Source organism: Phyllostomus hastatus, unplaced genomic scaffold (genome assembly GCF_019186645.2).
Source record: "Phyllostomus hastatus isolate PE091 unplaced genomic scaffold, TTU_PhHast_1.1 phas_contig_210, whole genome shotgun sequence".
Classification (NCBI taxonomy): Eukaryota; Metazoa; Chordata; class Mammalia; order Chiroptera; family Phyllostomidae; genus Phyllostomus; species Phyllostomus hastatus.
The window spans coordinates 32,199,879-32,477,814 of NW_025333737.1; the positions used below are offsets into that span (position 1 = coordinate 32,199,879).

General features: G+C 51.9%; 12 protein-coding genes and 1 pseudogene across 21 annotated transcripts; 7 read left to right on the forward strand and 6 right to left on the reverse strand.

The window, feature by feature from the left end:
• The first annotated feature begins 1,765 nt into the window (after nt 1-1,765).
• On the forward strand, nt 1,766-18,274 carry FZD2 (frizzled class receptor 2). Its single transcript, XM_045835642.1, has 3 exons — nt 1,766-3,754; nt 3,894-3,933; nt 18,034-18,274. The coding sequence occupies exons 1-3, from the start codon at nt 2,061-2,063 to the stop codon at nt 18,118-18,120; spliced, it is 1,821 nt and encodes a 606-aa protein (XP_045691598.1). The 5' UTR covers nt 1,766-2,060; the 3' UTR covers nt 18,121-18,274.
• A 44,383-nt stretch (nt 18,275-62,657) lies between these two features.
• On the forward strand, nt 62,658-77,522 carry MEIOC (meiosis specific with coiled-coil domain). The gene is made up of 8 exons (XM_045837567.1): nt 62,658-62,723; nt 63,134-63,271; nt 67,045-67,202; nt 69,589-69,693; nt 70,945-72,808; nt 73,379-73,513; nt 76,492-76,672; nt 77,293-77,522. The coding sequence occupies exons 1-8, from the start codon at nt 62,658-62,660 to the stop codon at nt 77,520-77,522; spliced, it is 2,877 nt and encodes a 958-aa protein (XP_045693523.1).
• A 2,769-nt stretch (nt 77,523-80,291) lies between these two features.
• On the reverse strand, nt 80,292-88,267 carry CCDC43 (coiled-coil domain containing 43). Its single transcript, XM_045837477.1, has 5 exons — nt 87,969-88,267; nt 86,334-86,421; nt 84,509-84,644; nt 83,138-83,196; nt 80,292-81,867 (listed from the first exon to the last, which is right to left on the reverse strand). Exons 1-5 carry the CDS (start codon nt 88,170-88,172, stop codon nt 81,680-81,682), a joined length of 675 nt encoding a protein of 224 aa, XP_045693433.1. The 5' UTR covers nt 88,173-88,267; the 3' UTR covers nt 80,292-81,679.
• Nucleotides 88,268-90,117: 1,850 nt separating this feature from the next.
• Nucleotides 90,118-110,960, forward strand: DBF4B (DBF4 zinc finger B). Its single transcript, XM_045836748.1, has 13 exons — nt 90,118-90,151; nt 90,669-90,731; nt 93,301-93,461; nt 97,041-97,226; nt 97,828-97,878; nt 99,472-99,535; nt 100,696-100,769; nt 102,375-102,408; nt 103,874-103,919; nt 106,165-106,281; nt 108,871-108,979; nt 109,100-109,224; nt 110,177-110,960. Exons 2-13 carry the CDS (start codon nt 90,698-90,700, stop codon nt 110,958-110,960), a joined length of 1,785 nt encoding a protein of 594 aa, XP_045692704.1. The 5' UTR covers nt 90,118-90,151; nt 90,669-90,697.
• Nucleotides 110,961-117,095: 6,135 nt separating this feature from the next.
• ADAM11 (ADAM metallopeptidase domain 11) lies at nt 117,096-134,401 on the forward strand. Of its 2 annotated transcripts, XM_045837270.1 has the most exons (27): nt 117,096-117,168; nt 117,625-117,800; nt 125,347-125,423; nt 125,607-125,673; nt 126,679-126,764; nt 126,852-126,927; nt 127,335-127,401; nt 127,470-127,537; nt 127,897-127,971; nt 128,046-128,117; nt 128,298-128,464; nt 129,002-129,086; nt 129,215-129,305; nt 129,448-129,499; nt 130,005-130,104; nt 130,187-130,258; nt 130,374-130,466; nt 130,786-130,866; nt 131,405-131,455; nt 131,562-131,625; nt 131,828-131,927; nt 132,156-132,275; nt 132,367-132,535; nt 132,625-132,739; nt 132,826-132,916; nt 133,730-133,747; nt 134,244-134,401. In XM_045837270.1, the coding sequence occupies exons 1-27, from the start codon at nt 117,096-117,098 to the stop codon at nt 134,257-134,259; spliced, it is 2,322 nt and encodes a 773-aa protein (XP_045693226.1). In that variant the 3' UTR covers nt 134,260-134,401. The 2 variants fall into 2 exon arrangements, with proteins under 2 accessions (XP_045693226.1, XP_045693225.1); XM_045837269.1 differs by having other exon boundaries at nt 133,730-134,373.
• Nucleotides 134,402-151,539: 17,138 nt separating this feature from the next.
• GJC1 (gap junction protein gamma 1) lies at nt 151,540-181,218 on the reverse strand. Of its 4 annotated transcripts, none has more exons than XM_045835631.1 (3): nt 181,052-181,218; nt 155,522-155,597; nt 151,540-153,848 (listed from the first exon to the last, which is right to left on the reverse strand). In XM_045835631.1, the coding sequence occupies exon 3, from the start codon at nt 153,826-153,828 to the stop codon at nt 152,638-152,640; it is 1,191 nt and encodes a 396-aa protein (XP_045691587.1). In that variant the 5' UTR covers nt 153,829-153,848; nt 155,522-155,597; nt 181,052-181,218; the 3' UTR covers nt 151,540-152,637. The 4 variants fall into 4 exon arrangements, with proteins under 4 accessions (XP_045691587.1, XP_045691586.1, XP_045691589.1 ...); XM_045835630.1 differs by lacking the exon at nt 181,052-181,218 and adding an exon at nt 180,486-180,678; XM_045835633.1 differs by lacking the exon at nt 181,052-181,218 and adding an exon at nt 180,026-180,127.
• An 8,289-nt stretch (nt 181,219-189,507) lies between these two features.
• On the forward strand, nt 189,508-192,095 carry HIGD1B (HIG1 hypoxia inducible domain family member 1B). 2 transcript variants are annotated; one of them, XM_045837296.1, is made up of 4 exons: nt 189,508-189,596; nt 190,413-190,568; nt 191,176-191,310; nt 191,954-192,095. In XM_045837296.1, exons 2-4 carry the CDS (start codon nt 190,469-190,471, stop codon nt 192,016-192,018), a joined length of 300 nt encoding a protein of 99 aa, XP_045693252.1. In that variant the 5' UTR covers nt 189,508-189,596; nt 190,413-190,468; the 3' UTR covers nt 192,019-192,095. The 2 variants fall into 2 exon arrangements, with proteins under 2 accessions (XP_045693252.1, XP_045693251.1); XM_045837295.1 differs by lacking the exon at nt 189,508-189,596 and adding an exon at nt 190,201-190,322.
• Nucleotides 192,096-192,558: 463 nt separating this feature from the next.
• EFTUD2 (elongation factor Tu GTP binding domain containing 2) lies at nt 192,559-227,530 on the reverse strand. The gene is made up of 28 exons (XM_045837084.1): nt 227,383-227,530; nt 224,224-224,332; nt 219,165-219,330; nt 218,501-218,579; nt 216,422-216,497; nt 215,859-215,924; nt 215,059-215,094; nt 213,277-213,367; nt 212,406-212,488; nt 210,494-210,660; nt 208,177-208,301; nt 204,716-204,779; nt 204,287-204,377; nt 202,784-202,919; nt 201,467-201,594; nt 200,331-200,524; nt 199,335-199,446; nt 198,776-198,916; nt 197,713-197,814; nt 196,632-196,714; nt 195,838-195,924; nt 195,521-195,647; nt 195,230-195,317; nt 194,462-194,580; nt 194,278-194,372; nt 193,650-193,803; nt 193,355-193,462; nt 192,559-193,022 (listed from the first exon to the last, which is right to left on the reverse strand). Exons 2-28 carry the CDS (start codon nt 224,326-224,328, stop codon nt 192,927-192,929), a joined length of 2,919 nt encoding a protein of 972 aa, XP_045693040.1. The 5' UTR covers nt 224,329-224,332; nt 227,383-227,530; the 3' UTR covers nt 192,559-192,926.
• A 90-nt stretch (nt 227,531-227,620) lies between these two features.
• On the forward strand, nt 227,621-230,819 carry CCDC103 (coiled-coil domain containing 103). Its single transcript, XM_045837085.1, has 4 exons — nt 227,621-227,751; nt 228,535-228,686; nt 229,095-229,227; nt 229,856-230,819. Exons 2-4 carry the CDS (start codon nt 228,544-228,546, stop codon nt 230,309-230,311), a joined length of 732 nt encoding a protein of 243 aa, XP_045693041.1. The 5' UTR covers nt 227,621-227,751; nt 228,535-228,543; the 3' UTR covers nt 230,312-230,819.
• A 144-nt stretch (nt 230,820-230,963) lies between these two features.
• On the forward strand, nt 230,964-232,696 carry FAM187A (family with sequence similarity 187 member A). The gene has a single exon (XM_045837291.1). The coding sequence runs from the start codon at nt 231,340-231,342 to the stop codon at nt 232,582-232,584; it is 1,245 nt and encodes a 414-aa protein (XP_045693247.1). The 5' UTR covers nt 230,964-231,339; the 3' UTR covers nt 232,585-232,696.
• Nucleotides 232,697-233,403: 707 nt separating this feature from the next.
• LOC123817733 (glial fibrillary acidic protein) lies at nt 233,404-241,899 on the reverse strand. 4 transcript variants are annotated; one of them, XR_006785481.1, is made up of 11 exons: nt 241,413-241,899; nt 240,465-240,525; nt 240,172-240,267; nt 239,345-239,506; nt 238,482-238,607; nt 238,048-238,268; nt 237,452-237,495; nt 237,285-237,322; nt 236,993-237,112; nt 235,681-235,766; nt 235,041-235,059 (listed from the first exon to the last, which is right to left on the reverse strand). XR_006785481.1 is itself a non-coding variant. In XM_045837569.1 (10 exons), exons 1-10 carry the CDS (start codon nt 241,877-241,879, stop codon nt 235,018-235,020), a joined length of 1,425 nt encoding a protein of 474 aa, XP_045693525.1. In that variant the 5' UTR covers nt 241,880-241,899; the 3' UTR covers nt 233,404-235,017. The 4 variants fall into 4 exon arrangements, 3 of the variants coding, with proteins under 3 accessions (XP_045693525.1, XP_045693526.1, XP_045693527.1); XM_045837569.1 differs by lacking the exon at nt 237,285-237,322 and having other exon boundaries at nt 233,404-235,059; XM_045837570.1 differs by lacking the exons at nt 236,993-237,112; nt 237,285-237,322 and having other exon boundaries at nt 233,404-235,059.
• Nucleotides 241,900-249,505: 7,606 nt separating this feature from the next.
• KIF18B (kinesin family member 18B) lies at nt 249,506-270,077 on the reverse strand. Of its 2 annotated transcripts, none has more exons than XM_045836883.1 (16): nt 269,956-270,077; nt 260,152-260,478; nt 259,370-259,527; nt 258,914-259,018; nt 258,605-258,715; nt 258,325-258,522; nt 257,983-258,159; nt 257,241-257,315; nt 257,000-257,088; nt 256,393-256,579; nt 255,936-256,042; nt 252,921-253,132; nt 252,134-252,659; nt 251,118-251,195; nt 250,569-250,651; nt 249,506-250,354 (listed from the first exon to the last, which is right to left on the reverse strand). In XM_045836883.1, the coding sequence occupies exons 2-16, from the start codon at nt 260,468-260,470 to the stop codon at nt 250,230-250,232; spliced, it is 2,550 nt and encodes an 849-aa protein (XP_045692839.1). In that variant the 5' UTR covers nt 260,471-260,478; nt 269,956-270,077; the 3' UTR covers nt 249,506-250,229. The 2 variants fall into 2 exon arrangements, with proteins under 2 accessions (XP_045692839.1, XP_045692838.1); XM_045836882.1 differs by having other exon boundaries at nt 251,106-251,195.
• Nucleotides 270,078-271,530: 1,453 nt separating this feature from the next.
• LOC123817826 lies at nt 271,531-271,696 on the reverse strand (annotated as a pseudogene).
• Nucleotides 271,697-277,936: the final 6,240 nt, after the last annotated feature.

The window sequence follows — 277,936 nt, forward strand, 5'->3', positions numbered from 1 at the left end:
AAAAAGGCAACTTCTCCAGGATAGAACCTGAGAAATCTGTACTGCATATTATTCAATCAGGGGGGAAAAAAAATCAAATCCTGTCAAATGTGGATCCATTGTATGTACCCACTCAGAATTTTCTTTCTTTCTTCCTACTCTTTCCTTCCTATTTTTTTTCCTTTACCTTTTTTGTTGTTTTGTTTTTAAGTCAACCCTTTTCTAGACTGGTGCACGAAACAGCTCACCAAGCTGGGAGGATTTGGCCCATACTGAGAAGCAAAGGGGTTTTCTAAACTCAATTTTCTTTCTTCTTTTTAAGTGACCCCCCCTTCCCTTGGGAGAGACAATAGAAATAATTGATCCATCATCCAGTATCAGGCCCCAGAGATTTACATGCAAATCCCCCCTCTCCTCCCCAGACCCCCCACCCCTCATATTTAAAATCCAAGAAGAGAGAAAAAAAAAAAAGAAAGAAAGAAAACCCTTTTAAACTAGCAGGAACCCTGCTGGCCACTCACCCCGAACCAGGTGAGAGATAGGAGGGGGTGATAATCCACAACCCCCAGCCTCTCCCCTCGCCACTCACACCACCATTTTCTGGTGTGGAATCACTTAAGATTTGGGTAAAATGCTCCCCTCTCCCAGGAGACGATATCTGGAAGCTTTTTAGGGGGCGGAGGCAGAGCTGGGGAGAGAAGAGTAAAATTCCCCCAAACGGCCTAAGAAAGTCATCTCTTCACTCAACACTGCCCGTCACCCTCCACCCCCCACCATTAACCTTCGATTAAGACCTCCTCGTTATGGCAACTAAACTTTACTTTGCATAATTAAGATTTGCCTCGGAAGAAGGGGGAGGGAGAAGCCGTAGCTCCCGGCCATTCTACTTCACCTCACCTCCTCCCACCCCCGCCCCAGCCCTCCAGCTCTGGGCCTCTAAGTTCCTGAGTTTTCTCACTTTGAGGTGCCACCAACACAAAGAACCATAATGGGCTCCTTTGTGCTCGCTACGGGGCAATTACGCCCCGGAGTCCAGGCCCCTTTAAGAGCCTCTTAAAGAGACAGGCTCTCATTTTTCAGAGGGTTCTTTAGGAGTGTGTGCAGGGGAGGGGCGAGGCAAACTCCTGGGGCTCTGCACACAGAGTGCAGTGAAACTTTTGTCTGGACTACATGAGAAGGGGCTAAGATAAAAAGTCTTTGTTACCAGTTAGCTTTTTAAAAAGTGCCTCTTTAAAAAAAATTTTTTTTTTGACTTGAGATTTTTCACTTGATCTGAAAAATTGGGCTGGAATAGGTGGGGTTCGAGGAGCTGGGGCGGAGGCCGAGGTTTAAAGAGGCCCTACCCTGGAGAGCACCTTGCCCCCCCCCCCGGGAGAAAAGTGACCCAGGTCTTAGCAGTTTGGGTCCGCCACAGGGCTGGGGGATGAGTGCCTACGGATTTGGTCTCCGCGACTCGGGAGGAACCCTGTCCTGGGCAAACAGCCCTCAATACAAGAATAGCATGTCTCTTTAAAAAGCAAAAGGAGGGGGGGAAAGTTTTGTTGGCATCTGGTTTCTGATCTCATTATATCGTGGCCGACCAATCCAGCCCTCGGGGCTGGTCCTCGGGTTTAAATCTGATTGGCCGAGAGCACATTTTGGGATGGTGCTTAGAGCTCGACGGGGCGGTTTCAAGGCTCCCTTTTTTGGGGGGCTGAGGGGAGGGCGGGGCTGCCGGCGGGGGCCCCCTTGAAACCGACTAATTGGGATCGGAGAGGCCGAGGTGAGGGCTGGAGGAAGGCACAAAGGAGTCGCTGGGCGGAGAAGGGAGGGGAGAGGCGAGAGGAGGAGGAAGAAGAGGAGAGAGAGCAAGCGGCGCGCGGTGTCCTCGGCTGCTCAGTCCGATTGAGACGAGCTTGCGGGCAGGCGCGCCGCCCCCTCCCCCGCCCGGCCTCCCCAACTCCGCGGCCGCGAGCAAAGTTTGCAGAGAGGCGCGGGAGGCGGCAGCCGCGGTGAGGCGGCGGCGGGGAAGGCGCGCGGTCTCCGGACTGGGGGCGGGGGCGGGGGGCCGCCCGGGAGCTGGGTGGGGGGCGGCGGCCAGCATGCGGCCCCGCAGCGCCCTGCCCCGCCTGCTGCTGCCGCTGCTGCTGCTGCCCGCCGCGGGGCCGGCCCAGTTCCACGGAGAGAAGGGTATCTCCATTCCGGACCACGGCTTCTGCCAGCCCATCTCCATCCCGCTGTGCACGGACATTGCCTACAACCAGACCATTATGCCCAACCTTCTGGGCCATACGAACCAGGAGGACGCGGGCCTGGAGGTACACCAGTTCTACCCGTTGGTGAAAGTGCAGTGCTCGCCCGAACTGCGCTTCTTCTTGTGTTCCATGTACGCGCCCGTGTGCACGGTGCTGGAGCAGGCCATCCCGCCGTGCCGCTCCATTTGCGAGCGCGCACGCCAGGGCTGCGAGGCGCTCATGAACAAGTTCGGTTTCCAGTGGCCAGAACGTCTGCGCTGCGAGCACTTCCCGCGCCACGGTGCGGAGCAGATCTGCGTGGGCCAGAACCACTCGGAGGACGGCGCGCCGGCGCTCCTCACCACTGCGCCGCCACCCGGCCTGCAGCCGGGTGCTGGGGGTACCCCCGGCGGCCCGGGCGGCGGAGGCTCGCCCCCGCGCTACGCCACGCTGGAACACCCGTTTCATTGCCCGCGCGTGCTCAAGGTGCCGTCCTATCTCAGCTACAAGTTCCTGGGCGAGCGCGACTGCGCGGCGCCCTGCGAGCCGGCGCGGCCCGACGGCTCCATGTTCTTCTCCCAGGAGGAGACGCGTTTCGCGCGCCTCTGGATCCTCACCTGGTCCGTGCTGTGCTGCGCCTCCACTTTCTTCACCGTTACTACATACCTGGTGGACATGCAGCGCTTCCGCTACCCCGAGCGGCCCATCATCTTTCTGTCCGGCTGCTACACGATGGTGTCCGTGGCTTACATCGCGGGCTTCGTGCTCCAGGAACGCGTGGTGTGCAACGAGCGCTTCTCCGAGGACGGCTACCGCACGGTGGTTCAGGGCACCAAGAAGGAGGGCTGCACCATCCTCTTCATGATGCTCTACTTCTTCAGCATGGCCAGCTCCATCTGGTGGGTCATCCTGTCGCTCACCTGGTTCCTGGCGGCGGGCATGAAGTGGGGCCACGAGGCCATCGAGGCCAACTCGCAGTACTTTCATCTGGCCGCGTGGGCCGTGCCGGCGGTCAAGACAATCACGATCCTGGCCATGGGCCAGATTGACGGCGACCTGCTGAGCGGCGTGTGCTTCGTGGGCCTCAATAGCCTGGACCCGCTGCGGGGCTTCGTGCTGGCGCCGCTCTTCGTGTACCTGTTCATCGGCACGTCCTTCCTCCTGGCCGGCTTCGTGTCCCTGTTCCGCATCCGCACCATCATGAAGCACGACGGCACCAAGACCGAGAAGCTGGAGCGGCTCATGGTGCGCATCGGCGTCTTCTCGGTGCTCTACACCGTGCCGGCCACCATCGTCATCGCCTGCTACTTCTACGAGCAGGCCTTCCGAGAGCACTGGGAGCGCTCGTGGGTGAGCCAGCACTGCAAGAGCCTGGCCATCCCGTGCCCAGCGCACTACACGCCGCGCATGTCCCCCGACTTCACCGTCTACATGATCAAATACCTCATGACGCTCATCGTGGGCATCACGTCGGGCTTCTGGATCTGGTCCGGCAAGACGCTGCACTCGTGGAGGAAGTTCTACACGCGTCTCACCAACAGCCGGCACGGAGAGACCACCGTGTGAGCGGGTGTCCCCGGGCCCGGGCCGCACCGCGCTTCCCTCCGCCCCGGGTTGGGGGGGGAGGGGCGCTCCTACAGACTCCTTATTTTATTTTTTTAAATAAAGAACAATCGAAACCATTTCTTTTTTTTTTTTTAGGTCGCTTTTTAAAGATAACTCTGCCCAACACCCCCACCAGGTTTGTAATTAAAACTATAAATAGTCTTTGTAAATTTAATTATATATTTTCTATTTAAAAGAAAAAAGGGGGGAAAAAAAAGCGACGGGCGCCAGGGCTGAGGCCTGGGGGATGGGGGGGGGGAGTTGAGGGAGCTTTTGCCTTTCTTCAGCGCCCTTTCCAACACCACGCCCCACTTCGGTTAGGAGTTTTTGGTGCTTTGGCAGGGCCGAGCCCGCTGGAGGAGGTGTTGGCTGGTTTGTTACATTTGACCTCTAAAGCCAAACTGGTGAGCCTTTCCTCTGACGCTGGGCCTGGGGAAGCTGGTGGATATTTTTGAACAAGACTTGGATTCTTGTTTTATTTCCCTTCCCTTCTTTCTGTCCGCACTTGTCTTCTCTCCTTCCCTTGATCTTTGTTAGAACCTTCCCCCCGGAGATGAAGACGTGGAAAAAAAAAAAACAAACCCACGGGTGGGGTGGTGAGGAGAGGAGAGGGCGGGAGCGTCGGCCCACTCCTCTGCAGACGGGAGGATCTTTCTCCTCCTGAACTTTTCTCCTGTTCAGCTCGCCGCCCCGAGCGCTGGGAGTGCTTTGTGAAGTGTGTTTTGAAAGTAACCTCCCTCCCCCACACACTACCTTGAATACCGATCCTGACCCCTGACCACATGTCTAGGGGGAGTGTTATTAGCTTGCAAATGTTGGGGTTTGCTGATGCCCTGTATCCTTCCCCTAATTTCCGCCGAAGCTTGCACCCCAATCCCACCCCCACCAACCGAATAGCGCCTGTGGCATTCATTCAGGTTAGGCCTTGGTGGGGTGGTTTGTGTCTTACGTGTGGGTTTTTGTTGTTGTTTAGGGCTTTTTTTTTTCTTTTCTCGAAAAGCAATAAAATAGGGTTGGGTTGGAGGGAGGGGACAGATGGGTTGGTGGGGGTTTTTGTTTTCCTTTGACAAAAGACTGGTTTATTTTCAAACTTGTCCAGAAAGGGGGGTGGGGTGGGGAAAGGTGGGTTCCTTGCTTTGGAAGAAGGCTCTGGGCAGGCTCTTTGTGACTGTGGGGGCGGGGCTGAGTGTTTACATGACATTCTATAGCACAAGATTGATAGGATGTTTATAACAGCTGTTTCTTATCTTCCTCCTACCCCCCCACAAATAAAAGTCAAGACTTTTTCTTAAAGTATCTTTGACACTGGTATGAGAATTGCAGTTTCCAATACACATCATCTCCCTCACCTATTTGGGATATTTTAGAATTTTAATTCTACAGAATTGATTTGAGGACCCAGGGCGGGCGGGCCGGACACTTCTGCCACCGAACTCAGTTTTTCACCATTTCCTGTTTCTTGATAATAGTGCAAATTAAAAGCTCATAATCATAATAATAAAGTACATTTAATTATCTTCTAGAGATCTAGGCCTTTAATTGTATTTAACAGGGTTGTAACATTTTATTAGTTGAAGCAAACCACACCCCCCTCCTTCCCTCTCCCCCCAGCTGTTCCTTTGGGGATGGGGTAGAGCAGAGGTTCCTTGCTCCAGACCTTGCTTTTTTAGCTCCGTGGGGATGGGGGAAAGTGTGCCTCGCCACCCTTTGTTGGCAGTCTTTGGGACAGGGGAGAAAGTAAGTCAGAACCCCTACTTCCAAGTGTTTGCGTGTGTTAGTTTATGTTGGGGGAGGGGATCTGGAAATGTTTGGTGGTAATTGAAGTCATATGTGGGGCTTTGTTTGGAATTGTATGAAGTCTGAGGGTTTCAGCAGAGCCCCTTTCCCAAAATATATAACCTTCCCCCAGATCATTTGTGCCGGTGGCCAACATGGTCCGTTAAAACTAGCCGTTCCTCAAATGATGATACGTGTGAAGTCCCAACCTTAAGATTCCCTCAACTGTCAGAAGTAGGCGGGTCAAGTGTCACAAGGCTTAGGCTCCATTTGTTGCAGGACTCTGCTAGAAAGGAACCCCGCGAGAGCTGCAGGAAAGAGTTAAATTACAAACAAATTGTGAGTGCCTCTCCTGGAAAGAACGGGAAAGCCTGTGAATGGGGGTGTGGGGTGTAGATTTTCCAGGGGCTGGATGGAACCCAGTGGCAGGGGGAGTGCTGGAGTGCTGGTTGAAGATGTGGGGAGGAACCTCCCAAGGGCCCAGCACCCCAGCTCTGTGTGCTCCTAGGTGTACTTGTCAGTGGCGCCCGTGCAGTCGGCCGAGGGAGATGGTAGATGAGCAGCAGTGACCTCTTCCTTCCCCGAGTGGTGGTGGGAGGGAGAGAATTTTGGTGAAGATTGTTCTTCTCAACCCCCTCCCTTAAAGTCTCCGGTCACCAGAGGGGAAGTGGGCCCAAGAAAACTGGGGTGGGGGGAGCTTTATGGTGGTGGCAGGATAGATGACACTTGCCTCTGGGACAGGAAGGGCCTTCTACACGTCCTCCCCCTCTCCAAAGGGTAGCCTAGGGCTGGACGTCCTCCCCCTCTCCAAAGGGTAGCCTAGGGCTGGATGGCCTTACCGAAAGGGAGCCCTCTCCGTGGCTGCTTTCACTGTGCTAATGAAACAGCTCTTCGAAGAGGGGAGGTAGGTGTTAGTGAGCCCATGGTGTGGGGGGTTTAGGGGAGAAAGTGCCTGGAGCTCACTCACCGGAGCTCACTGCCACACCTGGACATGGGTCTCTCCTCTCTTGTATGGAAAACTCAGTTTAAACATACGGGCTTGGAGATCTGCAGAAGCAGACCTCTCGGTCGCCCTACGGGGAAGTTGTAAGTAGATTGGTACCTCCCTTCGGAAGAGAGAGGCTTTGGTGGAGGGTCAAGGGCCCAGAAAGAAACGTCTTCACCTGAGGCCTGGAGCCTGGGACAGGTCTCAGACCAAAGCTGCTCTCCACCTGACCTCCCGTCCTCACCCCACCCACACAGGGGCAAGGCTGCCGGTGCCCAAGATTCAGGACATCTCTCCTCCTGACCCCTCCCTCACTGATCAGACTTTGGCTTTTCCTCCCGCCCTCCTCTGACTCCCCTCCTGAAAAAATAGTTCCATGAGTTACAAACTCTTTGTCCTTTAAGAGCCAATCCCAGAAAAGGACAGTCAAGTTTTCCAAAACAAAATTCTTCTGAATGTCCCCAAAGAGTGAGGACCAGTAGGATCTGGAGCTGCTGACGTCTGGATTATTTCAAAAGCCTCTCCAAGAGGGTGTTGGGGACCCCAGATCTGGGCTGGGTTCTGGAAGTGGGGTCTTTCCCAGGGTGCACGAGGCCTGCGTCTGGCTAGGGGAGACTGGCCCAAGCCCCTGCCACCTCCTGGGCGTCTCCCCTCAGATCATCTCACTGCTCAGGTCGTAGGGCCCTTTCCTATTCTGGATGCACCTGCCTCTCCTCTAAATGGGTTTTAGACTGGGGACCACTGACTCCTCTGAAAACCTGAAAAGCCTTTGGACCTGGGAAGTTCATGGTCAGACCCCCATGAACATACGATTTTGCATTAGACTTTTGGGGGGGTTTATGGACCCTCTAGCTGTGCCCCCCATTCCATGCCCTGCCCCCCCAGCTAGTTTTCCAATACCTGGTTTAGATAGTTCCCAGTCCTGATTACTGGGTATCTTCACTTCTCCAAGGGGCAGCTTTTACTTTCTCAAGACTCTAGTGTCCCCGGTCTCGAATCACCTCTGCCATGGAAAAGGTGTGGCGAAGGGAAAACCATCCAGTCTACAAAACCAGGTACACCCCACACCAGATTCTTCACTCCCTCCTGTTTCTCTTGCAGGGCACAGGTTCTCTAGATGCAGAGGGGATGAATGTGCAATACCTTTGTAGCGGAGAGAGAAAAGTAGGAGAAAGAAACATACAGACCGGCCATGTGTAGGGTACAGGCTTTGGCAGAGTACAGTGCCCGGCTCTGAGCCCCAGCTGTCACCTGTAAAAAGGCCACAGTAACTGTCCTGCAAGGCTGTTGTGATGCTTAGATCAGAGGGTGCGTGTACAGAGCCAGCACATAGTAGAAGCTCAACAAATGGTAGCACTCTTCCAGTTACTTAGGATAAATTCCTCACAATACAGTAGAATCCTTGGATCAAAGGATGTGCATTTCTGGAGGATTTTTTAAACCTATCGTTACTGGCAGTTTTAGCAGAATAGAAGGATGTTTTGTGCTCGCCGTTTTTCTACCGGACGCAGGGTGCCAGCGCACAGTCTGGAGGTTCCTCGGGGTGGTGGTGGGCAGTGATTTGTCTCCCTCTCTGCTCTGATTAGGACCGAAATGTCTTGCCCGCCTGAGTGAGCGGGGCACGCAGGTGGGCGGGCTCTCGCTCCAGCTGGCTTTGAAGCCGGCTAATTAGGGCTAGGGCTGTCACAGCTGGCTTCCCCAGCGCACACCGGCCCCCCCGCTCTGCGCGTCCTCAGACTCACAGCCCGAGCGCCCCGCCCTGGCTGCCTAGCCTTCCCCTGCAGACTCGCCGCTTCTCCCGGACACACGGGAAAGGCTGAGATTGGAGGCCTGGGGAAAAGACAAGATGGGACTTGGGACATGAAACGAGCTCCGAGACCATTGACTGGTTTAGAGAGGACCGCCCATGGCCCTGGGCCCCCTCCTTGTTCCTAATGAAGCCTGGAGAGGAGCCGGCCCCGGGCCCGGGGGCTGAGCCCTGGGTCCTTTGTTTGAAAGCCAAGCTTTCTGAAGGCTCCAGCCTCCCAACCTGGCCCTTGTAATTAGCCCCAATCAGAGTGTTTACGTCGGGGCCTCGTGCGGAACTCAGAGCCCCGTGATTTCATTCCAGACCTGGGGGGAGAGGGGAGGGGAAGGGATTTGTGTGGGGACATGAAAAAAGGAGGCTGGGGATGAGGGAGACCTGGGTGAGGGGAGGGGCGGAGGTCAGGGGTGGGGGACGGTGGGGGCGGGGGGAGCAGGACAACCACTCTCCATGTGTCCATTCCAGGGGTCAGGACCCCTTCCAGGTTAGCTGGTGCCCTGGCATCCTGACCCTGGCCGAGCCTGCATGCCTTCTGGACAGGCTCTGTGGGTGGGTGGGCTTGTGCCAATCGGAAATGGCTTGGATATAATTAACCCAGCTAATCACCAGCCTTCGCCTGGTGCAGGGGAGGGGAGAGCCATGAGCCAGGGCTCCCCCAGAAAGCTCCAGTGTCTCTATTCTTCCTCCTCTGGCTGGGGCCTAGGACGTGCCAGGCTCTGCGGCTGATGAAAATGGAGGAGTCAGAGGGTGGGCAGGGAAGTGAGGGTGCTTCGTATTCATCTCTGGCATCACCCTCGACAGGAAATGTGGCAGGAGGGAGTGGGCCTGAAGTGGCCGGGCTGGGGTGGGGGTGGGAGGTGGCAACAGGAATTGTGGCAGGGAGGGAGAGGACTCCCAGCCACTGCTCCCAGGTGGCAATGGGTGTGTCCCAGACTCAAAGGGCATGTCCCTCTGGGTCCAGGCTTCCCAGGGAAGTCTCTGGGGGAGGAAGGGGGCTTTTAGGGAATTCTGGATGTTGGGTTTAGTGTCCTGTCCTGTGGCTGGGGAGGGGGGCAGAGTGTGGGGTCTAAGCTTCTAACAGTCTTTCTTAAAACACTGCAAGGCTTCCAAGGAGTGTTCCTCTTCACTCAGCACATAAAGCTTTCCAAGATCTGGATCTCGCTTCTAGCTTTCTAGACTCACTTCCCAGCATCCTTCCCTACACGCCTATGTGCCAGCCTCAGGAACTCTTAGGTTTCCAGAGCAACCATGTTCCATGACTTGGCGCATACTGTTCCTGCAGCCCTAATGCCCTTTCCCTCCCCTAGCCCGGATATTAGCTACGACTGTGGCAGAACTCACCCGAGGTCGGGCGGCCCCTCTGTAGACAGCCACATCCTAGGCCAATCTCATTCCCACATTGTGTCCTGTCTGGCCACAGCATATCCCATTATTTGTTAGTTATCCACCTCCTTTCTTAACTGTGAGTCTATACGTCATCTTTTTTTTTTTTTAAGATTTCATTTATTTATTTTTTAGAGAGGGAAGGGAGGGAGAAAGAGAGGGAGAGAGAAACATCAATGTGTGGTTGCTGGGGGCCATGGCCTGCAACCCAGGCATGTGCCCTGGCTGGGAATGGAACCTGCGACACTTTGGTTCGCAGCCCGAGCTCATATACTTCATCTTTTATCTCTCTCCCTGAGCCCAGCGATATGCCTGGCACGTAGTAGGTACCCAAGATCACAGGCTCTGGAGCCAGACCACCAGGCTTGAGTCCTGTCTCAGCCCTTCGCCAGCTATTGACTTTGGGCAAGCTAATGACCCCCTCTGTGCATTATCCGTAAATGGGAAAAGTAATTATACTTACCTTGCAAGACTGGTTTAACGATTAAACAAATTTAAGTAAAATGTTTAAAGCAGTGGCTGGCACATAGTAAGTGCTTAATAAATGCTGGTTAAGCTTATTCGTTTCTGTGTTGGATCTGTAGGTGTATATTTAGTGCTTCCCACAGCTCAGGAACTTGCTAAGCGGTAGAGGTGCACAAACTCAACCCCTGCCCACAACCAACTGCATCCAGTTTGTGGAATGAATGAATGGATAAGTATTAGGTGTGGTACCTTCTGAGTTTGTTTGGCATGTGTTTTGTTAAACAAGCTTGCTAAGTACGTGTTTGAGAATGTGTCCAGGCTCAAACAGGGAGTCCTGATGTATCTATTTGGATAGTGTAAAACAAGGAATGATATTGGAGATGCTCCCTTATAAATTTGAAATGTTATCTGGTGCCCTGGCTGGCCTAGCTCATGGATTGAGCTCGGGCTGCAAACCAAAGCATCGCAGGTTCGATTCCCAGTCAGGGTACATGCCTGGGTTGCAGGCCATGACCCCCAGCAACCGCACATTGATGTTTCTCTCTCTCTAGCTCCCTCCCTTCCCTCTCTAAACATAAATAAATAAGATCTTTAAAAAAAAAAAGAAATGTTATCTGGTGTTTGGAGCATGTGGGGGAAATTGTCCCGGAAGCCTCCTACTCAATCTTCCCTGTTAGTGAGAATGTTAAAGAATTTTTTTTCCTAGAAGGCAGAAAATTACTCTCATGCAAATACACAATGAACACATCGCATGTTTCATGTAACTCCTTCATTAACGTAGAAACCAGTGAGACGTTCAAAGAGAACACGAAGAATAGAAACATAGCTAGGCCATCGAGAATGCCACGGTAAACTTGCTTAATGTAAAACTAGGTGCTAGCCACTGGGCAGTAATCAACTGCATCTGCACCAGGTACAGTTCATATTTTTATCAGCAAAAATCGCGTTGATGATCAGTTGTCTGGGCTTTAAAACAACTGAGCGATAATAAAACTCAGAGATAACCTGCAAGGGCACACAGTCTTCTTTCTGACCTTTTTAAATTCTTGAAGAGTTTTCCTTGATAAGTTCTGAACTCAGATACCTCGAGATGACCAGCGTCATCCACCCCTTCGGATCTAAGAGCTTGAGTACCAGTAGGAAGTTCCGTTCTGTCCAGAGAAAGCTGGAAATCCTCCAGGCCGTGCCCCCGCGCCACCCCCCCCAGCTGGCACAGCCTTGGGCCACCGTTCTTCCCCATCCTTAACTCTCTGGCTCCTTTCTCCCTGGTCTTCCTCTTTTCTTTCTTTTATTTTTTAAAAGATTTTTATTTACTTATTTTTAGAGAGGGGAAGAGAGAAAGAAAGAGAGGGAGAGAAACATCAATGTGCTGTTGCCTCTTGCACATCCCCAATTGGGGACCCATCCTGAAACCCAGGCATGTGCCCTGACTGGGAATCGAACCAGAGACCCTTTGGTTTGTAGACTGGCACTCAATCCACTGAGCCACACCAGCCAGGGCTGTGTCCCTCTTTTCCATCCCACCACTCACATCCTTTCTAATTGTGAAGCCAACTCATTCACCTCCTACATGGTAGAGATCATTTATTGATACTTTCTACATGCTAGACACTGTGCTAAGTACCGTGCATGCATAATAGCATTTAACATTCAAAAGAGCTATGAAATGAGTTCTATCTCTGCCTCAGATTACAGCACGTTAAAGTAACTGGAGTTCACGGAGGCAGCTGTTCCAAGGGTGTCTAGCTCACCAGTCAGAGGGGAACAAAAGCAATCAGACTCTTAACCACAATACCAGACCTTCATGTGGCGTCATTGCTCAGGCCAACTGTAATACGTGGTAGTGGCTTCCTGGAGAACTGTGTTCAGATGGATTCTGAGGCATCTGCTTGGTTTAGTGAGAACTAGTGCTAGAATCCCCTAGTGATGTCCGTCGTGGTCACAGAATCAAAAAGAATGTCAAGGTTGGCAAGCACACTAGACATTTGTTGGCTGGCTTTATTTTATATTGCCTCCTGCATCATTTCCTGGACATTTTTTTTTACATTCTTTTTTTTTTTAAGATTTTATTTATTTTTAGAGAGAGAGGAAGGGAGGGAGAAAGAGAGGGAAACATCAGTGTGTGGTTGCCTCTCACACATCCCCTATTGGGGTCCTGGCCCACAACCCAGACATGTGCCCTGACTGGGAATCGAACGGGAAACCCTTTGCTTTGTGGTCTGGCATTCAGTCCACTGAGCCACACCAGCCAGGGCTTCTTTTTACATTCTATTTTTTAAGATTTTATTTATTGATTTTTAGAGAGGGAAGGGAGGGAGAAAGAAAGAGAGAAACATCAATGTGCTGTTGCTGGGGGTCATGGCCTGCAACCCAGGCATGTGCCCTGACTGGGAATCGAACCTGCAATGCTTTGGTTCACAGCCCGCGCTCAATCCACTGAGCTACGTCAGCCAGGGCTGTTTTTTTGCATTCTTGATGGCAGCCTCTCCCTTTAAGGTCTGAGCCCAGAGCCCTCAGTGTCTGAATCTTAATGCCAGTTTTCGAGGACTTTGCTACTCAAAGTGTGATTCCATCTGCTTTCTGCCCTACCCCACCCACCCCAACAGTCCCATCACCTTGTGCTTGTTAGAAAAGCAGAATCTTGGGTCTGACCTTGTACCTGACTCAGAAGCTGCATTTTAACAAGATTCCCAGAGGATTTGCCTGTACATTCCAGTGTGAGAAGCGCTGGTCCAGGGGACTTCTGTCTCACAGGTACCCATTCCTACCTCAGCAGCCAGAATCATCTTCTTTCCAAGAGGGTGCTGGCTCGGGCCCAGGTCTGAATATTCCCGATAGGCCCTAACACTGAACCCGGCAGGACCAGGTGGGTTTACAGAATATTTCAATTGAGACATGAAGTCTTTAAGACACCCTCCCCAACGCTGATAAAACCTTGCAGGATTCTCTGACTTTCCCCACTAGGAGTTAAGGGCCTCTGGGGATGCTGGCCACGTTGCTATAGCTCAGCATCACGTCTTTTCCTGTTTTCTGAGTCTCTACAGACTCTCCCCGGGGCCTCGAGAGTCCAGCCCAAACGATCCACCCTAGCCTTTGAGACCTTTGCCCTTCTCACAGCGGGTCTGGGGAGCTGGGGTGGAGTTGGGGTGGAGCTAGACAACACGGAGATATGAAGGAGAAACAGTTGTTGATTCTGGGAGTAATAGCTTCTCATTTAATCGTTGACTCGCCCCTGGTATTGTTGAGAACCGTTCTGTGCCAGGCCCTGGGGATACAGCCATGAATAGAGCATGGTCTCCACCCTGGAAGAAAGGGGACGTGTAAGCAGATAATCGGAATATCGTGTGATACAAGAGGCAGACGCTGGGATTGTCGGGGACAAGACAAGGGCGTTCCATACAGAGGGAGCACCCCGGGCAAAGCCATGGAATGGGACGGTACGACCAGAGAACAGCGAGGAGAGCGCGCTTGAGACGCGGAACGAGTGCGAAGGAGAGCGGCGGGGCTGGTCTAAGTGAGGATTTGGGCTGATCCCCAGCAAAAATTAAATCTCACGCTGGCTTGGCCCTGCGGCGCATGTCGGGGCCAGACCTGCCTGCTTTCAACACCAGATCTCATTTCTTTAGTGGCTTGAGCCAATCAGAATCAGGAGACATTTACACACACACACACACACACACACACACACACCAAAGGACATGTTAAAGCCAAGCGTTAGTGGGTTTTGGACCTACGCCCTCTCCCCAATCAACGACTAACTGGATTCCATCCCTACCAACACCTCCTTCCCGCTCACACCAATAGGAGCGGGACTGGTTGGTGAAGTTTAACTTCCTGGGAAACAATTCTAGGGCAGGACTTTGGGTCTCCCTAACTTGAGACGTGACTAACTTGAGACATGAGAAGCTTGGCTACATGTATGTACCAGATCTGACTGTGCCTCCGTGGGTGTATGGATGGGTAGACATGTGTGTGAGCACATGCGCCCCTCCAGAGACGTGTGTGAATCGGTTGCCTTGAAGTCTCAGGAGATAGAGTCCCAGTTCCTTGTCAGAGAAAGAGGGATAGACTGTCCCATGGATGCCCCTCTGGAATTCATATGAGAAACTTCCTCGAGGCTCAGAAAATGAGGTGGCTTTAACGCATTACTTCAACTTCTCTCACATTTCCTATTGAGAGGTAGGTCTGTGTTATCGCCCCTGGAATTGGGGCTACTTTGACCAGTAGGATATGGTGGAAGTGATGCTCTGTGGCTTCCATGTCTGGGCCACCAAAGCCCATGCAGCGTCAACCTCGTTCAGTGGAACCCTTGCCCTTCGAGCTGCCTGAGCTGCCATGTGAGAGGTCAGACTACCCTGAGGCCGCCATGCTAGAGAGGCCACTCGTAGGTGCTCTGGTTAATGGTTTTAGCTGAATCCAGCCATTTAGCCATTCCCGTTAACACGCCAGACGTGTGGATGGAATCATCCCGAATCCTCCAGACCAGGCCATCCATTCGCCGAATCCTCAGATATCCTCAGTCTTGCCTGTGGAACAAAAGGACCACCCGCTCAAGCCCCACCCAAATCCCTGAGCCATAAAACTGTGGGCTACAATAAACTGGCTGTTGTTTTAAGCTACTGAATGTTAGGATATGTTGTTATCAGTGATAGACAACTGAAATGAGTGGAACTAGGAATAGTTAAGTTTAAGAAGGACTTGCTATGTATCTGGCGCTGTTCTAAGTTGTTGACATGTATGAACTCATCGATCCCAAAGAAGAGGATGCAGCAGCTAGAGCAGGGAAGTCATTTTTTCTAGGAAACAGCCTAACAGGGTGATCGCTTGAACTCGGGCAATCTAACACCAGAGCCCGTGCCCTAAACCCTTCCCTTAGACTGTGGAACAATAGAGAGTAAAAGGATCTTTTTCAAAAAAAGATTTTATCTATTTATTTTTAGAGAGAAGGGGAGGCAGGGAGGAAGAGAGGGATGTGTGATCAGCTGCCTATCCACTACCTCTCGCAGGCCCCCAACTGGGGACGTGCACACAACCCAGGCGTGTGCCCTGACTAGGAATCGAACTGGTGACCTTTCGGTTCAAGGCCAGCACTCAGTCCACTGAACCACACAATCCAGTGCTAAATGTTTGCTATTGAAAACTACTAAGTTTTAGGGTCATTCTTTACCTAGCAATAGATAGCTAATACACTGCATTTTGAGGAAAGTTGGGGGGTATAAAGAATGTATACATCAAGTAAGAAATAAATATAAGAAAACCCTTTTCTCAACCCATTTATCCATTTGTTCACTGGTTCTTTCAACATGCTTTTATGCCCCAGGGATACAAAGACTAATGATGCCATTGCTGACACTGAGGAGCTTTCAGTCTAGTGGGAGATGCAAACTTGTAAATGGGTTATTAAAATTTTAGTGAAGAAATGCTAATGGAGGAAGGTTCAAGATGCCAGAGCAGCACAAAAGAGGAATAAAATAATTCTGCCTGCTGGAGATAGGAGTAAAACTTCACAGAGAGGATATTCAACTTGGGTTCTGAAGAATGACTAGGAGTTTGCCAGGCACACAATGGGAGGAAGGGCGTTCCAGGTGGGAGGAGCTGCGTGTACACAGCCTGAGCGGCTAAGAAAGCCTGATGTGCCTGGGGACTTACAGGACATCCCATTGGTTGGATCTCAGAGCACTAGGTTGCAGGGGAGGCTGTCAAGGTAGGCTGACCATGCAGTCGAGGTGCTTCTGGCTTCTATCCCAGTGAAAATAAAGAGGAGGTGGTTTTTAAGCCCATGAGTGTATAGTAAGATTTGTATTTTAGAAAGAGAACTCTGGGGGCAATATGGCGGTTTGCTGGGGAGAGGAGGCAGGAATCAGAGAGTTTGGGTGGGATGCTAATTCCGATCCAAGGAAGGAAAATAAGGCCTGGAGCAAGCACTTGTCTGTCAAATCAGAAAGAAGGTGAAGGAAGAGGGAGCTTGAGGCAGTTTCCAGCTGGGATGATTGGGTGGATGATGAGGCATTTACCAGTGGAAGAAATTTAAAAAAAAAATGCAGGTATGAGAGTGAATAATTATCTATTAGTCAGGATCATGTAGATTATGCTACATGTAACAGGTAATCTCAAAATCTCACTGGCTTAACAAAACAGTGCTTTTTATAAAAAAAGATTTTATTTATTTATTTTTTTTAGAGGGTGAAGGGAGTGGAGGGGGGAGAGAGAGAGAGAGAGAAAAACATAAATGTGCAGTTGCTGGAGACCATGGCCTGCAACCCAGGCATGTGCCCTGACTGGGAATTGAACCTGCAATGCTTTGGTTCACAGCCCGAGCTCAATCCACTGAGCTACACCAGCCAGGGCCAAAACAGTGCTTTGTTTTCTCACTCATATTACAAATCCCATGTGGCCAAGAGGGGTCTCTGCTCCATGCCACCACCCAGGGAGCCAAGGTGACAGAGGCTCCACCGTCTGGGAGCTGCGCCATTTAGAACACACGGCTACTTCAGGCACCTCCTCAGTTACACAGGAAGAGGAAGGAGATGCTAGACTGTTGTGTGGGGACTTTTTACTGCTCCATCCCAGTGACAACACGCTCACAGTTCATCAGCCAGAACCAGCCTCGTGGCCTCTCCTAACTACAGAGGGTTGACAAGTGCAAGGGCGCCGTGGCATGCTTAGTGGACGTGATGGTCTCTGCCACAGGGAGGTAATAAACGCAGTTCTGAACGCATTTACTTTGAGGAGGAGGTGATACCCAGTGGGCCGTCGGAAATGTTCAGATGAGAGTCGGGGACTTGAGATGTAGGTCGGGAACGTGAGCACTGTTCTGGTCCTTGCCTGCCGGAGGACTGACGCTCCAGACAGGGGGAGAAACAGACACAAACAGCTATTACCTACAAGACGTCAGGTTATGTGCTATTTGGTTACCAGCAAAGTGCCATGAGAAGAAAGATGGAGGCGCAGTGAATCCCATGAGCGTGGGTAGGAGTCCAGTCCCATAAGCAAAGAGCAGTGACAGAGGACCTGTCCGTGGAGTGGTACCCCCATACAGGTACAGAAAACATGGAAGCAGCGAAGGATGGCGGATTTGGGCAGAGGACACAAGGCACAGGAGGTAAGTCTAGAAGGGTGGGCAGACTGGGGGCAGATAGTGGAAAATCAGCGTAGACTTCGGGAAGGGGCAGGTAGACGTGTAAAGAATGTGTGGGTAAATTGTTTCCATTACTTTCCTACCAGATTCCATACACATACGTGTGTGTACACACACACACACCTGTGGCTGCCCAGATCCCAGTTCTATGCCTCAGCCCTAGACTCTACGTGATTTACCGCTGTTACCAACTAGGCAATTTACCTAAATTTCTAACCACACATGACTCTCCTTCCTTCCTTCCTTCCTTCCTTCCTTCCTTCCTTTCTTCCTTCTTCCTTCCTGCCTTCCTTTCTTTCTATTTCCTTTTTTTCTTTCTCCTTTCTTGTTGAGATATAACAGAGTAAAATGCATGAAGTGTATTTTCAGTCCAGATCAGTGAATTTTTTCCCTGTGTCTACATTCATGTAAACACCACGTCCATGAAGATACAGGACACTTCCTTCCTGCCGTCTTCCCGTGAACACTGGCCTGGAGGTAGCCACTCTTCTGACTCCTATCACTGCCGATTAAGTTTGCCTGTGCTAGAACCTCTGGAAATGGAATAATATAATATGCCCTTGTTCGTATCTCATGTCTGTGAGACCCATCCACCTGGACGGGTCCTGGCCACATCCTGAGCTGCTCCACTTTGAAACCAACTTCTCTTCCTTCTTGTCCTCTCTCCCTTTCGTTCCTCCACCAGGCACAGGTGCCCGGGAAACAGCAGAGAGCACTCGGGCTAAACCCCAGCTGCATGGGCCACGGACGACTTCCTGGAGGACACAGCTAAGCTGAGCTCCGAAAAATAGAGTGTTGTGAGCCTGTGTTGCTTGTGCAGAAATGGCAAGGCAAGAGAGAAAGTGGTGCTTTCAGGGAACTGCAAGAAGTTCAACGTTCTGCTCCGCCGGAACACAGAGTGCAAAGTGGGAAGAGATGAGGCCGCAGGGCCAGGCAGGGCAGAGGGTGAAGGACCCTGTAACCTCCATTAAGGCGTTCACACTTCATCCTGGGGGCCCTGGGCCATCGTGGAGGGGGTTCCAGTAGATAAGTGAGTCAGCGAGGATTTGGCTTATTTTATATATCATTACATTTTCTTATAACGTGAAACTTTTAAAAAAATATTTTATTTACTTTTAAAGAGGGAAGGGAGGGAGAAAGAGAAAGAGAGAGAAACATCAATGTGCAGTTGCTGGGGGCTGTGGCCTGCAACCCAGGCATGTGCCCTGACTGGGAATCGAACCTGTGATGCTTTGGTTTGCAGCCCACGCTCAATCCACTGAGCTACGCCAGCCAGGGCTTATATCACTACATTTAATTGTGAGTCTACTTTAAGAGATGGTTGAGTTTTTAGAAAGGTACACATGTGGTAAGAAAGGGCACATCATGAATCACAGTCTCCTTGGTCCTCCTGTCCCCACCCACCAGCTCCCTGTACATGTGGCTTTTAGAATGACGACTCCGGTGCTTGCTTCGGCCGCTTAAAGACTAAAAAAAAAAAAAAGGCAAAGTAGAACAATCACTCAGGCTGCAGCGTGGAAAGCAGCATGGTGGTGAAGCAAGAGTGGAAACAGGAGACTTGTTAGAAAGCCAGTGAGCACTCCAGGTAAGAGAGGATGGCAGCCACCCAGGGGGGAAGATCTCAGAGTCATCAAGGAAGCAGAAACACTAGAACTTGGGCACCGATTAGCCCTGGGGCATGAAAGAGAAAGGGGTTAAGGATGCCATCTCAGGGAGGACAGTGCCCTTTGGGGAGCCAAGGGGGAACCGGAGTGGAGAGAATGTGGCGGATGGCCTACAAAACTAGCCACCAGCAAAGCCTTCCCTGTCCTTGCGTCCGTTTCTCTCTCTGTTTTCGAATCTGGGCGGCCTTGTGACTTGCTCTAACGAATAGGATGCAACAAGATCGATGTCCTACAGCTCAGGTCTGGGCCTTAAGAGGCCTGGCCCAGCTTCCACTTGTGCCCTCTTGGAAGCCAGCCACCACGTAGAGAAGCAAGAGAGGCACGCTCTGGAGGACGACGAGAGACTCTGCCCAGAAAGGGAGGCCCAGCCAGCCCCCGGCTCTTGCAGCCGTGCCCTGGGAGGCGCCAGACTCTTGAACGCTCCAGGACCCGCAGAGCTGCCCGGGCTTCAGCCAACACCACAGGGAGCGGAGGCAAGCTGTCCACACCAAACGCTGCCCAAACCGCAGAATCATGAGCGAGTGAAAGACTGTTCTTATTTTAGGCCGCTCAGGTTTGGGGTGGACTGTTTCTCAACACGCAAGCAAAGGAGATAGGGAGGAGTGAAGAGGAGATGCTGGAAGTTCAGTTTCTTGCCCGTCTCTGCCTTAGAGATCCATGCCAGGGACTGCTGCTTTTCTGTTTTTCAGTTCTCAAGTCCCCACTCTCTCTGCTGAACACCTGCATCTTCGCAACCCAGAGCTGCTTCCGCCTGGGAGGTTCGGGTGTCCTTGTCTGCTGTTTTTGCAGCGCCCACATCAAGCTCTGAAATCCGATTGCAAGTTGGTTTCTGTTTCCTTGAGTCAGCCTGGGGTTGGCTGGTTCCAGTTCTACCTACCTCCTGTCCTAGGGAAGGAATTTTTATAATTTCTTTCTGACCTCATAGCCCTGGGGGAAATGTTATTTCTTTGAATTCCTCAGTTTCTAATTCAGGACTGAAGATAAAGTAGCTGTTCGCTAAGTGCTAAATGAATAACGAAGAAGGTTCGCTTGGAGAAAATCCTCGATTGAGTCCGTTTCCTAAGTTCCTGCCGCCAGCCAAAACCCTTTTGTTTCTCCATTTATGCAAGGAGAAGGCCTCACTTCGCCCTCTCTCTCCAGCTCCTGAACGGGTCTGTAGCTGGGGGTGGAGCACAGGGTGGAGATATACGGTAATGATGAGTTCAAGGGCACAGACACCAGCAGAGTGCCATCCCCCACCCCCGGGCCTCCATGGAGAAATGGCAGGGCCCACGAGGAAGCGAGTGATGCGCCATGGGCAGGGGATTGACCAGGCGAAGACCAGAAAGGTCTGTATGTATTCTTCTGCAGGGGCCTGGGGTCGGGGAGAGGGTGTGTCTTTGCTGCATGTACATGAAGGAACTGGGGTGATGACCCTCTTCTCCCCGAACACCGGACTGCCGTCGAGAACTCAGCCAACTGGGAGAATCCGGTGTTATTTGACTCTATATCTAGAGTTCTCAGCCTCCCCACGAAGTGGGGTTCCCTAGGGCAGGGACCACCCGCCTTCCTCAGAATTGCCCCTCCAGAGCCAGGAGACCTGGCGACGCTCCTCGAAGTTCCTGTTGACCGCTCTTTGTGACCTGCCCGGAGTCCGTTTCCCCCCTGTGCCCCCAAACCAGCTCTGCTCACAGTGGAATCTAAGAAGGGCCTCAGGGGAGGCTAGCCCAGCCTTCTCATCTCAGGAGAAGGAAACCAAGGCCCAGGTCAGGGAAGTCACTTGTCCAAAGTCCCCAGCTGGTTCATGAGGCCAGAACCCACATTTCCAAACTCCCGAGTAGGTGCCCTGTGCTGCCGACCCAGCCTGCTGCAGGGCTGGGCCTCACCGCCTCCCTGTGCTCTTCCCAGCGCCTCTCGAACATGCGCCCATGGCAGGGGCAGTGCCAGCAGGGCGGTGGGGGGACAGGCCGCCAGCAGAGCGGTGGGGGGACGGGCCACCAGCAGGCAGCCTTTCCTGGTGAGTGTGGGACTTGCAGGATCTCTGAACACCAGAGGCTGGTGTGCGTGTGTTCACACACGCTCATCCGCTTCCCGACACCATCAAGAGGCGCCCCTTAACACTACAGCCCATGCTGGGGCACCGAGACTCAGGAGCACACAGACAGCCACACACACCTCTGCTAGAGTTACCTACACTCCCCAGCAGCCCCCGCCCCGACAAAGGGACCCCGGCACACACACAGGCCCCAGGACCCCTCAGGGCCTGGCCTCAGCCCTCGGTGTCCCACAAAACTAGCCTAACTGGTGGCGCCTGGGCAAGCACACCTGAGTGACCCGTCCTGGCCCTTGATCCAGAGTTGGAAAAGGGAAGACAGACAGGTTCGGAGCTGTCATCACCGCAGCGCACCTTTGTCCTCTCGGGGCTCCTGCCGCTGGGCCCCCACCCAGTGTCTGTCCCTGAGTGGGTGATGGGAGGGTGAGGACCCCACTTATTTCCTGTTCCGTTGCCACCCCCTCCCCCTGCTTGATGCGAATCTGTATGAATGAAGCTCCCGCCAGGGTGCAGATTCCGTCCGAGACACAGCTGGGCCTCTCACAACACGAGGGGAGAAGTTTATCTTTCCTCCCACGTCGGTCCTGTCACCTCCTCCCAGGCACTGCCAGCCAAGGGCACTGCCTGGTGAGACAAATTAGGGAAGGCTGAACCGGGCCCTGGTTCCTCCTGCTAGGAGTGTGAGTGGTGCTGGTGGAGGGCCGGGCGGTGGAGCAGTGGGGGGGTGGGGGGTGGGGAGAGGCAGGTAGGGCAGGAACTGAGATGCCCCTCCTGAGTTTGCTCACCTTCTCCCTTCTACTCTCCTCCCCGACCCTACACCACCCCCAGCTCCAGCCATCCCAATGCCCCCCCACCTCTGGAAAAGCTGAATTGGGATTCGATCCCCAGGCAGTTGCCCGAGTTCCAGGAGTTCCGGAGCAGCTGTCCCAGGCTTGGGGGGGAGGGGGCCAGGAATGCTGGGGCTGAGGCCTGGGCCGCCCCAGACAGAGCCGGCTCTGAATTCTGGGAATGTTTGTGCAGCTGGAGCCCATTAGGGGAGGGAGCCGGGGCCGCTTATTAATCCCAGCCTTGTTCCCCGGGAGGGGCCAGGGCCCTGCACAGGAGTGGAGGGGCCCGGGGCTCTGCTACGGGAGGCCAGGCCGCAGCCCTTAGCCCCCTGCTTGGTTGAGTCTCAGACAGGAGCTTGGAGATCTTGGGGCCCTGCACCTTGCTTGCATGGTGCATGCATGTGGGGGGAGGCGGGGGTGTGGGCACATGTCGGGAGCCCATAGGGGCACAGTGAGGTTTGACAGAAGTGCTCCTACCTGGGGAGACAGGAGGCACACAGTGGGCCTGGGAGGGGATGCTGGGTACCGCTCGGGGACTCTCACCTGTCTCCACCCCCACCCCTGCTGGCAAACTAGCTAGAAGGAGAGGAGGAGGAGGGGAGGGGTTCCTGTTGCCTCAAGTGCTTGAATACGTGCACAGAGAGGGCTGAGGAGCGAGCATGGGGGCCACCGCATAGGTCACATCCTGCAGCGGCAACAAGGGACACCATTAACAGAGACTCTCATGTGAGGAGCACCCCCTGAGCTGGTACAGGGCGCGGCCTGCTCAGCCACATGCAGGGCCACGGGTGTGGAGGGTCTGGCAGCCTGGGCTGGCTCCCAGCTAGCACCGCTATAGGATGCGGTACCAAGGGTGGTGCACTGAAGCAAAAAAAAGGGGGCCCGGCATGGTGTTTCAGCTCCACTGACTCGCTGTGGGGTCTTGGGCACATTTCTTAACCTCGCTGAGCCTTACTTCCTTTCCCCACACGTCGGGATGGGGCCTGTCCCATGCCGCTTACAAGGCTGTTGTACTGAGGGTGCTCCTTCATCTGTCTGTGTATCCATCCATCCATCTATCCATCCACCCCACAGACTTGAAATGGCTACTGTATGCCATCAGCTCTGCTGGGTACTGGGTCCACGGAAGTGAGTAAGGACCCTGACCATCAGGATGCGGTCCTTAACAGGGCAGGGTGGGGCAGGGCAGGGTGGGGTCTGCCACCTGCACAGATACAGTGTAAACGTGCAAAGTGCTCTAACTCTGCGTCATAGAGAGTGGAGAAGGAAACGCATCCTGTTACACGTGTGTTCTTGGGTGGGTGACCCCTCTGTAGAGGCGCCCACTATCCTGTAAGGCCCAGAACAGTGTGGGAGGAGGTTGCAGGAGGGTCCTCAGGGACAGAGCCCAGGTTCTCTTGCTCAGGCCCTGCGCTTGCTCAGACCCTGCCTGCCATGTCTCCGGCTGGGGGCTGGGGGCTGGGGGCTGGGGCTGCTGGATGCTCAGGGTGGTAATACCAAAGAGGTTCCCGAATGAGCTTTACTAGGACTTTGGGAGCTGTGACAAAAAATCCCAACGCCTTCTCTGGGGGACAGAGAGGAAGGCTCTACTAGACTAATTCCTGAGTGAGAGAGAGAGAGAAAGAGCGAGTATGCGCTTTGATGCCCTTACAGAACCACAGTCTCAACTCTTCAGGGCGATGGTGCGGAGGGCTAGGGCAAGGGAGAGGGCGAAGGTCAGTGAGGGGCAGTACCCTGGGGAACTCTGGACAGGGGTCACCTGCCCCAGCCTTTCCCAGGGGCCTTGGCCAAGGGAGGCCTCTCCTCCCATCCTCATTCCCCACGAGACTCCCTCACTGCGCAGGGCCTCCCGCTTAGGTGGGGCGAGCTCCCTTCAGCACTTCAGAGAAGTCCCTAGGACGACAGGAACCGCAGATCAGCGCAGCTGGTAATGACTGTGAGAAAAAGTCTGGAATCTTGGGATGGGCAAGGCATGGGAGCAGCTGTCGGAGGATTCTCAAGTCACGCCCGCTGTGCTGCTGGCCATTTCGGGCACAGTCTCCAAACCGAGTGCTCCTTGTGCAAGGAAGGGCCTTGCCCTCTTAGGTCCTTGGCCCCCTGGCTCAGGGACTAACACCAGCGCTGTCTCTGTTGAAGGGAATTGCAGAGGTGAGGAGGAGGCCCGCGAAAATTCTGGAGGCTCAGTGTCTGCTTTTCGGGGATCCCCGTTTCATAAGGGAGATGGCCCCTGCCCCCAGGGAGCTCCTATCCTTGCAGGAGGGAGACATCATTTGTCCTCTAGAAATGCCTTGTCTGATGGTAGAGACATCACTGCTGTCCTTGGGAGACCGTCCGTCTGAAGGTAAACGCAGGACTCCTGAGACAACAAAACACGGCCAGGGAGTGAATACGAGATGCCCTAGGAACGGAGTATCAAGAGCGGTAGAGTGTGTGATGGGGGAAGATATGCAGAGTTAACTCAAGAAAGCTCCTGGAGGAAGACCCCAGGTAGTGAAGTGGACGCCAGCCGGAAGGTCGGGGGAGAGCACTGTTCTGTGCACGGATGTCCTGACTCTCTCCCCCGCTCCGGGAAAAGGTTGTCAAATGTCCACACTGCACTAGTTGACCGCTAAGATCCCTTCCAGCTCTAACAGCCTAGACTTCCTGGCCCCAGCCCTCTCAGCCCTGCTTCCTCTCCCTCGGAGCCTCCCCCACCCCTGCCCTTCCTTCAGCCTTCCATTTGGTCTCTCCTGGGGCAGGTGGTCCAGCCAGCTGCTCGGCCTCTGTGGCGAGGAGATCCCACCCACGGTGTGGAATGGTGTTCCGTGGGGATGGGCTGTGACCTGAGGGGCTGACAGCTGGGTTTGGGGCTCAGGCTGGGGGAAGTGGGGTGAGAGCATGGCTTGTGGCCGCTTTCCCCAAAACCCTCGAGGAGGAGAGGTTTGTGAGGAAGGAGAGAAGGGTTCAGTGGGTGTCATGGGTTCGGGCTGCGGTGGGTCCGGGTCCCTTGTGGAGGTCTGGGAGGGGCCGTCAGGGAAGAACGGGTTGAACTCCACTTCCCCTGCGCTGGGGGATACTGGGGCTAGAGGTGGGCCAGGCGGGATGGTGCCTGCAGCTGCTGGGTGTGCTTGTTGTGAGGGAGATGTGGGGGGGGGGTGTGGATTGCACAGGACAGCTGGGTCTGCCAGGAAGCCCCGCCTGACACCCCTCCAGAGACACTTCCCCTCCTCCACCCCACACACATGGGCTGAGATGGGGGGGTCCTCTCCACCCACCCAGAACAAGAGGCCAGACAGAGACTGGGAAGAGATTAGAGAGGGGGTTGGGCCTAAGGAGCTGTGTTATTTTCATCGCCGTGCCCTTTCATCAGAAAGGCTTCCGCGGAAGACACGGGGTCACGTGGAAGAGCTGGCGCGGGGCGATGGCTGGGTGACAGCACAGGGGGCTCGGCGCCTGTCACCGCTGCTTCAGCCTGGAGCGCCCCCCACCAACTTTGCCCTCTGAACTCTGGTTCTGAAACGTGAGCAGGGCCTGAGTGAGACTCACCTGGAGGGCTTGTCAAAAGCACCTTGCCACGAAGGCCACCTCACTTCGGAGGCCCTGATTCAGCAGGTCAAGGGTGAAGGTTGAGAACTCGAATTTCCAACAAGTTCCTAGGTGGTGCGGATGCACCTGGCCCACAGGCCACAGTCTGAGTTGCACCCTACCCCTTCCCTCTCCTCTTCTCGCTCAGCTGTCTCAGCCCTCTCCCAGCCCCTGCCTGGCCCCCAACCCCCAACCCACCGCACAGGGCACCCCAGCAGCTGGGGCCTGAGCACAGGGCTGGGTGGCAGAGGGCCAGGGTCAGGTTCTCCAGGACGAAAGGGTGTGAGGCTGGGCTCAGCCTGGCCCAGGCCCTGGAAACCTACCGAGGTGATTTTTCTATTGTCTCTTTTCCCATCCTCCCCAGTGCAGTGACCTTCAACCTGTGGGGACCCTGGGAATTCACAAGTGGACTAAGCATCCTCTGTAGGTAGAAATCTCCCACTGTCTCCCAGGTCTGCGTGCTGTTGTTTTTCAAATATGTGTGGATGGCGCTGTGGTGGAAAAAAAACAACACATAAAATCCTTTAAAAGTCTTAATAAAGGAATGCTTTCTTTACTTTAAAAATTATAACATATATTGGCGTTTTGTCCAGCCAAATGATCCTTAATGCAGCCTGTGAGAGGGGGTATGGCTTGGTCCAAGCTGCTGCTGCAGCCTCAGCTCGGCTCCCTCTCCGTCCTCCCCACAGAGGCCTTATTTCAAGAACACAAATGGACGTCACTCCCTCTGGCCTCAGGGCCTTTGCACGTGCGGTTCTCTCTGCCTCCAGCAACCCAGTGATCTGTCTCTCTTCACACCCACCCCCTCTACTCTTTGGCCTGGGAAACTGTTATTTCCCCCTCAAACCTAAGCTAATCTCTTTCTTGGTGAATGTTTCCTGCCTCTCTGACCATATTCATTCTGATATATGTATGTGTATATATATATATATTTTTCCCCCTCTCTGCTGCCCTCAGTGTTGTTTTAATCGTACATTATATACGTGGCTTTGATCGATGCTGATTCCCTGTCAGTCTGAAATTTCAGTGGGCACAGCCCGTTGGTTTCTCCCACTTATCACCCACCTTTAAAAAAAAAAGTAGTTCATTTGTTATTGTATTTTTTCCATTAACATTTATCCCCCATAGCCTCTTCCACCTCCGTCCCCTCCTCCGGCGATCACCGCACTGTTATTGCCCCCCTTGGCCCCTCAAGAGCCAGCCACCGCGCCGCTGACCAGTGCAGCCAGTCAGCCAACGGACCCGTGGAAGATCCAGCGGCTTGCAGCCAATCTGGCGGTGAAAGACCATAGTCTTTTAAGAACCACCTGTACACAGGGATGGCTGCTCACTGGGGTTTCTGACCACCTGTTCTCATAGGTGGACCCTGACTTCAGCTCTTCCAGCGGAGGTGAGAGAGAAGCAGGTTACTTGCAGGCAGCCAGAGTCATGGGAGTGGGGAGGAAGGAAAAAACTGGGGGGAGAAGGGAGGGAAGAAAGCGAGGAGGAGAGATGGAAAGGAGAAAAAAGGGTCTGAAGACAAAGCCCCTTAGGACAAAGTGAAAGGAAGAGAATTTCCAGAGATCGGGCTGGGGTCATAGGGTGGGGTCAAAGGGTGTCATTTGACTGCTTTGCTTGTGACCTCCTCCAGCAGCTCAGCCACCTTCTTCCCTCTCCCCCCAGCCCCAGCCCCCGCCCCCTCCGCCCCAGGAACTGGGCTCGTTTATTTTCCTTGGGCCGGCTTCCTGAAAGGGGAGCCTGGCTTTCCTGACACATGAAAAGTGTCTCAGACTGCCGTCTGACCCTTCCTGCAGAGCCCCGGCCCCAGGGAGTTGGTCTGACACGCAGTCACACACGTGGGCGCACACACATATCCTGGCACATGGCACGCACATGCACCCAGGGGCCCCAGGGGGCGTCTGGGAGCTGTGTGACCACAAACATGTCTGCCTCCGGGCGCCCCTCACGTGTAGATAAGATGTAAGGCGCGTCCACCCCAAGCACACCCCCGCACGAGGACCTGGTACCTGTGCTTGTATGCTCAACACATAACCTCCCCCGTGTACATGTGAACCATTATTTCAGACACTCAGCTGTGCCCCTTTCCATGTACTCTTCGCTGTACCATTGGTGGCAAGAAGAGTTCGAGGGATGGACACGTGGTGTGACCGGCGGGGTGAGTGGCTGGCGTGGCCCAGAGCCAGCCGCAGCAGCTTCTTCCTGAGGCAGAGCAGGAGCTGGCCAGAGAGACCACCCGCCGTGCTGGTGTGGGTCCTCCCCCTGCCTGTGGGTGGGAGGTGGGGTGTCTGTGTCCTCAGGGCCCCCCATCTGTGCTTCCAGTTGGAAGGGAGCTCTCTCCTGTACACACACTTCATTTGCCTGCCCTCATTGCCCAGCCTCCAAACGCACCCTGCTGGACCCAGGCTCTCTGCCCTCCGAGACCAGCCTCCTCAAGCAGTGCGGAGCTCAGAGGCTGCTCTGCCCGCTCCCCAGGCACGGGGCTGTGCGATGATAGTAAGCTTGGCCTCCACTACATACCCCTTGCCAGGTATTTCGTGCACGATATTTTATTGAAGACTTCCAGCAAACCTTTGAAGAGACTTCTACTCTTCCGTTAGGGATGGGGAAACTGAGGCATCAGGGGGTAGAAACTTGCCTCTTTCACAGAGCTAATGAGGTCAAGGGCTGAAATTTGGTCTGAGGTCTATCAGCCACCCAAGTCCATGGTCTTAAACACTACACCCCCCCCCCGCCCCCAACTTCCCTTGCTGTAAAAATACCCACCTCAAAAGCTTTCGGAGAAGAAATTGAATTAAGTTTTGTAACATGGTCTAGCACGGTGCCTGGAGCACAGGGGGGCATTTGAAAACCCGGTTTTCTCTTCTCTGGGTTCCTGTGTGGAGAAAAGGGGGGTGGGTAGCACTCCCCTGACCAGCAGGTGGGGGCCTCAGCAGCAAGGAGTGAGGTGGGCAGGGTAAGCAAAGAGGCAAAAGTGGAGCATCCCCTTCCAACCCTGCCTGGGCCCCAGCTGACACCACTTTAACCTCTGGAGCCAGATCCTAATGGGAAGCCAAAGGAAAGAATGATCATCGCTCAGACCCCCAACACTCACCCGCACCAACCCACCCACTGTTGGGGTGATGAGGCTGAGAAGGACAAGGAACCTCCCCACCCACTGCCCGTCCTCCTTCTCTCTGACACCCCCCCAGAAAAAGGGAGGCATTCCCAGACTCCCAGACAGAGGGAGGAAGGGGAGGGGTGGGGTGGAGGGGGAGGAAGGACCGCCACACACTGAAGTCTTTGTGGGACTCCCAAGCGTGGAGGTGGAAACACTTCATATATCAAGCATGTTTGTCCCTCCCTGGGGAAGGTGGGGCAAGAGGGAGGGAGGACAGGGTGGAGGCCGGGCCATCGGCAAGGGCCTGAAATAGGAACCACCAGTGTGTAACCTGAGTCGGCGGAGAGGGGCTGCCCAGAACCTCGCTTGCTTGAGGACTGACCTGTTCTTGGCTTCTGGGATTCCCACTCGGAGGCGTCGACTTTCCTTCTCCGGGCCCCTGTTCGCTTTGCAGAAACACACCCCCCAGTCACTTCTCCCAGACGGACGCTGTGCTCTTCCCACCGGCTCCACAGCTTCCTTCCCTGCCCCCCACTCCTGCTCAGGCCCCGGCCTGCCCCTCGGTCTTCTTCCCCCGGCCCCCAACTGTAAGTCCTGGCCCCTTCCAAGCCCTGTCCTTCTGAGCCTATGAGACCCCAGGCCGCCATCCCTCCGGGAACTCCCATTCTCTTCACCCTTGGCCTTGCCTCCTTCTCCCAAAGCCGTCCAGGGTCCCAGCTCAGTCTCTCAAAGTCTTAACGGGTTCCCCGCCTCCGTTCCTGACTCATGGCCTGGCCCAGCCAATGCAGTAACAGGGGTGCTGGGGCTGCACTGAGAACCACCATCTCAGTGACCTTGTAATGAATAGGACTGTGATAGTTTTGCAAAAGTTACTGGTGTTCATCTGCTTATTCAAGAGGCATTGACAAAGGGCCTGCTGAATGCCAGATTCTCTGCTAGATGCCGGAGCTCATAGTTGGTAAGTATTGGCCTTAGGCTCGAGGCAAGAGGGCCCCCTGTTCTGGGAGCCTCCAGACGCTCCCCACCCCACACCGCAACGAGTCCATGGGAGGTTCCTACCCAGAGCCCACCCGGCCCCCTCCACTTTCCCTGCCAGTACCGTGCTCTGGGTTCCTGGCTGAGGGTGCTGTGGAGCCATAGTGGAGTCTGAGCAAAAAAGAAATCAGTAATACTGATCCTGTCTTTCTGACACATTTTGATATTTTGCTTCTTATGGATCTTTTGCATTAATTTTTTGGCTCTTAAAATATTGCATGAAAATATGATTTATCTATATATTTCTAAGTGTTTTGGCAGGCCTAAAATTTTGCACCGGACTTGAGGGTCTCACTGGCCCCCAGATTCCCAACCTAAAGTGTCCCCATGCTGTGTCCAAGGGCTGCAGAGCTCTCAGCCCACCCGTCCTCCCAAGGGCAGGCCAAGTGCGAGCGTGCAACCCTCAGGGCTGAGGGGAAGCACTCAGGGGGTGGCGGCCGTTTTCCGGGTAGGCGGGGCTTGCACCTGTGGGCTGGGGAGCTGGCCTCACCTGAGCAGAGCAGAAAGGAGCAGTTGGTGGCAAGAGAAAGGGGGTAGGTGACAGGATGGGGTGGCGCCGCCTCATTCCAGGGCGAGACTCCCAAGTCATTACGGAAGTAGGTGCGTCAACCTAAGAGGCTAGGATAGATCTTATTTAACATTTCTTCCCTTGATTTATAACTTTTAAATACTTAGAAATTTCGCTTGTGGCCTTCTATTTGTATTCGTGCCCCAAGCCCCACACACGTGCAGGGCAGGCCGGCTCGCAGGGATGGCGAGCGGGAAGGCAGAGGGTACCAGGAGGGAGCAGGCAAGTCTGATTGGCTCACCGCCGTGGAGTCCCCGCCTTCGCTCCTGCTCCTCCCACTGCCAGTCCCTACCTATCCCTTCATGCTCTTCTCCTCCCCACATCAAATTTTCGGGGGTCCCTGCTGCCCTTGGGGGCCTCTCCTTTCTCCAAATGGTGACATACACCACCAGCACCGCTTCCTGGATCCCCTCACCCACACTGCCTGGCAACAGCCCTCCAGAAACTTGTTTTCTGCTGTTTTCTAACTTGTAGTGTGCGTGTGCGTGTTTGTGTGTGCTGCCACGCCCAAGGAGCCGCATTATCAGTGTTTTAATAGCACGGGTGATGTATTGCTTTATTCTTTCAGTTTCCTGCAGGGCCAGGCTCGGAAAAGAATGGGTCTGAAACTAGCCAGAGGCCGGGCGTGGGTGCTGGCCCCGCCCCTTATTAGTTATAGGATCTCGAGCACGTGAGCCTCTCTGCGTCTCGGATTTCTCGTGTATAAAACAGGATAATAAGGCCGACTTGGCAGGGTGTTGCGAACATGAAAGGTAATATATATAAAGGGCCCGACAAAGTAAGCAGTCAATAAAACGTTAACTATAATAATTATATTATCACACATACTATATTCATATAGCGTTTACATTTATGATGTGTCTGCTATTATATCGTTAATATAACAGTTATAATTATGTATCATTAAAGGCATTACATAAATCCAGCGATTGAATGGGACAGTCAGGAGGCCTGAGGAACCTAAGAGAAGGGCAATGGAGCCTTTCCCACTTGAGGCTTCTCTTGACCGGGAGAGACGGACGAGGCCCGAAACTGCACGGCTTCGGTAAGGGGATCCCTGGAACCCGTGGTTCCTCCCTCGGCATTTGGCATAGGCATGAGCAACGCAGGGCTCAGAATTAATCCTTCCACGTGGCTGGAGCCACTTGACCCTGGGTACTTCATTTAGCCACACCAGCCGTGCCCTTGGCACAACCCCGTCCCTGCCTCAGGAGCAGAGGCAGCTGTGCACCAGGCACCCCCTCCATCTGCTGCAGGGTTGGCCGGTATCCCCAAGTGGTTCCTCTGACCTGGCATACCCCCGCAGCGCCTGCCTCGGAGAAACCACGGGAACCCGGGGCTGCGGGAACAGGCGACACTAGATCCCAGCTCCCAGGACCACCCACCCTGGCCTCCTCCCCTAGGATTATTAAAAACATATTCCTAGGGATTAGCAACTATGCCAGGGATGTTGATCACTACACCCCTCATCCAATCAATGGTTTTAATCACCAGCTGCAGCCACATTAACATGACTAACTAATGAGCAGTCTGCCAAGGCAGGGTGGACATTGGGTGAGGGGTTGGGGGGGAGGGGGAGGCACCTCCTGTAGGACGGAGCCAAGGGGCCACCCTGGGAGAGAGTGACTTAAAACTGCATCCCCCAGAATCAGGAGACCAGCTTCTTGGGGCATGAAGACACGGGCTTGAGGATGGGGAGCTTGTGTCCAGGCATTCTGAATTAGCATGCCCTGGGGGAACCCTCAGTTGAGTTCCCCGTGGGAGGGCCCCCAGAGCGGGGCGCCCACCTGTGCCTGGCCCCGTTTCTAAACTGAAGCCCCCTGTAAAGCCCTGCCTCCTGGCTCCAAGTGTGCCCAACAGTGGAGGACGTTGAGACTCAGAGCCTTGCCCCCTGTCCCATGGCAGGCGGGATAGCTTACGTCCACGCCCAGCCTCACCTCCATCTCTCTGGGAACTTGAGAGAGCATGGGCACTTAGGAAGGCAGGGAGGGCACAGCTCAGGAAGACAACGGGAGAAGCAAACAGAGGCAGATGAGTTGGTGGAGGGAGAGGGGAAGGGTTGAGGACAGCCCGGAGACCCCTCTGGCTCTTCGGAACCCCTAGGAAAGAAGGAAGTCAGCCCAGAGAGGACTCTGTCTTAAAAGAAAGAGCATTGTTGGTGTCTGTTGCATTCGACAGCTGATTACCAAAGACCTGGCTGTATTATCGATCCCTTCTCTTTCTATCTTTCTTTCGGTCTATTACTTCTTTCTCTCTATTCCTCTCTCTCTCCCCCCCCCCCCCCCCCGCCGCCACCGTCACTTCCCTGCATCTCTTTCCTTCCTTGGTTCTGGCTCTAGCAAATGGCTAAGGCCTGAAGTTGGCTTTCTCTTCACCCAGTGCAGATTCCCCCCTATGCCCGGAGACTCCTGGGAGCTCTGCCTCCACCCAAGCCAACAGCTCTGCATCGTTCCTCTCTGCCCCCACGAAAACAGCTTCTCCATCCACCTCACCTGGACAGGACATTTCTTCTCAACAGGCACACCCCGTGCTAGGCACTGGAGAACACGTCCCAGGAGGAAGGAACCCACTAGAACTTGCAGGATCAGAAGTAAGAAAAGTACATTTCCAGAGTAACATGGGCCTTAATGCGAGTGGGAATAGCTGAGTACACATTCAGCCAATCAGATTTCAGAATGGAAGAAGGGGTGGGGGAGTGTAGAAGGAGCTGGGGTCCAGCCCAGCACAGAGGGGCAGAGATTGGGAGCTGAAGGGTGGAGAGCTGTCCACCTGGACCGAGCCCATGGGCTCTAAGATGAGGGCTGGTGTCGGGGAAGGGAGACGTGGCAAAGATTGACCCCTGAAGCCAAACTGAAATGCGTGGCATAAATTTGCGGGGAATGGAGGCTCCTCGGTGGGGTCCTGGGCAAAGGAAAAGGCAGTCTCCCTTTTTGTGCCCCTGTGTACCAGGTAGAAGCAAGCTTGGGAACCATAATGTCCTGGGGCAGTTGTCATGGAAACTGTCCTGTCACCTTCTCCCCAGGCCAATTTGATGTCTCCAAAACCCAAGGGCCCCCGCAGCCCCTCCTGCCCCACCCTGCACAGCCGGTGACAGCAGAACTGTCTCTGAAATAAACACCATATAAGAACAACAGCCCCCAGAAACTCCAAAGGGGCTTTGATGTTGGGGCCAAGGGTTTTGACTAAACAAACTGGAAGCGATTTAGGCCAGAGAATGCTGGCGGCGGAGCGCCCAGGCGGCTGCACTGGGGAATGGAGTCGGGCCACCAGGAGCTAGTGGAGGACTGCATCCTCCCCACCCCTGAACCAGCCACCCCGGGACTTCAGACACCAGCCCAGAGAGGAGAGGGCGTATGCATCTCCCCGGCTTCCCTCCTTCCTTCTGCCAGAGGGGCCGGGCCATTTAAGGACACCACGTCCGCCCAGGGAATGCTGGGCTGTGAAGCCAACTGGTAGGCAAACCCTGTCTTCGCCTTCTCTCCGCCTTTCAGCCTACAGAGCACACATCCGCTGCCCTCCACTTCTACCAAGTTCTCCACCCCAGCCGATCCTTATTTCAATGTCTTTACAAAGGACAATTAGGCCAGGCCGGATAGCTCAGTTGGTTAGGACACTGTCCCCATACACCAAGGTCATGGGTTTGATTCCCGGTCAGGGCTCTTACAAGAATAAACCAATGAATGCATAAGTGGGTGGAACAACAAATTGAAGTTTCTCTCTCTCTCTCTCCCCCTTTAAGTCAGTTTTTTTAAAAGATTTTATTTATTTACTTTTAGAGAGGGAAGGGAGGGAGAAAGAGAGAGAGAAGCATCAATGTGCGGTTGCTGAGGGCTGTGGCCTGCAACCCAGGCATGTGCTCTGACTGGGAATCGAACCTGCAACACTTTGGTTCGCAGCCTGCACTCAATCCACTGAGCTACGCCTGCCAGGTAAATCAGTTTTTTAAAGAAGGAAAAATGAATAACTAACTCTGGGAGTGAATCTCACCCGGTATGGAATGTTCTCGGCCCCGCCACCACCACCTGACTCCAGCACTGAGAGTGAAAGTTTAATCCCTGGAACATCATGAATTCCCTCCCTCGAGGGAGGCTTCCAAGAGGGCAGGAACTGTGTCCTGTTCATTGCCACTATCCAGCCTAGTGCCTGATGCAGACGGGTGTCCGGGTACGTTTGCTGAATGAACAAATGGACAATCCCTTGGGGGAACCATGGAGGGTTAAAGTCCTTCCTTTATCATAAACCTCAGTTTCCTCTGCAGAACGCGAATACCCACTCATACGTGGTTTCGTATACGCACACATACATACACACGTTGGTACGAAACGTAGGTACGGGGAGTGCCAAGCACACGGTGGACCATGCAGCAGGCCCACAATGGCGGGCTTAAGTGTTGTCATGATTTAGGCTACTGCCCAGCTGGTCTGTATCTTATTTGTAGCAAAAAAAAAGATCCTGCATTTGGAAACGTGCACAGAGGGGCTTAGGAGAAAGGGGCCTGACTCCCCTTCCAGGGAGGCCGTTCAGGCAGGAGGGCAACAGCGGCTCCGGCCCTGCCTGGCCTCAGGAGTGTGGAGAAAGCCGAACCCCCCTGGAAGTGCATGGCGCCTTTCTCCATGAGGGAGGCGGGGATACCCCCTAAAAGAGACCCTCGCCCTGTAAGAAGGTCCCCCTTCTGGCTGTGCTCCGGCTGTTTCTACCCCTCAAATCCTCTCCGTGAAGGCATCTGCCTTCCTGTCTTTTATTTTTTAAATCTTAATTACTGTTTTACATGTAATCACCAAGTCTTGAGTAATAAGATCCTGACAGGCCTGGGGAGCTCTCCCCGGCTGGACCGCCTCTCACAAAGGAACAAAACAAAAAAACAAAACGAGGGAGCCGCTCCCGGTGGCCCAGACACGTGCTTACACACTTTCTTACACACACACATGCATGCACAGAGTTCCATACACTAACGGAGAAGTACCGGGAACGTGGCGAGCCACACACACACACACGCACACACTCAGACGCACGCACACACTCAGACGCACGCACACTCGGCACTCACAAAGAAAGCGGGCGCGCACAGGCTCACAGGAGGCCCGACGACTGCACTTCCAGCCTCACCTCCCAACCCGAGCCCGAAAATCTGTCTCCAATTATCTGGCCCGTGTTGGGAGCAACAGGAAATCCAGAGCTGCCTCTGTCTTCTGGGGGAGATGCCAGGATTTCGGCCATTTCTCCTTCATTGGAAAACAAAAGCCTTCTGGCCTTGCCTGCTTCTCCCTGCTTCCAAGTCAGCTGGGGCTAGGAGGGTGTGGGTGGGGGTGGGTGGCGGGTGTAAACCAAACCTAAGAACAGCCTGACGGGCCAGGGAAAGGGGCCAGGGGGTCTCCGCACCTGGAGCATGTGCCTTTTCCACTCCCCCCAAGCACTGAACAGGGCAGTCGCTTAGGTTGAGGACAGAGGCCCACATCGGGGACCTCAGAATCCATACTGACCCTAGACATCAGCCTCATGGGGTGACAATGCGGCACCGCGGGACAACCACCAGACTTATCATCAGAAGACCTGGGCCGGGGGTCTGGGTCTGCAGTGAGCCAGCCACCAGGGAGTCCACTTCCCAGAGAGAACCTCGCTCAGAAAACCAGAGCGGTATCAGCAGCTCTGCCCTACAGTCCGGTGCTGAGTGGTGAGCTGGTCCACGCACCTATGTCACGGGGAAAAGTGACCACACAGGTGTCGTTATTGACTAGGGGGTCATGTCCCAAGCTGTGCAAGTGGCTAATGTCCCTACAAAATAGGAACCTCTCCTTTCTCCTCCAGAGGCACCCGGCTATGCTCACAGAAAAGACTATTTCGAGAAACCTGGGCCCGCTTCTTCACCCCTCCTCCCTTAGGAGATGGGGCGGTCCCCACCATCCTGGTGCCTCCCCACACCACCACGCCTACTGCCTGTGCCCCTCCCGTTATCCGGAGACCATGGAAGTGGCTCGGGGTAGCGGGCAGGCCCGTGGACTCGGCGGTCTTCCATGTTTTTAAGGACATTCAACCCAGGGGCAGCTTCCCCGAATTCAGCGCAACTGTAACTTCCCCAGACAATGGGCGCCCTCTGCTTGGCTTTGTCTCGAGAAAGTTAGGAATCGTGACCAAATACGTGTGATGGCTCCCACAAGGGCTTGAAGGAATGAGCTTCTGAAGGAATCGTGGGCACAACCCCAATCCATCCCAAACTCCTTTGGCACTTTGCAGGATGTGCCGTTGGGCACGTATTGCCCTGTGAAATAGTCTTTCATTGTTTCCGTGTGAGTTCCTCCCACAGACTGGGAGTTCCCGGAGACCACGCTCTGCCGCCCCCTCTAGACAGGGAGTTCTGGGTCACTCTCTCAACACTCCAGGCCCGCCAGGGCAGAAGCACGCGGGGAGAGTGGGCTGGGCTGGGCTGGAGCTGCACAGGGGACCATTCCGCAGCCTCTCAGGCCTCTGCACGGAGAAGCCTGTTGGAGATCTGGACTTCAGCGAGCACTCCATACAGAGGAAACCCCAGCCAACTGAGTGCGATGGAAAAGGAAGATTCTGCCCCACCCTGCTGTCTCCCTTAGGTTACGAAAGATCTGATGGAGTAATGTCCTGGACGGGAAACAGAGTGATAGGGAGAAACCGGAGGGAGGAGGAGGAGGAGGAGAGGGCAATGAGAAGAAAGAGGCATGTGAGTGAGTGTCACAGCCTCAAGGAACAGCCTCGAACAGGGGAAGAGAACAATGAGAGCGCCCCTTAGGGGACCTGCTTGATTGTCGCTGGCTAACTCCAGACCCGGGGGAGCTGGGTCCCCACAGCTAGTCAGCAGGGCCCAGCTCTCTGGCGGGGTCAGGAGCTGAGACAGCTCCCTCTTCTCTCTTGGGAAGCACAGGGAGGATACCTTTCCTTCTCCCATCCGGCTCCCAGCACCTGACCTTTTAACGTGTGGGATTCTCATGCGGGGTCAAGGGGTGCAGCACAGCCCAGTTCAGCAATTAAGAGGTCCCAACTCGTCTTGCCCACCCTGGCCCTTGGAGGATTGCTCAGAGGGTCCACCCACAGCCGGCATGGCCCTCCTTTGAAGGCCCGGCCGAGAGGTTCAGCTTTCCAGACTGCCGCGGAGTGAGTCACGGTCTAACAATGTGATCGGGCGAGTGCTGCAGCTCCCGGCGGCCGGGCCTGCCCACTGCCGCCTGCCGCCTGCCGCCGCCTGGGTTCTCACTGCGCGTTCCTCCGCGCTTCCAAAATGTGGGGATCCGGCCGGTGGCTTTTCTGGGCACTCCCCTCCGTCCCCAGATCCAGCCATCACTTTCCGTGTAGCTGGTCTAACGGGGACACCCAGCCAAAGAGATGGGCCGGACGTGGAAAATGCTGGAAATATGGGGCAACTTTTCCAGCATTTGAGTCAAGACTCTCAGGGAGTTAAGAACTGGGGTGGGAGAAGGGGGGCAGCAGTCTCTGTGGCAAAGAAGGCTGGATGGGTATGGTGCTCTGTAATAAAGATTAAGGGTATATACTAAAAACCATTGAATGGTTTACAGTTTAAAAGAGCGAACTTTATGGTGTGTATTATATATATATGTATAAAATAAAGCTGGCTTTTCTTTTTAATGAATGCCCAAGTGGGAGGTAGGTGAGTCTGTCCCCAGAGGGGGGAGGTAATTAATGCTTGCTATGCCGAGTGGGTGAGGGGATGGATAAGACGGTGAGAAGGCTCCGTCTGCCTCCAGGTTCAAGTGGATCTGAATTTGTCAGCCCTACTATGAGCCTCCCACTTGCATGCCGGATGCCCTGAAACGCCACCACGCAAGGGACCCCTCCTGCCAACCCGGCTTACCAGCAACCTCGAGGTCCACCCACGGCAACATAACCTCATTTCGGGCACGCTATGTCCTCATTTTTTTGTTCTGTGCTCTTACTCTCACTTTTAATTTATGCCGTGTTACATCTTGTATATTCTCTTAAGCCTCCGTAAGCCCACTGCACAACAGACGGGATATAAACAACCTTTTAAAAATGCAACTTGCAAAACACTCTCATGTACATTTTGTTTTTCATTTGGTCCTCTGAACAGCCCGCGTGGAAGGTGGAAACGATGAAGCTATTTCTATTTTTAGGCTGAGAGAGATTAAGGGACTCGGTCAAGGTCATATGGCTTTTGAATGGTGGAGTAAGAACTAAAACCCGGGCTTTTGAATTCCAAGGTACCATTCTTGCCTCCGCAGAAGGCACCTGAAGAAAGCCCTGAGGAAGGACCGGGTTGTCTTCCTCCAGCTTTGCCAGTGCTCACGTCACCGCCCAGTAATGCAGACAGGCCTTTCAACAGAGCAGTGTCTGTGCTCATCTGCTGGTGCGGGAAAAGACCAGGGCCTCAGGGGAAGGAGAGAAACGGCTTCCCATCTCCCATCCCAAGAAGGCAAAGCGAATACACACTCCTCTTGCCAGTCAGTTAGATACACGACCAAGTCACTTCCCCTCCACAGGGAACAGGTACCCTTTCTCCGCAGCCTGAGGCACAGGTTCCCATTGTCCTTTGCAGGGTTTGGATAGGGGATAGAAGGTGCGGTCATCGCCTGACTTTAGGAGCGGGTGGTGACTCTGAGTTGAGGGGAGACCTCTGGAGAGATGGCTATAGCAGTCTTGGTGACACGTCCCCAACTATTTCTCCTACTCAGAGGGGGAAAGGCTGCAGCAAGAAGAGGCTCCTCGGACTTCAGAGCGCCCCATGAACAAACATTGACCAACAGTAGGCAGGCCACACGAAGACAGAGCAGACCTGCGTCCCGGAGAAACAAAAGCCAAGTCTGGGGAGAGAGGAAAGGTTCTATCCTGCTGGGGGGGGTCTGACCAGGAGTCTTTAGGAGCTATTACATTTGAGAAGGACCCAGAAAGACATGTAAACTTGATTTTCTTTCTTCTCTTTATAAATGGATTACCCTAGTTTTTCAACAAAGGGTACAGCGGGAAGAGGGAGAGAAGAAGACATCAGAGATGGAAGGGTGGAGGCAAAGGGAGCGAAGAGGAGGGTGTTCCAGGCCCGGGAGGCCCAGCACCAACAAAGGCGCGGGGTGGAGTGTGGGCACACTCGAGAAAGCGTTGAGTAATTCGGTTTCGCTGGAGCATGAGGTAGTGGAAGAAAGAACCGAAAAGGTAGACGGGAGCCGTATCACCACAGAGGCCCTTAAATTCCGAGCTAAGGAATTTGCACTTCATTTAGGAGGCCACAGGGAACCTCCACGGCGACTGGATTAGAAGTGTGCTTTAGGAGGACAAGGCCGGCAGCCTTGCACGGGATAAACCGGAGGTCCCCTTACAAGTGGCTACAGAACGATACAGGCCTCCACAAGGATGCTGTCTTGGGAACTGTTAGGCGGGAAGATCTTCAAAATTCCCATATGATGATTCCCCGCTCTATTCTGAGATATACAAGCACGAACAAAGAGGAAAGCCATGAGCTCCAGACGAGCTGATTTATAGCGTAGGGAGAAAGCAGGTGAAGGAGAAGCTAGCCTACCGCAGGGTCAAGGTCTCTGGGACTGCCCAGGAAGGGGGCTTTGAGGAACTGCTCAGAAGGTTCCCACCATAGGAGAGAACTTAAATGCTAACTCACGTCTTCCCTACTGTCATCTCATCATACTGCATTTTCCATTTAGCTGGCACCCAGTCTGAGGAAGTTTCAGCCAGACAGTCAGGAAGCGAACAGCATCCACTGAACACCAACAAGGGCCCCAGTTCCCGCTCTGTGCCCACCTTCCTACCACCCCAGAAGGGCTAGGATAAGAACACTGAAGCACCAGCCCTGGCTGGCGTAGCTCAGTGGATTGAGCACGGGCTGCGAACCAAAGTGTCGCGGGTTCGATTCCCAGTCAGGGTACATGTCTGAGTTGCAGGCCATGACCCCCAGCAACCGCACATTGATGTTTCTCTCTCTTTCTCCCTCCCTTCTCTAAAAATAAATAAATAAAATCTTAAAAGAAAAAAAACACTGAAGCACCAAGGGACTCATTGGACCGGGTGTGTCTGAGAAGCCCAACGCCTGGGGGTAACTCTGACCTCCACACATGTACCCCACCTGTCAGCTTTTCTTAATTGGGTTACAGGAATTAATCTGGTGAAACAGAGGAGAGGCAAGAAACCACATTCTCCTCACTCCTAAGCCTTTAAAGCAGAGGTCAAGCGAGGTCGCCCCCGCTTGACCTGGTGAGGATGGCCAAACAAGGATAATGGCTTCTTGGGGGAATGATAAGGCTGGCGCGTACACGGCAGGCAGGAAGTCGGTGACAGTCAGACCGGGGACGGAGGGAGGAGGATGCCCCAACGTGGTGCCTGGCACCTAGGGGGCACCCCCTAATTAATTGTTCACAGATTACGGGAATGAGTCTCAGAGGTCAGGGGGCACTCAAATGAAGAGAAACCAGTGGAAACTGCAGTGAGAACTTGTCTTGCAGCTACGGGATAGGCAAAGATGAAAAGGCTGGATGAGACCCCGTGTCAGTGGGGACGTAGGAAGCAGACGTTTGCACGCCCTGCTGCACAGCGTATGGGTGGCCTCTGCGCCAGGCGGCTGAGCAATATCGATCAGCACGACAAATGTGTGTAATTTGCAGGCAAGAGATTTCGCGTCTGGAAATTTATTCTGCGGGTGCACACAGGTGCGCAGCGGCCTGTAGATGGTGCTTTTATTTGCAGATTTGCTTGTGATTGTTCAATATGAAAAAGACTAGGGGACTGGTAAATTGATTGTGATTTAACCGTTCAATTAAATATTTATGGACGATGATACGGACTGATCAGCAAGATCAATTACCTCAGAGAACTAGAGGAAGACAAATAGTGTGTTTAGTATAGTACCATTTGTGTGAACAATAGAAACGACGTGTGTGTGCATGCGTGTGTGTGTGCTGCCATTTGTGTGGGGGAAAATAACAGGTATGCTTATATAAGCATAGACTATCTCTAGAATGAAACACTATAAAACCTTTTGGGTTTGCCCTTACGTTGGAAAACTGGGTAGCTGGGGAGCAGGTACATTGTGTCCTCATTTGTACCTTTAAAGTTTTATACCGTATACAAGTCGTATTGACTGAGGCTTTTTTAATATAAAGAAATTAAAGAGAGAAATGTCAGGAAGGACTACGCAGTTCCTGTGTGCTGGTCTGCAGCACCCCCTGCTGTTCGTGAGCACACACTGCACAAAGTGGGCGCAGACGGACAAAGCAGGAGATTCTTAGAGGGAACCCTGGGGCCTCATAAAGAAAGAGAGGAAGGAAGAGCCAACAACCTCGGAGCTGGAGGAGACTTAGAAAGAACAGGATGTGCCCTGCAGCATCTGAGGTGTAACAGAAGGGGCACAGGGAACGGGCAGCCTGGGGTTCAAGTCTTGATTCTGACCTTGGGGACTGTGTGCTCTTAGACATAAGATCCTCTTAATAAGTCTCAGTTCTTGCCCTATAAATTGGGCTAATAATGTCTACCCTTAGGGTTGTTGTGAAGATCAAATAAGGTACGAAAATGTGAACAGTGCTTTAGAATTGGAAAAGTGCTGTAAACATGTTAGGGGATTATTTTTAACTAGCTTCCCTCGTTTTACGAGGTAATAGGTAGAACAGGACAGTGATGAAGGCAGGGCTTCCGTGGCCAGAGCTGCTGGGGTCTGAAGCCCAGCTCCACAACCCACTGGCTGGAGTAATCCGGGGTAAATTACTTAATTTGGAGACCTTCGGGGGTTTTTTCCCCGTATGTGAAATAAGGTTAACAACATTTACATAGGGTTCTGGTGACAGTTCAGTGCATAAATACATATAAAGCCTTTGGCATAGTGACTGGCACACTTTAAATGCTATGTACACATCTGCTAGTATTGATTTCTTGTGATACAACCAATGCTATGTACCTTAGGTAGATGCTTGATAAATGCTAACAAGCCTTACCATTTATAGCTGAATAAATTGAGGCTCGGGGAGGCATGTGACTTGCCTGGGCCACCCAACTGAGTAGTGATCATTCCACTTGCTGAGTGCCCTAGGCACCTCTGGGACACAAGCACACTGGAGGCCAGGGCATTCCCAGGTGAGGGCGGAGCTCTTCATTCCTGTGACCGGAATTAAAGCTGGACTACATGCAGGAGGCGGAAGGGGGGGTCCGTGAGGAAGAGAAGTTTTAGTGGGAGGACGATGTGGAGAAGAACAGGGCTTGTGGGGACACAAAGGGCATACTGTGTCAGGGTCTATAAGAATTTAGCAAAGGGATGAGATGGGGCACTAATGGGAAACTCAGTGGGAATTAGGGGTACAGGACACTAGGAGAACTTTAGGGGAGAGGATGGGAGATTTGCAGCCAAGTTCTGGGGAGCATAGGAACTGAGAAGATGATGACAATTATCATCCTCACATGAATGCATATTATATTTCCTGAGAAAAGCAACATGAATATGGTGCAGTGGGAAGAGCACTAACAAGTGCTTATTGAGCATTTACTATGTGCCAGGCGAGAAACCAAGCAGACAGAGTTTAAAAAGACTGCTGTTTGCTAAGTGGGTGCCCTTAGACAGATGGCTAAACCTTCTGAGTCTCTGTTTTCACAACAAGTATAGTAATACTTGCCTGGCAGGACTCTCATGGAAAACAAAGTTAGGCAGTAATAAATGTGAAGTATGTATACACTCAGGGGTGTCCAACCCGTGGCCCTTGGGCCGCATGGGGCCCAGGATGGCTATGACTGCGGCCCAACACAAAATCATAAATTTACTTAAAACCCTTTTTTTTTGCTCATCAGTTTGGCTAGTGTTTGTGTATTTAACGAGTGGCCCAAAACAACTCTTCTTCTTCCAGTGCTGCCCAGAGATGCTGAAAGGTTGGACATCCGGGCCAGTAACTGGTATCCTGTGGGTACTCACGCATCTTAGGTGAGCCAGGTGCTGCGAGAGATACAAGATGCCTGACATGGGAACCCCATTGCCAAGAGGCTTGGTGTCTGGTTAGAGAAACGGGACAGATGGGTCAAAGATTTTGAAAACAAAACAAGGTGAGGAATGTTGAGAATCAAAGAGGTGAAAGAGCTTGCCAATGGTCACAGTTAGCAAGTGGAACAATCACATTTCAAACCCAGAACTCTGACCACAAAATCCACACAAAGGGACTGACATTAGAAATACCAGGCTAGGGAAATCTGTGTTTCACTCACACTCACTTGTTCATTCAGTTAGTGTTTACTGAGTGTTTACTATGGACTAGGCATTGTGCCAAGTGCTACCTGGGCTACTGTGAATGAAACAGACATGATCTCTGCCCTAATGGAGCTTTATGGCTTGGAAGGCTGCACAATTTTAAAATAAATTGCAGCCAAATAAATTCTATGAAGGAAACAAAAAGAGGGGGTGCTATGACAGAGAATAATGCAGGACCTAAGTAGATGGGGGAGTCATCAAAAGCCTCTCTGAGAAAGTCACATTACAGCTGAAGACTGGACTTCCAGTCAAGATGGCGGCATAGGCAGACGTGGCTCGCCTCTTTGCACAACCACATCAAAATTACAACTAAAATATAGAACAAGCATCACTCAGAACTATCAGAAATTACGTTGAATGGAATCTGACAAATACGGAATTAAAGAAACCACATCCATCCAGACTGGTAGGAGGGGCACAGACTCTGAACAGTCTGGTCCCTCACCCGTGTGTGGCAGCTAAAAATTCTGAAGGGATATCCTGGGAGAGAGGAATTTCAGCCCCACACCAGGCCCCCAGCCCAGGGTGCCAGTGCCAGGAAGATAAGTCCGCACAACTTTTGGCTGCAAAAACCAGAGGTGATTGAGTCAGTGAAAGAAACTTCTGGAGCCCCAATCAGTGCCTCTTAGAGAACCCACACACGGACTCACCTGCTCATACTCACTCCCTCTGAACTTCAGTACAGGTAGCAGCTTGAAAAGCACCAGTGGTATACAGGATGAAACTGAAGTGTCTGGCATCAAGGCGAGCAGAGGCCATTGTCCTTTTTCTAAATTCTCTCCCCCACAGAGCTGGCAAGCCAGCGCCATATCTGAAGCTCCATCAACCTGGCTAACCCTGTTTGACCTGCCTCGGAGATCCCCAGTGACTCTGCCCCACCCAATTTATAGGCTCACCCAAGCTGCTTTCTCTACGAATGGCTGGTCTTGGCTCATACTTCACAGCTTTCTAAATCCTCTCAAATAAGCAACAGCTGGCCTCAGTGAGCCCCAGGCCCGGCACTAGCAGCAGCCAGTCTAGATTCACAGCTTGGCTTCACCTGGGAATCTCCGAGCCCAGCACAATTAGCAGCATTCTCAATTGCTTTATAGCTCAGGCAGGGTGGCCCAGGCAAAACACAAGTGGGGGCTGACCTTGGCCTGTACCACCCAGGAAACCCCAAGGCCATCACACCTAGTGGACAGCTACAGACCACATTGGAGCACCACCACCTTGCCCCCACACAGCAGATCCTCCACAGAGGGCTGAGGTTGGTGGTCAGTGGTCACGGCCAATCCTTACAGCTGACTGGCCTGGGTAAATCTCTCCCACTGATCTGCCAATAGTAAGCAAAGCTCAACTACAAGAGGAGGGTGTACTCAGCCCACATGCAGGGCGTACCTCGAGTACCCAGCTAGGGTGACAGGGGAGGCTGTGCGCCTGGACCATACAGGACACCTACTACACTAGGGCACATTACTAAGACACAGAGTGAAGGCAGCTCTACCTATTATATAGAAACAAATACAGGGAGGCCGCCAAAGTGAGGAGACAAAGAAACATGGCTCAAATGAAAGAACAGCTCAAAACTCCAGAAAAGGAGCTAAATGAAATGGAGATAAGGAATCTAATAGATGCAGAGTTCAAAATACTGGCTGTAAGGATGCTCCAGGAGCTTAGTTAGTGAGGACCTGAACGGCATAAGAAAGATCCAGTCAGAAATGAAGCATTCACTAATTGCGATAAATAACAGTTTGTAGGGAAACAATAGTAAAATGGAAAAAGCTGAGAATCAAATCAGTGATAGGGAACATAAAGAAGGAAAAAAAAAAGTCAATCAGAACAACAACAAAAAAGAATAAAAAAAAATGAGGGTCATATAATCAGCCTTTGGGACACCTTCAAGAAGCCTAATACTTGTATCATGGGGGTGCCAGAAGAAGAAGAGAAAGAGCAAGAAATCAGAAATGTATCTGAATAAATAATGAAAGAAAACTTTCCTAATTTGGTAAAGAAAATAGACATGCAAGTCCAGGAAGCTCAGAGATTCCCGAACAAGATGGATGCAAAGAGGCCCACTCCAAGACACATCAAAATTAAAATGCCAAAGTTTAAAGATGAAGAGAGAATCTAAAAGCAGCAAGAGAAAAGCAGTTACCTACAGGGGAGTTCCCATAAGACTGTCAGCTGATTTATCAAAAGAAACTTAGTAGGCTAGAAGGGATTGGCAAGATATATTCAAAGTGAAGAAAAGCAGGAACCTACAGCCAAGATTGCTCTACCCAGCAAAGCTATTGTTTAGTATCAAAGGGCAGATAAACAGCTTCCCAGACATGAAAAAACCTAAAGGATTTCATCATCACCAAACCATTAGTATATGAAATGTTAAAGGGACTTATTTAAGAAAAAGAAGAAGTCAATAATATGAACAATAACATGGCAAAAATACATATCTATCAACAATTGAATCTAAAAAACAAAATAAGCAAACAAGAAGAACAGAGAATCATGGATGTGGAGAGCATTTTGATGGCTGCCAGATGGGAGGGGGATGTGGGGGAATGGATGAAGAGGTGAGAGGATTAGGAAGTATGATAGGTAGTTACAGAATAGCCACGGGGATGTAAAGTACAGCAGAGGAAATGGAGTAGCCAGAGAATTTATACCCATGACCCATGGACAAGGACAATGGTGGGGGATTGCCTGAGGGAGTGGGGGTTGCTGGGTGGAGGGGGTGCAAAGGGGGAAAAGTCAGGACAACTGTAATAGCATAATCAATAAAATATAAAAAATAAATAAAATGGTTAATAAACATTTTTTTAAAAAGCCGAAGCCTGAAGAATGAGGAGGATTGGTGTGTGTACAAAGGAGACAGAGTCCTGAGCAAGGAGAATATTCCAGGTAAGAGAAATAGAAAGCTTTAATGAGGAAACTAAAGATCACGTGAAGGAGTCTTATGAAGGTGAAAGGCGCCGAGGTCAGGCTGGAGGAGTAACACCGGCTGCACCACGCAGACCCATGTGCACCACATTAGAAACTTCAGATTGGATCCTAAGCTCAACGAGAAACCAATGAAGGGTTTTTTTTTTAAGATTTTATTTATTTATTTATTTTAGAGAGGGAAGGGAGGAAGAAAGAGAGAGAGAGAGAAACATCAATGTGTGGTTGCTGGGGGCCATGGCCTGCAACCCAGGCATGTGCCCTGACTGGGAATCGAACCTGTGATGCTTTGGTTCACAGCCCGCGCCCAATCCACTGAGCTACGCTAGCTAGGGCCAATGAGGGGTTTTTAAGGGAAGAGATCCGATCCCACTGATGGCTGAGAAAGGTCATTCTGGGATGCAGTGTGGAACAGGGTTGCTGTGGCAACAGGTGGAGGTGGCAGCAAACCGCAGTCATCCCAGAAGGCTGATGATGGCTTGGACTGGGGTGGATGGAAATAAGTACAGGGTGGGCAAAAGTAGGTTTACAGTTGTGAGTTTATTCTTGGGTTGTTATTTATTCACTATTGGGTTACTTTCCCTATGAACAACTGTAAACCTACTTTTGCCCCACCCTGTACATCTTCAGAGTAGCAGTGTGAGGTCTTGATGCCATACTGGATGGAAGGAGGATAAGGAGGGTTGGTTGTCTAGGTTGACTCTGAGGTCAGGAAATGCCATTTCTACGACGAGACAGACTGAGGAAAGAGCAGACTGGGGGCAGCAGGGGGGAGATCAGGCATTAATAGCAATGGGAGCAAAGAGAGGCTGTCATGTAAATGTACTTTGACAATATTCAATTCTATTATAAAAGATCAATGAGATTGTAGTTTGTAAAATGTGGGTGAAACTTTTAAAGGTGTGCCTTAGCTGGTGTGGCTCAGTGGACCGGGCATCAGCCTGCAGACCAGGTCGCTGGTTCGATTACTGGTCAGGGCACATGCCTGGGTTACAGGCCAGGTCCCCATTTGGGGGCGTGCAGGAGGCAACCAGTTGATGTTTCCCTCTTTGTCCCTACCTCCCCTCTCCCTAAAAATAAATAAATAAAATATTTTTAAAGAAACTTTAAAAAAAAACACTTGATTTATTTTTAGAGAGGGGAAGGGAGGGAGAAAGAAAGGAAGAGAAACATCAATGTGTGGTTGGTTGTCCCTCACGTGTCCTTCACTGGGGACCCGGCCCGCAACCCTGGCATGTGCCCCGACCAGAATCAAACCAGGGATCCTTTGGTTCCTAGCCCATGCTCAATCCATGGGCCAGCCAGGCTAAAAACGAAACTTTTAAAGATGTTTTAAGTATAGATCAGTAGCTAGTAAGCAAAATGTTCTTTCAACCCAGTCAAAGGTCAGAGGATATGTTAAATCGTCATTTAACTACTAGTAGTCATAAGAAGTGTTAAGCAAGTAGAGCATGTGTGTGTTAAATACAGATAGGAAGAACCAAGAGATGCCTAATTTTCACAGGGTACCTGGGTACCATAGTCATGGCGCACTAAACACAAGACAGGTACAAAATATTCATGATATCCTGACCATGCATAAGATACATGAGGCACTAAATATACCAAAGGCACTAATATGCAGGGTAAAGTAAATATGTATGAGCACTCAGTATTCATGAGTTTTTACTTTGATTCTTTGGTGATAGCTATTCCAGCCCCTTGTACACTCTGTCAAAGATGTACAAATATACTCATGACTATTCAGTAGGCTGATTAGTGAGTTGCAGTGGTGGCATAAAAGATAAATAAAAGATATGCACCAGCAAACTTGTTCCTATGCCTGTCTGAAAAAGCAAGTGTATGTCACCTTCCATCTGTGGGTCCTCTTGCTATGGGTAACCTCTGGTCCTTGCAATATCATCAGCAGAAAAGGCTGACGCAGCAGAGACAAATACAGAACACATGAACATCACATACCCCAAATTCAGGGAGTGGGGCCCTTGATCCTGCTTACACCCTAACTTAGGCGGTGAAGTAGTCCCATCCCTTTTCCCTTGTTTCCTGCCATATTAAATTGATCGTAATAAACCATGTAATTTGAGCATTTCCCAATTAGGGCCACACCCGTCTCAGGGTGTGGGTTCCTTATACGTTGATAGTGGTTTTATTAATATCTTATCTTTTGCCTGGTCAGGGGTGTCTTCAGGGCTCACAGAAATAACCATGAGAATACATTCTTTAAAAAAAAAAGATTTTATTTATTTATTTTTAGAGAGGGAAGGGAGGGAGAAAGAGACAGAGAAAGAAACATCAATGTGTGGTTGCTGGAGGCTATGGCCTGCAACCCAGGCATGTGCCCTGACTGGGAATCGAACCTGCGACACTTTGGCTTGCAGCCCACACTCAATCCACTGAGCTATGCCAGCCAGGCGAGAACACGTTCTTGGTATTTATCCCCATGCCGATCTGAGTCCAAGGATCACTGATGTGGTCAATCCTTTGGGAACATAATCAGCTTGTGTACCTCCTAGGGTGCGGAGGCAGGGAAGAGGTTGGGGAAGAGACAAGGTTTGGAGATATCCAGGTTCGTGGGTTCACTGAAAGATATTCTAAATGACCAGTGCAAGCTCCTTGTTTCTCAGGCCTGAGGTATGCCTCCATGCAAGTAAGACAATGTGAGGCTTTAAAGGGGGCTAATGAGGACTTTGTGGGAGCCACGTCTTCCCCCATCTACACCCTACCAATGAAGCATCAAGCTCTCTCTGCATTCCCTGAGAAGAGAAGAAAAACAATGCAAACTGACCTACTTTGTAATGTTTTCAAAGGGTTCTTCAATTCGTTCATATTCATTTGTTCTTTTATCGAATCATTAGAGTATAAGAACCTGAGCACAGAGTAGATGTCCCTTTAGAGTGTTTTCAGACTTTTAAAAACCACAACCCATAGCAAGAAGGATATTTTACATACAGCTGTGGTCACATATACTTACATAAGTGTAAAAGTGAAACAAAAGAGTGTAAAAGTGAAACAAAATTTCTCAAGACAATACTAACCCTTCCCACCAGCCATGCACTCTGATCCTCTCTATTCCATTCTGTCCTTTTTTTAAAATGATGATTACATCTCACTAACTGATTTCACAATTACTAACGGGATACAACTTGCAGTTTGAAAACTGCTAATGAGCGCGTGAAAGGCATAAAGATGAAAAAGCTGGGTTTGAGTCCCAGCTCAGCCATTTGCTGTGTGGCCTCAGGCAAATTACGTGGTCTCACTGGGCCTCATTTTTTTAAAGATTTTATTTATTTATTTTTTAGAGAGGGGAAGGGAAGGAGAAGAGAGGGAGAGAAACATCAATGTGTGGTTGCCTCTTGCAAGCCCCCAATGGGGACCTGGCCTGCAACCCAGACATGTGCCCTGACTGAGAATTGAACCTGCAACCCTTTGGTTCGCAGGACCATGCTCAATCCACCGAGCTACACCAGCTAGGGCACTGGGCCTCATTTTTAATAATTTATCTGGAAAATGAGAAAATTGGACTTAACCAATTCCCAACCTTCCTTCCAACATTTAGATATGTATTTTTAAGAATTAGGAAAGATCCCCAAGAACAAAGATGTTATAAGAGACCGAGGCTAAGATCATCTACCCCCTCACATTCCCAGTTACTGTGCAAGGATGTAAAAGTTGGCCAGTGAAGAAGACCGACAGGAAAAAAAATGGATTCACTTGAAATAAGTTGCTGGAGGAGAGCTCTACGACTCCCTGCACCACCAGAAGGACAAACAAGTGGGCCGTAGAGCAGATCAAGCCTGAAATGTCGCTGGAGGCAAAAATGACCAAACAAAAGCTTCTCCCAGTTCAGGCCCCTGTGAGAAGGCGGGTTCTTTGGAAAAGACGGTGATGCTGGGAAAAACAAAGGCAGCGGAAACGAGGAAGAAAATAGGGGATGGATTCGCTTGGTAACGGAAGCCACAAACGTGAGTCTCAGGAGCTGAGCAGGGCTGTGAGGACAGGACACTGTGGATGTCACTCACTCAAAGGGTCACCAGGAGTCATAGCTGACTCAACAGCAGATAAGACGACACTCCTAACGCTGCAACATGCACTCCCTCCCCCCCGAGTACTCTCTTACAGAGCACCCAGGGCTGGGTCTCTGTCACTACTGGCTGAATGACTATGTCCTCTAGGAGACCGGGCTGTTAAAGGACCATCTAATAAAAATAGTTATTGATGTTAGTTATTTTAATATTCCCTTGAAGGAAAAGTCTTATAGACATTTCACAAAGTGTTGGCCCACTTGACCATAATTTGGTCATTATCATCACTTATTATTACCTCTTCAAATTCTTTATTACACAGTTACATAATAATAATGTCTTAATAGTTTACAACAAACTTTAACCATGATGTCACAAAAACTTCATAAGCAGGTAGGAAACATGCTATCATATTTTTAGAAAAAAAAATTCAAAAAAACTCATTTTTTAACAAATGAGGAAGTTTATTTATTTATTTGTTTATTTTTACTTCAGAGAGAGGGAAATTTTGGAGTATTTTTACTCCATTGAGGGAGAAAGAAAGGGAGAGAAATATCGGTCGGTTTTCTCTCACACACCTGGGCTGGGAACAGAACCCACAACCTGGACATGCACCCTAAGCATAGACCGGGAATGGAACTGGCAACCTTTTGCATTGTGGGATGACGCCCAACCAACTGAGCCACACCAGTCAGGGCGAGATGAGGACATTTAGTAGGACTAAATGTCTTGTCCAGTCGCAAAGGTCACAAGAGATGCTAATTGGCACTGCTGCACCAGGAACCCCAGCCTTCCACTTCCACACCCAGGGCCTCTGTCCTGTGAGAACCCAGACCCAGGACCAGGCCATCCCAGAGGTCACCTGTCTTTCTGCAGCTGTGAGGGGAAGCTGGGCTGGGTATGCCCGACTGAGTCAGGTTTGCTGAAACACCCCAGCCCTGCCGTGCTATACTTCAAAGCTCATCTGGTCTCTGTCCTACTTTAAAATGTGAATCTCTTCGAGGGAAAGCCAGTCCAGGTGTTTCTGATTTGTCTACGCTTAATTTCTCCAAATAGTGCTCTCTGGCATCCTTGAGCTTCATACCTTTTCTAGAAGACAGGAAATGTCTTTCGGATGCCAAGTGTGTGTGGACTGGGAAGAGATGGAGCTCTCAGGCACCTGCTGGGATCCTTCCCATTAGGAAAATAATGTCTCCCATCTTTACAGCAGAGCCGACGCCCAGCTTTCACTCCATTTACCAGCCAAGGTGACAGTTGTAATACCTGGGCCAGCCATCATGGGACTCCCTCCAGAATATAGAACATAATAAAGCAAAGAATGAACTTGATCCTTAATAGCTTGGCCAGGACATAATGTGAGGTCACATGTGAGAGAAGCAGTGATTCTTTGTTGCTTCGTGACTGTCCTAAGCACATACCTCAGCAGGAGACCTCAGATGTTCCCTCTAGGCAAAGGTATAATAATGAAAGTAAAAATATGACCTGGGGTAACATGATGGGTATCCCTTCATAGAGAGAAAATATGAAGAAAATATAGCACAGTGGAACTGCTGTGTAGTCAGGCAAACCTGGGTCCAAAGCTTTGGCCTGACATAAGCCTAGGGACTTCAGGCAAGTTACTTAACCTCTGTGAATATCATCAGCAAACCCCAACCCCCAAAAACTATTTCAAGAATTAAACAGAAGATAATGTGTATGGCAGGACAATTAATAGACACTTAATAAATGGCAGCTAGTAGTATTATAGTATCTGAAAGTAATATGCCATATGTTGAATTCCCTCTGTATTCCCATTTAAATCGAGCTCTAGGCAGTCTCCTGACACCCTGCTGAGTTCAGTATGGAAGTTTTGGTAACAATCAATCAAAAATAATTTAATAAGAATGGGACGGTGTAAAGCCGGTGCCAGATGCTGTAGGGCAGACTGAAGAAAAGCAAAAAAAGTAGGTTTACAAGGTTGTTGAAGAGAAACAACACAAGTCACGGATACTTGAGAGAAATCACAAAGCAACTTAGCATCTGATTAACGGAATCCAAGCTGAGTCTTGGGCCACTGGGGATGCAGAAGCGAGCTTGGGAGATACGGAGGCATGCTGGAGCACCGATGGCCTTGATCAGGAGAGCCTTCTCCATGATTCTTTTTTTTTAAAGCTTTTAATTTATTTATTAGAGAGGGAAGGGAGGGATAGAGAGAGAGAGAGAGAGAGAGAGAGAGAGATCAATGTGCGGTTGCTGGGGGTCATGGCCTGCAACCCAGGCATGTGCCCTGACTAGGAATCGAACCCGAGACACCTTGGTTCACAGCCCGAGCCCAATCCACCAAGCTATGCCAGCCAAGGCTGATTCTTTTTTTTTTTTTAAGATTCTATTTGTTTATTTTTTAGAGAGGTAAAGGGAGGTAGAAAGAGGGACAGAAACATCAGTGTGTGGTTGCCTCTCATGCACCCCCAACTGGGGACCAGGCCTGCAACCCAGGCATGTGCCCCGACAGGGGAGTGAACCAGTGACCTTTTGGTTGGCAGGCTGGTGCTCAGTCTTCCGAGCCGCACGCAGCAGGGCTATATTGTAATTTTGTGAGAAAGAAAAATTATTAACAAGTCTTCAGGAAACAATTTTAATTATATATTGTTATCCGAGCCCAGTCTCATCTCCTCTATAGCCTCCATGTTATGTAATAATTATAAGAGTTCAGAGTCTATTCTGAGAGCACTGTAAGAGGTTGAATCAAAACATTTATGGTATGGTTATCATAATTCTACTATTGGGTGTTTTATTCTGTTCTAATTACATAAATGTTTGCTAATGCATCTATGGTACATACAACTTCCATTTGACCAACATGTGGAATACATTGGAATACTTCATTTCTTGTTCATTCTGATTAAGTGGGAGTTCAATGAGTCGCTCTTGCTTCTGAGGAATTCGACAAGTTTTCATTTCTGGCAATTCAGTAACATTACTCAATCTTTGAATGAGGAGGCTAGGGATTATCATCTCTAGGTGATAGGTGGAGAGGTGGAATCAGAACCATGTCGAGTTGGAAGGAGCTTTAAAGGTTGGCTAATCAGACCCTTTATTTTACAAATGAGAAAAGTAAAACCCAGAGAAGACAAGGGCCAGAAGTTTGGAGATTATCTGGACAAGAGCTGGAATAAGCCCTGGCTGACATAGCTCAGTGGATTGAGCGCGGGCTGGGAACCAAAGTGTCCCAGGTTCGATTCCCAGCCAGGGTACATTCCTGGGTTGCAGGCCAGAAACCCCAGCAACCGCACATTGATGTTTCTCTCTCTCTCTCTCCCTTCCTTTCCCTCCCTTCCCTCTCTAAAAATAAATAAATAAAATCTTTAAAAAAAAAAAAGAGCTGGAATAAAACCACTTGATCCTCAGCTTATTTTCCAACAGAAACCTCCCAACAGATTTGCTCCTCTTGGCGCCCAATATTTAAGATGAGCTGCATGTGAAAAGCCAGGCTTGTTTAGGGTTCACCTACGGGATAGGTGGTTCCTGTCTCTTCCCAACCCCAGCCTAGGGCCTAAATTCAACCCAACTATAGAATCTAATGACAGGGGTCTGGAGGAGAGCGTTCTTTTTTTTTTTTAAGATTTTATTTATTTATTTTTAGAGAGGGAAGGGAGGGAGAGAGAGAGAGAGAGAGAGAAACATCAATGTGTGGTTGCTGGGGGTCATGGCCTGCAACCCAGGCATGTGCCCTGACTGGGAGTCGAACCTGCGACACTTTGGTTCACAGCTTGTGCTCAATCCACTGAGCTACGCCAGCCAGGGTGAGGAGAGCATTCTTAAATGAACAGAGATTCAAGACCCCACCTCAGCGGTGACAATGAAGTACAGTCGAAATGGGGAGCAACAGCTCTCAATGAGGCCAGTTTTAATCCTTAAAATTTGCATCATCACAATGTTCGAGGAGCTTGCCTACAAACTAGCTCATATTGGAAAGTTAAAGAGTCCTAAGCATCATCAGTAGAGCAAGGAAGAAAGGAATGAAAAACGTGACGTATATGGTGTGAGGGTGGGTGTGGGGTGGTTGGGACGGAGAACTCCAGACCGGTGCGATCTCTTCAGGAATGATACTCTAGGTAGAAGGAACAGGTTAAGGAAGGAAAGCCAGAAAGAGCACTGTTGCCAAGAACTGTTATCAATTAACATTCTGGAAACCACAGCCATACTTCTCTTCTTTGGGGATCCTATAAAATGAGACCGTAAAGATTCATTGAGCCAGCGAGGCTGTGGCTGCATGCTGGTGCGGGTGGTAGGGAATAAGGACCAAGAGGCTCACAAAGGGGTCCAGATGTCTGCTCCACCGAAGTGGAAAAACCATCACAGCGGTGTTCACAAGATCTCTGGCAGGACAAGTCGCCGCAGAAGCCAGCTAAACTAGCTGAGGGTAGGCATGAGGTGCTCAGAGAGAGAGGGGTGGGGAGAGAGAGTTTTAATTCAAGAGGTGTCGCTGAGTTGTGAAAGAAACGGCCAGCCCTAAGTCAGAGGCTCACCTCGCAATCTGATGGCAATGTCAGTCCTGGGTTCTCTTGTTCTCTGAGAATGGAGGCCCTACCTCTGGAGAAAAAAAAGCTATTGAACACCTCTGTTCCCTTTTGCTGGGTCCATGAGTTTCTTCTGCAGTTGTAGGAAGGCGAGAACATTTTGGGTTTGCCTCTTTGTAGCTTCAATAACGCGTAGGTCAAATGTTGTAACCCCCAAATTCTACTGATAGGATTGGAGCAAGTTGGACCTAAAAGCTAAGTAAGCAAAGGTTAAGAACAAAGATATGGGCAAGTTAGAAGCAGGGTCCTCCCAGGGAGTTTGTGGCAGCTGACAGTCTAGAACTGTCCATGTAAAGGGCCAGATAGTAAGTATTTCTGACTTGCAGGCTATGGAGTCCTTGTCACGGACACTCTTCTGCCATTGTGGAGCAAAAGCAACCACAGACAATACGTAAATAAATGAGTGTGCTCAATGTCCCAATGAAAGTTTACTTATGGACAATGAAGCTTGAATTTCATGTGATTTTCACATATTACATAATATCATTCTTTTGTTTTTTGTGTACATGCATTTTATTATATTTTATTGATTATGCTATTACAGTTGTCCTGATTTTTACCCCTTTGCCCCCCCATCCACCCAGCAACCCCCACTCCCTCAGGCAATCCCCCCCCATTGTTCATGCCCATGGGTCACGTGTATATGTTTTTTGGCTACTCCATTTCCTCTACTGTACTTTACATCCCCGTGCCTACTCTGTAACTACCTATTCATACTTCTTAATCTCCCCTCCTCTTCACCCTTTCCCCCACAGTCCCCTCCCATCTGGCAACCATCAAAACGCTCTCCGTATCCATGATTCTGTCTCTGTTCTTCTTGTATGCTTATTTTGTTTTTTAGATTCAATTGTTGATAGATATGTATTTTTGCCATTTTATTGTTCATAGTTTTGATCTTCTTTTTCTTTTCTTTTTTTAAATAAGATTTTATTTATTTATTTTTAGAGAGGAAGGGAGGGAGACAGAGAGAGAGAGAAACATCAATGTGCGGTTGCTGGGGGCCGTGGCCTGCAACCCAGGCATGTACCCTGACTGGGAATCAAACCTGCAACACTTTGGTTCGCAGCCTGCGCTCAATCCACTGATCTTCTTTTTCTTAAATAAGTCCCTTTAACATTTCATGTAATAATGGTTTGGTGATGATGAACTCCTTTTAGTTTTTTTCATGTCTGGGAAGCTTTTTATCTGCCCTTTGATACTAAACAATAGCTTTGCTGGGTAGAGCAATCTTAGCTGTGAGTCCCTTCTTTTCATGACTTTGAATATTTCTTGCCAATCTCTTCTAGCCTGCAAAGTTTCTTTTGAGAAATCAGCTGTTGAACATCATTCTTTTGTAAAAATTATTTTCAACCATTAAAAAATTTAAACTATTCTTCGTTCATGGGCCATAAAAAAACAGTAGGCCATATCTGGCCTGCAGACTATAGCTTGCAGACTCATGGTCTAGAATAATGTTGTCCAACAGAACTATAATGAGAGCCACATACGTGACTTAACATTTTCCTAGTAACCTCTTGTAAAAGATAAAAAGAAACAGGTGACATCAATGTTAATAATATATTTTATTTAACCCAATATATCCCAAAATACTATAATTTCAATATGTTTCAATATAAAAATTACTAATGAGACATTTTATCCTCTTTTTTTGTACTAAGTCTTCAAAATCCAGAGTGTATTTTACCCTGAGAGCACATCTCAATTCGTCCTTGCCATGTTCCGGGAGCTCCATTGCTGCCATGTCGGACAGTGCCGGTCTAGAACAGTGTTTGCAAACTTTAGTTTGCATCCGAATCACCTGGAGGGCTGTTAAAATACAGATTATTGGGCCCCAGAGCTTCTCATTTAGTAGGTTTGGGCAACCTTGCATTTCTAACGAGTTCCTGGGTGGTATTGGTGCTATTGGTCTGGGGACCACGCTCCGAGAAACACTTATCTGTAAGGTGGGGTAGAAAGAAAGTAGAGAAGCAGGAATATGTAAAACCAAGAGCTAAAAGACTGAATACCAGACATTGAGATACCGTCATACACCTAATAGAATGGCCACAGTTAAAAGCACTGACAACACCGGATGCCGGTGAGGATGGGGAGCAACGGGAACTCTCCTTCATTGCTGGCGGGAGTGCAAAACGACATGGGCACTTTGGGAGACGGGTTAGCAGATCCTTACAAACCTAGACATGCTTTTACCATGCAACCCAGTGATCACACTCCTTGGCATTTACCCAATGGAGTTGAAGACACGTTTACACAAAAAGCTGCACATGGGTGTTTACAGCAGAAAGTAATTGCCAAAAGTTAGAAGCACCCAACATGTCCTTCAGTAGGTGAATGGGTAAAGAAACGGGTACATCCCGCCATGAAATAGCATCCAGTACTAAGAAGAAATGGGCTTTGAAACCGTGAAGAGACATGGAGAGACCTGAAGTGTATATTACTAAGTGAAGGAGGCCAATATGAAAAGGCTACAACTACATGACCTGCTGAAAAAGGCAAAATATGGACACAGTAAAAAGACCAGTGATGACCAGGGGTTAGGAGGGAGGAAGGGGTAAATAGGTGGATCACAGAGGGGTTTTAGGACAGTGAGACTACTCTGTGTGATACTGTAATGGTAGATACATGTCATTATATATTTGTCAAAACCCATAGAATGTACAGCACCAGGAGTTAACCCTTATGTAAACGATGGATTTTGGGTGATAATGATGTGTGAGTGCAGGTTCATTGATTGTAACACATATACCACTCTGGTGCAGGATGCTAATATTGGGGTAGGCTGTGTATTTTTGGGAGCAGGGAATGAGGAACTCTGCATTTCAGCATCTTCCAGTTAATTTTGCTATGAACCTAAAACTGCTCTGAAAAACAGTCTATGAGAGAGAGAGAGAGAGAGAGAGAGATGAGACAGAGAGAGAGAGAGAGAGAGAGAGAGAGAGAGAGAGAGAGAGATGAGAGAAAGACAGACAGAGACAGAGAACCAGATTATTAAGTCAGAAAAACAGTAAGACTCCAGAGGTAAAGACCTTGAGACAGAGGTAGGGCCTTGCAACTGGGGAAACCTCCCTCGTGCTGCCCTCCAAAGCAAGAGTCAAAGAAATAGCTTCTTTTTTCCTCTTCAAGGAAAGAGTCAAGCTTCTCCAGATTTCAATTTTGCTGGTGTCCTGAGGAAAGACAGGGCTGGAGAACCCTGCGTAAGTAGGGGCCAGCTCAGAATGTGAGCAGTTTTTAAAAGCATTTGCAATGGAACAACTGCCTCCTAAGTCTGACAAACTCCAGTAAAGATGCCCAAGCCTCTTCTTATGCAACACAATGATCTACAAAACAACCCCACTTCCAGGTGAAACCCGTAAGTATGTCTTCTCACGGGACCTTAGACTGCAGAAATAGGAAATGAGACAGATAAAATAATATAGAAACTGGGACTGCTCAAAGATTGCAATAATTATGTGGGCTGTGCATTTTCAGGAAGATTCTATAAATCCAGACTCTATTTCCTCCCTTAAGGGTATATAATCAACCAATTTGGAAACCACGTCTTTCGTGAACGTCCTTTGATTGCCCTTTGGAAGAAAGCTTGTTTGCAGCTGTCCATTACAACATGCAAAGCTTTAATGCATCTTTAAAAACAGGTCCCCTCATAAGTCCTTGAACTCTGTGACCTAAAGTAAAACTCTGGATCTTTTTTTTTTTTTAAAGAAACTGTTTTCTAGTCCATTGGTGTCAGAAGATCCTTCATTATATAGTTTGGGGATCTCTCAAATTCAGGAGAAACTTAAAGGTCTAAAGAAAATCTGTAAACACATCTTTTTAAGGTGTCTTTTTCTGGTGGTACTCTTCTATGAACCTTTCCTAACATCTGGTACCAATCAGACACTGAGAAATAGAAAACTCAGTTTCGGAGGGCAATGAAACAGAGATATTCAGAACTCTTCACTTTACAAAGCAAACGCTAGTTCAATGTCTAATTCACCTATTTAAATATCAAATAGAATCCCATTAAAATCAATTCAAGAAATGTTATCCTTAGGAAAATATCAAAATGGAAAAAGGTGAGAAAGAACATTAATTCCGACCTTTGCAGGGATAGAAGGGTTTGCCATAGGAAAAGCACAATATTGTCTTTAATAAATAATTAACTCAAGTATATCTCCCCCCACCCCCCACCCCACCCCCAAGCAGAAACGTTTACTCAGCAAAGGTAAATACATAAATCTGTCAGGATTTCATCTCAAACTAAGTAGAAACCTGCACGTTTCCTGGAGCACAGGTGAAGAGACAGTGACCTGGAACCCCATCCAGCCAGAAGGGGAAAAGCAGAAACAAGTAAAAGAAACCTTGTCTGGTAGCCAAGTTAATTTCAGAAAGAATAATTAAAGGAATTTAGTCCCTCAAGTCAGAGGAGCCTGTGAAGAATTGCAAATTTGAATCACAGAGGTGTGCAGCCCATTCAAGTCATGGGACCACTAGTCCTTTCGGAAACTGGAAAAATAATTTGCTTAATACAGATGTGAGCATGTATATAACAATCCTGCGACAATTTAATTATATATTGACTGGGAATGATATGATTGCTTCCTATGGAGGGTTAATTCAGAGTTCTCTCTTTGGCACTGAGGTTGTGTCCATAATACACCTTAACCCTACACAACTTTCAGAAATAAGTGCTTATTTAAATTTAAGTTTTACTTGGGAGAAAAATGAAATACTATTTATCACTCAAAACTGTTAAAGTGTAAAAAATACTTTATTAATGTAACTTCATTAAGGTACCACATTGTGCATTGTCTTGCAGAGTTAAAAAAAAAAAGAAGAAAAGAAAAAGAGAGAGAGAAAGGGGGAAAAAGAAAGAAAGAAGAAAAAGAAGTTAGCCTTTATAAATATACTTTAGAGGAGAAAGTCTGCATTCTGCACTAAGTTTTCAGGATGAATAGGTTTAAATTGCTCCCATTTCCATCAAACAATGTTCTTAGATAAATATCTTTCTTTAAAAATCCAATCATAAGTTTAGATTCATTTAAATATCCCCAAAATAGCAAGACAAAAAAAAACCCAGTTTGTTACTTAAGGGCACCATCACTCTGAGTTGAGTTGAGGTTACTGAAATGTGATCAACCTTATATAAAAATCTTTCTCGGTTGCTCTTATAGAGGGCCATTCAATGAATAGAAAAATAAGGTCACCATTTCCCAAAAAAACTTTAAATTCAGATGAAGGCAAAGGAGACATAAAAGAATTATTTGAGAATTTCAAGCTCCTTCTCACTTTAATCTGAGGTTTGTCCATACCTTTGGGTAAGACTGTGAAACCCACTCACCTTTCAATGTACACGTTCAACAATAGATACATTCCAAAAAAGGAATACAAGAGCTGAAAGAAGAACTAACTATGTATTAAATACTTGCTCCATAACCAAAATGTTACCTTTATTAATGTATTCACATGAGTTCAATGTTGTGTTAAATTTTCCTATAATCTTCATTTCCCAAACAAACCATGCCAATACTAAATGAGATGGTATGACCACAAAACAATGACCAGAAGACTTGAATAGTTCTCCAACATCATTAGCCATAAGAAAATACAAAACAAAACCCCAAGGAGGTGCTGCATCACACCCCCTAGAATGGCTATTGTGTCTTCAAGGAATGAAAATAACAAATGTTGGTGAGGATATGGAAAAACTGAAACCCTGGTGCTTTGCTGGCCGTGATGTAAAATGGTGCGATGCTGTGAAAAACAGTTTGGCGTTCCTCAAAAGGTCAAGCAGAATTACCATGTGACCCAGCAATTCCATTTGTATATGGAATATGTCCAAGAGAATTGAAAAAAAAAGAAAGAAAACCAAGCAGATACTTCTACACTAATGTCCATAGCGGCATTATTCACAACATTGAAAAGGCAGAAACAATCCAAATTTCCATCAGCTGATGAATGGATAACCAAATGTGGCATATACACACAGTGGAATATTATTCAACCATAAAAAGGAATGAAGTTCTGACACATGCAACAGCATGGATGAAACTTGATATTACGCAAATGAAATAAGATAACCACAAAAGGAGAAATATTGTATGATTCCTCTTATAGGAGGTGCCTAGAATAGACAAGTTCATAGTGACTAGAGGTTACCAGGGGTTGAGGGTAGGGGAAATGGGGAATTATTGTTTATTAGGCACAGAGTTTCTGTTTGGGATAGTAAAACAAATTATGGAAATGGATAGTGATGATAGTTGCACAATATTGTGAATCTACTAGATGCCAATGAACTGTACACTTGAAACTGATTAAAATGGAAAATCTTATGTATATCTTAGAATAAAAAACACATAAAAAGATTCATAGTTTTTCAAATTGTTCTGGGTACTATGAGAGAGAGAGAGGCAGAGAAAACAGTAAGTTCTCAAGGAAACAAGAGGAAATGAGCTCCATCTCTGCAACTTGAAGGGTGAGGTAGGACAAATCACGTCACTAGGTCCACTTCCTAAAATCAAAACTGAGACCTGAAATAACCATCAGGACAATATGGGCCAACAACCCTTGTCGCCCCTACCCTATTTCTAGTTTGTGCCTGAGTTAAAAGAACCTCTTCCACTTAACAGAGTGCTTCTCAAGTTTTTGTTTTATTTTCTTATTTTTAGAGAGAGGGAAAGGAGAAGGAAGGAGGGAGGGAGGGGGAGAGAGAGAGAGAGAGAGACATCGATTTGTTGTTTTGCCGCTTATTTACGCACTCGTTGGTTGGTTCTTACATGCGCCCTGACCAGGGATGGAACCCACGACCTTGACATATGGGGACAATGTTCCAACCAACCGAGCGGCCCAGGCAAATATAAACACCCTAAAGGTGTTTATCATGTTTACTTTGATCATCTTCCATATTTCAACTCGCACAATTTTTTTCAGCATTATCTGGGGACAAAACCTTGCATTTTCCTGAAATACCACATCCCCAAATGGGACTGCCAAAGTAAATGGCTTGTTCTGTGCAGATCAAAGTGAACTCTGTTGAAGAGTTACATTAACAGCCAAAAGCCATCACCGCCACTGCAGCCCGGGACCCACGACAGGCGTCCCTCGGAAGAGGGTTTCCCGACACCACCCAGCTATACAAACGGGCATAGCTCTATTATTCCCCGGGAGGTTCCAAAGGATTCTAGGAGTTGGAGGGGCCCAAGGGGCAAAAATAAAATGTCGGCACCAGGTGGGCAGCAGACACGTTTACGATCATAAAGCAGTTGCCGCACGATCTTTCAAATCTTTCCACCACTTCCCTCGCTCATCTCATCCAGCTAAAACCGCATTCCGGCTCCTCCGATGCTCCGCCCCTTTGCCGCCCTACTAGCCAATCCTGGGGCCGGTGCTTGTGGGCCCGGGCCAATCCTGAACCCGTTTACTCTAAGCGGGAAAGGCTCAAAAGCTGCGAGAGAACGAGGGCGGCTAACCGCCCCGTCCCGGCCCTGTCTCTGGGGGGTGGAGGGTAACAGGTTCTGGGGGCGGCTGCCCATTGGCTGGGGAGCGGGCCAATGAGGGGGTGTGAGGCGGGGGGCGGGTCTCACAGGAGGGGGCTAGCCGGGGCCGGCTGGTGCCGGGTCGCGAGCCGGGGTCGGCGATGTAACGGCCTCTCCCCCAGACCCTCCTCCCCGCTCCGATCCCCCCACCCACAGACCCGCTCCAGGCAGCGCCGGGGGCGGTGGTGGCGGCAGCAGCGGGTGCGGGCTGAGGGAGCCGGGCCTCGACGCCCCCCCTCGCCCCGGGGCCCCAGGAGCCGTGCCGAGTCCCGGAGGGGCTGGGGGGCCCATGGAGGTGAGAGGCGGACCCCGCGGGCGGCCCCCTCACCCCCCAGGCCTCGGGGAGGGACTCGAGGTGACCGGTGGGGACGGTCAGGGTCTGGGTGGCGGCCAGACGTGGAGGACGGCGGCGGTGAGGAGCGGCTGAGGGGCGGCCGCGGGGCGGGAGGGGCGGCCGGGGGCGCGGAGCCCCGACGGGATGGGACCGGCCGGGCCGGGCGGGGGCTGGCCGGGCGGGGGCTGGCGGCGCGGCTGACGGGACGGGTGGCCGGTGGCGGGAGGCGGCCGCCGCCGCCGCGGTCTTCGCGTCGGGCCGGGCCCGCGGACGGCGGGGCTGAGGGAATCCCGGGGGAAGCGCGAGCGCGGGGCCCCGCGTGCGTGTCCTCGGCGGGGCTTCGCCCTCAGGCGAGGCGGACGGCGGCGAGGGGCCGTCTGGGCTTCGCCCCGCGTGACGCCTGTGTCGCGTTTCCTGTCCCCTGCGTGCAGCCCAAGGTGGCGTTCCGCGGAGGTGCGAGCCGCTGCCTGAACCTGTGCGCCGCCGACGCGGGCGGCCGACTAACGGATGTGTTCAACGGCGTGATGCTGCCCGGCGCCGCGGCCTTCTACGACTGCTACAAACCGCAGGTGCTCCGCGGCGCCGCCGCCGGGGCGGGGGCGGGCCGGGCCGGGCGCCGGGCGGGGTCGCGCGGGGCCGCCTTCGGGGCGGACGGGACGGTCGCCACGGCGGCGCCGGCGCTGCGCTCTGGGAGCCGGTCGGGGACGCGGACGGGGCTCGGGCCAGAAGGAACGCCCGCGGGAGGGCGGTCGGTGGGGACGCCGTGCGGGTGTCATAGTTTATGGTCTCCCGTGGTTTTATGTAGTTGTAATCTGGGCATTGGACCTAAAATGCCCTGCCGTGTGCTCGAGCGCGAAGTGCTGGTGGGTTGGCAATAAAAGCGTTTGTAATTTTAAACGGGGGCGTTATTTGTGCCGGACCGCGCGCGCGCGCGCGCGTGTGTGTGTAACTGATTCTTGTTTTCATCTTGTCCTCAATGATGTTGGGAAATGTAAGAAAATCCACACTTAGTGGCCTCAAATATTTTTCTCGTTTAAACATGTAAGTCTGTCCAAACATACTTTTGAGAATTTAAAGGTGAAATTATTGTCTGGCTTGAACGATGCCTTACATTACGTGCTACCTTTTACCTCACCTAACATATTTAATTTTGTTAGTCATTAAATTAGTCTTAAGGTAATGTAAGTTATTTTCATTTAAGATTATTTAAGCAGGACATCAGTGTTGATATTGTTATGTTTCTGATATAATAATATCCTGAAGTAAATTATTTAATCCCCACCACAGCCTCATAAAATACTACGCTCACTGTGCTGACTGAGAGAGTGAGGCCCAAACGGAAGTTACGGAACAGGGAGCTTGATCTGTGCCCAAATGGCACAGCCCACGTGGGAGCCAGGTCTCCTCACTGCCGAGACCGGCGTTCCACCACTCTCTCTGGTGGTTCCGTCCCTGCTAAAATTTGGATTTATTTTCAGTTAGTTTTAAGTATGTCAAGGATATAAGTAGTCCGTTTGCAATTAACCTAGGTCTAATTAATATGCCAACCCCAACCATTTGCATATTTAATGTCTGTAAATGTTTTAAGTGAAAAGGATCCAGAAATTTAAAGTATAATTATGTCTGAATCCACCACATTACTTTAATTGCTTATTTTATCCTGGAATATAAAATTTAAATCAATCTTTTAAAAGGACCTAATTTTCTAATACTCAAAACTTAAAAATGTGAAGTAAAAATGAAAAATAAGTAAATAAAATAAATAATAGAAATGTGAAGTATACTTGAAAGTATATTCCCAAAATATATTTAGTTTCCAGTACCCTTTACCTTGTTTGATACTACATAATCTGAAAATGCTCCTTTTGTTTAAGCAATTGTTTTAAAAAGATGAACAATTGTTTATATCACTTTGGATACTTCACATCTAAAAGAGAGTTAAGGTAGGCCTATAATAAAAACTTCAGAACTAAAAGAATAAAATTATGAAGGTTCTAAAGACAAAAGTCTTTATAAAAGTTACTAACATCTGGAAAGGTAGTTTTTAGTGGTACTCTTAGCAAATATTCTTCTGTGCCTTAGTTTCCTCAGCTTCAGAAGAGTCGTCATGATGTAAATAAGATTATGTATAGATTTCAAATAGTCATCACAACCAGAATTTAAACAAATGGTTGTAAAATATTTGAGATTCTTGAAGATGGATGATTGAAAGGTATTGATTTTCAAAACTTTATCTTTTTATTTTTTTCTCCCCCCACCCCGTATTGTTTTAAAGATGTTATTTACTTATTTTCAGAGAAGGGAAGGAAGGGAGAAAGAGTGGAAGAGAAACTTGAATGTGTGGTTGTCTATCACATGCTCCCCACCAGGACCTGGCCCACAACACACGCATGTGCCCTGACTGGGAATCGAACTGGTGACCCTTGGGTTCACAGGCAGCACTCAGTCCACTGAGCCGCACCAGCCAGAGCTAATTTTCATATTTTATTGGTGTAGCATAAGCTCAGTATTGTATGTTTAAAATGTTTTACAATTATGTCTATGAATAAGAACAAAAATTGAGGAATACTTTGATTTAACTATGTCTTCTGTTGAGATTAAGAGAATAAAAGTAATTAGAAATTTTTTTAGCTAAGGTTATATTCCCTATTTGTAAGTACAGGGTGGAGCAAAAGTAGGTTTACAGCTGTTTGTATGGAAAGTAATACAATAATAAATTGTAATACTGCAAAAATAAACTGTGTTTAGTGTACTTACAACTGTAAACCTACTTTTGCTCCATGTTGTATACAAAAACATTTGTACAGTGTTCTATCTGGATACTTGTAGTCATTACATCTCAGGTTTTAGTAGTTCCTTATTTGAAGAGTTAAAAATTCTGAACCTACACTTTCAGACTTCTTTAAAGAAGCATTTTCTAGAATAAAACACATCTAAATGTTTAATCTTTAATATTTATTAAACTCATTCTAGTATTTCAAATTATTTTCACTGCTCCTCAATCCTTTTTTGCAAGGAGACAGGATTTTAAGTCATTAAAATCTTAAAATTCAAACTTTTTACCTTATTTAGTCAAAGTTCATTATAGAAATGTTCACCAGAAAAAGAAAATTAACTGGTATTTTTCTTCTAATTATAATAATACCTTTTTTTTAGATTTTATTTTTTAGAGTGAGGAGAAGGAAGGGAGGAGAGGGAAAGAAACACCTATATAACAGAGAAACCCTGATCTGACCAGGGACTGAACCTGCAATCCAGGCATGTGCCCTGACTGGGAATCAAACTGGCAACCTTGCACTTTGTGGAACGATGCCCAACCACCTAAGCCACACCAGTTAGGGCTAATTGTTGTAAAACCTTTAAAATTTCTGAAGAGACCATAATATTTTTATATCATCTCATTCTTGTATCTCTTGAAAGTAGAAACAAGACTGAAAATTAAAGATACTGTTTGAAAAAGCCCTAGAATAAGAGTAACAAGGCCTTCCATTGGGTTTTAGTTTTGTCACCTGTGGGCTCAGTAACTTGTGGCCTTAGTTTTCTCATTTTTAAAATAGAATACCCAGTCCTGACCCATGTGGCTTAGCTGGTTAGGCATTGACCTGCAAAGCAAAAGGTCACAGGTTCAATTCCTGGTTAGGGCACATGCCTGGGTTGCAGGTTTGGTCCCCATTTGGGGCACGTAGGTGAAGCAGCTGATTGATGTTTCTCTCTCACATTGATTTTTCTCTCCCTCTCTCCCTCCCTTCTCTCTCAAAATAAATAAAATCTTTTAAAAAATAAAATAGAATATCATGTCACAAGATTAAATACAATAACGTATTGAAATTTGTTTGAAACTACATAAATGTACATTCACTTTTTTTAAAAAATTAAGGGCATTAAGACTGAGTTTTGTAAATGTTTTATGAAAAATAACATTGCTAGTGTTCACATTACGTTCATCTGTTCAAAAAATGAAAACTGCAATAATGGTAGGTGTTTTTACTAGTTATAAGCAATAACTACTCCCAGGGGTTAGGTTAGATCTGCCAAATGCTTCTTTTTGTAAGAAAAAAAAATTATTGGAATACAGCCACATCCATTTGTTTATATATCATCTATCTATGGTTTCTATAGGGACCCTAATGGTCAGCAAACCCTAGTATTTATTATCTGACCTTTTACAGAAAAAATATGCTAATCCCTAGAGTAAGGTAAGCTTAAATGGCTGTCTATATTTGATTTTGTCTCCCAAATGTTATGCATGTTATTTCCTCCCATTTCTTATGACCCCACTAATATTCTATAATAAATGTAGTTTTGATGTGTCTGATCCACGAGCATTTCTTTAAAATTGCAGAGTGAAGACAATGTTGACCTAAGGCAGACCTATACTCCACTTTCTTCATCAACAGAATATGCAAGTTCTGTAGATTCTTCACTTTTCTATGCACCATGGTCTACCTATGGAGATGATGTTAAGCAGCCTTCTAATTCTCAGATTAATGTAAAGAACAGGTAAATTAATAAATTATATTTCTCAAGCTAAATGAAGTGTTAAGTTTGATTACACGGTAACCCAGTCGTATTAATTAGCTTTTTGTTCCTTATGTCAGCATTTTAATTCTGTTTTTAATTTTTGTTATGGCATAATTTTATGTTTACAGTGCTTTTAGGAAACCCTAAATTGGGCATATGTATAATTATATATAATTTTTAGCTTATTACTGTTTTTTATTCATTAGAGACACCTTTAATGAGTAAATCTTAAGTTCCTGTTATGAAAGATATATATGAGTTACAACTTTTAGATCTCTTTCTTCATTCAATTCTAAATTTCCAGTAATTTTTTCCTTCACCAAGTACACAATAAACATGATTTATAAGATACTTTTAATTCTTTTTCTGTGTAATTCTACAAGTAAGGGACTACTCTATACCAGATCCTCTCCTAGTGGAGATATTAGCATTAACATGGCAAATACTATCCCTGCCTTTATACATTTTACAATACTAATGATGATGACAACTGCCAGGCACTGCAAGTATAGTGAGGCTGAAAAGAGGTAAGATATTATGGAAGCCTATTGCAAAGAAAAGCCTAGGGAGTGACATCTACCTTTATTTTAATTATATGTAAGGGAGCATTTGATAGAAGTTGATACATCTTTAGTTTAAGCAGAAAATAATTATTTAAAAAATCTTATTAAAAATTGTTAAAATTTGTGGTAAATTCTCTATAAAATAGTGATTTTATTAGATTATGTAATATATAATTCTATTAAAAATTTAAAAAATATTTTTTAACTTGTAGCTGTTCATTGAAAAAAATAAGGTTTTCCAGGTCCTGGCCAGATAGCTCAGTTGGTTAGAGCATCGTCCCCATACCCCAAGGTTGTGAATTTTATCCCCTGTCAGGGCACATATAAGAATCAACCAAAGAATGCATAATTAAATAGGAAACAAATCAGTGTTTCTCTCTCTCTCTCTCTCTCTCTCTCTCTCTCTCTCTCTCTCTCTCTCTCTCTCTCCCCCCTCTCTAAAATCAATAAATTTTTTTAAAAGACTTTATAAAAATGTATAAAGAAAAGCAGAAGTCCACCTTAAACCTGCTTTCCCACCTCCCAATAACAACTACTAACAGTTTGGTATATATAACATAACATATATACTAATATTATATAAAAACTTTATACTGAGTATTTATGAAATAACATGATGTAGTGGAAAAAGACCATTTGTTTAGCAAGTAAAATTTTGGCAAATCATATATCCTTGCAAAATACAAGTTTCTTTTTTCTAAAGATTTATTTATTTTCAGAGAGAGGGAAAGGGAGGGAGAAGAGAGGAAGAGAAACATGTGTGGGAGAAGTATCAGTTGGTTGCCTCTCACATGTTCCCAACTGGGGACCTGGCCCACAACCCAGGCATGTGCCCTGACTAGGAATTGAACCAGCAGCCTTTTGGTTTGCAGGCCAGTGCTCAATCCACTGAGCCACACAAGCCAGGCACAAGTTTCTCAATATCTCAAATGATCAATCATTTAGCAGTTTAATATCTCAACTTGCCCATCCTATGTTATGAAGATCAATGAAATGTTTGAATGTTATGCAAATGTAAGGTACTTTTTATTTCTAAAATGTCCTAACACTATTAAAAGTTAAAAACAACATATGAGAAAACAAGAAGTTATAATTTAAAACATGTTAGTTCTAGGAACAAATTACCCAAACTCCATAGGAGGTAGAAAGACACAAATTTTTCATCTCCTTATCATTTTTACATTTTGTATTATTTAGACAGTGTTAGTCACCAGGTTGAATATCAGGTACATGGAAATCCAGTCACCTTTTTGGCAAGGATTTAGAGAGCCCCTAGGTCTATTACATTTAAGGGGCAACTGCAGTATTGCTGGGGTATCTAGGATGATCACATCACATTTTACTTTATAATCCAACAGTTAGTATAAAGAGACACAAAAATAGAACAACAGGTTCATATTTTCAAATCACAAATCAAAAGTCTGAGCAAGTGTTGATGGAAGGATGTAAAATGGGACTGGACTTCCTTTCAGGAGCAGCCACAGTACCAAGCATCATAGGTCAGAGATTTATATTTTGGTCACCTATAATAAATAGCATGTGTTTTGGAGAAATAAAAGGTAAGCATACATTGTGAACTAGACGTAGGACTTGAAATGAAGGAAAAATGTTTACGTAGCGTAGACAATAAGCTAAAGTGAAAATTATTGAGTTCCTGTTCCCTTTTTATTTGAAATTATGGTGTATATTTAATCCAAATATTTTGTAGAAAACAATGGTAGGATAAGTCTGGAAATAGAAATCAATATGTTGTCTTTCAGTGTGAGTAAAATAATTTACATGTGATATTCATTTATTTTTAGGATTCAGACAGAAAGAAATGACTATGGCAGTGAAACAGACTTATATGGACTTGTATCTAACATTTTGGAAGAACAAGATAAGTCCCAGTCATATTTTGCTGATGGGTTAGTATATCATATAAGTTTCATAGTATATAGTAAGCTTTTAAATTCACATACAGAATGGGGTAAAAGTAGGTTTATAGTTATGAGTACATGAAGTTTATTCTTGTTATTATTTATTATTGTATTATTTTCCAAACAAACAGCTGTAACCCTACTTTTGCCTCACCCTGTATACTAAGTTATCCTATTCATTAACTTTTATTTTTTCTTAATAGAGGATCATCTGACAGTAGACATCTTAATTCAAATACTTGTTTTTAGGAGCCTAGATTTTGTTGAGGTCTATGCATATAGTTGAAAGTTTCACTCTAAGATTTATTTTTTTAAAAAGATTTTATTTATTTATTTTTAGAGAGTGAGGAAGGAAGGAAGAAAGGGAGAGAAACATCAATGTGTGGCTGCCTCTTGCATGCCCCTCACTGGGGACCTGGCCTACAACCACCCAGGCATTTGCCCCAACTGGGAATCAAACCGACAAACCCCTCGCTGAATCCACTGAGCCACACCAGCCAAGCTCTAGGGTTTAATTTGCTATTAAGAACTTTCAATTGGAAAATTATTCTTTCATAATTTAGAGCTATTTCCTTTGAGTTCATGAGCTAAAATTTGGCGTAAAGAATATAAATTCCAAGGAGGTTTTATACATATATCCCAAAGAATAAAACTGTAACCTCTGCTATGCAGAAATCCATGTGGATTTTATTCATTTGGTAAAAAACCATTTAAATATACATTAATTGTTTTATTTGTGTGTGAAATCCATATTACCCAAATGTTCTATTTCATAAATAGGGAAGTATGCAGCACACATGTAACCAATGAAAAATATTTTAATTTCAGTAATAGTTTCAGCAAGACATCTTTTTCATTGAAAAAATTGTGGTCAATATCACTTGTATTATGTAGTAACTAATTAAAGGAAAAACTGACTTTGTTTTCTGCTTACTATAGATAAAATATTTATGTAAGACCATGCAGTCATCAGCCTCAGACCTTATTATTTAATGCCTTTTGGGAAAGTATAGTGAAGATATATTAAGATTAAAATACATATTTTTATAGCATATAGCACATTTCAAGCAATAGAGAATTTTTTTAATGTAATGGTAGCTTATAAGGCAAAGTTGGAAAGGATTAGAAAATGGTGAGGTGGGGCAAGATAAATGTTTTTGAAAACTTTTCCTACCTTCCCCACTGAGAATATAAAGTCTTAAAACCTAAATTGTAATTAAATATATTTACTTGTTCTAGGACCTGCTCCTCCAATTTAAAGTCAGTTTGGCCAGTGAACACAAGATTTGCAGATCACCATGACCTGTTAACAGAAACCAAAAGGCCAGTAGATACAGCCATCTCTCAGCAAGCTTTTTATAGTGGTGAATCTGTGTCAGCAGTGGAAAAGCAATACCTGCATAATAGTAATTTCACGCCACAACAAAAAATAGATGAACTTTATCATGGATTTACTGGTTTAGACCTTGAAGACCAATGGATGTACTCCTCTCGAAATGATCATTCTAATTGTTACAATGTTCAGACAAATGATACAGCTAAAACAACATTCCAAGAATATCCATTTATCAAAAACTGTTTTACACCACAAGCTGGCCTGTCTGACATCATGAAAGAATCGGGACTTGATACTTACCCTTATGGAAGAGAGAAAATGTGTGTTAAAAGTCTTGAAGCACCATTACAGCAAAAAAGGGCAGAGATATTTCTTTCCCAGTTTAATAGATACAATGAAAATGCAGATTATTGTAGATACCCAGAATATGCTCATTCTAATAAGGCTAAGCTTAATAAGTGTTCAAATTTTAGTGTCCAAGATGGTAAAAAATTAGCCAGTGGCACACCTGAACCACCAACTGTAGAAGCAGACACCTACACAAAGTTATTTCAGGTTAAACCAGCAAATCAGAAAAAAATGGAAGAGAAAATACCTGACCAGCAGAATTTCACATTTCCAAAAACTACACCACATCTGACAGAAAAACAGTTTGTGAAGGAAGCAGCATTCACTGCTGATTTTGGCTTAAAATCAGAATATGGACTAAAACCTCATACAGTTTGTCCAGCTAATAATGATTTTGCTAACGTCACAGAAAAGCAACAGTTTGCTAAAGTTGACCCCTCAAATTCCGAATATTTTAAAACAGTGAATTTATTATCAAACTCAGCAACATCTTCAGGAGGTATCAACTTAAATAGGCCAAATTGGATGAATGTCCACACAAAAAATAACACTTCTATTCCTTATCGAAATCAAGGTAACTTGATGAAATTAAGTCATTTAAGTGCAGCTTCAAAAGGTTCTAACCATTCTTCAGATTTCCCCCAACTATCATCCACAAATTTAACTCCAAATGGCAATTTGTTTCAGAAGTATTGCCAAGAGAACCCTTCAGCATTTTCTAGTTTTGATTTCAATTATAATGGTGCAGAAAGAATTCAATCTGTCAATCACATGGAAGGACTGACAAAGACTGTGGAAGAAAATCTCTTTGAATTTGTTACCGATAAAAAAATAAAGCAGCCAAACGGATTTTGTGATAACTATTCAGCTCAGCAGTATGGGATCATTGAGAATGTAAACAAACATAATTTTCAAGCTAAGCCCCAGAGTGGACATTATGATCCTGAGGAGGTTCCAAAGCATTTAGATGGCTTACCTCAAAATACATACCAAGATCTTTTGGAGGCACAGAGTCATTTTAATAGCCACAGACAGGGAAGTGGAGACAACAATATTAATAGTCGTGCAAATCGCACACAGGCGTCATGCTTTTCTAATTATATGATGGGAGATTTAAGGCATAATCAGAGTTTTCAACAACTTGGTTCAAATGGGTTTCCCCTAAGATCTACCCACCCATTTGGCCATTCAGTTGTTCCACTGTTGGATTCTTATGATTTGTTTTCTTATGATGACTTAAGCCATTTATACCCTTATTTTAATGATATGATGTATGGTGATAATTCCTTTTCTGGTTTTGTGCCAACTTTTGGATTTCAAAGACCAATTAAAACTCGTAGTGGACCAGCCAGTGAACTTCATATTCGTCTAGAAGAGTGCTATGAACAATGGAGAGCATTAGAAAAGGAGAGAAAAAAGGTAACACAAAGCTATCCATTTAAGAGTGACTTAGTATATCCCCTCTGCCTATCCTCATTTTGTTCACCTTAGTGTATTTTGAGTACCTGCCTTATTTCAAAGTTAATTCTTCTCTAATGGACAGTATTTGTTAAGTCCATGACTATAAGGAGTTAATTAGTTGACTTAAAGACTATAAAAGCTTGGGGTTTGGTGGGTAGGGATGGGTGGATGGGCCAGGATGGGAGTGAAAGAACTGTACTTGAACAATTAAAATTTTTAAAAAATTAAACTTGGGGTTAAAAAATTGTACTTATGTAAAGTTTATTTTGCCAGTGAAGTAGACTTTTCTCTTAACAGGTTAAAAGTTAATTTCTTTGACTTTTTAAAGTATTAAACTATGGAGTGCTCAGGTATTTTATTTGCATTAAGTATGAGAGAAAAACACTATGGTTTGTATTTGCTGCCTTTTGATACCAAAACAATTATTATTTAAAGGAGTAATTTTTAATTTATTGCTTAGGCCTAAGAGAAATATTACAGTTGAATCATATTTAGAAAAATATGATTATATAATTATATTTTTTACAGACTGAATTGGCCCTTGCCAAAAATTACCCAGGAAAAAAAGTGTCCAGTACTAACAATACTCCAATTCCAAGGCTGACTTCCAACCCATCTAGAGTTGATCGCTTAATTGTGGATGAACTTCGAGAACAAGCCAGAGTAAGCTGTAAAAAATTCCAATAGTGGACTTTTAAATTGCCCAATAGATTTTTTTTATCTTTACCTGAGGACATTATTATTTTTTTTCATTGCTTTTAAAGAGGAAAGGAGGGAGGGAGGGAGGGAGGGAGAGAGAGAGAAAACATATGGTAACACCCTGACCAGGGACTGAAGCAGCAGCTTTTCAGTTTACTGAACGAAGTTCCAACCACCTGAGCCGCACTGGCCAGTGCTAAATTTTTAAAACATTTCAGCAAGTTAGAATTCTAAAGGATTTTTAAGTCGCATTTATGTATAACACTCTGAAGTATATTCTTTTCCATGTTTGGTCCTAGAGCTATGATTAATATTTGGGAAAGAGAAAGTGGCCCCATTCAATTACCTTAAAAATAGGTTTAGTAATTTAATAGGTTCCTGTTCAAACCCAAATTGGCTTTGGAGCTAATCCTCAATAGAATAAATTTTTTTCAAAGCAAAAACCATTTTGAGTATTATTTATAGGGAAAGTCCCATTTCCTAGTCACAGACTTTGTTTTCTAGCTTGACGAGCAAGTTGTGCTTGCATTATATAGGATAGTAAATTAATAGGGAATTATAAATATTTCATTTTCTTAACACTGCACTGTTAAGTTATTCAACAAAAAGTATATACAGCAGTATATTAAATATTGATAAACTGAAGTATGTAGGTAAGCATAATTTTATGAAATAGCCATGTTTTGGGAAAGTAGTATATCACTGCAAATAAAATGTATAGATCCCTGACTGGTGTAGCTCAGTGGTTGAGTGCTGGCTTGTGAATACAGGGGTCTCCAATCTGATTCCCATTCTGGGGTGCATGCCTGGGTTGCAGGCCAGGTCCCCATTGGAAGGCGATCACACATTAAAGGAAAAAAAAGTGTACAGAATACTGATATTAAGTCTTTTTGTAATTTAATAAATGATTATTCCTATTATCTCTCTTGTAATTTCAGGATTTTCTAATCAGCTTTAATAGAGTATGGTACATTTTTTTCTTTTTTGACCTTCCTCTCTTAAAAAGTTAGAATTTTCCAAGTAAAATTTGATGAGGATTCTTGAGAAAAAGCATGCAGTGAAATAGGTTGCTTCTATGATTGAATAAAAGCCATTTTAGGAATTAGACAAATCAACATAAGAGTCTATTTTATTGAATATCATCAGTTCCATACTTTTACCATGTTGTTTTTAAAATACAGATATGAATTATTTCAGGGGAAAAGATTTATTTTACCTAGCTTTCAGCCTTGGTCAGTTGAGATTCTTTTATCAAATTTGTACAATGGAATTTATCAATGGTGTAGTCAGATACAGACATGGATTACAGCTAGATGTTGTTAATAAAAACTTCAGGTTTTTATTATGTTTTCTTAAAACTATTCCAAGTTAAAATTCCTTTTTCTCAGTTATACACTTCTCAGCAATAAATCAAAGGATTGCAAACTGAGTATTAAGAAATACACTTTACCAGCTTTGGAATGTGTCACATTAAATTATAAGGTCATTTTTATAGCTGTCATAATAATTTTATCTATATTTAGCAACATTAGATCAATAATACACAAAGGGCAAAAATATTTTCACATGTACTCTTTTCTAGTTTGCTACTTTATACAATTCTGAAAAGAACTCTTTTAAAAAGTCTATTAAGCCCTGGCTGGTGTGGCTCAGTGGATTGAGCACTGGTCTGTGAACTGAAAGGTTGCCAGTTCAATCTCCAGTCAGGGGCACATGCCTGGGTTGTGGGGTTTGTAAGAGTCAAATGATTGATGTATTTCTCACACACTAATCTTTTTCTCCCTCCCTTCCCGTGTCTCTAAAAATAAATAAAATCTTTTTTTTTAAAGTTTATTAAAAAATCACCAGTGCAGCCCTGGCCACATGGCTGAGTTGGTTGGAGTGTCATCTCATACACCAAAGATTAACGGTTAGATCCTGGTCAGGGCACATACCTAGGGTGCAGGTTCCATCCCCAGTTGGGGCACGAGTGGGAGGCAACCGATCACGACAATTTTCTCTCCCCCAACCCGTTTGTCTCTCTCTAAAATCAATAAGCATATCCTTGGTTGTTTCTCACTCACATCCATGTTTCTCTCTCCCCTTCTCTCTCCCTTAAATAAATGGAATTTATTTATTTAAAAATATATTTACTCTTACATGTTTAAACTTCAGTCACATTCAAAGTACTCTCCATTTGATGCAATACCCCTATCAACGTTTTTTCCACTGCTCCAACCAGTTTTTGAACTTGTCAATTTTGATGACTTTTAGTGCTTCTGCTTTTTGTTTCACCTCTTCCACATTGGCAAAACGTTTCCTTTCAAGATTGGGTGAATAGGGAGGGTGGGACAACGGGGGTCATCCCATTTTTTGGTCAGAAACTGCTGAACACTCAACGTGGTGTGGGCAGGTGCACTGGTAAATCACCCCTCATAAAATGGGCAAACACGTTGAGTCTTCAAATAAATTCTCTGAAACAGAATGCAGTCTCTCACAATTCCAGCTGGTACACTGATACAGATGGGTTCCTAGAGCACTAACCTAACCAGGAAAGCCTGTGCTACAAGGGGCCTGCCCTCCCAAAGATAATTGTGTTTTTTTCCTTTCTGGGACCACCCCCCCTTCTACCTGGTAGCTCAGTTGGTTAGAGAGAGCATCATCCCAATATGCCAAGGTTGCAGATTCAATCTGTCAGGGCACCTACAAGAAGCAACCAGTGAATGCATGAATAAGTGAAAACAACAAAACTGATATTTCTCTATTGCTACTTTCTCAAAAAAAAAAAAAAAAGGTACAATAGACTGACTTTCTATTTGCCCCCAACATGGTGTCAGGACACAATAAGCATTCAATTATTTGACTATTATTGCTTTCTACTTCACTGAAGATTTGTTTTTACGTAAATTGATGACAGGCAATGTGGTTACAAGCCTTATCAAATTTTAAAATCTTTCCCTCAGGTTGTAACTTTACTAGGCAAAATGGAACGCCTTCGAAGCTCTCCCCTTCATGCCAATATCTCTACCGCTCTTGATAGACACTTGGAATCCATTCACATTGTACAGTCACGCAGAAAGGATGAAATTGTTAATGCTTCAAATCGGCAAAAGCAAGGAGTTCCTAGATGCCAGGATGACAGAGGTACAAATATTAATGTGTATTCTTTTTTTAAATTTAATTTTTAGAGGGGAAGGGAAGAAGAAAGAGGGATAGCAACATCAATGTAAGAAACATCGATAGGCTGCCTTCCATACTGGCTGCCTTCCCTGTGCACCCCCATCTGGGGACCAAACCCGCAAATCAGGCATGTGCCCTGACCAGGAATTGAACTGGTGGCCCCTCATTTGCAGAATGACACCCAACCAACCGAGCCACACAGGTCAGGTCTGCATATCCTTTTCATAAGGCAGTGAGTTAGTTTGAATGTTAATAAAATCAGATTCTAAAATTAAAAGGTTGGATTTCTAAGATTTACACTTTATCTAGAGAATAAATTGGTAAATGATGCCCACATAATCTACTCCAAAAGTACCTTGCTCTGTTTAATTACAATTCTATCAAAGTCTGTGTTCTACCCAAAGCGTAGACATACGGGTCAGAAATATAGTGTCAGTACTGTACTTTTAAATGTTAAGAACTTTGATTAGCTCAGTCAATACCTGTCCTAAAAATGTTTGATCATTTAGCAGCACAGCACTGGGCTCTAAGAGTTAAGGAAAATTTTAACCGTGTTTAATGTCAACTGACTATTTCCTTTACAGATGTTTTTGCCCTTGCTTCAGCAATTAAAGAGATGTGCGTGGCTACTCGGAAGGCTCGCACTACTCTGTGGTGTGCACTGCAGATGACCTTGCCAAAAACAGCCAACACAGCTGGCCAAACAGATGTGGAAAAAGCTTTACAAGATATAGTCAACTATGAAGATAAAGTCCGAGAAAGCATAAATAGTAGCAATCCAATGAATCAGAGAGGTGATGCAAACAAACATTAAGAAAATGCCAGCAGAAAGAAAAAGCTGATAAGTCAATGTATCAAGACATGCTCAACAATTTTAATGAACTTGTCAAACTTGAAAATTCCAATGCATTTTCTTTCAGATTTAGAGTTAATACCTTAATGAAGTCTAACTTCTATTTAAAAATCTATTTAGAATGAATCAGATATAGTTTAAAGTGAACTCAGTTTAAGTTGCCTACTCTAGGAGTTGAGTAGTCAAAGATGAGTTTAAGTAAATTAAATATTTCCTAACAGCCAAGTATTGCTTAAACCCATTCTGCAGTGCAGGTAAATGCAAATGTGAAATTCTTCTAGAAGATGTTTCACTTAGGTCTGCCTTAGTAAGTATAATTCCAAATAATGAATCCAAATGACTGTGACCCAATTATGGCTACAGTCTAGTAACCAAGACAAGTTTTGATTGTGATATAAAAGTGTTTTCCTCACAAAACTGGATAATACCTAGGAAACAAAGGAAAACAAGAATGAACCCAATATTCATGTAAAATTTTAATATTTAAAACACTACCATATTTATAATTTGAAATCTTAGTGCCTAAGTTTGAGGAGGGAAATGCATCTGATTCTCCTAAATTAGTGATAAAAGTACCAGTATAAAAAACCATGCAAGTTACTGAATATAAAACCTGTTCAAATCATTTGTGTATATCCTTAAAATTTAATTATACTATCAATTATTAAATACTTCCAATTTTAAAGTATTTAAATTGAATTGAAACAAAACATTTCCTTTATCTGGATCTTTTAGATTTGATGCACAGTAACTAAAATAATGACTATTGTCTTAATACCCTTAGTTGGCTGCCTTTTATGAGGGTATCACGAAGTTTTAAAATGTATTTTTTAAGGTTAATCTTTAGTTTAGTTTGCAATTGGTTAGTGTATATTTTGTGTAGTTGTGTTCATTAGTTAGCTTCTGTATTTTTTTTAAAAAAGTGCTCTTGAAAGCTTGGCTTTTTCTGTTTCTCATCACTTAATATCTTTGTATGGAACCCAAGTAATTTATTCATTAATATGAAATGTTGATATTATGTGACTCAGATCTTGGGTTTTTACATTTCTAGCATGAGTTAAACTATGATATAATGTACTTATGAAATTTAATTGAACTATTCTTGACTATAAACACTGATGTTTTAAATGTTGGTGTTTTTCCTAGTTTTAGAAATCCTGGTATAAAAAAAGAGTGTAATCACACCACATAAATTTTCTTTAGATGATGTGCGGAAGAAACTGATTGAGAATTCAGGAGTAACTGTGGGGAGAAACATTTTGATCACTGATATGCCTTAGAACTACCAAATGAATTACATTGAAGGTAGTCAAATAAAATTGATCACCCCACTAGTCACTGCATAGAAAGTGGTTAAGTTTGACATAAGACATGTTGGATGTTATAAAAAACAAATATTGTACTAATTTAGTCTCTCAAAGCAAAATAAATTATTTTGTTGAAAATATCTGGTTTTGTTTTTTACATTTGTCAGAAAACCAATCAAATTTCATTTAACTGATAAAAACTGGTGCTAAGTTTTAAATTTCATTACTATTAATACATAATAATGTTGGTAGATAAACCAGTGCCATTCAGGTATCTTTGGATATAAACTTCCTACTTCAAAAATGAAATTTTGCTCTGCCTTTATGCTAATCCAGGCAAGCTAGGGTAAAAATTCTGGGGAAGCTTTTACATGACAGTGGTCAGAAATGAAACATTAGTCCATTAACAAAAACCAAACACAAAAATTCTTTGAAATTTTGTGTGTCACCCTGTAGATAATTCTCCAATTAGTTGGTTGCCCCTTTCTATGGAGTGTGCTCTAATGGATGGTTCTTATGTATTGCACTTCTCAATTACAACCTATGGAAACAATATAAACTTACCACACAAGACTTACAGTGAAACTGAAAAACTAATGCTCCCGTCATTTCTAATCCAAAATAATTTGGTCTACTCAATTTTTAATTAAAAAGCATTTTATATAAAGGGGGTTGAAAACTACCTTGAATTATGTCAGTGTTCTTCCCATTTCAATAATCTGTTACTGTAAATTTTAGGTTGAGAATTAATGTTATGTCTGAAATCCCAAATCTGCCTTAAAGTGTCAATCATACCACACATGATACAGTTGTTCAAAATTTTCCCTTTGCAATACTGCACATTTTAGACATAAAGGATTTAGTAGCACTCAAGTTAAGTGAATAACCTTACTCAAAGCCAAATTAGCTGGTTCTTTTTTTCTGTTTAAACATTAATTCAAGTGTATACTTAACATACATAATAGAGTCCCAGGAGAAAAAATTGACTGTTAGAGCAGATTAAAACAAGTAGCCTTGAGGGGGTCCATCGTTATAACCCAACTCTGCTTCAGAGACTCAAATCAAGGTGAGAATAAACCAAAAATCCAAAATAAAGATTTTACTAAAAGACTCATATGGTATGTGTAGACAGACTGTTGCTACAGCCACATAAAGCTCTAAGACTCCAATGGTACTTCAATGGACTTCAAAGCCAATTTACTGAATTTCCAAAAAACAAGGTAATCTTTCTAATACCCAACCTCACAGAAAGGAAAACTGAGGCAGACAATTTATGGATTTCAGGGAGAAGTTCTACTGGTAGAAGAGATTATTAGGGCTAAGCAAAACAAAGCATCAAGTAAAATTCAACACATTGCTAAGTGACTATCCACACCAAATCCATTTCCATGGGTAGCTGGAAGGAATCAAAATAACCAGAAGACACTGATTTAAATAAAGTTTATTTCTTAAAAAGGTGGTTTTTAAAATTTTGCCAATGCCACAGTTATAGGAGTGTACAGAGGTAACACGTTTTATCCTTAACCATGCTGCTTTTTACCTTCTGCACAAAGGTTAAAACTTTTGTTCATCTCCACGGTATAAAAGAGATCAGCAACCTTTCTCTTCAGAGGGCCAGGTACTAAATATTTTAGGCTTTATGAGCCACATAAGGTCTCTGGTCACGATCTTTAACAATCCATTAAAAACGTAAAAGCCATTGTTCACTTGTACCGTACAAAAACGGACTGGGCCAAATTTGTCTTGCAGGCAGTAATTTGCTGACCGCTGGTATAAAATATCTACTTTGTCTTGTCAGAGGAATTGCTCTCTTCGGGCTTCTTGACAGTCTGCTGCCTGAAGAAGAGAAAGGCCTTATTTAAAAACTGAATGTAGCTTGTAACAAAGGTAGAAATGGAGAGTTCCTGCTCACTTTGGACTCTCCCAAGCCAATTTCCCATTCACTCATTCAATGAATTTGTTGAGCACCTACTATGTACACTCTTAAATACCTTTGTGTGAGCAGAGATTTCCAGTGTTTCTTCCTTAGAAGGTGGTTCCTCCACTTTCTCTAAACCTGTAATTATCAGGTCTTCATACTCAAACGTTTTCGGGCAAACCAGGATTAAAATCTGTACTAGCAATCAAGAGGAATCTAACAATGATATCCTTGCACACAATACTGATACGTCCTTCTTAAAATCACAACCTAGATGAGGAAAAATGTAACTATCTCTACTTTAAAAAGATACTTCCTTTCCTCCCATAGGCTGAACACTTCTTTAAAAAAAGTTCTCAAATCTAGAATATCCCTCAAATAATTCCTTCTCTTTTTCCTAGTTTGCTGCCATGTAACATATCTGGATCCGGGCAGGGCTCCTCATTAGCTTTCTGTTTGAGTCTGAAAACAATACATTTAGAGGTGAATAGTACTTCCGGAGCAATTTATACTCCCACATCTCATCTCAGGGAAGGAGTGGTCAGTCATGAGTCCGTTCCTTCAGAATACTCCAGCTGTTTCTCCAAGGTGAGGGCAGACTTGAAAGCGGCCAAAAGCAGCGCAGGACTTCGGCACTAAAATATAAACGTCGCCCCCATTCCAGGTCTTTGGTACAGGTATCCACGACAATCCGATTAGCCACACGACAGAGACATGGCACATTTTGTGATCAGCAGTGTTTGTGATTTTCCTTGTAACCACGTAAACAAAAGGGGAAACCCCTGGGGAAACCCCTGCGCAGAGTTCTCTCATTTCTCTTAAACACACGCGTGCACCACCAGCTCTCCCTCCGACCGTCAGTTCACGAGGAGAAAGCGAGGAGTTGATTCAGGTTACCGCTTTCGCTCCCCTCTTTGTGTCCTTTTCTTTTCCTTTTCCTTGCGCTCCTGCTTGGCTAGTTTGTCCCTCTCCCTCTGCAGCTTGTCCTGTTCCTTCTTCCTTTGGGACTCATCCCGAAGCAAGTCCCGCTCCAGTTTGCGGGCATTGAGGACGTCTTCCACGTTGGTGTTTCGGAACAGAACTACAAGGAGTTAAGGAGTTAGGGTCGGGCTAAGTCGCACAGGGCCAGCTATCACTCGCTCTCTCCATTCTCGCTGTCCATTCTCTACAGGCTGAGTATCTATTCCTAATTTTAAAAAGAAAAGAATCCTTACGTTTATCTTTGGTCTAACGGGAAACCCTAAAACTACCATTACACGTTAATGTGTAATGGTAGAATAAATCTCGGAATAAAAATCTCATTCACACTTATCTAATCAGTTAATGAAAATAAAATTTCATTCTAGAATAAGTGTTTCTATCATTCAATGCCAGAATATTGTTGGAGTATCTACCCTAGTTTTAGTGAACAGAGTATTCATATAAGTGGCAAAATTTTTAGGTGCTTGGCACTGTTTAAAATGCTTGAAAGAGTAAAATCAGTTGTTTAATCTTACTATATCAATTCGTTTTCCTAGACCACTAAAGCTTTAGTGAAACCATGTTCTAGTAACAACAAACTCTGAATTTATCAAATAGTAAATTTAGACAGAAAATACCAGCCAAAAACTTTACCCCCCCATTTCTTATGACTTTGAAAACATAACCTGTTCCTACCCCACGAGCTCCTCTCCACCCTTAAAGCACAGCTTTCTGCTGCTTTCAAATGTCCTCCTGAAATAAGCCCCTCCCCCAGATAAGCTACCATATTTCTCACCTTTATGAAGGGGGACTTCTAAATCCACTTTTTCTGGGAAGCTTCTCCTAAGTGATTCTGTTGGTAGGGGCTTTCCTCAGCACCTATGTTTCAATCTGTCCACGCAGGGGTGGGCAAATGCAGGTTTACAGTTGTAATACAAATAATACAATAATACAAGGATAAGCTGTTTTGTATACGCACAACTGTAAACCTACTTTTGCCCACCCCTGCATTGTCAGCCTCAAAGTACTCTGTTCTCTTTCAAACAAATTGTAAGGTCTGGGAGGACAAAGAACAAAGCTTCAGTGCTATTGCAACTGCTTCCACGGTGCTGGGAACCCCGGAGCTGCACCCAGAGAGCACGGATTTTTATTTTCCCTTCGAAACCCCTCCTCTAAGCTAACCCCTTTACAGTACATGTTAACGTGTCTTCTCTGGGGAAAGCTCTGGCGCGGCTGACCACTTAGGGCTGTCCTCGACACGGGGCTCGCAGTGCTGGCCGGACAGGAGTCCGCGAGGTAAAAGGAGCCCAGGGCAATGACAGCAACACGAAAACTGATCCTCGAGAGGATTCTGCGGGGAAGGACAGGGGGATGGACACAGAGAAGGATACGTTTGTCAGAACCAATGTTCATTGTGGTGGCACCTGAGTCACCCTTCTCCTCCGCTTCGGTAAGCGATGTTAAGGAAAGCCGGATGGAAACCCAAGCTGGCGCATCCAAACCCAACAGCGGAGAACGGTCAATAGACGGGCGGGTAGGAGAGGCACAGTGAACAGGAGGACGCTGTCAGGGGTGCGGCGGCGCACCCAGGGGAGTCATCCTCAGCAGTCTCAACTCGGGGAAGAGTGTTCGGAGCTTCCGTGAGATCCTCGCCCCTTGGGGGCTACAACGAACCTGAAGCTGGTCCCGGGGAACTGCCACGTTACCTGGAAGCCGGGGGGTGGTGAGAGGACCTCGAAAACAGCGGTTCGAGAAGGGAGGGTCCCGGAACGCCCGGGGCACTTGTCAGACACGCACAGGCCCGGGCCTCATGCCGGATGCACGGAACCAGGACTCCGGGAGCCGGAGCCCAGCAGTCTGTGCTCTAGCAAGTCCCCCCGAGAACGACTGCTGAAAACACTCTTTTCTAGCCCAAGAAATGAGATTTCCTGATGGGAACCATAGCTCTGCCAACCCCGGCAAGAAAAACCATGAGGAAAACCTACAAGAGAAGTTGGTCCGAAAGAGCCCAAGCATGCTTTTCTGAACTCCTCCGACAGCTGACATCTCTGATGTGATGCCCAGTCCGCCCAAGGGGGCGCCGTCAACTGAGCGTTTCCCAAACCAATGTCACAGTCGCAAGGACCCAACCTGCTCCCACCGGCAACATTTTCTGTCTACCCAGGCCCCACTCAAGTGCCAGATTTATCCTGGTGTTATTTGGGGGTTCAGTCTCACTTTTAATTATGTGGTCCATGGAATATTTTTTTAAATATATTTAAAACGAAATATATATAAAGCAGACTCAAACGAAATGGCTCCAAATTTGGGAATCCTTCACCCGAACATATCCAGGTTCTAATCCCGGTTTTGCCACTGGTTATATGAATGTTTCTAATCACCGATTCATCTCGTAGTGCCTCAACTTCCTTGTAAACTGGGACAGGATACAGAGATGCATGACACGCGACACGGTGCTGCACTGAAAGGTAAAGAACCTCAGCTGCGCCTTATTTTCTAAAAACGCAACGTACATGGTCTATTATTGAGGCACTGTTTGTTTCACACGGAAGTTTTCGGGAACATTCTTGATCACGTGTTGAAAATGTAAGTCCAGCACCAACTACTCCAACAGCATTCCTCACACCCCCAGAGCACTGCCATTTTAGAGGACATTAAGCTACAGGGCGGAGGGAGTGGCTACTTCCCCAAGCTCGCCGTAAACCAGCCAATGCCTCTGGCTTGAGCCCCCGGAAACGGAGCGGAGGCTCTGAAAAGGATATTCCTCTTCATCTGTCACGTCGGCATACTGGGCCAGGAGGGCAGCTTTTCTCTGCTTCTCCTCTTCCGACACCAACCTGGGCTTCACCACAATCTGCGCCTGTTTCTCAATGAGGGTGGCAATGGCCTGCACTTCGTCTGGGCGGCGGTGGAAGGGGAGAGAGGGACAGCAAGGCTGTATGTGAGGAAAAGCAAGCGCACGGGACCACTCGCCCACCCCGGCAGCGTTCGGAGCAGAGGCCACAGCACCCGCAGGCTCCTCGGAGCCCTGGGCTCCAGAGGAGGTGCCGGCGGCAAAGGCAAGAGCGTGCCACGCGGGCCGGGCTCTAGGCCTCGTATCCGTCTTCACTCAGAGCAGCCCTGCTTTTACTTGTTTTACGCACTGAAGTTCCGCTGCTTTCAGAAAGAGAGGTGGAAAAGCACTGCATTAGAACTGCAGAAAATTAAGCCTCCGAACATGCAACTTTCTCCCCTTTCAACCCAGAAACCTAAGAAGGACTCTAGAATCCACTTACACTGGTCCCTTTAGTGTTGATAATTATACCAAGTGAAATTCTTAGATTATTTTTTTTAAAGATTTTATTTATTGCCCTGGCTGGAGTAGCTCAGTGGATTGAGCTCGGGCTGCGAACCAAAGTGTCGCAGGTTCAATTCCCAGTCAGGGCACATGCCTGGGTTGCAGGCCACAGCCCCCCACAACTGCACATTGATGCTTCTCTCTTTCTCCCTCCCTTCCCTCTCTAAAAATAAATAAATAAAATCTAAAAATAATAGAAAGGGGAAGGGGAGGAGAAAGACAGGGAGAGGAACATCAATGTGTGGTTGCCTCTCAATAACCCCCCACCGGGGACTTGGCCCGCAACCCAGGCACGTGCCCTGACCGGGAATGGAACTGGCAACTCTTTGGTTCATGGGCCAGCGCTCAATGCACTGAGCCACACCAGCCAGGGCAAAATTCTTAGATTATTTTAAAATAAAACCAGCTATTTAGTTCTCCATTCTCAAAGAAAAAGGCAATAGTGTCAAGTAGTGGTTCTCATGCCTGGCTACATATTAGAATCATCTGGGGTAGGGTTTTTTTTTCTTTTTCAATTTTTGTCGAGGATATGTTTATTGACTTTAAAGAGAGAGGAAAGGACAGAAAGAGAGAGAAAAACATTGATCAGCCACCTCCTGAATGCACCCTGACCAGGGATCGAACCCGCAACCTTTTCCTATATGGGATGATGTTCCAACCAACCGAGTCACCTGGATCTCACCAATACCTGGGCCTCCACCCCAAAGATGTTTATATAACTGGCCCATGATCTGGCCCAGGTACTAGCATTGTTAAAAGCAAATCAAATGATGCTAAAATAGACTCTATTTTAAGTCTGGCTTTAGTGAGTTGAGTTTTCTGCATCCTAATGGTGAGTATATTCACTTACTTCTCTTTCCTTTTAAAGGGTGAAGGGTTTAGCTGACCAAAGCAAAAAACCAATCATAATTTGTGTTATGAAATGAGAGTATAAAAAAAGCAGAAGGTGAGAAAGGACAGTTAACCCTAAACCTGCAATACAAGTCTACAAAGGGCAGTGGAAAGTGGACGAAAAAGAAAAAAGCAAAACCCACAATGGAGATAACTGTGGTCAGCTGAAGTGAAAGAGTCAAAAGGAAAAGGGAAATCAACATTGAGTTAAAAAGTTAAAGCTGCTGGGTGTCTGCCAGCTTAAATCGTTTTAGGGAAAATGAACATTCGACAACGAAAACAAAAAACTCCCCGACAGCTACACAGGAAAGGTTACTGGAAAAGGCAACGGAGGTTCGACGTCAGAACTCCAACTGTACCTTCTCGTTTCACTTTGGTGACCACATTCTGAGTTTCTGACCATCGTTCCACAATCTCCTTGCAGATGTTAAGAAGGGAATCTTCTTCCTGGTTGGGAAAGTAGACCAATTACTTCCTTTCCTGGAGAACCCTGAACGTGCACAAAGCCTATGCGGCGGGCGCAGGCAGCGATGAGAAGAAACCACAAGGAGGGTTGGGAGCCACGGGACAGAGCGTATGTTTCTCTTCTGAGGCTCTGGACACTGAAGTAATCCTGTGTGTGAGCCCCAGGACCCACACCTGCTAGGTCAAGGGCACCTACTCCATCCTGCCAAGATCCAGGGGAAAGGGTTCCCGCCACCTCAGAGCCATTTTCCTCATTTTTTTGGAGCAAAAACCTGTTGCCAAAGTCAAAAACCCTTCTCCTCTGGGAAATCTTGGCCAATACACTCGACTCAGTCCATCTACTAAGGTTTATCACTTTCATGCCAAGAGACTGTTAACAGTCTAACTCGAATTCGTGCCTGTGTTTAGCAAGACATAGGGTTCCAAATGACAACACCATGAAGAAAACAGGTCAAGGAGTTGGTACCACTGGGGACCTAAGGTACTTCAACTTCTTTTTCAGAGTCTTTAGAAACTTCCCAGCTGAAAACAAAAACTAACTTAAATTTCTGGCCCCCTACTCTTTATATCCTACAATGTCAGGGTCCAAGGGAAAAAAAATTGTTCCACTGGGTTGTTTCCACTGAACTTACGAGCTGCATCACAAGCTGTGGTAAGGCTTTCCCAAATATAGGTCAATCTCACCAGAGCCTGCTGTGGGGACCCTTGCCAGGAGGTCCTGCGACAGCTGCACTAGTGTTACATTTCAACCATGTGCCCAATGGATAAACTACCCTTCCACCACGTAACTATTAGTGGAAATGAGGGCAGCAAAAAGGAGCAGGAAAAGGGGACAATTTGGTGACTTACTACTTAAACAAAGATTAAAGTACACGTTTCTGAATTCTCAAATCTGGCTCTAGGAGGCTAAGTGCTAAGTTTATCTTCCTCCTTAAAAACTCTGATCTCTTATTTCTACTCCTACTCGACCCCCCTACACACACACACACACACACACACACACACACACACAAACAATGATTACTCCATTTCTAAATACTTATAAAGGAAAAAGCACAGTATCAGGTTCAGTTCTGCCCAGGCATGTAAAGACCTGTAGGGCGAACTTACCCATTTTGGACTTCTACCTCCAAAATAGGAACGGACAGGCTTTTGTCATGGGACAGTCTGGGCACTGCCTCCTAAAGGACACAAACATCCCAGAGCACTTGATTCCCGCCCCCCCCGAACACTGTCAACGGATGGGAATGAAACTGGTCGTTTGACCTTTATGATAAAATTCTCATTTAGACATTTCAGCGCCATCCACAGGCATCCGCGAGAGCCTCTTCCCCAAGAATAAGCGAAAGCCAGTCCTCTCCATGCAACCTACGAACCTTTCTGGTTCCCCTTCCCCACGGCCCAGAACTCAGATCATTCCTCTCCCAGCTGATACCACTAATCCTCCGGGACGCTGAGAAGGGGAACGGGGGTACAAAGCGTTGACAGGAACTGGCAAGAGGCTAAAGAAATGAGTTCGGGCTTCTCACCAGGAAAGCAGAGAGAATACCCTGCAGAGCGTCCAGTTTCTCTTCTTCCTCCTCCTCCTGCAGAACACCCAAAATGTAGGCACCATAAACAGCTCGGTCCACTCCCAGCGCCTCCAACCGTCCATCTAGCCACGAGCCAAAGCCGCTGCCCTCGCCATCGCCTTCGCCGGAGGAAGGTGCATCCACTTCACTGGGCGCCGCCATCTTGGGGTCAGGGTCCTGCCAGCCCCTAGGGCGCCTACCGCAGTGCCTGACGGGCCGCGCCGCGGACCCACTGCGCAAGCTCAGAGAGGAAACTCACGCCCCGGCGCGGCGGACGTAGAACCCCGAAGACCTACGGGACTTTACAGGTGTTTTATAACTGCTGAGTTGAGCGCATCTTGACGTCCGCTCGGTCACGTGGTCTCTCAGAATCCTGGCAGACCTTGTTTACAGTTGGGAAAGTTCAGAGAGCTTCAGCGTCTTGGCCAAAGTCACGCGCCAAATAACTAAACAGGACTGGAACTCAACCTCTGTTCTAGCAATTCCGCCCACCTCATTGAGCTGCCCTTCAGTGCACAGCCCACACAGCTTTCAAGTGGGAACCTGTTGACTGTGCCTGGAGTACCCACTCACCTTTCTGAGCTCCTTCCCTAACAGTACTCCAATTTCAGGAAACTGTCCCTGATTCCCTGCCATCTGTGTTAAGACCACTTCATGTGTTGCGATTGCTTCTCTGCACTTAGCGTGATGTGTTTAACGCACGGCCCCCCACACAGTAGTAAGTGCTCAGTAAGTGAACAGGCAACCTCAAGTCATGTATTTTCAGTCACTCAACATTACACAGGAATATCTTTGAGAGCTGTCTTTATCCTTTGCCAGACACTGTGCTAAGAGTGCTAAGAGTTTATACTCTGCTAAGAGTTTTTGATGCATTATCTCTTGTAACCTTTCCAACAACCCTATAAGGAGATGCTTTTATTGTCCACCTGCCTACTGAATAAGGAACCTGAGGGAGAGTCGCACAACAGGGAACCTCACCAGAGGCAGGGGCTCGAGGATAGCAGCCAGAGCCTCTGCTAATTGCAAAACACCCGGATCTGGGCTGAAATGAGTCACCCAAGCACTTGGGTTGGCTTTCCCTGAGCTACAGAGGAGGCTGGCAGGTCGTTGGCGTGACTCCTTCATTCGCTAGGTATTTATTGATTATCCACAGCAGCTCATTGCCCTTAGGTACTGAAAAAACAAAAAGAAGTATCACAGAATCTCTGCCCTCAAAGCTTCTTCAGTCCAGTGGGAACAGACATGTTTAAACCAATAATGACAATATAGTGAGGTGAATGTGTTAATGGAGCCTTTTCTACTGGAGGTTGCAGCAGGATACTTAGAAGCAGACGAGGATAAATTTGCCTCTTGGAGTGAGGTTGGAAGCTGTGAAAGTGAGGGACCCAGAAAGGCTTCCTGTTGGAGATGGGAGATGATGCTTGCGCTTTTTTGAAGAATAGGGAAGAGTTCTTTAAGCTGAAAGACTGGAAGAGAATGGAGGCAGATCCAGATGCCGGGAGCTGCGTGCAAAGGTTTTTCAGGGGGCCTCCGGAGACTCATAATATCATTGTAAAAATAGTTTTAACCTCAAGGAACCTTCTGAGAAGGCTGAGCCTCACTTCGAGAACGTTCGACTAAATGATGACACAGTAACAAATGAAGCCAAAATCTAAGTAGCTTACAGGGTTTGTGTCTCGCTCATGCTACAGATCCACCGTGAGCTGCCCATGGTTGTGTTCCACGTCATCTTCACTAAGGACCCGAGGTTGGCAGGGCAGCCTCCAGCTAGGACATTGCCAGTCAGTGCGAAAAGGGAAAAGAACTCGGTAAACCATCCTGACTTTTAAAACTTGTGTTTTTATAGTGTCATTTTTTTTTTTTCCATCAGCCAAAGCAAGTCACAAGGCCAAGTCTCAGGGCTGAGATGTATAATGTTCTGCAGGGAGAGGCCCCACTGGAAGAAATACCAAGTATCTCCAACCAATAAACAGCCAAGAGAGAAAGCGGAGCGGAAAATGAAGGGGGTTGGGAAGGATTTACAGAGTAATATTGCCCTCCTAGGGCCACCGTAGTTCAATCTTGCAGCTACTATTCTGTTGTTCTAGGGGCGGAGCCGAGAGGAAATTTAAACCGAAGCCGCGGCCGAGAGCGTTTAGAAAGTGAGTCTCTAGTTACAGAGCAGCTGCTAGGGCTCGGGATTCCGAAGGAGCTCATGGAGTCCGCGGATGCGATACGGCGGCCTTGAGGAAGGACTACGGAGACCAAGAAAGAGGCTAGGATCTGAGGGAGCAGGGAAAAGGGTACGGATGCCGGGAAGGGGAGAAGGGGTAAGAAGGAAAGCAGAGAGGGGTCTAAGAGTTTAAGAGAGGATAACGGGGTCGGGAAGTGGACACAGGTATCGGGGAGCGAATAGATGCAGAAGCTGGGGACGGTAGAGGGACCAGGAGGAGTCACAGGAGTCGAGGGGACAGAGATCTGAAGGGGATGGAAGGACTAAGGACAAAGCCTGGAAGGTGGCGCGGAAGTCGAGATGGGGTACGGCTAGGGATGGAGTTGAGTCTTAGCTGTACTTGGTAGCCGCGTTGGGGATTGTGCAGGATTTGGGAGGCGGCGGGGAGAGGATGGTGGGAGGTCGGAGGCTTGTGAAGGTGATTCACCTGTTTTGTCCTTTTTCAGGCGACGATTGCCCTGAGCTGGAGAGTTCAATGGCTGAGAGTGGTCTCCGGGCTCCGGACCTTGGTAGGTAGCGGGTCAGAACTAGGGATGGGAGGTCCAAGTTGCTACCCCTGCCCCAGAGCCTCTTGGGATGAGACGCGGAGAAATGTTAGCCCTGTTGGGGTTTTCCGATTGTTAGTGGTTTTGTGTGTGAGTGTGGCGCGTGTTGATGGATGTCATGGATCATTTAGGAATTCGCGGTAGAGGTTCGAACAAGAGCTTTCAGTATGATATTACGAATAAGATTGGCAAACAGATGGGAAGTCGGGGCTGTGTAACCATATTAACCTTATGCTCAAGGTTATATTTATTATAAATATTAAGTTTATGGATCGGCACCCCCCCACCCAATTATATTAGCATTTTGGCACCTAGTTACTTCCCTCAGCACTGTCCTCCCCTGACTTCTAGTATCTTCTAGATTTAGTCCTGAAATGCCCCAGACACGGTATTTGGTTGTTGCCTTTCAGAGAGTAAAACACTTTGCGAGTTAATCACTCTTCTTGCCTGTGTCTTGATGCTTTCTTCTGATACATCGCTCTTGTTTCTGGAGAACTTTCTCCACGAGTGTTTTCAAAAGGGAGCTTTATGTGACAAACTTTCTGAGGCTTATTAAGATTCTTGAGTCAAAGTGTTTTTCCCTTAATACTTTGAAAAATAACAGTAGTTCCTTCACACAATGTCCTATTTGTGACTCATTTTATTAGCACTAATCGAAAGGATTATAAGATCAAATACATTATATTCAAAGTATACAAAATGTTAATATAGTATCATTAACATGTAATTTAATTAAATGTAAAATTTTTAATTGTGGAAATGGTTTTCCTTGGCTTTGAAGACCTGTTCCATCTTCTTTGAGCTTCCAGTGCACTGTGCAAAGTCTGACATTGTAAACATTTCTAGCCTCCCTCACCCCCACCCCAAAACATCGCAGGGCCAGACTGCTCTGTGGGAATCACCCCACCCCCCCATTGGGCATGACTGCTCTCTAGCAACAATATTATTAACAATAATGTTAGCAATATTAGTGCTCCTATTGTTATATTATTTTCTATCATTTTTGCTTCCAAATTAGTCATCATTATTATTGTTTTATACAGTCAATGATTATTTATATTTATACACACTTTTTACCAATTTGTTTTAGCATTTCAGTCCCTCCTCTGGGCTAAGTTTCCTTCTTTCCAGTGTGCGCCTCTTCGGAGTCCTTCAGTAGTAATTGGTTGGCGATGAATTGTCTGGGCTATTGTTTGCTTTAAAAATGTCTTTATTTTACCCTCAATCTTGAATAATCCCTTAGTCAAGTCTAAAATTCTAAGTTGACATTTCTTTTCTTGCATTTTAAATAATTTATTTTAGCCCTGGCTGGTGTGGCTCAGTGGATTGAGGGTCAGCCTGCAGACCTTTGGCCTGTGAACTGAAAGGCCACCAGTTCGGTTCCCGGTCAGGGCACATGTCTGGGTTGCGGGCCAGGTCCCCCAGTGGGGGGTGTGCGAGAGGCACGCACACATCGATGTTTCTCCCACACATTGATGTGTCTCTCCCTATCTTTCTCCCTCCCCTTCCCCTCTCCCTAAAAATAAAAATAAATAAATCTTTAAAAAATAATAATTTATTCTAATAAAATGGAAGTATTCACTAATTTCAATCCTTGGCGTCTCTATCTGGTCATCCATTTTGGAGTTCTCAGGGGTCTCGTTCTGCCATCTCTTCCTTCCGCCGACTCTCACCCACGGCGGTTTGTTTCCTCCCTGCGTCTTGTGGCGTGGGCGTGGGAGCTAATATTTGACGATGCTTTATCAGAGGAAATGCTGGGGCCCGTGGTTGGGGCTGTCTGTCTCTGGAGCAGTTTTGCCTTTGATTCTCTGAGGTGTGCTGAGTGCGACTAGCTGGGGTTACTTTCCGCATTGATTTCTGTTCCGTGGCGGCAGCAGTGGGTTCTCGGACCACATAAGTGGCGTGAATGTGAACTCCAGACTCCCGGGAGGCCTGTGGTTCCACGTTTGCGGGAAGACTTGCCTTCTCCAGAGCCCAGGCTACGATGCACAGTAATGTCTCCTCGGTCGGATGGATCGTTTTCTGGTTTATCTTTCCTCTAGATTCATGCAAGAGTTCTCCATCCTTTTCTTGACCCACTACTCCTATTTTTATGTTTCCAGTATCCTTCCTTGTCTTTTTGAGGATGTTTGTTATGCTTTAAAATTATTCTTTCTGTCCAGTCCCTTATTTATGGCAGATAAATAACCTCTATGAGAGAAAGCATCTTGCTTTCTTCAAGTGCATATTTTCTTCTAAGCTAACGTTCCCTTGAGACTATTAGCTGCTCTGATGGATACTGTATGTGCTCCTGGAAGGAAGACACAGACGCTCAGGCCCTAACTTATGCCCCTCCATTGAGTTTAGGGACTGGGGGGTGGAGAGAAGAGGAAAACCACCCCAAGGCAGGAACACTGGTCTCGAATTCCTGTTTGTACGCCCAGGGCCCGTCCAGGCGGACCACGCAGAGGCCGTGGGTGAAGGCGGCCGGACTTACAGGCCGCTCTCTTCCCGCAGACTCCTCACTTCGTTCCTCTTTGTTGTTGTCTTCCAGGGGCGCGGCGGCTAAGAGCGTCCAGTTGTCTGGGAACATGCCGGAAGAGCTCACTAGACGCTGGGAGGCGGCAGCCCTTTTCCGGAAAGTCCTTTTACTTGGATCTGCCCGCTGGCAAGAACCTGCAGTTTCTGACGGGGGCCATCCAGCAGCTGGGCGGGGTACGTGACCCGCGTCTCTCCTGCGACACCACGCGCCCTCGAGGGTTGTAGGGCAGGAGCCGGACAGGGATCACATCCGTGTCCTCCAGGTGTCGTCAGTGGTACCGCTGCCCTTTTCCAAAGCAATTTCGAGTGTGAACCATATTTTAAAACAGTGAATTTTTTTTTCCTAATTAGAAAAATAATCTCTCTTTATTCTAGAAATTTTGGAGAACATGGAACTGCTGCAAGTGACAACCGTCATTTTGATGTATTTATTTTTGTCTGGACTCTTCTCTCTTCTTTCTTTTTGTTTTCTTTTTCTGAATATTTTATTTATTTTTACTTTTTTTAAGGTTTTATTTATTTGTATTTAGAGAGGGGAAGGGAGGGAGAGAGGAAGAGAAACATCAGTGTGCGGTTGCCTCTTGTGCGCCCCCTACTGGGGATCTGGCCTGCAACCCAGCCATGTGCCCTGACTGGGAATCGAAACTGTGACCGTTTGGTTCTCAGCCCGCGCTCAGTCCGCTGAGCTACACCAGCCAGGGTTATTTATTTATTTTTAGAGAGAGGGGAAGAGAGGGAGAAAAGAGAGAGAGACATCAATGTGTGGATGCCTCTTGTACGCCCCCTACTGAGGACCTGGCCTACAACCCAGGCATGTGCCCTGACTGGGAATTGAACCAGAGACCCCTTGGTTCACAGGCTGGCACGGCACTCAATCCGCTGAGTCACACCAGCCAGGGCTGTTTTCTTTCACAGCTTTGTTGAGATACAATTCACACATTTAAAATGAACAATCTGGCACTAGCTGGGTGGCTCAGTTGGTTAGAGAGTCATCCTGATACGCCACGGTTTCAGGTTCAATCCCTATCAGGGCACACGCAAGAATCACCCGATGAATGCATCGGTGGGTGGAACAGCAAATCAATGTTTCTCTCTCTTCTCCTCTGTCTCTAAAGTCAATAAATAAAAGTTTAAAATAAAATAAAGTGAACAGTTCAGTGATTTTGAGTATATTCACAGAGATGTCCAAGTGTGATTACACAGTCAATGTTAGAACATTTTTTTTTTAAGATTTTATTTATTTATTTTTAGAGAGGGAAGGGAGGGAGATAGAGAGAGAGAGAGAGACAGAGAAACTTCAATGTGCGGTTGCTGGGGGTTATGGCCTGCAACCCAGGCATGTACCCTGGCTGGGAATCGAACCTGGAACACTTTGGTTCCCAGCCCGTGCTCAATCCACTGAGCTACACCAGCCAGGGCTAATGTTAGAACATTTTTGTTACCCCCCGCAGAAAGCAACTCAGACCCATGTCAGTCAGTCAGTCCCGGTAAAGCATTCGCCGTGTTTGAGTCCTTGAAAATATTTTTAAAGTGGTGTGTGTCAACCCGCACTTCTAGTGAGGGTTGGCCTGGGCATCTCTTGTGGTCAGGAAATAGGACGCTAGTGCCCAGCCCGGAGGAGGGGGGTCCCTGGGAAGCCGCTTGAGGCGGCTCAGGGTGCAGAAGCCCCTTGCAGTCAGACGAACAAGAACCCTGGGGTGCAGAGACCCAGCCGTGGGGACCGGCAGAATAGCAGCCTGACACCCAAACTGGCCCCAAGATGCATTGGAACTTTTAGTTTTTTCTGTCCTTTAGCCTTCGCTGTATAAAAATCCACCACAGAATTTGGACTTAAGTCGAGCTGTTTCTCATGATTCTCTGGATTGGCTGGGGGGCTTCCCTCACGGCTGCGTTCTGCTGGAGGGTCCTCTGGGCCGGGAGGACCAAGCTGACCTTGCTCTCAAATCTGGGGGATCTCGTTCGTTCTGTGCGAAGCTCCTGAACGCACAGGGTCTGTGTGTGCACTGTCACCGTGTGCCCCGTGGTCTCAGGGCGGCTTCCCAGAGGCGAAAGGAGAAGCCACAGGGCCTCTTGGGGCCTAGGCTCTAGGACTCACACACATTATTTTCGCCATCCTGTTGCACAAACAGAACTCCGTTCAAGGGGATGGAAGATTAGGTCTCCACCTCCTCACAGAAGGAACAGCAAAGACATTGCCGATGAGTAGGTGTGCTGGGATGGGGGGGCATGCAGCCGTGAGACCACTTACCAGATTCACAGAGGACCGTCCCCGCCCCACTCCCACGGTCTCTAGCGTCTGCTTTCGCCACATTACAGAAGGTAGACAGAGGTTCTCCTTTAAGCCACAACTTTAAAGATTTCTTTTAAATTGTAACAAAATGTATGTAGCGTAAAATAGGCCGTTTGAACCATCGTTAAGCGTGCAGGTCACTGGCATTAATTCCATTCACACTGTGGGGTGGCCATAAACACGTTTCTGTTTCCAGGACTTTTGTCCCCCCAAACAGAAACTCCATCGCCATCGAGCGATCACGGCCCACGGCCCTGCCCTGCAGTCCCTGTGTCTCTGTGAGCCGGCCGACTCCGGACGCTGCAGAGCCGTGGGGGTCACTGTCATTGTCCTTGGGTTTGCAGCTCCTTTCACTGAGCGAGTTTGTAAGATTCGTCCACGTCGCAGCACGCAGTAAAACTTTGTTTTCGTGGCCAAATTGTATCCCATTACACAGACATACCACGTTTTGCTTACCTGTTTTTCTGCTGGTGGACACTCGGGGGGTGTCCACGTTTTGGCTGTGGTGAGTAATGCTGCGTGCGGTGAGCGTTGGTGCACAAGTGTCTGTTTAAGTCCCTGTTTTTCACTCTTTTGGGGACATATACTTCAGTGCCAGGTGCCTCACCTAGTCACACATGAGAGATGTCGTGCATCCTTATTTCCGGTGGTGTGCTCGGGCTAGGTAGGACCGGCTCACAGGAGCCAACTGTTAGCATCTCTGTCCAAGTCCACGTTCGGTGACGTCATGCTGGTGGCTTGAAATCAGCCGTCATGGGAATATTTACCCCACAGACGCGAGCAAATGCCACACAGCAGGGATTCCGCCCCCAACCCCAGAGAGTCCGTCATTAAACGGTTGCCGGCTCACCACCGCTTGTTTCCGTCTTTTCTTCTTCCCACAAACGTGCGTTGAGGGCCACTGTTCCTCGGGCACTGTGCCGGGCGCGTGGGACACAGAGGGGAGCCAGACCCTCTCAGTGCCCGTGAGGGGCATGCAGGCAAGGGAGCAGATAGCTCTGCGGCTGAGTCGTCGCCAAGACCCTCTTTGGTTTCATAGTTTAGGCGCCTTGTAATAGTGTAGCCAGGGTCGCAGATGCAGGGTCTGGACATCTCAGTGTATCTTCCCAGAAAAATTGTGGCTTCGCTCAGCTGCCCTTTCACCCTCTCCGGTCCCTTCAGTGTCTTGGCACTGTCGCTCCGCGCAGACTCAAGCTGGTCAGATAAATCAGAGCCTGTGGCCTCCTGCTGGGTTGGAGCGGCAGCCCTGGAGACAAGACCCTGCGTCCACATATATATATATAAACCCTATTATGTTTCAGGGTGATGTCTGCTTGGGGGCCCAGTGCAGAACTGCATTTGGTCTATTTAAAGACATCGATTCTGGAACTTCTGGCAGCTGAGATTTCCTTCTCCAGCCTCTTGGTATCGATGATTCTTCATCTGCCTTTTGCTGCTCAGCCACCCCTGTGGTCTGGTTTCAGGTAATTGAGGGCTTTCTGAGCAAAGAAGTGAGTTACATCGTGTCCGGCCGCCGGGAGGCGAAGGCGGAAAGCTGTGGGACGAGGCGCAGAGGCTGCTCCAGCCCCGGTGAGGTCGCCGGGGACGCGCCGTCCAGGGCCGGTCCGCCGGCCAGCTACCCCGGGCCTCCACGGAAACCCGCGGACTCGGTGAGAATCCCATGGGGCAGGAAGGGTGTCTTCCCTGCACCAAGAAAGTGAGCTTCAAGCAGCCCTTCGAGGCAGCTCTGGTTTTAGTTTCATCTGGTTTAATTTCTCGTCGGAGTTCAGGGGCTGGAAGTATTTTTTCCCAGCTCCTGGTTCATCTCACGGCGTGCTTTCCCCACGCAGTTCCTTTCATGATGCTTTGTCCCTCTGTGTGGGCCTGCAGAGTCAGAGGTGCAGAAACAGCAGGAAGGTCCTGTGTAAACCAGACAGGGCTCGTTGACATTGGCCTAGACGTACCTGCTGGGGGGTGCAGAGACTCACAAAGGGAGGTCTTAGAACATCTGTAACCCTTGACCTCTGGTGAATTCAGAATGCCCTTCTCCACCAGGGCGCAGGCCGCAGTGTCCTGTGGGTGACGTGAACTTGGGTGTGGCTTCACCTTTACCTCCGAAGGGCTCTGTAGGCTCCCATTGCAGCCGCTCCTGGGCTGTCCTTGCTCCCTGCTCCCCGAGACCTGACACCATCCTGGCCCAGCCCGCTGTGAACACCTGTTCGTGCACAGGTGGTCTGCCGGCAGGCCTCATTGCGCCCCCCTTCCTGGCAGGTGCCGATGAGCCGGGGCCAGGAGCTGCTGCAGAAGGCCATCAGAAACCAGGTGAGCTGCGGGTGCTGAGGGTCTTCGGAAGTACAAGGGACCCCCAGACACCGCCGGGAGCTGTGTAGGTCCACTTCAACGTGGACTTTTTTTCAATAAATAACCTATCCTGTTTTTGACTCACGGTTTGGAACCCATGGATGTGGAGAGCTGGCTATATTCATTGATCTATGCCATCTTTTTTTTTGTTTTAATTTTTTAAAAGGTTTTATTTATTTATTCTTAGAGAGAGGGAAGAGGAGGGAGGATAAGAGTGAGAAACATCAGTGTGCGGGAGAAACAGCCATCGGCTGCCTCTCGCACGTCCTGCACCGGGGACCTGGCCCACAACGCGGGCATGTGCCCTGACTGGGAATCGAGCCGGCGACCTTCCGGCCTGCAGGCTGGCGCTCAGTCCACAGAGCCACGCCGGCCAGGGCTGATCTGTGCCACCTCATATAGGGACGTGAGCGTCTGCGGATGCTGGTATCTGCAGGAGGTCCTGGAGAAGCTCCCTCATGGGTACCAAGGAACACCAAGTTTTTGGAGAGCCAGAAGTCACATGTGGATTTTCAGCTGCGCAGGGGCTGGCACCCCGACTCCCCGTGTTGTTCAGGGCCGGCTGCACTGACATAACACACAGCCTGTGAGGTGTACCATCATTTCCGTCTCATGAATGGGGAATGGGCTTCGGAAGTTCAGTCACTTGTCCAGAGTCACCCAGGGCATCAGTGGTAGGGCGAGGACTGGACTCCCTGAGGTCTCCTCCCCAGAGTCTCCCGAGGGATCCTGGGGGGATGCCGTGGGACACGTCCGCTCTGCCCAAAGCCAGACTCTGTGAGTCTTTTAAAGGTAGCCGTTCATCCCCTGTGTGAGAACCCGGAACATTCAGGTTCAACGGCAGGAGGAGGAACTGAGGTGATCCCGTGAGAGGACCCATTAAAGTGGCATTGAGCCCTGGCTGGTGTGGCTCAGTGGATTGAGTGTGGGCCTGCAAACCAAAGGGTCGCCGGTTCAATTCCCACTCAGGGCACATGTCTGGGTTGCAGACCTGGCCCCCAACTGGGGTGAGAGCAACCACACATGGATGTTTCTCTCCCTCTCTTTCTCCTTCCCTTCCCCTGTCTCTAAAAATAAAATCTTTACAAATAAAAACTAAAAAAATAAATAAAGTGGCCTCAAGACAGGCGCATTGGCCGTGACGAGGGAGGCGGGTGCCCGCGGGGCGGGAGCAGTCCGCGGCGGCGTGGCTTCCTGCCGGGTGACAGTGACCGTCACTGGTGTTCAGCACGCGCGGCGTGCTCAGAGCCTTCCTCCCGGAGGCCCTCCCGGCAGGCAGCTCTCGTACGAGCAGGTGCTCCTTCCCGGGCACACGGCGGCCAGGACACAGGGTACCGGTAGACCAGCAGTCCGTCCCCTCCGGATGTGGCCAGCCCACGTGGAGCACAGGGTCTCCCCGAGGGTTGGGGTAGACCCTCCCCGAGACACACCTCCGTGTGGGTGCCCCAGAACTCCCAGAAGCCAGGACAGCCTGTCCGCTGGGTGTTCGGGCCTTGTGGCGCCTCACGCTCCGCCCCCCCCCCTTCCCGCCCCGGCTCTGCTGCTTCTTTCCAGGGGAGCAGCAGCAGCGTCCTGACCAACGCCCGCTCCTGGGGAGTGAGGATCCTGCGTGTGGACGGTACCGTTTCTGCCCGGGGCCCCCGGGGCCAGGGGAGGGAGAGCTGGTGCCTGACCAGGAACGCGCCCTTTTAGAGGGGCCGTAGTTGCGGGAGCTGGCTGGGGGCGGGCGCACGCGGTGGCCGTGCAGACCCCCCGAAGGTGGGAGGGGTGCAGACCAGCAGCCAGGGCAGCAGAGCGCATGTGCCGGAAGGCGCAGTCCTGTCTAACGCATGCGCAGCCGCGCTCCTCAGGCTAGCGTGATGATCTCGTTGTGTAAGTTAGGAAATTCCCCTCACATCCATGACCACGTATCGGGCATTCACTGTGTTCTGGGACTTACCTCGGGTGATTCCCACTGCGGTCCTCTGCCTGTCGTACAGTGAGCAGACTGCGCCTCAGAGGGATTAAGTAAATTGTCCAGTCTCCCCGGGAGCGAGGAGCGTGACCCACATTCCAGCCTAGTTGGGCCCAACCAAACTCCATGTGAATTCTTTTCTATAAGGCTGCCTCACACGATTGCCACCTTTTTGCAGGCTGTGATAAATTTACACTGGGACAGCTGCCCCGGATAGGCCGCCAGTGAACGGCCCCCATACCTAGCTCCGCTTCCCGTTGGGTTTTCTCTGATCCTGGAGGGTGGCGGGTCCAGATCCGGGCTCGGACCTGCCAGGGGGGACAGAGAACGGTGCGTGGGAAGGTCCTCGTCGGGGAGGCGGGGGTTCCATCGTCACCAGAAAGTCGGCTATTTCTGACTCGATCCAATTCCCCTCCCTCCTGCGTGTTAGAGAAGCCGCCGCATGTACGGCCCCCGCTGGGCTTCCCCGCCAAGGGTGCATCTGAGTAACTCGGGTGGCCCGGTCGCCCCCACAGAAGCACCTCCTCAGAAGGGCATGCAAGCCCTTCGTGAGCCAAAGCCAATTTGTGCTCAGGAGTCGTGTTCAGTGCCACCAAAGAGCAGGAAGCCAGCTCAGGCCCTTTTCCAGGGATGCAGGACCCTGCCGTTTATTCGGTCATCAGTAGGTGCAGAGGTGACGCACAGCCAGAAGGTGGCAGGCAAGGTTGGTGTGATCCAACGTGCCGTGCCTGGCGAGACCCTTAGTGCCCCAGCCCCGGGAGAGGGCTGCGCCCGGGAAGTGAGGAGCGGGAGCCTTGAGCCCCAGCCCTCCGGTTTCTCCGCAGAAATGATGATGTGCGTGCAGCAGCTCTCTTTGGATGTCTTGCGGCTGAAGACACGAGGGCCAGAGAAGCCCGAGGTAGGTCGTCCCGCCGAACCGAAGGGAAGCGGGCGGTTTGCAGACTGTGAAGTCTGTGGCAACGTCAGTAAATCTGTGCGCCGCCCAAGCCTCCTGTTCCGGGCCGGCCTGGAACAAGTAAGAGGAGCGCAGCCTCTCAGCAAGCTCGTCCCTGGCGTGCATGGCCTGCCCACCCTTCCCGGCGCCACCTGCCATCTCCGAGGTGCGCTGAGGCACGCACTGCCACGCGGGCCGTGGACAGTCCTGGCCTGGATGAAACGTACATGTCTGTGGCCTGCTGGCCAGGCTGCCGTCCTGGGACGTCTCTTGGCCCGGGAATGAGCGTGCAGAGCGAGAGGTGGGGCCTGCGGTGGGGGGGCGGGGTTTGAAATAGCTGCCGTATTCCAGATTCTGGTCTGGCTTTTCCTTCCGTTGCTGGAGTTAGTTAGCACTGCGCGTGTCGCCTGGAGAGGAGCCCGTGCTGATTTAAAGCCACGGTGCTCTCGCCACAGTGCTTTCTCGTCCGAGGAAGGGCCGAGCCCTGCGGGTCCGCACAGGAGCGGGACGCGGAGTGGCAGCAAACCGCCTGACGGTGCACTGGGCCTGAGTACCCCTCACCCTACACCCTGGGGTGCAGGGGGCTTTGCTGCTGCTGCTAAATAGGTTTGCACTGTCACAATTAGGAAAGGTGCACAGTGACAGTCCCTCCTCTCCAGCCTCTGTTCCCCAGCCGCCGAGCTCCCTCCCTGAGAAGAGCAGAGGGAGCGCTTCCTCAGGCAGCCTTCCAGGACTGCACGCACTCACAGCAGAGTGTGAAAATTCCCCCTTTCGTGCACATGCGCAGTATCATTGCTTGACTTGGTTCACTTGATGATCTCTTCTTTAGATACTTGGGGGTCTTCTGGAGTGGGTTCTGGGTACAGTGCCCGATATGCTCAGGGATGTCGGGGGCGTCTTTTGGGGGGTCTTTGCCCCGGAGCATGGCCTGGGGGAGGATCTGGGAGTCGTGGTTCACCGGCTCCTTCATCTTGCCCCATCCCCACCTCTGCTCAGGTCTTCTTTCCATTTACTTTTTAATACCAGCTTTGTTTGACCTTGGCCTACATGTTGGTTTTGACCAACAGTCAGGGTCCGTGAGGTAGGGCACAGGGAAGCAAAAGGCGCTGCCCTCCCTGCTGTCCCGCACCCTGACCTGGAACGGCCTTGTGCCCTGACAGCCTCGTATTGACTAGCTGCCCCTTCGGAGAGCACCCGCTGTTTCAGGCCTGCGAGCTGCCCCCACCCACGGGTGCCACCTCCGAGCAGGTGGTGCGTGCTCCTCACATCACAGGCGGCGCAGCTCCACTTTCCACCCTCCCGGGCCCCTGGGGCTCTGCGGCTCTGGCCGCCGCTCCAGCCTGCACGCCCTCCACAGTCAGCCTGAGTGAGACTCACACACAATGCTCACCCCTCGCCGCGTCCCTGGGGAGGCGGAGGGAGCCTCTGTGCTCAGGTCAGATCTAGCTCGGGGGCGGCTGCCACCGGGAAGCAAAGTGGGGCAGACTCACAGCGGCACAGCTCACCGGCCCGCTTCCTCGACCCCCCTGGCTCCCTCACATCCTTAACCTATTTTCCCTTTCCATTTAGGGAACACGTCCAGCCGAGTCAAGAACGCGGAGAGGTCAGTGTGGTACCTTTTCTTCATCTAATTGCCATCCCTCCCTTCCTAAACGCTTCCCCACGACTCCCTCTGTGCCAGCATCTGCTCGCTTTTCTGCGGCAGGAAGCGGGGCCAGGTTGTGTGATCCCGTCGTCGTGTTCCCAGGGCCTGGGCTCTGCAGAGGACAGTGGCGGGAGAGGGGCGGCCCTGAGCGAGTCCAGAGCTGCTGGGCTGGGGCTTCTCCTCACAGCCAAGACCCCAGGTGGTCCCGCTGGCTCCCGAGTCCTCAGGCCGTTCCTGGCCACCGACTGAAATCCCGCATCCTTTTCCCTCTGACTCAGGAGCAGTTTGGAGTGGGCAGCCGAACAGCTGCCTACCACTTTGGGAAATGCCAGGCTCCCCGAAACTGACAAACAGGCAGATTGACAGGCCCGGCTCCCGGCTTCTCTTGGCCGGCAGGAGAGTTTCTCCCCCTGGAGCTTCTCCCAAAGATGCTCTTTAGGTGGCATTTATCCCTGCACCAGCGGAAGCTAAGAAAAGTCACTTGGCACCGCCCGTGTTCGAAATGCAAGGAAACCTATGGGGGACTTGATTTAATAACTGTCTCAGTTAATTAGACAAAGGATCGCCCCAAAAAGTAATTAATGGGAACTGCCTGTGTGCAAGCAGAGAGTCTGCTTTTTTCCGCTTGGGTCCTGGTGGCTCCCTCGAACGGGCCCAGAGCTGTGAGACGCCAGCCTCTTTGGAGATGGTGGCTGTCACTTCTGCCCAGGCCGGCAGCCCCTTTGGCGGGACCTCTGGCCTCCATGGGAGGGTAGAAATGGTTCTTAAGGCCTAACAGATTTTGTACCCTGTGCCAGTAACTCTCTAGGGGACGAATCTCTTGATTAATTGACTCCAAATTTGTCCTTGAAGAACCCCTTTGCCCTATTTTCTGGGGGGGCACCAGATTTCACCTTTGATGTTTTTTTGTTTTTTTTTACCATCCTTCTACTAAGATCTCTAAACACTCTTTAGCTCTCTCCCTCTCTGCTCCACCCCCCCCCCCCAACAAAACAAAACAAAACAAACCCAGGGTCTTCGTGGAAAATTCTGCCCAGGAGTAGTTCCAGGGCCCCTCGGCATTCTGAGACACCAGGAGCCAAGGTCTGGGAAGGAGCTTGTAGCAGAGACCAGCAGGGGCTGGGTTCCTCCCGCTCAGCGCTCAGCGCCGTTTCTGCCCGTCAGTGGACGGCCTCCAACGCCCGCGTGCAGGAGGGGCCGCCGCTCTAGGACCCCAGGCACCTGGCAGCCTCTCCCCCCGACGGCGGAACCCTTTCTGGGTGGCTTACCTCTGCCAAGCGCCCACCTGGGGACCACGTGCGTCCCAGCTCTGAGAAGCTCTTAGGCCTTGGCAGGCCCTCGCCGCCCTGAGCGTTTCCCGTGTGTGCAGTGCGGGCCCCGCGCCGGGCAGACGGGGAGCTGACGGTGCACGCTTCCTTTCCAGTGGCCAGACTGAAGGCACCGTTCCTCAAAATCGAAGACGAGAGCCGGTGAGTGGGGCCTCCTCCCTCTCCTCTCACCCCCACCAGGCCCCCACAGAGGAGGGGTCCTAAGCTGATGTGGGGTCGTGGAGCCCCCCCAGCCCCGTAGCTTTGTCTCCCCAGAAGCCGCTTTCTCACCCCGGCGTGGAGAAGCCTCGCACAGACCGGGAGGAGGCGCCCCTGAGGGCGGCGTGGCCTGCCTGGCACTCACCCGGGCCACGAGTCGGAGGCTGACGATCCCGGGTGTGATCGCCTCCTGTTAGCACTCTGCTCTGATGAGCCCATGAAGCCCCCGTGCGGGCTCGTTCTCGCCCCACGCTCGCTCCTCGCGGTGCGCTGACACCTGTTGTCGAGCCGCTGCTGGACCCGGAGCGGAGCCAGCGCAGCGGTCTTGGCTGCAGTGAGAGTGCTGGGGTGCTGCCGGGGCCCCCTCGCGCCCGGGGAAGCCCTCCTGTTGTGCCGGGCAGGGCCCCCCTCTGGTACGTGTCCTCGTGGCAGCCCTCGATGGGAAAGAGGCCACCCCCCTTCCTCGTGGGGAGACCGAGGTCAGAGAAATTAGGAACTCGCACCTGCCGCCTCACTAAGGAAGCTTAGCTGGGGCTGGAGCCCAGGTGCGGTCACCGTCCCGCCTGGCGCCCTCTCCGCTGTGCCCCGCGCACCCTTCGATCTGGAACAGCAGGGAGGCCGTGTCGATGATCCCCTGGTGAGCTCTTAGCCACCTGGGTCACCACCGACTCTCCAGTGCGCACCAGATCAAAAGGCCACGTGAATCTATAATTATCTCAGAAGGTTTTTGAAAAGAGAGAAGGCCCCTGTGTACCCAGCAGGGAGCCCGGGGACCGGAGTGTTCTGGCCCCGCGCCCTCACACGGGGCAGCCTAAGGACCCAGCCCGTGAGCCCGGCATTCTGCCCGCCCTCCAGGTGGCCCCGAGTTGCCTTCTCCGTCCCTGCACACAGTGCAGAGTTGGCTTTGGTGGCCCAGAAATGAGCGTCAAGAGCACAGGGACGGCGACGAGGTGCTGCCCCCTCCAGTTCCGGTGGGATGGAGCGCGTGTCCGTCCATCGCAGCCTCGTTCCATCCAGTTAAATACACGCAGGCGTGACGCATGCGCACGCGGCGGCCGAGCGAGCCCGCCCGTGCCTCCGGGGCTCCCCCTGCAGGCGGCAGGCACAGGTGACGCCACTGTCACCAGAGCGGGGCACGCGTACTTGTGTGCCCCTAACGTGAGAGGCAGCAGAAGAGATTCAAGTGGCACTGGGGTTTCCGGTGATATTTTTGTGCTGTTCTGAAACATGCCTTCCAAGCCTGATAGCCTTACCGTCCTCAACATTCCAGCCTTCTAAACAGGAACAAAGAAACACTGAAGAGAAAGAAGTGGGGTACCGGCGCTGTGGAGGGCACCCCGTTCTGTTCAGGGATCCAGGAAATTTGTTAACTCATTCCTGAGGCCACAGGGCTCTCGCTGAGCCACCCAGGAACCCATGGCCCGCGCCCCCCCCCCCGCCCCCCGCCTCCCGGCGCTGGAGCACAGGCCATGACACCAAACACGGCGGTGGGGGGCGGGGGAGCCCACAGTGACACCACAGCGTGTGCCGAGTGTCCGCACATCCTCAGACCTGGCTCCGAGCTCGCACGTGAGCAAGCTGGGACCCACCACCCAACCGGCTCAGTCCGGGTCCCACTCTGCAGAGCCCTCACGGCGCCCTCCTCTGCCCAGAAGCCTCCGCTTCAGAGGGGGCGAGGGCGCACAGGAGCAGCCCAGGGCAAACGTGGTGCTTGTCATGGAGCAGGACAAGCACTGCTCTGGTTTAAACACCCTTCCATTTAGACTCTGCGGGGCTGGAGTCCTCAGAGGTTGATTCAGGGTCAAGAAACAACATGGAAGTGTGGGGGGAACAAGATCAGGAGTTGGGAGACAGGGCTTCTGGTCTGGCCTCGGCCACAGACTGGCCGTGAGCCCTTGGGTGAGTTCCAGAACCCTTAGGGCTTTCCTGACCCGTGTTTCATTCCGCTCCGGGTAGCTGCAGGACTCGGGCGAAGCAGTGAGTCCAGACAGGCTTGAGGAGCCCCGGAGAGCTTAAGTATGAGCTTCACCTCGTAGGGCTGATGGGAGTTTTGTGTCCGAACCCGGAAGGTGCGTGGGCAAGAGTCCACTCTCAGGGTTGGAACTCGAGGGGGTTGGGCTGGCCCCCCCCCCTTCCTCCTCCTCTTCCTTCCGCACGATAGTCAAAGTGGAAGTTTTCTGTGTTTCAGGAAGTTTCGTCCTTTCCACCATCAGTTTAAATCCTTTCCAGAAATTTCTTTTCTGGGACCCAAAGACGCAAGTCCCTTTGAGGCCCCGACGACCCCGGGCAGCTCACACCGCACCAGGTGGGTCTTTCTGGTCCCTGCGTAACAAGGGCTGGTCACAGGCCCGAGTCCTTGCCCCAGGGGCCTGCTGGTCGGATCGGGGATGGCCATGTGTCATCTCCGTATGCGAAGTCTGTTCTGGGAACTTAGCCCAGAGAAGAGGGGAGGAGTGTTCATCCGTTTCGTTTGCTGTTCTCCGTTCGCACTGAAGAATTTGACCTGTGTCCAGAGGACAGTCGTCTTGTTTCTGGAACTCGGATTTATAGACCGCGTTCATCAGAGTCCCCTGGGGTCCCCTTAAAAATGCAGGGCCCTGGCCCTGGCCCTGGCCGGGTGGCTTGGCTGGGGCCTCACCCACACGTACCCCGAAAGGTTGCAGGTCCAGTTAGTCCCCTGCTGGGGTGCCCACAGGGGGTGGCTGATGCAAGTTTCTCTCTCATATTGATGTTTCTCTCCCATTGGCATTTCTCTTTCTCCCTTATTCTCTCTTCAAGATCAATAGACATCCTTGGGTGAGGGTATTTTTTAAATGCCAGTTCCTGGACTCCACGTCACAGGTACAGCATCACAGTGTCTGGTGACGGAGCCCCAGAAGCTGCAGCCGCCCGAGCTCCCTGGGTGGCTGGGTGCACAGCGGCACTTGAGGCCTGCGGGCTAAAGACAGGGAGTAACTGAGGGGCAGGGGACCTTAGTTATCTGGGCGCCGTGTGGCCTGATGTGGCTTGTGGGCTTGTTGGCGTTCCCACTCTGCAGACGTGTGACACGGGAACCTTCACTCACCCAAGCGCAGAAGGAATGCGGCTCAGCTGAGAAGCTGATGCCTTCATGGGCCCCTTCTAAGCTCCGGACCACACGGTTAGTCCACAGACCAGGAGAACAGGGCAGCGCAGAGTCGGCCATGAGATTCACGGCGGGTCCCCCGGCAGAGGATCAGGAAGTAGCGCGAGTGGGAGGAAAACCAGCGGGGGGGGCGTGGCAACAGGGGGGAGGGGAGGATGAGAGAGCCGGCCAGGGGCCCGCAGCCTCAGGCTGCAGGCCATGCTGCACCTTGCATGGCCTTGGAGTCGCAGAGGGGGTAAGGGGAAGGTGGGGACGCAGTGAAGCTGGGGCGTCTGCACATGAGGAGAATGGAGGATGTTGGCCAGGGTTCCGTGTGCATGTACAATCAGCGGCAGGAGAGGTTTAATTTTTTTTTAATTTAAAAGTTATCACTTTGGCTCAAAATTCAAGCATTACAAAGGGTTTAAGGCCTCCCGCACCCGCTCTCTAATCTCCAGGCCACAGGCCTCCGTCCTGTCACACAGAGAGCACCGTGCGATCAGCTGGGCCGGGCCCTGCTCTCACTGCTCACTGTATCTCAGATCCCTTTCCTGTTGGTACCTAGGAGCGTCCTGACTCCCTTGCGTGGCTGCAGGGCACTCCGTGGCATGGATTTCCTGTACTCACCCAGTCTCCTACTGATGGATGGCGGAGATTATTTTCAGTCTTTTGTCGTTACAAAGAAAGCTGCAGTGAATAGTCTTGTTCAAGTGTGTTTGTGGAATAAATTCCTAAAAGGGAAAATACTAGGTCAAAGGGTGCCTGCATTTCTAATTTGGCAGCCAAATGGCTTTTCACGGAGGCGCCGCCAGCAAACACTGGCCCACCCCCTCGGGTCCTGCTGAGAGCTGTGGGGCTCCCCAGCCTCGGCCGGCCGGCCTGCTAGACGGAGAGCCCTCTCTCGGTGTAATTGGCATCTTCGTTCTCTCTCACTGCGAACGAGGTTCTGTCTGCGTTGTCTGGTCATCTGAGTTTCTCTCTTCGGGTGTCGATCCCTTTCCTGGGGGCTCGTAAGGGGCCCTTCACCAGGAGGAGGATGAGCCTTTCTCTGTGGTGTAGCTGTATATACCACCGCCCCACCCCCATTGGTGGTTTCTCGTTTAACTTTGCTTGTTTTCTGTGAGGCGTACGTTTTAAAAAGCTGCGTGTAGTTTTCCCGTTTGGGGAGCGTTTTGTGCCCCACTTAGAAAGCAGACTGTTGGATGCGTTGAGTTTGCTTGGACGGCCTAGGAGCCAGGGCCTGCAGGCTGTTGGAAGTCCAGGACTGCAGCTCAAATGAGGAGTCAGGTCTGAGAGAGAGAGATTCGCAAGCCCTCGGTGACGGTGACGGGGCAGCTCTGCAGGGGACACGTGAGCATGAGGGAGGGGACAGGTGAGGTGGAGGGGGTCCAGGGCGGCACAGTCCCCTCACTGCTGTTGAGGCCTTTTCCCCTTCCTGGAGCAGGTCAGACGAAGGTGGTGGGTGTGGGTAGGAGCGCAGGGCTGGACTGCCCTTCCAAGGAGTCCCGCCGCCACCCACCGCCACGCGTTCTCGCCTGTGGTTCGAGGTGTATGGGTGGAGAAAGGACGGAGCTGAGACAGGGTGTCCGCGTGGGATGTCCCGTCTTGTTGCCTCTCCTGCCGCCCTTGGACACCTGGTGCCGGGTGTGGGGGGGGCCTGCCTGTGCCTACCCAGCTCCGTGGCCGTTTCGGTCCGTCCCCACCCCGGCCCGAGCTCCAGGCCCTAGAGCAGCAGTTCCGCTCGGAGGGGCCCAAGAGTGACCGCTCTCTCCCACCCTGTTTTCCCCCCAGAGAGCCCAAGGGCCAGGAGGCAGGCCGGTGGCCCACCGCCCGCGCCGCACGCAGGAGGAGGAAGGGGTACTGCGAGTGCTGCCGCGAGGCCTTCGAGGAGCTCCACGGGGTGAGCCCCTCCCGCCGAGCGCTCTCTGGGACTGCCCCAGAGGGCCTTTCCCTCGCAGGCTCTCCCTGGCGCCCTGCGCCGGCCTTGCCTAACGTCCTGTGCCCCCTCTCGCCCGGGCAGCATCTCCAGAGTGCCCAGCACCGGGGCTTTGCCCGAGAAGCCCACCCGTACGCAGAAGTCGATCGCATCATCGCCCAGCTCAGCCACAGCTTCGTGGACGTCCCCTTCCAGGCCCACCTCCCCAGGTGAGCGCCCGGGCACCGCCCTGCCCAGGGTGGTGGGCGTGGCCAGGCTTCCCTCCTCCAGCTGCTGCTGCTGCCCTCTCTAGGTGGTCGGGGGGCGGAGCCCTCAGGTCCACCTGCAGGAGCCAGGCTGTGACATTTTTCTCACCTTTCTTCCCACCCCCCCCACCCCCCCCCCACCCCCCGTCACCGTCACCTTCTATTTTGTTCACTTTAGAGATGCAGGGGGGCGGAGGGGGAAGGCCCTCCACTTGTGGCTTTAGCCAATTGGAACCGGACCCCGAGTGGGGCGCCCCTCCCTTCCTGACACTTGGGCGTGGCCACGGTGGTGGGGGCGGGGAGAACCTTCCGCAGTTGTACTTACTCCTTGGTCACGTGTCTGGTCATTGCTGCCTGTCTGGCCTTCCAGAAGTGTGCAGGGGGGACTCCTGGGTCCCTTCCAGGCAGGTGAAGAGCCAGGTCTTTCGGCCCCTCTGGAAGTCGCCCCCGGGAAGCAGGGTTGTGGGTGCATCGGTGGAATTCCGGGGCTCTGAGCTTCTGTCCAGGCGCTGTGGCTTCACCTCTCGGCCGGTCTCCGCCGCGGGTCCCGCTTCCCCAGCCCAGCGTGGGCCGCCCGGCTCCGCTGCTTCCTCCGGCCGCCCAAGGGCACAGCCTCCTCCGTGCAGTTATTAAATGGAACAGCCTCTAACCTGTCCCTCTGGCCAGCCCTGACCGCAGGCCGCAGAGCCGAGAGGCGCAGACGGCACTGGCCCCCGCCGCGGGGTCGGACCCGAAGAGCAGGCGTTTCATGGGGCCCCGGAGGCGGCGGGTCTCCTCAGCACCCGACGACCCGCAAGGGCAGCACCATGCGTGTCCCCAGGCCCACCCCGCCCTCTGCCCGGCCCAGCAGGCTCTCAGCGTCCTGTCTGCTTTGTTGTGGAGCCCTGTGGCCCAAAGGGTGTTTCTGTCCCCACAGGCAGCCAGGCTCCCCAGCTTCGGATCGTGACCTCCTGTGTCCTGAGACGCTGTCTCCCAGCCAGCCCGCCTGTGGCGGGGCAACATCTCCCAGGACGAGGGAGGAAGAGGACCACCAGGCCCCAGGCAGCCCGGGACAGGATGGGGTGGCGGGCAGCGAGAAAGCACCAGCTGACTGTGTGGGGGCCGGTGCGGGGCCTGGACCACCAGCAAGCGGCCGAGACCTGGGGGCGTCCGCTGACACCACCGTGGACTCCCCAGGGACACTGGTGTCCGGGAGCCCGACTTGCCAGTGCCTTCCGACCAGCTGCGGTTTCGAGGACCTCTCCTCTGGCCCGGACCCAGCGCCTGTTGGCCACAAGCGGAAGGCTCAGTCCCCCGGTGGCAGTGCCAAGAGGCGGCCAGGGGTCTCCTGGCCACAGGCCTCATTCTTTGCCCCGAGAACCCTCAGCCCCTGTGGCACCTGGACAGCCGATGGCAGGCAGCTCTTCTCCCTTCCCCTTCCAGGCCAGGAGTCCAGCCCTCTGGCCTCCGTCCTGCCCTTGTGCCCCCCACAGACCAGCCTCTCCCTCCCGGACCCCTTTCCCTGGCAGCGCACAGACAGGCCGGCTGAGCTCTGGGCCACACCGGCCCCCTGGCCTGGGGGAGGGTGCTCCCCGGGTTCTGAGGATTCGGAGTGCGCAGCCCCTAGCCCTGTCTCTCAGCAGACTGACCGGCCTCCCAGCTGCTCTGCAGCTGCAGGCCAGCTGGCAGCCCACCTGCACTCAGCTGCCGCGGGCACATAGCCCCCAGGGAGGGCTGGGGAGAGGAGAGCCAGGCTACTCCTCTCCCCAGCCCTCTGCTGGCCTCCTGCCTCCTCATCTCCTGGCACCAGCAGCAAACTGCTCTCGTGCGCCACTCAGGGCATGAAGCTCTTCTTGGGGCCAGAGCTCTGGCTGGAGGGCCAGGTGTGGAGATACCAGCTGTACCTGGCCCAGTGCTGCACACCAAAGGCCAGGGTGGAACAGACACAGAGGAGGCGCCCCAGGGCCTCTCCAGCACAGCCAGAAGGAGCCTGGGGCCAGGCCTTTGAAGTCCAAGTGAACAGCTGTGGCCATGGCCAAGCTCTGGGCTGGACAGACCCGGTCCTCCCGCCCACCCGGGCTTCAGGTGAAACCCAGGGAGCCTGGGCTTAGGGACCGCCCTCTCCTACCCCCGCCTCCAGCCGAGTTCCTGGCTGGGCAGGGATCTGCGATGGACTTCTCCAGCCATGGCCAGCCGCCTGCTTGCCAGGAGGCAGAGGCAAGCTTGGCACAGGAAGTGATTACAGAGAAGCTGGAGCCACGGGAACCCTGGCCTGGCTTCCTGTCCCTCCGCAGGCACTTGCCTCTCTGCAGAGCCCAGGGTTGGTTAGCGCTCCCCACCCCCACCCCAGCCTCCTTTCGCACAAGCATGTGGCTCTCCCCTGCCTTCTGCGATGCCTGTGTGCGTCCCCTCCCCCAGCCCCCCACGCTGTGCACACAGATCCTCGGGAACATATGAAGCAGAGGAGGGGCTCGGCGGCTGCACTCACAGGGCTCCCTCCCCCTGCACTCAGTGGGGGGCCCAGCACTGACCTTGCCCCCCGGAGCCCAAGATGTGGCCAGGTCCCCGTCTGGGGACAGACCCCTCTCTGCTCTTTCCTGCATCTGGGCTGCCCACCTGGGGCTCTGTTCCAGGGTCAGCAGCTCCCCAGCCAACTCCTCCATCATCCTCTTCGCTCCCCCCTCCCTCCCTCCCTCCCTCCCTGAGGACCTCCCCCCATTTCCCTCCGCCAAGCCATTAATCCGGAGACAGAGATGGGTTTGCTATCGATTCTTGAGCCACTTTTTTTTCTTTATTACATTTTGTACTGTGGTTCTTCTCACCCTTCCCTGCCTCTGTGTGTTTGTCTCTTTAAATGTGGAAGCCACCAGAAAGCCTGGTGCTATTCTGTTCCCGTTTTGGAGGCAGAAAGGGGGGCCTGGCTGCGGGTGAGGACCTGAGCTGTTAGTTTGGAAATAGAGCAACTGTGCGCACAGCCCTCGCGGAGGTCGTGTTTGGCCTTTTTATGCTATTCCTGTTAAACTTCACAATTAATCTTGCTTCGGGAACTGTAAATAAATTTGTTAATAACAAATAGCAAAGAGATGGGGCTGGGAAACAGAGGGCCAGGCCTTCCCCTGCCCCCCAGTGACCCGAGGCCATGCTGAGGGCCCAGAGGACGTGGACGGAACAGCTGTCCAGCAGGACAGAGCCTCCTGCGAGCGAGGGAACCTGTGTGAGTGCACCCCACCCGGAGGCCTGGCCCCTGAGGGCCGAGGGCAGCTGGGGCTACGTCTGTCCAGTCTCGGGGCACTTGCCTGGCTCTGCCGTCGGTGGAGCGGTCTGCTGTGGAGGACGTGCTCACCACCCACTGCATAGGAAGTGCCTTTGCCCTTATTCAGACCCTGCTGAGGTCCCTGTCCCCTCCCCCAGGGCCCAGACAGTGGCTTCCTTCTGGTCCCTGGTGTGACACACGGGGATGCCTCGTCCCCAGGGCCTTCCCCACGATGCTGCTCTGGACGAGATGTTGCCCCACCTCTGTCTCAGACCTCGTCTCCCATGCCCTTGCGTGCTGCCGACCCCGACCCACGCCAGGTTCTGGCACCCTGGTCGCCATCTGCCCAGGACCTCACATCCAACTCTGTGGCCTTCCCCTCCCATCTCAACGATTTTGACCTTGAACGTCATATCTCAGCCAGGTCTCAATTCCAGCCTCCAGGACACAAATTTAGAGGGGACCCAGGGCAGAGGGGTGCTACTTGACATACTGGGCCCCTCGGTGGCTCCTTGACATGGGGACTGTCCTTGTACTCCCTCATTCTCAGCCAATGACCTTGACCCAGACTCAGCAAGCACCGCCTCACCCTGCTCTCAGTTTCTCTCCCACACCCGACTCAGAGGAAGCAGTGTCCTTTCCCCCTCCCCCTAGTCAGGCTGTACCCGTGCGAGCCAGCCACTCCGGCCAGCCCTGCTGACCTCAGGTTCGCCACCCTGTCTTCGCTCTGCCGGACAGCTCCAGCCTGGAAGACGCTCGCATCGACTCGGGAGCTTGAGGAACGCTCCCTCCTGCTCTCAGCTGCGTCTTGGTCTGCAGCCACGGCCTCCTTGTCTGCACGGCCTTCCCCCCACGCCTCCATCGTGGAAACTGCCGCAGTTGGCCATCCCAAGGTCCCCGGCTAACCTGCTAGTTTCCAGAGTCAGGTTCCTGTTCTCCTTTCCTACCTCCTTGAAACCTGGCTCCCACTCCCAGTGGCCCCAGATCAGCCTGGTCCCCCTTGTCCTTAGCAAGTGCACGTGCTCGTGCGGCAGGGGCCTGAGGTGGCCGCCCCGGGTCGCTCCCAGGGCTCTAATGAGCCCTCCGCCCTCACTGCTTCCCCAGAGGAGGGTCTGGGCCCTTCGTCCCCACCCCCACCCCCCCACCGGACCCTGGCTCTTTCACTTCTCCGAGTTTGACCTGGATCAGTAGCTCCACCCCTGGCCTCCTGCTGAGTCCTCATCTTGGCCGATGGTGCTGGCAGGAAGGCGGGAGATCTGGCCACCACCCCAACCCACACTGGGACTCTGCGGGAGTCCCTTCACCACTCTGAGCCTCAGTTTCCCTGCCTAAGTGAGGAGCTTGGACGAGATGATCCCAAAGGTCCTTCTTCCCAATAATAAGATGCTGTGACCTCCCACAAAGTCCCTGTGCCCTTCCCGTCCCACTGTGGCCACCAGCCAGCTACCGAGGACCTCACCCCTGGTCTGAGACTGGCTCCCGCTCCATCACGTCCTTCCCGCAGTCTCCAGCTCCCGCCCCTTTGGCTGCTCCGACCAGTCCCAGGTCCCCCCATCACGCTCCCTGCTGGCTGTCCTCCCTGTACACCCACCCCGCTCCCTGGTGGTCTGTGCCGTGACCCCCCACCGCACCCCCTCCAGCCAGGCTGACCCCCTTGCCTCTGGGCACCGTGAGTCCTGCTGCCGGTCCCTGACCTGGAATGCCCCTGGCCAAGAACGAGAAAGCCCACTCTTCAGGTTTATGTCCCATAGTCTCCATGAACCCTGCAGTGCAAGCCTTTGAGCCGGAGAGGCCTGAGTTCAAATCTGAGCCCTGCCACTTTGTGATCCCAGGCAAACCCCTGAAACTTGGTTTTCTCGCCTCGGTTCCACACCAACCCAGCCCGGACCCCGGGTGGGACCCTGGGGGGAAGGACGGACTGAGAGGCAGGAAGAACTGGGGGGACGGCAGGCCCCAGGCCTCCTGGGGGCGGGAGCTCCTTGGGGGGACTGGGGACCAGAGCCTAACGGCTCCCTCAGCAGCAGTGACCCTGCAGGTGACAGCATGACAGAAACAGGGGCCACCAGCCTCTATGTAGAGTTCCCAGGCCTCCTCTTGGGGGAAACAAGCAAGGGGTCAGAGGGGCCAAAGGAGCCCCCCGTCACAGTGGGGTTGGGGGGATTCCCCCAGGGACCCCTGGTTTGGGGAGAGGCGGTCCCCACGGCCCCCAACCTCAGGAGGGAAGGTGGGTGAAGGAATCAGGCTTCCGGCTTGGGGGACTCATGCGGCTTGGAGCAGGGGTGACGTGGAAGACAAGATGGGGGTCTGGGGTGCGGGTGGGGGGTGGCCAGGGGAGGGCCAAGATGCCTGGCTGGGCCTGCCTAGAACTGGGGAGCCCAGGAAAATAAGCTGCTCTTGGGGGCCACGGGCCACAAGACTGAGCCTCCCCCAGAGCCAGCCCAGAATGCCACCAGAGGAAAGTCACTCTGGGGGGTCCAGGAAGGTCTCCCCAACAAGGAGCCCGAGGAGCCAGGGCCATGGAAGTGGTAGGAACGTGTCTCGGCCTTGGAGGCCCAGAGCACAGCGGGCTTGCAGTGTGGTCCTGGGCCTGTGGGAGGAGGGCACCTAGACTGCCCCAGGCCCAGGGTCCTCCGCTGTGAAGTGACAACCCCACCTGTCCTTCTGGGAGGCACACGGGGTCAGGGCTCAGTGGCCTGGCCCTGGCACAAGGCACACCCCTCGCCCTGGCGGTGTGTGCGTGGGGAGGGGCTGGGCTCGATGGGCCAGTCTCCTCTAGGTCCAAGACAGAAGGCAGAGGCGGGGACGGGGGTGGCCAGAGAGGGAGGGACCCTGGAGTGTGGAACCCTCACTGACCAGCTGGCTGTGTGACCCTGGGGAGCTAGAACGGCCTCTCGGAGCCTCAGTTTCCCCACCTGTAAACTGAGAAGCACAATCTCTCCCTCCTGGGTGATTGTGGATTACCAGGGAGTGTCACACAGTAGGTCCTCAACCCTGAGAGCTCCCTTATCCCTAAGAGGTTTCCAAGAAGTTTCCAGAGTGAAGGGACAATGGGCTCAGCCTTGCTGGGCATCTGGGTCTGAAGGGGCAGGTGGTTGGAAGAGGGGCATCACCACTCCCAGCGCTGATGTCAGTGTCTCCTGGGCCTGAAATAGGGCGGGGGCGGCACCACCAGCTGCAGGCAGCTTCCCCGTTCCTGGTGGTGGAGGCCCTGGGTCCCCGGGGGCAGAGGACCCAGGAAGGGGTTCCCTTCCTCTGCTCCTGTTCCTCAGTGACCTGTGTCTCCCAGGGTGCGTTCAAGGAGTCTCTGGCTTTGGGTACAGGTCAGGGTGGGGGCCTTCCCAGTAGTGCCCGCTCTCTGCCACCTCCCCACCCCATCTCCGGTCTCCGGATCCTGGGGTCCCTTGCAGGGGTCAGAGATCCAAGCCCCTAGTCTGGGCATCCGTGCTGACCGGGGACCTGGTAGCTAGGCTGCGGTGCAGGGGCAGCTCCAAAGGCAGCTGGGAGGCAGGTGGTTTGCAGGCAGGGCAACCTGTTCGGCCCACAGAGGGAAATCTAGGGGGCTCCACAGGTATCCACTGCTCCTCAAAGATTTGGGCCGGCGAGGGGGGGGCAGAAATGGAGCACTCTGACACTGCGTAACTGACCTGGCTAGTTAACGTGATGTTTAGGGGAGAGGATTGCAATGCCCTGGTGAGGGACCAAGGCGCCCAGAGAGGGGAGGCCACCCTGTCCTGGTGGCTCGGTGACAGCAAGCCCTGCATCCCTGCTCTGGAGGCAGAGGCACCTGCGGCCAGCTAGAGCCTGTGGGATGGAAAGGGAACTGGACGGGGGGGGCGGTATGGGAGGGCTCCGCAGTGCCCTGCTCTGCGAGGAGGTGGAGGGATCCCAAAGGCCCCCGGCGGGATTTTAGCCAAATGAGCCTCTGCCCTCAGTCCAGTCCCTGACTTTTCTGGCTCCAAAAGCCTTCGGTTAACAGGGGATTAGCGGGGTTTCCCGGCTATGTCCGCTGGAAGCCGCCTCCTGGGTCCAACGCTCTAGGGGTGAACCTGGTCCGGGGCAGCCACGCCCCCGCACCTCGATCCCGCGGGTGCCCAGACTGGCAGTCACCGGGTCAGAGCTCGGGGGTCCCTGTGCACCCCGCTTCTCTCCCCCCTACAACTCTGCTGGACCTCCGAGCAAGGGGTGGCCGAGGAGGGGGTCGCGGGAGGGGGACCGGCGCGACCGGCCCCGCACCTGCCGAGGAAGGCCGCCGAGGAGGTGCGAGAAGGCCGGCCCCGGGGCGGCGCCTCTTTTGTCCTCCAGTCTCGGCGGCCCGGGCCCTGCCCGGCTGGGGAGGCCCCGGGGGGCGGGGGCGGGCCCTCGGCTCACGTGCTCGCCGCTCCGCTCTTAACCCGGCCCGCCGCCCCGCCGGGATGGCCGCGGCCGGAGCGCGCTGAGCCGGGCGCCCTCCCCGCCGCCGCCGCCGCCGCCGCCAGCCTCGCCCCGCACCGGGCCGGCGCCCCCGCCCGCGGCTCCGCAGCCCGCGCCCCCGCCCGCGTCCCGCCTCCGCCCGCGCCGAGCCGCTCAGCCGCAGCCCCCGGACCCGGAGGATTATGAACGAGCCATGAGGCGGCTGCGGCGCTGGGCGGTCGCGGCGCTGCTGCTGCTGCTGCCGCCGCCGCTGCTCCCCGCGCCCGGTGAGTGACCCCCGCCCGCCCGGAGCCCCTTCCCCGCCCCCGCCCCGGGGTTTTGCGGCGGTTTCTGCTGCAGCCACATTTCCCTGCAGTGCTCGGGGTGACAGCCGGTCTAGGGTGCAGGAGGGTGGGGGCGGGGGAGGAGGGAGGGTGCGGACACCCACCTGTCCCCATCTGGCCCGCCGCTCCTCGGCCATCCCCCTGCCGCGGGCCGGCGGACTCTGCAGGTCTCTGCGGTTTGGGGGGGCAGTCGTGACAGTTGGGCAGAAGTGAAGCAAGCTGCCGGCCCCCTCCCCATCCCATCGGACGCCTCCCCCTGCAGGGCACCGTCTCTTTCCCCTCAAAACCCCCAGGGCCCCAAGAGCCACGCCGGAGTAGGGGGTGGGGGTGCCCATTCCATTCCCAAGTCTCCAGCCCAACGGTGGGCATCTGCCTCCAGCTATGGCCTTGTCTCCCCAGGTCTTGGGACCCGGGGTCCTGCTGGAGCCCTGCGTTGGAGGGTCTCACCCCAGCTGTGGGGCCCGGAGGCCCCTGAGGTCACAGAGCCCAGCCGTCTGGTCGGGGAGAGCTCCGGGGGAGAGGTCCGAAAGCAGCAGCTGGACACCAGGGTCCGCCAGGAGCCCCCCCGGGGCCCGGTGAGTGGAGCTCGGTGGGGAGGCCAGGGGGCTGGAGCAGGCCTCCAAGGAGCCCGTGGCAGGCCAGGGGCAGCCAGGGTCTGGGCGCCTCCGGGCAGCTGGCTCCTGGTGCTTCCCCTTTTCTACCATGGGCTGGCTACCCAGTGGGTGCTGGAGCCCACTGGTGGGAGCACACACCTGCCCTGCTCCAGGGCCCCTGCATCATCGCGGGGATCCCCTGCCCTCAGCAGGCTGAAACGCCCAAGGCTCCGTCCAGTCTCAGTGAGCCTTCTGCCGGCCCCCACTCCTGTCCTGCCAAAGCCGGGGTTTTACCCGAGACAGGGCTGGGGTAGGGCAGTGAGGGGAGGGAGAGCGGCTGAGCGCCCAGCCAGGGGTTAGGGATTCTGGGTCCCTGCCATAGCCACCCATCGTGGGCCTTTGTGGAACAGCTTAGTGCTTGCTCCTGCCTCAGTTTCCCCCTTGCACCGATCAGCTTGTTGTTCTCCTTCCTGTCCCCGCTGAGGATGGGGCCTTGGGAAAAGGTTCCAGGCCCCCAGCGCACCCACAAATGCCACCACCCCCTGTCCCTTTCAGGTGCCAGGCCCCTCCTACCTCCCAGAGGAAGGTTGGGAATGAAGGAGATTAATTGCAATTAATAATTAATTAATATCATGTGAATAATAATCACCCAGATGGAATATTCATTCAGCACGCCTCAGCTCTCCAGGAGCTGGAAGTTGAAAGTTAGCCAGGCCAACGGGGGCGGCGCAGGGCGGGATGGGGAGGGCCTGGCAGGGGCAGGTGGGAGGCGCGGAGCAGAGACGGGGAGGAGGAGGAGGCTGGGGAGTTTGGGCCGCAGAGGACTTGGAGGACTTGCAGCGGTGGGGGGTCTTGGGCTGGGCAGAGGAGGGAAGGAGGGAAACAGAGGCCAGCGCCGTGGACATCTGTCAGACTGGCATCTGGCCCTGCCTAATGTACTTGGTTAAAAGCCCTGGGGGGGGGGCGGGGGCTGTGGTGGGGGGGGGACTCGGGAAATGGGATGGAGCAGGAGGGCAGCATGCATAATAGATGGACCGTTGCTCAGGGCCGTGCAGGGGGAGGGGTGGCTAATGGTCCTGAGCAGGCAGGCCTGGGGGCGGGCGGGCGGAGGCTGCTCAGCACCTGCCCAGGCTGCCTGGGAGATGGGAGGTGGGCAATGGGGATGGTCCCAGGGCCAGGCAGCAGGCGTCCTGGTCGGGCGTGCCCATTCGTGCCCTGACTCTCTTCCCTACTGTCCCCCTTCCTGTGAACTGTGCACCCCAAGGCTGCGTTGGCTGGGAGTTGACTTTGGGGCCTGACTGCCAGGACCCCCGTCTGGTGCGTTAGGGGGTGTCCAGTAGGATGGTGGAGCCGTGCTGCCGACGGGGTCAGAGGCCAGAGGGCAGGGGGCGCCGAGGGCCAGGCAGGGAGGAAGGGTGGGCGCCCCTTCAGCGTAGCCCACCTGAAGGGGGGCTGCTGGGGTGCAGTGGTGCCTGGGGCAGTGCAGTGGGAGCTGTGTGGGTGCAGCTGGGCTGGGTGGGCTGACCCCCCACAGAGGAGGGGGAGTCTCTTTTGGTGTCGTTCTGCTGGGTGAGTGGGTGGCGTGTGTGATGCGTGTGAGTGACAGAGTCCGGATGTGCCCAAGGGGGTGTCTGAGGAGGTGGGGGCGGAAGGGTCCGTGGGTCTGGGAGGCGGTGGTCCCCTCCAGGGTGGGGGTCTCTCCGGGATTGAGCCTCCCCAGTTACTCCACTGCAACCCCCCTGGGGACTCACTCATAGGCTGGCCTTATCTGCACCTCAGTTTCCCCCCAGGTGGAATTCCCACAACTCTGTAAAGCAGGGAACTTTCGTGTGCCCATTTTGCAGATGAGCAAACTGTGGCTCAGAAAAGTTAAGTAACTCTCTCAAAGTCAGGTCAGACCTTAAACAGTGGAATAATTGTTTCCAAGACCAGGTTCTTCCCACTGCCTCCAGGGACTCTGGATTCTGGAGCAGGGGGCAGGTCCCCAGCCTCACCCAGTGCGAGGTGGAAGGGCAAGGGAGACAGAAAGGCACGTCCAGGAGAATGTTCCCCCGACCAGGAGACCAGAAGGAGACGGTGCTGCCCTCTACCTCCCCTTGGCCCTTCTCCCTGGGGCGCTGCGGGCTCAGACCCTCAGGGCTGACAGCGGAGACAGAGCAGACGATGCCCCGCCTTGGCGCTGTGGGGCTTTGTCTGAAGTTATTGCTCTGGTGTAGGACCTCAGGCCGAGCCAGGCGGTGGGTCAGCCGCAGGACGCCCCTCTGCTGTGGGCCACTCGGCGAGGCCAGGGCACACACTGACTGGCGGGGCGGCATGGTGGGGCCCGGGGGTATTGACCCACTCTGGCCTTGGGCCGGTCAGGGCGCCCTTCTGAGCCCGTCCTAAAATCAGGACGATGATAACCACCTCAGGCCACCCACTGCAGGAGGTGGTGACACGGAAGGGCTTGGTGCGTGAGGACTCCTGGCCTGTGTGTGAGGGGACCGAGAGGGAAGGTGGCAGGAAGGAGAAGACGTTGGAAAAGTGACAGTGCGCTGGGGTACCCGGCTGGGGCAGGCGCTGTTCTGCCTCTCCGTGTGTGAGTTCATTTCATTCTCATCACGGCCCCAGGAGGTGGGGCTGCTACTGCTCCCGTTTCACAGGTGGGGAAACAGGCACAGAGAGGTGAAGCAACTACCCCAGGTCACACAGCACTTAAATAGCAGAGCGAAGAGTGATACCCTGAGAAGCATCCTAAACCAGGCCCAGGAGACAGACCCTCAGCTGGGCAGGCTAGGGGAGGGGACCTCGGCCACTGGGCTGAGCTCCTGGGAGAGCCGCCCAGACCAGCACTCCCTGGAGACGCCACCCTGGAAGCCCTCGGTTGAGGACGTGCGCTTGTGTCTTCGTCCTGCAGAGGAGTGGGGGACAGTTGGGTGAGACTCAGTCCCCAGCCCTTGCAAGACGGCAGTCGGGGGCAGGGAGCCACAGGCTCTTTGCTGGGAGCCCTAGCACCCCACTAGGGCCAAGGCCACGCCGTGGTCTCTGCAGCGCCGTCCCGAGACTGGAGGCAGGAGGGTGTCCTAGGAGGGGCCGATGGCTGGGCGCCAGGGCCAGGGCCAGTGCTGGGCTCAGCTCGGGCGGGCGAGGGCTGTGAGCCGAGCTGTGCCGTGCCGGGAGGCGGGGCAGAGGGAGAGCGCGCGCCGGAGGCCGAAACCCTTCTGTGTGAAAGGCTGTGTGTGCGGCTTTGCGGCGGGACAGCCTCAGGGGGTCCCAGCTCCACTGCTTCTGGAGGAGGAGTGGCCTGGGCAAGCCTTGGGTGCCTCCGAACCCCACCTTCCCCACCGGTAAAATGGGGATAATAGCCATCTCCGCTCTGCCGGCTGCTGTGAGGGTCAGAGGAACGGACGGGCGCACAGGTGCCCCACCTGGGGCCTGGCGAGAGCAGGTGTTCAGCGTGTGTGAGGCCCGCACCCCCTCCTCACTGGGGGGCCAGGTGCCCGCGTAGGGGCCGGTGTCAGAAACAGGAGCCAGGGTGTCCGGGGGTTACCTGTCAGGCTCTGGGCAGAGTTCAGGGCGGCCACGGGGGCAGGGGTCTTGCTTCCCCAGCCAGACCCCACCCAGCCTGTGGTCTTGACCTTTGTGAGCACCCCTGCTGGCAGCCTGGAGGGAACCAGCTGCCCAGCGTCAGTCTTCAGAGGGACTCATGACCCGATCAAAAAGGTGACTGCCCTCAAAAACCGAACTCAAACCCAGTATCGGAAATTCAGCCACAGCCCTGGCCAAGTAGCTCAGCTGGTTATAGAGCGCTGTCCCGATACACCGGGCTTGTGGGTTCGAGCCCCAGTCAGGCAGGGCACCCACAAGAATCAACAAACGAGCCGCATTAGTAAGCGGAACAACCCATCAGTTTCTCTTTCTGTCCGTCTCTCTTCCCCCCTCCCTCTAAAATCAATAAAGAAAGAGTGAGTGACAGCAGGGAAAAAAAGAGAAAACAGAAATCCATCTAGTTCTTCCCTCTGGGACCCCCCGCACCCTGACAGTGAGCGGGGCCTCGCTGCACCTTGGGGGGCGTAGCTGCCGTTCTCCCAGGTGGGCTTCTCTGGCGCCTCCCCACCTGCCGCCGCCCAGCTCACGCGGTTCTCCCAGGTCCTCAAAGCCCTGCTCAGCCTATATATATGCTTATATACTTTCTCCCTTCCCTTTGTTGTTATCACTAATCCTCGCGAGAATAACACATTAGAAAGGGCTGTCATGTAATCCTCACAACAACCGTAGGTCACAGATGGGGAAACTGAGGCTCGGAGAGCTTGAGCAGCTCACTGAGGCCTTCGGACGCCTCTGCTTTCAACACGAGCGTGGGGCCCTGGCAGCGAAAAGGCCAGTGTAGCCGGGTTCCGGGAGACACGCCCGTGGCTGCTCGCGGGAGAAGCGGAATCAGGGTGTGGAGAGCGGGCTGGTGGCCGGGCGTGGGGGGTCCTGCAGCCCCTGAGGGTTGGCGGGGGCAGGCTTTATGGAAGAGGGTGGGGAGGCGGAGGCCCTGGCAGGAGGTGGAGGTCCGGAGGAGGGGTTCAGGGTGACTCTCTGGGGACGGCGCCTGGGTGTTCGGGTTGTCTAGGGCACTGGGGACCCTCAGCACCTTTGTCTCCCTCTCCCCAGGGCTGGTTCTGTCGGTCTGGGGTGGGGCCCGGCCTCTGTGTTTGTTCCCTTGGAACTTCAGCGGGACCTCTGCCTCCGTCCTCTGCACCCTGTATGTGGCCAGGTCGGACACGGGGACACCTCAGGGAGGCCGTGGTCCCTCCAGCCAGGTGGCCGCAGCGGCCGTGGGAGACACCGACTGCAGCCCACGAGGGAGGCGTGGCGCTGCCCCTCCCCAGCGTGGCCCTGGGCCGGTCACCTCCAAGTGTCTGTCCCTGCGCCTCCGCCTGGCACTGGTAAAATGAGCGCCAGACGTCCCGGGCAGGGCGAGATCAAATGAGCCGGGGGCACGTGAAGGCCGGGTGGCCCGGGGACAAGAGAGCGAGGAACAAGAGCAGGGCACGGGGTCGGGGCCCAGCCGGCCAGTCTCCAGCTGCGCTGAGCCGGGTGGTGCGGAGGAGGGCGGGTGACAGGGGACAGGAGGGGCTCCCGAGGGAAGGGCTGAGAGGTAATGGGAGAAGTCAGGGGCAGGTCAGGGGCAGGAGCAGTTTGGCTTTGCTGAAACCTGGGCCTGGAGCTGGGCCGGGGAGTCTCAGGACCCTGGCGCCCCCAGGAGGCCCCTGCCCAGGTACCGGGAGTGGCGCATAGAGATCCTGGGGACTGAGGCGGGCCTGCCTGGTCTCTCCCATCCTTCAGACAGGGGACACTCCCCTGTATTCCCGCCCCCCCCACGGCCTCCTACTTGGGCCGGGCCGGGCAAACCCGCCCAGCGATTTGGTCTCCTTCCTCTTCCTCCTACCACCGCTGGTAGGGGCAGGCAGCAATGAGGCCGGAGAGGACCTGGTGTTCGCCCCCCATCCGTTTGGGCCTCCCTCAGAGGGGAGAGGCCGGATGGGTGAGCTCACTCCCTTCCGAGTGGAGAAGACTCTGCCAGTGCCAGGGCCAGCCGGGCCGGAACTCTCCAGGCCCCGGACGACCCCCGCCACACACGCCAGCCTCACCGCCTTGCACCTGGGCTCAGCTTGTCGTTTTCCCCGGGACAGTCTGCGGCGCAGCGAGGTTGCTGGGCCATCCCTGCCTGCGGCTGCCCGGCCTGGGAGGGAAACCAGGGCAAGGAGCCTGGACAGGCGGCTCCTCCGGGTGGCCAGCGTGGGGGCGGGAGGAACAAGCAGGATCCGACCTGAGGGCAGGGGAGTGCAGAGGTGGGCGGGCAGAGAGCTCAAACCCGGGAGTGGAGGGGAGCGGGATGGTCCGGGCCAGTGGGGAGGAGGGGGAAGCAGTGACTTGGCCCTGACTTTCTGTTGCAAGCCTGATCCGTGTTTTTTAGGGGCTGAGCACGGAGCTCGGAACCTCCATCCGCCCGGCAGCGGGGAGGGGGCAAGTCAGTGTTGTCGAGGCGCGGAGGGCTGCTGACCCAGGCTCCGGCCCTTTGCCCCTCTCCTGGGGCCTCGTAGGGACACCTGGCCATTTCCGTCTTCCCTCACCTTTGGGGGAGGAAGGCCCCGGAAGCTGGTCTGCTAGGCTTGAATCCCAGCTCTTCCACTTTTTAGCTACGTGGCCTTGGGCAGGTTTGTAGCTCTGTGCCTCAGTTTCCCATCTGTCTACAAGGATCACAGCAGCACCCACCCCACTGGGTTGTTGTGAAGGTCAAATGTGATGAACCTGTGAAGCGTGAGAGCAGTGCCGGCCCATACAAGCGCTCGGGGGAAACCCAGGTGGCGCTGAGGACGGCGGCGAGCACGGGGCTATGGGATCCCGTGACCTCGGGCCTCCCTTCCACTCTGCCACCTGCTCCCCCCAAAGGAAGGGCACAGATTCTCGCATCCGTACGGCCCAGCGGCGGGACCCTCATGGAGGGGCCTGGGTTCCGTCTTCTCAAACGGAGCGAAGGACACTCCGGCGCCTGCCAGGCTGTTGCCGACCTTTTGCAGGAGCGGAGGCTTGGAGTGGAGGGATGTGGTTGCCGAGAAGGACAACACCCCGCTCGACCCGAACTCTCCTGCCCCTTCTTCTCTTGGGTGGCTTTCCCCAGAGGCGCAATAGCTTCAGGTCCGGAGTCCCTACCACCCCGCACAGCAGCTGGGTGCCCAGGCCGTCCGGGGCGGCCATCTTGCTCAGCCCAGTGCGTTGTCATGACAACTCGGAGCCTCCCAGCCCCACTGCAAAGGCCCCCTCTGAAAAATTTATCAGGAAAACTTCCGTGTTTAAAAATTAACCACGGGATTGAAATATTAAAGATGAGCTACTTTGGGCGAGGCAGAGGGCAATGGACTTGGGGATAGAGGAGCCAAGTTCTTTCATCCTGACCAGTTGGCATCTGCCCATCACCCCGGCTCCCAGGGCAGCCCCCCCCCCCCCGTCAACTCCAGCCCACCCCACCCCTGTCTGCCAAGTCTGAGGGGCCTCCAAGGAAAGGGGGGGGGTGAGACAGGGAGGAAGGCCCCTGCTTCAGCAGTTCCCAGGGTCACGCTGCACCCAGCCCCTGTCTACCCCTTTTCCCGTGATGCTTCCGAGGGCCTCCCTGCAGTCCACCCGAGGGTGCGCTGGCCCTGCCCGCAGCGGGAGGGCCTGGCCTGAGCAGTCGGCAGGCCAAGCTGCCCCCCTCCATCCCGGAGGCTCCCGGAGGCCGCCCCAGAGGGGGTGGGCTGGCATCTGCCCCTGAGCTGCTCACCGTGCCTGCACCCAGAGGGCAGGGCGGGCTGTGCCCCGGTGGGCGCACTCCTGCCCCTACTCCCAGGAAAGGAACAGGGTGTCACATGACGCATCTTCCGAGCTAATCCATGGTCCTCATGGCTGCTGGACTGTGCCCTCCCTCCCGTCCCTGTGCTACTCTGTTCTGGGGTTCCCCGGGTCCCACCTTCAGGCTTCCCCAGGTTGACTGACCCTCCTTCTGCCCTCTCCCCACCCCCAGCCCGTCCACCTGGCCCAGGTGAGTTTCGTCATCCCAGCCTTCAACTCCAACTTCACTCTGGACCTGGAGCTGAACCAGTGAGTGTGGCCTTGAGCCCGGAGGGAAGGGCTGCTGGCGGTGGGCGAGACAGGGCCTAGGCTGGGCTGCTGGAGGGGCAGACTGCGGGGGGCGGGGCAGAGGATCGGCCTCTCGGCCCAGGGGACCCAAGCGTGACCCAGTCCCACGACTGGCCTGTCCTTCTGCTGCCCACTCTGTTTCAGTCACCTCCTGTCCTCGAAGTACGTGGAGCGCCATTTCAGCCGGGAGGGGACCACGCAGCATAGCACCGTGAGTGCCTCTGGGAGGGGCCAGGGAGGTGGGGTGAAGGGGCAGCAGGCCATGGGAGGTGGGGCCTGGGGTGTCCCTTACACTTGGGGTGGGCCTGCCCTGCAGGACCCTCCCTGACTCCCCACCTCGGAGGTTTTGGGGGTCGGAGTTGGAGCGGCATGTCAGAGGGTGTGCGGTGCCCTGAGCTCCCTTGTCCATCTCCAGGGCCCTGACCCCAGCCAGCTCCCGGCTGGGCACAGAGGCAGCCAAGCACCGTGACCGCTCCCGGGCCCAGACATTCCGGGAGGGGGCAGTCGGGGAAACACCCTCTTACTCAGCACGAAGACCCTGGGCATTCCTGGCCGCCTAGGATAGCAGGGTCCCTGCCCTAGAGGCCCAGCGGCCCAGCAAGGATGAATGAGTGTCTATAAATAGCCTCGCCCCTCCCCCAGGCTGTTCAGTAACTGGAGCACAAGTAATTCTGCAGAAAGCAGGGGGAGGGGCTGCCGGTCCCCTCCAACCCAGGAGCGGGGGCCAGGAGAACACACAGCACGTGTCCTGGGGCGGTCCGAGGAGGCAGCGGTGTCTGTGAACACACTGCCTGTGACGTTGTGTGTGCGTGTTTGGGGTGAGTCCATAGCATTCATCTAATTAAGTGAGATCATCCGTGGTGAAGTGCTTGGAACAGTGCACGACACATAGTAGGTACTACATGAATGCTAGTTACTCTTCTCAAAGGAGTCTGGGGCCCCTGCATCAGCCCCAACAAATGGCTAAGAACCGCTGGTGGAGTCCAACTTCCTCCCTTCGGAGGTGAGGGGAAGGAGGCCCGCAGAGGGCCAGGAGATGGCCCGGGGTGAGACAGCGGGTTGGGGGCACGCCCCCGCGTAGAGCCGGGCTGTAGAGACCCGCGCGCGCCCAGGACCGCAGCCCCCGCACTCAGGGGGCACCTCCAGCGGCCCGCATCCGTCTTCCCGCCTCCGTGCCAGCGCAGGGGGCACGCCCACTTACATCCCGCTCCTCCAGGGGGCTGGAGACCACTGCTACTACCAGGGGAAGCTCCGAGGGAACCCCCGCTCCTTTGCCGCTCTCTCCACCTGCCAGGGGCTGCAGTGAGTACGGGGAGGGCGGGGCAGCCTGAAAAAGCCTCGGACCCTGGGGCCTGGGGACCGTGGGGAGCCGCGCCTCTCTCTCCGCAGCGGGGTCTTCTCCGATGGGGACTTCACCTACATCGTGGAGCCCAGGGAGATGGCTGAGCCTCGGGAAGCCCCCCAGGTGAGCCTCCACTGTTCCCCCTGACAGCGCCATCACATTCCTCCCGATGGCTGTCCCCACCCCCTCCTCCTGCCTTGGTAACCTCAGCCTCACTGCCCTCAGTGACCCCAGCTCTGGTTCCCTCCCCCGGTGCCCCCCAGCTCCTGTGTCCCCCAGGTGACCTCCCCCTGGGCTCCAGTGTCCTTGGCCCCTGTCCCCCTGGGTGCCCCCAGGTCTTGACCCTGGAATCTGAGCATCTGGGAGATCGGATCCGACACGGGAGCTCTGGCCAGTTCTGGGTCACTCGGAGGTGGGGTTGGGGACGGGCCGGGGCGGTCTCCTCCCACCCCCACCCCCCCCCACCCCCCAGCTGGGCTCGGCGCAGACCTGTCAGCCTTGCAAGAACTATGTTTTCCTCCTGGTTGCAGGGACCCCTCCCCCACCTCGTTTACCGGACCTCTCTGCTCCCAGCCCCCGCCAGATGCAGGGAGCCAGGTAACGGGGGAAGAGCGGGGCTGGGGAGGGGCCTGGCTGTGCCTCCCCTCACCTGTCCCTTCCTCCAGACTGCCTGTTCGCTGCCCCTGCCCGCTCTGCTCCTCCGAACCGGCCGAGGCTGAGAAGGAAAAGGCAGGTACGGGGCCCGCACAGACCTCGGGCTGCAGGGACCTCAGGCCGTGGTCCAGAGCAGGAGGACACCCCTGCCCCTGGCTGGGGCAAAGGAGAGCTCAGGCTGATCTGGCTGGGGACCGGGGAACCATCTCTGGGAGGAAGCCCCCCACCCCGCTCTCTAATGCCAGTGTCCACACACGTCCCCGTGGGGGGTCTAACAGGGGCTGCCTGCCCTTATTATACCCAGGATGGGGAGGGGTATCCCCACCAGTGGGGTCTGGCACTCTCCCTGGCTGGAGTCCAGCCCCCTAAGTCTGTGCATGGCTTGGCCATGACGCCAGGCACGGAGGGGACTGATTCCAGGTGCCCACCCCCTGCCAGGTCCGCCGGGGCCACCCCACGGTGCACAGTGAGACCAAGTATGTGGAGCTGATCGTGATCAACGACCACCAGCTGGTAAGTGCCCAGGCTGGGGCGACTCCGGGAGGCAGGGCCGGAAGCAGCCCCGCCCCCACCCACTCTTCCTGCAGTTTGAGCAGATGCGGCAGTCGGTGGTCCTCACCAGCAACTTCGCCAAGTCTGTGGTGAACCTGGCAGATGTGGTGAGCAAGCCTCCCCCTCCTGTTCCCTGTCGCCCCACACTCCCCGCCCGGCTGCGCACATCCTTGGGGGGACTCCCCCCACTTCCTGGAGGCACAGACCAGAGCCCGTCTCCTGCCCTATCCCCCCACACCCACTCCCACCCTCCAGCTTTCTCCCCACCTTCTCCCGTCTGGGCCCAGATGTACAAGGAGCAGCTCAATACCCGGATAGTGCTGGTTGCCATGGAAACGTGGGCAGATGGGGACAAGATCCAGGTGCAGGATGACCTCCTGGAGACCCTGGCCCGGCTCATGGTCTATAGGCGGGAGGGCCTGCCTGAGCCCAGCGATGCCACCCACCTCTTCTCGTGAGTCCCCCACCCCACGCGTCCCGCCAGCCTGTGCTGGTGGCCGCAGTGCTCAGGGTTCCGGAGCACCTGCTCTGTGCCAGGTGCCCTCGCAGGGTTCGGGGCTGGTGGGGCTCGTCTTGCACCTGCCCCAGCCACTTGCGACAGGCTGGCCATCCTCCCCTGTGTCTTAGGCCAGTGCCCCTTTTCCCCACCTCCGGTCCCCTGTGCCTTCAGCTCTGCCCATCACCTCCCCTTCGCTCCCTCTTCCCTTTTCCGACTGTCCCAGCACCCCTTCCCGGCGGGACAAAAAGTCCAACAGTAGGTCCCTGCAATTAGAGATGATCTAGTAGGAACCTCTTATGTGGTTTGCGGGCAAACAGACCCAAAGAGGGGAAGGGGCTTGCCTGAGATCACACAGGCTGACGTGAAGTGGGGGCTCCTTCCTACTCACCTCCCCAAGGAAGGACTCCGGTAGGGGAGGCTCCTCGTCTCCCTGGGGAGGGGAGCCACCACGGGTAGGACAGGAGGTTTTCCTGACAGCCCTCTCCCGTCCAGGGGCAGGACTTTCCAGAGCACCAGCAGCGGGGCTGCCTACGTGGGAGGCATCTGCTCTCTGTCCAGGGGCGGGGGCGTGAATGAGGTGAGCAGTGTGGGGACACCGCTAGAGCGGGGTTGGGGTGGGGGAGGGAGAGGGGCTCCTCAGGGCATGAGCCCTGTGCCTTTTGGAGGGATGCAGACATCCTTGCGCTCCATCTTCCTCACCCCAAGTACGACAACATGGGCGCCATGGCGGTGACGCTGGCCCAGACGCTGGGGCAGAACCTGGGCATGATGTGGAACAAACACCGGAGCTCAGCAGGTATCCGCGGCGATCCCACGTGGCCCCGCAACCAGCCTAGACCCACACCCAGCAGCTCCAGGAGTGAAGAGGGTGTCCGTGGCGGGGGCGGGGGGGGGGCAGTCGCCCACCCTCTCTTACGTACACCTGGCTCACCTCTCAGGGGACTGCAAGTGTCCGGACAGCTGGCTGGGCTGCATCATGGAGGACACGGGGTGAGTTTGGGCAGACAAACCAGAGGAAAGCCTTGTGCGAGGAGAGTCCCAGAGTGAGTACTGGTGACAGACTGGACCTGGTGGCCTCGAGAGGTCCAGCTGTTGGAACCACTCAGGATTCCAAGAAACCCAGTTTTCTGCAGTACACTGCGCAGGGAGACCCAGATTCCTCCGCTCAGCATCAAAACTGAGCAGACTGTAGTGCACATTGCCGCCGCTGGGCGCCGCCAAAGCCTCGCTTGGAGGCACCTTCGCTCCTAGTCACTCCAACCTCTCACTCCTGGAGTCCCGAGGTTGCAGAAAAGGGACAGGAGGGACCTCCCCCGCCCACTCAGGCGGGAGGATCGCTGTGCAGTCTCCGAACATATAGATCCTCAGCCTCCCCCAGAGGGTGGGCGAGTCCCCAGTGCGGCCTATCCTCAATCTTTAGAAGGGGCCTAGAAAGTGGGCTGGCCGGAAGGGCGCGGCCGGGGCCCAGCGGCATCGCCTCCTTATCCCTGCCCAGGTTCTACCTGCCCCGCAAGTTCTCGCGCTGCAGCATCGACGAGTACAATCAGTTTCTGCAGGAGGGCGGCGGGAGCTGCCTCTTCAACAAGCCCCTCAAGGTACCAGCCCAAGGGCGGGTAACGTGGGAACGAGGCTTGGGTCGCGACCCGGTCAGACTCCCGACATCCCTTCCCTGTCCAGCTCCTGGACCCCCCTGAGTGTGGAAACGGCTTCGTGGAGGCGGGGGAGGAGTGCGACTGCGGCTCTGTGCAGGTGAGCGACCGGCGCCAGGTGCGAGGCCCGGGACGCGGGGGTGGGTGAGGGGGCGGGCCTACGTGGGAGGGTCCGGGCTCCCCCGCCTCCCTCCCCGTCTCGCCGCGTCCCTCAGGAGTGCAGCCGAGCGGGCGGGAACTGCTGCAAGAAATGCACCCTGACTCACGACGCCATGTGCAGCGACGGGCTGTGCTGTCGCCGTTGCAAGGTGAGGGGGAGGGGCGGAACCAGGAGGGACCTAGCTGCTGACCATCTGATCAAGAGCGGGGCTTAGAAAGGAGCCGCAGCTGGAGCCTTAGCAAATTTGAAGGGGCGGGGCTTGGCGCGAAGAACGCGCCAATGGGGGAGGAAAGGGCGGGACCTGCGGGGCCTATTGAAGGCGGGGCCAGGAGGAGCGGGGCGGGGCACCTGCGGGGAAGCGGTGGGCGGGGCGGAACCGTGAGCGAGCCTGGGGGCGCGGCCGAAGGGACCGGAGAGCGCCGGGTCCGAGGTCCCTGGCTGAGCCCTGAAACGCATCCCTTCCTCAGTACGAGCCGCGGGGTGTGTCCTGTCGAGAGGCCGTGAACGAGTGCGACATCGCGGAGACCTGCACCGGCGACTCGAGTCAGGTCCGTCCGGCCTGGCCGCTCTGCAGAACCCCGGGCGGGGCAACCCCCGTCCCTACCGTTTTGGCTGTGCCGGGTGACCACTGTTCTTAGCGCCCCTCCGCTCTGCTGCCGGCGTCGCCGCCGCCGCTCATTAACCCGTTTCCTCACCTGAGAAAGGGGTTGGTCGTGCCTCCTGGCTCTGCTCCTTCAGCCTTGTTTGTAGTCTCGTCGGTGTTCCCAGCCCCTGGCATGGTCCCGGTGCGTGCTAGGAATGGGAAAAGATGATAATAGTTAACATCTTTCAAGTCCTTCTTACGTGCCAGGCATTTGATTTTCCCAGCCCTGTGAAGTCAGTGCAGGGAGGCTGGAGAGAGAGGCTTTGGGCCTGGTCGACCTGCGTGGTCTGAGTTCCAAGGCAGGTCTTTGCTCCTGACATGGAGGAGCCCTGAACACTAGCCCCCACTTGGGGGGCGTTAGGCCGCCCCTTCTTCCCTCCTTGGGGCCAGCCTCACGTCTCAGGCCTGGGGCCACTCTGCTCAGCCCGCCCCTCTCTCTGCAGTGCCCCCCGAACCTGCATAAGCTGGACGGCTACTACTGTGATCAGGAGCAGGTATGGCGGTGTTGGGGGCGCCTCCCTCTTCTGCCTCAGTACAGTGTGTTGTCTCCACCGCGACCACTGACGTGCCGGTCCCTTTTGTCTCCCTTTTGTCCCTTAGGGCCGCTGCTATGGGGGTCGCTGCAAAACCCGGGACCGGCAGTGCCAAGCCCTTTGGGGCCACGGTGAGTCTGGCTGGGAGTGGAAGAAGGGGCTCTGGAGGACCCGGAATCCACCATCTGGGGAGGGGGCAGGTTCTGGCTAAATGTGCGGCTCTCCAGCCTCTCAGGGACCCAGAGGGCCTGGGGGTCAGCCGGAACGGTGGAGGTGCAGGCTTAAGGTCCTGGGGTGGGTTCTGGGGTGACGCCTCACATCACCTTTCTGCAGCGGCTGCTGATCGCTTCTGCTACGAGAAGCTGAATGTGGAGGGGACAGAGCGTGGGAACTGCGGGCGCAAGGGGTCAGGCTGGATCCAGTGCAATAAGCAGTGAGTGCTGGTTGAGCCTCCCCAGCCCTGGGGCCTGGGGTTTTTTTTTTCTTTTTTCTTTTTTTTTTTTCGGAGATGGAGCTGTAATTTCTTCTAGGGTGTGCCTGTGAGTCTCAATGGGAGAATGTGTAAAAAAAAAATCAGAGTGTGAGGAGAAGGCAAATTCAAGTTTACTAGTTGGGTCAGAGGTCAGACTCAGGGCCCACTGTCTCTGTTCTGCCCCAACAGGGATGTGCTCTGTGGCTTCCTCCTCTGCGTCAATATCTCTGGAGCTCCTCGGCTGGGGGACCTGGGAGGGGACATCAGCAGTGTCACATTCTACCACCAGGGCAAGGAGCTGGACTGCAGGTGTTGGCTGGGACCATGGCGGGGGAAGGGGAGGTGGCAACTGTGACGGGGTGGGGGGCATGGGCGGAGGCTGGCTATGCTGTCTCCCCAGGGGTGGCCACGTGCAGCTGGCCGACGGCTCAGACCTGAGCTACGTGGAGGACGGCACGGCCTGTGGGCCCAACATGCTGTGCCTGGACCATCGCTGCCTGCCGGCCTCCGCCTTCAACTTCAGCACCTGCCCGGGCAGCGGGGAGCGCCGCATCTGCTCCCACCACGGGGTGGGTGCCTGGAACCCCGGGGATGGCGGGAGGGGCTTACAAGAGGGGACAGAGCCCTGCTTGCCTTGACCGCGGCCCCCCACCTCCAGGTCTGCAGCAACGAAGGGAAGTGCATCTGTCAGCCAGACTGGACGGGCAAAGACTGCGCCATCCACAACCCCCTGCCCACGTCTCCGCCCACCGGGGAGACAGAGAAGTACAAGGGTGAGGCCGCTGCTGCCCGGGGAGGGGTCTGTCTTCTTGCCTTGCCCTGCCTGTCCCGGCCAACCAAGCCCCGCCCTCCTCCCCAGGTCCCAGTGGCACCAACATCATCATCGGCTCCATCGCTGGAGCCGTCCTGGTTGCAGCCATCGTCCTGGGCGGCACGGGCTGGGGATTTAAGTAAGAGACACTCACGCCATGCCCCTTCCCCCCCACCTGTGTCCTGGGGCTTCTCAGAACCCCAGGCCATCAGAGCTGAGGGGCTTTTCTGAGAGGTTAGCTAAACCGGAGGTCGCAGGTCACGGGCCAGGCCAGCCATGCCACAGGCCTTGTTTTAACATTTTTTTTAAAGATTTTATTTATTTATTTTTAGAGGGAGAAGGGAGGGAGAGAGAGAAAGAGAAACATCAATGTGCGGTTGCTGGGGGTCATGGCCTGCAACCCAGCCATGTACCTTGAACTGGGAATCGAACCTTTGATGCTTTGGTTCGCAGCCCGTGCTCAATCCACTGAGCTATGCCAGCCAGGGCCTGTTTTAACATTTAAAAAAAATTAGTTGCTTACACTTTAAAGACCCAGAGACTTTACATTAACAATGCTGATTTTCCGCGTCTTGTCTGTAAAGTGAGACAGCGGGGCTCCGCGGTGCCTCATTGTGATCCAGACTGAGGGGGGTGAGCAGGGCGGCGCCCTGGGTGCGCCCTCTCTAGCCCCACCCAGCCGTGGTGCTCCGGGTGCCTGAGTCTCGGGCTCTGGAGCCGGTCTAAAACCCTCGGTGTGCTAAGGAGGGACCCGAGGCCCGGGGTCACACAGTGAGTTAGCTACAGAGTCCCAGGTATCTGTCCCTGGGCCTGGCATCGGTGTCCAGGACCCAGGGCCCCTGGCCCGTCTCTGGGGCAAGGGGTCTCACGGGAGCTCTCGGCCCCTCCCGGAGAGCAGGTCACAGATGGTTTCTTGTTCTCTCTCTGCCCACCCTCTCCTTGGCTCCTGAAGAAACATCAGGCGAGGAAGGTATGACCCGACCCAGCAGGGGGCAGTGTGATGCCTGCCACCTCATCCCTCCCACTGTCCGTCTCCATCTCATTTGTCACCTCGCATTCTGTGGATGGGACCTAAGGGCTGGCTCCCCTGCCCCGCGGTGCTGATGTCACCACAGGGGTGGGAGAACCCACTCCCGGAGGGAAGTCCTCAGCCACTGCCTCTGGCCCACCCATCCGCTCAGGCGTGGTCTGTTTGCTCCCATCCCTCCCACGTCCCTCCTTCACCCAGATCAGTCCTGGCCCTATCCCGGCCCCCCGGCCCCCACCCCCGGGAAGGGAGCCTCCCTCTGCATCCCATTTGTTTCGTCTGTCACGTCACTGCTGTCTGCCTTTGCACCAGATCCCCTCCCTGGCCAGCCTGTGACTGGCTGTCTCCAGGGCGCCGCACTTGCCTGGGGCCCAGCTTGGAGGGGTCTTCCTCTGGGCCCTGCCTCCTGTGCTGCCCCGATGTCCCCTCTCCCTTCCAGGTCTGGAGGGGCCTAAGTGCCACACCCCTCCCTCCAAGCCTGGCACCCACGTCTCCGCCCGGCACCGGGAAGCTGCCCCCGCCCAGCCGTGGAGGGAGGCACCGTTGCACTGTCTTCCAGGCCCAAGCCTTCCCACTCCCGGCCCCACAGGGGTTTGGTTAGGGGGCTGCGGCCCTGCCCTTCATACCACCAGGGTGGACCAGGCCTGGGGCATTTCCCTCACGGGCCCCCACCCGACCTCACGCGGCTTTGGCCTTGTACACCAACTCTCTTCTGTGTGAATGTAGCGTCCATCATCACAGTGGTGGGGGGAGGGGGGGAGGGGTGCCCCCGGGGGCGTGGCCTAGGGGGGCCCTTCCTCCAAACCAGCAGCTGGGACAGGGTTCCGGCTCTCTGGGCCTTCGGGAGAGGGGGCTGAGATCAAACTTTTTTAAAAACTGAATCTTAACCTATGAATGTAACTCTGGGGGTGCTGGGCCCGGGCAGTCGTGGGACGTTTTGGCCATCTGTGGGCGGGGCTGGAGGAACGAACTGAGGCGTGGCCCTCCCCTGGGAGGACTACACCTGGATGGAAGCTTCTCTGGGAACACTGACGCCCCCAGCTGGGCGGGGCCGCGCCCTCCCAGCCCTGCTGAGGCCGGGGAGCAGCGTGAGCGCCGACCCAAACCAAAGCTGCCTGCTCCACGCCCGAGCCCGGATTACGGGCGCGGCGACCCCACGTCCCAGATTGTCTTCAATTCAAAGTGGCCATCCTGCCGTCCCTGCCAGGACGCATGCATTTGGGGGTCTAGAAAATGCAGCCCCTTAAATAAAGTGGCACCTCCCCCCTTTCAAGAAGGGCGATTCTGGGACCGACTCAGGGTTTAGGTGCCCCCTGGCACGGCCTAGTGGCCCCAGGCTGGGCCACCTTTTTCCGTGAGGACTTTCCCACGTAGCGGAGGCCTGAGGTGGCCCAGTGCCTGGAGGGTCGGGAGTTCTGCCTGTGATGTGCATGAGGAGGTAGGAAAAGGCGGGTCTCATGGGTGGTCTTCAGCTTCTAGAAAAGTCCTCAAGGCCCCGTCAAACCCTCTCCGCCCCTTACCCCCACCCCAGGGCCGAGTAGCAAGTTTACAGTTGTTTCCCCCTCATGTCCGCGGGTCCCCACTGCAGCGGAGGCTGAGGGAGACTGGTGGAGGCCGGGCACACTTCCTCAGTCCTCCGGCAAACAGCCCTGCCCGCGGCCTCCCCCCCCTCCCCCATCCCTGCTCGGGACAGGGGGGCTCTGGCTCCTTGACCGCTGAAGACCAGCTGGCAGGGGCATGATGGGGGTGTAGCTACCTATGGATGAAAGCCACAAACGGAGCCCCCTTCCGGGGGACCCCCACCCAGACTCAGCAGGGATTTCTGAATACCCCAGGGCCTTCTGAGCGGCCTGTGTTAGTCCCCCTGCTCCTGGGACAACTTGGAGGAGGAATCATGGAGGAGGAGGCTCCCCATTTATCTGCACCCCCCCCCTCAGGGCAAACTGGGGACTGAGACCCATTGACACCCTCTAGGGTGACTGGATACGTTACAGTGGGGTCCTCAGGACTGAGCTTCAGCTGGCACTGCCCTAGCGAGGGGGTGGGTGGAGTACCCCTCTGGCCTGCCCTGCTCCACCAGCACCCCGAACTGGGGCAGGGGCAGGGGCGGGAGGGCGAGGGCTGGGTTTTGAACTATCGCTGTGATACCTTAAGGCACCCTCTGAGGGTGCACACGTGCGCACAGGTGGCGACGCGTCTGGCACAAGCATTTGGATCCACGCCTCTGCACAAGTGTGAACACCCCTGCACACACGGACGTGGCTGTGTGTGCGCACGTGGGGTGGGGTGGGGTGGGGTATGGAGAACCTACGACGTCGTGTGACCAGGCCACGCGGCTCCCAGCCACCCGCGTCCTCCTGCCCAGACCCTGGCAGTGCCCGGGGGTGACTGGAGGCTGCACCGGCCTGGGCCTAGAACTGGCTCCATATTGCATCCTGTATATATGTCATCAAGGCTCGGGGTGGGGAGGCAGGGACAGAACACCAATTAAAGATCAAGTCTGGGGGCTCACGCCAGCCTGTGTCTCTCCTTTGTGTCAGTGGCCGCACTGTGATAGGGCGGGGGGACCCTTCCCTGTCCTCCCTGGCCCTGGAAGGTGCGTGGTGATGGGTGATGACGGGCGGGGGGGGGGGGGGAGGGTGGGCCCTGAAGGCAGGAAGTGAGCCCCTGGGGGCTGGGGGGCTGGGAGGCAGGGTGGAGTTTTCCACTGGGAGCCAGGAAACAGACACGGGCTGGGTGGAGGGTCTGGCTCTTCTGCTGCCTCCGCTCTCCTAACGAAGATCACTGCCCTCCAGGTTCAAAGCAGAGCAGAGGGAGGGGGAGCGCATTGGAAAGCCTCTAACCCAAGGCAGGAAACTCCACTTCCCTTTTATGGCTGAAGCGGGAGAGGCCTGTGCTCACCTAAACCCCCAAACCTGGTCCTCAGGGCAGAGCGCTCTTGGGCCCCAGGGAGTTTGTTCTCGCCCCACCACCTCGGCTGCCTGCTGCGGCCCCTGCGAGGCTGAGAGCTCCCCCCACCCCCTGGGGCCCTGTCTGAGCCAGATAGGTATGATTCTTATTTAGATTTTTCTGAGTGGCTGACAAGCTTACTTTTGAGTTTTACACAGTAGACATTGGAAATAGCAATGTGCGTGGTGCTGAGGTGGGCAGAAGCCCAGCCCCCTGCCACGTCCAGGTCACCGCAGGGCAGGACCGGCCAGGCCAGGCCGGCTCCCCAGTCGTTGAGGCAGGACCCTGCCAGGTGTGACGATGGGCAGCCAGCGTCACTGGTCACTGCTGCCCTGCAGGGCCAGGCTGTGTCGGGGGACAGCACTGGAGCCCCAGCTGACCTCAGGACTCCTTTCCACCCCCAGCACGGAAGCGCCTTCTAGGGCTGGCTGGGAACTCCTGGGTTCACGGAGGGCCGCCCACAGGGAGTCACTGCCCAGTGGCCGTGGATCAGCTCCACTGGTCCTGAACCTCAAGGCCACCACAGCTTCCCTGTCACTTGCAGAACCTGGCCCCACCGAGACTGCTGGGTGTGACACCACAGTGACCATCATCAGGACAGGGTCCTTCCAAAGGGAAGTCCGAGTCCACGCGAGTTCCTCGGGCCTCTCCCGCCACGGCACACCCAGCTCCGGCCGTGCGCCCCACTGCCCGAGTGGGGACAGGCCCGCTGCAGGCGTCCTGGCGCCCGCAGGCCCAGGGGCTGCTCCGGCACTCTCCACGCTCAGCACACGCTCACGGCGGACTTGAGAGCGCCCCGCAGCGAAGGCAGGCCCGGCGCTCAGGCCCGGGACCGCGCCAGGCATACCTCCACCTCTTGGAGTGGCCTCCAAGGGGGCCTCGCCGTCCTCACTCCCTTAGTGGCCTTACTCCAGTGGCAGAAATGCACTGAAAAGCCAAATCTGTCACTGCCCTTCAAGTCCCCAGAGGCTGGTCCTGGAGGCTGGCACCAACCAGAAGCCCCTCCCAACCACGCCGCCCCACCTGGCACCCCGACACACACAAGGGAAAAGGGTTCCCTCCCAGAGGTCCCCCAGTCCAACCCCAGCCCTCTCACGCGGAGGGCAGCGAAGCCTTCTCCGTGTCCTTTCTTTCTCTGCCACACCCCCAGGTGTCTGCTGGGTGCAGAGAGGCAGGCTGTCCCACAGGGGCGCCCTGCCCCCCAGCTCAGCACGCGCCGTCTGACCGGGCATGGCCTCTCCCTGGCCGGGCAGAGCAGGGTCACAGAGGGGCTGGGGTGGTGGCACTGTCCAGGAGCAGACAGACATGTACCGGTCTTATCTTTTCCTCCAGACCACTTTGGGCCTGGGGCCGTGTGGCTCTGGGAGTCCTGCTAGCTCCAGGGGAGACAATGAGAGAGGTGAGGACAGGGAATGAGGGGCGGAAGGGTGGGGAGGAGATACCAGGAGCAAGAAATAGCAGCGGCGGGCAAGGCGCTGGGGAGAGTGAGCCGCTGGGAGCTCCGGGGTCACGGCCATGTCCTCCACGGCCAGGACCGCATTTCAAGTGCCCACGGCCACGTGCGGCCGGTGGCTGCCGTATCGGAGAGCGAGGTCAAGACGGCAACGATGCTGTTAAGTGGCAACACTTAAACCCGAGAAACGGAAACGGGGCAGAAGAAAGGAAACAAACTACAGCAAAAAGCACTTGGATGGGCGGCAGCAGACAAGACTCGCTAAAGGCAGAGGGGATCTGCGTGCACGTTTCTGGAAGGTCAGCGAGGAGCTAGGATGGCTTTGGCAGTCACAACGCTAACGGCTACACGTCAGTGAGCATTGTGACTCAAGCTATCGCCATCGTGTCCTTGAGGGTCCTAAGATGTGGTTCCAGCCTGGAGGCCAGTCTTGGAGGCGACTCCGGGAACGTGCACTGGCGGTCCTCGGGAAGGGCAGAGGTGCTCCAAGGGCCCACGGCCACCTGGACCTTTGGGAGGGAAGCATCTCCCGGCTTCGTGAGGTCGACGGGCCCACAGAGTCGTGGGTAATGACATCCCCTGTGCAGAGCCCTGGCGAGAGCCTTCCACCCGATCCCACTCTGCGTCCTGGGTCCGCTGTTTATAAGGGGACACGGTGCCCTCAGTCCACCCCTGGCATGCTGACACATCGCCGCGCTTGGCCGCCCTTTGCTCTCTGTGCAAAGCTCTTCATGCGGTCTGTCTGACTGTGCACAGAGACCCATCCCTGGGGGGAGGGACAAGGGCAGCAGTGTCCAGGATACTCACTGGCTCCGTGCCATCTCAGGGACAGCCCGGGCCGCTGGGCTCCACTGTGGAGTCCCCACTGCCTTCCCTTTTTTTTTTTTTTTTTATTAACTTGAGAGAGAGACATCAATTTGTTGTTCCATTCATTTATGCATTCACTGCTTTCTGCATGTGCTTTGACCGGGGATAGAACCCACAACCTTAAGGTGTTGAGATGGCACTCTAATCAACTGAGCTGCCCAGCCAGGGCCCCGCTGACTTCTTGGGCAAAGCTTCGGTTGGGCTCCAAAGTCGTAACTGCCCCACCCCCGCCCCGGCCCCTCGTGCACAGTCCTGGCTTCCAGCCACCTGAACCCCTGCCCACTTGGCAGCCTACAGCCGCCCTGACAAGTGTCTAACCAGCTGCCAATCTCTATTCTCCTCAGGAACCGTCTGCTTCTCCCTGGCAGCTGTAGTGCCCACTTGGGTTTAAAAATAAACTCACTGTCTGCCTTTCTCCAGCCTGACCCTGTAACTGCCCCCCGGGTCGAGCCTGACCCTGGCTGCCTCTGAAAACAAGATGCCACCGTCACTCCAGAGGCCACTGCCGGGAACGTATCCCCGCATCTCCTCCACTGAGGACAGACTGTCGGGAGTTCATCCCAGGGAACTTCGTTTCGTCACGAGGCCCCGGTCACCTCTAATCTGAGGGTCATTCCTCGGTGGAGGATTTAAGCCCAGGAGTGGGGTAGTGGGAGGCAGGGCCCGCCTTAGGGAGAGAGAGAGACTCCCAGGGTCGCCCAGACTGATGTCATTACAAAATCCTAGTCTCCAACCCTAACTCACAGCAACCCCGTTGCTCATAGCAACGGTGCAGGCGCACCTGCCACCTGCATCTACCTGGTGGGCGTGCCTCCTGCTCCTGCCATTTAAGTCTGCCTTCACCCAGACACCCAGACACCCCTCCCCTCCGACGTCACACGCAGTCTGAAACTCTACTGTTAAGGCCACACTGGGCCCGGCCTTCATTCTCACCGTGCTCTTGGGTCCTCCTCCCGACCCTGTCCACCTTCTGAGGACATCGTCCTGCCACTCACCAGTCCCCTCCCCCGCTACCTTTGCCTTCCCGTAACCCAAGGCCTTTCCAGCCTTAAACACAAAAACAAACACCACCCTCTGGCCAGCAGCCCACACGTCTTTATAGCCACCTTTCTTGGTAGAATAGCTGCTCCCTCCACTGCATCCCATCCATCACGCATCCCGTTCTTGGAGCAAACGCCTGGGATCGCCCCCTCCAAAGCCACCTGCTTTTCCTCCCCATCCCCTGGTTCCTGGTCAGCCCCGCTCCTCCGGGGGCTCCTGTCCAGTCCCCCCTCAAGCCTGGAGCTCTGGCTCACCAGTCTGACCCCCACTTGCGCCTCCGGGTCACTCCAGGCCCATCTTCCCTTTTTGGTCCCAACCTTGGGAAAGTCCTCCAGTCCCTTGAAGGCTCTCGTCCTTGGACCTCCCGCCCACTTACGAGTTCACCCCTCACTTTATCTGGCCAACACCCTCCAGGTCTCCATTTCTGTCGCTTTGTTTCAGAGAGCCAGGCCGGAGGACTCTCCAGCCCCATAGGCTGCGGCAGCACGGGGAAAGGGGGCCGAGGCTGCCTTTTCCAGGGTCATGTCCCAGCCAGTCGTCTGGCGCCTGCGACGTTCGTGGTGCTTCATACATGTTTGTTGAAGGGACAGTGGCAGTGCCAGCCAGCGACTCACGCAGGCTGAACGGGTGTGTGCTGCACTAGGAGGAATGAAATGGAACGTGAAAACCGCACCTGAAGATCCAGACTGGCCCACAGCTGTTCCGAGTGCCTGAGGATGAGCCGGAATCGGAGTGATATGCTGGGTGTGGGCGCGGAAGCTTCATTGGGGGACACACCCCGCGGCCTGCGCCACCGCCGAACTTCCGTCCCGCGGCCCGGCAGGAAGGAAGGAACGGACACGTCACGCTTCCGGCGCCCAGGGAGGCACCTCGGCCTCTGAGGCCATGGGACGCAGGGCCCCTAGGCAAGGCGAGCTTCCCACGGCCCGGCACGGACCAAAACCAGCAGCGCGGACGATCCTCACGCTCGCCAAATGCGCCAGGGCCATAACCAGCGCCTTCACCGGTAAGGAAAGCCAGCCTCACAGGACGCGTCTCCTTGAACTACGTTGCTTCTAACACTCATCTGCCACTTATATGTAAAGGTCTTTTCTGCAACTAGATGTCACCTGAGGTCTTGCTTTCTATGGGTTTGCATCTTCTGCGGAGCCTTTCCGTAGAACCTTTGTGCGGGACCATCCACCGCGCCCTAACCACCGAACACGGGTGAGGGCGCCCACGCACCGCCGGTCCCGCGGCCCAGAGAGGGGAGGGCAGAGCTCGGAGGCAGAACAGGCCCGCTGCTCCCGACACGAGAGCCAGCCACCCTTCAAAGGACTTTTATGGGTTCTTCCCTTTTCAGAGTATTTCATAAATGTCAACTATTTATAGTGTTTACTTACTGAAATACTTGCCCAGAACCCCGGGCACTTACGAAAGAATAAGAGGTAAAGAGACAGTCCTGATGATCAGTGTTGCTGAAAGCGGGTGGAGACCAGACCCCTGTTTACCCAGAAGAGACTGCAGAATCCAAGAGATGGTCCTAAGAAAGTATCCACTTCTCACTTGGTTCTTCCTGCAAAGCCCCCAGTCCATGTGGCTTCTGTGGAAATGCCTACAATCATGGGAACCACACTAGCTCAAAAAGCAACAGATCCATCAGAAAACTTAAAACCGTAACCAAGCCCCGCCTCCCGACAAGTCCTAGAGCAGGTGTGTGACAACCACTGCTATTTCTCAGAGCGAGTCTTCGCTTGCTCGGCTGCACGGGCCCTCATAAACCATTCCCCTTGGAGGCGCCCGAGCCTACCCACGTTCCTCCTAAATCACGACGCCCAGACACCGGGAGGACAGCCCGTATGCCATGCCCTGCACGGCGGGAGCCCAGCGCCTTCCCCAGCGAGGAAACCTTGTTTCTACGGGAACAAAACTGCGCTTTGATCAGACCTCATTGGGAATGCGTATTTCATTGGCCTTCCTCTTGCCATGATTTGGCTTAAATGTATAGATATTAAATCTGAGAATATTCTTTGAAAGCTAGATTTAACGCAGTTTTTAGGAAGACGCCAAAACTACATGTCAATCCTTGTTCAGAGCATTTATTACATGAAAATGCTAGATATGACCACCAAGGCGAGACTGCCTAAGACCCACCATTAAGCATCTGCATGGTCTTTTCCTTTTGGTACGTGGGGCAGATTCGCTTCTGTGCAGCGAGCTCTCTTGTTCTCTCGAGAACATGGGGCCGTGGCGAGGCCACCGTGTTACCGGCAGCCGGAAGTGTGAAACTGAAGGCATCCACAGCTGTGCCGTCTGCTTAAGTGGTCATTACGAAGCGAAAGTGGTGGCAGGAAGACCACCCCAAGATGCAGTAAGTGAAAAACAGTTGGGGAGAAAAACTGTTGGGAAGGGGTATTTACTTTTTATCCACTTAAGATATATCGGTGGTTTTAGTTCTTAAGATGTGCATGTGTATTACTTTCTTAAATATCAACGAGAATTATCTAAGTGTGGAAGTTGCAGACCATTTTTATTTCCTGCCTGCCTACCTTCCTGGGTTTAAAGATGGATACATGCATGTGTGCTTTTAAAGGAGAGACAACGGTAACATTGACTTTCTAGGGACCGGGCAATTGTTGATGTAGTTTGTTTGCTATTTTCTGAGTTATCCAGGTTTTTTATAAGGAGCACGTAATAATACCTTTATAACCAGAAAAAAGTCATTAAAATAAAATAGGCCAAAAAAACCCCCAACAAACCAGCAGGCAGTGGTAACTGTGTTTACAAAGAGGCACCAGTCATTGACTTGCGCCCTGAAAAAGGGCACGTTTGTTGCCTATAAACTAGGCCCCGTAAAGTTAAGAACTTAGAAAAAGCTTTAGAGCACTTACATTTCATTGTTTGTGGTCTGTGTTATAATGCATCAGCTGTGCTCATGGAAAGTTATTGCATGTGCACTCTCAGTAGGCATTCCCATCAAACCTCTGTGTTCCCTCGAGAACAATTAAGTTTAAGTAAGTTCTCTCCTTTTGGTGCCTCTGATTTTGGATTTGGGGTCCTGCAGCCTGCTGTTACTAAAGATAGCTGTAATTCTGTTACATAAATGCTTTGCTAAGCAAAAGCAGACATCGATATGCTTGTATGTACATAAATATTTCTGAAAAGAAATGTTAAACAGTGATTACCTCTGATGAATGGAAATAATATGAGGATTTTCACTTTTTAATATCCTTTAGTATTGACAAAAATTCTTTATTTTGTTTTAGTAAGTTTATTCATTTTTAATTGTGCTAAAAAAACAAAACTTACCCTCTTAATGATGTTTAGGTGTTCAGTTCAATAGTGCTATCTTCACATTTATATTACAGATTTCCAGAACTTTTCCATCTTGCAAAATGGAAACTCTACATCAACAACTTATCAACAACTCATTTCCCTAACTCCCAGCAATCACCATTCCACTCTCCATTCTTTGATTTTTCATGACGGTAAATATCGTGTGTAAGTGGAACCCTGCAGCCTTTGTCCTTTTGTGACTGGCCTGTTTCATTTAGTGCAATGTCCTCCAGACTCGTCCCTGGGACAGGCCTTTCTTCGTAAGGCCGAATCCAGTCCACTGTATGTATGTAATCTATCTTCTTTATCCACTCACCTGCCCTCATAGGTGAGTCGCTTCCACTTCTTGGCTACGGTGTATTCCCTATGCTGTAATAAACACGGGTGTGGAAACACCTCTGTGAGATTCTGCATTGGGTCATTTTGGATACATACCCAGAAGTGGAACTGATAGATTAATAAGATTTTTATAAAGTAGTTTGGCTGCTCACCTGAGTTTGGGCTGGCAGGGCTATTAAATTGCTACTGATGAAATTATAGAACCAGAGAACTGCCACAGACAGGGAAGGCTGAAAAGCGTTCCTCCTTGCACGACTTCTTACTCTTCCTGCAGCAACACAGAGACCCTGCATGTAGTTTCTGCTCATCGTTTCCCTAGTAACTGACTGAAGCCTCTTCCCTCCTCTGTGACGAGGCCTCCAAACACAGGTCCGAGCTGAACCAACTGTTTATTTGCTAAAATAAACAACCGGGTAGGGTTGCCGATGCTAGCAAATACAAGTGCAGGAGGCTCAGTTAAATTTGAGTTTTGGATAAACAACACATTTTCAAACCATCAGTATGTTCCATGCAATATATAACAAGTATTCCCTGGCATTCCAGTTTAATCAGGCGGCCTGTGTCTTATCTGGCAACCCCAAGTCAAGGGCCGTGGGCCCCTGCCCAGGACATCTATTCTAGGCCAGCCTAGGTGGACCTGTTCACAGCCTCCTCCAGCAGTGCCTAGCTGTGCTGCTGCATTTCTCACCTCCCCCCGACTCACCGCACAGAAACAGCCCCCAACCCCGCCCTGACGCATACCCTTAGCTTGCATCTACCCTTTCTTCTCCCTGCAATTCCCCAGGATCTCAGCCCCCTCCTCAGAAGGGCTGGCTCAAATGGCCACTCGCTGCCTAAGGGCAGTAAGTCCCCACCCCACACTTTTTTTTTTTTAAGATTTTATTTATTTATTTTTAGAGAGGGAAGGGAGGGAGATAGAGAGAGAGAGAAACATCAATGTGCGGTTGCTGGGGGCCGTGGTCTGCAACCCAGGTATGTGGCCTGACTGGGAATTGAACCTGCGACACTTTGGTCCGCAGCCCGCGCTCAATCCACTGAGCTACGCCAGCCAGTGCCACACTGTCTTTTAAATCAACAAGCCCCAGAAGCACACTACTGGAATGGAAGGGCACAGTCACAAGCAGGTCTAAACCATCACGGGCTCCAGCGCTGCAGACCCTTGCTCGATCATTTCCCTCTCTGAACATGAAGTAAGCAATCCACTGGCAATCGGCACTTACCCTGTCCCCAGGGCTTTTTGCCATTAAAAGCGTCTTAAGGAGCCCAATCCCCGTGCAGACCACTCTGAGGTCACAGCCTGTCACCACTCTCAGCAGCACCTGGGGCCAGGTCTAACGGGTCTCTGCCTGCTGGGCAGACAGCGGAGCTGCAGCAGGCTTCAAAAAAAAGGGGGGGCGGGGGGAGGACAGGCCAAAGGAGCTCCCTGTCAGTGTTCTTCAATGTCCCCAGTGGAAAGATACATTTTCACTTCCACAGGACTACACACACTAAAAATAAAACCAGAGAGAGCTACCCAGCTCTGTGTCAGTTTTCCCCACGGTCAGGTCCCATTCAGGTCACTGGTTATGCTCGAGAACCGGTGATGAACAGTCGCTCGGTTCCGCTGTGCCCGGAGCTGCAGGCTGCCGGCCAGCCCGTGCCCTCTGCGCGGGGCCGCGGGCGGAGCAGACAGGGTGCTGGGGGAGACATTGCGGCCCCGGGTGCAGGAGAAACCCGGTCAGCTCTTCCTCGGGGCGCCGGCAGTGGGCTTCCTCTTCTCTGACAGCGTGTCAAGGGCAGGGCAAGGAAATGCGGAGCCACTTCCTCAGGGACTGAGAGGGCAGGAGAGAAGACCAGCTGACAGCCAACTTTGTCACCATGTCATCATCTCTTTTCCCGATTCTGAGTCACTTCCCAGTTCCTCAAACGAGACATTTCTAAGGAATGACACGGACATGTTCACGTACAAGGTGTGTGGTTCCTTTTGCATGGGCTCAGTCTCAGTCATAAACCGGGCGTCCTGACCCTCCCGAAGTCCTGGTGACTCCAGGCAGCCGCCAGTCATCCTGAGCCAGCAGAGAGGGTGACATCCCTGGGCCACGTCAGTCTAGCCCTCCTGGAAACACAGGAAATCACCACCTCCCTGCCTTTTACTCCAGCTCACGTTTCCTGTGATTCCCAAACCTTAGCATACGGAAGAATGACCGAGAGAGAACATTTGGGTGGTACGCTTACTCGCTACCTTCCGGTGATGGTTAGTTACTCAACTAGACACTAAAAAAGGGTGCATTTCACTGCATGTAAATTATAATAAAAACCTTTTTAAAAATCACCTACAGAACTCGTTAGCTCTGACTGTGTAGGCCTGAGATGGGCCCAGTGAACCTACAATGTGATGGGCACTCCCTGCTGTTCCTTACACTGGGGGTCCAACGGTCTCCTTCAGAGAAAATGCTGTGGGACCAGCGAGGCCCACCCAGCAGAGACCCACCTCGCCCTCCACGGGAAAGCCGCACGAACAGGTGCACCTGCACCCTCATCTCAGAGCAGAGGACGCTGGACTGAGCCACTGAGCAATGGCTGCGCACACCTGGACTCTGCTCTGAGCTCCGCTTCAACCTCCTGTTCTGCCCCCCCCACCTCAGTGCAACAGGCTTCCGGTCTAACCGAGGCAGGCAGACCCTGTACTGTCTAGTAACGTAAGCCATGAAAACGTAGAAGTACTGTTTTAAATTCTATGTAGCAAAGAAAACATTTTATCTTTGATGCCAACACCTATTCGAGGTATTAATAATCCCTGTTTTGATGGTAAATCTGACCAAAAGCGCACTTTTAGAACTAGCAGTGACATAACTGCTCCCACAGCTTTCAAGCAGCTCGGTTTACTACCAAATATGGCTGGCTACCCGGCTTAGCACCCGAGCTGTGCTGCTGAGGGTGGGCCCTCTGCGTGACCTTCAGTCCGCTGTTCCGGCCTGGGGGAACAGAGGGTACTGTTGCAGTAAATGCGACCCTTTCCCACACCTGTCTTTGCTCAGAAGGTAGAGGAGAGTGACCGAGACTGGCCTATGGCAGTGGGGAGCACCCCTCCCGGAAGGCACTCCTCTCGAGAACCAAAGGGAGCCAGACCCAGGTGTGTTACCTGTTTCTGTGCTTAGGCCTCAGACTCCCCCTCCTCCCGCGCAAGGCCACCTACCCTCCCCAGATCAGGATGCCATAAATACACCGACCCACGGGGCTGCAGCAACCCCAGAATTCTAATCCAGCTGTGACAAAAAGGCATCTTGCCCTGGCTGGTGTGGCTCAGTGGATGGACGGCTGGCCTGTAAAACCGAAAGATCACTGGTTCGATTCCCAGTCAGGGTGCATTTCTGGGTTGTGGGCCAGGTGCCTGGTTGGGGGCATTGGAGAGGCAACGGATCCATGTTTCTCTCCCTCTTTCTTTGTCCCTCCCTTCCTCACTCTCTAAAAATAAATAAAACCTTACAAAAAAAAAAAAAGGCATCTCAACCTCAAACCTCTCAGTTTTCCTGCTCACACATTTGCAGTGACATCAACTTCCAGGTGAATGAACGTACAGGAACAGGGTTTTGTTTCAGGATTTCTGGGTAAACCACTAAGGTCTTGGGTACCATTTTAGACAAACAATAGGGTAATATCCTCAATGTGACATTTCCTGGCAACGGAGTTTTCAAGCTTGGGAAAAGATGCACAGACCACAGATGAATCTTCTAAACTGTATTTGGAACTGACAAAACATTTGGAACTGACAGAAATCTTTCTGGAGACAAAGCCCTGAGCACAGGGTCTGTCTCCAGCCACAGAGTTCAACATCAACTGTACAGACAAAAGTAGCAACGAGGGATCTTTGGCACTGGAAGGGGTAACCCTTAGCTGCTCATACAACACCCAAACTGTACACCAGGTATTAGATTGATTGCTGGTTAATAGTTGAATTTTACATTTAAATTACCTTAAAAAGTTGGAAGGCCCAGCTAAGTTTTTCAGTATCAATATCCTAACCACGTGTAACACTTAGCACCCGAGGCAGAGACTTCTGTAAGAGATTTAAAGAAAACATAACGAGTACAATAAAGAGAAAGAACTTCCAATCTCAAAAGCATGTAGCCAAGTGTTTTTGTTGATCCAGCAAGCCCACACTGAAACGCAGAACTCTTACTGCTGTAATTTCTGCAGAAATTTTACACAGGGGTAGGACTTTCTTCTGTCTGAACTCCTGGATTTTGGAATGCTATGGATCACACAAAACCCAAACCGATCCGACATCATCACTCAAAACCACAACTGCACTGGTGACAACATATAAAATCTTCTAAATGCTCCATGATGTGTGGCCAGAATGAGTGACAAACATGTAATTCAACTTAATGATTCTAATATCTGATGGTGACTGTGAACCGTTCCAGATTCATGATCTGTAGGTGAGTTGCAATTTTGTTTCCAAACTCTAAACAGTATAGGTGAAGGACTTTATTATTTTCAGGTGTTAAAGCTCTTCATGCGATTACATGATTTTATTTTTTTAAGATTTTATTTTTAGACAGAAGGGAAGGGAGGAAGAGAGAGGGAGAAAAACATCAATGTGTGGTTGCCTCTTGCACACCCCGCACTGGAGACCTGGCCTGCAACCCAGGCATGTGCCCTGACTGGGAATCGAACCGGCGACCCTTTGATTCGCAGGCCGATGCTCAATCTACTGAGCCACACCAGCCAGGGCTACATGATTTTATAAAGACAAAATTAATCTAATACTGGGACCTTTCTATTAAAATGAACAGCAATGGTTTATCTTTGACTTCAGGTAATTTTCTTCAGCCAGGAAAGATTCCCTTTAGAAAAAGGCATTTCTTGAATTAAGTTCAAGTATAACATATTTGCCTTTTACTGAATGCTGGCTGGCCAAAAGTTATCTTGAACTGTATGTTATTTTTAGAAGTGTCCTGTTCCTTAGATCAGACAGAAAACACAGAGACAGATATTCATAAGCTTAAGGATAAAGCACAGGTATGGCTAATAGGAGTAACATTTAATTCCCTTCTCGGTACAAACCGCTCAGAGCAAGCAGGTTGCTCTGAACCATCACGGACCCCTGTGACCACGAGCACTGAAGGACACTTCGCTACCAACCATCACAGTTCTTCCAACTTTGTTTTCTGAAGCTCCGAGCTGAAGACAAATGACCAGCAGTAGTTCGTCTTTTAATACCTTTTACCACGGGCCTGGTCTCACTGCTTCGTACCACTCCTGAGAGGTAAGTGGCTCCCGAGACTTGGAAAAGTAAACTGCCTAACTTCATACCAAGAAGAAATGACAGAATTAAGGTACCTAATGATGTTTTTTTTTCCCCCTTTAAAGATACAGGTGTCCTTCTAAACGACATGTAGGAGTTCTGATATTCAGAAACATTTTAGAAGGCAAAGTTCATTTTTATCAAAATGATCTATAGACAGAAATGATTCATCAAGGAAAATCCCCAGAAAAGCTGACTTCGAATGAAGCAACACACTTGTGGTTTTAAATGAAATAATGAAACAGGCAAAACTAAGTCACTGAGCAAACTCCAAGCCACAAAACGTACATTTCTTTAGGAGGAAATGTTCTCTAATTTCCCCCTGAAATTTGAAGGAAAAAAAAAAAAAGGTCTGTTCATTTTACAACTCTCTCTGAATAACAGATTTTAGGGAAGAGGAGCAGAGCACACACCACAGCTAAATAAACCCACCAGCGCACTAAAGTGTATAAACACGGTATCAGCACCCTGGTTCTAGTATGTGAAGAACTCAACACTCAGCTTCTGGTCAGAGACGTAAATGCCACATGACAGAGCACGTCTGTCTTACACAGCAATTCAAAGGAACAGGATTTTGATAGGAAAAAAAATGCTGGGAGGCTTTTTATCCAAGTATCTGACAGTTCCAGAACAAAAGCTGGAATATTTTTATAGATTCCATGTAGACCCAATCAAAGGGTTAAGCTAGACACGGACAAGGCCATTTTCTTTTTTAAATATTTTATTTCTTTTTAGAGAGAGGGGAAGAGATAGAGAGGGACAGAAACATTGATGTGTGGTTGCCTCTCATATGCCCCCTACTAGGGACCCGGCCTGCAACCCAGGCATGTGCCCTAACCGGGAATCAAACCAGTGACCCTTTGGTTCACAGGCCGGTGCTCAATCCACTGAGCTACACCAGCCAGGGCTGACAAGGCCATTTTCTTACTATAGGCTCACAGATGTCATTAGGTGAAAATCTGGCAGACTCTCATGTTCCAAGGCTGAAGGAAATATATACTAAGAAAGCAGTGAGAATTGCGAAACCCATGTCACAGTGAAAACTTCAGTGAGAGAATAAGATTTTTAAATGTGTGTGCACTTGTGACGTGATTTAGGGTATCTTTCCACGTACTCTCAGAAGGTGAACAATCATCCGGACACCAAGGACAACACTGGCATCAGAACCCGCCGAGGCGGAACACCAGGGGCACTGCGTGTGAAACCGAGGGGACGCTTCTGGCGCCGAGCGTCTGCCTGGAATTTCTGCCGCACTCCTTCCTTTTCCATCACTCCCAAGTCCCCACCTTCCCGCAGGCAAAGCCACGCTGGCCTCCTCCAGGCTCTGACGACATGGATGTGAGTGTATGTGAATTCTCTGTCTCTCAATGAACAAATCTGCTTGAAGCTATAGTGACGTAAGAATTAACAGGCAGTTCTTTAGCTTAGCTAGGCTTACATGTTTAAAATCTTGCTTGTATTCTTAGAATTATGTAATTTCTTTATTCAACATTTGGTTTGAAGGAAACAGTGCATGTCTATTAATTATGCAGGATACATACAAACTTTCCAAAATTTCCCCGGCAGTCTCATCTGAGCTTATTTTTTGCTGAAGATGTTTAGAGATGCTGAGGAACTTCTCTAGGTCAAAATTTACAGATTTAAAAAAAAAAAAAAGCAACAGCAACAGCAGCAAAATAAAGGTAAATGCATGGCTAGAAAAATAAGCTTAAATTTTCCTGAGTTTCTTTTGTTTGAAGGTGGGAGTGAGAGAAACACAATGGAGAACAACAAAGAAACAAAGAAAAACAACTCCACAAAGGTGCTGTTCTACGATTCTCCTAGATAATGGACAACTGGTGCTTTAAAATCAAGACAGAAGGAAATAGTATTTTTGGAATTTCCAAGTCAGAAGAGGCCTGAGATAGTTCCCGCTGGGAAAGAGTGGGACGCCCAGAATGAGCGCTCCCTGGGGAGGCAGGAGCCCCGCCCCTTCGGCCCCTACCAAGCTCTGCCCGGCAGCGGCTCATAAACCGCAAGACAAACGACGTGAGCGTGGAGGGCAGGGCTCTCCGACACAATACAGGATTAAAAAAGGCAATAAAATATCGCAAAGTGTGAGTGTTATTGAACCATTAATGTTCGTCACTGACAAAGAGATATGCTTACTAATGTATTTGTGGGGAATAAACACTGAAATTCTCTTTAGGTCTATTTATAGAAAAAAAATCCCTGGTCTGACTGGTCTTCCAGGCAGAAACCTACATTGGCAGAAGTATGAAAATTATAACAATCCCACAGTCAATTATAAAAAAGAAGGAATTTGAACTCAGGCCTTCTGCCACACGCAGCACAAGAAGCTCTGGGCATTCTTAGCTTACGAGGAAATGTTTGTATTTCTTTCTTTCTTTTTTTTTTTTTTAAGATTTTATTTATTTATTTATTTTTTTAGAGAGGGAAGTGAGGAAGAAAGAGAGACAGAGAGAAACATCAATGGGCGGTTGCTGGGGGCCGTGGTCTGCAACCCAGGTATGTGGCCTGACTGGGAATCGAACCTGCGACACTTTGGTTCGCAGCCTGCGCTCAAGCCACTGAGCTATGCCAGCCAGGGCTGAAATGTTTGTATTTCTAACATTAACGTATAAAGGAAATACCATCGCCAGTTTCTTAAGAAACTAGAGAGATGCAGGTTTCTTCCGGATAGAGATTTAAGGCAGATCAAGCAGGTCCACGACTAAACATCCCATCACGGCTCATTTTCCAAGCGTGGCTTTGCTTTGTGATAGAGGAATCTTAATAATTCTAAACAAGGTCTCCACATTGCTATAACACTTAAATTATACACACACCATCAAAACAGGTACTGGCAATGCTTGATATTTAAAGGAAATCCTCAGTGAAGAATTTGTCTCCTTTGAAAATACAAACAGGTTTTCAAAGACCCGATACAACTCTGGGCACATGAATGAGATGCAAAGATTCCTCAAGTAAAGAAGGCAAGGTCTCAACCCCCTACTGTGGATTTACTTTCTGAGACTGGAAACTGAGTTTCTCCTCCTCACGTATTTGAAACCATCCCTGCAACACAAGAGGCACTTTCCATCAGGTGTAGCATCTGCTAAAACTTGAAACCCAGAGTAGAATTTGTTGAACAAAGTAAGAACACTGGCCTAATAGGCATTACCTTGGGATTTTTTTCCCCTTTAATATAAAAGGTATAACTACAGTGGTCCAATGTACACGTACAAAAAAAAGTTCTCATACTAAAAAAAAAAAATACCGTAATACTGTACATACAAAAACCGTTCAACAAGAATGATTTAAATATATCTGTTCCTTTCCGGATCTGGAAGACACAGAGGTGAAGTTCTGTCACCGTGTTATTGCCGGAACGCGCCTGGAACACGCGCCCAGGAGCACTATGCTTCCCTTCTTTCCCCCGGCCCAGCCCTGCCTTCAGAGTCCCCTGAGCTCGCGCCACAAGCCAACAGCATCCCTGAAGATGACCGGAGCCAAATGTTTACTCAATGGAAGTCATTATTCAGTGAGCCGCTGCTTACTATCAACTATGAAAAGCACAAGTTTCAAGCCCAGCCAAGATTAAATCCAGACGGAGGTCTTCCCATTCCCTGATTTGCTACTTGCGCTGCTTTTGTTGGACCCGGCTTTAGACCCCGCTTTGGCTTTTTTTTCCCGGGCAACGTGGGGGTTGTTTTGGTGGCTGTAGGCCTGGATCGCTAGGTCCAGGCGTTCCTGAGCCATTCTGATCTCCCGCTGCAGAGTCTCCAGGTCCGCTGGGAGCTGCTCCTCATGGCTGCCGTACTGTTGTTCCTGGGCGATGTTGGCTTTGTTTTGCTTGTAGGCGATCTTAGCGTTGGACAGTTCGGTGTACTGGATCTGATCCGGTTTGACAGCAATGTTATAGCCAGGGGGAGCAGATGGCGTATTCCAAGTGAAAGGGTAATTATAAACACCCGGGTCTTCCAGTTCCCTCCTTTTACTGTGTAGTGAGTCTCGGATGGTCCCAAATCCCAAATGAAGCATCTCCCAAATGTTAAGCAACAGGCAAAGGCCTGTAACACCGTACATTATCAGAAGGAAGATGGTCTTTTCAGTGGGTCTGGAGATAAAGCAGTCTATCTTGTGAGGGCAAGGGACTCTGCTGCACACGTAAGACGGGTGGACTTGGAAGCCATAGAGAAAATACTGCCCTATCAGAAAGCCCACCTCAAACACGGTCCTCGCCAGCAGCTGCAGCACGTAGATCTTCATGAGGCCGTCCTCCCGGATTCGCCGTCGGCCATCATGCTTGGGTTTAGGCTGGTTCTGCTCTTTATTTTCTTTCTCACTTTCTAACTCCATTTCCGGGTACATCATGGGATCCTCTTCGTGGTCCTCTTCTGTCTCTTCCAGAGCCCGGTGCTGCTTCCAACGCATCGCGTAGGGTTTGCTCCGGGCCGCCTTCTTGTCCGCTTCACCATGCTCCATCTTGGCGATCTTATGAATGGCGTAGCCCAGGTACATCACCGAGGGGGTCGCCACCAGGATGATCTGGAACACCCAGAAGCGCACGTGGGAGAGAGGCGCGAAGGCGTCGTAGCAGACATTCTCGCAGCCCGGCTGCTCCGTGTTGCACACGAACTTGCTTTGCTCGTCGTAGTAGATGGACTCCCCGCCCACGGCTGTGAGGACGATCCGGAAGACGATCAGGACAGTGAGCCAGATCTTCCCCACAAACGTGGAGTGGTTGTGAATCTCCTCGAGCAGGCGAGTCAGGAAGCTCCAGCTCATGGTGCCGGAACTGGCGCGCCCTGATAAACATGGAAAAATACCAAAGGAAACATCAACGAATATTAAGATTTTAACAATGAAATGTTTTACTGATATCTCTAGGAACTTTTTTTCTGCATGCTTGAAATCTAACTTCAAGGCTCATGCTAGAATGATTGTGAAAATAAGTAGCGTCTCACTCTACTACCCTTGGGTAGGACAATTCACCTCAGTCCATTAGCACTTGTTTAGGTGACCAAATTAGAAAGTCGAGTTTGCTCTGATGTCTTCCCTAGTTTAAAAGGTAAAACTGTAGCTATCACTTTAGATATATTTTTCAGACACCGTATACTAGATTCTTTACACAACAATTATTTGATAATGCCTTCAAAACTTTGTGAGATACAGATAAAAAATAAGAAAATATTTGGTCCAGCCTCGGCAGGTGTGGCTCAGTGGATTGAGTGCCGGCCTGCTAACCAAAGGGTCACCGGTTCGATTCCCAGTCAGGCAGACTGGGCATGCCTGGGAATTCCCAGTCAGGGCACAGCCTGGGTTGCAGGACAGGTCCCCAGTGTGGGGTGCACAAAAGGCAACCACACACTGATATTTTTTCTTCCCTCTTTCACTCTTCCTTCCTCCCACTCTAAAAATAATTAAAATCTCAAAAAAAAAAAAGAAAGAAAGAAAGAAAAAGGAAAAAAAGTAAGTAAATAGTCCAATTATGATAAGACTACCACATAATGGAGACACTTAGGCTAGACTCCACTGTGAAGAAGTACCTTATTAGGAAACTTAAATTTTAGACTTGGTGACAAAGTATTAAAAATAATTAAAAAGGTTCTGACTGGTGTGGCTCAGTGGATTGGGGTGTTGCCCCACAAACCAAAAGGCTGCCCATTCGATTCCCAGTCAGGGCACACGCCTGGGTTTCGGGCCAGGCCTTCAATTCGGAGTGTGTGAGAAACAACCACACATTGATGTTTCTTCCCACCCCTCTAAAAATAAATGTTTAAAAATAATAAAAACGGCCCTGGCCAAGTGGCTTAGTTGGCTGGAGCACTGTCCCATACACCAAAAGGTCAAGGGTTCGATCCCCATGCAGGGTGTATACAGGAGGCAACTGATCGATGTTTCTCTCTCACTTTGTTTCTCTCTCTAAAAATCAATAAAAACATATCCTGAAGTGAGGACTTAAAAAAAAAAAAAAAAAAAAAGCACCCTGGCCAGGTACCTCAGTTGGTTAGAGAATTATCCCAATATGCAAAGGCTGAAGGTTTGATCCCTGGTCAGGGCACATACAAGAATCAATCAATCAATACACAAATAAGTGGAACAACAAACTAATGTCTGCCTCTTTCTCGCCCCTTTCTCTCTCTAAAAACACTCAATTAACAAAATAATAATTTAAAAGATTCTGTATTACATTTAGAGTGAATGTTAAAAAAAATCTGCAAATTGAACTGTGAGGACACTAAATCCAATCAATAGGCAAATACATTTAAAATAGCATTTTGAAGGACAGTTTTATTCTGAGGTTCTCAGAACTATGTCCAGAATCCTGGTAAAAACCATCTAAATAAGGCAGCTTTTAAAAAATCCCTAATGTTATCCGTGACATTAAATACACCCAGCTTTTCTCCTCTCTCCCAATTTGCTTCTGCAGATTGTAGGCGGTTATCAGCACCATCGAAGAAGTTTAAACACACTTTACCTGTTGTCCGGAACTTCTGCTATCCAAAATTTTCTTACAGAAATGATGTCTTGCTTACAACTTTTCCAGATTCCCTCTGGAAAGGGGGAAAAGAAAAGAGACAACATAAGCTTCCTCCTACAGAAAACAATGGATCACTAACATGTCATTTTCAGGAAGAAACAAAGTTTTCTGTGTACCACAGGAATCAATCAGCATGAGACAGAAACAGGCTTGAGCTTGAATATCACTGTCTTCTCCCCCTGACACATGTGGCGGGAGGAACTTCACAGCAGAGACCCAAAGAATCTTAAGACATTGTAGTCTAAGACAATACGACAGGAAGATGAGTCACTCATGAAAATCGAAGCAGATGAACTCATGCATCTATAGGAAAAAGCCAAAGCGGAAAAATGTCAACAAATTTAAACTGGGTCACCAAAGGCCTTGCGAAAGGGCTCACCCCATGCGCTCTGTTCCCGCTCTGTCCCTGGAGCAGCCAACACTTCTCGCTGGGGAGTGAGCGGCCAACGAGGAGCAGGCTGTTGAGCTAAAACACCCAACAGCTGGTTCTCAGTCACTGGGACACCCATGTCCCACCGGAGGTAGGAGGTGATTCACATATTCAACTGCTCACAGAAAGAAAACAGCTGCATCTGTATTGTAGTTAAAAAAAAAAAAAAATAACAAAACTCAGCCCTGGCTGGTGTGGCCCAGTGGACTGAGTGCCAGCCTAGGAACCAAAGGGTCACCGGTTCAATTCCCAGTCAGGGCACATGCCTGGGCTGCAGGCCAGATCTCCAGCAGGGGATGCTCGAGAGGCAACCACACACTGATGTTTCTCTTCCCTCTCTTTTTCTCTCCCTTCCCCGCTCTAAAAATAAATTTTTAAAAAATCTTAAAAAAAAAAAAAAATCCAAGACAAATTATTGCTCATTATCAAGGTCTGCCAGCTTTGCAAAGCTATGTCCAAGATCCACCATTCGATGCCGACTTTGTTCATTTATTAACTTAGTGAATAAAATTTAAACAATTCCTAAGTGTCATGTGCTCACAGTAATGTAAAAATATTTTGGGTGGGGTAAGGGGAAGGAAAAAACCCAAAACAATGTTCAAAAGGCCAATGGAAAAAAAATAGAAAGAAAGAAGTGCAGCACCTACATCACGTGTCAAGACTCACAAACCATCCTGACCACGCAAATTTCACCACAGGACTTCAGCCGCTCCCATCTGAGTCCCCGCTGTCCGGCTGAGCTCCCCACTCCCCACTCACTGACTACACACACGTTATAAACCACAAAACAAGTATGTAACACGCAACCATTAAATGGTGATCGTAAATCAGGCTTTCGAAACTCCATCCTTCTTCTCACACTCGTGAGTTCAGACTCAGCTTTGCCCCACCGGCCACATCTACGGCACTTCCCAAGCCTGCAACTCGATTCGCTCCAGAGCGCCATGAAAGTACGACCATCACCTGCTTAGAAGAGTCATCTATCTCTATACTTCCATCCATACCACAGGTATCTTTTAAAATAATTATTGCTATGCAAGAATTTCTCAACGGTCCAGCATCTCATTTGTGGGGAGGAGAAATGGGCAACAAGCCCTTCAAGGCTTATGGACGTCATAAAGTAGCCATTTAAACACATCCGAAAGCACACACCATGTACCAGTTACGTTGTAGGCCTGGAAAGTGCTAACCCCTAGAGCCGGATTCTCCACGGCCGGGCACTCCTGAGAGCCACAGCACCCTACATCCGTATCTGGGGCACAAAGGATGTGTTCAGGAACTCAGCGCCGGCATAAAACGGGGGAGGACAACTTTCTTTCTAAGGTAACCATGGACTTCCTAAACTCAGCGGCATGGCCGCCACTGCTTCTCTCTCCTGAGCAGTCAGTCAGTCAGTGGGTTTTCCTTTCACACTCTTCTTTCTCCCCTTTGCAAGCATTGAGAGAATGGTTTACACACCACAGAGTGTATTTCCAACAGGATGGTGGGGGAAAATGGGGGGGCGGGGCAGGACAGTGAAAAGAAGAGGGTGGGGGGGAATTGAGTAGAATGGTGGGTTCTGGAATTAACATTTCTAAGCAGAACTTGTCACTGCCAAGTGTGGTCTCATTGTGTTCCTGCTCCACTAATGCACCAAACTTTTTTTTTTTGGCACTCTGCTATCAGAAGCCTTATGATTCAGGACATATTTTTCTCTGGCTTCCAAACAAACTTGGTAATAGAGCAGGGAGAGAAGAATGTGCGATTAACCTGTAAATGGCTCTTATGAAAAAAACTAGAAACCAGTTGCATACTCCATCTATGAACAGAAAATGACATGGGAACATATCCCAGGTGCTGGCCAGAGATGGGGGAATGAATGCCAAACACCCCACTATTTAGGAACGCCCCAACTAACTTATGTGTACTTTTATACTTAAAATTTTCTTGAATATATCCTTTAAGCTTTGACTGAATTTATCTACAAATTCTAGTTAAGTGATATTATTAAGTCCAAGAAATGCAAACCTGCGTGGCTCTTGTGTTGTACTGTTAGCTGACGTTCTAAGAGGGTCCTAGCAATTGACAATGCCGGGCAACATATTATTACGATTTCACTTCAAACTCATCAGCAGTTTGATATACTACTAGTATTTCAGAATTATGTCAATTTGTATGTTTTTTTAAAAGAGGTATTTATTTTTTAGAGAGAGGGGAAGGGAGGGAGAGAGAGGAAGAGAAACATCGATGTGCAAGAGGAACACAGGTCAACCAACCGCCTCTCACACGCCCCCAGCCAGGTACCCGGCCCACAATGCAGGCCTGTGCCCTGACCAGGAACCGAAATGGGCTGTGGGACCACGCCCAACCCACTAAGCCACACCAGCCGGGGTTCCATTTGTTATGTTTTTAATACAAGAGGATACACATCCTCCATATTTCCCCCTCACTGTGGACTAGGTTCTATCCCTTTGCTCATTTATCTGCAAAATGTAGTCTTAATACAGACATTAACCATTTGACATTTAATATAAACACCTCATTTTATTGTCTTCAGATTTTATTATTTTATATAGTCATATCAATTTCTTGAATAAGTTTAACATGGGGAAAGTTACTCTTTCAAGAATAGCTTTAAAAATCTTTATCATAAATATATATTTTTTAATTTAAATTTTCAATTACAGTTTACATCCAATATTATATTAGTTTCAGGGGTATGGTATAGTTGTTAGACATTTCTATAAAGTGATCTCCCTGATAATTTAAGTAGGATGGCTTTTTAAGTAAGGAACACTGCAATTCACTGTAGCCCATAATTCAAATGGACTCTCTCTCTCTCTCTCTCTCTCTCTCACACACACACACACACACACACACACACAACAAATATTGGAGAAAATCATGTTTCCTTAAATAACATTTATTGGACAGAAATCAAATGTGTTACTTTTAGTCAATTTTCCTAACAACTAAATTTACAAATCTTGTTTGTCTTGAACTAGAAAACAAAATTAAAAGTTAGCTGGCAGTGGGGAGGGGGTCTGGGGGAGGGTACAGGGACTGAGCGAAAAAGAAGGAGCTCACGGACACGGAGGGCAGCGTGCAGAGTGCTGAGGGGAGGGAGCGCAGAGGAGTGTGCGGCGGGGTAAGTGGGACGGGCGGAGACTTGACCTGGGGTGGTGAGACACAGTGTGCCGATGAGGTGTTGCAGAACTGTGTGCCTGAAACCTGTATTTTTTTTTAAAGATTTATTTTTAGAGAGATGGGAAGGGAGGGAGAAAGACAGGGAGAGAAACACTGGTGTGTGACAGATACATTGATGGGTTGCCTCTTGTGCACCCCCTACTGGGGACCTGGCCTGCAACCCAGGCATGTGCCCCGACTCGGAATCAAACCGGAGACCCTTTGGTTCGCAGGCTGGCACTCGATCCTCTGAGCCACACCAGCCAGGGCTGAAATCTCTGTAATTTTGCTGGCCAGTGCTACCTCAGTAAATTCGATTAAAAAACAGGTGGGGGGGGGGGGATTAGCTGGCATCAACATGGTGATAAATTATGTAATCCCCTCCCAAATTCCTTATATCTGAAGAGTTTTTTGTCAGTTACGCCCTAACAGGACCAAGTCAAAGTCACTGCATTTTTCTGTAAAACAGAACTCAACTGGATTTTGAAGATTAAGTGTACATTATTTGGATTCTCTCAGGAGGCAGATTATATAATTAGGTCGATTTTTAAATTAAAGAAATGAGGTCCAGAAAGCTTAAAAAATTTGCCTAAGGTTATCCCGTTATTAAGTGATTAAGCCAGAATCTGAAATGAGCCAGTCCTGCTCCAGGATCTGGGCTCTTGACCACTAGTAAGGAATTACATTACAGACGGAACCATGTATCGGTTCCAGATGAACACAGAAGAGGGGCCTTATGCCTTTTTTTGGATAAAAACTAAATAACAAAATAAGCTTGCGAAGATCAAAGGGAGAAATTTCAGAGTTTAAGATCTTATCATGCAAAATTAGAATTGGAAAAACAAACCACTCAAATCCAAATACTGTAGAACTCCAAGGTTTCCTGGTAGCCAGGAGGGAAGAATAAAAGTAGAAAAATGGTATCTTGAAGCAAAAATGACTTAGTGAAGAAGAATAACTCATTTAGCACCGAGAACAGGGACTAGAGCACTTAGTGAATGCAGTCCAGGGGACGCCGAGGCTGGGATGTCAGTACTCGTTAGCAGGGGGTGCAGATGGTGCACACCCGAGGCGCCCAGAGCTCTGCCTGGCCTCCAGGCAGACCCCGTCCGCTGTCCCCCTTACTGCCAGTGCTGCTGCCGCTTCAAAAGACGTAGGAAAGCCAGAGGAAGTCATCCTCAGCAAGCCAGCACTACAAGAAATGTTGAAAGAAGTGTTTCAGGCAGAAGAAAAGTGACATCAGATGGAAATGTTAATCCATACAAATGAATAAAAAACACGTAACTAGAAAAGACATGATATATTCTTTTTTTTTTAAAGATTTTATTTATTTTTAGGGAGGGAAGGGGGGAGAGAGAGAGAGAGAGAGAGAGAGAGAGAGAGAGGAACATCAATGTGCGGTTGCTGGGGGTTATGGCCTGCAACCCAGGAATGTACCCTGGCTGGGAATCGAACCTGGTACACTTTGGTTCCCAGCCCGTGCTCAATCCACTGAGCTACGCCAGCCAGGGCGACATGATATATTCTTATTTTAAAATATTTCCTGAAAGGTAACTGGCCATTTAAAGAAAAAAAGATGACAGTTTGTGGGGTTCAGATCCCATTTTTAATGTATACTTCTTTGAGGCAGAGGTAAAAGCATGAACCAGCAGCACCACAGAGGCCGAGGGTGAGGAAGTGGAAATATACCGCGGTCGTCGCACTGCACAAGGAGTGGTCTATGCTCTCACACAGCCTGGTGAGATGAACACAGTAAGCCCTCAATCAACCACTAACATAACAAAACAATGGCACAGCTACTACACTAGCGAAGAGGGTAACATGGATTCACAAAAACAGATGAAGCAAAGACAAAGCAAACAGGAAGATGGCGGACTTCAACCCAGCCACATCGACAACCACGTTACCTGTAAATGGTCTGAACACGCCAATTAAGGGGCAGATATTGTCAGATTTGATTAAATAAACAAGATCCAACTATTATATGCTGTCTATCAGAAATCCATTTGACTGTAAATAGAGAGCCAGAAAGAGAATAAAAGCAAAAATGAGGAAAGATGTAACATGCTAACAATAATCAAAAGAAAGCTGGAGGCCCTGGCTGGTGTGGCTCAGTGAACTGAGCACCGGCCTGTGAACCAAGGGGTCGCAGGTTCGATTCCCAGTCAGGGCACATGCCTGGGTTGCAGGCCAGGCCCCCAGTGGGGGTCACATCAGAGGCAACCCCACATTGATGTTTCTTTCCCTCTCTAATAAAATCTTTAAAAAAAAGAAAGCTGGAATAACTATATTATTATCAGACAGAACTGATTTTAGAACAAGGAATAGTACCTGAAATAAAGAAGGTCCTTTTATTATGATAACTATTCAACAGGACATAAAATTCCTAAATGTTTATATACATATTAACAGAGCTTCAAAAGAGATTAAGCAAAAACTGATTAAACTAAGAGAATAGACAAACCCACAATTAACAATTGGAAATTTCAATACCCCTCATGCAATAATGCATAGAATAGAGAAAAAACAGTAAACATATAAAAGACAAACAATCTTATCAACTTCTTCAAGTAAACTGACCTTTAGAGTGCACTCCACCCAAGAACAGAACTCACAGTTTTTTCAAGGACACAGAGAACATTTATTGAGCTACACTATATTCTGGGCCAAGTCTTTTATATTTAAAATGATTCAAATCATACAAAATATGTGCTTTGATTACAATGAAATTAAATTTAATAATCATAAAATTTAGCGATCTTCCCTTAGTCTTTCTTATCACTGAAAAAAGTCATCTCCATATGGATCTCCTTATGGAATCTGTTCCCAAGAGAACCCATTTTCTTTTCTTCTGCCCCACCCCCAAACCTGCCTCCTATTAACATTATCAATCAACAGCACTAACTCCTTAAAGAAAGCAATCCCTACTTTCCCTGTAAACAGACAATGAAAATGAGCACTATGTCGGGTGCTCATTTATTTTAATCCTCACAAAAGCTTATCTTTTAAATGAGAAACAGGCTCAGAAAAGTTAAGGAACTTGGTCCAAGTCAGAGCTGCTGGCACAGGTTGGTCCACCAGGTTGAACTCCAATGTCTTCTGTTTTTGCTCTGCTACACTCCCTTAACTCAAATGCCCACAAGCCGGCAACTTGCAAGCATTACGGCTTCACGATGCTCTTACACACACACATCGTGTGCGTCTGAATCTGGGCATCTGTCATGTCTGAGGAACTGAAAACTACCTAAGTGACTAATCATCGATGACGAGTGGAGAGTCAACTATGATACATCCTCCTGATGGAACAGTACACGTACCATGCCAACATGCCTTCATCCCAAACTACCCCGCCACTGATAACTTCTACACCGCCAAATTCAACGGTCAATTCTCCTAGTCAACCTTTTAAGCCATATTTAATACAACTAATTACTCCTTCCTCCCTGAAACACTTCTTTTTTTCACTTGGCCTCCCTGATACTATACTCTCTGTTGGCTGTTATTGGTCAGTTTCTATTTCAGTCTCATTCATCCTTTTCTGAACTCAGAAATACACACACTGACTTTTATCCTAGTTTACCTACCTTCCTTTTCAGTGTTCTTTGCTGGTTCCTCCACCAGAACTCCAGCTGTAAAAGATACCCCGTTTACTCCAACATTTCCCTTGAACTTCAGACCTAAAATTCAACGGCGACTCTTTGTCTTCTCTTGGATGTTCATTAGGCATCTGAAATTTAGCAAACCCCAAAGCAACCCTCCCACCCTCCAAAGACCTACTGGATCTTCAGCAGGCCCAGCCTCAGTAAGTGATTCCGCCACTTAATGCCGTTTCTCTGAGCAGCCCTTCAAGTCAGACTCACTCCTTGGCCAAATTACCAGCAACTCCTGTTCGCTCTGTGTTCCAAATACACCCACGGTCCAACCACTTCTCAGGCCCTCCACTGCTGCCGTTCGGATCCAGGCCATCTTGCCCTCTAACCAAGATTAATGGAAAAGCAGCAATCTAACCAGTCCTCTAGGTTATGTCCCCTCCTTCTCAAGTCTATTATTCTCCAACAAGCAACCAGTGTAAAGCTTCTAGCAAGTTAAGTCAGATCATGTCCCTCTTCTGCTCAAAACTTTCTGGGAATAAAACCTAAAATCTTTCTTCCCACAATCTATCCACAATGCCCTTTACCATACAGCCGCCAGTGGCTTTCTGGTCTCATCTCCTTCCCTTCTCCCTCTTGCTCCCTCTTGCATCCTCACTCTTCTTCTGATCATAGCACCTATGCTCTGCTTTTACCTCAAGACATCTGCACGTGCTATTTTCACTGCTTTGAGTACTTTTTTTCCCCTCCATGTATTGGCAGGACTCTCTCCTCCATTCAAGCCTTTGCTCAAAGGTCACTTTCTTATTGAGATTTTCGCCAAGCTCACTTCCCTCTAAAGTAACATATGTCATTATCTAGGCACTCACTCAGCTTAACATTTCTTTATAGCACACTTAACCCTCACATATATAATTTTTATTTTATAACTTTCTTTATAGAACATAAGACCTTTGAGGACACGGTTTTGTTTTTGTATCCCCAGTATGTAAAACCACAGCCTGACAAATGGTGGTAGGTTCTCAAGAGTATTTGTTCAATAAATACATTCAAAAATTTAGAAAAAAATGTTCATGACCTATTAACTAATATGGGATACAAAACAGAATTATCCTAATTTTGTGAAAATAAAACTTACACATTTAAGAACCCTAGCAGAAAAACATAAAGTTAAAAAAAAAACCTTAAAGGCTATAAACCAATACCGACTCTCCTTTCTCCCTTCTTTAGTTTATCTCCTACATCTCCTGCCAACAGAATTCTCTCCCTAAATGATCTGTGTTACTCCTTTGCCTCTAGTGCAGAAAGCAAGCAAGCAAGCCACTAGTGGGAGGTGAATCCTCAAAGCAGTGGGGCAAAAATGGACTTTTTCATTAAGTGTTTTTGAGCAATAGGATAACTAGCTGGGGAAAAAGATAAAAGGGGAGCCCTGGCCAGTGTGGCTCAGTTAGTTGGTTATAGCATCATCCCATAAAACAAAGGTCACAGGTTCAATTCCTTGTCAGGGCACATGCCTAGATTGCGGGTTTGGTCCCTGTTTGGGGCCCGCATATGAGAGGCAACCAATCAATGTTTCTATCTACATCATGGTTTCTCTCCCTCTCTCCAAAATCAATAAACATGTCCTTGGGTGAGGATAAAAAAAAAAAGATAAAAGGAGAATTCATATCTCACATTAGATATCTGGATAATCCCCATATAGATAAACTATTTAAACATAGAAACTAAAACCATAAAATCATTAGAACAAAACATAGCTGACATCTGCTATAACTCTGGAAATGGGAGGAAAAAAAATAAATGAGTACCAAAAAAGTGTCTCTGTGGTTAAAACAAAAAAATACATTGTAAGTAATTATTGAAAAATAATGGATTGGAGGGAAGGTTTTTGATTAATTATTTTACAGTCAAAGAACTAATCTCCCAAATAGAGAGAGTAAAACAAAAACAAAAACAAAAAACTAGCCATGGCTAGTGTGGCTCAGTGGATTGAGTGCCAGCCTGCGAACTGAAAGGTTGCTGGTTCAATTCCCAGTTAGGGCACGTGCCTGGGTTGTAGGCCAGGTCCCCAACTGGGGCTGTGCGAGAGGAAACCGACTGATGTATCTCTCACACATCAATGTTTCTTCCCTCCCTACTCCACTCTTTCTAAAAATAAGTAAAATCTTTAGACATAAAAAGTTCTAGAATTAGCAGTGACAGTCACACAACCTTGTAAAATATACTACATACCACTGAATTATACACTTTAAAAAGATAAATTTTAAGCCATGTGAATTATATCTCAATAATAAAACTACTATGGGATACAAGGCTCTCCAATCACACTGGCAAAAACCCGTGAGCTCGGGAGGCTGTGGAGAAACAAACACTCTCACACAATGCTAATGGAATGGTTCCAGCTCTGATGGCAATCTGGTACCAGCTCACAAAACTACAAACGCATCTGTCCCCTGACCTAGCAGTCCCGCTTTTGGGACTAATCACACGATAGCACTGTTTCTAGGAACAACACAAGCGTCCCCATTGAAGGAATGACTAAATGCACTATCGTCTACTTAAACAGAATTTCATGTGGCGGTAAAAAAATGAGGAGCATTCTAAGATACTCAGAACACTTAAGTGGTAAAAATAGGAAGGTATATGTAAATGTATATAGTATGTGCCTTTTACATAAGGAGGAAAAAAATATGTAGTTTTGCTCGGACTTCTATAACAAGGATACATTTAAAAAATGAAAGCAAGTAGTGGAGGTGACTAAGGAGGATGGGGTAGGACCAAGACTTGATTATGTATCTTTTTACATTGTCATTTTTTTTAATCAAATGAATCTATTATCTTTTCAAAGAAAATACCCCTAAAGACATTCCATACCCCATAAAGTCTGCTTGAAATTTATAGAAACTCTGCCCTGGCTGGTGTGGCTCAGTGGATTGAGTGCTGGCTTGCAAACCAAAGGGTCACCAGTTCGATTCCCAGTCAGGGCACGTTCCTGGGTTTTGGGCCAAGTCCTCAGCAGCAGTGTGAGAGAGGCAACCATACATTGATGTCGCTCTCCCTCTCTTTCTCCCTCCTTTTCCCTCTCCAAAAGTAAATAAACAAAATCTTAAAAAAGAAAGAAAGAAAGAAATTTATAAAAACTCTTTTTGTGCCCTGACTGGTGTAGCTCAGTTGTCCGGGCCCTGTCTCACAGACAAAAAGGTCGCCAAGTTCAATTCCTGGGTTGTGGGGCCAGGTCCCTGGTTTGAGGCATTTGAAAGGCAACCAAGTGATGTTTCTCTCTCACATCAATGTTTTTCTCCCTCTCTTTCCCATTCTCTAAAAAATAAATAAAATCTAAAAAAAAAAATCTTTTTGTGCCCAGCCAGCATGGCTCAGTTGGTTGGAGCATTGTCCCATAAACTAAAAGATCATGGGTTCAATTCCTGGTGAGGGCACACCTCTAGGCTGCGGATTCCATCCCCCGTGGGGTGCACACAAGAGGCAACTGATTGTTTCTCTCTCACACTGATGTTTCTCTCCCTCTCTCTCTTTCCCCCTCCCCCCCCCTAAAATCAGTAAGTGTGTCCTCAGTGAGATTTTTTTTTTTAAGATTTTATTTACTTATTTTTCTAGAGGGAAAGGGAGGGTGACAGAAAGGGAGACAAACACCAATGTGTGGCTGCCTCTCACACGCCCCCTACTGGCGACTTGGTCCACAACTCAGGCATGTGCCCTGACTGCGATTCAAACTGGTGACCCTTTGCTTGACAGTCTGGTGCTCAATCCACTGAGCCACACCAGCCAGGGCCTTGGTGAGAATTTTTCAAAAAATCCTTTTGTGAACTTTTTAAAGTTAATATAAATACTTAAATTTTATTTATAAAAAATTATTTTATTAAAAATGTTCTTCGTTTTACTTCAAAATTTTAAAAATGTATCTACATCAATTTACACATACATTTTCACACATGCAATTGCTGTTTCCCTCCAGTCACCGCAGCTCCCCTGCACGTCGTCCCGGTTTGCTCCCTCACTTCATTCATGCTCTCCTCAGATGTCACCTCCTGCAGTGAGCCTTCCCCGCCACCTGCCCACAATGCTGTCCCTCCCTCACTCTGCACCCTTCCCCTGCCTTTTGCTTTAAGAGCACTTAACATTACTGAACACATTTTTTACTTGTTAATGTGTCCATTATCTGTCACCCAATAAAATTTAAGCAAGGGCTTTGTTCCTGAATCCCTGGCACTCAGAACAACTATTCACTGAGTGGTTTAATACATTTGAATCTCCGCTCATTGATTTTTTCCTGCTTTAAATCATCTTTCCACTACTTCCCACCTGGGAAAACTTTGGTCCTTTAAAATCGAGCCCAAAGGTCAGCTCAAGTGTCCCTGACCTCCTCAATTAATCTCCTCCCCAGAAAGTCCATAGTAATTTTTCATTCCACCAATATCAGGCCTCCCTTGACAGAATCAAGGTTAGTGGCACTGGTTTCCCCTGCTGGGATACGAGTTCCTTGAGAGGAAACTCCATGTTTTTCAGGATTCTCTGAGCCCCTAGCACTCAGCGTGCTGCCCAGGACACAGCACAGCACTCAGTGAATGTGCGCTATATTGAACAGCAGGCCTGAATGAGTCTGTAGGGAGTCAAAAATATAAAACATGCATGTTCACTACTACTTCATACTTCAGGACAAAGTACAACGAACAGGATAAAAGTACAAAACGTGAAAATGCTCAGAGAAGGGAAAGAGACGAATTCCTATGAATTAAAAAAGCACAAGCTGTCAATTACACCTCCATAAAGCTGGGGGGGGGAGTATAAGCTTACTGCAGAAGACATGTGGGTCTCTGATGGATGGGCATGGCTTCTGCAGGCAGAGCCGGGGCGGGAAGAAGCAAGGCAGACGGAGAAAATGGGATGAGGAAAAGCTGCACAGGAAGGCTCTCAGACTGGGACATGATGGAGGCTGAACAGGGGAGCCAGGGATCAGTTTGCACAGAGCTTTAGCACACCATGGAACCTCAAATTAAAGCATGTAACACATGGACAAAACCAAAGGGGAGGGTGGAAGCAAGGGAGGGAGGTGGGTTTGGCCAGGGGGAAAATGCAGACAACTGTAATTGAACAACAATAAAATAATTTTAAAAAATAAAGTAAACAATAAAGCATGTAAAGTGATGGTGAGTAGACCTTCCTTAGATGTGGTCCACAGACCGTGTTCATCAGAATTACCCAGAATGCATGCTGAACGCCAATTCCCAGGTCCTACTCACCCAGCTCCCACCCCGCAGGCCGCTGAACCAGAATTTAACCCACATGTGATTAGACGCTACAGCTGTTTATGATGATTTGCTAGAATAATTATAACTTTGTACACATCCCTAAGTATAGATTTAGGAAAAATTCCTAAAGGATTGCTGGGTCAAGTTATATGAATTGTGAAAAAAAATTTGTATGTGTTAAGAAAAGGCTGACTATCCATCATCTCTACAAATTCTAACCCTGTGGATATGTATTACCAATCACACCTCCAAACAGCTATGAACTGTGTATATCCCCACCATCAGAGTATGAGTATGGGGATTTCCTCACTTCCGCACCAATGGCTTTAATATATTTTTTAAGAAACAAAGCTTGGGATAATCTGATTTTAAATTCTAAGAAATTTTAGACTATTACTGATCATTAGGAAAATATTTAAACTCTAAGAAGTTTTAGACCATGACTAATCATTAGAAAATGCCAAAACAAAATAAAACCCACATTAATATTTTAAAAAGAACAAAAGAAAGAAAATAAATGCTGACAAAACTATCAAAAAAATTGGAATCCCTGATGTGCATTGCTGGTGGGAATGTAAAATGGTGCAGCCACTGTAGAAAATGGTATGGTTACAATTTCCTCAAAATATCAAATATAGAATTAGCATATGGTCCAGCAGTTCTACTTCTGGATATATACCTGAAAGAAACAAAAGCAGGGACACTGACATGTATTCACACACCCATGCTCATAGCAACATTATCCACAACAGCTAAAAGACCAAAGCAACTTTTCAATCTTTTGTCCAGTGCCAGATGAACAGATAAATGTGATATACACCTAAGAGGTCTGTGCAGAAACAGTCCAGCCATCGTTAACGTAACAGTTTGTGTGACATTGATGTAACCTGGCAGCCAAGGTGAGTAGACTGGAACGCACATGTGTGAACAATGATGACTTCACTGGACACCATTGAGTGAGCATGTGTACTGTGTGGCTGTCACATTCAAGATGACCAAGTATGGCAATGAAAATGCATCAAATGTTGCGTTAAGCTTGAACATTCCTCCACAGAAACAATCTGGATGAGTCAGAAGGCCGCAGCTATGGGCCACTGGTGACTGGCAGCTTCATCACATGTCCACTCATGCATCACATCTCCTGCAGAGTTTTTTTGGTGAAACATCAAATCACCCAGGTGACTCAGCACCCCCTACAACCCAGATTTGGCACCCTGTGACTTCTGGCTTTAGTTCCAAAAACTAAAATCACCTTGGAAAGGGAAGAGATTTCAGATCTTCGATGAGATTCAGGAAAACCCAGCAGGGGATGGCGACTAGGGGAACTGGGAAGGGAAGAGATTTCAGATCTTCGATGAGATTCAGGAAAATCCAGCAGGGGACGGCGACTAGGGGAACTGTGTGAGGTCCCAAGGTGCCTACTTTGAAGGGAACTGAGGTGTCATTGTTCTATGTACAATGTTTCTTGTTTCTTCAATAAATGTCTCTATTTTTCATATTACATGGCTGGATACCTTGTGGACAGACCTCATACAATGGATTATTACTCAGCCTTTTAAGGAAGAAAATACTGGCACATGCTTCAACATGGGTGAATCTTGAAGTGAAGACATTATGCTAACTGAACGCAGGTAATAATAAATATACGAGTCCACTCACACGAAGCTCGGAGGAAGGGGGAGTTAGTTCAATGGGCACAGTTTCAGTTGGGAGGATAGAAAAGCTCTGGAGACCAATGTGGTGACGGCTGCACAACAATGTAATGTACTTGGTGCCAGTAAACTAAATACTTGAAAATGGTAAATTTTGTTATGTATATTTTACAATAAAAAAAGTTTTAGGCTAAAATTCATTAATGCAATTAGTATTTACCTCCCATTAAGAAGGTTGCAATCTAGAAGTTTGTAAGAAATTTTACTTACTAAAAACAATAGTTGTATTCCAGAGGTATTCAATGTCCAATTATACGTGGCATGCAACGGAAGACTAGAGAAAGGTAACTGAATTCATCTGTTAAACACATGTTATACTGTAGTGACCCTACAGGGAAATACTTTACTTTCCAGTTTATCTGATTCATTTTTTCCAATCCAGAAATACTGCTTTCACACATATGTTTGGAAAAGTCTAACAGACTCATGTAAAAAACAAAAAACAAAACAACAAAAACACCTCCCTGAGGGTTTCAGATCAACAACTAAAGAACCCAGAACTTGTCTCCCGTCGTCACACTTTAAAGCCCACTAAACTATAATAATCAGGAAATTAAAAATTTCAAAATAAGTAGTGCTATTCCAAATGTTTTGCAAATGCAACAATCAAATCCAAATGGGTCAGGTCCAAGTTTAAAGTTCCTTCTAATTAAAAAAACAACAACAAACCTAAAACCTACAACAGGTAGACTGTATATTTAAACCATATTTTAAAATCTTGATTTCTTTTATTTAAAATAATCCAGGATGAACTAAATTAATCTTCCAAAAGAGTGGTCCCTAACCTTGAGTTCTGTGAAGCCACCAGAGCAGGCACTGAAGTAGGAGCCAGAAGATTCCGAACAGGTGCTTTGGGACTAAGTCATGTCCATGTCTCATTTGGGAAATAACCTGCAAGGGTGTCCAACCCGCAGCCCGCGGGCCAGATACAGCCCAGGGTGGCCATGAATGTGGCCCGACACAAAACCATAAGTTTACTTAGAAATTATGAGATTTTTTTGTTTTCATTGGTGTTTGTGTATTTAATGTGTGGCCCAAGACAACTCTTCTTCCAGGGTGGCCCAGAGACACCAAAAGGTTGGCCACCCCTCAATCGTATTAGATGATTTCTAAGATCCCTTCTATTAACATTTGATGAAAATCACTTCCTGCAGAGTATGATTCATCAAACCACCAACAGATTTTGTGCAAATAGGCAACGTAACGGCAGTGAAATTAAATAACAGTAAGACATCAAATTTTCAAGAAGGCATTTCCCAGTCATCCCAGAAAAGCAGCAGTCAGACTAAAAAGTCTCAATAGTGACTTCCCACGATTCCAAAGTACTAACTCCCTGGACCTCCCAGATCATGAGCTGAGCAATCCGCTAAGAATGGTGCTAGTGACTCACTCTCCTGAATAAGACTGCTTTATGTGCAGAGACAAGGAATCAATGAAAGGGTTTACAATGAAGTTTTGTTTAACTGGAACATTTTAAGTGGAAGTTAATTCTGCATGAGCGATAATAGATGTTTAATAACTAGCTAGTGACAATTTCTAAGCAAAGCATTATGTCAGCTAACTAGCAAACAGTAATTTATGTATTACAAACACAAAAACAACTTGTTTTTCCAAAGAGCTCTTGGCTACGGACAATATTTGAGAAACACAAAATATACTTCATTGTCAATCAAATATAAAACCTAATGGAAAGAAAGTAGTTTGAAATCTGGGCTCTATTAAACAAAAAGGAAACAGAATACGGTATATTGTGGGTTGAGGTGCCAATTTGTGCTGGCAAAAAGCCGTTCCGTTTGAACATAAGCACCACCAGAAACCAGCTGGGGAAGCGTGGGGAACCTGGGATGCTGCGTTCACTCACAGCGCAGCACCAGCGGCCCTGTGCTCATGCGCAAGGACAGTGCTGGCACACTTGTCCAACACTAAGCCTAGGCCCACCCGACCGTCCGAACACTCATCAGTGTAGGAAAGCAAGTATACTAAGACAATGTAAGACAAATGTATAATAATGCCAGTATGACGAGGCTCACACTACAAAACTTGCACCAAACGCTGCCACACATGGGTAGCAGGGGTGGTCTGCTGTAATCTTTCTAGAAGGCACTGTGGTCACAGTTACCAAGGACTTCGGGACGTTTATATGCTTTGATCAGTAATTCCGCATCTAGCAATTCATCCCAAATAAATGCCCCCCAAAATAGTTGTACGTAATTTATTATATAACCTGTATAGTTAAGTGTTGTACAACAATTCTAAATCTTGTTTTAGAACTGAGATCATAAAATTCAGGTGACATCCACAATTATTAATAATGTCTATAATTATGTAGAGACAAAAGGCAGATTAGTGGCTGCCTAGAGATGTGAGGGGTGTCGGGGGATAGGGAATGATTGCTAATGGGTACTAAATCTCTTTTTGGGGTAACAAAAATATTCTAAAATTAGATTGTGGTGATGGCTACATAACGCTGTGGATATACCAGAAACATTGAACTGTCTTCTTTAAATAAACAGGTGACCTGTATGGTATGAATTAAATCTCAATAAAGCTGTTTAAGACATCTGTAAAACGTCCAGATAGCAGTGAGGTAATGCAAGTGACTGAAACAGGAAAATGGGGCCTGGAGAATACAAGCACTGACTAAAGGACAGGGATGGCAGGGGCACTGCTTAGGGGCTACAGCTGTGGGAGTTACCATATTGTCATAGCTTTCAAAAGAAGTCTTCAACCTGGACTTTTATGTGAAGTGTGACTTTTTTTTTTTTTGGCAAATTTTTTGTCAAAGTCTAAAATATGTACAGAGCCCTGGCCACATAGCTCATTTGGTTAGAACATTGTCCTAATCAAACGCAAAAGGTTGCAGGTTAGATCCTAGGGTAGGGCACATAAAACAGGCAACTAATGAGTGCATAAATAAGCAGAACAACCACGTCCCCCCGCAATCAATCAATCAAAATAAAATTTAATTTTTAAATTAAAACAAATTATTTATTATCTATTTTATTTTTAGACAGAGGGGAAGGGAGGGAGAAAGAGAGAGGGAGAGAAACCTCAATGTGTGGTTGCCTCTTATGCACCCTCCAGCAGGGACCTGGCCTGCAACCCAGACATGTGCCCTGACTGGGAATCAAACCATGGACCCTGTGGTTTGCAGGCTGGTGCTCAACCCACTGAGCTATACTAGTCAGGGCTGAATGGCTTTTTTAAATCCTCACCTGGGGACATGCCTGTTGATTTTAAAGGGAGAAAGGAAGGAGGGGAGAGGGAGGTGGGGAGGAGGGGGAGAGAAAGATGAGAAACATGGATCAGTTGGTTGCCGCTTGCACCCGCCACAATTTGGGACCGAACCCTCGGCCCCTTGGTGAATGGGACAATGATGCTCCAATCAACTGAGCCATACCTGTCAGTCTAAAAATAAAACTAATACCAGAAATGTACATAAATCTAAGTGTACAGTTCAATGAATTTTCACAAGCTGAACACGCCCATGTAACCAGCACTGAAATCAAGAACAAAATACCACCAGCCATCCAGAGCCACAATCATGCCCTTTAGACCCAAGAGACACCACCACCCACACCTCTAACAGCACAGACTAATTCAGCCCAGGGCCAACTCTGGCGCTAGACTTTTCTGACAATGCTTTGTTGCGGGAGACTGTCCTGCGTACTGTAGGTTGTTCTGCAGCAACCCTGGCCTCTTCCAGTTGTGACAACCAAACATGTATCCCGACACTGCCAAATGTCCCTGGGGAACAACATTACACTCCACTGGCACCCACTGATACAACCTGTATTTGAACTTTATATAAATGGAATCGTACAGAATAGACTCTCTTATACTGGAGTCATAGAGAATATACAATTTGGTGTGTGACTTCTTTTGTTCGACATCGATTGAGTCACCATCTCTGTTACTTCTTTAGTTCTGCTCTGTTCATTTGCTTTATTGTACTGCCATTCTGTGAATATATCACAATTTATCCATTCACTATCGACTGGTATTTGAGCAGTTTCCAGTTTGGGGCAATTATGAGTAATGCGACTATGAACATTCCACATATGCCTTCTGGTGAGCATATGTGTGCATTTCTGTTGTATACCTAAAAGCAGAATTGCTAGTAACAAGGTGTGCTGTCTCAGCTTGAGCAGATTAGTACTTTTCCAAAGGGGGTTGTATCAACTTATACTCCTACCTTTAATTTTCATGTTGACAACTAATAGAAAAAATACATTTTAATAACACTGAGCTAAAGACCTTACTGGCTGAATAAAACCTGCCAACTTCTAACCTGTTTTAAAAGAATAGTGCGTTACATGGAAAAATGCTTATTGTAGTAAAAAGACAAAAACAAGCAAGCAGGCAAACAAAGAACCCCAATAAAATTTTGTGCCTGAGTAGAAATACACCAATATTAACTAACAATGGCTTACGGGCAATTTCTCTGTTACTTGCTTTTCAGTATATTCTACAACGCAATAACTCTGTAATAATGGAGTTGGCAAAGCTTTACTGTGCAGCAAAAGCCCCGAGAGAAATGTAAAAGTAGGTCAGGGTACAAATTTCATAATGTTTGCATACATTTCTAAAGACCTAAGTAAGTAATGGATACATCACGGAAAGTGTTAACTGTCTCACAGAACCTTTGGTACAGTTACTACACACACCCCCGCCCCCGCTTGAGGGAGGCCAAGAAACAGCTTCCATATACAATTTCCAGATTAAAGTACAGATGGTGAGTCTAGAGGGTAATTCTTAATTTGTAAGGACACAGCCAAAAGACAGTGCTCTTGACACGATGTCTCATACAGCAGCTTAGTGTCACAGTGCTGCTCTTCTCATTTCTTAGTGTAACACGGTCCGAAAGCAACGCAGAAAACTGATATACCCAGTATTTCCTTGAAATAGATAACTGTTCCCATCACTACCTGCTGGTCAGCAGGTGTTTGACATTCAGTATTTTGGAAAGAGTTACCTTCATTTTATAAACTGGTTATTAAAACAGCCACCAAAAACTTCCCATTCTCCACTACAAGTGAGTTCTAGTAAATGTTTCCTGGACATGTGAAAATGTTACAAAACTCATACTCCTTCCCTAACCACTCCACTTCGTTTTCTCTCCTTCATATCAAGGACTCTTCCGTTGGCGTAAGAATATGTGGTTCCTTCAAATTTCTCACTGAACTAGTAACTACAATTAACTCGTAATAAAAATAAATCTATTCAGTAGAACGCTTTGCAAGCTATAAATTTTCCTCCCAGGACATATTTCAAATCATAAATACACTTTTCCATCTTCTTTTCTAAGTTCAAGTAGAATAGGGTACACATGCAACAAAAGAACTGAGACACTCCCCCCAACTCCTAATCATTCTCCCAAACTCACAGGAAAGCTTTCCTTCGAAGCGAATCTGAGAAGGGCACGTGCCTGCACTGCCCCCCCCCCCCTAACACAAAGCTGTCACAGGGAGTGGCGTGAACCTGGACTACTGGGTTAGAATGGGAGGTCAAAGCAAGCTACTTGATTTAGACGCCCAAACAACAAACTCCCTTTCAGAAAGCACTACATTGCCACTCTCACTAAAACATTTCCTATATAAATCTAAATAGGCTAGTCTATCTGGTCTTTTGAAAATAGAATCCAAGAACTAACATCTCTGACATTATAAGCTTAAAAACTCCTCTATTAAGGAAAAAAACACCTTTACCATCCAAATCTTCCACAAACAGACTTACAGTTTCAAAGGTTCACACACTATTAGTTGTAAAAGAAACATTAGAGATTGCGTAGGCTAGTAGTCCCCAACTTTTAGAGCCTAAGAACCTTTATGTAAATTGCAAAAGACGTGTCCGGAGCCCTATATAATAGCAGTTATATGTTTAGTATCTGTCCTTGGAGAAAACACAAAGATAAAACTCTCCCATAAACTGGTAAAGTTTTAAAATAAATCTATAGTTTATTTATCATAAACTACATATACATTTGAAAAGGTCACACACATTAGTAAGAAATTACTTATAGCTCATAGATAAAACCTGCGTGGATTTTAAAGTTATCTTTCAACTACTTGGCCGCAGTGGCTCACTGTCTGACGCCCCAGTGTGAGACTGACGTCCCTATTCTACTGAAGAGCATATCAAACACCACGATTATTTCCCTTCAACTAGTTTGCTGTAGACCCTAGAATACAACCTAAAGACCTAATGATATTTTTGCTATACTGTGTGTATTCAGGGTTTTATTATAAGACCACACAGAAAGTCACTGAAGAAGTTGGCAGTGATGTACAAGCAATATAAATACAACTGAAGAAAAATAATAGATGAAATACTCAGGAAGGAGTCTAACAAAAAATGCACAGAATTTAAATGAAGAATACTTAAAAAACAGCACCAAAGAACACAAAAGACTTAAATGCTTGTTCTTGGACCCAGCAGTCATCACAAGGTATTAGTTCTCCCTAAATTCATCTACAATGTAATGCAATCTTGGTTTCTCAAAATGCCAGTAGGATCTCTTTGGAGTCAGACAAACTGATTCTAAATTGAATGTGAAAAAACAAATACTAAGAATGGCTGGAAATTTTCTGAAAGAGTAACAAGGTCATACAAGCTCCTCTGCATGTATCATAAAAGCTATACAAATGATAAAAGGTGGAACTGGCAAAAAGGTTTACAGATCAATGGAATGGAACAGAAAAGAAAGTCCCGAAGATCCAAATATATCTGGGAATTTCACGTAATGATAAAGGTGGCATTGCAAACCAATGGAAAACAGATGGAATATTCAATAAGTGATACTGAACTACTACTATGGGTAGCCATCTGGGAAAAATTAAAAATAAAGTTGGAGCCCTGACCAGTGTGGCTCAGTGGGTTGAGTGCCAGCCTGTGATTCCCAGTCAGGGCACACGCCTGGGTCGCCGGCCAGGTCCCCACTTGGGGGCGTGCTAGAGGCAACCAGTTGATCTATCAATCACACATCAATGTTTCTCCCTCCCTTCCCCCCTCTCTAAAATAAATGAATAAAATCTAAAAAGCACCCTAAAATAGGGTACAATGAAGAAGGTCTAGGTTTGGAGCCAAGATCAAAAGCTCAGTCTGGGCAGCTCAATTCAAAGCACCGAGTACGTAAGGCAGAGATGATGGACAGACAGCCGGGAAAAATTGGGGAGCATTCCAAACACATGTGATACCTGAAGCCACAGCACAGATAAGACTAGAGTGGGAAAGAGAGGAAGACTCAGAACCAAGACTTCAGGAACAACAAGGAAAGAGCTATCGGAAGAGCAGCAGGTTGGAGAAGCCTGAGGGACACCCAGAGCACAAGGAGGGAAATGAGAGCCCAGAAGAACAGAGTATTTCAAGGAGGACATTTTTGAAACTAAATAAACATCCACTCTGGATGTGCAATTAGAAAACAAAGGCCCAAGAATGAATCAAAGAGAATTCCCTAAAAACACAGAGTCCGGATCTACTTCTACTCTGAACGTTCCCAAAAGAAAGAACTCAGTTAAGTAACAGTAAATTCAGTCGAAACTGATAAGTCCTACAAAAATGTAGATAAAAAATAAATCTTTGTTTAGCGGTCAGAGGATACGGACAGGGATGTGTGAACTGTATGCCATTTTGCAGAGAGAAAACATCAACGCTTACTCTGAAATCCTACACTTTTTTAAATCTCAAAGATGTTAGATTATTTCCAGGTTGCTAAACCTTTTTAGCATGTTAAACTGTAGCACTTTCAGAGCAAAAATCAAATAGTATTCATCTCTGAACCTTAAGCATCTAGTTCAGTGCCTAAATTAAGTACTCGACTAAAAGAGAACAATAAAGAAAAGTTCGCTGAATGAAAACTGTGGGCACCAGAACACTTTTGTCCAAAGTGTGCTGGTGCTACAGCAACACGGCCTCAAAAAACACCACTCACTCCACAGAACACTTCATTTCTTTAGAAATAGAATGCTATGTGCAGAGATCTCATCCTTGTCTTAGGGGCGGGGGGTGGCGGGCCGTTGGGAGGACCTCTGGGCAACACATTCCACAGGTCTGAATGATAAACCCAAGTGCTGTCAGCCAGTGCAGTATCTGCAAAACTCAAGGGCGTACTCCACTGTGCCAGCCAGTATTGAATGTCTGCTCATTCATTCCTGGGAGATGTAGAAAATAGCAATGCTGAGACTTAACAGACTAGGTCCTTCCTTCCACACAAACTCAGCTAATTAAACTCATCAGTGGCGGCAGGATGATTGAAACACAACTGTTGGCACTCAGCTGGTATTAAGTTCAGACATGTTTCCTAACTTTCAGGTTAATGTTATTAGCTAAAATCTACCTTCTCATATGTGTTCTCAAAAGAATGGTCTACAAAAGCAAAAAACCAACAAACAAAACCCCCAAAAAGTAATCTCATCCTTTCTTTGACTAACTTTATATCAGATATTTTGGAGGGAAGCCACACATTTCTATGCTGCAGGAAAAGCATGAGTTTGGAAATAAGAATCATACCTCCAGTTGCACTGAACTATCCAGATGAATGATGATGATAATGATGATGATGATGATGATGATGAAAGGAACCCATCAAATTTATTTTGAAGCATGAACTCCAAATTAAAAAGTTGGAACTTATTACTTTGCACTCAGGCATGCAGCAAACTGAGTATTTATGGAGAAAACAAAGCTCTGGATTTTAATGACATATTCCGTATTCTAGGATCCCAATTTGAATTGATTGGTGAGCCTAGGGGCGGGGGAGGGGGAGGGGAGGCTAATCAGAGGCAGCCTCTGTATCTCTTCCTTTGGCTAATTTATTCAAACATGAAATATGAATAAAAATAATTATTACGGAGTAACAGGATTTATAAGTAGGGTTGTTATGTTCGATATGGTAACTTTTTAAACCCTTTGGATTAAAAGCTAAAACTCAATTCTACCTCCGTGAACTGAATAGCAGAAAGCTACCTTGCTCCTTTTAAAGAAAACTAGTGGAGGCTACCTAGCCCAAGCAGAAAAGCAATTCTCAAGTCACACAACCCCAAAAAAAAACTAAAGGTATTGACTTTTAGAAAGGATGTTTATAATGCTTTGGAGAAATGCACAACAGTTTACAAGACAAATAGCAAATAATATTAAACAGCAACAAATCAGGACAGAAAATAAACGAACTTCCATACAACTTGCCTGTCTTCTCTCCAAAATGTCCTTTGCCCACAGCACTGTTCACAGAGATCTGGCCAACATTAAGACACAGATTTGCTTAGCAGAGCTTTTCACCTTTTACCCGGAATAGTTATTTCGCGTTTTTTTAGATCCTGCCATTACATAGCACTTAAGAAATCCAAAGCAACTACAACTCTATGCTAAATGCCAAAAAATACAACCAGAAAACCCCAGCAAACAGGAAGACAATTCAAAATATTTCTAGCCAAGAGCCCTGTAATGAAGTTCTTGTCGTTGTGGTTTTTTTTACATTCTTAATCTGAATAGTAATACCTAAACACTCTTTGGGGGTGAGGGTGGGAGATAAAGGATTTGACCCCTAAATTACATTTCTAATCCCCCTTTCTACAGATATTAATGTGCTCGAGATACGCCGTTCTCCGTTTATCAAGGAATTAAAATTCATTTGTAGTTTGATTTTTTGCAGCGCTCTCCCATGTACTCACTTGAACGCATACACGACACGCAGGTGTGACGATGTCAGACTTACCAGGCACACAACATAACGCCCACCCAGAACTTACTCTGACTTGGTTTATCCGACTACGCAAGGCATCGTCTTGATGCTAGCAAAACAAAGCGTCTGCACCACTGCCACTTCTCAATGAACAGAAATTCCTGCAAACGGTAACAGCAAACTCACCCATTTCTCAAAGAAAGAGAAATCCCCATCTTAGAAACAATCGCAAAAAAAAAAAAAGGAAAAAAAAAAAAACCCACAACAACTTCTAAACCGCACATTCACATCAATGTTTTCAACTCAAAGCTCCAAACGCTGCGGCCAACCACACAACCGCCCACAATCACAGCGTTAGCGCCTTCTCTTCGATTTTGAATCTGGAGCCGGAAGGGGAAAAAACAAAACCCAGAAGAGTCGTCCAAACTTTCACCAAATGGGAGGAAATCATTTGAAGTTAAGGAAATGTGTTCAACGAGAGTCAACTGTCCCATTTCCCCGCCCCCGCCCCTTCCAGCGCCTGCACCGAATCCTCCCTGCAACATCGGCGGGAGGCGGGAGTGCTGGCGGCGAGATGCTCCAGGGGAGTCCAACGTACCCCGGGCGCCGGAAGAAATGTCAGGGGCCGGGCGTCGGAGACAAAGACCAGCCCGCCCAGCGCCCGGCGCGGTCCTGCGCCCCTAACCGCCCGGCGGAGTTGGGAGCACGGCCAAAGCGCCGCCGAAGTGCGCGCCCGGGGTCCCCCCGGCCCCCCTCCCGCCGCCGCAGCGCTGGCCCACCCCCGAGCCGTTTCCCTCCCAATTTGGAAACCGCGCGCCCGGGACAAAGCGGGAGGGCGCGCCGGACGCGACGGCGGGCCGCGGGTGGCGATGCCCCTCCGTGCCCGGCGGCGGGGACCACTCGGCGGCGCCCCCCCGTCCCTCCTCCCCCAAGCCCTCCTCTTCCCCGGCGCCCCGTCCCTCGCGGCCCCTCTCCCGCCTCCCACAAGTTCTCCCGTCCCCACCCGGAGCCCGCCCCTCGCCCGCGTTTCTTCAGCCGGCCCAGCGGTCGCCCCTCACCGGGCGGCGGGATCCCCCGGAGCCGCCTCCTCCGCCGGGCCTCAGCCCGTCCCGCCGGCCGCCGCCTCATGTGCCCCGCGCTGCCATCGCCTTCGCCACCACCCTCGCTTCTCCTCCTCTTCGGCTTCGGCTTCGGCCGCCGCCGCCGCCGCAGCCTTCGCCTCAGTCTCCTGCCGAGGCCGGAGCCGCTCCCGCCGCCGCCCGGACCCGCGGGGAGGCGCCTGCGCACTACGCGCCGCGATGGGGGCGGGGGCGTCCCGCCGCGGCCTGGGAGCGGGGGGCGTGCGGCACGTGGCGCTCGGGTGGGAGGGGGCGTCCCAGAGCGCGCCCGCGGGGGCGCGAGCGCCTAACTTTACGCGGTCGGGGCTGCGCGCGCTCCCGGGCGATCCGGGGCACGGTGGAGGCGCGGCGCGCGTGTAGCTCCCACCCGCGTGAGTTCTGCGCGGTGGACGCAGATCTCTCTGAGTCAGTACATTCCAACAGCTTGATTCCCAGGACCGGAGTGCCCCGTGGCAGGGCCTCCCTCGGAGCGGGCGGCTAACGGCGCAGTGAGGACACGCCCTTACCTGGCTATTCTGGGTGGGTCCAACTAGTCCCGGAGTCGTCCTCTGCGCTCCGCTAGGGCCCTGGTCCGGTGTACCCCAAGATGCTGATGTCCCTTTCTGGGTTCTGCTCTGAAGTTATTCGAGAATCCTACGAGCCCTTGGTAGGCTTACCATTCTAGCTCCTTTGATTAGTGGCTTCTAGAGGCGTTTCTAGATACGTTTGAAGTCCTAGACCTCTCGGATTAACGAGACCCTAATAGGCCACTTCCTCTTAACTCCTTGCATCCCAGCAGTCTAAAGACTTCTAAAAGTTTCTATGCACAGGAATCTCCAGTCTTGAACAGCCTGGTGAGAATCTGAAAATTCCTTAAATACTTGAAGTAGCGTGAGTCAGTGCACAACAAGAAGACGTACCAAGGAGATGATGGGGAAGTACTCTGCACAGTGCCTGCCAACTCTCACCCTCCGGAGTCATCTCGTTTGACCAGCTCTATACAAGAGGATAAGCTTTTATTTCACCCGTTTAACCAGAGAGGAGATTAAGCTCTAACGAATGAGGTTCAACACCCCCCCACCACCTACACCCGGAAAGCGGGGTCCAGCCCTGACAGCTAGCCCAGAGGTTGAAAAACTTAAGGGCTAGGCACCTGGCCCACTAACAAAGTTTTGTTTGGCCAGTACAGTGTTTTCCAAAAATATGAATAAACGGACAAATTTTTAAAAAACTATTTCTGGCTTCTCACTAAAATGTCAAAAAATGTGTTCACTTTGAGTCTCTGTATTCAAGTGGCGGCTACTTCCGAGTAACATCCGTTTATCCAGGGCAGGTGCTGTCCCCATTCAGCTGCTTGGGCTCTGTGCTTAAGTTCTCTTCCCGCTCCCCACCCCCTGCACCCCCTCTTCTTGCCACGCCCCAGTCCGGTCCCCAATCATCACATTTCCTCTACAAATGTATTCAAAATGACAGGTTATGAAGACTGAATTTATGAAAATTTAAATAAAGAACACGTTAGTTAAAGTAGCACAGGTGACACATCATTGTACATGCTGATGGAAATGTTAAACCTCACATATTGCTAAAAGCAAGTACAAATTGGTACAAATCGCTTTGGAAAACGGGCACTATCTACTAACGCTGAATCTGCGGAAGGATACACTATGACTCCATGGGAATTCCACAGAAATGTGTATAAATGTTCACCAAAATACTTATACTAAAGTGTTTTTTTTTCTTTTTTCTTTTTGGAAGCCCCACCCCCCTAGGAGTATTAATAGCAGCACTATTTGTAGAAGCCAAAAAAACTGGAAACCACAAAACCCACCAACTATAGAAAGGATAGATAAATTGCATTATATTCACACAATGGTACATTACACAGCAATGAGAATGAACAATCACAATGGCACACGGTAAGACAGGTGAATCTCACAAAACCTTCCATTTATGTAAGTTCAAAAACAGGCAAAACGAACGTGAGCTGTTAGAAGCAAGGGTAGTAGTTAACCCAACAGAAGAATAGTTACTGGAAAAGGGCATGAGAACTGTTTAGGGGCTGGTCCTGTTCTGTTAATCCGGATGCTGAATACACAGGCGTGTTCAGCTGCCACATCTGAGCTACGCACTTTTGTGGGGCATATTAGGACTTCGGTAAAAATCTTTGCCCTGACTGGTGCAGCTCAGTGGATTGAGTGCGGGCCTGCGAACCAAAGAATCATGGTTTGGTTCCCAGTCAGGGCACATGCCTGGGTTGCGGGCCAGTTCCCAGTGGGGGGATGCACGAGAGGCAACCATCCATTGATATTTCTCTCCCTCTCTCCTTCCCTTCCCCTCTAAAGATAAATAAATGAAAAATTTTTAAAAATCTTTAACGTGGTGTTAAAGCATTTGATTATGTATGTGTGCATATAGCATATATGTATATAAAGAATATATATAAGCAAATGTACAGGGTTTACAGTTGTATGTGAAACTGTTTATTTTTGTATTATGAATTGTTGTCTTATTTTCCATACAAACAGTGGTAAATCTACTTTTGCCCCACCCTGTAGCATGTATTATTTATGTGCATAATTAATATAGAATTAATGTTTATTAAAGATTTTCTCATAAATTCGTAGATAAATCTGCGGGGGAAGGCTTCCCACCTTTTAGCACTGGCCACTGGTCATGGAGGTTGAGAACACCACACTTTTTGCATCTGTAAATTAACGGGTAAATGTGGTGCCAGCTTTCCTGGGGGAATATGACTACCCAAATTTAGGTATGAATGGGGGTCTGTCCGCCCGAATTCTTATCTTGCTCCAGACTCCATTTGGTCATTCTGTTGTAAAACAAATACGTGACAGGAGGCAGTTAATTAAAATTGGGGCAATTTCCAAAGTTATTTATGGGCTTTTACTGTAAGCATCAGGGACTCCCTCCTAAAATAGATAGTAACCAGAGGTAGGCCATTAACCGAAGTTGTTTTATGGGCTCTTTCTTTGGGCACGGGGGACCCTCTCCCACATTCAGGCCTTGGGATGAAAGCACAGTTTCAAGGCTTTCTTTCTTGCTAATATAGTGTTTCTTGTGATATTGAAACACCTGGCGATATTATCAGAACAGGCTTAGGACTGCTGAGTTAGCATGTGAGACTCGTCTCCTTCCTCCTCCCTGCCTCAGTTTACTATTTATTCTATCTAATTGGTAAAAGGTGTTTCCTGGCAACCAGGGTGCTAAATGCTGGCCAGTGAGTTCTGCAGTCTCAGAGTTCTTCCTATGCTGTCTCCTGCTTCATAATTACAGGCGGGAAACCAAGGCCAGAAACCTGAGCCAGAGGATCTCCAGACCGGGCAGTCACCAGGGGCCAGAGCAAACCAGGGTGGCTGCTAGAATGGGCGCTCCTGGAAGGGAGGGCCACAGCACACACCCCGGCTTCCAGAGCAGGGTCCAGCACAGCAGAGCTGCTTAGAAAATAGGTGCAGAATGAATGAGTGAAGGGAGGCTTGTCCTTCCCAGCACAAAGGGGCTACGAGGGGGAAGAAAAAGAAGCCTCAAGTTTCACACAGGGAAATGGGGCTGGTTTCCAGCCCCTGGCAGGGAGGGGCGGAGCCCAGTGCTGTGAGAACATCACTGTATTCACATGGGGCCCAGGCAGAAAAAGATCAAAACCCAATTTGAGAACTTTGAGAGTCGCCCTGGGGCTCTGCGGTTTGGGAACTGTAAGGTCAGCTTGAAGACTGCAGTGTGTCACTATTTCCATGACACATTTTCCAGGGTCTCCACTTGGCTGGTAAACTCAGAACAAATTCTTCTGTGCTGGGGGATGGGCGCAGAGGCCCAGAGAGGTGGGATTGGAGAAAGCTCCCTGCCAGCCCCAAACAGGCTGATAATAAGAATTGTTAAAGAAGCTCTTGCCGACTGTACTAACAGCAGGGCGTGGGTATTAGTAACGCAACTCCTCCCTCATAATCCCCAGCAGTTTCAGCTAACCTGGCGGGACACATTATACTGCTTCTCCCTGCCACAGGATGTTGGCTGAAGCAGATTTTTTTGTTGTCATTTTTTTTTTTTGAATAGGTAACACAAGAAGGAGCGGTAAGGTGAGCCCCCACCAGTGTTTCCCAGAGCCTGGTTAGCACTTTCTTGTATATTAACGTTGAATTTTAAACCACGATCAGTCTACTTGCAAATGAGGAACAGGTGAAGTCCGGGCCGGAGTTGGGGGTGAGACTAAGACAGGAGAGTGGGAAGCCAGGACAAATCCCTTGGGGAGCAGAATCGGGAAACTGAGACGGATGGCTGAGCACACCGGCTTCGCAATGTGCAGCCAGGTGCACACGGCCACGGGGCAGAAGGCCTGGCAGGGGGCACAACTGGGAGAACAAGGACCTCACCCCCAGGGCAACCTTTCCTCCCTGGAGGCCACATCCAGGCCTCAGGGCGTTTCAGCTCCAGGCCCGGAAAAGCAGCAAAACCAGGTGGGCGGTGCCAGAAGCAAGTGCAATGACTAACGACCCCCTGCCTGTCACTGACCAATCAGGGGAGACCAGGACCCTGAAAGGGCGCACCTGGAGATCTGATGAATATTCTACTGGAAACCCTCCCCTGAGACCTCCCCTCAGATTCCCGTAAGAAAAAGATAAAAGCCTTAAGAAAAAGGACCCAGGGCACACGTCCTCTCCCTCTGGGGAGCAGCCTGAGCCATTTCCTTTCCCTTCTTCTTCCCCCACTTCTTTCCCCTCAAACACGTGTCTCCTAAACTCTAAGGCAACCGGCAGCTGGCAGCTTGTCCCGGGCTCATCCCCTGAACCTGCCCCCGGAGGCCTCTTTTCTCTGCCTTCCCAGCGAGCTAAGGCAGCCCCCGACCTCCGCCCTCCTGTTACTTCTCCCGTGCTCGGCCCTTCCTTGTGTCACTGTCCCCAGCTTTAGTAAATGCACCCGCCCAGCCACCTGGAGTCCTGTTGCGAAGTCTTTCCTACACGAAGTCAAGCACCCACACACTACAGCTGGCCCTAGGCAGGCCGGCTCAGGCCTCCTGTCCAGTAACAGGAAGAAAGGTGTAGGAGGGGGATGAAGAGACCTGCTCTGGGACTCCCAACCGGCAAGGACATCTGGACAGGCCCACACACCGTGCCCTGGCCCGGGACCCACTCTACCTTGGTGGCAGGCAGGGGAGCAGGTGCACGGTCCCGGAACGGCTGGAAGCCCTGGCTTCAGAGGCTTGCTCTGCCTAGCTGTTTGTACTTGTCTACTGGAATTTCTAAGATGGTGTGAGAAAGAGATGATGAAATGCACATGAAATCGCATTATTAATAGTTAGGGTTAATTTTTTATTGTCCTGTGGTAGGTCGTGGTCATCATCATTGGTTGGATAGCTGGGCTGTTTACCTGTGGGATCTGGCTAAGCAATTAAACTCGCTGAGCCTTGCTTCCCTCACTCGTAAGATGGGCGTGATGACATCTAAGGGTCAGGGCTGCTGTGAGGATTAAATAAGATACGCAAAGTGCCTGAACCTCATACACTGTCAAGGCAACAGTCCCTTTCCCTAGTGGGCGGCAGAGGAAGCTGGGTGTATGTGGATGTTCCAAAGCCCCCAACACGAGGACCTTAGCAAAACATTACAAATCCCCGCATCGCGCACGTGTCATCTGAGACAGTGGTTTCTACTGCTGTCCTTTCGCAGCTCGGAACCATTCCTTCACAAGACAGGGTTCTATACCATCGGAATGGCTGCAGTCTGATTCGGCCTTCTAATTCCCACTATCAACACCCGCTTAGAAGTTTTCCAAATATGTGGCAGTCTCCCCAGAAAGATTAGTGGGTCCCAACAGCATTTTTCTGGCCCCAGGCCGGTGGCTCTTGGGGCTGTCCTTGGACAATTGCCGTAAGGTCCTTGGAACTCAGCGTCTGTTTTCAGGAGGGGTTGCTAAACCCTCCCCAACTCAGGCGCCTACTAGGGGCTGCCTCAGCCCAGCCCCATGGTCTGGAAACTTCCACTGCCCCTACCTGTTCCTGGTACCCCACTCTCTGCCTCTCTGGGCCCGAGGTACTACTAAGGGGCTTAATGTTTTCTTCTCTGGGACACCCCCAGCCCTTTAGCCTGGGTCCTTCCCACTCCAGCCCAACTCAGAGCACCCCCTGTTCCTCGTCCAATTCACTCTCCACCATCCCCTCACTCACAGCCCTCCATAGCTCGAGGCAAAGGCTGCAGGTCCCTCCCTTCCATTTCCTTCCCTCAATTCCCTTGGGCTATATATAGCACAGCTGCGCCTTAGATTGTGTGGAGCTTCAAGTCCCAGCCCCCCCCTCCCCTCCCCTTTTCCTCCCCCAACACACGAGGGAGCCTGAAGCTGCTGGCTAAGGTAGGGAAGCCCAGCAAGAGGTGGCAGTAGGGGGCGTTTCAGAGGGACAGGAAAGGGTGGGCTGCACTGGGGACCACCCAGAGTCTGTCGTCAGGGACTTTCCACTTCTCCTCCAGCCTGCTAACCGTGCCCTGCCACTTGCTCTTTCTGAAGGAAGAGGAACAGGCGGAGTGTGCTGGGAATTCTCACCATCATCTCACTTAACCATTAGGATGATCCTGTGGGTGCCTGCTGTCTCCAGTTCACCGACGGTGTAGACTCGGAGAGGTCAAGCGGTAGAAGGGCGAGCATGTAGAGGGTGGGTGGTCAAGCAGCTAACTGACCCACGTCTGACACCAGCCCACACCCGGGACCCCCTGCCCGCCAGCCTCATTCGGTCAAAGCCTGCAAACTAGAATTTCTGTTCGTGGGATCTGACCTGGAAGGAAGAAGTTTACTGAGCAAATTACTCCTGTAGAAGTGCTGGAAACAAAATAATGATTAAAGACTTGGCACATTAACAAAAAAATGTTATCATAATTTTATCTTACATGTTGACTAAAGCAAGACTCTCTGGAAGTCTGTTCCTTAGAAGATCTGTGTGTCTTCCAAATGTGTTTTGGAAATAAAAAGCAATTTTCTCCCATTTCAGGACTTCCCCTTCACTGTACAGTCTGTGATAGTGAGACTGGATTTCAGGAAAGGTGACCTGGACCTTTTTCTCTACGTCGCTCCCTGGGACCTGGGGCGAGACATCTAACCCAAGCCTCAGTGTTTCATCAGTGAAATGGGAAGAGCAATAGTAACAGTGCTGACTTCATAGCTATTGTAAGGATTATTCAGTGAATAAAATAATCTACTGAATGCAGCGAGCACACTTTCGGCTCTTAGGTGCTCTGTAAATCATAGCAACTATTATTCTTTTCTCAGTTCAGCGCTGGGCTGCTGTGGAGCATCGACATGATCTCAGCAGGGAGACGCTGAACTTCACCCTCCAGCAGGGATGCCCAACCTGTGGCCTGTGGGCTGCGTGCAGCCCAGGATGGCTGTGAATGCAGCCCAGCACGAAACCATAAATTTACTTAAAACATGATGAGATTTTTGTGTGTGTGTGATTACGTGCCGCAATGTATTTAATGTGTGGCCCAAGACAGCTCTTCCTCCAGTGTGATGCAGAGACGCCAAAAGGTTGGACACCCCTGCCAGAGCTTAGTTCCTGTTTTCTGAAGGGCTTGGAGTTGATCTGGATTCTTGCCCTGTCTCATCCAGACATTTCTTACCCTCCCCCCCCCGCCCCACCTCTGGGCTAGATCATCCATCTCCCGAGAATTCAGGCCACTATTGGGACCGGGAGAGGCAGCAGGGGAGAGTGTGTGAATGGCTGGGAGGAGAGTTCCCAGGGACACTGGGGACACGTGAAGGCCTTGGGGAGTTGCCGTGACCCTGGGTCTCATCCTGGAGCAGTGAGTGCTGGGGAGAGAAAAGAGAGACATCAGCTGCTGGACGGGTTTCCAGTGCTGAAAAGCCCCTTCTGGACCGACGCATGGGGCTGAGGGTAACTGAGGGAAGGAGCAAAGGCCCGGGACGGAGTGGGACTCTCCAGAGTGCATCGCAATCTTTCTCCACTTGCTTGGCCAGAAGATACTTTTCCTAATTGAGTGGCATGATCGATTGGCATTCCTAAGCTTCAGTATCAATCTGGCGAGGCTTTCAGCCTGGCCAGCCTCCTGGAAAGCGGCTCCAGGAGCACAGACTTTGGCGCCAGCCAGACCTGGGTTCAGATCAGGCACTGCTGTTTCCTAGGTGTCTATCCTTGGACAAATCCGATAGCCTCTCGGAAGCTCAGTTCCCTCATCTCTAAACAAACAGCTACTTGCCCTGGCTGGTGTGGCTCAGTGGATTGAGTGTCGGCCTGCGAACCAAAGGGTTGGTGGTTCGATTCCCAGTCAGGGCACACCCCCAGCACGGGTACACATGAGAGGCAACTACACATTGATGGTTCTCTCCCTTTCTTTCTCCCTACCCTCCCCTCTCTCTGAAAATAAATAAATAAAATCTTTAAACAAACAGCTGCTTACCATGGAGCATAGTACAGAGGTTGCAATGCAAGTGTCTAGAACAGAATAGGCACTAACGCTGGTCATTGTCACCTCTGTAACCTGAGTGAGCGTTACCCGCAGGTGGTGTGAAGACCCCTAGAGATGCGAGGGAAGTCCCGGTTGTTCCAAACTCCTGAACAAATCTCCTTGGTCCAGAAAGCATCCTTGAAGGCATCAAGACAAGACCAGAGAGCCTGCCTCCCACAGTTGGAACATTTTCTTTCCAGCCCACATTGTTCATAAGAATATTTGAGGCACTATACTTCATGGGAGAACCCCGGATCCCTGCCCATCCTTGCCTCTATGTTCCCATCTCAGTTCTCCAGACTGAGTCCACCGTTGACCCAGCCATTCATGTCCATGCAAATTAAAAGATTAAACCTGCGTCAGGGCTCCTTTCCATGTGGTCTTCCCTTGCTCTCCAGTGCCTGGAGGCCAGCCTGAAACTCAGCAGACGTGGGGTTAAGACCAATGCCCTGACCTATCTCCTCCCCTCTCCATTCCCGACTTCAAAGTCTCCATAAAGCCGGCTGCTTCTTCTCCGACCCCAGAGGGGCAGCTTCATCATCAGCTCTTGGCCGGTTCAACAGACGCTGAGCCCTGGCCTGGCGGTTTGCAGTCCACTTCCTAGCCATTTCCCGCGGTAAGCACCAGCGTGCTGAGGGCCCGTAGGGAAAGGGGGAGCAAGCAGGTATCAAAGTGGCCTCAAGCAGGGCGTTTGTTTCGTGGTTAGATTTAGAAGGCAGCCCACAGGCGAGAACCCCGGGGCTGGGACGCTGTCTAGTTTGCAATCAGAGCAGACATTTGCAGGGGTTAGCGAGTAGAGCAATAGGGGTCACCAGCCCAGGGATGGCGGCAGGGGGTTGCTACATGCAAAGACACTGGCAAGAGATGGACCTGGAAATGGGAACAACTCAGGGACCAGAGTTTGTTCCGTGAGCATTCATGTGCAAAACCCAAGCTAAAAGCATACACAAATCCATGTCTGATTGCTCTGCTCGCTGGCTCCGGTGATTGGGCAGCCATCTCTGAGCCTGGGATGGCTCTGGCTCCCTGGGGCCAGATCCTGCTCTGTAGCTCCCTCAGGAGCAACTGTCACCAACTCAAGGCCAGTTGGGGGTGGGGGGGTCCCAAGGTTCAAAGCCTTTTCCTCCCACCCTCGCCTGTGGATTTTTCCAGCTGGTTTTTTTTTTTTTTTTGGCCCAAGGATGACACTCACAGGGGTGCAGATTGGGGAGGGGGAAGCAGGGAAAACGGTGAAGTCAGAACAGGCTGGGGAAGAGGCCGATGTTCGGGAGACGGGGAAACGGCGCCAGAGGTCCAGCGTCTGCGAGGGGACACCTGGGCTACCGTTTCAGGCAGCGGCATGGTGAGGGTCTCGGGGGGGAGGGCAGCTTTCTCTTCTCCACCCCTACACTGAGGAACGCTGCAGTTCTGATTGTGGGGCGCCTCCTTCTAGGGCTGGGCTGAGGCCTAGGTACCCCGGCTGCTGGCCTCGGGGAGGGGGGCAGGATCATGTCTGCTGACAAAGGCTGGCCGGCGCCCCCCGAAGGCGAGGACAGCGTGTCTGAGAAGCTCCTGAGGAAGACCAGGGAGTCTCCCCTGGTGCCTATAGGTGAGTGGGAGAGGAAGGAATGGGGAGAGGCGTGGGGTGGGGGGCTTCTTTTAGAGAACACCCCTCCAAGTCCTTCCAAAGAGTGAAGCAGAGCACTCAAGGGGTCCCACGCACTGAACAGTCAATAGCCAGGAGTGAGCCAACAGCAGAGGTGTCCAGGGGACAAAGGGACACCCCCCCACAATGAAATGAGGAGGTCTGGCTGGGTGGAGGTGGCGGCCAAGTGGGTGCCTGGGATTTGGGGAAACGTGGGGCACCAACACCAGTGTCCGGGAGGGGGGAGGAAGGGGCAGTTTGGGACCCCCCAGGGCTTTCTTCCTGAAGGTGCTGGGGAAGCAGGAAAACGGCTGCACCAGGATGCCCAGAGCAGAGCTGACGGGGGGAGGAGAGTCATGATGATGGGCTGTGTATGGGAGAGGGGCACCACCAGCAGGGGCAGCCACTTTGAAAATGCCCCCCAGAGGAACCAAATAACTGCCCCAACAACCCTTGAAACTGCACCAAAGCAGCTGTTCATCCAGGTGCCCGGTCTGCCTAGTGAGGTGTATCTCTCATCAAGAGTGATGCGCTTCGTGGATGAGGCCCAGGTCACGTTTTCCGACTACAGGCCTAGGAGGCTGCCTGGTGGTGGCGGCCTACAGGATTTACCGGCTGAAGGCTCGGGGCTCCACCAGGATGTCCATACACCTGATTCACACCCGCGTGGCGGCACAGGCCTGCGCGGTGGGCGCGATCATGCTGGGTGAGTGGGGCCCCGGGAGGATGAACGGGAGCGGAGTCCTGATAGTCAAGGGACCACGATTTCAGTCCCTGCTCCCTGTGCAAGGCTCCGTGTCAAGCCCTTGGTGACACCGCCATGCCGAGACATTTTCAGGGGTCCCTGGTTAATCTCCTGTCCCAGGCCCGTGGGCACAGTGTGCAGTCTGGGTCATGGCAAGTGTGTCCCAGAGGTGAGAAAAAACTGCAGCAGAACCCAGGCTGAGTCTCTCTTCCTCTGTGGGTCACCAGAGCCAGAGATGAAAATAACTAGACAGCTGCGTGACAGGGGACAAACCCTTTTCTCCCATCCTTGGTTTCCCCGAGTGTAACGTAATAACCGTCCCTGGCTTGCCTACCGCCCAGGTTGCTCAGATAGAAATGCACTTGACATGCTTTGTGAGCTGTCGAACGGGTTGCTTCCCCAGGCTGTGCGGTCAGGCGCTTATAGTAACCGGGGAGCCCTGGGGCACAGAGACGAGAGAGCAGGCTGGACTCTCCAGGGGCCAGCTGGAGCCAGACCACGGGGACTCTGCTCCGCTGTCACTCCTCCCTGGAACACCTGGGAGGGTCAGAGGGTGGGTGAAACTTGCAACGCCAAGGGGCATTTTCCCGTCTCCCTCACGCAGGTGCCATGTACACCATGTTCAGAGATTACATCAAGAGAACAGCGCAGGATGCGGGGGAAAAGTAGGTTCCCATGGCCCAGGGCAGTCAGACCCTCCCATCGACCCCTGCCATGTTCCTAATAAAGGAGTTTTGCAGAAAATCGACAAGTCTCTTGTTCACCTGGGGGAGGGCAGAGAAAGGGGTCGGCAGTGGCTGGAAGGGGAACCTTAGAGCAAAGGGTTGGAAATCAGAGCGTTCTGGCCCCGCCTCCAGGGCGACAGGGACTCTGGGGGGAGGGGTGGGGAGAAGGCAGGTGCAGCAGACCGCCCAGGCCGGCTCAGGTCCCACCCCGGGAAGCACGGCAGAGGGCGCGGGCCGCCGCAAGTGGGAGCGGGGCAGCGAACAGGCCTCCGTGCTCACGGGGACACTGCATCAAGAGGCGGAAGCGCGGCTCGCCATGGGGCCGCCTCCCCGGGGACCCGGCAGGAAGAGGGCTGCAGCTGGGAGCGGAGTCAGGGAAACCTCGGGGGAGAGGGCAGGGCTTCAGAGCCCCAGCACCGGGACGAGGCTACGCCGGAGGAAAGGGGGCGGAGGGCGGGATGAAAGGAACGGGGAAAAGCAGAGGTCAGAATGTTCTGTTTACTTATAAACCATGGCTGAGGTCAAACTTGTAAAAAAAAAAAAAAATTCCATGTAAATGCCGAGGCGAGGGCCTCTTGGGGTTGGGGTTGAACACTGTCCGTCCCCTTCCCCTTCCCGGAGCCCGAGCTCCTCTCTGTCCCCTGGGCACGGAGCCAGGCAGACACCAGAGAGAGAGGACCAGGAGGCACCTTCCGCCTCCCTCACTGGGGCCTGGGTTGGAGGCTCCTGGGTGCTCAAGACGGCTACAGCAGCTCCAGACACTGACAACACGGACTCCAGTCGCTCGAGGTCCTAGCTTCCAGTCCAGGAGGCAGCTCCTGCGGGGAGTGGGGGCTGCTGGGAGCCCAGCCCTCACATGGGGTAATTGAGCACAACATCCTGCTTGGCGAGCTCCAGCAACATGGGGTCGTCGAAGAACTTGCTGATGCTCACGTCCTCACTCAGGCCCTGCGGAGGGTGGGGCGGGCACGAGGGTGAGCCCCGTGGTGTGTGGACGCGCTGGGGGCCCCCGGGAGCTGCGGCTGGGCGGGAGGATGGTCGGGGGTGGAATGCCAGCAAGCTTCTTTTAGGGGCCCTGCTTAATTTCGGGCACTGTCACCGAGGAGCAGGTCCTTCCTCTCCAAACAGCCCGGGTCCCAGGCCTGTGCAGAATGCACCCCTACGGTCCAGTGAACTGCTCCTCGTCTTTGGGAGAAGCGCCCGAAAGGCAGCAGCAAAGAGAGGGAAAGCGCTTGCTGGAAGCCCCTGGGGCGGGGGGTGGGGGGTCTGAGGGCACACACCTTCCGGCGCCGGGTTTTGATCATGAATTCTCGGGCCAGGTGAGGGGCCGGCTGTGGCTCCAAGGGGCGAATGACGATGCTCTTGTCCAGGGGATCGCCAGGAACAATCTGAAAGGCAAAGGGGTCTCAGGGCGCCCAGGCAGGCCGCCTGCAGTGCATTGGGGCTCGGAAGCAGGACTCTTCTCCAGGAGGCTGGAAAGTCTCAGTCCGGACTTGGGAGGGGACAGATCAGCGGGGCTGGTCTCGCATGGGGCGGGGGGGAGGCCAGGTCGGCCAGCCCGCACCACCGTCTTACCTGCCAGTGGTGGAAGACGGACAAGGAAAAGGCCTGCCCCTGGGTGTGAGTCCGCAGGTCAGTCTCGAAGCCAAAGGAGTCGATGGCTGGGATGAAAGCTTTGATGGTGTAGAGAGGGGAGCCCGGGATGGGCGCGTCCTGGGTCACGTGTCCCCTGAGGCAGAACAGCAAAGGCTGAGTCCCTAGTCCCACAGAGGTGAGCGCAGAACAGCAATCTGCCCGCAAACGGGAATCACCATCAGAGACAGGGTAACTGCGGATGCACCACGGGAGGCAGGAAGGGCTGGGCCTCCCGGTCTAACTCCTTATGGAGGTCCCAGAGGGCAGCACCCTCTGGGCTGGATGGGCACACCAAAGGGCAAGGTTTCACAGGCGTTCTCACCACTGACCCCCTGCAGTACTCCCCCCAGGAGCTCTCTCAGGGTGGGTGTCCAATAAGGAATCTCAAATTTTAATCCGCAGGAAATCTGGGGATTTCCTCATTCCTGTTCCACTTTCTTCTGAAAACTCAGCTCGTCAGGTTTCAGGAGCAGAGAGAGTGGGAGGCGGGTCCCTGCAAGGTAGCCGCGTGACTTCCCGCTCTGCGCTTCCTGTCCTTGCACTCCCCAGCGTGCCTGGGGCTGCTCACCTGCGCCTGGCCAGGACGGTATACACGGCGGAGACGCAGTCTGCAGGGGCCTGGACCTCCACAAAGTAGTAAGGCTCCATCAGGCGAGGGGTGGCCTGAAACAGCAGCGAGAGCGGGTCCCTCAGCTGGGGGAAGGCTGTGGACCCAGTGCCCTGAGGCCGCAGAGCCCTCCCGGCTCACGCACCATGAGGAAGGCGGAGTAGACCACTCTCCTGGCCGTGGGGATGATCTGGCCCCCGCCCCGGTGCAGCGGCTCCTGGGCGACCACAGCGTCTAGGATCTTAAACTTGACATTTCGAATCACTGAAAAGGAGAAGGGGCGGCCGATTTAAGGAGTGGTTCTGGGTTCTGGTGCTAATCGAGGGCCCACGGCCAGAGCAGCAGGAGCCTCTTGAAGCTCTAAAGCTGTCTCTCAGCCACGAAAGGGAAGGCACCCGAGCACTTTGCAAATGGGTGCTCTGATGGGGTGCGCGCGGCCTACAGCAAAGAGGACCGAGGCCAGGCGTGTGCGCGCTCATCTCAGGCCGTGCTCGGACACGCAGAGCCTTCCCAGAAGTTTACGGGCTTCCTTTATAGACATCCGATTATTTCGGGATGTAGAGTAAGTTCCAGGAATTGCGTTATTTTGTTCCAATGAGTCCAGTTCTGCTCTATGAACCGCTCCAATCCCATCCTCCTCTCCACCCACCTCCTCAAACACGTTCCTTCTCAGGAATGAGGAACAAACGTCGATCTAGAAATGACTTCGTTTGCAGGGCGTGCCAAGTGGCAGCAGCAGGCTCGGGAGGGACAGAGGGAGGAAGCTGGCCCGGGACACGGGACGGCCCCACGTGCCCCGAGCTGCTTCTCCCGCTGGGTCCCAGAGAGGGGCCCACCCACCCAGGTCCTGTCCCCGGGGCGCAAGGGCCCCAGAGGACGAAGGCAGGGGAGGGGGAGAGACTGGCAGACTCACACTCATCACAGAGGGGTCCTTCCCTGGTTCCCCACTGGAAGCCCTGGACTATGCTGTCCTTCACCGAGCCAAGAAGAGCCTTGTCCACCTGCACAGAACACAGGAGTCCTTTAGTAGTGACCCTGGCGACAGCCAAAGAGTTTAGAGGGAGGGGAAGGCAGGCACACTGGCAAGAGGACATTCTCCTCCACCAGAAGACACGCAATACTTTCAGGGGAAAGAAAGAACACTCCGCAGTCTCTCCACTGGAGCCACGAGACCCCCCTGTGGCACCCATCAGCTCCGCTGTACCTCAGAGGGCAGGGTGTCGTCCACCAGGATGTTGGGCCCCGTGGCGTCAGGGCCGAAGGCCCAGATGGAACGGGCAGCTAGCAGATCCCAGTCGTACTTGGTCTGGAAGAACTCTCCCAGCTTCTTCCTGGGGAGGAGGAGACGACGGGGGCTCGGCCAGCTCTGTGACTGCGGGCACCCGGGGCCACGGGCCCGCCCACCCCGCGCCCAGGACTAGAGCGGTGCTACTTTCTCTGGGGGAAGCGTGGCATCGGGGACCCCGTGGGTACGCGGCGGCGCCCCGCCCCGCTGCCCCGGCGCCCGAGCTGTGTTCTCGCCTGTTCCACGTGATCTGGACCACCTCGTTCTCGATGTCTTCAGCCAGGCCCTTCTCCAGGGGCTCGGCAATCATGGTGATCTTGTTTCTGGTCAGAAAGGAAACGAGTCATGAGCCGGGCGGGTGGGACGAACAGAAGGGCCGTTCCTAAGAAAAGGGGGACGACGGGAACACAGCTAAGGCAGTGACATTAGCGAAAGCCACAGGGGCCGGATCGAGCCAGAAGGGCCGACCTTCCGTCTTCCGTCACCCGAACCTACCACTGCATAAAAAGTAAGGTTTGGGGCGGCATTCCAGATGGCCGTGCTGCAGAGCGAGGGTGGGGGGAATGGCTGCAAGGCACCTCGAAGGAGAAAGTCCGGCACAGGGTCTCCCAGGATTGTGCCCACGGGCGCACGGGTCAGAGGCCTGGGCTGCATGCGCCTCCTGAGCACCCGCACCCCAAGGCTGCGGGGTCTGTCTCCACAGAGCCCGCGATGGTGGTGGAGTTGGTGGGGAGGGGAGGGTGTCTTCTGGCAGTCCAAGGGACACCGTGACCCCAGCTTACTTTCTTTTCTAAAAGTTATTTTTTAAATCCTCACCTGAGGATACGTTTCTTGATTTTAGACAGAAAGGAAGGGACAGAGAGGAGAAACGTCGATGCGAGAGAAACACATCGGTTGCCCACCGTCTGTGCCCCAACTGGGGACTGAACCCACGGCTCAGGTACGTGCCCTGGCCGGGAACTGAACCCGCAACCTTTCGGAGTACGGCACGGCGCACCAACCACGCCGCCCAGCCAGGCTCCAAGCTTACTTCTTATTGGGCGTTTCTGCAAAGCACTTGAGGGAGGATGTTTCTACCACCGTCTCACAGAAGGTAACAACGGGATCAGCAACCTGGGAAACCAGACAAGGTATTAGGCGAGGTCCTGTTTTGGGCGAGAAGGACGACCTTCTGCCAGAGGGAATTCCGGGGGCCCCCTGCCACTGTCTCCGTGAGCCACCCTAGTCTTAATCGGCACCAGTGACACATGAAATCGCAAGCTGACAGTCCCTGAAAGTCACCATCACTAAGAAACCTGAGAAAATGTCGTGTGGTGCAGCACTTGTGTTCTGGAGCCAAGAGTGTACGAGGGTCGAGTTCGGATTTAAACATAGCTCCCCAAGGTGTCTCTCAGCATCCGTGCAGCCGGGCCACCGCTGTTCACGGAACACCTCCGTGGGTCTGTCAGAGGTGGCGCCGAGACGGGCCGCGGAGGACCCGTGCTGCTCTGCTCTCAGCCCGAGGCGTCTGGGCAGCACAGCCCCGCCCTGAAGCTCCCGCGTGGGCCGTGCCCAGGGAGCCCGGCTTCTCCTGCAGTGCCAGTCCACGCACATTCACGGGCGAGTCCGGGAGGGGTGCCCGAGGGTGCTCGTTCCCACCACCAAAGGGCCTCAGAGAAAGCGTGAGTCTCCACTGGGAGGCGGAGGCCACGTGCACGGGCCTCAGTTGAACTGAGGGGCTACGTCAGGACCTGACAGCGAACCCAGGAGAGCCGGCCCCACTCTCTCCTGGAAACCGTCCTCCCTGAGCCCCAGTCACCACAGATGGGTTAACTGTCCAACTTTTCCTTTTTTAAACAAATGACCAAGAATAACTTTGGCTTGGGAGCCTTGACTTTAAATATACAACATTGAGAAGAACCTTGCAGAAGGGGGCAAACCAGATCTCAAATACCTTCCCATTTAGGGAGCAACAGATCACGCTTTTCCGAAACAGATCCTCGGCAGCGGGATGCCCCTCTCCCCCGGGGCCCTCCGGGGGAGTCCAGGTTTTTTGGGTGCTTGTGGAATCAGGTCTGGAGCCGGGAGCCCGGCCCCTGGCCAGGCTGTCACTCGGGGGGCCGCCGCTTTACCTTGATGTCGATCTCTGAGTACATCTTCCGCAGGTCATGCATCACGCAGTCCAGGTACAGCTCCCCGGTCCCCAGAATCACGTGCTCGCCAGACTCTTCCACCTGGAACACAGCAGCCCTGGGGTCCCAGCCTGGATTCTCCTGTGCCCGCAGCAGCAGAGCTAAACGGAATCAAGGCTGGAGCCCGGGAGGGGGTGCCTGAGTCCACTGTCTGGTTCCAGCCTCTTCAACAAGGATCAGTGGAGGGTTCGTCCTCGAGACGTCCGGATCACTGAGCACAGTGCTACTGGGTATGAGGTCACCGCTTTTGACAATAATTTATTTTTAGAGAGGAGAGAGGGACGGAAACATCAAGGTATGGTTGCCTCTCACACGCCCTCAACTGGGGACCTGGCCAGCAACCCAGGCACGTGCCCTGACTGGGAATCAAACTGGCGACCTTTGGGTCCACAGGCCCATGCTCAGTCCACTGAGCCACACCAGGCAGGGGAATCACAAATTTTTTTTAAAAAGATTTTATCTAAACACTGATGTGAGAAACACTGACCTGTGGCTACTGACAGGGTCTGAACCCGCAACCCAGGCTGGTGCCCTGACTGGCGATCGAGCCAGGGACCTTCTGCCTCAGGGGAAGAGGCTCAACCACCTAAGCCACATCTGTCAGGGTGTGAGGTCACTGTCTTTATCCCCACCTTAGCCATTTAGGGAAACCCCTGCCCTGTGTCTGCAGACACACGCTGACCCTTGAGCCCCGGCCGACTCCTCGAAGGAGTGCTCGTGGGCGAGAGAGTAGAAGGGACAGAGTGACTCACTCCCCCTCTGTATTTTCTGGAAAATTAGTTCGAAGCATACCCTCCAAGAGACATCCTTTTCCTGTCTAGGCACGAGTGAAAGAGGCGCACACATGTGTGCGCCAGCCCCACCCCCAGCTCATCCACATGATGGCGACAGGCGTCAGTCCTGGTGCAGGCTGCTGGAAGCAGCGGTCAGACGCCCGATGGACACAAAGACCACTAAGTGGGGGCGAGCGGGGGCGTGGCAGCGTCGCAGGCCGCGGGCCCACCTTGGTGGTGAGGGACGGGTAGCTCTTGTTGACTTTGCGCAGCCCGTCCAGCATCTTGGGCAGCTCGGAGGGGTTGACCGGCTCCACGGCGATCTTGATGACAGACGTGGTATTGAACTTCAGGGGCCGGAAAATCTGAGCCTGAGATCCGAAAGGCACAGGAGTGAGAACCCCCAGCCCGGCAGGCACACGAGTGCAAAGGCAAGAGAGACGCTGAGGGCCTGCGCCGGGGCAGAGTCCCTTCTAGCCAGGGCCACGGGGCTGCCCGGAGGCAACCCGAAGGGCCCCTCGTTCCCACGTGTTTCGGCAGAACAAAGAGAGAGGGGAAAGACTAAAAGGCACCCCTCCTGATCCCCAGCACCGGAGCAGAGCACGGGGCAACTCCACAGGGTCAGATCTAGAGAGCTGAGCCTGTGCTGAGGTTGGGAACCAGCAAGTGGCAGCGACTCCGGCCGAGTCCCCCGCCAGGCCAGCTGCTGCTCACTGCTCACACGTGTCGTGGTTCCTGTGACCCTCTCTCTGGCTTAAGCCAGTTCAGCTGCCTCTTCGGAAACTCTACCTCCTCGTTGCCTCGGGGTTCAGTTATGGTCGCCGTCTTCACAATCGGTTGATCGACACCTTCGATCAGCACCCAGTTGCCGGCAGGAACTCGGTTCACCTCGATGTGGTACCTGGAGCAACAGCCAAGGAGCAGCACTGACCCGGGGGCAGAGGGTTCATTCCAGAAAAATGTCCTCGGCACAGACTGCGTGCCAGGCCCGGGGCCGGAAGCAGGGGCCAGCCAAACAGATTCGTTCTATAGCAGGGAAGGGATGCTATAAACAGTCCCATGACCACACCCACGTACAGTCACAGAGTGCTAAGCGTCCGGAAAGGAAGCGCGAAGGGTCAGAGGACAGGACGGGAAAACCTAGTTCCGGGTGGACATCGGCGGGAAGCAAGCTGCTCCCAAAGGCGCAGAACACGTGGTGATGCCGGAGGCATCCCAGAGCGCACTGCGGCTCTCCCGGCTCTGCCTCTCCTGCCTTCCAGCGACCGGGCGGGGCGGGGGGGCGGTCTGGAGGAGGGAGGGGGGCCTTCGGCGGGACCCAGCGGCCGCGTGAGGGACAGGACAGCCCGGTTCTGTTTCCCGGCGGAGATGCCGCACTTGGGAGCCGACAAGCAGCCCCGAGGCCCAAGCTACATATTTTTTTCTGCAGATGGGATTGCTGCAGGGATCCATCAGTCTCCCCTGCTGGTCAGAGAATAGTCAGTGGAGACTGGGAAACAGTTTCTTTTGGGGCAAAACCATGACAGTGATGACTTAAGGAGCACAGAAGAGGAAGAGGGGATCGGGGCGAGGAGCAGCGGAAAAGCCACCACAGACGTGCGCATGCGCCGTCCACGTGCAGAGTCCGGCGGCAAGCCAACAGCTCTGCTGGGGGAGGTCCCTCCGCCCCAGGGGAGGGAGCCAGGCAGCTGCCGTGTTCCCGGGGAGAACCGCCCCTTCCAGCCGCTTGGGGCAGTTCCAGCACAGAGGACAAGTCAGGCCCTTAGAGGCCCCGGGGAGCAGTACCTGGCCACAGAGACCCAGAGGCGGCCCACGGTGCATATCTGGGAGTCCTCCTCATCCTCCAGGGTGTAGTTCTCCCCCAGCACCTTCACAGGCTGCCCGGCATGGATGGTGCCGCTCAGCACCCGGCCGAAGGCGTGAAACTGAACTCCATCGTCTGTGCTGTACATCTTGGTCGTGTGGCACATCAGGGGGCCCTGGGGGAGGGGACAGAAAGCAGCCTCAACCACACACACTCTGCAGGCAGGTCCCACTGTTCCCGCCCCACCTCAGAGCAATGACATGCGCCCCGTGAGGAGGCAGCCCCGACCTCGAGGACAGAGGAGATGATCTCCTGGGAAAATTCCAACCACGCTCTCCCCCGCTAATAAATAGACGTCCAAGGAATATGTGACAAAAATAAAACCACTGATTGAGCGCGGGCTGCAAACCAAAGCATTGCAGGTTCGATTCTCAGTCAGGGCACATGCCTGGGTTGCAGGCCACAGCGCCCAGCAACCACACATTGATGTTTCTCTCTCTCTTTCTCCCTCCCTTCCCTCTCTAAAAATAAATAAATAAAATCTTAAAAAAAAAAAAACAAACCACCAACAAAAAAACCCTACTTTTTTTTTGGTGGGGAGATGAAGGCAACAGGGAAGAAAAGCAGGTTTAAGATAGGAGACTGAAATCGTTAATTTGCAAGTTTACAAGATCGACTTGCCCCCAATTTGCTCCAAAGACGTAACTCGCAATTCTCACCCGGCTGTGCGCTTGTGCAAGACAGACCACAGGAGGAACGGCTGGGAGGGCTTTTTGAAAGCCAGGACTGACTACATTAGCAATCATTTGCTGAACCTTTACTCCCTGGCAGGCACCATAATACTTTCTTAACCTTATTTAATCCCCGTGATGACCACACACACACCATTACCCTCCCTTTATGGACCAAGACCCTGTGGCTCAGAAGGACTGAACAATGTCCCCAGGATAACACCACTAGTGGTGGTACCATCTGGCTCCAAATCCCGGCCTGCCTGACGGCTCAGGGGGAGGGGCCTGCACGGAAGGGGCGGGACCGTGTTACTCCTGCAACCAGAAAAAGGTGTCTCCGCCCAGGAGGGGAGAAATCGGAGAGCCGGGGAGCCACGTTCCCTTACGTCAGGGTCGCAGTCGCTCATGGCCTCGCCGAGGTCGGAGTCCACGCCACCCGTGTAGGTGTGCTCGATCTTGGGCTTGGCGCCCACCTTGGGGGAAGGGATGTGCTGCACGCACATGTCCACGAAGCCTGGGGAGGATGAGAAAGCCGTTACCCTCCGCCCTCGCAGGGGGGTGCAAGCGTTGACTTCCCCATCCGCTCACGAGGGCCAGAGAGCAGAAAGTGAGAGGCCTGACTTCCTGCTCTAAAAGCCACGACACGGTGACTCTAGGGGGAAGTGATACCCTGTTTCCTGGGAGTGTGCTGCTGCCGAAAGGCCGGAGTCACACTGATGCCAGGGGGAAGTGATACCCTGTTTCCTGGGAGTATGCTGCTGCCGAAAGGCCGGAGTCACACTGATGCCAGGAAGGGCAAGAGGCTAGTCTCAGTGGCTCCTTGGAACCCGGCACAAACTTTCAAGCATCTCTACCAACCCATGACCTTTCACTGAATGTAAGCACTTGCTGGGCACTCACGTGAAACTATGTAAGCACCCCATGTCCTCCCTAGATCTGCTGAGAACAATCCTAGAAGGGACTCCTCCCTTCCTAAGAGCCGATAAGCTGTACAAGAGAAAACCTTCCTTAGCACCTTGGGGTAGGTGTCTCGGAACGAAGTACTGATGCTACGCACTTTGGAGACGCAGATGCCTACAACCCCCTCGACTCCCGAGTAAGAGACTGCTGAGGGGGTCCTTGGACGACGCCTTGTCCTCTCCTTCATGTCGCAGACGAGACATTAGAGCACAGAAGAACTGGGTGGCCGGCCCAGGGTCAGCCCACGGAAAGGCCAGGACTGAGACTCTGGCCTTTTCTCCACCAGGCCAGGGCCCGTTGTCCTGTGTCACCTGCCTCCTCTGTAACTAAAATACGGGAGAGACAAGCTCAGGAGAAAGAGAAACCTGAGTCTACAACCTGCCTCCCAGGTGCTGGCCTGGTGCTTTTCCCACTGATTCAAACCACCCGCGAGTCCGCCTTCCTGACTGCCCCTGGCAAAAACACAGGACCGCAGAATCTGCTCCCCCATTTCCTCTACTTGCATGCTCCTCCTGGTAGGGGAATTTAATTGCCTTTGTTTCCCAAGACAGGATTCTTGGTACCATCCACTAAGGAAAGCAGCTAGGAAAAAACCCAGGTGCTCTGTGCCCCGACCTGTGGTTTATTCGCAGTCGACTTCCGCCAAAGAGCCTCAGATCCCTGGCCACCACCGTGGGTCAGGGAAAAGCCCCTCATCATGAGTGGCAGGGAGTAATGACAGGGGGCTGCGAGCTCTGTATTACCTGTGAACTCGCCGAAGAACTTTTTGCAGACCAGTCTGAGCAGGGGACGGATGTTCAGCTTCAGCTCCTCCTTGGTCAGATGGATGCCAAGCTCATCGAGGGTCCTCGGGAGGCTGGTGTCCACGTCGCCCACAACCTGTGACGGCACCAGACATCACATCAGCTGCAGTGACAGCTACGGAGGACAAGGGAAGGCCAATGGGCAGTCTGGAAGTTCACTGCACTAGGCTTTCATCTACGGGGAGAGCTTCTGGCAAGGACAACTCAGTTCCAAGGAGATCTTTGGTCCCTACCCTGCAAACCAAGCCTGGGCGAAGCAGGCTTGGTAAATGCCCACACCAGGCAATAAACCTGGCACTCGCCGATGGCCTGCTGTCAGTGCTGCCCCCTAGTGTCTGAAAAGCGGTATCTCATCCCACTCAGGCAATCCCTTAGCCTTCCCTATTTAGAGACTCCTCGGATTTAGAGGATCACTGACTGCACTGGAGGGAACCAAAAAAGGTCACCTGGCAGCCCATCCACTGTCAGGGCAGGGCCGAGCCAAATCGCCCTCGGCAGACTGCAGGTCTCTGCCGAGACAGATTCTGTAAATTTCTTTTATTACTCCGTCCCAGTCTGGCACAAGATACTAAGTAGTTTTTAGCACTAATAAATTTTAACACGTTATTTTGTCTTGCTGCTATGGTTTCTCATTTTAAAGTTGGACTAGCCACACGCATTATGTGTATATGCGTGTGTTCACGGGGCACAGTACTTAGTCAACACTTGCATATTTTACAATTGTCTTAAGAGAAAAGTCCAAATGAGAATTCTTGTACAGCCCTGGCTGGTGTGGCTCAGTGGACTGAGTGCCGGCCTGCAAACCAAAGGGTCACCAGTTCGATTCCCAGTCAGGGCACATGCCTGGGTTGCAGGCCAGGTTCCCAGTGTGGGGCGGGTGCGTGAGGGGCAACCACACATTGATGTTTCTTTTCCTCTTTTTCCCTCCTTTCCCCCATGTCTAAAAATAAATAAATAAAATCTTAAAAATAAATCTGGTACAACATCACTACTCTTGGGTCTGCCTTTTAGGAGCACAAATTCATACAGATACAACATGATGTGCTTCTCTTGGGAGCAACCTCTCTGTGGACCACATCTGTGCCACCGTCGGATGCACCTTGTTCGATCCTCAACCATCACGTACCGACATGCCCAGAGTAGTCATCGAAACCAAGGCCACTCTGCCATTCTTTTAACGGCTACAAAACACTGCATTGTATGAGATGCACCGTCATTCCTTCAGTCAGATTCTCACCGATGAACGCTTCCTTTCACACGTTCCCCCCCCTCTCAGTTCAACAGCACTTAGAGGACGGCAGTGTTCCAGATCCAGAGGACCGGCGACCAACCATCTCCATTCTCACAACACACACTGAGCAGGTCTAGGGGCAGGGGGACGGCCAAGTTCATCCTGTGCTTGTCAGAAGGACAGACTTACACCGGGTGGCCCAACACCCTTACCTGAGCGAGGATCTTATAAAGGGGCTCCAAGATAAACTCCACGAAGCTCCTCTGGGAGCTGCTGGTGGGGGCCTTTTTGGTAAACTTCCGCCTAAAGAGAAACAGGAGAGTTGCGGGCGATCCAGAAGGAAGAAGGCCGTGTCGCCGACCGCCTGGGTGGACTTGCTAAGCCCGTACCTAACACCCCCGGACTCCTGTGAGGGCACGTGGTCCCGCCTCCCACGGACACCCGCCCTGAGCTGTGGAAACCTCGGGAGAAGCGGCCGCTCGCCCTGTCAGAGTCCACGACAGCTGCTCACTCGGAGGAGGAGGGACGGTAGTTCATGACCAAGAAAAAAGGTTTTAATCTTCGGAACTCTTCCCCTCCTTGTCCTCCCTTACTGGGACACTGGATGGCCCCTCAAGCGTCACTTCCCACACCTGACTCACGTCTTGGGGTTGAAGTAGATGTCACCCCAGAGTCTTTTAGCAAACTCCTGGTAGTTAATGTCACCTGTAAGAGAAGCCCAACAATCATAAGCTACTTGGCAGACTGCTGTTCAACGGTCTCTTTCAGGTGCCACGAGGGGTTTGCAGCTGAGGAACTCAAGCACCTTTGTTTCCAAGGCCTGGACGTTTCCTGCCACCCAGGCAGGCAGACGAGGACAGAGACGCAAAGGGCAAGGCTGGCCGCAAGCTGCCAAGGCTGTGCTGGAGCCACAACGAGCCCCGGGAGCACCCTCAGTCCAGCGAGCTCAGGCCGGGGCCACGGACGAGGCCGCCGCTCTCATTGCTCCTTTGCCAGAACAGCTCAGCCGCCTGCACGCTGTCCTCTGCCTGCACCCGAGCCCCGTCCCCCCAGAAGTGGAACGTAAGGGCTCCCTCCCTCTCCTGACCCACCCCCGACCCACCGAAGCGCTATGCCGCGGCCAGCGTGGGCGACCTCCCAGCCGCAGTGTCACGCTAAGGCTCTGACCAGCCCCAAGCTTCCAGAAGGCAGACACCTAGCCTTCTGGGCAGAAAACACCACAGCCAACCTTTGTCTCATCTTTGACTAATTAATATTTCTAGTGTCACTGCAGCTGCGAATCCTGGTCCGACTGAACCGAGCAATTGTGGCTTTTAAAGTTCAAGACCTTCCGAGCCAAGAACTCCTGTAACATTCAAACAGATCACTGGTAACACCAACTATCTCGTGGGTACTTCTGCCCAGAGCACAGACCAGTCTCTCCCGCTCGAGATGACATAGGGGGGATCCATCACCTCCTCCCTGAAGCCCCACCGCCCTTGAGACTCTCCTCTCTCCTTCAGTGGGGCTGCCGCGGGCACTTCATCCGGGCTCAACATCTTTCTCTTCCCGCTTCGTGAATCCGGAAACTGTCCCTCCCCTGTGACCCGCCCGCCCTGTCTCCTACACACCTGCTACTGCACTCCTGTGATACGCAGGCTGTACTACAGCCACTGGACGGAGCTGCCTGAGCCCTCGCGAGGACCAGGCCAATAGGAGGATGTCCAACAGGAGGAATGAAGGCTTCCTGAAACAATGAGCGACCCTCTCTCCACTTCACTTCCTCCTCCCCAGCCTCACAGGTGACACTGATCCCATGTCCACGGTCCTGGGCCTGAACCCTGTCCTGAGTGCCTGAACAGGTGCCCCTTCCTTCACGTCTTCCTGCCTCTGGTCCATCTCCCATCAGGTCTGCACATACTAGCCCACCCCAATACTTGGTATTTAATAGCTCCGAAGTGCTGACAGGTAAAGTCTAAGGTCCTTTATCCGGCACTCCAAACCCTCCTCAGTGTGGTCCCGGCCCAGCCTGCCGGAACTCTTCTCCTTGGTGGGACTGCCGCTGCCACTGAGTGGGCCGGGCCATAGGCCAATACCACCTGCCTCCGCGCCTCCTGCCCAACCCTCTTCCCTCCTCTCCACCCGTTTCGGCCCCACGTCTGTCCTTCCAGCAGCCTTCGGCCACGGGAGCGGACCCCCCTTCTGAACCCCTCAGCCCCACCTGCCTACAGCAGCTCCCTGGAACGCAGCCCGCACTGCCGTCCACTGCTCTGGGGACCGTGTACCCACTGGACGAAGTGCCTAGAAGGCAGAGGAACTGCCTTCTTTTCACCAGGCTTGGCTGCACTTCTAGTAAGAGGACCTGGTATCAGTTTTGGCGGTGTGCTGCGATGGAGAGGGAAAGCACCGAAGTAGATTCTAGTTCCAGCCCCATCAGTAACCTCTGGGCATGGTTCTCCCATTGGTAAAATGAAGGGGAAATCTCAGTGGTCTCGGAGACACCCCCCAGAGCTGACTTTAGGAGTCGGGATGTGGCTTTTTGTGACGGTAATGCTGGCGCCCGCAGACGGCTCCCCGGAACAGCGGGCTGAGCGGAGGAGTCATGGTCCCCCTTGAGGCGCAGGGCCATTTTCAGAGATCATGAATGTGTTATCATTACAGAAAAGGTCTTGGATTTTGCTTTATGTACCGATAAAAAAAAACATTCAGAAACCTATAAACTGGAAACCAAGATGAGTTCACTTGTCCACCTATCCATTTTTTTAAAGAATCATCTGGAAACAGTGAAACTATATGTCTAATGATGAGAAAATGGTTAAATTATAGAACAAGTATACAGTGGACCACTGTTATTACATAAAATACTTGTTATAAATTTTAATAAAACAGGCAAATTGTTATGCTCCAATGCTTATGACTATTTATCCTGTTATTACATATTTATACATATTCATAAAATGTGATCTCATTTACATAACACACTAAACAGAGAAAGAAAGAAATTTAACAAAACGTTTGTGCCCTGGCTGGGTGGCTCAACTGGTTGGAGCGTTGCACAGTGAAATGTTGCAGGTTTGATTCCCGGTCAGGGCGCACACCTAAGGTTGCGGGTTCAATCCCTGGCTGGGGCGTGTATGGGAGGCAACCGATAGATGTTTCTCTCTCCCTCTTCCTCTCTCTCTGAAATCAACACACATATCCTCGAGCGAGGATTTAAAAAAGATGTTTGTAATGGTCATGGCTAATGAGGTTATGGGTGAATTCTGCTTTCTACACTAGATTTTACTTCGTTTTCCACTTTCCTGCAATAAGAATGCAGTAAATATATATGCACGTATTCCAAGAAAGAAACAGAAGACCAAGTGTCATTTGCCCGTCTTTCCCACGGCAGCGTGCACACGTGCCCGCCCTGGGCACGAGGCAGGGCAGCTGACTGGCGGGACGGAAGCCCCGGGGCCCCAGCGCCCAGCAGCCGAGGCTCCTCGCGGAGCCCGTTTCTCAGCTCCAGAAACGGGGTGACAGCGACCCCTCTAATGAAGTGCAGTGTCTGACACAGGTCCTGGGGAGGCACAGCGGTGGAGCGGAGCGCGGGAGCCTCCGAGACGGGAAGGGGCCCCGGCACGTGATGCCCAGGCTCTGGGGACCTGCGCAGCCACCCGCCCGGGCGCCCCAGCGGAGGCCCGTCGGCGCGGACTGCCGACCCGACCCGGGGTTCTCAGGTGGGCCCTCGCAATCCCTGCCGGCCTCAAGACGGCGGAAAGGACAGCTACTTCTAAGGAGGGAGACGCCATCTCTGAGGAGGAGATCTGGAGGGGCTGTGTGAGCACGGGTAACTCGCTTTTGACAGAATTTACCTCGCTCTAGGCGAGAGCCTAATTCCTCAAATGAGCTCTCGCTTCATCTTTTTCCTCCTTGTCACCTTGACTGTTCGGTTGTTAGAAACCACTCAGTCTGAAGAGAGGGTCTAGAGACCCAAGAGAGCCCCCCGGTGTGAGACAAACAGCTGATAAAATGCCCCTCCCCAACTGGGGACTCTGGCAAGACGCCAACTGCTCAGGCGTCGGCAGGAAGGGCGCCGTGACTCCGGGGAAGCTGGCGAGACAGACTGCCAGCCAGAGCTTACCAAACGTGTCGGCGTAGATCTTGGCAAAGGAGCCCAGCGTGAAGCAGATGCTGTACTGGGAGCTGGAGAAGCAGACGTTGCCCAGGAGCGGGGACAGGATCAGGTTCTCGTCGGTGGAGTACATGCTGAAACAGAGACAGGCGTGAGGAGCGCACAGCCCGGCGGATGTGCCGCCGCCGAGGGCCGAGGGCCGAGGGCCAAGGGCAGGGGCTCGACATCGCAGCCTCGCTCCAGCCCTCGCCCTCGGCCGGGGCTTACATAACACAGTCAGCTCTGCCAACAGCCTGGTCCAAGAAAGTGACATGATGAAGTCGTTCCCCGATTCCCAGTAACAAGCTGACTTCCCAGAGCTGGGAGCAGCCCACATGACCTTGGAGAAGTTAACTGCACTGGACAGACAAGGGGCAACTTGGAGGACAGAGACAAAGGTCTCAGAACACAGGAAGTGCATCTAATGTGATCGGAGAGAAATATGTTCTGGAGAAATCTCAATTTTACAAACACAGACATAAAACATCAGTATAAGTGATTACATAAATGAGTAAAAGAGCCCTGGCTGGTGTGGCTCAGTGGATTGAGCACCTGCCTGTGAACCAAAGGGTCGCCAGTTCGATTCCCAATCAGGGAACATGGCTGGGTTGCAGGCCAAGTCCCCAGTAGGGGGCGTGCAAGAGGCAACCACGCATTGATGTTTCTCTTCCTCTTTCTCCCTCCCTTTCCATAAATAAATAAAATCTTAAAAAAAGAAAGAAAGAAAAAGTACCTTTGCTCCCTAATCCCACCACCCTACTCTTCTTTATTCTGTTTTGTTTGGCTTGTTTTTCAAATCTGTGTTAAAACTTTGTACCTCAAAAGCCATGGGAATTCAGCACCCCAAGTTCACTCACTTATAGGAAAACCAGTTACACCCAGGGATCAGATTCACAGCCCAAACCTTACTATACAATGTTTTGTGGATTTTCTTAATCTAGAAATAAAAGTACTGGCTTATAAAAAACAGTCGCCCACCTCACTCTACCCCACTCTCAAGTTATGCCCCCCAGAGGCAACTGATTTCAATTCTTTGAGAGCTGCTTTTAGAGCATTTACCTCCGTATTTCTAAGTAACGTTTATGTTGCTATTTACCGTGTAGAGGTTGAGAAATCACGTCCTATTTTGGTGGACCAGGATCAAGCCCTACCCCACCCCACCCCATCTCCTTTCTGAAGAACTGCATCATTTCATACTTTGGATTCCTGATGTTGTACTGGGCTCTGGTCATCCTCAGTCCTTCTGGAGACAGGGAGGGGCAACCCCTGTTGAGAATCAGGGCTGCGAAGCAAAGAAACTCCTGGACATGAACCTGTCTCCGGCCACGTAGGTGCTGCCCCCAGCCCTCAACTGCCGGAGTGTTCTCTCAGTAAAGCGGTCTCTCCCCAGGCCCTTTGAAGGGCCTCCAGAAGGCATCTAGCACATTCTTCAGCCTACAGATAAAACTATCTTAAAGACATATTTAATCTGCCCTGGCTGGTGTGGCTCAGTGGACTGAGTGCTGGTCTATGAACCAAAGGGTTGCTGGTTTGATTCCCAGTCAGGGCACATGCCTGGGTTGTGGGCCAGGTCCCCAGTGGGGGGCGTGAGAGGCAACCACACACTGATGTTTCTCTCCCTCTCTTTCTCTCTCCCTTCTCCTGTCTAAAAATAAATAAAATCCTAAAAAAAAAAGACATACTTAATCTGTTCTTCAAAGCCACCTTAATACTGTATTCTGAAGTCTCCCACGACCGTCACTCACACTTACTAATGTAAGCTCTTGTAAACCTATCTTGTAAAGGAACCATATCCAGAAACAACAGCCAAGAAACAGTTCCCCCATTTCCTTAGTGCTAATAAGATAACAGCAGCTAGCATTATCCAATGATCAGTCACTGCTAGTCACTAAGTGTGTTACAGCAGATACCTATTTAATTTGTTGTAACACCTCACTATGCAAATATTATCATCATCCCCTTTTTACAGAGGCAGAAACTGAGGCTCTACAAGCTTAAGTAATCTGCTCACCTTCACGTGGTCGCTGTGAGGTGAACCTGAGACTTGATTCTGGAGCCCCCGGCACTGACCACAGCACTAACGTGAAGACGTGTGCACAGCCGGTTAAGGCAGAAAGCAAAGGAGGTCAAGGCTGCGGAATCAGTCCCAGAAGAGCCATGGAAGGAGCCTCTAGCCCTGCCCAGCAAGCCCATCAATGCATGCCAAGAGATCAGAGTTGCCCCCAGAGTTCAAGGTCAAGACTTATATAAACTAGAGTCCCCGAGGACGCCGCCAGGTTCCTTATACCTTATCAGTCCGTTGACCTCATCCACAATGTGACGCAGCTTGTAGTAAGCATCAGTCGGGGGCAGCTTGAGCTCCAGGATCAGTCGGTCAATCTTGTTGATGCACACGGTGACCGCCAGCCTTTCCTGCACCGCGTGCTTGATCAGCCGCTCCGTGTTCAGCATCACCTGGGACACGCAGGTGGCGACAGCAGGGAGGGTGGAAGAGGCCAGAGCAAAGTCAACGAGGGCGCTGCTTGAAAATGCAAGGTCTGAGGAAAGGAGGACCTGGGGGAGTGGACTGTCGGGTGGCCACAGAGGGTGTCCTGCCCAAAGGCAGATTCAGGAACTTTGCGAGGGCACCTCGCAGGACTGAGGAACGAGTAAGCACAGTGCCGACGTGGGGAGCCAGGCTCCTCCGCGACAGAGAGGGGACAGATGGGAACTAGGAAGAACCTACAGCACCAAAATGGAGTAGCAGGAACCAGGAGACACTAATGGTTTCTTCCTTGTGTGTGTGTTAATCGTTTTTAAATATATGTGAGTAAAAATAGTTATAGATATGTATGGGTATATATTGTCTGTATTCAGTGAAAGGACCCAGCAGCAATGAACGTATCCTGATCGTTTCTGAATACCAGTCCCTACTACAAGGAGCCAGAGTTCCTTGGAGAAATGGCTGATTCCAGGATTGGGGCAGGGAAGGTACAAGATGAGTCGAGAACGTCTTTTTGTGCCTAAGAGTAAGGAAGTAATAAAAAGAAAAAATAGGCCCTGGCTGGTGTGGCTCAGTGGAGTGAGTGCTGGCCTGAGAACCCAAGGATGGCTGGATTGATTCCCAGTCAGGGCACATGCCTGGGTGGCAGGCCAGGTCCCCCGCCGGGGAAGCGTGAGAGACAACCACACAGTGATGTTTCTCTCCCCCTCTTTCTCCAAAAATAAGTAAGTAAATAAATAAAATCTTAAAAAAGTATATTGTATCAATGTTAAATTCCCTGAGTTTGGTAACTATACGATGGTTATGTACACGAATGCCTTTGTTCTTAGGAACTATATTCAGAAATATTTTACTTTCAAATGGTTCAAGAGGAGAATACACACGTGTGTACATGCACAGAAAGAACTACAAAGCAGCCTTGGCTGGTGTGGCTCAGGGGACTGAGTGCTGGCCTGTGAAACAAAGGGTCGCCGGTTCGATTCCCAGTCAGGACATGTGCCTGGGTTACAGGCCAGTTCCCCAGTACCGGGTGTGTGAGAGGCAACCATACATTAATGTTTCTCTCTCTCCCTTCCTGTGTCTCTAAAAATAAATACATACAATCTAAAAAAAAAATTATTACAAAGCAAGTGAGGATGAGTTCTTTGTACTTACAACTTTTCAGTAAGTCTGAAATTATTCCAAAACAGTCCATTTTAAAAAGGCAACTCTGGCTCCCTCTGCTGGCTATCTCACTAATGGCAACACGAATTAGGCTAGCCAAATTACCTAACATAAAAGACACCATGGCCTTTTAACTCCAATCTCTCTTGACATTAGAAAAACTCATTAACATTTCAAATCCATTTATATGAATATACTCTCCTCCTTTCCTTTTATTTACATTTGTCATCTTATCTTTGTGTTTTCTGAATGGCAATGTGTCCTATCATTCACTTTGAGCTTCACTGGGCAGGGAGGGAGGAACTCATATTCAGAATTAATTTTGAACTTCATTTGCGACCTTAATTTTCCATCAAATGGGAGCCCGAATCCCACAGATTTTCACGCTCTCCAGCTCCCAGCCTGCTCAGTGCTGTGGGCAATGTGTGGGGCAAACCAAACGAGGAGGAGGGGGGAATCCAGACTCACGCCCTCCGGTTCCCAGCCTGCTCAGTGCTGTGGGCAATGTGTGGGGCAAACTGAAGGGGGGGGGGGGTGGGGAATCCAGACTCACGCCCTCCGCAGCATCGATGAAAAGGACCACTCCGTCCGAGATGCGCAAGCCAGCCGTGACCTCGTCAGAAAAATTCACATGTCCTGCAAAGCAAGTATCAACTAAGTCACCATTTGCATTTGCATGGTGGCAACAACTGGCAGGTGGTCTGCGGGGTACGCACGGCAGGTGAGCCCCCAGTAGCCCTTTCCCTTCCTTCCACGGCTCACTGTGGTGCATGAAATTCCACCACTGGTCACACTCTTAGATTAGACTTTTATTCAGGAGGTCCCCACACATAAAAAGAAGGACGTTTCTACCTAGGAGGGCATAACATATTCACGCTCAGAGACCAGCTTAGTCTAATCAGGAGGAAGCAGGGTTCCGGGGGACGGAAGACAATCTGGAGGCAGGAGAAAGAGGCAGAGGCAGGCCTGGAGCACGGGAGAGGGTCCCTGGCCACGTGCTGCCGGCGGGGGCAGGGCTGACGGGTAGGAGGGCACCAGGAAGGAAGGCCAATCCGTCAGAAGCCAAATTTCCTGACTTAAACCTCAGCCCAACTCGGTCTTCTCCAACAGATAAAGAGCCCGCCGCAGGGCAAGGCACGCTGCTCCCAGGGGACACTGAGTGGCGCCGGCAGCTGGTGTGCTGTCCCGAACGTCTCCTTCGAAAGACTGAGTGCCCGCGGCAGGGGGCCACGTCTGACCCACCTTTGTTACCATACGTCTAGCCTGGGGCCTGACACGGGTGCGAGGGAACAAGCGAGTGAAGATTCCCTGCAATGTAGGTATTCCGGAGCAGAGCGGGGAGCACCACGGGAGGCCTGGAGCACCACAGTGCTCGCTGACGCACCAGTCAGATGCAGAGGAGACAGGGTCGAGGAATGTCCTACCCGGGGTGTCCATTATGTTGAAGAGGTAAGATTTCCCTTTGGTGTCTGGCAAAACCACTGTCACCGGAGTGCTTTTGATGCCAACGCCTCTCTGAAAGTCACAAAGAGACAGAGGTCAAGGCTCCTCCCCGTGCGGGAGGGGTCTGTTCTGCTCTCGGAGGAGCTCGCCAGCTGCTAGGAAATCACACTGACGCCTCTCCTTGCAGTGGGTGGGGTCTGCAGCTGGGCCTCTACCCAGAAGGACCTTGAAGACAAAATATCTTTTTTTTTTTTAAAGCCCATGTTCATTTCTTTCTTTTTTTTTTTAAGATTTTATTTATTTATTTATTTTTAGAGAGAGGGAAGGGAGGGAGGGAGGGAGAGAGAGAGAGAAACATCAACGTGCAGTTGCTGGGGGTTATGGCCTGCAACCCAGGAATATACCCTGGCTGGGAATCGAACCTGGGACACTTTGGTTCCCAGCCCGCGCTCAATCCACTGAGCTACGCCAGCCAGGGCTAAGACAAAATATCTTAAACAGCATTTTTGGGGGGGGGGGGATTGGTTCAAATATAAAAAAGTAAAAGTGAACAAGCAAGCAAAGCAGTATTAAAACTTTAATGAGGATCAAGGGTCCTAAAGTCTCGTCCTCCTCACACACTGGAAATGAAAACAGTAACCGAGCATCATGTAGGCAAAAAGAAACAATCCGGGGGCACTTGAGGATAAAAAAGTTATAAAAACTGTAACAGGGAGTAATTACGAAACTCTAGTCAAACAACTATATTAAGAAACAACAGAAGCTAATGTTTGTTGATTGTTTATCACATGTTGGCACCATTCAAAGCCTCCTTAGTTCACCATATTTACATTTATTTACTTGGCCTGAGACAGAAATAAAGAGGGGGCCCTGACTGGTGTGGCTCAGTGGGTTGGGCGTTATCCCGCAAACGAAAGGTGGCCGGTTCGATTCCCAGTCAGAGCACATGCCTGGGCTGCGGGCCAGGCCCCCATTTGGAGGCATGTGACAGGCAACTGATCGATGTTTCAGAGGGGCAAAGAGAAAGGTTTAGAGGAGAGGAATAAAGACCCAGATGGAAACAAAGAAAGACCCACCAGCAGGAGGGGGAAAAGCAGAGATGTAGGCTCACTGCTCTACGCAAAAAGAGGACACAGACAGTCGAACCCGTCTGAAAGGCAAGCTACTCCTGGAAAGTGACTGTCTTATGAGGCCGTCTTACAGATTTTAAGCATGGTGTCATTTAAAAAATCACGCGGAAAGCCCTGGCTGGCGTAGCTCAGTGGATTGAGCTCGGGCTTGCGAACCAAAGTGTTGCAGGTTCGATTCCCAGTCAGGGTACATTTCTGGGTTGCAGGCCATAACCCCCAGCAACCGCACATTGATGTTTCTCTCTCTCTCTCTCTCTCTCTCTCTCTCTCTCTCTCTCTCTCTCTCTCTCTCTCTCTCTCTCCCTCCTTCCCTCTCCAAAAATAAATAAATAAAATCTTAAAAAAAAAAATCATGCAGAGCTTCTGCATAACTTAGAGTATTTGCCCTCCTGGGCCACATTCAGTTCAGTCGAGGACAGAGGGTCCTCCCTTTACCCTACAGCTTGCCTCCCCAGCTCCCTCCGGAGTCACAGATCATGGGGTGACGGGTAGAAGCAGGGAGACAGAAAGGCCGGAGTGAGAGGGGGATGCGGCAGGGACCAGAGTGCTCTCACAGAGGCTCGCTACGCTCCCAGCAGAACTGCTACCGCCGGGCCTGCTGCAGCCACCGCTGGGTTCCCCAGGCACACTCACCTCCTGTTCTGTGAAGAGGATGTCAGTGTAGCACAGCTAAGGAAAGAAAGGACCATCGTTAGCGCCTGAATTCAGACTTCCCTCCCACACAACCATCAATCACTTTCCCCCACCCCCTCGCCTCCCAACTCAAGGGTTTCTGCCTCGGGAGGAGAACAGATTGAAGAGCTCGGGGGTCCCCGCAGAAATTCCAGACAATGAGATGGGGGCCTTCCCGGACGGAAAATGCTCCCGGCTGTGCGTTTTTGGGGGCGGGGGCGGTCATCGAGGACTAGGAGCGGCTGGAGCGCTAAATTACATCCAACGTGCCCCGCTCTCAGAGCGGTAAAGGGAGACAGATGCGGCCTCCAGCGAGGCCCCACGTGTCAGAACAGTCAATCCGGCGGAGACGGAACAATTATTGCGCTGAGACTTGCAGCCACTCTTGGCCTCATTCACAGGCATTTGGATTTATCACGGAAACAACAAGGGCCAATTGTGTTACATTTATAGAGGAAGCTTTTAATACCATGACAGGAAAGAACAGGCTATAAAAGTCGAGACGCATCAGAACGGAGGGAGGATCCCAAGTGCATACGAGACCACACAAAAACACCCCAGGTTAACATTCTTCATGCCCCGGAGAAAGTTGTAATTATTTTCTCAAAAGCTATTAATAAAGATTACAATTGCAAAGCAGCACTCTGTAGGTGTCATTATTTATAATGACAAAGAAAGCCGAAGGAAGGGGTGGACGAGAGGCACGCCCCTGCATATTCTGAACGAATGGTTCCTAAACGCTCAACCCCATTTCTACTTACATCCTGGTCGTAGCGCTTTCTGATTTCCGGGTGGGTCTGCTCTATTAAACAATCGACAAAACACGTCTGAAAGGAAACGGGAGGTTAAGACCTGCCAACCACAGAGGAAAGCCTATTCCACCCTCACCCCCAGCTCCCAACCCACCACATCGTTTAGGGGTACAGAGAGCAGGGAGAGAATGGGGAGGGCTACGGGGTCAGCAAAAAAATAAAATAAAATAACACTGAAGCCACAGGATTATTTTCAAATGAAAGATGCAGTCTTTCTTCGACGAGCATCCCCAGGGAAATGAAAACATATAAAATCGCAGTAAAGCTCAATTTTCCCTCGTCTGTCCAGCTGCCAGCACAAGGCTCAGGCGCACAAGTGGCTTACTAACAGGCTCCCCCCACTGCTGAGGACAAGCTAGAATTCCACAGCAAGGTTTCACGACAGGCATGGAGGTCCCCAGAGTCCGAAGGTCTAGCCTCCCGGGCTCAAACCCCAACCTGTGACTCCGAGGGCCGGAGAAAAGGGCAGGAGCGAGGAGAGGCCCCGTTCCGAGTCCCAGAAGCTCTCTCACCTTGCCGTGATGGAGATGGCCGCAGAGGGTCACGTTTCTGATGAGCTCCGAGTTATCCATCAGATCTGCCAAAAAACTGAGAGGAGAAAGGAAACGAGAAAACGGACTTTGGCAAAAGTTTTCGCACGGGCAGAGGTGTAGAAGTGTTGCAGGTATTTTCAGTTGTTCAGGAACAACTTTCAGACCCACGAGAGAACGCTCAGAGGCAGATGTGGGTTTCTGCGTCTGTGCAGTTCTGGGAATGGAACAGACTTATCCACGATGGTGACGCAATCTGTGAAATGTCACAAGGATTTCAACAGTAAAATGATGAGATTTAAAAAGCAAGGGGATCCTTGCTTTTTGGGATCTTCTCTTTGAAACTGTCAGAGCTAGTTAACAAAAGTGTTATCTCATTAACAGTGCTGCCCTGGCTGGTGTGGCTCAATGGATTGAGCACCGGCCCTCGAACCGAAAGGTTGTTGGTTCGATTCCCGGTCAGGGCACATGCCTGGGTTGCAGGCTAGGCCCACAGTTAGGGGTGTGCAAAAGGCAACCAATGGATGTTTCTCTCACACATTGATGTTTCTCTCCCTCTCTCCTTCCCTTCCCCCTCTCTAAAAATAAACACATAAAATTAAAAAAAAAAAAAAGAAAGAAGGAAAGAAAGAAAACCAATGCCAAGTAGAGGACTTCCATCTTTTTTTTTTTTAAATAAAGTCTTTTCTTTTTTTTTTCTTTCTTTTTTTTTTTAAGATTTTTAATTTATTTTATTTTTAGGGAGGGCAGGGAGGGAGGGAGGGAGAGAGAGAGAGAGAGAGAGAGAGAGAGAAACATCAATGTGCGGTTGCTGGGGGTTGTGGCCTGCAACCCAGGAATGTACCCTGGCTGGGAATCGAACCTGGGACACTTTGGTTCCCAGCCCGCGTCAATCCACTGAGCTACGCCAGCCAGGGCTGAGGACTTCCATTTTGATCAAAACCAGCCCTGTCTTTCGCGCTTATCAGCCACATTACTTATGACACGTAGCCTTCAGATGACTTTGACTCTTCAAAAAAAAAAAAAAAAATCTAGTCAGCTTTCACAGATTGGAGATTTTTTAAAAAAATCACCATTGAGAACAGAAAGGAAATAAAGCAATTTCTGAAGATAACTGAAAAGCTGTTTCAAAAATGCCTGTCTGGGCAGCTCAATTGGCCAGAGTGTCGTCCCGATACACCAAGGCCGCGGGTGCGGGTCGCTCCCTGGGCGGGGCGCACACAGGCAGCAACCGGTGCATGCATCAACGCGGCCAACAGTAAATCGTCATCTCTCCCTCGTCCTTTCTCTCTCTAAAACCAATGAATGAAGTGTTTGTTTACAACAAACCAACCAAACACGTCTACAGGATGGCGGATGAGCTCAGCGCGAGACAAGGACCCCACTCTTTCAGGCACACACGCTAACCACGTGGCTGGGAAAAGTTCCATCATCTAATAGTAGGTCAGAAGCACTTGGACTCATGAGGGCCCTACAAATGCATTTCATCAGTTTCTGTATTTTCCCCAAACAGTGGGAAGGGTCTAGACCATTCTACACACACAGAACTGGGCAAACGCAAGCTAATAGTTGTTTCTATGGAAAACACAGTAAGTAATCAACAATAATACAAGGATAAACTCTGTTTTGCGTACTCGTGACTGTGAACTTGCTCTTGCCCCACCCTGTGCATCCACCTACTCGTGTGCTCCTTCTCAACACAAAATTGTTATGCTCCCAAACTACTTAGCAATTTTGGTCAAAATAGGCTCGGGTGGTCCAATACTGACAACTGTAACACTTGGCACTCGCTGTCCGAAAGGCTGGCTGTCAATACCAAGCTGAAGGTTCGGAAGAAGAGGAAACAGCCAAGAGCTGGATGCAAGTGAAGAGAAGTCACCACTGAAACCCCAAATGTCCTAGCAACCACATAAACTGAAGGGAAATCTTGGCAAATTGTAGGGAGAGATTTTGCTTATGCAATTCACTGGCTACTTCAACCACAAACCACCTCCTACACCCCCATAAAAATAATGAACCCACATTATTTATGAAGAGAGGCCGAGAGACATTATAACTTACTCCATTTCATACACGGTGACAGGTAATGTCTGCTCCATCAGAGTGAATTTCTTGGTTTTCACCGGCTTAATGATAGGTTCTGGGGGGGAAAAAAGATTATTGATGTGCGGGTAGGCAGAAAACATAAAAATACAGAGCTCTATCCCATCAGGCCGGGCTTTCAGAATGCGTGATACACGACACCAGTTTATGTTACCCTCAAGGACCACTCGGGTGTTGAGAAAGCTCCGGGAGTACTGTCTCGTAGAAGACAGTCAAGGACCTTGAACCGTGCACTGAGCTGGACTGTTTCATGGGAGAAAGGGAGGGGGACTGGATATGGGTTGAGGTCAATGTCAATTCCAAACTTCTCCTCGTATTTACAAAATGCAACGACTTAGAAGATAAACATCGTGAGGACCCGGTAAAGGAGTCGGGATTATTTGGAACAGTCTTGGAGCACCTCAACTGATGTTAGATAAATAAAGAAGTAACTCTTCTTTCCTCAGGACAAAGCCATGCGTTTTACTGCCCATTAAAACATGGTTGACTGAATCCCACACCAGAAACAGCACCGACAAACTGGTCAATTCATTCCCTGAACTCTCCACTCCGCCCATGGCTGTGACACGGAGTGTCCCGGTTTCCCCATCGCCTCGCACGACCCCGGGCGCCCCCGGCTGACCTGTGAGGGGCTGAGTGTCCTCCTCCTGGACGATGGTCTCCACCTCGGGGCCGTACACCTCCTCGGCCGTGGGGTAGTACTTCTTGTCCTCGTGCAGCACCACCTCCATCCCCGGGGGGTCCTCGTCGTGCTCGCCCGCGTCGTCATCATCGTCGTCGTCATCCATCTGCGAGGGAGGGAGGGAGGAAGGCTCCGTAAGGGACGTCACATGAGTTAAGAGCGGGGACTTCGCACGTGTGACAGCTTCTGCTTTTGAGCTCCGTGCCGGAGCAGCGGGCCGGGGCCCACTCGCGCGTGATCCTGCACGGAGAGGAGACGGCACGCTACGGCCCCGGGAGGGGGCTCTCCTCATTCAAACTCGCCCCTGGCTAAATGCGGGCCACGGGTCACGAGCGAATCGAGACTGGACAAATGGCTTATCGCAACACACCCTCTCAAGGGAAAAAATAACTCCTTCCACGAGCAGAAACCAGGAAGCAGAGGGAGAAACTGGGAATAAGTCCAGGCCCTTAAGTTTTTCACTTAGAGTCACAGAATTGTTTCCAAAAAATACTTTTCTGACAAAAATAACAGGTGTCGGGGAGGATGTGGAGAAACCGAAACCCTCACATGCTGCTGGAGGGAATGTAAAATGGTGCGGGCACTTTGTTAAACACCGCCCTGGCTGGTGTGGCTCAGTGGATTGAGTGCGGGCCTGTGAACCAAAGGGTCGCTGGTTCGATTTCCAACCAGGGCACATGCCTGGGTTGTGGGCCAGGTCCCCAGTAGGGGGCGCGTGAGAGGCAACCACACACTGATGTTTCCCTATCTTTCTCCTTCCCTTCCTCTCTCTCTAAAAATAAATAAATAAAGTCTTTAAATGTTAAACACCGAGTTGCCATGTGACCCAGCAATTCCATTCCTAGGTACACAAATGAAAACTCACGTTCACACAAAAACGCGTAAACAAATGCTCACAGCGGCCCTGTTTGTGACGGCCAAAAGTGCAAACAACCCAAACGTCCGTCAGCTGATGACCAGACAAACGACACGCGGTGCCTCCGCAGGACGGAATGCTATCTGCAGTAAAAAGAAATACCTATCCATGCTGCAATGCTGGTAGATCTTGAAGACATTTCACTGAGTGAAAGGAACCAGATGCAGGGCGCCCGACGCCGATGGCGCCCAGGCTGAGAAACGGCCTCACTGGCTCTGGGCAGAGGAGTAATGTGACCATCAGACTTGCTTTAAAAAGATTCCCTCTGGTTCCCGGACTGAGAATATACTGGACGGAGGGAGATTAGCTAGCCATCCGTCCAGTTTCCTCCCGCCCCATGCTGCTGAGTGTATTTGGAATCTAAGTGTAGGATTTCAGGTAGTAATTTCCAACTACCTGCAATTATTTCTACCTGAGTGTCCTAACAGTAGCTCGAGCCTGACAAGTCTAAGATAAAACTAAACCAGCATCTCTTTATCGCCTCCCTCCATCTGCCACAACCAGTGTTCACCGGGGCGTCCAGCTCCCCCCATCCAAACCGGGGGCCAGACCTGCACCTCTGCACTCCTCCGCTGCGGTGGGTTCTGTAGGCCTCCCGGCCCTCCCTGCACTACCAGGAGGGCCCCAGCATCTCACTCGGATCCTGTCACGCCTCCCTCCCAGTTCTCCGTTCAAGGCCTTCCTCGGTCTGCCCCCCGCACCCTGCCTCGCACCCACAGCCATCCTGCAGCGACGGTGCATCCGCAGTCAGGGCAGAAATCCTTTCCTCTTAGCACCCTTCTCGGGGCCCCTGCTCACTGCACTCCTTTCTGGCCTCCAGTAAAACCCTATGTATCCCTCCACTGTTACATACCTCCAGTAAAGAATGTTTTCAAGTATCTGTGCATCCCCTGTGGACTAGGAGGCCGCAGGAACTCTTACCCTGCTAGGAGTATGAACCGGCGCAGCCACGCCAAAGAGTAATCTGACGGGACTTAGTCCAGACAGATGAACAAAGTATATGCACATGAAGTATGTATATATACACATATGTACACACACATACGTGTGTGTATGTAATGCATGTGCATGTGTGTGTGCGCATGTATATGACCCTATGATCAGCAACTCTGCCCTTGGGAATCTAACCCAAAGAAACGTCCACATGGTGCAGAAAAGCGGGAACACCCACTGCGGCATTATCTGTGCCGCGGGAGGGCTGACGGCAGGTTCCCCAGGTGCCCGTCACCAAGGAACACACATACCGGAGAGATCGGATGCCTCAGACTGAGACACCCACCCGGCAACAGAGGTGGGTCCCAAAACGCATCACTTGTCCCACGCTGAGTGGGCAAAAGTAGGAAACAGAACGATGCAGACAGCATGACTCCATTGACCTTAACGTGCACGCACAATGCAACTATACAAACAAAAACACACATACATTAGATCAATTACTATGGCGACAGGTATGAGAACGAGATAAAGAGGAACAGGTTCACTGAACACGAGCAGAGCCTTGCACAAGCAACAATGTGGTGGGTGAGCTGGAGAGAGATGAACTTGACCTTCTGCACCGAGGTGGAAGCGTCCGTGCACGGCCTAACCATTCTATTCCGTTGTCGTTAACGGTGTTAGTGAGATGCAATTCACGTTCCATGTAATTCACCAACTTTACGTGCACAATTCAATGGTTGTTAGGATACTCAGAGTTGTGCAACCATCACCACGATCAATTTTAGATCATATTTATCACCCGAAAAGAAACTCGGTACCCTTCAGCCACCATTCCCCAACTCCACACCCTGACCCAGACAACCGCTAGTTATTCTACCTTCTGTCTCTACAGACGCCTCCCATTCTTCAGGGTCGCTGTGAATGCGGCTTCCTCAGCTACCTTTCTGGGTTTTCCCAGGCAGGACTAATCCCTCCTCAGATCCCGTTACCATGGATATCAGTTAATATGCCTTAAATGGCACTCGTCCTTCGCTGCCCCGTATCACGGGCACTGCTCGGTGTACTTCTTCTGCCCTGGGAAGCACTAGGCTCCTGGGGGCAGGGACAGTGCCCTGCTTCTCTCTGCATCGTGATTCCTTGCAAATAGTAAGAGCTCTATAGATATTTAATGAACAAATTGTTGGGCTTTATTTAGCCTGGAATTCAAGTTTGTTGCGATCATTTTGAATTTAGATTCCATTACCCAATATATTAGCTTATGTGATGTGCAAATTGTATAAACTTCTCTATCTTCACTTAAGTCATTGACAAAAAGGTCAACCCTGGCTGGTGTAGCTCAGTGGATTGAGCGCAGGCCTGCAAACCAAAGCACTGCCGGTTTGATTCCCAGTCAAGGCACATGCCTGGGTTGTGGGCCAGGTCTCCAGTACGGGATGTGCTAGAGGAAGCCATATATTGATGTTTCACTCCCTCTCTTTCTCCCTCCCTTCCCCATCTCTCTAAAATAAATAAAATCTTAAAAAAAAAAAAAAAAAAAAAGGTCAAAAAGGATGGGACCGAGCACAGATGCCTGGGGCATGTCATAAGAGCTCTGGCAGTGACCCATTAATCCAAACACTTTCGCTACCACTGTTCAGTGGCTGTGACCTCTTTTCGTATTAGGACCCAGCCCATATCCTCCCCACAAGACTATCAGGAGGCACAGCGGCCATCTCAGGACGGGGAGTGGAGTAGGAACCGAGCAATACTTCCCGTCCGTTTGGTGCGAATGGGAATGTGTGCATGAATCACTTGTATAACAAAAATGATCTCTTTAGAATATTTTTACAAAGAAAATAGTTGGTTTATAAGAAAAAATAAGACATCGAATGCCTTGCCCAAATCAAGACGCATGATATCCACAGCATACCCTTAACTTGTACCTCAATCTCGTCACTGCAAAAAGGAAAATTAAAACAAAACACTTATACAAGCTTCCTAAGTGTTCGCTGTCCTGTTTTAAAAACCCCTTCCATAATTTTCACCACAGCTGCGTATCACACTAGCTGCAGTTTCTGAGATGCAGTGCCTCACCTCCGTCTTTGAAAAGTAGGACGAGTCGCCTGATTAACCTCCTGGTGCCACAGCCAGTGTCCCGTTCCTTAAAGATGACCGCGGTGGCTTTCAGCTAACCTCTGCAAGGCCTCCCACCGGCCCACCCAGGACCGACGCACCTGGGCCTGGAGCCCTGGATGCAGCTAAGGCTGCAAGATGCTCTCTCCACTCCACTTCGGTGGCTTCAGTGTCCTTTCTCCAGCGTCTATTCTACTTTCTCTAGTTCAAAGGACATTTTCCCTGCTGGAAAAGGCAGATGGCAGCCGGGACATTTGTTCTGCTTCCCTGATGTTTTGTCACTGTCCCACCCCCACTGATGAGCAGTGGGCCCGTTGACTTCTTGCTCTGAACATGGCTAAAACATACGAGCCACCTTTGGCGTCTCCGCAAGCCTCTGACCATTCTGGACTTCATCCCCCACAGCCCTCCCGAAGGGGAGTTGTAGGCGTCTGCGCCTTCGCTTTCTATTGCTTTTATTCATCTTTCAAAATCTGAGCTTATGGGAAAGTTCCCGGTGCAGCTGCGGTTGGAAAAGGTCACTGTCTCTTATTTCCTTTTGGAACTCCAGTGGCTAAGGTCCTAGGTTAGGTGCAGTAGAAGACCCCAGTAAGTCACATTATATTTTATTTATCCCCTCCTGAGGGCACTTTTTTCACTGCTTCTAGAGAGAAAGGAAGGGTGGGGGAGAGGGAGAGAGGGAAGGAGGGAAGTGGGGGAGAGAGGGAGAGAGAAGGAGAGGGGGAGAGAGGGAGGGGGAGGGAAGGAGGGAGGGGGGGAGAAACATTGACTTGGCTGCCTTTTCATATGTGCTCCAGCTGGGGATCAAACCTGCAACCTGGGTATGTGTCCTGACCAGGAATCGAACCGGTGGCCCTTCTGTCTACAGGATGACGCTCCAACCAACTGAGCCGCATCGATCAGGGCAATGAGTCATATTACAAACAGGGCAAAGTTAGAGATATACACAGGTTTCATGAGAACACGGAGGAATCAGTACTTTATCGCTTTTTTAAAAAAAAAGAAAGAGAAGAAAAAAGCAATGATTTGTCTTACCTCATCAAGATCTTTGGTCTCTCTGCCCAATTCATCATCATCTTCATCAGAATCTAGCTCCGGGCCAATGTAATTCCCAAACTCATCATACAAGTCGGTATCCATGGTGCTGGAATTTAAGAGGAGGAGTCAGGTTCTGGCACGGTCATAGGGCCTCCGTGTCACGGCCCCGCCTGTCCAGGCTGACAGTCGGCCAGACCCCTTCCCACGTCGCCTCTGCAATCACCCCGACTTACTGGCCACTCCCCACGGCCCTGTGCTCTCCCCTCCCCTCTCCCCTACTCACTGTCTCTGTTGACGCACTCTTTTTTTTGTAATACTGAAGAAATGTAAAATACCTTACTACCAGAAGGTCTCAAAATCAGTACAAATAGCTTTCTTTTTCCTAAATCATCTGAACACACACTGCGGACACCAGGCCTCGTCAGCACCCAAGACTTCGGTGCGGGCGCCGGCACACGGCCCTCCAGCTAAGAAAGCCTTTCACACTTTCAAAGAGTAGAAAACGCGAAAGGATGCTATTTGATGATCTAGGGAAATTACATGAAATTCAAATTTCAACGTCTACAAAAACAGCCACATGGGAACACAGCCCTGCTCCTTCATTCATATCGTCTATGGCTGCTTTCGCACTGCATCAGCAGAGCTGCGCAGCTGCCACTGGGCCCATATGGCCCAGAAAGCCTAAAATATTTTACTACAGAAAAGGCCTGCCAACTGTTGCGTTAGTGTGTGTGGTTCTGACAAACAGGAACATCTCCCTACGTAATCGTCACACAACCATCAAAATCGGAGAACTGGACACATCACTACCACCTAATCCACAGACCCCGAGCCTCACGAACTGTCCTGATGGTGTCCGGCAGAGCCAAGGACCCAGCCTGGGGCTGCACGACGGCATTCCGCTGTCATGTCTTCAGTCTCTTTCCCTCTGGAGCAGTTCCTCGGTCTTTCCTCGACTTTCAGGACGTGACACTTTTGAAGATTACAGGCTAGCGAGTTTGTAGAATGTCCCTTAACTTGGGTGTGTCTGGTGTTCCCCCACGATTAGGTTAAGGTTATGCATTTCTGGCAGGAATATCACAGAAGTGATGCTGTGTTCTTTCTAGTACATCTCCTACCAGGTGGTACATAATTTTAGTTTTTTAAAGAGAGAGGAACGGAGAAAGAGAAACATTGATGTAAGAGAGAAACACCAATTGGTTGCCTCCCATACGCTTGTATGCACCTGGACCGGGGATCAAACCCACAACCTAGGTATGCACCCTGACCGGGAATTGAACCTGCAACCCTTTGGTTACAGGATGATGCTCCAACGAAGCCACACTGGCGAGGGCAGTACGTGATTTTAATTTGTCCCCTCAGTGGGGATGTTACCTTAATCACTTGATTACACTGGTGGCTGCCAGGCTTTTCTACTGTAAAGTTACTTGTGTTCTCTTTGTAATTGGCACGTATTTTGTGGGTTTTCTCTACTGCAATTCCTGAAATTCTATTTGAACTACAAATGTCACCTCTTTCAAGCTTTCCTAGATCCCCAGTTTCCCATTCCCCTATGCTGCTGCAGCCTTCTGCACCTTTATCAGCACGTAATCATTCTGCACAGCAGTTAACTGTGCTAATCACCATCACCAACAACTCTATAGCTCACCAGTCATAAACAACACAGCGAAGCATGGGCTAAGGGCCTGGGCTCTGGAGCTGGAAAACTTGGATGTGAATCCTAACTTTGTCACTTCATAGCTGTGCAACTTCAGGTATGTTGCTTCTCCTCTCTAAACCTGTTTCGGCAGCTGGAAAATGGAGTGAACAATTTGCACTGCATGAAAGAGTATGAGCATTAAATAAAATAGTCTGTGTAAAGAATTTATCAGAGTCCTAGGCTCAATAAATGTTAGCTAACGTTATTTTTTGGCCACTCTTGACCCCCGGGACCCTATGTGCCATGTGCATCAGTAGGCACTATTAAATATAAATGGATGGGATGTTTAATTTTGAGAGACTGTTATTTCTTGCCCTAGGTTAATCCTTCTGCCTCCTTCGATGCAACCTGTTGAGTGCTGATTGTAGATAAAAGACAGAATTACCAGCTCCACGGACTAATAACTAATGAGAGACCAATTGGGTGCAATTGGTTACCTTCTTGTACATACCCCAAACAGGGAACAAACCTGCAACCTGGGTATATTCTGTGACCGGGACTTGAACTTGAGACCCTTTTAGTCTATGAGACAACCCTCCAACCAACTGAGCCACACCAGCCAGGGTCCTGTAACTCTCAACATGAACAGAGATTCCTTTCACTTCCAAAGGGCTGTCACATTTCACTCCCCCAAGATCTATAAACTGACTGCAGACATTTTTATATAAGGCTGTTCATGGGACAAACTAAGGTAGTCTCTGCTTCAGGGTCCTTGTACGCGCTATTCTCCTCTAAAATGCTCTTCTTTTGGGTTATTTATATCTCGTTCTTTTGTTTCACTCAGGTCTCTATAGAGGTGCCACGTTTTCTGAGAAACCTTCATCCGTCACTCTAAAAAAGTCGCCCTCACACTCTCCAACCCCACGTTCGCTGTTTCACCGTTATTAATATTTACCACTAGCTGAAGTACATCGATCAATGTGTTTACTGTCATCTCCCCCAACCACAATTTAAACAAGGACTCTATTCCGCCCCCCACAGACACACACACACTTAGAACAGTGCCTGGCACAATACAGGGCCTCAATACGTATTTGTTGAATGGATGAATGAATGACTCCAATAAGGCACAGAGAACATAGCTGACTCGCCCACAGTCTCACAGAGCTAGTACCTTTCGGTACCGCACCTCACTGCAACTCCCCGCTATAAGGCGGGCTCTCCAAGGAATGCAGAATAAGGATTGAGGAAGCTTAGCAGAACAGTGAAAGAATAACCCCAGCCCAAGGAAAGGATTTTACGGATGGACAGCAACGAAGGAATCCCGGAATCCTGGAATCCTGAAATGGGGGGGGCGGGTCTTTCATTCCCTTTCCCGCTCCACACCTCAATTTACCCACGTGTAAAGTGAAAGAGGCAAATAGTATAGAAAGCCTCTCCCAGATCTGACGTTACTTAATTGCCCATCCCACCGTAGCAACTTTCCCATGCCGTGGGCCCGCGGCAGCCCAGCTCACCTCGCCCCTGCTCAGCCCAAAGCTCCAGGTAGGCCAACGGAGACCGCCTTCCGCCCCACGCAGCCGCACCGCCTGCGCCCGGTGTCCGGAAGGACCCCGCAGACGCCGCAGTCGCGTTTCTGCCGCGGAGGACAGCCCTCTGCCGGAGGACCAGCTCGGAGCAATGGCGGCCGCGGACACAGGACGGGCGAGGTGGAGTTGTGGGCCCCCAACCGAGCCGTGGGCCGCTCCAAAGAGAGTGAGGCCTGACGAGTATAGAGTCTGATCAGGCGCCTCCGGACCACACTGCAAGGGGGCCTTCGGGCCGATCACGTGGGCAGGGAGGTGGAGTAGTTGCTAGGCAACCAAAGCCGCTGGTTGTGGTCTACGGTGAGCAGTTCTGTACCCGAGTTATCTGGCAATCTCGGAAGAAAGCGAGGGAACCAAGGGCAGGGCTGTTGGGGCGACGGTCGGGGGGCAAGAGGGTTAGTTCTGTTTATTCAGAACAGGACAGAAACCAGAACATCTCAGTTCAATTCCTGGTCAGTCCAGCCCCCTTCTCGGTGTTCAGCTTACGCACATCGGGGTGGCGGGGGAGGGATATAGGCTTGCTGGCGGACACCCTGCTGACCTGCCTGTTGATGATGACTCCGCCGCAGCATCTAGCTCGCTGCACGGGCATCTGAGGTTCCACGGGGTCTCACGGCGCGTAAAAGCCAGAGCCAAGACTGGAGCCCACATACATGATCTCCCTGTCGAACAGGTCCCTCAGCGTCAGATACGCGCTGGCTGCAGAACTAAAGAGGTCGCTCAAGTGCCGCTCGCTGTGTGGAAAAGTGACGGGGACTGAATCCTGAGATCCAAATGTTCTCTCATCTAAAGCACTGATGTTAAAATATTTCTAGAGACAGAGAAAAAAATAAAGACATGGCTCCATACGGAAAGTCAGGACTCGTATTTTATTTTCAGTGACAATGAATCTTAAGCGAATCCTCAATGTGTAACTCTATAGAGAACTAGGTTTTTGTAAACACACCCCCCCCCCGACCCAAGATGAATGACAAGTTATCCCGAGTGTTTTGGGTCATTTTGTGGGCTAGCAAAGAATCCAGGCGCCCTCTCCTTCCTCTGTTATTGACCTTCCACTTGGGTCCATTCCCTTTGTCTTCCCAGGCACAGGCCATGGAGAGGAATGACATCATTGACTTCAAGGCTTTGGAGAAAGAGCTGCAGGCTGCACTCACCGCTGATGAGAAGTACCAGCGTGAGAACGCTGCCAAGCTACGGGCAATGGAGCAGAGGGTGGCTTCCTATGAGGAGTTCAGGTTGGCTTCATGTCATTTTTCTCAGGCTCTCCAATTATGGTGGACTGTGGCGGATAAGAGCCCATGCTTTAGAGCCGGACAATTCTGGGCTCAGTCCTGGTCCTGCCCTCTGCAACCTGTGTGATCTAATGCAAGTCATTGAATCTCTCTGAGCCTTCGTTCCTCATCCTTAAAAGAGAGTAGCCAGTGCTGTGATTGAATGAGTTATTACATGGAAGACTTCTGAGCACAATGTCTGGGGCATGGGGAGTGCTTAAAAGCCACCAGCTATTGTTGCTGCTGTTAATTATTTTTATTATTGTCACACTGACCGGCCAACAGGCTCGGCCTGTATCATGCTAAGTCCAGCTACCCCACAGTTGCAGACAGCATTGGGTCTATCCCTTAATCCCTGCCCTTTGCCCACAGGGGTATTGTCCTGGCATCACATCTGAGGCCACTGGAGCGGAAAGACAAGATTGGAGGAAAGAGGACGGCACCCTGGAACTGTCACACTACTCAGGGAACATCCTTCCAGGATGAAACCACTGCCATCTCCCCGGTAGGTGAGGCCCAGCAGGACACCACCCTAAACCGCCAGTCCCGTTTTCTTACGACACATACCATTTCCTCATTTCTCATGTTAAGCCAACAGAGGCAGGTTTCTGCCTCTGTCCCAGAAAAAAAAGCAACATCTGATGGTGAGGGTGAGTGCGATCGCACAGAACCAACAGGAAGCTGTGCGAGGCAGGTCCCTGGCTGTCAGCCCTTTGACTTGCATTCACAGACAGAGTTGGCTTGCTCTGGGTTCTCTGGTTTATAGTACAATGGCCCTGAGCCGGTGCTGGGAGGGAGACCCAGCCTGTCGGATCCTTAACGCTCACCTTGAGTTCTTTCTCTCTTCCCGAGATTTTCAGTCGCCCCTTCTGCCCTGCTTAGAGCAAACCCTGACTTCCTCTCACGTTCATCAGTAGGAAAATCCTGGTACAACTGAAAAGCTCAAATCATGACCTGGGTTCTTTAGGACCCTCTCCCACCTGAACATGAGACCCACACAGACCAGAGCCTTCCCAGTCCTCAGAGAGCAGTAGCAGCTGAGCCAAGATGAAATCCCACAGGCTCCCCTCACTCTTGCGGTCACAGAGCAGCTGGAAGAGCTCTGGATTCCCTTTTCCTCTTTTGTGGCCTAGGAGAAAACACCACTGCAGCCAGAGACCTCAGCAGAGTTCTACCGGGACTGGCGGCGATACTGGCGGAGCGGGCCGGAGCGCTATCAGGCCCTGCTGCAGCTTGGAGGTCCCAAGCTGGGCCAGCTCTTCCAGACGGACGTGGGGTTTGGACTTCTCGGGGAGCTGCTGGTGGCACTGGCTGATCATGTGAGGCCAGCTGACCGGCTGGCGGTGCTGGGGATCCTGCGCAGCCTGGCCAGCACCGGGCGCTTTGCCCTGAACCTGAGCCTGATGAGCTGCGCAGAGAGATCGAGCTGCAGAGACTTGTTTCAGAAGCTGCAGGCCATGGGCACCCCCGCACCCGAGAAGGAGGGTCTCAGCCAGGGGGAGCAGGGTCTGGAGGGGCAGCCTGGTGGGCACCAGGAGGAGGAGAGGCTCCTACAGGAGCTGCTAGAGCTGTACCAAGTGGATTTTTAGGTCCAGTTATCTTTAGAGCGCCCCCCAGTGGTCACTGGAGACTCGGGTCCATGGCCCTGGGGGCTCTGCAGGACTGGAATAAGAGACCACACCCACGTCCCTTCTCAACTTAGAATCTTCAGAGCAAAAGCTGGAACCGAATCTTCCCCTCTTCTCCATCCCCTTCAATGGCTCCATATTCTGACCTGTGTAGATCCACAGGGTGGCCAGGGGCCCAGGAAGTCAAAAGAGCTTTGCTTCCCGCCCTTAGGGTCTGCCACGCCTGTGGCTCATCACCCTCGGAAACGGGCAAGTGCCCAACCAAATGCCGGCTACTCTAGTGACAGTCTCCGCCCCCCAAAAAGGGAAAAAACAAAATCATTCCTCCTCCACGGTAAACAAATACTGGCTATCTCCATAGCTCTTAACAAGAATATTTACAACGCAAAACCAGTGAATGGCCATTTAATGGATATTTGAAAGGGTCAAATGTTACCTTATTTGAGGGGCAGTATTTTCCCCGGGGACTGAGTTCCTGGGCAGGCTGGGTGTGGGAAAGCCCCGGGCCATCAGGGTGGGTCTGGGCGGCCTCCCCGGCTCTTTCCAATGGCCAGATGGGGAAGGCGGCGGGCTTCCGTCGACCCCTGGCTGACCAAAAGGGAGACCTCTCCGCTCCGCAGGCAGGGCGAGGTCGGGAGCTCGGAGGAAGGGTTTCCCTGTCCAGCTCCTAGGCCCTTGCTTCCGGTTCCAGTTCCTCCTGACCCATTCTTGGGGGAGCGCCAGTGTTCTAGAAAGGGGAGGGAGAGCCAGGTTCTAGAATGGCCTTTCCTGGAGATCACATCTGTCACCTGAGAAGGGCATCTTGTGCATCAGCTGGGAATAAGCGGCCTCACCTTTGGCTGTTTTCCCTGCAGATTGTTGCTTCTTTTCTTGGCGGCGCAGTCCTTTCCTCATAAAGATGCCGCTCCCGGCCGTGATTTCTAGAAGTTCCATGGGCCTTTAGTGTCCTGGTTTCCCCTTGGCCCTTCTGGCCCTTCCCTGCCTCTGGCATGAACCTGGCCCGTGCCGCTGTGCTCCTGTGGGCGTGGGGGAGTCTGCAGGCCTTTGAAATCGTGGAGAAGGAGGACATTTTCCAGAGGACCCCCTGCCCCGCTTTCCTGATGTTCGACAACGCGGCCTACCTGGCCGACATGAGCTTCGAGCTGCCCTGCCACTGTAAGCCTGAGGAGGTCCCGGCCGTGGTCTGGTACTACCAGAAGCACCTGGGCAGCAGCCACACCACCGTCCTGACGGACTTCGACGGGCGCGTGCTGACCGAGGCCGCCCACGTGCGGGCGGGCAGTGCCCTGCTGGCCCGCTTCAGCATCCGCATGTTCAGCCTGTTGGTTTTCCGGGCCCAGCCTGAGGACTCGGGCTTGTACTTCTGCGGCACGCGCAAGGGGGACTACTTCTACGCCTACGACGTGGACGTCCAGAGCAGTGAGGGAATGGTGGCCACCTTCAGGGACCTGGGCCAGGAACCCTTTGCCGACGAGTACCGCGGGAGCCTCCATGTCTTCACCACCTTCTGGGAGTGGACCCCCTGTGACCGCTGCGGGGTGCGTGGGGAGCAGTGGCGCATTGGGCTCTGCTACCTGCAGAGCCCGGACCTCTCCCCACGCTTCCGCAAGACTCTGCCAGACGTGGTGTCCTGCGGCTCACGGGCCGTGCCAAGGAAGCTTAGGGCCCAGGCCCAGGCCCACACGCCCGAGCTGCTGGTTCAGAGCTGCACGGTGCCCTGCCAGAATGCGACGACGGCCCACAGGGGCATGATGGCCATTTTCAACTACCTGTCCAAAGCGGGCAGCCGGCCCTGGGTGCCCCAGGTGCCCATTCAGTACCACCAGCAGAGGCTGGGCCACGGACTCATCGTGTCCTGTCCGGGCGCCCGGCCAGAGCACGCTGTGGCCTGGGACAAGGACCGCCAGGGCTTGTATCGCACGCAGTACCTGAAGGGCGTCAACAGGTCCATGAGGGTGTTCATCGACCACGGCAACCACCTGCACATCCGCTTCACCCAGCTGGACGACAGGGGCACCTACTACTGCTGGCGGCAAGGCGTGCGGGTCGCTGGGTTCCGACTGGGCGTGACCTCGCGGGGGCACTACAAGGTCTCGTTCTCAGACCCCGAGGTCCGCTCCGCCGTGGAGCTCACCTTAATAGGGTACCTGCTCATCACGGCGGTCTTCGTCACCATTCACCTTTGTCGTGGCTGCTGCTACTTGTTTCGCTGCTGGCCCAGCTTCTCTCCCTAGGCGCTCTCCCCGCCCCCCATCCCTGAAGACCCGTGTGCTCAAGTGTGTGTGTCTTCAATGATCCCAGATGATGCCTCTGGGTCGGCACCCTGGGCTGGGACGGGGGGCAAGGGCGTGGGGACACATTTGTTAGTTACAACCTGCTCCCCGTGTTCTGGGGCGCATCTGGAACCTGACCCGGGAAGTGGGGAAGCCTGAGGCGGGTGGGGGATGGGGACCGAGGCTGGGACGGACGCAGCCCGCGGGCACGTCCTCCGACTTCAGCAGCTCATGGAAGGAAGGAGGGAGCCTAATGTGTATCAAATGGCCTATTTGGTATTAAACCGTGTTTGAGGTGCTTTATTTTCTCATCTTCGAGGATTGCCAAGTAGGCGCTGGTTGAATGGGGGGTAGCAGGGGGAGGAAGGAAGAGAAAGAGTGGGGGGGCACTCACAGACGCTCTCTCCGCCTTCCTCCCAGTCTTGTCCTTGGACTGGCTGGTAGAAACGGCAGGTGTGGGAGGAAAGGGAGACTAGAACAGGGGAAATGGGTGAGGAAAACAGAGGTCAAATTCAGGGACTTCCTGAGAAACTGTACGCATGCTGGGGGCTGGGGGGGTGAGAAGAGGGGCTCAGAACAAGTGTGGGGGCCCCAGGACTGTTACAGAGGAGCAAGGTCGGAGGTGGGATTTGTCATGTGGCTGCTGCTGGTAGTGGGGGGCGGGGTTGAGCTCTGGAGAGGATCAGCGGCAGGAAACAAGTTGGGTCTCCTCCCAGGCAACTTGCTGCCCCCTTCCGCCAGCCCCAGCTTCTCCTGAACAGACCAGAGTCCACTCCGGGGAGACACAGCAGGTGGTTTTATTAACCTCGGTACCTACAGGCAGCAGTGGGGCCGCGAGCGTTAGCGTCAGCGGGTGGCGGTGGGGGGGGGGTCAGGGAAAGGGCACTAAGCCTTGGGAAGAGGGAGAGATTCCCACTTCTCCCTCCCTGCGGCCTTAGAGGGAAGAGGGGGACCCTGGAGTGAGGCCTTGCAGTCCCATTTCTGGGTGCAGATAATCCCATGCCCCCCCCCCCCACCCAGTCCTCCCGTGGGAAGCAGAGCGGACGCTCTGGGTGAAAGTGTCTCTCACCCCCCACCCCCCACCAGGCTGTAGGAACACGGACTAGGGGCTTCACTCTGCTCATGCCTGTCTCCAGAATTACAGAACGGAGTGCTACCTAAAATGCTGGGGTACACTTTGTATTTGAGTAAGAGGGGACACAGGGTCCTTGGCTTAGGGAAAAGCGTTAGGCCACTGTGGGGTGCACAGAGGCAGAGCTAGGAGGCTGGCTTCCCCCAGCAGGCTCTCCTGGGGGTGGGGGGCAGCAGCAGCAGCAGGGGCTCAGGGGCTTGGGTGGACAGGGATCGTGCAGCAAGGAAGGGGCCTTCAGAACTGGGACAGGGTGTGCCCTGCCCCTGGGGACAGCGGCCCCTTTCTCTCCTGTTTCAGTATCTTCAAGAGGATGAGTCACGTCCTGGGTTCCCATGACCCAGAGGCCAAGTGTGACTGGTCACCCACCACCCCAACTCTGATGTCTGGCATCGTCCCACTGCCACCCACTGCCACCTCCACCATCTCTACCTGCTGTCCATCCCCCCCCCCCCGCCACCACAGCCACATACGGGAAGTCCTCCTGGGTTTGACCTCTCTGTACTGACACTTAGGGGCCAGGCAGTGCCCCCCTCACTCTTTCCCAGCACCTTTTCCCTCTCACTTCTCCTGAGATCCCCTAGTGCTGAGAATTGAGCTCCCACCTGCCCACATGGCAGCTCTGTGGGGCTGAGACTTTGAGTCATCGCTCAGGAGGCCCCTCTGGAATCTGGGCAGGCCAGGAATTCTGTCTGCTGAGGACTCCAGGTGGCAGGATACCCCTGCCGACTCTCACACTGGCCAGGGTCCCTCTAGATTAAGAGGAGCCTCGGGCCAGGGCTGCCTCGCCTGCGGGGACTTCCTCTTCCTGTCTCCGAGTGTCGGTTTTCTCCCAGCAGCCCGAGGAAACTCAAAGACCCACTTCCCAGATAGCCCAGAGACCTCCAGCGCTGGCAACAGTTGCCATGGCAACTGGGATTAGGATATGGAGGGTGATTTATTAGGTCTCCAGGCCCTCCCCAACTTCTCTCTTCCCTCCTAATTCTAGCGCAAGCTCTGGCTGTGCCCCTCCAGGCTGCCCCCGTGGGGCGAGTGCCCTGTTAGGTCGAGTGGCTGGGAGTGGGCTGGGTGCCGCCTGTCAAGCCTAGTGCTGATGGATCCTAGGGCAAAAGCTGGCAGAGAGCCATAGTGAGGGAGGGGGCAGCTGCGGTGAGGGGGCGGGACTCAGGTCTGGGGGAGTTGGCTATCGGAGGAGGGGCAAGTATCCTGTCTCCTACTGAAGGCTCCTCCCACTTTGGGGCAGGAGCCGTCAAGTGGTTGCCGCCTCACATCACATCCTTGTGCTCCTGCTTGGACTCCTTAATGACCTGCAAGGGGCAGAGAAGTTGCACGGTGCCACCGTTAGGAGCTCACACCGACCCTGGGGCCACCGCTGCCAGGCTCTGGGACCTCCAGGCTCTGGGACCGCCAGGCTCTGGGACCTTGAGCAAGCCCCCAGCCTCCCTGGGCCTTTGTTTTCAAAGAAAGCAACTAGAACTCTCTCCTGCCGAGGGAAAATTAGCCAGTGCTGGGGCTGGTGTGGTGGGGAATGGGTTATGCTGAATCCGCTTTTCCCGTTCCTCTGGCAGGTTCCCGTAACCTAGCTGGGTGTGGAAAGTTGGGAGCAAAAACTTCTAACTTTACATTTTCCCTCCCCCCCTGCCCCCAGGGCTTGCATTGGGGCTACCTAAGCCAAGATAGAAAGGGGGGACAGCCCGAGTCAGGACCCTATCCAGTGGCCCGGGCATCCAGGCTCCCCTTAAACTGTCGGTGGAGGGGCCGAGGAACTGACTTACATCCAGGTTCCTTCCCCTCTTCCAGAGCCTCCCCGGGGAGCTATCAAGACCCTTCTATGTGCCAGTTCAGGCTTTATGCCAGAGCCTGGCCCCAGGAATTCCCGGGGGCAGCCAGAGCCCGACGGGGCCCAACCTCGGGTCTCCTCTCCTCACCTCTCCATCCCGCATCTCCACCGTCTTCACCACGATGTTCCTTTTGAGGTGGCCCTCGGACGTGGACTTGGTGTCCAGGCTAGTTTCTGTGGGCACGAAGAGAGGAGGCCTTCTGTGGGCTCTCGGGGCGCTAGGCGTCCTCTGCCACCCTGGCTCCCTGTCACACCCAGGTCATGAGTGGGAACGCCCACGCGACCGGGCAGGGAGGGCCTCGGCTCCTTCAGAGGGACTGGCAACCCCAAGTCCCCACTGTGTTGGGCACGTCCTGGCTACTCTGCCCACCGCCCTGCTGCTCTCCTGGCCTGGCTGCATTTCGGTCCCTCCGCAAGCCCTTGCCTTGGCACCTAGCTGTCTGACAACCCAGCACTAGGCCGAGGGAGGAGCCCCTGAGCTTTGAAATCGGGCAGGCCAGAATCCGAGTCCCAGCGCAGCCACTAACCAGCCACACGACTGTGGGCAAGTCAGTTTGCCTCTCTCAGCCTCAGTTTCCTCATCTGCAAAACGGGGGTGCTGGAACCTACGGCTCTAGGTGGGAGTGAGGAGTTAGTTGAATGAAATAACGTATGTGAAATGACTGCCTCAGTGCATGTGGGTCCCTTTCCTGTCCCCCTTCCCCTTCCCTACTTCTTTCTCCCTGCCGCTTCTCTAGGCGTTAGTGACCCTTTACCGTCTGGGACTTGGCAGCATCGCCTCTGGCCGCCCCCCCGCCCCCCCCCCCCCCCCGTTAACCCGTGTGATGCTGCACTCAGCCCCGGGACACACACATCCAGTACTCCTGAACTTCTAGGCCAGCAGAAGAGCTGATAATCATCTCAGGGCCACATACAAGTAAGCAGTAATTTAGTTTATCCCCCCCTCAGAGAGAAAAATATAACATGTCAACCTCACTAATATTTAAAATTAACAGCAGGGAATGTAAACGTTTATTCGCTACGAGAGCCGCAGTCCAAGGGGAAATAATCCTCTGGGCTGAATCAGCATCAAGCCGAGCCGCGGAGCCTCGGGGCCAGACGGAGCCAGCAGAAGAGGCGAGGCCGAGGCCAGCACTCGCCCGAGGCCCCGCAGCACCGCCTCTGAGCACCGGAGGACGTAACAGCCCGGACGCCGGCCAGCTCTGCTCCTTGAACCTACATCCGCCCCTGCTCCGGGTCCTGGGCGGGGCACTGAGGGTGCTAGGGAGAAGACACAGGCTGGCCTGTCGGGGACACCCGGGAGGACAGAGCCCGAGAGGAGGACGGGGGACGGGGACTTGGGGGGGCTCCCTCCCTGCCAAGGGGAGAGAAGCACCGTGTCTGCGACGCAGGCGGCTAACCGAGAGCCAGCGGGGCTCCGTTTACAATCTGGTGAGCCTGAATTGGAATAACTTGTACTGTGAGGCTTTTGAGATGTCTTGTGACCTTGTGACCTTCCCCTTCTTTGGTGCTTTTGCCCCCTGCAGTGACAAGCAGTTAAAAAAAAAAACACATAAAACACTCAGATGAGCAGAGCTTGCTCAGGGATCTGTGGACAGGTTGAGGCCCTCATCCAATTCTGTGGCAGAATGGGGTATGGGGACAGAAGAGGGCCACAGGGCAGAGCAGGGCAGGGGTGGCTGCGAGCCCCACCTGAAGTGGCCCGGGATGGTGTCGTCTGGCCAGAAGCTCTGCGGTGAATCAGGAAAGCCCTCAGGGAGAGCCCCAGGCCCTTTTGGCCCAGAGCAGCAGCCCCCAGGCCTGGGGGAGGGGCAGTAGTAACCCAGCACCCCGGGCACACGGCCCCCCCCTCTACTGACCTCGGATCTGCAGGTTGGAGAAGGTCTGCACGGGAATGGTGATGCTGAAAGACAGCAGAGGGAGGGGGTGACCGGGCTGCCCGGGGACACCCCAGGCCAGGTCCCGGCTCGGGGTTGTCGTGAGGAGCACACTTCCTAACTTTCCGCAGCAGCCAGCAAGCCGGGGCTCCAGGAGCACGCAGGGGGCTTGGGCGTTACCGGCGAACATGCCCATCGGATGGGAAGTCTGGGCTTGGAAGACGGCCGAGGGGAGGGGAGAGCGGCAAAGCAAGTTCTAAGGGGGCAGAAAAGCGAGGTCTGGGGAAAAGAAGTCCAATTTTGTCGGGATGGTGGGGGATGAGGCTTTCGGGTTAGGGGAGGTGACCCAAGTCCTTGCTCTGGGACCTAATCAGCATTGGTTGAATTGAATCCATTCATTCGTTCCTTCGTTCATTCATCAAGCATTCATTGAATACCTACTGTGCGTTAGGCAGCACTGTGCTGGGCCCTGGGGTAGCAGGGGGCTGGACACAGGCTGAATAAGTCCCTTAAGGGAACCAAGCGACGCTAGGGAGGAGCAGCAGGGCGGATTCCCCAGCTCCGCGGTCAGCGCTCACCGGTTCTCCTCGCCCTCCAGCAGCTTCCTGTAGGTGGCGATCTCGATGTCCAGCGCCAGCTTGATGTTGAGCAGGTCCTGGTACTCTTGCAGGTGATGCGCCATCTCGTCCTTGAGGGTCTGCCCCTCCTCCTCCAGCCGGGCCAGGGCCTCCTGGTAACTCGCGGCCTCCCGCGCATGGCGCTCCTCCTGCTCCCGCATCTGCCTCTCCAGGGACTCGTTCTGCAGGATGGAGCGAGTCTGTCCCTGGAGGTGCCTTCACGCCCCCGGACCGGACCTACTCGAGGGTGCTTTGAGGCCCCGCCTCCAGTCCTGGGGTCGCCCTGGGCCCTTCTCCTGCAGCATTCCCTGTGACGGCCTGTCCCCCCGCCTCCCTCCGCTGGCCATACCCAGCCTACCACCCCGTCCACCCCCCTCGGGCTCTGCTCAGCTCACCGTGCCCCGTAGGGACTCCAGGTCGCAGGTCAGAGCCTGCAGCTGGCGCCGGTAGTCATTGGCCTCGTGCTTGGCCTGGCGGAGCAGCTCCGCATTGCGGGCAGCAGCGTCTGTCAGGTCCGCAAACTGTTAACAAACGGGGAGAGGGAGGGCCCTACGCTGAGGGGCGGGCGCAGCGGCACCTGGGGAGCTGCGTGGGAAGGGGCGGCCTCTGGGAAGTCAGGGGGGTGGGCAGGACACCAGGGTTGGGGGCCAGGTCACCCGGGACAGTGGCTCTGGGTGGGATTATTCCCAGCAACAGTGACCCATGGATAGGGGACACAGAAGCCACTGCTGTGTCTTCAGACACCATATTTGGGTGCCCATCCCATCTCCCTGGTCAGACATGTCTCTGTCACCTGGGCAGTGCCCGGCACGCAGTAGATGCCCAGTAACCCAGAACACGGGTGGCAGAGGCAGCAAGAGGCAGGCTGCCCGGTGAGATGGCTAGGGTTGGAAATCTAGCTGGACTGCTGAGAAGCTGTGTGACTTTGAGCAAATTAGTTAACCTCTCTGGACTTCAGTTCTCTGATCTGTCAAAGAACAGCACCGGCTTCACAGTAAGAAAATCTACGCAGAGCACGAGGCCCGGCACACAACAGGGCTGTCTAGTGGTGGTAGTAGTAGTAGTAGTAGTAATAGCAATAAGTTCTTGTTGGAAGTAATATTGTCTGTATTTCCCTGGGCAAGTCACCTCACTGCGCTCGTGGGTGTCAGCCACCCAGAGAGGATCCTCTCCCAGTTTCCTTCCCACTCCTTTCCTGATTCTCTTGTATGGAGCCGGGAGGGCTGCCTGGAGGAGGCAGGCTGGCCCACAGGGCTACCTTGGACCGGTACCACTCCTCTGCCTCGTGCATGTTGCTGGACGCCACTGCCTCATACTGGGTGCGGATCTCTCGCAGGGCCGCCGTGAGGTCCGGCTTGGCCACGTCCAGCTCCACGTGGACCTGCTGCCGGGCCAGCTGCTCCTGGAGCTCCCGCACCTCCTGACCAGGGGACGAAAGGGGATAGCAGGGCTCAGAGCCACGGCCGCCGTGGCGGGGTTGCCCATACCGTCATGCCCTCTTCCGCCTGGTTGTCGGACACCGACGCTGGCTAAGGGGAGCAAGACGGTCCCTAGCTGGTGGAACTGCGTGGCCCAGGCTGGGGAGGCAGTGGAGAGTTTGGGGGCCTCATGGCATCCTCCCCGGCTTGGATGTGCAGGGGCACTGAACATGTGCCTGTATCCTTACAAGGGGGCATCTGAGTCCCTGTGTGTGTGCGTGTGCCCGCGGGTTCCCGGGTTCCATGGGGTCACGTATGCTGAGTCCATGACCTGAGGTCAGAGCTCATGGGATCTTCCTCGTTATGAGTGGTTCTCAGTGAAGCGGAGACAGAAGGCAGAAGGAACGGGGTCAGGGAGACTGAGTGTGCGACTTGGGCAAGCTCTCGGACCTCTCTGGGCATCAGCAGCCTCTGTGAACGGGGGTAATGCTGAAGGGTTTCCCATCTCACAGGGCTGTCGCAAGGAAAAAGGAGGCGACAAGGTTTTGTGGCTCTCATTCAGTGACATCTCTCTGCTTCTGTCTCACTCAGTTTCTCTCTCTCTCTCTCTCCCCCCCTCTCTGTTCCCGTCTCTGAGTGGCCTTCCCTCCCTCTGTCCTGGCTTTACCTCCTCGTGGACCTTCCTCAGGAACCGGATTTCCTCCTCCAGAGACTCGATCTTCCTCTCCAGGTCCAGCCGGGCCAGGGTGGCCTCATCTGCCTCCTACGGCGGGAAGGAGGCAAGGGGTCACTCCGACACCAGGCTCTTCCTCTCCCCAGCCTTTTCTGGTCCCCCCTTCTGGGGCTGGGGGCACAGCAGATCACTTGGGAGGGCTGGTCTTGGGGGCTGTGTCTGGGTGGGCTGCCATCAACCCTTCCCCCCGCCCGACACACCCCACCAACCCCTCCATCCCCCCCAACCTGTCGATAGGTGGCAAGGTTGTTCTCGGCCTCCAGCCTCAGGTTGGTTTCGTCCTGGAGCCTGGAGTGGGGGGGACACACTCCTGTGCCTGCGCTCTTCTCAGGACCCGTGGAGCCCTGTCCCAGGTGGCTGCTGGAGAGACTCCTCCCACCGGGACCCCCGGACTAACAGAGGGGAGGGGTGAGAGGAAAGACCTGGCCCCAGGGCAATGCGAGCCTTTGTTTTGACTCAATACTAAGCTGCCTTATCAGGGTCGCTGTCGCCTCCTGCTCACGCAGGTGCTTCTGCCAACGCGCATTCACTGCTACATGCGCACACACACACCCTCCTGCACCTGAGGGCGCGTGCCCAGCTGGCTCAGCAAAGCACCATGCCCCCGGGATTTCCTCTGGCCTTTGGAAATGGGTTTTATTAAGATCTCTGCTTCACAGCTGTGCAAGCTGACGTGCCTTGAATGGGAGCATAAGCTGGTGATAGACAGAGTCACCTGTGCTCTGAAACCAGGGTGCCCTGCTCTTCCCCCCACTCCCCAGGCCTCCCAGTGCACACCAAACTCCCCTTCCAATCCTTCCGTTATACAGACCTAGGCTCAGGGTAGGTGAGCTCCCTGCCCGAGGTCACAGGGCCCCACAGTGTATAAAACACACAGACCCTCTCTGCTGGGGTCACTGGCTGCTCTGGCCCAGACTTTCCCAGTGGGAGGTGCGGAGGGTACCCTTTCTTCCTGGTGGGAGGTCTTTGGAACACAGATCCCTGAGACTCTGGGCCTTCTCCCAGCCCCTCCCAACATTTGGGGGGGCCAGGGACAGCCCTCCCTCCCCATAGGTGTGGAAACCAGTGAGCAGGGAGGCAGGGTCCCCCCAGCCCAATTCCCTGCAAGCTTGTGGGCACTTCCTCTTGGGGGTTCAGTCCTCCCTGCTCCGGAGGCCCCTCTCCCAGGCCCTTACTTCTGCCTCAGGGTGCCCAGGTCCTGGGCCAGATTGTCCCTCTCGACCTCGAGCCGAGCGGTGCCGGCAGTGAGGTGATCCAGCCGCAGCCGCAGCTCCCGCAGCTCAGCCTGGTAGACGTCGGCCAGCTTGGTGGGCTCCTTGGCCCGCAGCTGGTTCAGCTCCGCGGCCAGGGCCTTGTTCTGCTGCTCCAGGAAGCGCACCTTCTCGATGTAGCTGGCGAAGCGGTCGTTGAGCTCCATCATCTCTGCCCGCTCACTGGCCCGAGTCTCCTTGAAGTCAGCATTGAGGGCCCCGGCGAGGGAGAAGTCCACCCTGGCTGGGAGCGGGGGTGGCATTCGAGCCAGGGAGAGGCGGAAGCCGGGACCCAGGCCCAGCCGGCGGCCGGGACTCAGGCCCCCAGACACCGTCTCGAAGGAGGAGACATAGGAGCGGCGGGCAGCTGAGGCGACCCTTTTCCTCTCCATCCTGGCTGGGCTCTGCTCGCTCCTGGGATCCTGGGATGTGAGGGCTTTATGGAGGAGTGAGCAGGCCCTGCACCACCCGGAGTGTCCCTGGAAACACCCCCTGGCATAGCCTGAGGGGGCGGGACTGGGCTGCAGCCCAGCCACGGGGAGAGCGCCTCTCACCCCACTGAGGTCATTGTGCCCAGAGGCAGGGCCTCCTCCGGTGCCAGCGCCAGTCTGGCCACAGACGGAGGTGCTGGTGGGCAGTGCCTGGGGCCGGATGCTGGGGCCGAGGCCCGATCACTGGCCCAGGAGACCCTCTCTCTAGGAAGGTGGGTCCAGAAAGGGAGGTGAGCCCTGACTGGTGTGGCTCAGTTGGGAATCGTCTGACAAAGCCAAAGGTTGCTGGTTCGACTCCCGGTCAGGGCACATGCCTGGGCTGCCGGTTCAGTCCCTGGTCAGGGAGCATGCGAGAGGCAACCGATGATGTTTCTCTCTCACATTGATGCTTCCCTCTTTCTGTCCCTTCCTCCCCTCCCTTCTCTCTAAAAAAATATAAATAAATAAACATTTTAAAAAAATTTTTTAAAGATTTTATTTATTTATTTTTTAGAGAGGGAAGGGAGGGAGAAAGAGAGAGAGAGAGAGAGAGAGACATCAACGTGCAGTTGCTGGGGGTCATGGCCTGCAACCCAGGCATGTGCCCTGACTGGGAATCAAACCTGCGACACTTTGGTTCGCAGCCCAAGCTCAATCCACTGAGCTATGCCAGCCAGGGGATAAATAAATATTTTTTAAAAAAGAAAGAAAGGAAAGGCTGGACCAGGTGACCTGTGACCTGCCTTCTAACTGTCAGGTCCCATAACCCAGGCGTCCCATCAGTCGGCCCTCGTCCTGCAGGTGCTGGGCATTGGACAGAGAACAAAATGGCCCCAGAGCCTTGAGGAACAGCCTACATTGTAGCTTCCTGCCGAGCCCACGTCCCAGTAGATTGCTGGAGTCCTTCCCTCTGAACACAGCACCTGATTTCTGCTCTCTCCTCGTCCTTGGGGTTCTGGGGCTGCAGGCTGGACTGGACTCTAGCCCTTCGTCTGCTGGGTGGATCGAGGCCTTTAGCAGCGAGGAGACGACTAAAGGAACCTGGCAGGGCGAGAAGGGGCAGGCCCCGCACTCTGTGGCGCCGTCCCTGGACCACTCTCAGGCCCCTGCCTCAGCCGCACCGGGCTCCCCCTTGCGTGCCCAGCCTCCCTGCACCCCTCCCGGAGCCCGGGGCCTGACAGCTCCACAAAGCAGTTATGAATGAGCTGGCTGTCCCTTCTCCCAATTTTGTTTCTGCAGTACCCTGTTTCCCTGGCCACCCCTCACCTCATTCTCACCCTGGAGATTTATCTCCTCCGAGTTCCCACACAGTAGGTTGAGAAGTTGGGAAAGGCCTCTGGGGATGGGTGGGTTTGGGAACCCGTGAACCTTGCTTCCAAACTGGGAGCCTGGGGCCTGCACCCCGTTGCTCCTTGAGACTTCAAAGCCATCCGCTCCTTTTACTCTGGCCCTGAAGGGCCAGTGCCCCGACCAGGACCCCCGGCCATCTGTGTCCATGGACTTCTGGGAAGGGGCAGCCTTCCTCTGCCCACCCCTACTCTGCCCCCTGCCCATGCCTGGGCCTCTGGTCCCTTTTCCCGGGCACTGGCTGAATGGACCCTTGTTCTCCTCCGCCGGTGAGGGCGCCACACAGTGGGGGCGGCCCCCAGGGGGCTGTGCTGTTTTCGTTCCAGGGTGTCAGGCCGTTAGGAGGGGCACAGCCCAAGCCCCCCCTGCTCAAAGAGCTTCTCAGAAAGCATCTGATGGGGGCTGGAGTGCGGCGGGGAGCAGGCTCGGTGCCCACCCCCGGCCATTGTGTCCGTGCCAAGGTGAGTCATTCAGTGGGCACGAGGGGAAGGCCCTGGGGGGTGGCCAGCCCAGCGCTGCCCGGTCTCCAGCCTGAAGACGAGGCCTGGCCGCTCCCCCCTCCCCAGCTCTCCCAGGAGGCTCAGGCCCCTGCGCTCCAGCCCAGGCAATGCCCTTAGCCCGTGCTGGAGACGGTGCTTTTCATCCGGGCACGTTATGGGGTTGCCCCTGTAAGTTCCAGCACAGAGAGAGGAGGGGAGAGTCTCTCCATCTTAGCCACTTCTGACCCCAGAGCCTAGGCCATTTCGTGGGGAGGGAATCCTGAAGACGGGGTGCTCAGTGACTGTTGGCCTTGTTGTGGGTGGGATGGCTGGGGAAGGACAAAGCTCGTGAAAAGAAGAGCAAGACCGGGGACAAAACCTTGTCCCAGCTCTCCTCTCCGTGGCCAACAGTGACCGTTTTCCAGCTTCCAGGCAAGTCCCAGTGCGCGGTCTCCGATTCTTGTTCAAGAGAAGTCTGGTCGAGGCACCACGCAGCCCTGAGGGGAACAGACCTAATGATTGCTCATCCGTCAGTGACGCCCAGTGACTTGTACCTGCGTGTGTGTGTGAGACGCAGGTGCGTTTCAGCAGCAGCAGGTGGAGGATCCACCTTCCCTCCCTCCGGTCCCCTCCCGCGGCCCCCATCACAGACCCAGGCCTCTTGCTCCATCTTCGAGTCCCCCGTGGCTCTCAGACCCATCCCCGCACCCAGGCCGTCCCCAAGGTCGCCCACACAGAGAATCAGCACGGGAGACGGGCTCGGTCATGGTTGTGCGCCCAACTCACGGCGTTTGTATTGTGCAGTCCTTGTAGAAAGAGCAGGAAACCCAGATACACGCATATGCAAATCTGAATTAGCTCTAATTTGGCCACCTGGAGATTCCCCTCCCCCCGCCCCCCCCCCCGTACAAATTCATGTTTTCACAAGGGAGCTCATGCTGCACAAATTATTTTGTAATTTGCTTTTTTTTTAACTCAACAATATGTTGTGAACATCTTTCCATATCAATAAATATTTGTTTACATCATCATTTTAACAGCTACATGGTTTTCCTCTGTATGCATTGATTTTACCCAGCCCTCCTGTTAATTATGTTCTCTCTCTCTCTGTCTTTCTCTCTCGGTTTCTCTCTGTTCTAGGTTACACTGTGATGCATGTCTGCCCCGGGCAGACAGAGCTCTCAGCCTCCACTGCTACCTGCACCCCCTGGCCTGGCTCAGCCCTCACCCGCACGGCGCTTCCTCTCCTGCTACCCTGACCATCGGGCCTCAATGTCTGCAGCCTCAGGCCGAGCCCCAGGCCCACTTCTTCCCTAGACAGCAGAAAGCTGTGGGCCGGGGAGGGGATGCCTGGGTGCCCCTCCTCGGGGGCCTACTGCCAAGCCGGGCCGCTTCCCGTCAAGGTAGAGATAAGATGACCTCCTGCCCAGGCTGGCGTACGTAGCTCAGTGGATTGAGCTTGGGCTGCGAACCAAAGCATTGCAGGTTCCATTCCCAGTCAGGGCACATGCCTGGGTTGCAGGCCCTGACCTCCAGCAACCACACATTGATGTTTCTCTCTCTCTCTTTCTCCTTCCCTTCCCTCTCTAAAAATAAATAAATAAAATCTTAAAAAAAAACAACAACGATGACCTCCTACCCCAGGGGCCCCCTCCCCTGCGTCAGAACCCGCCAGGGTGCCCATCTGCCGACAGGCCCAAGCGCCTCTCCGGACAGACCGACGCCGCATCTGGCCCTGGCCCACCCATGAGGTGCCTAGTGTTCTCCAGGTTCGCCAGCCTCCAATTCCAGGGGCTGGTTTGAGTCCGACTGCTGCTGCTGGCTCTGCCTGAGCCCCCGACCCTCTCCCCGTGCCTGGCACAGCCTGGTGGGCAGCAGGCGTGGGTGGGATGAAGAGAACATGGCTGTCCCTGGGGGACTCCTCGTGCGCCCCTCAGTCTGCCCATCCCCTGTTGCGTCCCTGAGGAAGGGAGCTGAGCCATCGTGGCCACTAGATGGCAGTGCTCAACTGCCCGGGCTCTGTCTGCCTTGGCGGGTGGGAGGGCCACAGCCGGTGGGAGGCAGGGAGAACACCAGACTCAGGGGTAGGCAGGCTTGTCCAAACCCAAACTGGTATCACCCCGAGGCCTCAACCCTTTATTTTCTGGGGTTGCCTCTGACCACCACAGCAATGCCCTCTGGGGGAAAGAGAGAGGCTGTGGCCCCTCAATAGCTGTATGACGTTGGCCGACTTCAGGAACCTTCTCCTGAGTCTCCATTTCCACATTTATAGAATGCGGGCTAGCAACACTTACAAGGTGGCTATGAGGATTAAATCAGTGGACACCTGATGCGGCAGGCGCTTGACATGTCGTAGCTCCCATTTAATGACACCTACTGTGTGTTTCCTGTCTCCAAGTTAGCTGGTGCATTAGAGATGGGGTGGGCCCAGAGTGGGTGCTGGGCCCCCTGGGGGGTGGGGTGGGGGTGTAGGCCGCATGTCCTGTAGGCAGTTACCTGGCATTGTGGACCGGACGCAGGGGGCAGCAGCCAGGGAGGAGAGGGTGGGGGGCCGCACCATGTGTCCCTAGACCACTGGTTGTTCGTGGCTCAGGCCTTGCGAGGGCCCACATGTGAGTCGTCTCCACCTGCCCCGGAGGAACTCAGCGTAGAGGCTGGTCCCAGCCTGCTCTCTCTCCGCTCTGCCCCCTCCACCCCTGCCCTTCCCCAGCCCCAGACCAGAGGCCCCAACCCCCTCTGGTTTGAGGAGCTCTTGGGGTATCATCTCCCTCAGCTGTGGTCCGTCTCTCCGATACCTCATCCTGTGGACGGGGGCTTCCCGGTGCTGGGACCTGTGTTTCACCAGACTGGGACCACCCCAAGGATAAGGTCTGCTTGCCCCTTCAGACTAAGGCCCCCCACCCCGGGACGGGGGCCACCGCTTCCCCTCGGACGGAACTCCCTGATAAGAGAGCCCGTGGGTCGCACCGTCAGCGGGATGCCCGCTGGGGGCAGGGGTTGTCTCCTTCCAGCGGGAGGGCAGCTGCCCCAGGCAGGGTGGGCTCCTGCCGCCCCAGCCCGTGCCCCGCCAGCCAGCCAGCCTCTGCCGGTTAGAAGCGCCAAACTTCTATGGCTGCAAAAGGGTTCCTGGCTGAACCCCAGTTTCCTCCCCCTTTCGCTTCCCTGTCCCGTCCTGGCATGCAGTCACCTCCACAGGCCCCTGTGCCAGGCTGCCTCGCTGGGGCTGATAAGCTCGGGCCCTTTCCTTCCCCTCTTCTTCCCCCACCAACCCGGGCCCCACTCCAGCCTCCCCTCCACCCCGCCTCTCAGCCTCTCGCCCTGAGACCCGCTTTTTAATTGCTTTCCCAGATCTGCTCTGCTCCCCGCTCCCCTCCATCTCCCTGCCTGACTGCGTCCCTCCTCGAGGGTGAGAGGCGGGGACCAGATGTGTCCCTGGCGGGAGGACGGGGCTGGCGGGCAGCCTGTTGTTTCCAATTCAGTGGTCCTCCGCATGGACAGGCTGAACCAGGAAATGGCAGTGGGAGAGCTGGCAAACACAGCTAGTCTCTAGGGCCCCTCCACCCAGGGTGACTTTGGCCCTCCTGGACCCGAAACCTCCATCCCAAACGCTCCTGGGGGCCTCTCCACAAAAAAACCACGGAGGAGGGGAAGACAGCCATGAACTAGATTTTGTCTGGGAACCAGGATCCCCCCAAACTTAGCCAAGAGCCAGAGAGACATTCCTGGGGACAAAGGGGCAAGGGTCCAGGAGGCAGGACTCTTGAGTTAGCAGCTGCTCCCCGGGTGGTGATGAGGTCCCCTGTGGGGGGCCATGCTGGTGACTGGGGGTGAGGACGCCCAGAGGAGAAAGCCCAGTCCCCTCCCCTTGACAGGCCCCAACACTGATGGGGGGTTGACCTACACCCAGGTGACAGGGGCAGGTGCTATTCTGACAGCTGCACGAAAGGACCGCGTCATGTTCTCTGAGTCTGAAACCCCCGGCCCTGAGCCTGGCTCTGTGAGGGGGGCAGGAGTCTGTACCCTAGAGCGGGGTCCGGACCTGAGCTGTGGGCCTGAGGTGGGTGCGAAGGGCCTGGAGGACAGCACTTCTAAACCCCTGGAGGCCGAGTTAGGGGCTTGGCACAGACCACCCAGGCGGAAGAGGCAGGGTGAAGCGGGGAGGGGGCCTCAGAGCAGGCTGGGCCCGTGGTACACGGGGGAGCCATCGATTGCCCAGTCTTACAGACAGCTCTCTCTCTCTCTCTGTAAGAACAGTCCCATCTCAGACTCCCGTCCCCGCCCACGGAGGTCAGCTGAGAGCTGTCAGCTCACGCCCGCCTCGGCCCCGGCCAGCTCCCAGGGGACGGGGACCAGCCAGGCTGCCTGCTGGCCAGCGGGCACTCTCAGCCCGACCTCCTGTGATTGAGGGCGGGAGCCACACGCGCTTAACTCCATCGGCAGAGTCTCCGTGCATTTAATGGGTCACCCGAGAGCACATGCTGCACCACGGAGCCACGAATGTTTGCCGAGCGAATGCCCATCTGCAGAACATGCTTGTCTGGATTGACCTCTTATTCCCCTTGCACAAGCTGCCCCCGGCTCAAGTGAATTGTCTGTCGCATGCAGCGGCCCCTCTCGTGCGAAGCTTGCCCCCTGGCCCTAGTTGCCAGCTGCCTTGCCCTGTGCCTGCTGCCTCTGCACTTGCAGGGGCGATGGTGATGATCCAATGAGGTAATATATGTGAGGGCCTCGGGAAAGGGGAAGTTATTCAATTTGAATCCAACCAGCACTCAGCAAGGCCTCCTGAGGTCACGGTAGCACGCCAGGCTGCTGGGGGCCACAGATGGGAAGCTGTGACTGCTTCTGTGGGAATCACGGTACACAGGGGGGAAAAAAAAACCTCATTAAGACTAATCGGAGAGGAGGAAACCCCAGGCGTGCAGGAAGAAAGGATGTCTGTTCACTGCTTAAGGGAAGCAGCTGGGTGCCATGCAGAAGACGAGACCTCGGTTCGAATCCCGGCACTGCCGCTCGCTGTCTACCCCTGGGCATGTTTTGTTTGACGTCTTGAGTCTGCTTCCTTGTTAGACCTCGCAGGATCGAGAACTTCCATGAGGACGCCCGCAGCTGGTGAGAGCTCAGGGCTCTGCTTTGCGTCCTACCCACGCCTCCGAAGAGCCGTCAGAACCGAGCGCGGGGAGAGGCTGCTCCTGCGGAACAGCGAGGCCTCATTTGAAATCAGCAGCACTATTCACACACCTCTCCCGATGTGTTAGCTACCTTCAGCAAGTTTGCCTTCAGGAGCGAGTTGCCGCAGACTCCCGTCATTTGGTTTACGCCGTTCACGCACTCAGGCGGCCACGTCTTCCTGGACACAGGTAACCTCGTGCTGCCCTGTCACCACCCAAGGGAGTGGAGAGGAAAGCCACCAACGGAGGTGGGAAGTGGGGCCTTGTGGGGGGCAAGCGGGAGGAAGGTCGCCCTCGGTTCAAGCCTGTCGGGACTGAGCCCGGAGCCTCACCCGAGACCTGGGGACCACTGACCCTAACCCCGACGGACCGCAGGACTCTGTAACCCACGCCCACGCCACGGGAGGACAGACCCGAGGCTGCAGGAGAGGCAGAGGGAAATGTGTTCTGGCCTCAGAAGTGTCCTGAGGTCTTAAAGAGTGTGCAGGTGAGACAGGGAAGGTGCATGGCCATCCTACCTGGGTGCACGGGGAGAAACACACACTGCGGACAGAGACGGGTTACCAGTTATTGTAATAAAAATATATACCCATATCTACATGTACAGATGTGGAGGTAAAGGATCAGAGGATATAAACCCACACGTATTCACAGCTTTTCGATCTAGGTGGTAGTATTAAGGCTGAGTTTCCCTTTCTTCTTTACACTTCTTTTTACACTGAGTGTGCAGCCTGTTCACACTAGAGCACAAACAATGAAGCCCTCTCCGTTTGGACATCAAGGCGCCACCATCACCTGCATCACCACCAGGGCTGCGGCTTCTGCTCCAGGCTGGGGGGGTGGGGCTGGAGATGTCCCCGTCTCAGAAACCAGTGGGGGGGCAAGCTGGAGCTCCCCGAAGGCCCTCTCCTCATCCTCACCCTCCTCCACGATCATCCCTGTGCACAGCCCTTTGTTAGACTGGGGGCGGGGACAGAGCCCCCAGCCAGCTGCCTGCAGGGAGGGTGTTATAAGCTGGTGGGGGGGACGATGGACGGCAGCACCCTTTAAAACAGCAACACGTTAACAGTCTCCAGTGTATACATACACGCTGAGAAGCTGAGTGTAACAAGAGGTTAACAAAGAGGGCGAGTGGCGGAATGAACGCCTGGCAGGCAAGTGTTACAAAGGGAGAGGGTGTTGGCACTAATTGCTCCCCGCGCTGAGGAGGGCAGCGCTGAGGAGGGCAGGCCGGGGCTCCCGATGCAGGCAGCTCCAGGAGCCAAGAGGGGACAGCAGTCAGGACACCTTGGCGACGCAGTTCCCGGCCGACAGCACTCCTCTGACCCTCGTCTGTTCCCTCTGGCTCCTCAGGTTGCCGGAGCCGGAGCCGGAGCCGGAGCCCTGGGCACCGAAGGGCAGCTCTGCGGGCCAGTTGCAGGGGGCGGGGAGGGGGGAGAACAGTGAGGCTCCGTCCCGCCGTTCTCCTCCACCCTGTCTCCCATCTCTCTCATCAGGGCCCCTGAGATGCTTGCGAACACCCCCAGGCCCTCGGGCCTCAGCCCACCTTGTCCCTTCCTACTTCCCTTTTCACCTGTCATGGTGGCCCAGACCATCCCTGTCCCCAGTGCCAGTCACCTGGGGTTGCAAGGGCCTCGGCTGGCCTCTTCAAGGTGCTGCTGGGGAGGCGGGCGATGCGGCTGCGGCGGGACACTGAGGAACTGAGGAGAGACAGGAGGAAGGTGGCAAGGTCACAGCCGTGCCCCTGGGCTGCAGGCGGGCGTGGGTGGGTGGACCCACAGCCTGGCCTCCAGCACCAACAAGTACTTCTGAGTCCAGATCTGAGGGTGGGAGGGGTGGGGACAGGGAGTTTCATGGGGTTCGGGAAGGAAGGGGGGTGAGGGGGTGGGTAGTTCCTTCCCTGGATTAACCAGTGGACACTGACTGTCCCCCTCCTGAAGAGGGTCCCTTGGCCTTGAACCAAAGAAGGGAGATGCCCTTCACCTCTAGCGCAATTCTCTACTCGCAAGGACCGGGGGAACCTCAGCCAGACCACCGGCGCTGGCCTTGCTCACGGGGCTCGAGCCCGCTCCTGGCTGCAAGGGGTCCAGAGGTATTCGGGGGGCCTGCCGTGGGCCCAGGCGTCCACTCCCCCCTGCAGCCCCCCAGCCTCACCTCACGACGCACCTCTTCTTGCAGGCTGAGGTCTTCGGGAAGGAGGACGCCGGCCTGGGGTCCTTCACGGTGAACAGGGGCGCAGGGCCACTGGGGGAGGAAGAAGGATGGAGGGAGGCAGGTCAGGAGGGAACCGGAAAAGGGTGCCAGCAACTCCTCCCTCCAGCTCCAGCTCGGGCGGTGGGAGGTTCGCCAGGATGGCCTCTGGGGCTTCCTCCTGCTAAGGGGTGATTCTCCTCCTGCCTCACTTGGCCTGAGCGGACAGCCGAGGGATAGGCCCATTCTGGGAGAACGTCCAGGTGTCCGTTTCTGCTGTGTCCAGGGAGCCAGAGTTCAGACAGTGTCCCCCGTCCACCTGCCCACCTGGCGCTGGTTACTGAGAGGTGGCTCGGGCCACGGGAGAAGTGGGGGTGTGGTGGGCAGCCTGCCGCCTGTGGCCTCCCAAGTCCAGGTCAGACTGCCCCTTGTTCTTGGCCTTGGACTTTCCTGAGATGGTCGCTGTTTCCCTGACCTGACACGTGGGTGGAAGGTGGGGTGGAAAGTGGGGGAAGAGCTTCATCTTCTCACTGAGAAATGCCAAATAGAGTTCTCTGAGGATCCCCCCATCCCCGTTCCGGATGCTAGGCCAGAGGGCAACGTCTGGGGGCAGCCATGGCAGATAGAGCTCCTTCCCACTGGGACACAGAACCTTAACTGGAGCAAAGGACCCAAGTGACGCAGAGGAACAGGGAGGGCTGGATGGCCCTCTTGAATTTCTGCTCCCTGCTGACCTTTCCCCAAGTGAGGGTCCCATTTGCAGCTCCTCATGGGCCTGCCAGAAACCAGCCCAGCGCTGGCGGCTAAGAGCTAGAGAGACAAGGCAGGGCCCCTGAGAGCAGCAATGATCAGACCGTGGGAAAGAGACAGCTCATGTCTAGCTGGGCTCCAAGAGCTGGGCTGTCTTCCACTCCTCTGGGCAGCATCTCTGTCCCTCCCTGACCCCTGACCTCTGCTGGGAGGGCTGGGAGGAAGGCAGGAAGGGGGCCCACCTGGGGATGAAGGGCTGGTCCAGCCTGTTCGGGGGGACGTTTTCCCAGCCAGCACGCTCGTGGAAACCCAGCTTTGAGAGAGGCTCCTCGGACAGATCGGACAGATCGAAGGTGGTGTTGAGGTCCCGAGCAGGCAGGGCCAGAGGGGTGGAGCAGTTCTGCAGAGCAGAGGAGCCCAGAGGCACCCGCCTTTTGATGACTGTGGCTGGGCAGAAGCGAGGGGAGGGGCCGGGAGAGGAGGCCCTCCCCGCCTTGGGGGGGGTGGGTCCGAAGGAAGGCTGAGCCTCGGGCAGGGACCCCCTCCTCAAGCAGGGCAGGAAGGACTGGCGCTGGGGCCCAGGCTTTGGGGCCGGGGCACCGTCTTGCTCCGAGGGGCTCAGCCTCTTCCTTCTCTTCTTCTGCTTGGGCTGCAGAGACGCCTGGGCTGCGGTGCTGTCGGGCCCCGGGGAGACCCCCAGGCTGTGCAGGAGGCCACTCTGTTGCCTTGCCATGGTCCGCGTCACAGGGCCAGAGTATCCTGGAGACCCTGGGTGTGGAGAAGGAGGGTACTGAGAGAAGATCAGGGACTGAGCAGAAGGAAGGAACATTTCTAGAATGTGGGGAGAGAGACACGGGAAACACGCAGGAGTCCTCAGCTCCCCAGTTCTGTGGTGACTCCTGGGTCCCTCAGTGTGCCCCACAGTCCCAGGGGTCCTGTTCCAGCGTCGAGGACCCAGCGAACCCTTGGCACCAGCTGGGCTTTGGAGTCGGCACCAGCAGGCAGAGGCAGGGCAGGGGCGAGACTCACTTGACTCTGAACACAGCTCCTGAGCCAGAGGTGGCCCCCCGGCGGGGCCCTTGGGAGCTCCCGAGGCCTCTGTTTCCGGCCCCGTTTTCTCCTCCCCGTGCACCAGCTGCTGCAGGGTCTGAAACTCGGCGATCATGTCGGGGGTCAGGAGGTTGGCTGCTTGGAGCATAGAGTACTGCCGCCCGGCCAGGCGCAGCACCTTCAGCACCAGCCTGGAACAGAGGGAAGGAAGGAGTTCCCGGTCCTACCCAGCCCCACTGGCCGGGGTCCTCTCTGCCACGCCCGGGGCCCCGCTGCCCCAGGTGCGGCGAGGAGCACTCGTGGGCTGGTCTGCCCGCCTTCCCAGCACGGCTCCTGCTCTGCGGTGCCCTTGCTGAATGAAGACCGGGGCTGGCAGAGATGGCCACAGGCCATGGGGGGGTGGGGGGCAGTTTCCCCAGTAGACGTGCCTCCCGACCACGGCAGTGACCGGGCAAGTAGGAACAGGGCTCCAAGTGGCCTCAGATGCAGAAGGTCCGAGTGTCCTCTCAGCGCCGCCACCTGTTAGTGCTGCGATCTTGGCAACGACAGGCTCAAGTCTGACGGCCAGCCTGCCAGCTCGAACGCCCCTTCCGACACCTCCCGACCGCTGGGCCTGGATCGCCGCCCACCCTCAGTCTCCACGTCCTTTAAATGGGGTGACAAGTGCACCCACCTCGCCGGGCGGCTGGGCAGATGGAAGGAGTTATTTTACAGAGAGCGTTTAAACAGTGTACCCGGCACACAGTGAGCGCTATCAGGTTAGCTGACTGTCGCTTTCTGTAAAACGGAAATAAGGCCGCCCACCCGGTGAGGATGAGAGGAGATTGAGTAAGACGGGCTGCGTGCCCTCGGTTCCGAGAGGACCCTCAGAAGCGCCGTCTGGCGCGTGGCGGGGATCCGGAAAGAGCCCGTGTGAGTCGGCGCACCCTGCGCAGGCCGGGGGAGCGGCTCTTTCAGGGAAATTATGAGGATAATGCGATTATCGATGCTGTAAATTTAGATTCTAATAAAGCAAATTTCCTTCCTGTCAGGAACACCTACGATAAAGGGAAAAACACAATTATCTCGGTGGGGATTATTCACGGCCGCTAATCTGTCCCCAGGTAGCACACTCGCCTACCTGCCCGGCACCTCGGAGCCCCCTCCTCTGCCCTCCCTGTGCGCACAGGGAGCCCGGGCTCATTTTCTAAAGCGGCCTCCAGGCCTTTTCAAAAGACGACAGGGTATAAATGAAAAGGGACACAGCAGAAACTCATTCCACATCGGCCGAGACTCACACGGAAAGACCAGACCGAGAGGGAGGGTGGGCGTTGAAGGCAAAGGCGCTGGCCTGGAGGTCAGGGGGCCGGGTGGGTGTGGCCCCGCCTCCCTCCCGTGGGTTGCGTGGCCCTGGGCAATGGCCCTAGGACCCATCTGACAAAAGGAGACTCGGTCCACACCAGGGATTCTCAAACTGGGTTTGGAGAAGCCCATCCGAGGACATTTTCAGTGCAGCAGCCCTGCTTTATCTGTTCTCCACGTTAGACTGCAGCCCAAGTTCATTGGAAGAAAGGACTTGGCAGAAAAAAAATTTTTTTCTGAAAACGACTGAACTGGAAAAATCTAAGATTGCCTCAGTGCCCTGGTGGTCTCGGATTTTTGAAGTCTAAAGCCAAAGAGAAATTATTTTCCATTATCTGGTTGTTAGGGTGTTTCCAAGGATGGAGATGATCTAGAATGTTCTGCGTCCCCTAATACTTAGGGTTTTCGGTCGGATTTCATTAGCGCTTCAGCTCAAAGAAGCAGGGAGAATAATTAGGGTTGTGATCCCTCAGATCATAGCCAAGACGGAAGCAACTTGTCAGAGGCCACAAGACGAGAAGCACAGCAGAAATGAGAACGCTGGTGTCCCCCGTCCTTGCAACAGAGGACACCGGGCAAGGAACCCCTGAGTCATGAGGGGGACCCCGTGGTTGTTCCCTGGGCTCCGAGGGGACACCCCGCCAGCGCATCCCCGCCACGGCTGGGCCCCAGGGAGTTGGCAGCAGGAGACAGATAATCAGCCTCTGATTATTCAGGCTGCAGCATTTTTGCTGAGTTGGGGCCAGACACTCTCCAGCAAGAAATAAAATTAAACAGGCCCTTCTGTCCAGAAGCTTTAAATACACCGCCTCGTGCGAAGCGTGCTGGGGAGGGCGGCACGGGGTCGGCAGCCGCAGAGCTAAGTGGCCGGGGATTTATGTGCTGGGGACCACGGGAAAGAATGCCAGCAGCACCTCTCTGGAGAGCACAGAAAGAATGGCCCAAAATCCATTTCTCTCTGGCCGCGGGGGGTGGTGTGTGTTTACTTCGGAGGAGAAACAGCTACGGTCGATCTGTCGTTGAAGACACAGCGGTGAACACCAGACTCAGGAGGTCTGTCCCTTCCTCGGCCCCCCCCCTTCTCCGGGCTGCACCCCCGCCCCCAGGATGCGCAGCTTGGCCCTCGGACTGGAAAGGGAAGCGCCAGCCCAGGTGGCCTGTTTTGCCTCCCTTCTGCTGGGCTGCTGGCTATGTGGAGGAGTAAATGGAAAGAGGATAAATAAACAGAGTAGGCGATAATATCAAGTTGTTAAAAGCAGAAAATGGCCCTGGCCGGGTGGCTCAGTTGGTTGGAGCCTCGTCCCATACACCGAAATGTTGCAGGTTCGATCCCTAGTCAGGGCATGTACAGAAGGCAACTGATCAATGCTTCTCTCTCACATGGATGCTTCCTCCTCTCTCTCTCCCTCTCTCTCCTTCTCCCTCTCTCTCTCTCTCTCTCTTCCTTCCTCTCTCTCTCAAATCAAGTAAAAAGAAAAATATCCTCAGGTAAGGATTTAAAAAAAAAAAGCAGATAATGGACGATGATGAGAAAGACTTGATTCTTAACTAGAACAGAACCGGAACTTTTGCAACTGGGTACCAACTCCCGCCCCAGGAAGCTGGAACCCATCACCTCCCTCCTTGGACCCCAGAGAAGAGTAAGACACCTACTGCTTGAAATGGTCCTCCTCCAGGTTCTGTGGTGACAGGCGGCCCCCGACACCAGGGGACCCCGGCAGTGACCGTCGGAGGCTCTGCTCTGGCACCGGGACTGGAACCTAAAAAGGAAGGACGTCACAGGTAGGAGGCCCAGGATGACCTGCCTCCCTGTGTAAGCGGCTTCTAAAATCCTTCCCTCCTCCGAGAGTGGGCGTCACAGCGCCTGGATGGCTAGGCTCTTGTAGGGGTTCTTCCTGCAGTCCCATCCTCCCTCCCTGGGCCCCCGTGGTAACATGCCCCCCCCACTCCCAGACACTCTGGGTCTGACAGAGTAGCTCTCCTTCCTGCACGGCATCTGAAAGCCTCCCAGTGGCTAGGACGCGACATCCGGTAGAGAACCTGGGACTGCAGGGACCCCATGAGTTGGAAAGGGCACTTCTTCTAACATGCCACCAGCTCTAAGTCCTACCTCCACAGCTGGGCCTTTGTCCTTGTCCTCCGGGGGCAGCTCCTGGTCCGAAGAGTTCCCTTCCTCGACCCTGCCCGCCTGGGCCTCTGGCCCCGGGCTCTCCTCTGCAGGGACTGCAGGCTCTGGGCGGAGCTCCGGGGTGCAGGGCTGGCTGGGGAGGAGGGATGGTGGGGAGGAGCTGGAAAGGCTAAGGGGGGGAAACGAGGGGTTTTAGGGGTGGGAAGTCGGGGCAGGTGGGGGAAAGCAGGAAGGGGGCAGGCGCAACAGAGCCCACGAGGATGGCTGCTTGGGTAACAAGTGGGCAGTGGCTGGGGGTGGGGGCAGGGAGGAGGGGCCAGAAATTTTCTGGTTTAGGAAACAACGACGCCCGTCTCTGAACCGTATCTACTTTTGAATAGCAGATGGTGCTTACACGGGCTGGGGTGTCATTTGCTCATGTGACACAAGGTATTCTCAGTGCCAGTCAGTGTGCTGGGCACTAGGTGGGGACCCTAGCCCTAGGTGTCAGGACAGAAGCAAGGAGTCCTGTCTGGCTCTCCGGAAGCTGGAGAGGGGGGCGTCCCTGGCTGAGCTGAAGGGTGGGGTAGGTGTGGGCCACAGAACTCACAGTTGTTGCGGAGGGCCCGACGTGGGGGGCTGTGGGAGGTCCTGGGCCCCCGCCTCGTACACACGGAGCTTCTCCCTCAGGGTGGCCACCTGGAACCGAAACAGCCGGTCCTTCGGAGCCCCAGGTGAGCACAGGAGGTGGGAGCTGCCCCAGCCCCAGGCCCAGAACCCTGGCCACACCCCAAGGTTCCTGTCCCTTGCTCTCCTGCCTCCCAGCCACGCTCCGCAGGTGGGCTCCTCACCTCAGCCTGGAGCTGCTGGCAGATGGTGGCGTACTGGCTGATGTGACAATCCAGGCTGACCACATTGCTCTTCAGCTGCGATGGGGACACGGGGCAGAGATGTCTCTTCACTCAGAGTAGCTTTAAGCACCCGCGACCAAAGGCCGGGCATTGCACTAGGCACCTCACTCATGTTCTCGTGAGTCAGGCTCACACCTGGGGACAGCCCTGGGAGGGCCGGTGCCTTGCCTGAGGCCACAGCACAGGCAGAGGTGGCCTTTGAACCCAAGAACCCTGACTGACTGCCTAATACACTCCCGCCAGGCCGGGGGCTTTCCCGCCGCAGCCGGCTCCCCGGAGGAGGCAGAGGCAGGGAAAGCAGAGCAGCTCTGCCCTCGTGTGCGGTCCATGCCGCTGTTCCCACTGCTTTGCTGCTAAAATCAAGTCTGAAAGTGATCGCTGGAAGAGATCACTCCGCCACCCCCTCCTGTCGCCTCCCTCTTGAGGCGATTCTGCCTCAGTGAACCAGTGCTGTATTTTACTCTTTTTCCGAGACTTGGAGACCACCCTGCCCCTCCCCCATCTGGAGTCTCCCCAAGCACAGGCGCCCTGCCACTGCCACCACAATATCCCTGAGGACAGAGGCTGGGAAATGCCTTCCCTCCGCCCGTGGGAACACGCGCTCCAGGCACCCGGGCATGTCCGTGGGTTCTGCCCCTCCCCCTCCCAGCCTGCAGCCCCCCCACACCAGGCGGGCACACACCGAGAGCTTGATCTCCTTGGCGCGGTCGGCATACTTGAGGGTGTTGTAAGTGTCCTCGTACGTCAGGCCGGAGGGGCTGACGGCAGCGATCATCACCGTGCGGCAGTTGCCCCCGAGGGAGTCCTTGAGCAGGCGGGTCAGTTTGCTGTCCCGGTAAGGCACGTGAGACTTGCGACCCTGGGGGGGAGCGGGGGGCAGCGAGCAGGCCTGGGGTGAGGTGGCTGGACCAGACAGACGCGTGCTGGAACCTGGCAGCCTCGGGCCCCGGGCTGCAAGGAGGGACCCGTAGCTTTGGGCGCTCGGTGGCCGTCCCGTGGGCACCCTGAGCCTGTGCGGCCTTACCTTCGCGTCAGCCAGCGCGTTGAGGACGTTGATGAGGGCCAGCAGAGAGCGGTTGATGTTGGCGCCCTCCCGCAGCCGCTCCCCCTTGGCGTGGGTGCTGGATGCCCGCTCCGAGCCAGCCAGGTCGATCAGGCTCATCTTGGCCACCCGGAGGGCCTGGGTCAGACCTGGAAGCCGGTCCTGCTGCTTCACGAAGATCTGCGGGCGGAGGGCGGCGGGGGTGAGCCGGCACCGGGCATCCGCAGCCCCCTCTGCAGGCTCCGAGCCCCCGCCCCCTCACCTGGAAGATGGCATGGGAGCGGGAGGACGTGGCGTTGGCGTCGGTGGGGTGCTGCGTGCGGTTACGGTTCCCCCTGGTCAGCATCTCCAGCAGCTGCTCGGCCGAGGCTGGCTACGGAGGAGAAGACGGGGAAGGGAGCTGTGGCTTCCCCTGCCCGGACCACCCCCTCCCCCCGCCCCAACAGCAGGGCTGCTCCGCAGAACCCATGTCACCGGCGCTGCCGTGGGACTCAGGGCGTCCCTGAACTGCCCGGTGAGGGACCCTGGAGGACCAATGAGGCGGCTTGCGCCACCGACCCGAGCCACGCACCTGGTGGAAGGAAAGTCCTTGCACTACCACCCCCTTGTCGGGGTCCTCACGGATGGCGAGGGGTCCCTTGGGCTCCAGGAGGTCGTGGATCTGCTCATTGTACACCTGAGGAGAACGGAAGCGAGGGAGAGAGATCTGAGGGGCAGAGCCCGCCGGGAAACCTCCGCTCGAGGGGCTGGGAAGGCTGAGCTGCTGAGCTGCTGGGGCGGGGGGGGAACGTGACCAGACACCACCACACATGAGAGGCACTTTGCAGGATGATGTTAAGTGACAAGAGCAGGTTTCCTTCTCCTGCAGTGTCTCTCTGAGCTGTTTCTGTCCTCTGGGCTCTTGCTGGGCCCCCACCTTCCCCCCTTCCTACCACCCTCGCCCACTACTTGCTCCTCGCCCCTCCCTTTGGAGGTGCTCCTGAGAATGAGGGGTGGGGCCGCCCAGGCCCAGGAGGGGACAGCCTACCTCCTGGTAGCTGACGAGCACCTCGAATCGTTTCTCCTCCTGGCAGGCCTCCAGCCGCCTGTACAGTTCCACAGTGGTCAGGTACATGATGCCGGGGTCCCCCTCTGCTCCCAGCATGGTGTGCGTCTTCCCCGCCCCGGTGGCCCCGTAGGCAAATACTGCAGGGGACAGAGTGGGGAGCAGGGTGGCGGCAGGGCCAGACCCGCCTTGTCTAGTGACTCCCTCTGTGCACTTCCACCCAGCTTGCCCTTCTCTCTCCAGGCCCCTTCCTGTGCCTTCTGCCGGCACAGTCCCACTGCTCCAGCCTGCCCCCGCATCCCCTGCATTTGCCCTGCAGCCTGAGTTCTCCACATCTGTGTCCCGGCTTTCCCACAGGTCTTCGGATTCTGGGGCAAGGGGGTCTCTGTGAAGGCTGAGGTGTCTCCCTTCCTCTGGGATGCCTTCTCCTGCCTAGGTAGCTCCTCTGTTGAGGGCCCATGGCTCTTCCCCTCCCCATTCCCTCACCTCAGTCTATGAGCACACACCTGTGGGTGTGATTGCAACTACTGTCTTCTTCCCCCGTAGACTGTAAGCATCAAGAGGGCGGAGACCATATCTGTCTGATCTGCTGCTGTATCCTGAGACCCAGGAGAGTGTCTCCCACACCGAGGGGAATGAATGGGGGACCCACAGAGGATGCAAGGGCCAGAGGCCTCCTCAACAAGCGCCCAGCCAAGGGGACGGTGGGCACCTGGCAAGAGACACGTAATAGCGTGAGAAGAAGCTGTTGTCCAGAGCCTCACCCGAGCAGTTGTAGCCCTGGAGGAAGCTGTCCAGGATGCTGTGGGTGGTGTGCTGGAACACGTCCTGTTGGGTGGCCATCTCCCCAAAGACCCGGTCGAAGACAAACGTCAGGTCTTTGCCCTTCTTCTTGGGGCCGTCGTGGACACTGCCCCACTTCAGGCCAAGGAAGGCCCCTTCGGGCTCCTCAGGGTCAAACACCAGCACCCGCTCGTCCACCACCTGAATCACAGGCCGCCGCTGGCTCTCCAGCTCCCGTGGGGTGGGGGGCCGCACCCGAACCACAACCTGCACCTTGCTGTCCTCCACCGCCATCACCATGGCAACACCTGGGCAGAGACACAATGGATATGAGGACTAGCCTGACCCTAGGACGGCGCAGGGGCCCCCGCAGCCGAACACTCAAGACCTCCTCCCACCCCCACCCTGACAGCCGATCTCTGTTTTATACTGTAAGAGAGTAAGAATATTGGTGCCAGCACCAATTATTAATAAATATCTCTTTCTCGCTTGAAATACCACGTTTGTCATGTCTGAATGACTATTTTTTTCAGAGGCCTATTACCGGGCTCTCTGTTATGTCCCACTAATCTCTCTGCTCCTGCGTTAATGCCACGCTATTTCCATCCCATCCTTTACCGTGTGCTTTCCGTCTAGTAAGGCAAGACCCCTCCCCCCAACTAGTCTTTTTTGTGTGTGATTTTCTTGGTTATTCTCAGACATTTATTATACTATTCAACTCTTAAGAAAATATTTTTTAAAGATTTTATTTATTTATTTTTAGAGAGGGAAGGGAGAAAGAGAGAGAAACATCAATGTGTAGTTGCTGGGGGTCATGGCCTGCAACCCAGGCATGTACCCTGACTGGGAATCGAACCTGCGACACTTTGGTTCACAGCCCGCACTCAATCCACTGAGCTATGCCAGACAGGGAAGAAAATATTTTTAAAAAATATTTTATTTCTTTGGAGAGGGAGGGGAAGGGTGGGAGAGAAACATCAATGTGTGGTTGCCTCTCATGCGCCCCCTACTGGGGACCTGGCCGGAAACCCAGGCATGTGCCCTGACTGGGAATGGAACCGGTGACCCTTTGGTTTGCAGGCTGGTGCTCAATCCACTGAGCCACACCAGCCAGGGCAGACTCTTAAGAAATTTTTTTATCAATTCCATTCCCAATCCAGAACATCTCTATCTCCTACAAAACCTTTATTGGAATTATAATTGGGATTGTATTACATGTACATATTTATTTTATATTAAACCTTTTCATGCAAAAACATGGCTATTGCCTTTTTATTTGTTCAGATTTTTTTATGTTCTTCAATAAGATTTTTATAGTTTTCTTTCTCTTCAGATAGGTTCTGCACCTGCCCTTTTAATATAATTCCCACGTACTTTATAGGTTTAATCACTCTTATGAATGCAACAACTTTCCCCATCCCCATTTCCAGGTGGTAATTGCTAGCAGAGAAACACTACCACCCTCAAACTCTCTTATTAATTCCAATTTTTTAATTTAACTTATTTTTAAAATATTTGTTTATTTTTACAGAGAAGGGAAGAGAGGGAGAGAAATATCAATGTGTGGTTGCCTCTCACGTGGCCCCCACTGGGGACCTGACCCACAGGACCTGGCCCACAACCCAGGCATGTGTCCTAGACTGGGAATCGAACTGCAGACCCTTTGGTTCTCAGCCCATTCTCAATCCATTGAGCTATACCAGCCAGGACCCAATTTTTTTTTTAAATTAGGGCTTATCGGATCGTCTCAGTATGCAATTATATATCAGAAAAGAAAAATAATTTTTTACCTTTTTCTCTGTATTTATACCAAATATTTTATTTCTTATCTGTTGCAATCTCTAGAATGAGTTTGAATAATAACGATGACAATGGGCATCCCTGTCCTGTTCTCGATTTGAAAGGAAAGGGCTTTGGTGCTTCACTACTGAGGAACTAGTTTGGCATCTACAGTCACTATCACACTATTAATTCCTTCTATTCTTATTTTACTTCGAATTGTTACTAGGAAGGTCTAAAATTTTACCTAATGCTCTTTCAGCGCCTCCTGACATGTGTTTCTTCCCCTTTATTTTGTTGATGTGGTTAATTATTTGATAGTATTCCTGGTATTAAACCAACCATGCAGTCTTAGAAAAAAATCCTACCCTGACCATATTGAAATTTTTAATTTTTAAATGGTCAAATGTGTCAGGTTTTCTCTTATGGTTTTTATGTCATATTTGAGAAGACTTTCCTTCCCCAAGGTAGTAAACACTTTTATATTTTTGCCTGTTACTCGTTCTTTTTTAAATTTAGGTCTCTATACAGATAGAATCTATTTTATCGTGAATGATGTGAGGTTTTTAAATTTCCAAATGGTAAGCAATCATCTCAAGATCATTTATTAAATCGTATATCCTTTCTCCACCAATTTCAAATGCCACATTTAATAGAACCCCTATCCCCTGACTGGTGTGGCTCAGTGGGTTGGGTGTCGTCCCACAAACTTAAAAGTCATCGGTTCGATTCCCAGTCACGGTATGTGCCTGGGTTGCCATGTTGGGGGCCAGGTCCCCAGCTGGAGGCGTGTGAGAGGCAACCAGTCAATTTTTTTTCTCATGCATCGATGTTTCCCTCTCTTCTCCTCTCTCTAAAATAAATAAATAAAATCTTTAAATTGTCCTATAAACATGAACTTGTTTTTAGATTCTCTATTCTGTTCTGCTGATGTGCCTGTTCCTTTTGCAGGAACTCACTGTTGGAATTGCTGTGATTCTATCACCTCATCTCATTTTTCTTTTTCATGGTTGTTCTTGGGCATCTTGTCTGGTATAAGACTTTTTAGAATCAGTTTACAGAATTCTATGAAAAATCCTGCAAAGGTTTTAATTGGGAGTACTTTGAATTATAGATCAACATGAGGAGGATTGGCATCTTTATAATATCAAGTCTTCCCATCTAGTATCTCTTTTCATTATTCACAACTTTACAATCCTCAGTAAAATTTGATAGTTTTCTTCACTTGAGTTTTGTATATTTCTTGATAGGCTTATTACTAGTTATTGTATAGTCTTTATTATATTGTGAATAGGCTCTTTTTATTTATTTTTTTAAGATTTTATTTTTTTTTTATTTTTAGAGAGAGGGGAAGGGAGGGAGAAAGATGGAGAGAAACATTGATGGGCGAGAGACACATAGATCAGTTGCCTCTTGCACGCCCCCAAATGGGGACCTGACTGCAACCCAGGCATGTGCCCTGACTGGGAATCGAACCAGCAACCTTTTGGTCCACAGGCCGGCACTCAATCCACTAAGACATACCAGTCAGGGCAAATAGGTTCTTTTAAAAATTGCATTGTCTACTTCATTTTTGCCAGCACATGGGAAAGCTACCGATTTCTGCATGCAGATCTTGTATCTGGCCACGTTACTGAACTCCTTTATTACTTCCAATAGACTGTCATTGATTCTCGTAGGTTTTTCAATTAAATGATGGGATAGTTTGCAAATAATGACAGTTCCTTTCCATTTTTAGCTCTTCTATATTTAGCTCCTTCCCCTGCCCTATCCATCAGGAATGGGCATTAAATTTTATCAGATGCTTTTTTGGCACTGGCTGGGATGATCACACAGTGCTTCTCCTTTAACACATTTGTGCAGAGGGCGAGCTGGGCAGGTTTCCTGGCGTTGACCTAGCGATAACCGCAAACACTGATTTGCTCATTCCTGCTTGCAGTGACCTCGGACCTCTGTCCTTGCTTTTTCCATTTCTCCTCCAAGCCAGCCTCCCAAGGCTAGAGATGGAATTTTTGGAATGCAGGCATCACAGACCTCCTGGAAAAGTTCGCCCCAACCCCAGGGATATATTAACAGAGGTCAGGGACAGAGGCTGCTCCTGGGGGGCAGGAATGGACAAGTGCTTTCTCAGGCAAGACCAAGTCCCGCTGACAGGACCAAGGTCATTCAGAAAAAAAAAAAAAAGTAGAATTTCTATCTAATACTTCAGCAAACAACTCATGTTTTGTTTTGGGAATGAAGTAGCATTCAGCTGATTTGACACTCCTGTCCCCCACGTCCAAACTGAATTTCTCCCTACACAAAACAAGATCTCAACCAATAATAATCTTTTTACACGTGTATAATTTTTGTCTTGTTCCAGCAACCGGGCTGCAACTGCGTGCCCGCCCTATGAGGGGCTGCCTCAAGCACCTGGCGAGCATGATCTCCTTTCCTTTCCGTCACAACCCCGCAAGACAGACACTATTGTCACGCTCATTTTTCAATGGGGAACTGGAGACGGAGACGGAGAGCAACTTGCCCGAGATCCCAGTGCTGGCGATGAAGCCTGGTTCCAACCCAGGCAGCCCGACTGCAGAGCCCGCGCACTGCCTTACACTGAATGATACCATGTATTACGCTTTCATGCTCACATTGCTGTAACAGTCCCGTATGTTTTCTAATAATCATCATCTCTTTTATGTAACTGGCATAATGTAGTCTGCAAACACTTTCAGATGTATGGACTGGACCTAATTTTCAGCGCAGAGAAGGCTCCTGTCTCCCCCCGAAGCATTCCCCCCATCCCCAGGGAACCAGCCTCTTCTGGGGCCCGGCACCCTCTGGGGGGAGGCGGAGGGTGCCGGGCCCCGCAGTCTGGGCCTACACTGGCTGACTTTGATGCAGTCCCAGCTCCCCACGGGGAAGATTTCAGCTGAGGAGGAGCGACAGAACCGCCTACCATTCTGAGCAGGAAATTAAAAAGGGCACTGGCAAGCAGCGTCTGTGTAACCTTTACAGTCCTCTCCTCTCCACTTCCTGAGGGCCAGTGAGGCAGACTGTTTGCCTAATGAGATGTTTTCCTTCTTCCTGAAACAGCTCAGGGGGCACAGGGTGGGGGCAGGGGGTGACACATGGCAAGGCTGCAGCTAGGATGCCTGGGTCCTGGTCCCTGCTCCGTATCTGACTGGCAGGAGCTCTTCCCACCAGCCACATCACATCGATGCGCCAGCTCGCCTGCTTGGAGAGCCAGAGAGAACAGCTACAGATCTGCTCCCACCCCAGGGGGATGGGGAGATTAATGAGAGAACGTTTGTCAAGTTTGCTTTGATCCTCAGTTGGAAAGAGCATTTTAGCCCAAAGTACGAGGGAGATGATTCTTTAATAAGATCTTCAGGGTTCTGAGCCAGCCACAGCCACGTCCTGTTTCTGACCCAGGGCAGCTCATTAAAACCCAGAGGCTAGTTCGCTGCTGAGCTGGGGCTGGGGAGCCAAGATTGGGTTGTTTTCAGGAGCGCCTCCTCTGCCCATCCTCAGAGGACAGGTGGCAGAAGACCAAGTGCTTCGGAAGCTCCTGGAGCAGAATTTCTGAGGCCTTGAGGAGATCTGCCTACAGACATTGGGCGCTGGGAAGGCAAGCGGGGCCTAGACCTTGGAGGTGCTGTTTTTCTAGGGATTGCTGTAGTCCCCTTTGTCACGCCTTCACAGCCCTCACGCACCTGTGTCTCTTGTCTTTAGGCTCCAAGAGAGCAGGACCCTCTTCTGACACAGTCTGTGCACCCCGGATGCCCAGGCACCAGATGCAGCATGCGGTAAAGGCTGCATGGTATTTGTCCCACGGCTGAGTAATGGCCAGAGAAGAGCAGAGTCTGAATCCAAAAGCCTAAAAGTAATTACTACTACAGCTAACATTTATCGAGTGCTTACTATGTATCAGGCCCTAGGCTAAGAGCCTTACAAATGGTGTCATTTAACTTTCACATGAGATTTACAATCTCATTCCACAGTTACATCCCTACTCTCCAAGGAAAACTGAAGCTCAGGAAGGAACTCGTCACTTGGATGGTAACTAACAAGGCCAGAACTTGACCTTGTCCCGACTGTAAGCAGAGGCATTGCTGTTTGTATTAAGCTAGTCTGCCCTGTAGCTGGGGTTTTGTGGCTCCTACCTCTCCTTAGCCTGGTACCTATAGGGCAACGCCCAAATACCACCTCTGTCTATGGTTGGTCGCTTAGAGGAGATTGTTGTGTTTTTTAAATAGACAATCATAAGGTTGTAACTGATGACAGTTTTGCTTACTACTAGTTTCATCTTTTTTATATCTCTTGTCTTATACTTATGGCCAGGAGCTCTGGTACAATATCGAATAAAGGCAGCAAAGGGAGCAACCTCATTTCTTTGTTTATTTTACAAGGAATGCTCCTATTTTTCGCTTGTTGTTGGTTTAAGAAAATTTACCTCTATTTCTAGTTTACCAAATTTTTCAAAAATCATGAATGGGTACAGAATTTTATTGAAATGTATTTTTGTGCCCAGTGGGACATGCTTTCTCCTCTAATCTGTGATTATGCAAATTGTATTAGTAGATTTTCTAATGTTAAGTCATTCTCACATTCCTGGGATAAACCCCAATTTGGTGATAATGTATTCTTTAAATACACATTGCTGGCTTCTGATTGTTCATATATATTTTTAAAGATTTTATTTATTCATTTTTAGAGAGGGGAAGGGAGGGAGAAAGAGAGGGAGAGAAACATCAATGTGTGGTCACTTCTCATATGCCCCCCACCAGGGACCTGGCCCGCAACCCAGGCAGGTGCCCTGACTGGGAATCGAACCAGTGACCCTTTGATTCACAGGTCAGTGCTCAATTCCCTGAGCCACACCAGCTAAGGTTGATTATTCATATTTTACTTAAGACTTTTACAACTACATTTATAGAAGAGATTAGATGGGCTTATAATTTCCTTTGTCTCATTTTTGGTATCACAAAATAAACAGGACTTTTTTAAAAGGGAAGATTTGCATAAGATTAGAATAATTTCTTCCAATTGCTTATAAATTTCTGGTAGAGTTCAGTGGGGTTTTTTGGTGGGTGTGACAGTACATTTTAAACTAATTTAATTTCTTCAATGGTCTAAGCTAGGTCTGTTAAAAATTTCCAGAACTTCTTAAATCAGATTTGGTAAGTTGTTTTTTCCTAGAAAATTGTCCAAAAGCATTGTTAAAAAGTGTGTTCCATTGAAGTCTTTCTCTCTCTCTTTTACTTTCTCAGTGACTAAAGTTATGTCTCTATTTTCATGTTTGAGGGCATTTTCTATGTTTTTTTTCTTTATTGTTAGGGATTTGGCTTTTTTATTAGTCTTTTTAAAGATATAGATTTTGGCTAAGTTAATCCACGATTATGTAGTAAAATTCTACTTCATTAATTTCTGCTCTTAATGCCTTTTTATTGTCTACACATTTATTCTGTTGTTCTATCTTATTAAAGTAGTATATTTGCCTCACTAACTTTCAGCTTTTTTAAAAAAAAAGTTAAAATGTAAGCAGTTAAGACTATAAATTACCCTCGAAATATTGCTTTGCCTGCATCCTACAAGTTTCATAAATGGCATTATCACTGTTCCATACTAATTATCTTTTAATTACAATTATGATATCCTATTTAACTGAGTTAAGCAGGTTTTTTAAAAAAAAGATCTATGCCAGCCAGAGAGACAAATACCACATGATTTCACTTGTCTGCAGAATCTAATGGACAAAACAGAAACAGAGGCACAATGGACACATGGAACAGACTGTCAGCTGTCAGAAGGGAGGGGGGTCAAGGGACTAGAGGAAAGAAAGTAGAGGGACTAAGAATAAAAATTAAAAAATATATAAAAACACATAGACACACACAATAGTTATGGTGAGCAAGAGGGGAAGAGAGGCGGGAGGTAGGTGGCGTTGGGCAAAGGAGCGGGGGAACTGGGACAGAAACAGACTTTGCTTGGGACAATAGGCACATAACGCAGTGTGCAAATAACGTTTTGAAACCCGTATGATTTTGTAAACCAATGTCACCCCAATAAATTCAATTTAAAAAAAGATCTAGCCCTGGCTGGTGTGGCTCAGTGGACTGAGTGCCAGCCTGTGCACCTAAGGGTCGCCGGTTCGATTCCCAGTCAGGGCACATGCCTGGGTTGTGGGCCAGGTCCCCAGTAGAGGGTGCTCAAGAGGCAACCACACATTAATGATTTTCTCCCTCTCTTTCTCCCTCCTTTCCCCTCTCTAAAAATCAATCAATCAATCTTTTTAAAAAATCTAAAATATGGGCCTGTTTTAATTTCTCTTTTCTATTTTTAACCTAATTGCTTGTGGAAAGAGAATCTAGTTTGATGTCTGATCGTTGTTTTGAATTGCTTTGTGGTCAGATAGAGGAAATTTTTATAAATACTTCTAAAAATATGCTACTTGTATATTTTTTAAAAAAAGCTCACCCAAGGGTATGTTTATCAATTTTAGAGAGAGTGGACAGGAGAGAGAGAAAGAGAAAAACATCCATGTGAGAGAGAAACATGGACCAGAAACCAAACCCACAACCTTTTGGTGTAAGAGCGGATGCTCCAACAAATTGAACCACCTGGCCAGGGCTATTTGTACACTTAAAAAAAAAAAAAAGGTATAAAGCCCTGGCTGGCGTAGCTCAGTGGATTGAGTGCAGGCTGTGAACCAAAGTGTCTCAGGTTCGATTCCCAGTTGGGGTACATGCCTGGGTTGCAGGCCATGACCCCCAGCAACTGCACATTGATGTCTCTCTCTCTCTCTTTCTCTCTCTCTCTCTATCTCCCTCCCTTCCCTCTCTAAAAATAAATAAATAAAATCTTTTAAAAACAAGGTATAAATAGAGGTGGGTTGGACAATATAAAGACCGACAAATTGAGACATCTTAAACTATCTGAGGGTGGAGTAAGTTAATAATGAAGTAGGCAGAGGTGGACTGCCTGTGTCAGCAGCTGAAGCACGGGATGTGGTGAGGGAGAGGAAATAGAACAGGAACAAGACTGAAGAAGTAGTGTAACGCAGAGGAGAAGCTCATTCAGAAAAACTCTGTAGACTTTCTCCTTTTAAGTAGTGATTCCCAATCTGTAAAATGTAAATATTAGTATCTATCCCATAGGATTGTTGTGGGGATTAAACATGGTAGGTGCTCAAAAATGTTAGCTATCATTACGGGATTAATATGACAAACATTTTCCCATGATGCCAGATTGTTGTATTTTGCTGTATATAATGCGTACTTTCTGCCCAAATTTTTTGAGGGGAAAAATAAGGATGTGCATTATACAATGGTAATACTAAGGGTGCACATTATACATGGGAGCGCATTATACAGGGCAAAATAGGCAATGTCTTCAGTAAAACCCCCTATGTTTCCCATGTCAGAGACCGGGCAGTAGCTTTTCCAAGTTACTCGCTACCTTAAAGGGTCAAAGCTAAGAGGAGGCATCCTAGGAGCTGTAGCAGAAGGCATGTTTTTCTGCCATACAGGTATTCTTTCATTCCTTCCTTTATTCAATCAAATATTGACGGAGTGCCCAGTAACTAAGTTCATTCTGACACAGCTCTGCCATCAGTTCTGCATGGATGTGTGGAGAGGGTCTTAGCTACTCCACACAGATGCGCAGGGGGTCCCAGGTCTCCAGACCTAGTGTCCAGGAAGACCCAATGCTTCCTTACACACAAGCAGGAGGGTGTTTCACAGACCGGATGCGCAGAGGGCCCAGCCCAGTGCAGGGTGCGGACGCACTCCAGATCCGTTACAAACGAGCAGAGGGGTCGCGATCTCCCGCGCAGATGTGTAAGGAAGCGCCCTGATTCCCACACCTCCCCTGCCTGTTCCAAGGAGACCACGCAGACCCTGGGTGGTCTCCACGTTGCACTTTATTGTCTCGCACTACAGAGGTCGGGCTGGCACTGCCACCTTCAGCGTTTGGGACTGAGCGTCCTAGACCTGAGCGTAGGAGCCCGCAGGAGCGCTTACCCTTCGTCGATTCCCAGCCGCTGGTGTCGCCGCTCGCAGCCGGGTCCCTCCGCCGCAGACAGGAGCCCGAGACCACGGGAAAGAGTGCCCCACACCCTCCCTTCACCACGCCAACCTCCGCCCGCGCCACGCTTTCAAATTTGCCGGATTGACTCATCCGCGCTTCTCATTGGTCGCCGCCTGGATCGCTGATTGGCTGTTTCCTAAGTAACAAAGCACAGCCCTGACGTGGTAGGCACTGGCAACAGTGCGCTTGCGCGTTTCCTTGAACTGCTAAGTGGAGGTTTTGAAGCTGCTTTCAAGGCTGGGCGGACCGGACTGATTGGCAGAAACAAGCACGGGATTGGGGTCCGGGGGTGCCACGGCCCGTCGCTGTCGTCCCTGGGATTGGACTCATCACCGATTGCAGCAACCAGACATCAAATCCGTTTCCAAACCTACTTTTTCTGTGGGCATCCGCTTATCTAAGAAGGGATTTTTAGCCACTGCTCATGGTCTCTTCTCTGCATGCGACCATCCCAAGAATGAATTTCGCGAGTAGCCTTGATGTGGAAAAGCCAGCAGGGCAGAGAATGACGACTCCACCGTTTGGCTTTGAGCGTGTTCGGAATACCAGGGACAGAGTGTTGAATATGAGGGTCGGCCCCTTAGGGCATCGCTGGGCAGCCCTGTGTCGGTCCTCACAGCAGCTCGCCTCTTGGATCCTGGTGGGCCAACCGCATGCTGATTTCCGACATCAAGGTTGTGAGCCTCGAAGAGAATCCTGGGGCCAGCTTCCACTCACTAGCGGCCGAGTCACTAATTAGTGTTGAGATTGTGGAAGTCACTTCTGCTCTCTGAGTGTTCAGTTTACTCATCTATAAAATAGGGCAAATATCCTGCCCTTCCTACTCACCCAGAGGAGCATGGATAAGACAGTCCTCCAACCGCCCCCCCCCCCCCCCACACATGTAAAGGGACAGCTCTCTATGAATCGGATTGGGATGACATAGGTGATGGCTGCCAGTGGCCAGGTGCCCACCACATTCATGATCTTGATCTGTCCCTACACACGAGCAAGTCTGAGGCATGCAAGAAAGAGTAGGAGGTGAAATTCCTTTGGAGGACCTGCCATCAAGATAGTAGAGTCACTATTTAAAACCTGGTTCATTTGGCCCGATCTCTTCATTCACCTGCGTGGACCTCACTTGCCCTCTCTGTACAACGGGCTAACACTGCAGGTTGGGTGAGAATGAAATGAGAAAACTATGCAAAGATCTATTATTGTAAAGCTACAAGAAAACCAAGGTGTTCTTGCCTTCTCCATCACTCAAGGGAAATGAAACTATTAAAGAATGGCTTCCGGAGGTTTGGGAGTGTGGTGGAGGGCTTGGGGTCCCCAGGAACCTCCAGGGGAACAGGTGCCTCTTGTGTCCTGCTGCAAGCCAGGCCTTGCCCTGGTCCGGTTCTGGTTCCGACAGTTAGCTGGAGGAGGTAGGTGAGTCTGGGTGAAGGCAGTAAGCAGAGACCGACTCTGTTCTCAGGGGGAAGTGGCAGGCAAATTGAGGTCTGAAGGAGGCATGGAGCTCTTTTGGCAAAGGGAGCTGTTTCTTGGCTCTCAGAAGCCCAAGGGAAAGACTTTTGCAAGTGAGTCAGCTGAGCCCGGGATGCTGAGATGCCTCGGGAGGGCCTGGCTGGGCCCACTTTAAACTGATAAGAATGGATACTACACTTGATCTTAGCCAATAGGCCGGGAAGCGATTGGGCCCACTTTAGTAGACACAAAGGGAAAAGCCTTGGGTTCCACACTCCAGGTGTTGATAAGAGGAGATTGATCTGGCACTGGCCCAGCAAGAATGCCAAGGTTTAAAACCCAGACATGAGGGCCAGGCGCAGAATTTTTGCCTTGTTTGGTGGCAAAAGATGTTTCCAGGCCGATATGAGTGGGAGTGTGAAAAGCAACGGTCTCTATGCTCTTGTGAGCTGTGTGGATGTCTCACTTTTTGTAACGGACGAGACCACCAACCCCAAATGCTCAAAGGAGGCAGAGGGAGGCACATTCTTTCCCCTGCACCCTCATCACTGCACACGCTTTGCACTTAGGTACGGCATTAGCTGCTTCAGATATAGACTAATTTTAAAAGGACCTTGAACCACATCCAAGTCATCGTTCTTGTCATCATTAAATGTGAGCCAGACTTTAAGATCTGGCCTAGCACAAGCCAAGCACTATGAAGATGGGAAAGCTTGCACTGAGTTTATCAACAAGGAGGTCACAGGTGGCCTTGGCAAGAGCGGCTTCAGAGGAGCGGCAACAGCCAGAGTGAAACCAGCCAGGGTAAAAAAAAAAAGATTAGGCGAGATTTACATGATGATGGGAAGGAGCTGATCCAGAGTGAGCAGTTGAAGATTAATAGAGGGGTGTGGTTATCAGTTAAATGAAGTCCCCAAAGAAGGCGAGAGGTGAGTGGTCAACCATCTCCGTTTGCCCAGCGGGGACTGATGGGTTTAACAGAATGTGGGACTTTCAGTTTTAAAACCAGTCCCAGCCCTGGTTGGTGTGGTTCAGTGGACTGAGTGCCGGCCTTTGAATTGAAGTGGTTGGATTCCCAGCCAAGGCACATGCCTGGGTTTCGGGCCAGATCCCCAGTCGGGGGCGTGTGAGAGGCAACCGACAGATGTACCTCTTGCACATCGATGTTTCTCTCCCTCTTTCTCCCTCCTTCCCTCTTTCTCTAGAAATAAACAGTCCTGCCCTGGCTGGTGTAGCTCAGTGGATTGAGCACAGGTCTGCAAACCAAAGCATCACCGGTTTGGTTTCTAGTCAGGGCACGTGCCTGGGTTGCAGGCCATATCCCCAGTATGGGGTGTGCTCGAGGCAAGCATACATTGATGTTTCACTCCCTCTCTTTCTCCCTCCCTTCCCCATCTCTCTAAAATAAATAAATAAAATCTTTAAAAAAAAATAAACAAACAGTCTTGGGCAAACAAGGATAGATTTGATTGGTCATTCTGGTGAGAGAGCATGGATGAGCAGTATAGTATCAGTCTGGACTCTGGAAGGGGACCCAGCTCCTCCAAGGAGGCAAAGAAAGAGGAGAGGGGCACAGATGCAGGGAAGTCTGTGGATTTTACAGTGGAGGTTGATGAAATCTCCTTTTCGTAGTGTCTCATTTCCCTGGGAGGTAGGAGATAGAATCACCCGTTGAAGAGTCAGCTTCACACTCCATCTGCTGTCTTTGCCGCTGGGCCAGAACAGAATAGGTACTCACTAAAATCAGCCGAAGGAATCAACAAATGTGAATGGGATGAGGGACTGATGTTGCAGGGTTTGGGCGCTCCTAGGAGCAGACTCTGAGACGGAGGTAAGCATGCAGGAAGTTTACTGGAGAATGCTCTTAGAATTAACACCCGTGGAAGAGAAGAAAAGGAAGTGTGATTGGGCGTAGCTGGGAGCTCTGAAGGGGGAAGGTTTTTCAGAGTTATCCTGAGTTTAAACCCCATGTCGATCAGTCATTGGAAACAGGCATCCTGAGAAAGGGGCAGGACGTCTGGCTCACAGAGGCGATCCCTGGAGGGGGCTGGTAGCCGAGAGCCATCTGCTGGCAGCATTCCCAGCAGCTGGGAGAATAGTTCCTCAGTCCTGGCGGAGACCTGGCCAGGGCATCGCAGCATCCATCACAGGATGTGGAAGTTTTTGGAGAGTGTGAGAAGTCTGAAATAGCTGCTGTTGTGGTAGTACAATGGTTATTGTATGACAGGCACATTAGGTACTGAGTGAGCCATTGTCCTACTTGGAGGAAGCACTCAGGATGGCCTTGAAGACAGCAAGTTGGTGACTGCTGGGGCAGTCCAGGAAGGCTGCTTGGAAGAGCAGGCAAGGAACCTGAGCTTTTAATAATGAGCAGGTGCTCTGCAGGCAGCTGAAGTAGCCTAGGGCCCAGCAGACCCAACCCTGGCTCTGGGCAGGGGGGCATAGGTCTGTAACTCCCCTGGCCTAGGCAGCTGTCCTAGTCTGGGCTGGGGTTCCTCACTCAGGGAACAAAGGGACCTGTGTCCCGGGTCGGGGGGAGGGGGGAGCTGGAGAGGAACCCTTGAATTTGCTCTTCACCATCTGGCAAAAGACAGGAGCCCCACCCCTGCACAAGCTGCCCAAGAGCAGACTTTGTAGGAAGGGGTGTGTCTGGAGACTTAGGGGAGGAAAGACTGATTTGGCTGGGAGGGAGTGAGATTTGGCAACTTCCTCTGCCCTAGGGCGTGGCCAGTCAAAAGGGCTGTTCCCAGTAAGGGTAAGCCCTGAGATCTTGGGTAAGTTAATTGGACTCTCTGTATCTCAGTTTTTCTCATCCAAAAAATGGGCATGACAATAACAACTGCCTTGTGGGATCATTGTGAGGTTTCAGTGGAATAGTACAAGGTACATCAACTGTTGTTGTAACTTAGCTGTTGATACAGAGATGACAGCACATGGTGTTCCTCCATCTCCACTGTTCGCTAAGCCCTCGGACAAGAACAGAGAAAACCCTTGGCTGCCAGGGTGTTGTAGAACCTTTCCAAACATGATGGAAGTAAAAAATGCAAGTGTCCACTTAGTCCAGCTCCCTCAGAAATAACCAGCTCCTCTCAGCAGTCTGGGAAGCCTTCCCTGCCCCTCTGATAGCATCATGTCCTTGACGTACCTGTGTGATCGCTGTGGGCACCTGGAAGCTCGGGGTGGTTTCTTACCACCTCGGGATCCCCCACGCCAAGCCAGAGCCCGGTGTGTGTGCTGCAGGTGTTATTAACACTGACGTGAAGCTGACCAAACAGAGACAGGATCAGATGGGTGGGCCAGGGTCTCAGGCGTGTCCCATGCTGTCACTCCAGGCTGGAGGCCACGGAGCAGAATGGTGGGGGGAATCCACACTGGAGACTGGACTCAGGGTATTCCATTCTTAATACTTAGCTCCACATCCTGGGTACCCCAAACCAGCCCCTCTTCTGCCGCCCCGCATTCTCTGTGGGGTCACCAGGGCAGGAGAACAACCAGGTGTCTTCATCCTCTGTGATGGTCATTATCACCATCCTAGGCATCTAAGTGCAGCCAAGAATTTTAAAGATTTTATTTATTTACTTTTAGAGACAGAGGGAGGGAGGGAGAAAGAGAGGAGAGAAACATCAATGTGTGGGAGATACACTGATTGGTTGCCTCCAGCACGCCCCCAACTGGGGACCAGGTCGGCAACCCAGGCATGTGCCCTGACTGGGAATCGAACAGGCGACCTTTCGGTTCTCAGGCTGGCACTCAGTCCACTGAGCCACACCTGCCAGGGCGCCAAAAGAATTTTAAATCGTGGGACTCAAGAGACTTGGGTTGTAATAATAAAAACGCATTTGCATTTTGCCTTATAATTTACAAACAGGTCCTCACCCACTGCCTCACCACAGCCTTCACGTAAATATATTTTTGTTATCTGGCTCCACTTTATAGATGGGGAAACGGGGGCTCAGAGAGGCGTCTTTTCCCGAAACACCGAGCATGGCCCGGACCTGCGTGCTTCCGACTCAGCTCCTCGTGCATCCAGCGGGCCCTGCTGTCTCTCGTTGTAGGTATCCTGCCGCCTCTCTGCGTTCCCGTTCTTCCAGCTGTGCAACGGGAGTTCCCCCTTTGTGGCTCTGGTGGATGGGACAGATGGGTCACATGTGGAGAGTATGGGGGGGGCAGGCGGCCCTCTGGACCTTTTTCGTCCAGCCCCCCCAGCTTCCGCCTCTCTGTAACCCTGCCACCTCTCCCGGTTCCAAACACGTGCAGGCAGTTCACTCCCACTCCATTTATCACCTCATTTGTAGTATTTTAAGGCTTCTTACCTGGAAAGGAGTGAGGAGCTCGCACTTCCAGTTCCGGTTTTCAAATATACCGTCATTGCTTGTGAAAATCACCTTATTAACAGCATCTAACCTGCTACAGCCTGTGGGGGCACGCAGATAAATAAGTGCAGAGGGAACCAGGGCAGGGGAAACAGCGCTCTAGACCCCTGCGATTTTCTCCCGGCCCTGGGCGATCCTGGGACTGCTGTCAGGGTCAGTAGAACTTGCTGCGTGGAGCCCGGAGTAGCCGTGGGGCTCCCGCCTTCTCTGGGGCTCGCTTCCTGCCTGTCCCTCTGCTGCTCCGAGATCCTCCCAGAAACAGCCCCCGTGCCTCCGCAGCTCCCCTGTCTCCTGGATGCTTGTCCGGGATTGATTCTCTGGGCAGCTCCCCCTCCGAGCAGTAAATGAAATATTGGTTACCAGGAGTGAGGCAGGAGGCAATTAACCCCTAGACCTCACCATGGTAGATGTGTTTGTAGCAAGCTGAAGTGGCGAGAGCCCGGCGCACCTGCCTGGCTTTCCTGCAAAGTCATCCAATTAGGGCAGTCCCCAGCCGTGGGCTCTTCTACCCCTCTGGTCCCCATGACCCCAGAAACCGGGGCAGCACCAGCACCTAGGGCTGGCAACGGCCGGGGCACCGGGTGGCCCGCCGTTCTTTGTGTGGGCGAGCTCCAGGGCCTCCTCCATCCTCACACCCCCCTGGCGGGGACATTATTCATTAATTAATCACGCATCTTCCTAAAACGGAGGCGGCCTGGGGAGGTTTCTTCCTTCCTTTCTCCAGAGTAGGGTCACCATTCTACCTGTGCCATCTCCTTTCTACTACCCAGCCAGCTCTGTGCTCTGGAATGTTCCTGTTCCAGGAAGGTCCCTGAGGAGGAGCGGGGGACACATTCCCTACTTTCAGGGAACTTCCAGTCTGAGAGGAACACAGTGCCCGTGCTCAGAGAGCCCCCGGTTGGATTAGGGGGCACAGCCTATTCTTGGGGGAACCCCCAGTTCCAGGGCCTGGCCTCCGAAAGCCCTAGTTTAATAGAAAAAGTATAATGTCTACCCTCAGAGCCACTGAGAGAAAAGCTACAGTCTGCACCCAGGAACCCCCTCCCTCAATCCCCATTCTCAGTGGAGATACATTACCCTCAACTCACTGAAAAAACACTGCTTTGAGGACCCCCACTCTGAGGGAGGACGCAGAGACCTTGCCTTCAAGAAGCTTCCCATTCTGATGGTGGAACACAGTCCTTGACCTTGGGTGTCCCAGGTCTGAGGGGGGAAAGAAAAGCAGACTTGGCCCTGGGGGAGCCCCTGTCTGATGGAGAAGACATGTCCCCAACAGGTCTCCTTGCAGCTAGGATGCTGCTCAAGTGACAGGCAGCTGACGACAGGCACTGCTGGATACTTCTGGTGTCCTGCACAGAAAGAGACCGTCCTTGGCTTCAGTCCAGCCCCAGCTGTGCCACCAACTTGCTGCAGGACCATGGGCAAGTCACGAATTTTCTTCAGACCATGACGCCCTCATCTGCAAAACGGACACCTCTGGCTCATCTCTCAAAATGACCGAAGGATCGTCCAGTCACCAGAAAGAAAAGAAAGCCAACCAGCCAGCCAAGCCAGCTAGGCACTCCCTACAGAAATGATTAACATGCTCTTTATCGTAGCAGAGGTTCTAGACCAGTGCCTGTGGTCCCTGGGGAGGACCGGGGTGCCCCCAGGTGTGGTGGCCGCGTAATTCTGGACTAATGTGGCCATTAAAAAACCACAGGGAGCCGTGGGCAGCACCCGGGGGCTGGGGGCGGGGGAGTGCTGTCTAATCTAATCACTCTTTGCAAGAAAATTCTCGTTCCAGCCCGATCCGCCAGGGGTTTTATTGGGTTTGTGGGGACCTGTGGATTTCAATCTCCAGACCCCACAGGGAAGGAACAAGTATTAAGCTAATTTTATTAAATGGCCACAGCTGGCAGTAGGGGGAAGCAGGGGAGAGAAGGGAGGATAAAGAAAGTCATTCAAGTCTACCGGCCATGACAAGGGCCCATACATGGAGCCCGACTGGAAGGGAGGCCGCCCCTCTGTCCTGTCTCTCCAGCTGAGCCGGCGGGATGGGGGGTGGGGGAGGCCAGATGGGACCTTTCCCTCAATGTAGAGCCTTGGGATTCTC

Excerpts from the sequence above, each read along its gene's own strand:
- FZD2 (XM_045835642.1), top strand. The coding sequence starts at position 2,061 with ATGCGGCCCCGCAGCGCCCTGCCCCGCCTGCTGCTGCCGCTGCTGCTG. Across the intron at positions 3,755-3,893 it reads CGGCACGGAGAGACCACCGT|GTCGCTTTTTAAAGATAACT; the intron begins GTGAGCGGGTGT and ends TTTTTTTTTTAG. Across the intron at positions 3,934-18,033 it reads CTGCCCAACACCCCCACCAG|GCACAGGTGCCCGGGAAACA; the intron begins GTTTGTAATTAA and ends TTCCTCCACCAG.
- MEIOC (XM_045837567.1), top strand. The coding sequence starts at position 62,658 with ATGGAGGTGAGAGGCGGACCCCGCGGGCGGCCCCCTCACCCCCCAGGC. Across the intron at positions 62,724-63,133 it reads GCCTCGGGGAGGGACTCGAG|CCCAAGGTGGCGTTCCGCGG; the intron begins GTGACCGGTGGG and ends CCCTGCGTGCAG. Across the intron at positions 69,694-70,944 it reads CAGTCATATTTTGCTGATGG|GACCTGCTCCTCCAATTTAA; the intron begins GTTAGTATATCA and ends TACTTGTTCTAG.
- CCDC43 (XM_045837477.1), bottom strand. The coding sequence starts at position 88,172 with ATGGCGGCGCCCAGTGAAGTGGATGCACCTTCCTCCGGCGAAGGCGAT. Across the intron at positions 86,422-87,968 it reads GTATTCTCTCTGCTTTCCTG|GAAGAAGATTCCCTTCTTAA; the intron begins GTGAGAAGCCCG and ends TTTCCCAACCAG. Across the intron at positions 84,645-86,333 it reads CACCAAAGTGAAACGAGAAG|ACGAAGTGCAGGCCATTGCC; the intron begins GTACAGTTGGAG and ends ACCGCCGCCCAG.
- DBF4B (XM_045836748.1), top strand. The coding sequence starts at position 90,698 with ATGGCTGAGAGTGGTCTCCGGGCTCCGGACCTTG. Across the intron at positions 90,732-93,300 it reads TCTCCGGGCTCCGGACCTTG|GGGCGCGGCGGCTAAGAGCG; the intron begins GTAGGTAGCGGG and ends GTTGTCTTCCAG. Across the intron at positions 93,462-97,040 it reads CCATCCAGCAGCTGGGCGGG|GTAATTGAGGGCTTTCTGAG; the intron begins GTACGTGACCCG and ends GTCTGGTTTCAG.
- ADAM11 (XM_045837269.1), top strand. The coding sequence starts at position 117,096 with ATGAGGCGGCTGCGGCGCTGGGCGGTCGCGGCGCTGCTGCTGCTGCTG. Across the intron at positions 131,928-132,155 it reads TGGATCCAGTGCAATAAGCA|GGATGTGCTCTGTGGCTTCC; the intron begins GTGAGTGCTGGT and ends CTGCCCCAACAG. Across the intron at positions 132,917-133,729 it reads GGCACGGGCTGGGGATTTAA|AAACATCAGGCGAGGAAGGT; the intron begins GTAAGAGACACT and ends TGGCTCCTGAAG.
- GJC1 (XM_045835631.1), bottom strand. The coding sequence starts at position 153,828 with ATGAGCTGGAGCTTCCTGACTCGCCTGCTCGAGGAGATTCACAACCAC.
- HIGD1B (XM_045837296.1), top strand. The coding sequence starts at position 190,469 with ATGTCTGCTGACAAAGGCTGGCCGGCGCCCCCCGAAGGCGAGGACAGC. Across the intron at positions 190,569-191,175 it reads GTCTCCCCTGGTGCCTATAG|GCCTAGGAGGCTGCCTGGTG; the intron begins GTGAGTGGGAGA and ends TTCCGACTACAG. Across the intron at positions 191,311-191,953 it reads GGTGGGCGCGATCATGCTGG|GTGCCATGTACACCATGTTC; the intron begins GTGAGTGGGGCC and ends TCCCTCACGCAG.
- EFTUD2 (XM_045837084.1), bottom strand. The coding sequence starts at position 224,328 with ATGGATACCGACTTGTATGATGAGTTTGGGAATTACATTGGCCCGGAG. Across the intron at positions 215,095-215,858 it reads GAAAGCGCTACGACCAGGAT|CTGTGCTACACTGACATCCT; the intron begins GTAAGTAGAAAT and ends TTCTTTCCTTAG. Across the intron at positions 210,661-212,405 it reads TCATCGATGCTGCGGAGGGC|GTGATGCTGAACACGGAGCG; the intron begins GTGAGTCTGGAT and ends TGCGTGTCCCAG.
- CCDC103 (XM_045837085.1), top strand. The coding sequence starts at position 228,544 with ATGGAGAGGAATGACATCATTGACTTCAAGGCTTTGGAGAAAGAGCTG. Across the intron at positions 228,687-229,094 it reads GCTTCCTATGAGGAGTTCAG|GGGTATTGTCCTGGCATCAC; the intron begins GTTGGCTTCATG and ends CTTTGCCCACAG. Across the intron at positions 229,228-229,855 it reads AAACCACTGCCATCTCCCCG|GAGAAAACACCACTGCAGCC; the intron begins GTAGGTGAGGCC and ends TTTGTGGCCTAG.
- FAM187A (XM_045837291.1), top strand. The coding sequence starts at position 231,340 with ATGAACCTGGCCCGTGCCGCTGTGCTCCTGTGGGCGTGGGGGAGTCTG.
- LOC123817733 (XM_045837569.1), bottom strand. The coding sequence starts at position 241,879 with ATGGAGAGGAAAAGGGTCGCCTCAGCTGCCCGCCGCTCCTATGTCTCC. Across the intron at positions 240,526-241,412 it reads CTGGGCACCCTGAGGCAGAA|GCTCCAGGACGAAACCAACC; the intron begins GTAAGGGCCTGG and ends CCCCCACTCCAG. Across the intron at positions 237,496-238,047 it reads CTGGAGGGCGAGGAGAACCG|CATCACCATTCCCGTGCAGA; the intron begins GTGAGCGCTGAC and ends GCTGTCTTTCAG.
- KIF18B (XM_045836882.1), bottom strand. The coding sequence starts at position 260,470 with ATGGTGATGGCGGTGGAGGACAGCAAGGTGCAGGTTGTGGTTCGGGTG. Across the intron at positions 259,528-260,151 it reads CCAGGGCTACAACTGCTCGG|TATTTGCCTACGGGGCCACC; the intron begins GTGAGGCTCTGG and ends TGTCCCCTGCAG. Across the intron at positions 251,196-252,133 it reads GACCAGCCCTTCATCCCCAG|TGGCCCTGCGCCCCTGTTCA; the intron begins GTGGGCCCCCTT and ends TTCCTCCCCCAG.